This window comes from Rhinatrema bivittatum, chromosome 3, assembly GCF_901001135.1.
Source record: "Rhinatrema bivittatum chromosome 3, aRhiBiv1.1, whole genome shotgun sequence".
Classification (NCBI taxonomy): domain Eukaryota; kingdom Metazoa; phylum Chordata; class Amphibia; order Gymnophiona; family Rhinatrematidae; genus Rhinatrema; species Rhinatrema bivittatum.
This window is the reverse complement of record NC_042617.1, coordinates 566350495-566606079: the sequence shown is the minus strand read 5'-3', so window position 1 is coordinate 566606079 and position 255585 is coordinate 566350495. Positions and strand designations below refer to the sequence as shown.

Below are 255585 nucleotides of genomic sequence, written 5' to 3'. Positions count from 1 at the left end.
TTTATCTCAGTTTCATCAGGACAACCCATATAAACCCAAATCTCCCAAATCTCCAGGAAGAGGGCGTAAGAAGGGGGTTACTGTTAAGACATTACCTCTGGTTAGAGTGGGCTTTGGTGGAGTTTGGGCGGGGGGGGGTCGCCGATGGGGTTCGTCAGTTGGGGACTGCAGCGGGTGTTTCGGGGCTTGCCGCGATTTGTGCGCTCCGACGCGTCTGACGTCGGGGTGCACGCATGCGTGCGCATGTGTGGCTGGGTGCTACAAGCTGGCCTGAACGCGAGCGTGCACCCAGCTGATTGGTGCAGTCTTCACAGGGAACAGGGGACTCCAGCTGTTTAGAATCTAAAGGTATATCAGCTGTTTATAAGCACTGAAGAGAAGCATTCAGGTGGCCTTGGCAACTGATAGCCACGGTGAACGCTTCTCTTCAGCTTATCTCTGCCTTTTTTGTCTCGTATAAATACTTTTTGCTTGTTGCCATGTATTTTCTCATTTACAAAGTTTCATTTGTGATATGTTCTTGAAATCTATGTTGTTTTCTTAATAAATACTTTTAATAGTGATTCACCTACGTGTTCAGTTCAACTTCTCGTCTTGAAGGCCAGTTTCATAAAAAGACTGTTTGTTATCTTGATCCACCTTCTGACTTATTTTAATCATATAAGTCAGACTAAGAGTTCACGAATCTAACAGTTAACAACTGTTAATTTTCTGTTTTATTTTTATTGTTTTATATTGTGATGTGTTGATTTTTATTATTTTAAATTGTATTTTATTGTTGTACATAGCTTTAGAAGGTCTTATTGTAAGATCTGTAAAGCGATTTATAAATTTCTTAAATAGGTAAATAAATAGATAAATATTGGCTGGGACCTTTATTCTGACAGAAAACCCTGAATTGGATAATTCTAAAAGGATTGTAACTTCTCAGTGGAGAGTTAGGGAAAAGTTAAGTACTCTGATGAAGATCTTTGGCCTATTGGATGTTTGGAGAGACATTTTTATCTTTTCCTCTGTCCCACACTCTACACACTTTCACATGGACGTGCTTCGGAAAGATGCCTCTTTGATGGGACAAGTTAAAACAGGGAACACTGAAAGCAGAGTGTGCACAGACCATGCACACTCTTTGGGTGGAGCTGGATAGCCTTTATTCGCATGTTACACACACATTCTGGTGGCTTAATGACGCATTAAGAGACAATGATATTAGCAAAAAAAACCCAAAACTGAACAGGAGATAAAGGACTACTTTACTTAGAGTTAAATGACACAAGCAAAGTAAATGCTTCTGCTAGGCTGGACGCACCTTATTGCACTGGCCTGCCCAATCTCAGCTCTACTCTTCCTACTTCAAAAACTCCTCCAAGTGCCCTGTGGAAAGCACTTTTATTCACTTCTTCCAACCCCTCCTCCTCCCCCCATCCATCACTGACTCCTGTACACCTCCCTGGACCTCCCATTACTGGAAAGCAGTGGCATAACCAGAACTGAGTTTTTGGGTGGGCCCAAGGTTAACAAGAGTGGGCCATAGGCATACAAGTCTGAACCTACTAGTTGTACTCTTATTGATAAATAATGCCTTAGCATGAACCTTACAATGGGTTCCTAAGTAATCTACAATAGCCCTTATGCTTCAATAGTGAAACTTTTTAGAATATTTTAACTCTATTATTTCAAGCACTTACCAATACCAATAAAATTCCTTATTAATCTGTATTTATTTTTTATATTTATTGCAATATACAAATACACAAGAATATCAGGTAAGAAGCAAAGCATAAAAAACATCAGATCCAATCATGCCATAAAACAAATATCAATATATTCTTTCACGAATCCTCTTTCCAGAAAGGCAGAGATCACCATAACTACAATAAAATAGAAATAATCATAAGAACGAGTGCAGAGCAAAACTATGACAGTTCACATTACAACCCAACATGAAAAAAGGCTATATTCAAATTCTGGAGTCATCTCAGCAAAATAAAAAAAAAAGACTTGCTCAACTGCTAAACATTTTGTGAAGTAACACAAACCCCTGCAAAATTACACCCAGCAGCAATACTGCATCTCTGTCACACACAGGCAGAACACAGACCAACTCTTACCTAATACAGAAATAAGGGACTACACTTTGCAAACAAAACTGAAATAGAAAGCTTAAGAAACCAGTCTCTGGACAGTGGAAGGCTATAGAGCAAAATACAAAATTATAAGAAATACACATACCCAAAGATGGCATATTCCAATTGCTAAAAATCTCAAAAAAATTTTTTACCTTTGTTGTCTGATCTTTTATTTTTCTAATCAGTTAGTCCCACTCTTTTTCCACTTCCCCCTTATCTGTCTTTCTTTGTTCCTTCTCTCTCTCTCACACACGTACACAAAGGCTCATGCTTTCTCTCAATGACTCCCTTACACACACAAGCTCTCACTCTCACATGTTCTACTACACACGCAAGCTCTCACACACCCAGGCTCCCATTCTCACACACAAACACAAAATACCAGGCTCCCATTCTTTCTTACATACACAGGCTCCTATTCTCACACAAACACACAAAAACCCAGGTTCCCATTCTTTCACAGGCAAACACCCACACCCAGGCTCTCATTCTTTCACACACACATACTGCATACACTCTCAGGCTCCCGTTCTCACCCAAACACATATACACACCGATAGGCTCCCATTCTCATGCACAAAAACCTACACTCTTGACTCCCATTCTCACACGCATGCACTGGGCCTCGCCACCAAATCCCTTCTGCCGCTGCAGGGAATGGTTCCCATAGTGGCCTTGCTTCGCTGCGGCCTGATTTGCCGCCACAGGGATGGGTTCCCATGGTGGCCTTGCTTTTGTGGGGCCTTCGCTGGTACAGAGATGGGTTCGTATAGCAGCCTTGCTCTGGCGGGACTTCTTTGCTGCCATGGGGATGGGCTTCCTGTGGCGGCCTTGCTTCAGTGGGACTTCTTCGCCACTCCAGGGATGAGCTCCCATGGTGGCTGTTTCAGTGGTACTTCTTCGCTGCCAGGGGGATGGGCTCCCGTGGTGGTCTTGCTTCAGCGGGGCCTTCTTTGCTGCCACAGGGATGGGCTCGCATGGTGGCCTTTCGGTGGCAGGGCCTTCTTCGCCATCTCGGGCATTGTCCAAAATAAGAAACTTCTATGCAAAGTGATCTCTCCAGCAGGGAAGGCAAGCCCAGGCTCGGCATAAGTGCAGGATAAGAAAAGTTACTGAAGTCCAGCTCACACTGGCCAAATTTCTGTCCCAAAAGGCCATAGAAGGGCCTAGTTTTTTAAATAACCAAAATGATAAATAATATAAATTAAATGCAACTTAAAGCCATCCTATTTAAAATCAACTCATAAATATTAAAATATATTTTTCTTGCATTTTCAAACCTGAGATCAGGTTAGATTTGTACCATCTTCTCTCTACCTAACATGATTGCAGCTAGGTAGATAGTGCATCATTCTAGGTAGAGAGAACAGGGTACAAATCTAATCTTCTTCCACCTTTCATTACTCCAAATCAGATTAAATCTTCACTGATGCTAACTGTGCTGTTTGTACATACCACTGCATGTAAAACTGCCCTGCAAGACCCAGTGGCGCAGCCAGAATTGATTTTTTGGGTGGGCACAAGGTTAACATGGGTGGGCTGTAGGCATGCAGGTCTACTAGTTGTTTTTTTTACTGATAAATGCCAAATTATGCAGCATAGCATTCACATCTACGCCTAAGTATGAGGTTTACTTAATGATACAAACATAATTCACGGTGATTTGTGGTACTTTAGCCTTCTTATTATTACGATTTTATACACGGCTCCTACCTGTCCATAAATTTTGAGAGAGCGGTTGTGTTGCTTATATTTAAATTGCTAACATCTCAAAATATAGATATATATTTTTACCTTTGTTGTCTGATCTTTGTATTTTTCTAATCAGTTGGTCCTGGTCTCTTTTTCCCTTTAGCTCATTTCCTAATTCCTTTTCAGTGTCTTTCTTCTATTACTATCTTCTTCCCTTCCACACACACACACATAAACGCTTTCTCTCTCACACTCTCATATGCTCTCCCCCCCCCCCCCCCCCACAAGCTCACATTCTCTGCAGACACACATACAAGTTCTCACTTTCTCACCCCTCCCCAGGCTTATATTCTTATGCACACACAGACGCACATCCAGGCACCCACACACATAAACCCAGACTCCCATTCTCACCCACAAACCCATGCTCCCAGTCTCACCCACACATATTCAAGCTCCCATTCTCATCCATACATATACACATTTAAGGTCCTATTCTCACCCACACATACACACATTCAAGCACCCATTCTTATCCACATATTCAAGCTTCCATTCTCACCCATCCACACAAACCCAGGCTCTCATTCTCACCCATATATACACACATTCAAGCTCCCATTCTCACCCACCCACAAACCCAGGCTCCCATTCTCAACCACACATACACACATTCGAGCTCCCATTCACCCACATATTCAAGCTTCCATTCTCACCCACATACACACCCAGGCTCCAGTTTTCACCCACACACACTCCCATTCTCATCCACACATACACATTCAAGCACGTGCACAGCTTCCGCTTTCTCCCCCAGAGCAGGAAGATCAGCTGCCTCTCCTGCTGCCACCGGACTCCTGCTATCTTCGGGCGTCGGGCCGAACTTCCTGTCGGGGGGGGGGGGGGGGAGTGGAAGCGCACAACGTCCGCTTCCTCCCTCCCCCCCCCAAGCAGGAAGATCGGCCCGACGCCCGAAGATAGCAGGAGAACGGGTGGCAGCAGGAGAGGCAGCTGATCTTCCTGCATTGGGGGGAGGAAGCGGAAGCTGCGTGCGGCGCTTCCGCTCCCCCCCCCCCGAACAGGAAGACCGGTTGGCCATACGGCCGCAGCAGCGCTTCCCCATGTGTGCCGTGATGGCGCGCGAGGCGTGGGTTCTCTTGTTCGCTGTCGCGGGGATGGGATCCCGCGACAGCCTTGCAGTTCCGGTGCCAGTTGGGTGGGCCTGGGTCTAAGTTGGGTGGGCACCTGCCCACCCAGGCCCACCCGTGGCTACGCCACTGGCAAGACCTACCCCACCCAAGAAACTTCAGCCCAAGTTCATAATGCCCACTCTTACAGCAGTATAAAATGTTCAAATATGTGAGCCTTCACAGTCTCTCTCTCTAACAGGCCGATTCAATAAAGTCCGCGGGAGAGCGGCCGAACGCTCGCTCTCCTGGCGCGCGCACCGGCCACTCGTCAGTGCGCGCGATACAGTATGCAAAGTAGGTGGTGCGATAGAAATGGGCACAAGGAGACGCTAGGGACACTAGCGCGTCCATAGCGCCTCCTTTTAGCCCGGAGCGGCGGCTGTCAGCGGGTTTGACAGCTGATGCTCAATTTTGCCGGCGTCGGTTCTCGAGCCCGCTGACAGCCACTGGCTCGGAAACCAGACGCCGGCAAAATTGAGCGTCCGGTTTTCGGCCCGACAGCCGCCGCCCCCTTTAAAAAATTTTTTTCTATTTTTATTTACCCTTCGGGACCTCCGACTTAATATCGCCATGATATTAAGTTGGAGGATGCACAGAAAAGCAGTTTTTACTGCTTTTCTGTGCACTTTCCCAGTGCCGGCAGAAACTAGCGCCTACCTTTGGGTAGGCGCTAATTTCTTAAAGTAAAATGTGCGGCTTGGCTGCACATTTTACTTTCTGGATCGTGGGGAATACCTAATAGGGCCATCAACCTGCATTTGCATGTTGAGGGCGCTATTAGGTGCCGCGGGTTGGACGCGCGTTTTCTGCCCCTTACTGAATAAGGAGTAAGGGAAAACACGGTGTAGTGAAAGCCCATGAAAGCATGCATTACGATAAATGACCCTGTAACTTTGTACCTGAGGCAATGTAGAATAAAGTGACTTGCCCGAGGTCAGAAGGAGTGCTAGCGTGAGAAGCAGGATTTGAAGCTTGGCTTGTAGTCTGTAACTAACAGGCTACTTCTCTACTGCTCCTGGCAGGATCGAAGCTAATCACAATTTGAAACGATGTTACTTCTACATCTGTGTGCACAAAATACCTACCACATTAAAAAGGCTGGAGAAGGAGATCATGACTTCCAAAAATAGGGACTTTGTTGTTTCTATAAAATGTAGGTCTAAAGTTGTTACAATATAATATTTATCAACCGGTTCTACAAGGATAGGTTCACATTTTTACCCAGGAATAGACACGCTGAAAACGTTTTTTCTGCAAGCGTGTAACTGGGTAATGCGGCCGTTTCCCTGGGCGTCCGGCGGTGCCCACGGCTCACTGCAGTGACGCCAGGGCCCAGTAGATGGCGCCCGCCTGGGAGAAATGGTTCGGCGCGCTGGGCCGGGAGCTGCTCTTGCACCTGCTGGGGGGTGGGGTGAAGCCTGGACCGCTGGCCGCTCTGCGGCTGAGTGAACGCCGGGCACCGGCAGACGGAGAGCCATGGCCGGGGAGGCTGCGGCAGGAGCGGGCGGGGGCCGGGACGGGGAGCCCGGGCCCGGCTATGACAGCGGCTGCATCTTCTGCAGAATCGCCAACAATGAGGAGAAGAACGCGGAACTGCTGCATTGTGACGTAAGAAAGGGCGGCGCGGGAGCTCCCGCGTCGCGGCGCGAGAGAGGGAGCGGCACCGGCAGGCGATCGAGGGCTGTGTCCCGTCCCGTCCCCCCGTGGGAGGGACCAGAACCGGCGGGCGATTTGAATCCGTTCCGAGGAAGGGGCCGGGGCTGGCAGGCGATCGGGGTCTGGTTCCCGGAGAGTAGGGAGATTGGGGACTGGCGCCTGCGGTCTGTTCCCAGGGAGGAGGAGGGGGGAGCATCTGATTTATTTTAGAGACATCATCCGGCAGGTTGCTTGCCTGCTGCAGAACATAATAAAGACAATAGTAAAATATCGGGCACGGGAATCCGTACTACAGGTCTGTGGTCACCAGCGTTTCATCCCCTGAGCCCTCACACACCCCCCCCCCCCCCCCCCGCAGATGATACATTCCGGACGATTGTCCCGGATCGCTTGTGCACGCTAACAGTCACCTAGTGTCTCCCTCCCCCAGCCTCAACCTATGCACTCTGATGGACAGGGCCGTTACTAGGGGGTGGTCAAAGGAGCAGCCGCTTGGGGACGGAAAAATAACTAAAAAATGCAAGCCTGGACTGCAGTGCATGAAAAGTGTGCACCATCGTCCAACCCTCCAAGCTGGGGGTAAGACAGGAGAGGGGCAGAAGGAGGGGCTGGGATCAGGTTGTGCTCCGGACGCTGAAATTCCTAGTTATGGCTCTGCCTGTTGACATCTCTATCCAAGGCCAGTTTTCCCGATTGCTACCCTAACTGCTCTCTTCTTTTTACGTGACCCTCTAAGGAAGGTGACGAGACACTGCACCTGTAGCCAGTTTTGCAGCAATGAAAACTATTCTTTCCCCACCCTAAATATGGCAGTGGATCGTACTTCTTCACTTAGTGGGGGGTTGCAGCTCCTTAAACTGTGTGCTGGGCTGGGCACACTTTATTGCATCGGCCTGGTGAGGGTGAGGTAGTGTAGGATTCAACTGATGAAAGCACTGAGAATACATTTACTGTCCATATATTTTCTGGGGTCAGTGTCTCCAAATCTCAAGCTGGAGGAATGTTGTTTAAAGAAAAATAATTCTAAATGAACCCCCAAAAATCCCCTCCCCCACTCAATTCATTTTACAGACAAGATCAGAATGCAGAGTTTATTTATTAAAGGGGTAGGTATGATGTAAAGGATTTTTAAGTACAGTTTTACAATGAGGGATTTTGATAATTTTTTGACTGGAACTCCGCACCTGACTATTCTTCTGCAAACCAGAGTGTGCCAAAGGATTTTCCACTTGTGTCCCATGTGACAAATCTGTAAAGTCTAATGTGACTTTAGCATTTTAATGTGATGAATCATTAAGGGTTTGTTTGGGGGTTTTTTGGATATTGCAAAAATGTGAAAAGCACTGCTCATTTTGATGTGGCCATCGCGCCATCACAGGAGCTGTCCAGACCATGGTACTGAACAGCAGGCAAACATTTTTAAGGAAACCCAGGGGTTTATTGGTCATGCCTGTTAAGGAATTTGAACCTTTTTTTTTTTTTAGTGCTAAATAGTCTAAAAGCAATCGGATATAAATTACTTAATAAGAAACTTAATCTGTTACTATTATGTTATGTTTGTGATGAAGTAAGCAGTACTGAATAGCTGAGTACCTTTTCAGAAGTAACAGTAACAGCTTTGGGATTGTGCCACCAGCCGTTGAGAGCTTATGAGAATCTTCTGTGGAATCTCTCCTTACATAATTTGCACTGCCTTTTCCGAACGTTTACTAAAGGTTTCCTTAGGGTCTATACTTGGTATCTCAGCAAAAAATGTCCATTAATAAACTTAATTGAACATGAAATGCAATAAAAATGACTCTCGTGGGACACATGAAGATGGCAATTTTCTCCATGTTACACATGTAAAGCCGACCCTAGCATTGGCCGTTGGGAGAGGTACATACCCTGCCTCACAGCTTATATACATACAAACAAAGAGGACGGAGAAAGTAAGTAAAGAAATGTGGGCTTAAGTTATCAGCACCAAGCACATGAGTTCCCATGTGCTCACCTGTTTATTATTTTACTCTCACTGATATTCATAGATAAAACTAAAAATGCAAGAGTAAATTACATGAATTTCAACCATGTATGAGAAGGATAATAGACGACACTAATCAAATAGTCTTTATATTGGAATCATATGTTACCGGATATTTATTGGCACTTCTGTTAAATTTTAACGAATTATTTTTACTATATGTGCCTATTAGTAAACCGTTGCGATGGTAAATAACTTAATGACGGTATAGAAAAGATGTAAAATAAATAAATAAACATACGTCTGTCTTCTTGGACAAGTACTTTCAGCTGCAGAGAAAGGAGGCATTTCCGAGGACAGGGGAGTGAATTTATGCACATTATTGCCCTCTTTTCCCCATCACTTTTTTTGAGCCCCTATTCTAGTAATAGCTACAAAGTCTGTGTTTCTCCATTAGAATGAAGACCTGGTTTGCTTTAAGGATATCAGGCCTGGGGCACCTCACCATTACCTGGTGGTGCCCAAAAAGCACATCGGAAACTGCAAGACCCTCACCCAAGATCACCTGTCTCTAGGTAAGAGGGGAATAACCACTAGTTTAATCTGAGGTATTTCACTATGGACGTGCAGTGTACTCCACTTGTTACAGGCATGGGGCACGCTGGGCATCCGCCTGCAACTGTCCTGTACAGTCAGCTCTATTAGTAAAGGAGCAGCTGGGTTTAACATGGCACGTGCTAAGGCTGCAGCCCCATATCCAGTCTGTATCAGTCAAATGTGTGTCGTGGGCAGCTGTAAAAAGTGCAAACATTGGGCCTTTTAAGAAACGCCGTGACGTCGCATTGCAGTCATGGAATTCCTTGAGTGGGGGTTTATTTTGTTCACTGTATAATATTTGTTGAGTTTTGCTGTTGCATGTGAAGCCACATTGTAGCCTGAAAGGACAAAGGCCATGGACTCGAGGAAGGAAATGTTTCAGGATAAGAGGCGTGACCCTACCGTGGTGCGCATTTTTTTAAATTCACAGCAGTGCAAATGCATAAGGAATAAAACCAGTCGCGATAAAGAAGAACGGAGTCCTAGGAATCTGATCCACAGAGGAGGCAACAGAACCAGGAAACAGTGATGAGATGAGAAGTGCTGGAATCTGGCTGACACCATCTTGTCTAATATAGAGTTTATGAACACGAATGTTAATGTAATCTAAATTGTATTGCCTTCAAATTGGTTGCCATACTAACTTTAAGATCCTTAATTTGGTCGATGGAGCTCTACATAATTCTGTCCCTAAGCCATTTGCATCTGTGTATTCTCTAGGTGAGTTTTAAGATCTCCAGGAATAGACTGTGGAAGATTCCCCAGCTGTTAAGACCGTCCGATTAATGAAGGCTTGCTTGGAGCACGGGGGCGGTAGCCGCACCTGTTCTATGGAGCACGCGTCCTGTAGACATTTGCCTTGTTAGAATATTATCTTTATTTTTAGAGAAAAAGTAAAAGCGGTCTTTTTTTTGAACAAGCCTATGCCAGTAGAATTTCTTAAGGTTTTTGTAACTTGCTTCTAAATCCTGTTGCTATGCATGGTTTTTGTACGATTTGTGCGTTGCACCCCACCGAGAAGAGGCTTTCAGATCGGTGGGACTCTTTTTAAATAAAATAAATGTAGGGACAGCTTCCGGCAGCCCCTGGGAGCAGGAGACGTGGTCATTAGTAGACTGTCAAACAGTTCAGTATCTTGGCCCTACGCGTCACCAAACCTGACCAGCAGCTTAATATGAGGAACAACTCGGGTGTTAAAGGCCCTGAAATGCAGATTCGCTATTATTTGTTCTGAAGCTTTTATTGCTCGCTCCACTACCAAGCACCCAGAGTGAGAAACGGGAAACTTCAGGTATGGATTCCCAGATAAGTGGTGTTGGAGAATGTAATTCAAATGAAACAGAAATTAAAAAAAAAAAAAATCAAAAAACCCCGTTCTGCTCATAACGGATAGAAGCTTTGCTTAAATTGGGCCCCTGAGAGCAGGTGCTCAGACGTAGTCAGCAAGCGCAGAGCCGAAGCTGACGAGAGGGAGGGATCGGGTGCTTCCAACCAGATGGGCATGCGTCGCTCCTGTACAGAGTTGAGGGAGACCCCCCAGACACCCATTCAGTCAAGAAATGAAGTTTCCCTTTTTAAAGTAATGACGATTGCGGTATTCATTATTTGAGTTCTTATTTGGGGGATTTGGGAGGGAGGAATTTGTACAAATAGGATATCGTAGTGCCAATAGGGTAAGAGAGCATTTCAATTCCTAGGACGCTCTCTGCGATATAAATATCACCAAATCACTAGGGAAAAGGTAGAGATCATGGAAGAATAACCCAAATTTAATAATAATTGCAGAAGAAATGATGAAAAATGGCATAAATCTTGACTTCCATGCTCGGGCCACGTGGAGGGATGTTGGTGGCAGGGCCATGGAATGAGGAGAGCAGAGAGGCAGCGGGGTCTGGTTGGTGAGGGCTGTGGAGAGATCAGAGAGAAGCTGCTGTCGCTGAACTTGTGCAGGGACCAGGCTGTAGGCCTCTTACGATTTAGTGTGTGCAGTCTCTGTCCGTGTTTGGTTGCCCAGTAGCGCAGCTCCAATGACCTGGACAAGAAGGTTGCAGTGTATTGAGTTTTGGTGATGGCCGCCGTGGCACTGGGCCTGAGACTCTGCTGTCCCTCTGCGGCTGCGCCCGTCACCCAGAAATCCTGTGCCATTGGCAGCTGGAGAGCCACACTGATAGCTAAGCAAGTCTGGGAGAGCCACGTTCAGCCTTTGAAAGCTGAAAGCATAATCACGTGGTCAGAGAGTGCCACGTGCCAACGCCCCAGAGAGCCAAAGATCGCCACCAATTGCTGTTCTGTGTAGTTTGTGCTCAGAAGCATGATGTTGCGTGTGTCCCATGTGTTACATGAGAAAGGCCAGGTTGACAGCTGCTGTGACCTCTCATCTGGATTACAAAGACACTGCCTTAAAACCAACCAAAATACTGACCAGTGTTTGTTTTGTTTTTTTCTCTTCTAAACTCTCAGTGGAGGACTTGATGGCCGTGGGAAGGACAGTCCTGCAGCGCAATAATGTCAGTGACCTGAAGGACATTAGGTATGGAGCATCCCCAGAGGAGGCTCGGATTTCATACGCTGTCGACTTCTGCAGGGGCGGCTTAGGGTTCATTACCTCGGGGTTCTGGAGGGAGCTGTCCTACTCTGGGGGTCGAGAGCCCTTGGACCGCTGCTAGGTTGACCTGGCTTGGTGGGTGCAAGCATGTACCAGGCCCACCACAGGGCAAGGAGAGCGAAACTGGACAGGAGTCTGGGCTGGCAGAGCACCGAAAAATACAGAATTCTGGCAATGGTCAGGGCCGCAGAGAACTAGCAAGGTTGGAGTCCAGGCAGAGGTCAGGGCACGTGGGGAAACAGCATAGCAAGGGCAGAAGTCAGTCCGGGTCAGCAACTAAAGATCAGCGGAAGAGGGCTGGCTGGGAGGCAAGGCCAGGGGGGCAGAGCAGGAGCATGGTGAGAGACGGGTGGGCGAGGCACTCGTGACTGGTGCAGGAAGACCTGTTGCTGAGGCACTGGCAGGTTGCTCAGAGCTTCCATAAATACTGGTTAGTAGGGATGTGAATCGTTTTTTGACAATTTAAAACAATCGTCAGATATATTTTAAATCGTCAAAAATCGTTAGAGCCGCGATACAATAAAAATTCCCCCGATTTATCGTCAAAAAATCGTAAATCGGGGGAGGGCGGGAAAACCGGCACACCAAAACAACCCTAAAACCCACCCCGACCCTTTAAAACATATCCCCCACCCTCCCGAACCCCCCCAAAATGTTTTAAATTACCTGGGGTCCAGTGGGGGGGTCCCGGCGCGATCTCCCGTGATCTCCCGCTCTCGGGCCACGGCTGCGTTAATAGAAATGGCACCAGTGGCCCTTTGCCCTTACCATATGACAGGGCAAAGGTAGCGCCGGCGCCATTTTGGTTCCTGGCACCCGACGTCACGAGTGCAGGAGGTCGCTCCCGGACCCCCGCTGGACTTTTGGCAAGTCTTGTGGGGGTCAGGAGGCCCCCCCAAGCTGGCCAAAAGTCCCTGGGGGTCCAGCGGGGGTTTTAGGGTTGTTTTGGTGTGCCGGTTTTCCTGCCCTCCCCCGATTTACGATTTTTAACGATTTTTTTAAAAAAAACAAACATGACGATCAGATTTCCCTCCCCCCCCCCCCCCCCCCCCAGCCAAAATCGATCGTTAAGAAGATCGATCACACGATTCACATCCCTACTGGTTAGGATGTAATGTCATCCACCGTGACCCCAGGAAGTCCCGGCTGCAGGACCTATATAAAGGACCCAGGATGCAGGACGTATGGATGCAGCACAGTGCAGAGGTAAGGAGAAGTGCAAGAGCCCTGGTGCACGCCCCCCCCCCCTGCCAGAGGACTGTCATAAACTGGGAGAGAATGTAAAAGAGGGTGAGAAATCCCCAGGCAGGTGCCGGAGCCCAATAGAGGATGCTTCAGATTGAGCTGGAAGCCCAGAGGAGCAGGAGAAAATTGATGCTGGGTTTTAGGGTGGGAGTGGGCAAAGAAAAAAGCACTTGGACCGGAGGGACAGGAAGTTTACAGTTTCACTTTCTTCATGTTTTATCCTCTGCATCTTTTCCGTAAACCTGTGCGGTCCTCGTGCCTCAGTTTACCAGCTGAGGCTGTAAACTTGCCCCTTCCTTCTCCTGTAGCACGCAGGCCGTAAAATCGGGTCCACCCCAGAGGTGGCAGTGCGCGTGCTCCTGAGGCGCGGGATGGCTTCCACAGGGGAAGGCCTGATCAGCGCTCTTTATCACTACCTGACTATAAGGACTCCAGACTTCGGAAGGTGCTCTCTGCTGTTCTCGCCCGAGTCCTTGCTAAAGCAGTAAGATTTTCTGCTTTTAAGAGCGGAGAGCATTGCGGAGCGCCCTAATGCAGAGTTCAGGGAAGGTTACTCATCTGCCTCATTAAAATCCATCTTGTGCAATGAAGGAACTGAAATTGGCGCATACGTGAAGCACAAAGGCCTCGGGAGGCGGTGTAGGGTGGGCCTGCTCATGCTGAAATGGTGACCACCAACTGCTTTTCTTTCCTTTCTCTAGAATGGGTTTCCACTGGCCTCCCTTCTGCTCCATATCCCATTTGCACCTCCACGTGCTGGCTCCAGCCAGCCAACTGGGATTTCTGTCCAGACTGATTTATAGGATCAATTCTTACTGGTTTATCACAGTAAGTGCACCGATGTGGTTTGTTTGGGTTTCAGACTGCAGACTCAGAAATGCCATAAAAGGTTTTTCAATTTCCTGTAAAGTACAAAGCACAGCAGTGCACGTCAGCGTCTCTTCCACTTCCCCAATTAAAGCGACATATTGTCTTTGGCTCTCCTTCTAAGGATGTTCTGCCATTCCTAAGGTTATTTCTCCCCATTTATAAGTATGAAGGTGGTTCACTGTCAGGCCCGGCCATTCCACTGATTCCCTAGAACTCAGGAGTTTGGACGGCAGGGTGGAGGGGGCGTTGACCAGGCCCTTCCCTTTGTATGAGCACCCAAGGCTCTGCCCCATGACTCTGCTGACCGGTGAATCTCAGGCAGCAGAGAACAGCCTTCCATTTCCTGCCTTCTTGTGTGGGACGTCTTGGATTTTCTCTGGCAGCTTTGGGAAATGTGCCGCTCTGCTATTTTTGTAATGTGCACAGCATTGAATACAGAGTCTGGCTTCTTGGGGTTTTGCCTGCATAGTTTTATTTATGTTGTGGTCACTTATACTGTATTTAGTGAGGGATTTTCTGTGTTCTGTATGTAACAGGAGGTAATTCGCTAATGTTTGGTTTTGGTCTACTTCAGCTTGTATTGCTGCGAATGAGTTTAGATTTTTATCTGCCTTTCCAAATAATGCTCAGGGCAGCTTACAGCATTCTTAGAATTCTGGTCCAATAAGTCCCCTCCCCAAAGAGCTTACAATCACAGAGGGTGATATAATAAGGTGCACTCGGTAATGCACACATTTTATATGTACAACCTTTACTCCCTATGCAGCGAGGAGTTTTGCGCACAAGATTGTGCATACAGGGTCGCCCCCTCCTATGTAACTGTAATGGGAATGAAGGCATTAGTCATTGCCCCCACCTCTCAACCCAAATCCTCGCGTTTTCTTAGAGCTGGAAGCATAATTCCTAGTTGGAGGTGGAGTAAAGTTTCCAAGGCGGATGTTAGTCTATGGGCGGAAGCTGGACTTCCGGTGCCAGAGGCTGACGCACAGAAAACATTTTGTTGTGCACAGAAAACATGGTTTATGTGCGGTAACCGTTTTCTTTATTTTCGGATTAGCATGCTCTTTGTTTAATCTCCCGATGCACTAGCATGCCATTAGCTTAGGGGTAGGTTTTAAAAGTTGCGCGAGCGCGTCCATGTGCGCGCACACATGGTCACGCAATTTTATAACGTGCACGCGCATGTTATAAAATCCGGGGTCGACGTGCACAATTGTGCACCTTGCGTGCTCCGAGCCCACGCCGAGCTGCGCTGCTTTCTCCTGTTCCCCACCCCACCTTCCCTTCCCTTCCCCTACCTCCCCCATCCTGTCCCTCTACCTTTCTCTTCTTTACGCGCGTCGTCGGGCCTTTTGAAAATAGGCCCGACGACGCGCGTAACCTTTTGAAAATCCGGCCCTTTGTGCATTGTGAGTCCAAAAAATGTTAGTGTGTGCATGGAATAACTGTGTGCGCAATTTCACTGCACTGTTTCAATGCTCAGCTTATCACATTGGAGTTATAACTTCGTACCTGAAGCAATTGGAAATAAAGCAAGGTCACAAGGTATCTTAGTGTAGCGAAGTGGGATTTGATTGCTGGTTTCCCTGGGTTTTTAGCCCATTGCACTAACCACTAGGCCACTCCTTTTCCGTGCTGGGAAAAATAGTGATGATGTTCTGGGGCCTGGTGTGATGTTTGCATTGTTGCCTTTTCATAGGTAGGGGTGTTACTGTTTGAGTTCTGGGAGTTAGTGCTGTTTTGGCACGGCAGGTTTCCTATATAGGTGCCGAGTGATTGTTTTGCAAGATTTTAGAAACAAAAACGTGATGGCAGAAAAAGACCATATGAGCTGTGGCCCATGGATTAGGGCAGTGTTAGGCAGCTTCCCTCTGCCATCTTCTTTTCTGGGTAAATAATATCAGTGGCCTGACTGCCATGTGACACCATTCATGAGCACAAAACATGAGAAGACTGTACTGCTGTACTATAAGAAAAATTAGAAGCCTTTCTTCAGATTTGCAATATTGTAAAATGTCCTGTAATAAGATGTTATTTTGATTAAAGCATTCACACATCAAGTTTTCATTTTCTGGCAGCTTTGAAAGCTTTTTTGACACAGGCGTATAACTTTTTTTTCCCTTTTCTTCCTAGGCTGATCAGCTGATTGAGCGTCTGCAGAGGAATAATTCCACCACTTGAAAGGGAAACTCCTTGGTCCTGACTCACAAGTTAAATCGCAAATTGTGTTCCTTGATATCTGATTTAAGTTGGAAGGGGATTATTGCAACGAATGATAATAGAAATGATAATAGAGTTCAGCCCGAATCCTTTGCTTTAATTTTAGAAAGTTAACAAACAAACAAAAGTGTTCAGTTTAGCCTTTGATTGTTGCACAATGTTAAACGCTGGATGGGAGTGCCGGATGGATATAGCAAGTCGGTGTTAAACAGGAGGGCTCCTGCCAGATGTTAGAAAGATGAATTAGTTATCTGACATGCTAGATTTGGTGAACTGAAGTATCACAGGATAGGATGAGCTCCAGAACCTGTAAAAGGATACCTATGCACGTATCTCTTTGTACAAATGGTACAATGTGTTCCAAAAAAAAAAAAGAAAGTTAATGTTTGAGAGATTTTCTGTTAAGAACAGTTTCAGTCTCGCTTCACAGTATCATTTTTTGCAGACATTCGTTAACTGAGGCATAGAGAAGGGGCAGTGCGCTCACAGCTGTATATCAGACTAGCACAGTATCTGTGTGATACAAAGGGTTGTTTGCCCCTAACAGTTTTTTGTGTACAGTTTTATTTGTAGGACAGGATCGGATTTCCAGCCTGGAGCTGTTGCACCTAAAGCATCCTAGCATCTGTGAGGTCCATATTCAGCTGCTGTGCGGCTCAGCTGATCCAGCTAATTTATCCTATATACTTAGCGGCTGAATGCTGTGTTAGACAAGTTTATCCTGTTAACTTTAGCACAGGTCTAAGTTAGCCAGATAAGTTATCTCCTCCGTGCTACGTCCATTCCCCTCCCACCACTCAGTTGGATAAGTATTTATCTGGCTAAGTGGAGGCTGCTGATCGTGGCTGAATATTTAAACTTAGCCAAGTAAGTCAGAACTTATCCAGTTAAGTGCTGCTGAATATCGGCCTCGTTAGTGAATACCAGTACAGCTTCGAGCTGTAAACTAAAGTAATGTTAGTTTTCCTGCCTCACAGTGTAGATAATTGCACTTAATTTATTAACTTATTGTTATCTTCATCTCACGAAGTTCAGACCCAGTTTTGACTTTTACTTTGCATTTAATCTGTTTTTTGTTGTTTTTTTTTAAATGAGTGATTTTCAGTGTGTGTTGGGGAGGGCTGAGGGATTTCCTTTTGTCTTTATTTTAATGCAAGAATAATTGTATTTTGAGAGTATTGACACTGGAAACCTACAAAGGGAAAAGATTGGGGTGGGAGAGGAAGAAAGGGACTGCAGCACTGGCCCTGCATCTTTTCCAGTTGTCTGTTCTTTCCTGGCAGTGCGTCCCGTTTATCAAATAATAGAGTCACCTGCCAGTACAGAGCTCCCATCCCCTGCAGGGGCCACATTTCCTGCTCTTTAGTGTAATTTGCTCTTTTTTTTTTCGGGCATATTGCTTTCCAGCTGGTCCTCCAGGATAGCACTTTGGAAACTCAGGAGAAGTCTAAGGCGTGAGTGACGGAGGCCAGGCCATTGTACAAAGCAGTGCCGTGGGTGTGGGACGGATTACAGTGACTGCCAGCTTGCTGAAACTCGACAGGCCTGTTTATCAAAACCTATTTGCAGTAGGCATGGAGTGGGAGGAAATTCGCCATGTCCAGTTTATCAAAGGATCCTTCCCAGTCTCCACCCGCTAGTGCTTAAGCTTCTAAACCCAGCCAGTGCTCCAGAATTAATTTACATTAATCTACGTGAAGGTGGAAATGTATCTCTTAAGTGTTGTTCTAGCTTGGTTTGTGTAACTGCACAGCTGTAAAGCTGACAGAAAATGCCCAATGTGATGTTTTACGTTGCACGTTTAAAGAATGACCTGATGGAGAAAGTACAATAAAATGTGAAAATCAGAGCCAGGAACCCATTCTGCTCTTCCAAATGTTTTTATCTGTGACAGGTGCTGAACGACGAGCAGTTTAACAAATACGGACAATTTATGTTCAAAAATCTTTTAGTGAATTTTCAAAAACAAATCATTCAGTTGTCAACTCAAGCCAGAAACAAGATCTTGCCAATGCCGTATTCTCAGTATATCGGTAACCCCCAACCTTCCCTCCTCCCCACCGCTGTCAGCCCAGTGCAAGAAACCCCATTCTATGTCTTTCTTCATCATTGCAAGCCTGTGTAATCTCAAAGTGTTGAGCCACAGTGATAATCGTTGAGGACCAGACATCGAGCCTTATGTGGCAAATAGAGGTCCCAAATCTGCAAGAAGACCCTTTTTCTGTTTTTTTTTTGTCAGATCCATCTGTTTTATGTACTTTTCCCAAACACACATACTGGGTGATGATTCCAAAGCTGTGTCGCTGTTGGCAAGTCTTGTCCAAGCCATTACAATAGGATGGTCTTTTTTTTTTCCAGTGCGCATGAAGGAGTGAACATACTTTTGAGCAGCAGCCACTCCCATGAAATGATCAAACAATAATACACTTTCTTTTAGTGGCGACAGTACTTTTGTCACTTGGTAAATGTACTGTACTACAGATTTCCAAAATATTATCTTGACAAGTCCCAAAATTGGTGAACCAGAGTTCCTGATAATAATTTACATTTCCTGGAGAGCAGGTCAGAGCCCATCAACCTGCTGCAGCAAGAAATGATCCTGTAGCAAGGACCTGCTCTCCAGGTGGTGCATTGTCCTCTCACACCGAGGATATCTCCCCAAGGCCTACTGCCCAGGAGGGAAGGGTTAGGTCGGCCGTCATAGTTGGTGATTCGATTAATAGGAATGTAGATAGCTGGGTGGCTGGTGGGCATGAGGATCGCCTGGTAACTTGCCTAACTGGTGCGAAGGTGGCGGACCTCACGCGTCACCTAGATAGGATTTTAGACAGTGCTGGGGAGGAGCCGGCTGTCGTGGTACATGTGGGCACCAACGACACAGGAAAATGTGGGAGGGAGGTTCTGGAAGCCAAATTTAGGATTTTAGGTAGAAAGCTGAAATCCAGAACCTCCAGGGTAGCTTTCTCTGAAATGCTTCCTGTTCTACGCGCAGGTCACCAGAGGCAGGCAGAGCTCTGGAATGTCAATGCGTGGGTGAGACGATGGTGCAAGGAAGAGGGATTCAGTTTTGTAAGGAACTGGGGAATCATTTGGAGAAGGACTCTTCTGAAGGGATGGACTCTACCTTAACCAGGATGGAACCAGGCTGCTGGCACTAATCTTCAAAAAGGAGATAGAGCAGTTTTTAAACTAAATCAAAGGGGAAAGCCCACAGATGCTCAGCAGCGCATAGTTCGGCGGATACTAATGAAGCATTAGAGTTAGGGTATCCCAACAGAGAGGTTCCAATAATAAGAAAAGTAGTCCAAGTGCCTATAATTAAAAACTTACCTGAGCTAAAAGATTCCAAATTATCTCTGTCAACTGAAAAGCAGAATGTTAATACAAAGAAAAAGCACACTTTCAAATGTTTGTATGCTAATGCTAGAAGTCTAGGAAGTAAGATGGGAGAGTTAGTGTATAGCAGTGAATGATGACATAGACTTAATTAGCATCTCAGAGACCTGTTGGAAGGGGGATAACCAATGGGACAGTGCTATACCAGGGTACAGATTATATTGCAGTGATAGAGAGGAGCAACTTGGTGGCTGAGTAGCACTTTATGTCCAGGATGGCATAGAGTCCAACAGGATAAAAATCCTGCAAGGGACTATATGCACAATAGAATCTTTATGGTAGAAATCCCTTGTGTGTTGGAGAAGAGAAGAGTGGTAGAAGCATGCCCAATAGTGCACTCGCTCTATGGGGTAGATTTTCAAAGGGTTATGTGCGTAACCCCCGAAAACCTATCTTGCATAGGCTGCAGGCGCACGCAAAGCCCCAGGACGCGCGTAAGTCCCGGGGCTTTCCTGGGGGGGGGGGGGGGGGTGTTGCGGCTAGCGTGTCATCGTGGGTGTGGCCACGGCCTCCGGACCAGCGACTGGACCGGACCATGGCACGCCAACAGCCAGCCTGGCAGGCATAACTTGTGCAACAAAGGTGGGGAGGATTTAGATGGGGCCGGGGGGGGGGGGGGTGGGTGTGGAGGGAAAGGAGACAGGCTGTGTGGCTCGGCGCACACAGGCTGCCGATTTTGGGCAGCCTTGCACATGCCAACCCCGGATTTTAACATACACGCTGCTATGCGCGTATCGAAATCCGGCGTACTTTTGTTTGCGCCTGGTGCGTAAAGAAAAGTATGCGCGCGTAGTTTTATAAAATCTACCCCTATTTTACAGCCTTCTTTGCATTTTTAAGCTTAAGGGCCACAGGCAGCCACGATTCAAGAATTTTGCACATGTCTGTATAAATTACCTCACTTTGTAAAGGCGCTTCTCTGCATATATAGGACACAAGAGTATTACACAGAATTTAGTAGGAGCAAATATAAATTTATTATTGCATATCCTTGGGAGATACAGACAGCCAGACCTACAATACAGCTAGAGCTTTAACGCCTGTCTCTCTCCTAGTATATCGTGAGGGCTGCATTTTATAGGTTTAAACAATACAGAGATGCCTATGAGCCTATGATGATAATCACTTATGCAGTATGACATAGTGAAATAGGATAAACTAAAAACTACTTTAACCTGAAACCTCTCCACCCACATTAAGGCCCCCCTTAAAGAGCCACCTTGCTTTTGCCAGATGTGTGCAGCAATCTTCTGAGGTTCTTTGTCCTTCAATATGTCAATCTTTCCAATCTGTTTTCCATCTTCATGGGGCATTGGGAAACTCTGATTTCAGTTGGGCCCCTCAATTGGAGACGGTAGCCTGAGAATGTGGCCTCAGCCATTTGCCCTCTGTAACCTCATGACCTTCTAGCATAGGCTTTGAAGAGCCTAAATGTATTCCAGATGTCTTCCAAAGTCTTGAATCTAAGGTCAATTAAAGATTTTTCCTTTGGCCAGAGTTGCAGATAGGCCACAGACAATGAAGACTTCTGGGTAACCTGAGTGAACCAAAGTCTGAACAATAGTCTCCATATTATGCTGCCCATATATCATTTCCCTCTTGTGCCACCTTCAAATGGCAAGAGTGGTACACCAACAGGTCCGTGACGATGGGCCTTAGCAAAGGGGTTCTAAAAAGTGTTTCCTAGCAACTAACCTTGGTATTTATCAGGTGTAGAGAACAGGTATGTGTGTCCCTCTAAATTCCTAATTGGTGTAAGTGAAACTCATATAAGCATAGGCATTCACCAGTTAATCAAACGATAACATTAAAACTGGATTACAATAGAGATCATCCAGCCCTATAGTTGAGCTGCAAGTGTGATAATATTATCATAAATTTAGTCGTGAACTGGAGATTAAATTGCATAAGGAAAGAAATACCATATTTAAACTAATAGTCTAAAGAGAAAGAACTTGTTCTTAATAAGTATAGAGAGCATGATAGAAAACTGTATACTAAACAGAAAGAAGAGACAAAGTATAGAATAGTTTTATAAGAGAACTACTTCAAATCACATAATAATATAACTAGCATAAAGATAGGAGAGAACTAAAAATCATTAAAGAAGAAAGTATGCATATTCTTGCTACACTGTTTATAATGAGTGAGTCTCTGCAAGGAGAACTGTTTCATACTGAGAACCAGGGATAGAAGTAGATAGATGTAGCAGAGAAGAAGGAGGAGTGCAAATATATGATAGAAGAGAGAAAGAACATTGAAAACAACAACAGCCAAAAATCAGTATAAAGGAGATAGCAAATACAGAAAACAGTAACTTACGCAGCCAAGAAATTGAAGGGAACCATGAGAACAGAGAGTCAAGCCATGAATCAGCAGCAGAATTTATACCACCTTGTGCATACATAACCGGGCGGATTTTAAAAGCCCTGCTCGCGTAAATCTGCCCGGATTTACGCGAGCAGGGCCCTCACGCGCCGGCGCGCCTATTTTGCATAGGCCGCCGGCGCGCGCAGAGCCCTGGGACGCGCGTAAGTCCCAGGGTTTTGGGGGGGGGCGTGGCCGAACGACGCAGTGTTTTGGGGGCAGGACGCGGCGTTTCGGGGCGGGCCCGGGGGCGTGGTTTCGGCCCGGGGCGTTCTGGGGGTGTAGCCGCGCCCTCCGGAACCACCCCCGGGTCGGGTCTCGGCGCACCAGCAGCCCGCTGGCGCGCGTGGATTTACGTCTCCCTCCGGGAGGCATAAATCTGTGGATAAAGGTAGGGGGGGGTTTAGATAGGGCCAGGGGGGTGGGTTAGGGAGGGGAAGGTAAGGGGAGGGCGAAAGAAAGTTCCCTCCGAGGCCGCTCCGATTTCGGAGCGGCCTCGGAGGGAACGGAGACAGGCTGCGTGTGCCGGCTGCCCAAAATCGGCAGCCTTGTGCGCGCCGATCCAGGATTTTAGAAGATACGCGCAGCTACGCGCTTATCTTTTAAAATCCAGCGTAATTTTGTTTGCGTCTGGTGTGCGAACAAAAGTACGCGAACGCGCTTTTTAAAAAAATCTACCCCAACATGAGACAGATTACGAAGGTATTGGAAAGCATATGACATGTTATGTTCATAAGTCGCACGTACAACATGCTGTGCCAATGATAACACAGACTCCACCCTTAGAAGCAAGAATAGAATCTAAGGCTAAACAATTCTGCTGAGCAGTGACAGCCGTAGCCCTAAGTTCAGCATTAATAGCATTAAGTCCAGCAGTAGTTAAGTTAACAAAATTGCATAAATTGATAACAGATAGTCTGAATCCATTTGGCATTTGCAGCAGCTTGGACACCAGGTGTCAGCCAAGAAGTAAAAAATAGTTCAGTTCGGCTAAACAATTTAAATTCATCAGGTACATCAGTTGGAGTAAGATAAGCAGAACGACGCACACGATTTGAAAATACAGAAGGTGAGAACACAGAAAGGGGAGAAATAAACACAGAAGCAGCTAAAATCACCATAGCACAAGTACCACGCCATTGGAATGGAAGAAACGGATAGACAGAAATACCACATTGCCAGAAAACATCCATGAGAGGCTGTGAACCAAATTCTAGATACATAGCATGATAGACAGTATCACAAGAAGAGATACCTAAGAAAGGTCCAGTACCATTTTGTGAAAAACAAAAGGGGAAATGGGTAAGTGCAGTATGAAACAAAGGGCCTGGAAAAGGAGGTGGCCAGGTATTGACAACAGAAGCAAAATGAGAAAATGTACAGGTAGGTGAAGGGGGTATAGGAATAGGTGCTTCAGAAGTTCCACAAATAGAATAAGTAAGATAACTAAGCTGACGGAGTAAATGCTGAGGACAAGGAGGGGAAGTCTCATTAAGAAGAGATACATTCCACAAGGAAAGCATAGTAGAAGGGGAAAAACCAAATTTAGTATGTTGATTAGGGTTAGAAGACGGGGGAATAGAAAAAGGAGGTCCAAAGGTGTGATTACCATAAAAACAAGCAGCAGAAGAAGAAATAAGGGAAGAGACTTGTGCTGGAGTACCAGCAATTGGACAGGCAAGAGCATGATAATAGCAGGAAACATTCGAAGGAGGTAATGGTATAGTAAGAACAAAACCTGCCATTTGAGTGGTATGGAAATGTTGAGACAAGCGATACAAGGAGTGTTGGGGTAAGATGTAATAGAATGTTTATACATTAATTGATACCACATATTGGTAGAAAAAGATGTATGTGTGGGTAACGAGAAATTAAGCAAAAGGTCAGGAGAAAGAAGGGTAACAGAGAAAGGAGGAAAAAAGAGTAAGGAAAAGACAGATAGATACATGATTTCTAAAATCTATTACCAATAACAATGAATCTAATAGAACTATTAGGAAGAAAACACAAATATTGATTAGCAAACAATAACTTTTCTAGTTAAAATATAATAAAGAAAGAAAACATGCACCTACTGAATGATACTTCAATAGTTCAAAGATCAGTCCTTCAAAGAACAAAAAGGTCCTTAGATAATCCTAAGAATCCTACAGAATAAAATAAAGTCAGTTCAAACCAGTGAGGCTGCAGAAGTAGATATGAAAAAGTAAAGTCTCAGCAAATAGCCTCTGTGCTTGGACACGGCCTCAAGTCAGCTAAGTGTATGAAGGTAGTTGTCAGCATCTAAGCGAGCAGCTGTAGGAGTTAATGTTGTTATTCTGTATGGTCCAGTGTACATTGGATCTTTCCACGTTCGGTGGGTAAAGTTGTGTCTATAGACTGTCTCCTACTGCATACACCCTCGAAGTTTCTAGCACTTTGGATTGCTTAGCTCTGGAAGCATATATTTGTTGAGTTGCAACAGATTATTGGAGATTGATGTACATACTTACAAAAAAGGATCCATCTTAAGCATACCACCAGGGTCGGTGCAAAAACTTCCTTAAGCTTCATCTCTTCGGCTCAGTGTCCTCCGGGTATTACTACTCCAACAATGCTCCTCCAGAACACTTACGTCTGGGTACTTGCCTTCGGACTTAAAACCAAATTAGATGTCAGAGAACTTAGTGTGGAATCGGACCCTGTCCACCAGAATCCAATGCAACACTATGCAAAATGACAATAGTCTTAGCTATTGCTAAGTCCCTTTTTGGTTGCCAAAATGTATAAATTTCCTCAGTTTGTAAAGGCACTTCTCTGCATATATAGGACACACGGATATTACACAGAATTTAGTAGGAGCAAATATAAATTTATTATTGCATATCCTTGGGAGATACAGACAGCCAGACCTACAACACAGGTAGAGCATTAACGCCTGTCTCTCTCCTAGTATATCGTGAGGGCTGCATTTTATAGGTTTAAACAATACAGAGATGCCTATGAGCCTATGATGATAATCACGCAGTATGACATAGTGAAATAGGATAAACTAAAAACTACTTTAACCTGAAAACTCTCCACCCACGTTAAGGCCCCCCCTTAAAGAGCCACCTTGCTTTTGCCAGATGTGTGCAGCAATCTTCTGAGGTTCTTTGTCCTTCAATATGTCAATCTTTCCAATCTGTTTTCCATCCTCATGGGGCATTGGGAAACTCTGATTTCAGTTGGGCCCCTCAATTGGAGACGGTAGCCTGAGAATGTGGCCTCAGCCATTTGCCCTCTGTAACCTCATGACCTTCTAGCATAGGCTTTGAAGAGCCTAAATGTATTCCAGATGTCTTCCAAAGTCTTGAATCTAAGGTCAGTTAGATTTTTTTCTTTGGCCAGAGTTGCAGGTAGGCCACAGACAATGAAGGCTTCTGGGTAAGCTGAGTGAACCAAAGTCTGAACAATAGTCTCCATATTAGCCTGCCCATATATCAGGTCCTGCTCTGCAATACTCTCTGGCAAACTTATGAACCTCAAATTACTCCTCCTCGAGTGATTTTCCAGATCTTTTAGTTTCACTTTCAGGTTGCTGCTGCTTTTACTGCTGTCATTTCCTGCTCCAGGACATGCACACGTTCATCGACCCTGGTAAAATGTGTCTCTACATCTACAATGTGTTTAGTGTTGTCTGCAAGTAAATTGTGTAGGTCATCAAAGCGCATATGAATTTTGTCCAGTTTAGCAATTATCACCACTATGGTCACTGCCACAACATCTCTGGATTCTCCCCTCATGGCCTGCGAAAAAGGAAGATTGCAGACACTGTCTGCCATTTTACTTAGCACCAGCTTACTCTTATCCTTATGAACCATTAGATAGGAGAGACAGAGCAGCATGTGCAGTCTTCTCTGTCAAGGGAATCTTGCGGCACTGGGTCAGACAGTCCAGACACTTCCCACCTATGTGCTTGCTGCTGCAGTGGGAGCAGCAGTCATTTTGGCAGCATGGACTGTCTTATTTAATCTCCACTACACAGGAATCCTCTGGGGTTATTATCCCAGGGGCCAGTGGGTCGTGAAGATCTGGATCAATTTTTGTCCTATGGCTTGGTCCTTGAGAGGAAGCATTTGATGAAGAAAGGTTATTTCCAGGCTGTGATTTAAGCCCTCCTGAGTTCCAGAAAGTGATTTGCAACCTTGACTTATGTGAGAGTATGGAAAGTTTTTGAAGATTGGTGCACAGATAGGAGGCCATTTGGCTTTCAATTCTGTAAAGGTGCAAGTGGCAGTTATAGTGTCCTTTAGGGATCAGGTCCTAGGCAGACTAGCTTCTCCCATCCAGATGTTGTCCATTTTTTCAGAGGAGTGAAACACATGAGATCTCTGGTAAGGGATCCAGTTCCATCCTGTAGTTTGAATCTTGTTCTTTACCTGGTGGACTCACCCTTTGAACCTCTGTAGAAGATTTCCATTAAGCTACTTTCCTTCAAGACTGCATTCGCTGAGTTGAGTTTCAGAGTAATAAGCACTGTTGTCTAGGGAGCTATTTCTGGTGTTTTCCAGTAAAATGATTGGAATTCGGATGATACCTTCTTTTCTTCTAAAAGTGGTTTCACTATTTCATCTTAATCAGTTAGTTACCCTTCCTTCCTTTGAATGGCAGGACTGTAGATTGGAATGTTTTCAACTGCATAGTTTAGATGTTAGAAGAATGTTTTTAAAGTTTTGAAGGTCATGATCGAACTCAGTAGGTTGGATTATCTTGTTGCTCTTTATGGAAGTCCAAGGAAAAGAGAGGTGGTTTCAAATGCTAGTTTGGCACACTAGATTAAAGAAGTGATTACAGCAGCATACATTGATAGGGAGCAATCTTACCTGGGAAGTTGAAGGCACATTCCACTAGAGCTCAGGCTGCCTCTTGGGCAAAGCTCATTTGGTTTCTCCAGCAGAGTTATATAAAGTGGCGACTTGGTAATCATTGCATGCCTTGTCAAAGCATTATCGTCTGGCTGTCAGAGCTAGAGAAGAGGCTTCTTTTGGCTCAGAAGTGCTGAAAGGAGGTTTGGTAGTAGCTTGCCCTGTGTAGAGGTAGCTTGAGTACATCAACAAACTGGTTTTGCTGACTGAAGTAAAAGATTAAATTTACACTTAGCTTATTATTTCCTTTCCTTGAGTCCAGCCAGACCAGTTCAGAGCCCATCCAACGCTGCCAAATAGCTGAATTATATTGTAGTTTGTAGAAGTTTGTGTGGGAAGTTCATAAGGTAGCTGGTAAATTTTGTTTCTTAATATATTGTCTTTAAAGTGTTATGTTTATTAGAGTTATTCTCTCCTGAAGAAGGGAGAGTTTGGAGAATAATTGATTAAGCTTCTTAGAGGATACTGGCAGGCTGAGGTTAGCATAGGATCCTATAAGGCAGGGCTTCCCAAACCTGTCCTGAGGACCCCATAGCCTGTCGGGTTTTAAGGATTTCCACAATAAATATGCAAGCGATAAATTTGCAAATACTGAGTCTCCATGGTATGCAAATTTATCTCATGCATATTCATTGTAGATATCCTGAAAACCTGACTGGCTGTGGGATCCCCAGGACAGGTTTGGGAAGCCCTGCTATAAGGGATGACATCAGCAAAGCTATTAGTCTCTGTCTCCATCTGCTGGCCAGTGTGCATAACACATATCTGGAATGGTCTGGTTGAACTCAAGGAAAGGAAATTATCAGGTAAGTGTAAATTTCACCATTATTAAAATAACATAACACTAATGTGTTTAGTGAAGCAGGACGAAAGCTAAAGCTATGTTGGCAGTGGTGCAGGGCAGTGGCTATGGAGTAGTAGTAGGCAATTGTGGTCCTCAAGGACCGCAACTTGGTCTGGATTTCAGAATGTGAACTAATTCCCCTGAATGCATTGATGACCTGTGTGTGTTTGTCGTAAACATGCCTAATTCCCTCCTTTCCCTTCCCTCCCCTCCTGCCCCTACCAATTGCTTACAGTTGTCTGGATTGGCCACTGTTGGAAACAGGATACTGGGCTTGATGGACCCTTGGTCTGACCCAGTATGGCACGTTCCTATGTTCTTAGTGCTCCTGGCAGGATTTTGCACCTTTGCTCAGGAACTCATAGCTGCTGCACTCTTCAGCTTGCCTCAGTATTTCTTACATCTTGCCTTTTTTTTTTTGCTTCCCTGGAGTGTCAATGCTGTTGTGTTCTGAGTTTCAAAGCACATCCCTGCTGCTGGCCTTCCATGTATTCTACAGTCAAAATTCCTGGAGAAGCAGCCAAATTAGGCTTTGCTAAGGCTCTCTTCCTTCCTTTGAAACGTGAATCACTTGGGCAGCACTTGTATTTGAGTACACTGCTTAATAAACACACACACATCATTTCATCAATTGAACCAAATCTGAAGAGCAAAATGCACGATTTCCTATCTGTTTTCCACATTCATCTCAGAAAGCTCCCTAGACCCCTCCCACTGCAGAACTACTTGTTTTAAAATAAATCAAGGAAACTTCTGCAAGTGAAGTTAGCTTTATCCCATTACTTAGCACACCACGCCGAGATTCAGAGGCCACCAGCTCAGCATATCAGGGGAAGATCCTCGGGACGCAGCTCCTGGTGCTGGCGATCTTCAGCAGCGCTCTTAGCCCACTCATTTCTGCTTCTGCTTTGACACTTTATTTTCCACTGTAGCTTGATGATCTGAAAGCAAGAGACGTTTCCTTACCCTTACAAGAAAAAAGACTTGTTTTCCATTTTGTGTAATAGCAATACTAAATTTTGTTAGAACGATAGAAACATGACAGGAGGAAAATACCATATGCCCCCCCCCCCCTAGTCTGCCCATCCACACCATCTAATCCAGCTTTTCAATCCTTGCCACTTTCTCAGACATCCCCCTGGGTTTATCTCATGCTTTCTTGACATTCAGATACTGCTCTTGTCTCCACTATCTCTATGGGGAGACTGTTCCGTGCATCCACTACCCTCTCTGTAAAGAAATATTTCCCTAAATTACTCCAGAGGTTCCTCCCTTTCACCCCCACCCCATGACCCCCTCATTCTAGAGCCTTCTTTCCATTGAAAGAGGCCTGCTTCCTCTGCATGGAAACCTTGGAGGTATTTAATGTCTCTACAATATCTCCCCTATCTCGCCTTTTCTCTGAGATATATAGGTTCAGATCTTTAAGTCTGTCCCCATATGCTTTAGAATGAAGACCACTGATCAGTTTGGTAGCCTCCCTCTGGACTGATTCCAATTGGTTTACATCCTTTCGAAGGTGCGGTCTCCAGGATTATACACAGGATTCCAAAATGAGGTCACACCAGGGACCCTGGATGAGGCAATATCATCTTACTTTTTCTGCTGACCCTTTCTCTCCCTATGCAGCCAAGCATCTTTCTGGCTTTTGCCATCACCTTATCCACCAGTTTGGCCACCTTAAGATTCATGAGATGCAATCATCCCCAGATCCCACTCTTCTGTTGCGCTTAAAAGAATTTCTCTCCCTATTCTTACCTTTCCCTTGGGTTTTTGCTTTCTAAATGCATAGCTCTGCATTTTTATTTTTTTTTTTAGCATTAAATCTTAGATGTCGGACTGTAGACCATTCCTTGAGCTTTGCTAGATCCCTCCTCGTTACTTCCACACCTTCCTGGGTTAGTCTACCCTGTTGCAGAGTTTTGTATCATTGGCAAAAAAGGCAATTCTTTCCTGACGATCCTTCTGTGATGTTGCTCATGAAATAGTTGAAAAGAACCAGTCCAAGGACTGATTCATGAGGTACGCCACTAGTAACAGGCCCCCCCCCCCCCCCCCCCCAGAGTGAACTCCATTTACCACTACCCTATGTCAGATAAATAAGGACTTCAATTAAAACTTTCAAAACTGTGCTGGGGCTGAGAGGCTAAATTTAACTGGCCAAAAAAAAAAAACTGCCAGGCCTGGAGGCATGGATGGGAGTGGGGTGAGGACTTATCAGAGTAATAACCTGCTGACCAAAGGCACTCACATTGCCAGCCATAGCAAGAACCCCAAAGAACCTGCTTCTTGAAGCTTTGATTTCCTGCCTGGCAGCATCAAAAAGACGGACCCATTGTGAAATGGATTGCTTTGAAATGGGGTCCATCATTTCGAAATGCCCTGTAAATTACTGCCTCCCTCTCGAAACCCTGTTCTCTCTCCCTCACACCAGAGGCGGGAGGAGGCATACTTACCTCGTTCCTGCCCCAGCAGTGAGGTCCAAAAGCTGCTGGCCGGGGGGATACCAATGATGTCAGGTGAGAGGCAGGAAGGATCGGTGACTTGAAGTTAGTTGGAGGTGGTTCTTTAAGAGGAGTTAGCAGGTTATAGCTGATTCTCAGTGTTGGCTGGCTAAGTTTAGGCACCCAAATCTGAGCCGTGTAAACCTAGCCAGCAAAGTCTTAGCTGGCTAGGTTTAGGATGATTTTCAACCATAAACCTAGCTGGTGAAAATGTGTCTGGCTAAGTAAGGCACACAGCTGCGGCTAAAAATAGACACCTCTGTGGGTTTACACTTGTCCCCGTAACTCTGGGACTACATAAAAATATTAACGGCAACGTGAGTGTGTTGTCGCGCCCTCAGGTCACTAGGTGCTTTCCTTTTGCAAACTCATAACCTCCTCTTCTAGCACCTGCTTCAGCTTGTCTTCCCTCACACCTTTTATCTGTTGTTTCTACTTAAGAAGCTGTTTATATCTTCACTGCCTTTATTTATCTTATTGTACTCATTTTTATCTTGTATTTATCTTGCTTTATGCTTTAAATTTTGTACTTGTTCTTAATTATTTATAATTTTAGAACTATATGTCATTTACTAATTTGCTCTTATTGATTTGATTTATAGTATTTGCTTTCTTTTTATTGTGAACCGTTGTGTTGGAGCTTCTGATACGACGGTATGTAAAACCTAATAAAAACTGGAAACCTTGCCAGGAGCATTAGCCCTGCTGAGTTTTCCCAGCCCTGTGGGAACGAGGAGAGGAGGCAGCTGAACAGTATCTCCGCTGCTGCTTCCTTGTGCACTTCAAAGCGTGAGCTGGGCCCCTGTGGCAGCGGAGGAGGAGGAGGAAGCGGCCTGACTGGATTGGCTAGGAAGAGCCAGGGGTGGGAGGGCTCAGCCTCAGTCAGAAAAATGAGGGAGGAGAGAGAGGCGTGCCTGCCGCCACCCCTGCCTCCTGGCTCCCATGAATCTGCGGTATGGATCCGATTTTACAGCTCTTGCCGTGGTTGTGGAATTGCTAGAAGCCAGAGGGGTCCTGCCGATAGAAAAGAAAAAATAAATAAAATCTGAACTGCTAGATGTGGAACCACATGAAAAGTGTGCACTGGGGACCACTGGGAGCCTGACCTCTGGCACGGATTTTAATGAGATTGAATGAATGGTTCAAAGGTTATTAGGGACAGGGAATGCGCACAGACTTCATGATTTTTTAAGGCCAACCATAGGAAGCTTGACATAAATCTAGAGTTCGGCTATTGACCCAAAGAAGAACTGCACCTGCTCCTTTTCCACAGACAGCGCCAAGAGGTTGAGTCATGGAGAGCCAGAAAGAGAAAGTAAAGATCTTTTCCCCCTCTCCCCCCCCCCCCCCCGATACTTAAAATCATTCATTTTGAAAACAAGTTGATGAGTGCAAAGCAAAACTGGCCCTCCCTCAGAAGCAGGGGCTTGTGGATGCAGGAGTTAGGGAGAAGGGGGTAATAAAACTGCCCGTGTGCACTGAGCATTTGCCATCAGCTGGAGATGGGGGAGTGTTTCCAGCGGATTTCCATGCAGCAGGCATCACCTCTCTCAGTACCACCGCACCTTCCACCTTGCCGCACTGTAAGCCTGCAGCTGCTTTCCTGAGTTGGCGCATCTTGATCCCTTCTCTGGTTACATTCAGTTCCACCTAAAAACCCATCCGTTTGGAGACTGCTTTTAAATCCGGATCTTAGCCTTCTCACTTTAAACATGTTTATGCAATGGTTAAGTGAATATTGGTAATGCATTCATCTTCTTCATTTTTCCTGTCTAAATTGTAAGCTGCTTGGAACAGGGGCCGTGTTATTTTATGTATCTGTACAATGCTACACATGAAGTCATGCTATAGAAATGTTACGTCGGAATAGCAGCAGCAGCAGTAGGGTAGTAATGTTTGCTATTTGTTTTTTTAAATCACATTAATCTGTCTCCCAGAGACACTAAGAACTTGCCTGCAGGTCTGGAGATTGGATTCAGAACTTTGGCTCCTGCTCAAATAGCTCCAAGCTATGCCTTTTGTGGTAGAACTGGCTCTTGTGCATTATTCCTACCTTTGAGATATTTGAATGACCCTGTCATATTCTTCTCTTCCTTGTCTGCTCCAAACTCTCAGCCTATCAAGATGCAATTACTGCAGCAAAAAAAAAACAACTTACATTTACTCTAAACCTGCAGTTGTATTTAATAATCTCAAGGAATTATACTTCTCTATTAAAAAGTTAGTTACGACCAACTCAAATTCTCCTGTTTTTCCTCTGGCACTCCATGGAATGAATATCGCAGAGACATTTGCTTTACATTTTAATAATAAGACTGAATCTGTGCATAGTAGTTTTTTACCTTCCATTAATGATACCCTCAATGATTTAATTTTTGATGGCCCATTGTGGGAAAAATTTGAGTCTGTCTAGGAACTTCAGATTATACGTTCCATTAATAACATGAATTCTTCCTCCAACCTACTTAATCCTTACTCTAAAACCCTCTTGAAAATGCTTAGGTCTGATACAGTTTCTTTATTTATGATTTCACCAACTCCTCCCTAAAATATGGCTCCCTCCTTGAAACGAGCAACAAGTCCGCCCAATAATCAAAAAGGCTTCTGCCGACCCGGATCTTCTCTCGAACTACTGTCCCATTTCTTCCCTACCTTTCTTAGCAAAAATAATGGGAACAGCTGTTCTTTATCAGCTCAATAGTTTTCTCGACATGAATAACATACTTGATCAATACCAATTGGCTTCAGAAAACATCATAAATTTGATCAATAAAATTTGATCATATCGCTTCAACATTACAATTCTTTACACTGGTTGCCTATTAAATACAGAGCCCAATACAAAATCCTAACAATTATCCATAATTCATTATATAATAGCAATGTTACTTGGTTAAATGCCTCACTTCATCTTTACATCCTGAACAGAACATGGAGATCGGCAAACAAATGTCTTCTGCAAACTCCCTTAGCTCAGGGCGTGCACCTAAGTGAGGTTAGGGACCGATCAATTTCCATAGCCGGCCCCAAACTCTGGAATACTAGGCCGGTCGAGCTAAGATTAGAATTGGATATTAAGATCTTTAAAAAGGCTCTGAAAACATGGCTATTCGGCATCGCCTTTCCACTAACAGATAAAGGATAGTAGCTGAATACTATAAGAGTGAATGTAATTTTAATTTTGCATATTATTGTAATTTAGCTTAGGTATGGTGTTTTCTTTATGTTTTTCTGTGAACTGCCAAGATTGTTTTACCAGATTGACGGTATACAAATAATTAAATAATAATCAATCATAGCGCTGAACTTCTCCTACTTTCAAATTTCGACATGGTGAGATGGGGCTTTGGCCGGGGTTCAGCTTTTCTCTTCTGTCTTCTTGACATTTCCTCCACATGGGGGCTGTTCTTTCCTAGTTTACCTCTTATCTCTCTAATAGGACTCAACATGTCAACATCCAGTCTCATTCTTCATCCTGGTTTCCTTTAGGTTCTGGTTTCCCTCAAGGATCTGCACTCTGCAGCCTTGCTCAACATCTATCTAACACCTCTGTGCTGTATTCTATCTAATCTTGGCGTTTATTACGAACTTTATACCAATGACATACAGTTCTTTTTCTCTCTCAAAGAAACATGGGCACAAACAGAATCTTTCCTTCTCGCTTGTCTAACAACTTTCCAAGGATGGCTAAATCGCAACAAACTAGCACTCAATATTTCCAAAACTGAAATCATCTCATTTTTTTCAAATTCTAAATACACCGAACAGCTTTCAATTTAATAATCAGACAATTTTGTTCTCTCAAAATGTCAGTAACCTTGGAGTTATTATTGACCCTGCCCTCTCAACGCATGATCATGTCAAAACTGCTCACTCAGTCTTCTTTTTACAAATTAAGACTTCGCCGACATCTCAAACTTCTCCTTAATTCGACAGACTTTCGTCCTGAATTACAGTCTCTCTTATTTTCCAGCATTGACTATTGTAATTCTCTCCTAATAGGCCTTCCTACTTATACTACCCATCCACTACAAATCACACAGTATTAGGTGCTAGGATTCTAACAGGAGCTCCAATTCGTGACCATATCACCCCTGTACTGGAATCTCTCCACTGGTTCCTTACTATATATTTGAAGGGTTGGGGTGGGTTTATTTGTTTTTTGTTTTTTTTTATAAAACCCCCCCCCTCCCCCCGTTGTAATAATCAAATTTGAAGGGTTGGGGCGGGTTTCAGGCTTCGGTTCGTGGGCATCCGAAATAAAATCGGCCCGAACCGCGGGAAAACGAAATTTCCCACGGCGGACCGATAACAAAGGCCGAACCAAAAGGTTCGACCGAATCACATCTCTAATATATTGTATCCAATACAAACTGGCCATAATTACACATTCCTCTATATACAATATTCACTTTCCCTGGATCTCATCTGTTCTTAAAATTCACTCTCCTGCCAGATTGCTAAGATCCTCCTCTCAGACGTTTCTTGATGTTCCTTCCCTGAGAGTAGTCCGTCTGAATGAGACCAAGAGGTTGTATGTTTTCTCTGCAGACCCTCTCCTATGGAACTCCCTAACAAAAGAATTAAGAAACCTCCAAGAAAAAAACCCTTCTTTAAAAAAGCTTTGAAAACACACTTATTCGGGAAAGCATTCCTGAATCAGGTTGGCGATGTATAAATATCCTGGGTCTCCCTTAATTTCTGCTATTCCTTTGCATATACTGTAGCAGAGATTTGATATTTCCTCTTTTGCAACCTTTGTACTGTATTTTAGTGCATTTTAATTTACTGTTTGTTACTTATTCTTAACTCATTATGTGTGTTTTATTATACCCTGCCCTGAAGGTAGGAAGGGGGGGGTATTAAATGTTTTAAGATAAATAAATAATATGGGGCGGATTTTCAGAGCCCTGCTCGCGTAAATCCGCCCAAAACCGGGCGGATTTACGCGAGCAGGGCCCTGCGCGCCGGGAAGCCTATTTTACATAGGCCTCCCGGCGCGCGCAGAGCCCCGGGACTCACGTAAGTCCCGGGGTTCTCGGAGGGGGGCGTGTCGGGGGGCGGGCCCGGTCGTCGCGGCGTTCCGGGGGCGTGTCGGCAGCGTTTTGGGGGCGGGTACGGGGCGTGGCTACGGCCCGGGGGCGTGGCCGCGCCCTCCGTACCCGCCCCCAGGTCGCGGCCCGGCGCGCAGCAGGCCCGCTGGCGCGCGGGGATTTACGTCTCCCTCCGGGAGGCGTAAATCCCCCGACAAAGGTAAGGGGGGGTGTAGACAGGGCCGGGCGGGTGGGTTAGGTAGGGGAAGGGAGGGGAAGGTGAGGGGAGGGCAAAGGAAAGTTCCCTCCAAGGCCGCTCCGATTTCGGAGCGGCCTTGGAGGGAACGGGGGGAGGCAGCGCGGCTCGGCGCGCGCAGGCTATACAAAATCGATAGCCTTGTGCGCGCCGATCCAGGATTTTAGTGGATACGCGCGCCTCCGCGCGTATCTACTAAAATCCAGCGTACTTTTGCTTGAGTCTGATGCGCAAGCAAAAGTAGGCTGATCGCGCTTCTTTTAAAATCTACCCCTATGTATGCATATTTATGTCTGCAAGTATCACTTTAGAGGGCTTATTGTATGGACTGCACCATTCTGGCAATCCTCCTATGAGGTGGGTGAAATGCTGCTTGGACAATGCTGCTTTCCAATACTAAATAAAAAAAATAGATGCCTGGATCTTTTTCAATGTTTATTAAAACAGAGACGTGTTCACAAATTGCCCGACTCAGGCCGAGTTTCGCAGCTCAAAAGCCACTGCCTCAGGGGCTTGAACACTTCACAGTCGTAATTGAAACTCAGTAGTGTGATTTCATCCAATGTACAATCATTGATTGTCAGCAATGCATAAGACAACTTCCGCAACAGTGTGCAGCTTAAAGTCTCTGCTTCTCTGTTTTAATAAACATTGAAAAAGATCCAGGCATCTATTTTTTGTGGTTTTCCTGACGGTATCATAGATAGCCTACCTCTTTGTTTTCTTGGACAATACTAAATACAATACATCCTATGAGATCACATCAGTAATTTACAGAGAGGTATACCTACCTCCTTTTTTCTGCTGGCTATGCACTCTAACATTCCTTTAGCTCTGGCCACTGCCTTGTCAAACTGGCAACCTTGAGGTGCATGGATATGATCACCCTCCTCAGATCCTTCATCTCTTAATGGTCATCAGTACCTGACCCTCCCTATGGCCACCACCACTATCACACGGTTCTCTCCTATCTTTCTGCAGCCCAAAAGCATTGCTATGCTTTTTTTTTTTTTTGCATTAAATCTTGATTGCCAGGTTCTTGACTGTTCTTCAACATATATGAGATTCTTCCATTGTTTCCACTCCCTCTGGTATGCTAGTGTATTTGAAGATCTTATTGACTGAAAATATACACATTTTTCCCTCTGCTGCAATATGAATCATGAAATTCTGGTGAGGAGTCCAGGGCTGATTCTTGGGGTGTCCTATTGGTCATTCTTCATTTACCACTACTCAACCAATATTTTTTGGCTTGGCAGCTTCCTCTTGCTCATTTCAATTTCCAGCTCAGTTGGCTATTGGGCTATCAGACCCTGAGCCTTCATTCATAACTACCTGGGCTTTTCTTCACTTTTAACTCTTTCTCATGTTTCTTCTAACCCAATCGTGGCAGTGGCAGATCTTGCTCAGGAAAACACACACTGTGGCTGCCCCAGAACTTGGTTCATCTATACCCAGAGTGACTGCTAGATGGAGTGGAGGCATAGCCTAGTGGCTAGAGCAATGGGCTGCAAACCATAGGAAGCCAGGGCTCAAATCCTGCTGGTATTCCTTGTGACCTTGGGTCAGTCACTTCACCCTCTGTTGCCTGAGTTACAAATTTAGATGTGAGCCCACTGGAGACAGGGAAATTCCTACAATACCTGAATGTAATCTGCTTTGAAGTGTCACAAAGGTGAGAATATTAAAAAAATTACTATGTGGCTTGTATGCAAAGGCTGGGACTTCCCTCCATTCAGAAGCTGTAAAGGCTACCTCCACCATCTCAGCTAGCCTGGGGAGTAGAAGCTAGTCGAGAGGAAATTAAATCCAGGTCTCCCACATAGGAGGGCACAACACAGCCACTGGGCCTGCACCACTCAACCAGTTGTTTGCCATTTTAGGATGCACCCCCAGGCTGCTCAGATGGTTTACAACACCCTCTCAAAATCTATCTGCATAGACCACATCCATTGTTTTGCTTTCATCTAATTGCCCAGTCAAAGAAATGAATCACATCTGCAAGGTATGACTCTTCCTCTCCCCCGCCATGAATTCATGTAATCTCAGATCCTGTATCCTGCTGGATTTCATTTAACAATTATAATCCCAGAACAAAGATCTGCTCACAGCAAATTACATAGAAACTAAATAAAAACGCATAAAAGTTAAAACCATTTGCCTATAAAGAAAAAGTATCATATCCATAATACAAAATAAATCATAATATAAAAACATTAAAGTCACGTACGTCAGCCTTATTATGACATATAGGACAAATGTATCAGCATATGCACAGAAACTTATGTATTTACTATGTAACATCATCTGCTAATCTATAATACAAATATAAATCGTAAGTATGAAACATGCCAGATTTCAGATATTGCACCAAAATGCATGTAGCAATTGGCCTGGCTGGACTCGCAGACTGCGAGGGAGCTCTGAGGCCTCAGTAGGATGCTCTGGCACCCAAGTGAGTGGCGTGCTGGTTTCACAGTTGTTTCGCATTTCCTGCTAATTGCATGCATTTGATCACTTGATAGGGCTATGCTGGACTGCCTTACTGTCTGGCTGTTGTCTCCTTGGTGGTTACACAGAAGGTCAGTGTATTGTTTACAGACATTTTCTCCTTGTGGGTCTGCCTCAATTATCTGGGCGCCAGAAGATACTAAGTCCCAGGTCTCACGTCTCACAGAAGAGCCACAAGTATATACAGTACACCTATTCGCCTTCTGGGACATACAAACAAGATATAAAGTTCATGTCCTGATACACAGATTTATTTTCTGTTATGCAAACTATGTATTTTACAGTATTTGTTCTCAAATGCCTTTTAAATAAAACTATGTGAAAACAGATGTCTTTGGGTCAGGGTTGTCCCCTTAAGGCAGAAATGTTATTTAATTAAGATCTAGCTAATAAAATCATGTGATCTTTCAATCTTGATGGTCTTGCTACTGAAAAAAAAGTTGGCTGTTTTTATATTGGACTCCCTTCTAGCAAGCTCCTGTTGCATGCCACTGTGGTAGTTAGGAATGATTCAGATCTTGAATTTCTGCTTGTCCTACGCCATTCCAAGATGTAAGTGAAGTACATAAGAACATAAGAACATAAGAAAATGCCATACTGGGTCAGACCAAGGGTCCATCAAGCCCAGCATCCTGTTTCCAACAGTGGCCAATCCAGGCCATAAGAACCGGGCAAGTACCCAGTCTAAGGGTTCTATATTCTACTACTGCTACTATCCCAAAATGTACTGAAACGGGCAAATTTCATGGCAGAATAAAAGAAAGCTTATTATCTGAGCATGCGTAGGACAGACCCACGGGGACATTAGTGGCAGGAGGAGGGAGGGAGATCAAGGAAGACCTGCAACTGCACAGAAGACAGATACAAATGGGTAGACTGAGTGGGCAAAGAGCTGATCATCTGCTGCCACCTTCTAGGTTTTTATAACTCTAGCCAGCCCAGTGAAAGTGCCTGCCTGCTTGCACAGTTACGTTTTAGACTCAGTGGAATGTACAGCAGCAATCTGCCCTCGAACGACTCCTATTGCTGCTGGGAGCATCCATTTTACACCAGCAGCAGACCAGCGACATTACATCCCCTTTCCACTTAGTGGGAAACAGGGTTCAACCTTATATTATCGACTGTTGAGGTTGATGGTTCTTAATCTGTCAACAGCTAATGTCTCCCACCCTGCAGATAAGAAGGCCGAAGACTCATTTGTGTCAGAAGCATCTTGTGCAGCCAGGCAGTGTGTTTCAATTAGCCAGGAAATAAAAGTTTTTCTTTATTTTAGGATGAATGTTGTCCTTTAAAAGAGTATTTCAAGTTGGAGTATTTCTTTAGACAAATACAGCCGATTGAAGATGGTTTATACTTTGCAGATGGGAGCTACCCAACAATAACGCATAACATTTGCCACATGTTGATAGTGTGCAGCACCTAGAAGTCCTGTGAGGCTCGGCTGGCTATTAATTACAATCGTGACTGGCTGTCGCTGGAAGCATCCTGCGTCAAACACATGCTAGTCATGGCTCTGATTGATAGCTGGCCAAGCATAAGACACTCTTAGCTGCCATAGGCCAAACCTTTTTGAAAATGAGTTTGTAGCTGATATTGTAAATTATTACTGGGCAGCACTACTGTGCACAATAAGTTGTAGAGGGCCTTCAAACCGCTCTGTTTTAAAAGGCGCACTACAGCATGAACCATTAACTATTTCCAGCATTTCTCCTTTGTCTGTGAAAACAAAGATTGAATAAGAGGAGCTTGCAGGGTCAATGGAAGCACTAGATAGCTGCTTAGAGTGCCACAGATTTCGAGGCAGCTGTAGTGCTTCCACTGGCCTTGCTCAGATGTCTTCAGGCAGCAGAGCAAGACGCCCGCCTCTGACTCTGCCTGGTGGCACAACCATGGTGACTGGGCCTCCTCCTTCCCACCCTTGTGGGCCCACATGACACCAAATCCTCTTCCAGCCCGCGCAGGCAGAAGAAAGAGGTCCAGTCATTGCAGAAGGAAGGAGCAAGCGGCATCGTCATTAGTCCCATGAGACTGGAGGAAGAAGGATTCAAAAGGGGAAGGAGTGTCGGCAGGCCCATAGCCTGAAGGAGAGTGGCAGGAGCAGGAGTAATGTTGGCTGGGCCCCCTCAGATGAAGAGAAGAGAAAGGAGCATCTGCCCACCCCTCAAATGGGAGAGAAATGAGGTGCCCAGCTGCTAAGGAGGCCCATGAAGGAAGCCGTTCCTACTGACAGAGAATGTGTGTGGATGTGAGAGAGAGGGCATGCATGCGTGTGTGTGAGAGCATGTATGAGAAAGAGGCTTGTGTGGGCGAGAATGCGAGAAAGCAAGAACATGCATGTGTGTATGCGAGAGCATGAGTGAAAGCATGTGTGTATGTAAGAAAGAGAGAATATGTGTAAGTAAGAGCATGCATGAGAAAGCACATGTGTGTGTTGGTGAGTGTGTGTAGGTGAGAGAGCGCCATGAAAGTTTGTGCATCCCAACCCACAACACTCTCAGGATGACTGGAAATCTAACGTTCCAAGATGTGAAGAGCAGGGGATTTTCTTTTTATTCTTATTAGCTTTAATTATTGGGTATGATTTGATATGTCTGCAGTTTCGAAATATTTTATTGGTGTCTGGGAAATTTTAAAAAATTTTTATATGAGTTTTTAATTATTGGATGTTATTTGTCAGCTGTTTTCAACTATTTATTCTTTTTATTAATATGATTTTACAGTTATGATTGGTGTTTTATATTTCTTGATTTTATTATGTTTTGAAGAATGGTGGTGATTCTGTTTTATCTTTGTTGCACTGTATACAGAATCTGGTTTGTTGAAGTTCGCAGTTCAGATTTTGTCTGCATGTTTCTATTTATACTTTATGGTCTCTTTATTTTGTATTTGGTGAGGGTCTGTCTGTGTTCTGCATATGACCGAGGTGAAGATGTTGTGGAAGTTGACCCTTGGGCTGAGGGGGAATTGGTGCAACCTGCAGGCAGGATCCCAGCAGATTCCCACCATTGGCAGATGGAGCTGGCTGAAGCAGAGGTCCAACTGAAGCTTCACCAATACCAGCTCATTTTTCCCTTAAGTTGAGCCCTCAGGTGCCGTGACCAGCTGAACTTAGGTGAAAGCCTCTGTGGAGATGAAGATCCATCACATGGAAGAAGCTATGGGCCAGCACAGTAAGGGAAAGCAGAGACAGGTCAAGCAGTGGTCAGGGCAGGTGGTAGGTCATCAGAGTTAGGTTCAAGCTGAGGTGAAGGTGGGCAGAGTTCTCTCAGAGTTGAGGTTCAGACAGAGGTCAGGCCAGGCGGAGTTTGGTCAATAACTGTAACTAGGCAGTGATCAGTGGCAGGCAGAAGTCAAGCAGCATCAAAGTCCAATCCGAGGTCAAGCCAGGAGTCCTATCTAAGTCAAAGCTGAAAGTCCAATCCAAGCTCAAAGCCTGAAGTTCAATCCAAAGAGACAAGGAACAAAGAGGACTGCAGGAGCAGGAAGGGACGCTGAAGACAGTGAGGAAGACTGACCAGGAAGATAAGAAATCAAGATGAACCAGACTACCAACAAGACAAGGAAATTCAGGAACACAGGAACTCAGGAGGAATCATGAACCAGGAACCAAAGTCGAAAACCAGGAATGCTGGGCAATGCACTTCTCTATGGAGAAGACCTATTGCTGAAGCATCAGTGGAAGGTTTGAAGAGGCCTTTAATAGGCCCAAGAAAGTGACGACATCAGAAGGGACCACAGGGCTTCTCCCACCATCGTCCCTTTAAATCAAGCCCAGAGGTGCATGCATGCACCTAAGGAGGGCGCGTTAGTTCGGGGTCTGTTGTCAGTGTCTCGGCCATGAGTCTTGGTGGCCTGAAGCTGGGCCAGAAGACTGCATTCCTTCCATGGACGGTGGCATGATAAGGTGGAAGGTCCTCCTCAAGCTGGGACACAGCACTTTTGATTGGGCTGGGCTGGGGATGAGAGCGGCAGTCCATGGGAATAGCCCGCAGACCACCCAGCATAATAGTATCCTCCCTCTTAAGCCCCCCTCCAAAGGACTGGAGTTTGCAGGGGTACCAATCGCGAAGAGTCCTTTGGACCCCTATGGGTTTCTTGGTTTGGAGGGTAGGTTCAATAACCAAATGATTGGTTTTGTCCCCTAGTTCATACAGTTCTGGGGACTAAACCTGAACTGCTGGCAAAAGTGGTTACTTCTGGGTTACTTTGACAGAGAACAGGCCCTAATATTGGGGTGAAGATAACCTTTTCCTTCTCAGGGTCCAGATAGGCAGAATCAAATAAAAGTAAAGGTTTCTTTTCCCTCTTTTGTTGCCGAAGGGTATATAGGGTTCATATTTCTTCATCTTTCTCGATAACTAATGACGCAAATCTTTTCATAGCCCAGTTGTGTTCCCTTTCCAGATGTTTGTGTTCCGATCTCTCATGACCCAACTGGTCTTTCAATTGTGTGAAATCTATCTTAAGAGTATTCTCCCGGAGGCCCTGTGGGTGGTTTGAGCCTTTCTAGATTCTTTGTCAGAGGTGAGAAGGTTTGTAAAGGTGGGGACTACAATCAGTGAGCTGGAGGGTTCTTCAGAACTCAAACAGGATCCCAAGCATCCTGGTCCCTAATGGGTGAGTTCCGTCATGGATCATTCAAATTGTGGTTGGTGTCTCCACACCCATGGCAGGCCTAAGATGACTGGACTCACGGCTCTTGGAATAACGTGAAAGGTGATGAATTCCATTTGGGCGGGTCATACTCTTAACATGAGTGGTACAATGATACGAATCAGCAAACCTTGAAAGGGATCTCTGAGGATGGAGGAGAGCACCAAAAGTGATGTTAAAGGAATCACTGGGATTTGTTACTGGTCAACAAGCTCCTGTTGCACAAAATTCCCCCTGGTGCCAGAATCCACAAAGGCCTGGGGTGGTGAAACACACGGGGTTTTGTTCCAGGGAAACGGTCAAGAGGAACTGAGGAGATGGGGTAGCTAGACTGAGGGCCACTTGCTTTGGTGCCCCTGGGCATAGGACAGTTCCCCTTCTCTCCGGGCACAGAGTTAATAGATGACCAGGAGCTCCACAATAAAAGCAGAGGTCCAATTGGCGGCGGTGAGCCCTCTTTTCGGATGTGAGGTGGAACCAACCTAATTGCATGGGCTCATCATGCACAGACTCCAGTGGTGTGATGGGATCAAGTGTGGATGGAGGTGGTATTCTGGTGAGACCTTTTAGTGCTGAGCGTGCTTCGTGGGCTCACTCCTGGAGGTGCCTATCAATTTTCTCGAGAGATTGATAAGCCCTTCAAGAGAGGTAGGAAGTTCTCACACAGCGAGCTCATCTTTTACTTTGGGAACTAAATCTTCCAAAAATATAGTGTGTAAGTTATCTCCTTGCCAGTTCAGGTCTGTGGCCAGGGTTCGGAACGCGATGGCATAATCCATCAACAATCAATTTCCTTGGCGCAAATGCAGGAGGTCAGAATCCATCATGGGCAGCTGGACAGGCTCATAAAAGACTTCCTTAAAGGCTGAGATGAATTGTTGGAGATTCGCAAGAAGAGGATCGGAGCGCTCCCATAGGGGGAAGCCCAGGCCAGGGCTTAACTATTGAGAAGGGAGAGAATGAATGTTGTCTTAACAGAGTCATCCGGGAAGAGTGCAAACTGGAGGGATAAATGCATATGGCATTGATTAAGAAATCCCCAGCACCGCTTAGGATCCCCTGCATACCTAGGCAGAGCTGACAATGGAATTGTTGGCTGACAGGTTCCTGGAACCAGTGTTGAAACTGAAGTGGGTGGTGGTGGGGCAGTGGGTAGGGTCACGGAGTCCAGGCGCGCAGCAAGGTGGTTGATATCTGTGGTCAGGAGTTCTAAAAGTTTGAAGGGCCTGTAATTTCTGGGCTAAGCCAGGAATGGCCTTCAATGCAGTTAGATCTGCTGGGTCCATGGCCTTGGCAATCTGTTGTGGAAGTGGACCCTTGGGCCAAGGGGGAATTGGCATAACCTGCAGGGAAGAAGCCTTGCAGGTCCCCACAGTCGGCAGGTAGAGCTGGATTAGGCAGAGGCCTAACTGGAGCTTCACCAATACCAGCCCACGTTCCCCTTATGTTGAGCCCTCGGGTGCCAGACCAGCTGGACTTAGGCATGGGCCTCTGTGGAGATGAAGAACTGTCACATGGAAGAAGTTGTGGGCCAGCACAATAAGTGAAAGCACAGTCAGGTCAAGCAGCGGTCAAGGCAGGTGGCAGGTAATCAGAGTCAGGTTCAGGCTAAGGTCAAGACGGGCAGAGTTCTCTCAGAGTCGAGGTTCAGGCAGAGGTTGGTCAATAACAGAAAACAGGCAGTGGTCAGTGGCAGGCAGAGGTCAAGCAGCATCAAGGCCCAATCTGAGGTCAAGCCAGGAGTCCTATCCAAGTTGAAGCCGGAAGTATGATCCGAGGTCAAAGCCAGAAATCCAATCCAAAGAGACAAGAAATGAAGAGGAAGACAAAGGACCACAGGAGCAGGAAGGGACGTTGAAGACAAATGAGGAAGACTGACCAGGAAGACAAGAACTCAAAATGAACCAGACTGCCTACGGAACCGAGAACAAGACACAGGAACACAGGAATTGGGGAGCACAGGAATTCAGGAGGAGTCAGGAACCAGGAACGCTGGGGCAATGCACTTCTCTAAGGAGAAGACCTATTACCGAGGCGTTGGTGGAAGGGTTGAAGAGGCCTTTAATAGGCCCAGGATAGTGACCTCATCTGAAGGGGCTGTGGGGCTTCTCCTGCCAGGGTCCCTTTAAATCCAGCCCAGAGGCGCATGCTCATGCCTAAGGAGGGCGCGCCACCTTGGGGCCTGTTGGCGGCATCTCGGCTACAAGTCCTAGTGGCCTGAGGCTGGGCCAGAAGCCTGTATTCGTGCCAAGGACAGTGGTGTGGTAAGACAGAAGGCCCTCCTCGTGCCAGGATGCTGCGCCTTTGATCAAGCTTGGCTGGGGGATGAGAGTGGCAGTCTGAAGGAATAGCCCGTGGACCACTGAGCGTAACAAAAATGTGTTATTATAATTGCATATTTTTAAATTATGTGTGGAGAGGTCTGGTGTGTGTGGGAGGTGGGGGGGGGGGGGGGGGGGTTGCACACAAGGATGTAAGGTTCGCCCTAAGGCGCCCAAACCTTCTGCCCCAGCTCAGGGTGCATGCAGTTTTTAATTGCACATAACATTTGCTCTTTCAAGACCCAATAATGAAATGTGATTGTCATGTCCTAGATCAAAACACTCATTCTGACAGCTGTAGCCGAATGTGTACATTTGTTTGGTCACCTGCGATTACCACTGCAAACTTCCACACTTCACAGTGTAACTTGCTTTCATCGTGCTTTATTTCTGAGAGAATGAATGGTGGACAGTATAGAAATAGGTGAACTAACACAGCAGCTGCACTGTTTCATGAAAAACACCACAAGTAAAAATGATTCCGAACATCAAACCATGAGAGAGTAAAAAAAAAATCTAAAACATAATCCGAGTTGCCCTAGCCATCGTAACTATCGAGCTGCTACAACTACAGCGAGGAGCACGTCAGAAACGCTTAGTAGTATTTGTACGTACCTGGTAAGCACATGTGGTATACCAAGCTGTGGGGAAAATGGTCTTATCTTGTTACCCAGAGGGTGCACTTTATCCCTAACTGCACTGGAGAGGAAGAGTTTTTCGTCAGGCACACTGTCGGCTAAAGGTCCTTTTGATTTTACCAACTTTGGCGCAGAGAATTCAGTGCTGATGCCACTTTTAAAGAGCTGGCAAATATCTGGATAAAGGTAATGGGGTACATGTATTTACTTATCTTACCCATTCAGTGGGCTTTTCAGTACCGACCTCCAAGTGACTCTAGTGCTCCTTTGCACTTTCAACCCAATGGGACCTGGGGCTGGAATCTGGCACCATGAGCCTTCATGTGTAATTACCCAGGGATTTGTACCCCTATTTTATACCCCCTCGCAACACCCAACATACTTCATTTGGTCATTGCAGTGAATGTCCAGGGCCAGTGCCAGGGTACTAGACGCCCTAGGTGAACCCTGCCTTGGTCGCACCATCCTGACACACAAAAGCTATGTGTAGAGACCCTCACCATCTTTATTAATGCATTTATACATCACCAAATGCTAAAGCCCGAGACAGTTTACAAAAGAAAACATACACAAGCATATATGGCAAGACAAATCAAGGTCAAGCTTTGGGTAGAGAGTGAGGAGGGAGCATACCATTCTCACTCGACTGGTGAGAGTGGCATCTCCTACCTGTACATCTGAAGGAAGGTGCATAGTGTAGTGTAGGAGGCAGAGTGTCAGGGAAGATGAACCTCTGGTTCTGCATTGTATTGAATTGGGACACTGTTTTGATGATTTACATTTCTGTGCGATCGATCATGTCCTGCCACATTGGCGTGGTGGTGATCGAGAACGTTTATTGTTGCAGTCAGAACAGCGCTGGATTTATAGATTAAATACAGTTGCACCGTCGGGTCTAAATATTGAGTTGGATTTACACGCCTTTCTTGGATGATTATAATTTCTCATTATGTTTGCCAGATCAATAGAGCAAAGATACGTCATGGATGTTTTACATGTTTGGTGATGTCATATAGCAGTTGAGGATTTAAAGAGATGCGAGCCTCGGCTTCAGTTTCTCCTCTGTGTTCCTGATGAGATGGTTGAGACGCTACGTCCCATTTAAATGGGTAGCCCTATCGTTTTAAGATAAGTACATTTTCATATTTATCACAATGTTAGTATTCTAAAACAGTGATATTATTATTTTCTCCAGGTTAATGACTCTTGTTTAAATGTTTTTCGCATGCCCCTGAGGAAGCTGACAAGCGAAACACTGGCCGTGTTGGGCTATGTAAACAAATTACTTTCAAGAGTCTGGATCATCTTAATCTTTATGGATGGAGGACTATTTTAAGTAAAAAAGATAAAAAGCTATATAAAAATAATTTTTGAAGTATTAAAAAATGATGAAGGTGTTGCGATTCCGGTCGCCAGGCTGGCGACCGGCTCCCTACCTCTGTGCCGACTTCCCCATCGCTGCCGCGTTCCTCCGTCTCTGCCGCGCTCCTCCGGGGTTCAGGCCTGCCCGGCAGCATGGCAATGGCGTCTCCCTCGTGGAGACGCCGCCGAGCCTCGTTCCAGCTCCTCCCCCTGCCCAGGAACGCGCGCGCGAGGGGACGGCTTTTGTAGGTCCAGCACCAGGAGGTGCTGAACCGCCCACAATCTGACGTCAGACGCTGGTTCCCTATTTAAAGCCAGCTCAGTCTCTCCTTCCTCGCCTTGCAACGAGGTCGCTCCTGTGAGTGCTTAGTTACTTCCTGCTGGATCCTGCTTGCTCCTGTTGTGCCTTGGTTCCTGTTTGTTCCTGTGTTCCCAGTGACGTTCCGGTCCTGTCTTGTTCCAGTTTCCTTGTTCCTGCTTGTTCCCTGGGGCTTCGTTCCAGTATTGCCAGCTTTCGCTTGTCTTCTGCCTGCCTCGACCACTGGACTTCTGCTCGTCTCGCTTGTCTTCTGCCTGCCTCGACCACTGGACCGCTGCTCGTCTCATCTTGTCTCCCACCTGCCTCGACCTCCGGACTCCTGCTCGACTCTTCTGACTTCTACCTTCGGATCTCCTAAGTCCCAGCGACCCGGACCCCTACGGGCTCCTCCTGGGGGGGTCTCGGGTTTCCAGGGTGAACTCTATCTTCGCTGCACCTGCCTTGTTCCGCCTACCGGCTCCTTTCCCATCGACCGGAGTGTGTTCTCCAGTCAGCCGGCCCAAGGATCCACGAATTCCGTTCTTCCCAACAGTTTGCAAGGCCATGGATCCGGCGGACGCTTCTGGTCTGCAAGCCATTCCGGGAATGGCCCAAAGAATTCAGCAGCAACAGCAATGTCTTGAGCTGTTGGCTGCTACAGTCGACCGCCTGGCAAGTCGCCTAGATGCCCGGCCTCCTGAGGCAGCCCCGCCTCCGCCTCTGGCGCCAGCACCACAGTCTTCAGTACCAACTCAACTTCCGGCTCCCACACGTTATTCTGGAGACGCCAAGACGTGCAGGGCCTTCTTGAACCAATGTTTCATTCGCTTTTCCCTGTTGCCGGGGCAATTCCCCTCTGATGCCGTCAAGGTGGCATATATTTTGACACTACTAGATGGAAAGGCGATGCTATGGGCATCCCCCTTGTGGGAACATCAGGACTCTATGCTGCACGACCTAAATGGCTTTGTGGCCCATTTCAAACAAACCTTTGATGAGCCTGCTCGTCAGACTACCGCCACCACGGAAATTCTTCAGTTGAAACAAGGGCCTCGTTCGCTGGCAGACTACGCAATCGAATTCCGCACCCTGGCTATGGAATTAGGGTGGCAGGACGATTTCTTGCGAGGTATTTTCTTGGAAGGTCTCGCCGGTCGTATAAAGGACGAGCTGATGGCTCGAGATGTTCCTCCCACCTTGAACGAGGTGATAGACCTAGCCGGGAAGATTGACCGGCGCTTACAGCAACGCGCCAAGGAGGGTCGAGTGGTTCGTCGACCAGTTTCTCTGGCTCCCTCCTTCTCAAGACCTCTGGCCGCTTCTCACCGGACACCGTCCACTTCGGCTCATAACCCCACTGAAGAGCCCATGCAGATTGGACGGACACCTTTAACCGAGGAAGAGAGGAAGCGTCGGCATTCCCTTGGACTATGTCTGTACTGTGGTACCAAAGGTCACCTTCTGGCTCAATGTCCTGTGAGGCCGGAAAACGCTTGAGCCTAGGGCGGAGAGAGGAGATCTCCCTAGGTTGTCTTAATGCTGCTCCTCAATGTACAGTACCTGTGACCCTGGTATATCCAGGAGGTTCATTCCAAACTTTAGCCTTTATTGATTCTGGGGCTGGAGGGAACTTTATTTTGAAAGAACTAGTACATCAGCTCGGACTTCCAACAATACCCAGAGAACCTCCGTTGCGGGTCACCTCTATTCGAGGCACACCGTTGCCAGGTGACATCTCTGAAATCACTAAGACTCTCACTCTTCGGACTGGAATCCTTCATTCTGAAAGCATCTCCTTTCTGGTGCTGGAGAAATCAGTGCATCCCATAGTGTTGGGGCTTCCTTGGCTGCAACTGCACGCACCACTAATTAATTGGGATTCTCTTCAAATTGCCCAATGGAGTCCTTTCTGCTTTCAACACTGCCTGGATTTGCCTCTGAGACCCACAGTTCCGTGTTGTCAAGCAGCCTTAGAGCTCCCTTCATCTTATCAAGAATTTTCAGATGTCTTCTCTAAACAGAAAGCAGAACTTCTTCCGGCTCATCGACCTTTCGACTGCGCTATTGACCTCCTTCCAGGCACCACTCCACCACGAGGCAGAGTCTATCCTCTGTCATTACCTGAAACTCGGGCTATGTCAGACTATATTTCTGAAAACCTTGCCAAGGGCTTCATTCGCCCCTCGCACTCACCTGCTGGGGCGGGCTTCTTTTTCGTAGCAAAGAAAGACGGTACCCTCAGACCCTGCATCGATTACAGAGGGTTGAATACCATCACTAAGAAGGACCGGTATCCGCTTCCTTTGATACCAGAATTACTTGACAGACTACAGGGAGCTAAAGTTTTCACGAAACTCGATCTACGTGGGGCTTACAACCTGGTTCGTATCCGTCCAGGAGACGAATGGAAGACGGCCTTCAACACCCGGGACGGGCACTACGAATATCTGGTAATGCCCTTCGGGTTATGTAACGCCCCAGCCGTCTTCCAGAACCTCATGAACGAGGTACTTCGTGAGATGCTCCATTCCTTCGTCATCGTATACCTCGACGATGTCTTGATCTACTCTCCAGATCTGCACACACATCGTCATCACGTCAAACGTGTATTACAAGTCTTGAGAGATAACCATCTATACGCCAAACTTGAGAAGTGTCAGTTCGAATGTGACTCACTCCCCTTTTTGGGGTACATCGTGTCTTCCACTGGATTCCAGATGGACCCAGAGAAGGTTTCCGCTATTACCAACTGGCCTCGTCCTTCTGGCTTGAAAGCTCTCCAACGATTTCTCGGGTTTGCTAACTTTTACAGACACTTTATACCACACTACTCCCGAAAGGTGGCTCCCCTCACCGCACTTACCCGCAAGGGGGCCAACACCCATGACTGGCCTTCTAATGCTTGCCTAGCTTTTGAAGAATTAAAACAAGCATTTTTGCAAGCCTCTTGCTTACGCCATCCGAACCCGCAGTACCCTTTCATCGTTGAGGTAGACGCTTCCAGTCTAGCAGTTGGAGCCGTGCTTAGTCAACACGATGCCTCAGGCAAGTTAATGCCTTGCTCCTACTTCTCCAAAAAATTCTCGCCTGCTGAATGCAACTATGGCATTGGAGACAAAGAACTCCTTGCCATCAAACTTGCCTTCGAAGAATGGAGACAGTGGTTGGAGGGAGCAAACTACCCAGTGACTGTTTATACTGACCATAAAAGCTTACAGTACTTAGCTCAAGCTCAACGACTAAATCCCCGTCAGGCGAGATGGTCGCTGTTCTTCAGCCGCTTTGATTTTACGCTCAAGTACCGGCCCGCGGAAAAGAATGCCCGGGCGGACGCCCTTTCTCGCACCACTCAGTTTGAGGAAGAGGAAGCACTGCAACATATTCTGGATCCTGCATGTGTCCAATTAAGCGTTACTCCTCTTGATTCTACTACCAAGGTCACTGTACCCCAAGGACTTCGTAAAAAAGTTTTGGCGTGGGGACATGACTCCCTAACTGGGGGGCATGCGGGAGTACGAAGAACCCTAGACCTAATTAACCGCTTTTATTGGTGGCCTGGTCTTCGGCGTGACATTGATCTTTACGTTGGCTCATGTCCCACGTGCGCTCTGCAAAAGCCTCTGAATGGCCCCCCGAGGGGGATGTTACAGCCATTACCCGTTCCTACGGAACCTTGGACACATATTGCCACGGACTTTATAGTAGAACTTCCATCTTCTCGCGGCAAGACGGTAGTATGGGTCACAGTGGACCGTTTTTCTAAGATGGCTCACTTCGTGCCACTTGCTAAACTTCCTTCTGCTACTGAGTTGGCTTCTCTGTTCAGTCATCATATTTTTCGCATCCATGGTTTACCTCAAGACATCGTTTCAGACCGTGGCCCTCAGTTCACCGCCCGGTACTGGAAAGCTCTATGCAAAAAGTTCAAGATTCAGTTAAGTTTCTCTACTGCCTTTCATCCACAGAGCAACGGCCAAACTGAACGAATGAACTGGTCTTTGAAATTATTCTTGCGAGCTTTCATCAATCATAGACAAGACAATCGGGTGGATTTATTGCCCTGGGCCGAGTTCGCTTACAACAATCACGTACATACTGCAACTGGAAGGTCCCCCTTTCAGATCGTCTACGGTAAGCAGCTGAAACCACCCTTGCCAGTTCCAGTACCTGTCTCTTCCCCTGCCGCCCAGTCTAGCGCTAACCAACTGGGGAGACTCTGGGCTTCCACTCAACATCGTCTTCAAAGAGTCGCACTCTCTTCTAAACGCTATATCGATCAACATCGAAGACCTGCACCCCTGTACCTTCCAGGGGACAAGGTATGGCTCAGTACCAAGAATCTCTGTCTTCGACAACCTTCTAAAAAGCTTGCACCTAAATTTTGCGGTCCTTGTCGGATAGCGGAAAGAGTGGGCTTGGTGTCTTACCGCTTACGGCTACCCAGCACCTTGCGCATTCATGACGTCTTTCACGTCTCTCTACTAAAACCACTCATACTCTCAAGATTCCATCCTCGACCACCTCAGTCTTCTCCAGCTCCCACGGACGATGATCCCACTTTCCAGGTACGGGACGTTTTGGATGCTCGGTTTCTCAACAGACGGTGGGAGTATTTACTTGCATGGGAGGGATGCGGAGACGAGGATAATACTTGGGAACCTGCTCGCAACATCTTAGACAAATCTCTCCTGCGCCAATTTCACTTGGACCATCCCCATAAACCCGGTCCTTTGAAGAGGGGGCGTAAAGGAGGGGGTACTGTTGCGATTCCGGTCGCCAGGCTGGCGACCGGCTCCCTACCTCTGTGCCGACTTCCCCATCGCTGCCGCGTTCCTCCGTCTCTGCCGCGCTCCGCCGGGGTTCAGGCCTGCCCGGCAGCATGGCAATGGCGTCTCCCTCGTGGAGACGCCGCCGAGCCTCGTTCCAGCTCCTCCCCCTGCCCAGGAACGCGCGCGTGCGAGGGGACGGCTTTTGTAGGTCCAGCACCAGGAGGTGCTGAACCGCCCACAATCTGACGTCAGACGCTGGTTCCCTATTTAAAGCCAGCTCAGTCTCTCCTTCCTCGCCTTGCAACGAGGTCGCTCCTGTGAGTGCTTAGTTGCTTCCTGCTGGATCCTGCTTGCTCCTGTTGTGCCTTGGTTCTTGTTTGTTCCTGTGTTCCCAGCGACGTTCCGGTCCTGTCTTGTTCCAGTTTCCTTGTTCCTGCTTGTTCCCTGGGGCTTCGTTCCAGTATTGCCAGCTTTCGCTTGTCTTCTGCCTGCCTCGACCACTGGACTTCTGCTCGTCTCGCTTGTCTTCTGCCTGCCTCGACCACTGGACCGCTGCTCGTCTCATCTTGTCTCCCACCTGCCTCGACCTCCGGACTCCTGCTCGACTCTTCTGACTTCTACCTTCGGATCTCCTAAGTCCCAGCGACCCGGACCCCTACGGGCTCCTCCTGGGGGGGTCTCGGGTTTCCAGGGTGAACTCTATCTTCGCTGCACCTGCCTTGTTCCGCCTACCGGCTCCTTTCCCATCGACCGGAGTGTGTTCTCCAGTCAGCCGGCCCAAGGATCCACGAATTCCGTTCTTCCCAACAGAAGGTGAATGATTGAGAAGACAGGTTGGTGTCTTATAAGTCACACAACATCAAGCTTGCTGACACCTTCTGTTATTTACAATATTTTGGGTTCCACATTGTTTGGATTTGAGTTTGGTAATTGAAATATCCCATTATAATTGTACTGCCAAATTGGTTAGCTTCCCTGATTTCTCTTAGCATTTCATCTGTCTGACCATTTTGTCCAGGTGGATGGTAGTATATTCCTATCACTATGCTCTTACCCAGAATACATGGGATTTCTACCCATATAGATTCTATTGAACATTTAGTCTCTTGTATGATCTTTATCCTGTTGGACTCTATACCATCCCGGACATAAAGTGCCACACCCCCACCAAGTTGATCCTCCCTATCATTGCGATATAATTTGTACCCTGATATAGCACTGTCCCATTGGTTTTCCTCCTTCTACCAAGTCTCTGTGATGCCAATTATGTCAATCTCATCATTTGCTGCTATACACTCTAACTCTCCCATCTTACTTCTTAGACTTCTGGCATTGGCAAACAGACATTTCAAAGTGTGTTTTTTGTTTGTATTACGTAATAACCTGCTTTGTAGCTGTTAGGGATAATTTGAAAATCATTTGCTTCGGTGATTTTTTACATATAGGCACATGGGCTACATTTTCTTTTATTGGAACCTCTCTGTTGGGATGCCCTAACTCTCCTGTTTCATTAGTATCCTTCAAGGATACATTTCTCTGAACCATGCACTGCTGAGTGACTGTCGGCTTTCCCCCTTGTTCTAGTTTAAAAGCTGCTCTATCTCCTTTTTGAAAGTTAGTGCCAGCAGCCTGGTTCCACTCTGGTTAAGGTGGAGCCCATCCTTTCGGAAAAGTCTCCCCTTTCCCCAAAAGTTTCCCCAGTTCCTTACAAAACTGAATCCCTCTTCCCTGCACCATCGTCTCATCCACGCATTGAGACTCTGGAGCTCTGCCTGCCTCTGGGGACCTGCATGTGGAACAGGAAGCATTTCAGAGAATGCCACCCTGGAGGTTCTGGATTTCAGCTTCCTATCTAAAATCCTAAATTTGGCTTCCAGAACCTCTCTCCCACATTTTCCTGTGTCATTGATGCCCACATGTACCACGACAGCCGGCTCCTCCCCAGCACTGTCTATAATCCTATCTATTTAGTTGGATTTATAACCTGCCTTTTTGAATACGAATTTCACCCAAAGCAGTTTGCAGCAGCAGCAGATGTGTAGAAGGCCATTTGCAGCTTTGCAAAATTAGATAATGTATAACAATTTAGAGTACCAGCAGTTAAAATAGCATCTTAATGGAGAAATCATAAAATGTAAATGAACGCATTAGAAGACAGATCAAAGTGCCACAGGAAGCTCTATTCTTGTCTGCACTTCATGCTGGAGTGAGCACCTCTGCTGACATCAGGGCCGGAATTAGACTTTGGAGTCCACAGCCAGAATCTGTGTGTGTGGGCAGGGCTGGGGGGGGGGGGGGGGGGGGGGGGAGTCTCCCTGGAGATTTGGAGAGCAGTGTGGAGAGGGGGATGGTGACCAGGCAGCATCCCTTTGAAGCAATGTTAATGCATGGTCCTACAGTGAGCAGAAGCAGGCTCCTGTTTGGACTGGGTATTTGTCACCCAAGGCAGTTGGGTGTGTCTGGGCCTGGCTAAGGCTGGGGATTAACATATCCAGGAGCATATGGGCTGGCTTTGGGAGGAGTGCAGGGGTGCAGACAGGGCAAATCGCCCAGGGCTCAGCACCAAAAGGGGCCTCCCCTTGGCAAAACTGAGAGACGCCATTGAGACAGAGCTTCAGGGTACTTGGCACAGGCTGGCTTAGTATCTCCCCCTGGGCCCCAGAGTGCCTAATACTGGACCTACCAGGAGGCAGGGAGAGGGCGTGAGGAAGGAAGCAGCAGGCAAACGGAGAATCTAACTGACCAACCGGACTCTCACAGAAGTCTTGATGGGGGCAGAAGAGATACCATTCTGCCTCATGCACTCTCACAGGGGGGGGGCAATGCTTAGCAAACAGATCTTACGTATGGGGTAGAACCTTCAGGAAAATATTCCACCTTATCCACCTCTGTTCCAGAGGCAGGAAGAGGTCCCTCGCTTTTTAAACTTAGGGCACATTTTTATAAATATTTGACTCACATATTTATTGTTTATTTAAAAGTTTTGATATCCTGCTTATACGGAAAAAAAACTATGGCATAAATGAAAATAATGGTATTTTTAAATCTTTTAAAAATGTTTTCCGTAAGAATGTTAGTTACGGATCATACTAGCCACAATAATATTTCATGGAAAATATGCTGCATACATATTCCTGCTAAATAAAATGGACATTATATTCCATATGCCAGAGCCCTCTATTTGTTTAGGGTTTTTTGGGGTTTTTGTTTTTTTTTTTGGAGGACTTGAGTATTGCATTAAGTAGCCTGTGATCTAAAGAGGACAATTTTGCAGTTCCTCAGGGGGCTTCCCTTCGAAATCTCGCCCGCAGGTGGACGGCAGGTCCAGTGCACCTGAAGAAAGTCAGCCTGGGGGTCCCCCGCCCTTCCTCCGCCGCATTTCCTACCCTTTTTGCACGCGGATAAATGAGCCCGTGGCTGTGAATAGTGTGGGCAGTTTTGCCTGCAGAAGAGCGAAGGCAAATTTCAGCAGAGATCTTTAAAAGTTCCCTAAAAAAAAAAAATCCAGCCTCCCCTGCTAGAGTTCAGCAAGACACTAAGCATATCAACACCTATTCAGAACCCGTAATCAGGCGCTCTGTCATTACCGAGAACGCAATCAGCAAACTCAAAAGTGTTTAATTATCACCTCGGACCCTCCAAACAATCTGAGGTGACCCACGGCTGATGTTACGCGCGCCGGCTGCGGCAAACATGCAGCTCGGCCCCCCTCACCTCTTTCAAAATGATCCAGCATCTGGTCCCTTGTATCTCTGCGGCTGGGAGCCGCCGGCTCAGTCCTTGGGTCGCCCCTGGGGCCTCCGGCTCTGCTGCAGCTTCTGATGCTCCGCGTCGGGCCTCGCCACGTGGCCCGCGGAAAGACACCGTCATGACCAGCGCCGCGCCCCTCCCTAGGCGCGCGCGTGCCCACAGCTGGTCCTTAAGTAGGGCCCAGCGGCGGGAACCTGGCCGCAGCCCCGGATGATGACGACGGCTGAGCTCCGGTATATAAGCCCGGGCTCCGCTCTCTCAAATTGCCTTTGTAACAGGTCCCCTCGCTAGTCGAGTACTCGTTGCCTCTTCAGTTCCTGGTTCCCGATCCTGATTGCCTTCGTTCCTGTTTCCTCGTTCCTGTATTCCTGTTCTTCGTCTCTCCTTCGGATTGCTAACCTGGTTTGACCTCTGCTTTGCCTGACTACTCCGTTACCTCTCTCCAGCCCCGGACCTCTGCATCGCCTGACTACTCCGTTGCCTCTTTCCAGCCCCGGACCTCTGCATCGCCTGACTACTCCGTTGCCTCTCTCCAGCCCCGGACCTCTGCATCGCTTGACTACTCCGTTACCTCTCTCCAGCCCCGGACCTCTGCATCGCCTGACTACTCCGTTGCCTCTTTCCAGCCCCGGACCTCTGCATCGCCTGACTACTCCGTTGCCTCTCTCCAGCCCCGGACCTCTGCATCGCTTGACTACTCCGTTACCTCTCTCCAGCCCCGGACCTCTGCATCGCCTGACTACTCCGTTACCTCTCTCTAGCCCCGGACCTCTGCATCGCCTGACTACTCCGTTGCCTCTCTCCAGCCCCGGACCTCTGCATCGCCTGACTACTCCGTTGCCTCTCTCCAGCCCCGGACCTCTGCATCGCCTGACTACGCCATTGCTTCTCTCCAGCCCTGGATTTCTGCTTCGTCTGACCATCCTTTTGACTCTCTCCTTGTCTAGACCTCAGCCTTGCTTGCCACTGCTTCCAGACTGTCGCCAGCCCTGATCCTAGCTTGCTTAAAGATGTCTCTTCAGCCTTTGTCCTGGACGTGGTTCATTCAGGCTTCGGTCTGTTCTTGCTCGGGCGCCCTCTGTCAGACTGTGTTCCTATTGGCGCCTGGGTCGCGGTGACTCCGCCTCATCCAGTACAGACTGATACCTACACTAGTTGCTGCCTCTGGGCTGACCTTGATCAACCCGTCGACAACCACTGACAGAGGCCACCTAAGTCCAGCTGGCCCCGCCACCCAAAGGCTCAACCCGCAGGGAATGAGGGCTGTTATTAAGAACATAAGAACATAAGAAAATGCCAAACTGGGTCAGACCAAGGGTCCATCAAGCCCAGAATCCTGCTTCCAACAGTGGCCAATCCAGTCTACAAGAACCTGGCAAGTACCCAAAAACTAAGTCTATTCCATGTTACCATTGCTAATGGCAGTGGCTATTCTCTAGGTGAACTTAATAGCAGGTAATGGACTTCTCCTCCAAGAACGTATCCAATCCTTTTTTAAACACAGCTATACTAACTGCACTAACCATATCCTCTGGCAACAAATTCCAGAGTTTAATTGTGCATTGAGTAAAAAAGAACTTTCTCCGATTAGTTTTAAATGGGCCCCATGCTAACTTCATGGAGTGCCCCCTAGTCTTTCTACTAGGGATGTGCAGGCAAAAAGTTTTCGTTGCGTACGCGATCCGTATTCGTGGGGGGTCAATTCCATTTCATGCGGAATTATGGAGAATTCAATAAGTTGTCGATCTGTAAATACATTACTACTAAATTAACTACAACCCCCCACCCTCCTGACCCCCCCAAGACTCACCAAAACTCCCTGGTGGTCCAGCGGTGGGGTCCGGGAACTCACTCACACCCTCGGTGCTAGTTTCATCATGGCACCGATAGCCTTTGTCACAGGGGCTACCGGTGCCATTGGTCAGCTCCTGTCACATGGCCATCGGCGCCATCTTGTGCTCCTACCAAGTGACAGGGGCTGACCAATGGCACCGGTAGCCCCTGTGACATAGTATGGGCAAAGGCTATCGGCGCCATTTTGAGTCCTGGCCTGGCGTCGGACGGCAGGTCACTCCGGGACCCCCGTTGGACCCTCAGGGACTTTTGGCCAGCTTGGGGGGGCATCCTGACCCCCACAAGACTTGCCAAAAGTCCAGCGGGGGTCCGGGAGCGACCTCCTTTCACGCCGGCCGCCCGATCCCAATACTCAAAATGGCGCCGATCGCCGCCATTTTGAGACTCAAAATCGCCATCCCGCCAATACTCAAAATGGTGCCGATTGACGGCGATTGGCGCCATTTTGAGTATTGTCTCGCCTTTATGGGAAGGCGCTGGCGTGGGCTTTTCCCTTGTGGGAGCGATCGGACTCACTCCTACGGGAACTGTCTCGGTTCGTGGCTGTGTTCCAGCGAACCTTTGATGATCCTGGGCAGCATGTCATGGCAAATACTAGTCTATTACACCTTTTACAAGACCAAAGAAGCTTATTCGACTACACCATTGAATTCTGGACTTTTGTGTCTGAACTCACTTGGCAGGAGGACTGCCTGCGAGCTATTTACCTGGATGGGCTATCTCCGCAACTAAAGGATGAGTTGGCAGAATGAAAGCTCCCTTCCTCTCTCAAGGATCTTATCAATCTAACAGGCTGAATTGACCATCGTCTCCAAGAGCATCATCGGGAGAATCGGATGCCCAAGAAACCCACTCGGGTCCGTTCCCACTCGCCACCTGCTACTAACTCTACTACTGGTAGGAATTCTGCTGAGACTGACGAACCCATGCAGTTGGCATAGGCGCCTGTCCCCGGAAGAGTGCCTCCGGTGAAGACAAACAGGCCTGTGTCTGTACTGTGGAACACCCGGCCATCATCTACAAACTTGCCCAGTCTGTCCAGAAACTTCCCGACCTAAGTTCAGCTGGGGTCCTGAACTTGGGTGCAACGTCCCCGGCCCCTCAACTATCCATGCCTATTACTATAGTCTGGGACTCTCGATCATTTCCTGTCCTTGCGTCTGAATGCAATCATTCTCAAGGACATGTACCCTCTGCCCTTGATATCTGAATTGTTTGATCGGCTACACGGAGCTTCTATCTTCACCAAGTTAGACTTACGCAGAGCCTACAACTTGGTGCGTATTCGCCCTGATGACATCTGGAAGACTGCTTTCAACACCAGAGATGGACATTACGAATATTTAGTGATGCCCTTTGGCCTTTGTAACGCACCTGTAGTTTTCCAGTGAATGATTAATTAAATCTTCAGGGATCTCTTGTACATCTTGTACATTCTTATCTTCTCCAAGGACCTGGTCATGCACCATACCGATGTTCGTAGTGTACTTCAATGTCTTCAGGAGAACCATCTGTTCGCAAAATTGGACAAGTGCCTGTTTGACAAATCCAGCTTGCCCTTTCTGGGGTACATAATCTCCCAACAAGGGTTCTCGATAGATCCTGAGAAATGAAAAGGAATCCAAGACTAGCCACAACCCTTGGGCCTGAAGGCACTTCAATGTTTTCTAGGATTCACAAATTAATACCGCCACTTTATACCTCACTATTCTGTGTTGGCAGCTCCTCTTACAACTTTAACCCGTAAGGGCCAGGACACCCGAAACTGGACCCCAGAGGCTATTTCTGCCTTTCATCGCCTCAAAGAAGCTTTCCTAACTGGATCCTGTCTCCATCATCCGGACCCTAATCACCCCTTCCTGGTTGTGGTAGATGCCTCCGCGATTGGAGTGGGGGCGGTCCTGAACCAACCCTCTGCTTCCGGATCCGTAGTCCCATGTTCCTTCTACTCGCGCAAATTCTCTGCTACAGAACAAAATTACAGCATTGGAGAACGCGGGTAACTTGCCATCAAGCTGGCTTTGGAGGAATGGTGCCCATGGCTAGAGGGCGCCCAACATAAATTTACAGTGTTCACAGATCATAAAAATCTGGAACACTTGAGCCAAGCCCAACGTCTCAATGCCCGTCAAGCCCGATGGGCTCTGTTCTTTTCCAGATTTAACTTCGAGCTTCGCTATCGCCCGGCAGAGAAAAATCTCCGGGTAGATGCCCTGTCACGTTCATTTGAACCTAAAGACAAACCCGATGAACCCGGTCATATTATTGACCCAGCCTGCATTTGTCTTTCGGCTACTCATCCTGTTCCTATTGGGAAAACTGTGGTGCCCCGTCGACTCCGTGAAAGAGTCCTCCGGTGGGCACACGACTCTAAGTTTGCCGGTCATCCAGGGTGAGTGCTAACCCTAGCACTGCTTCAGCGGTTCTTCTGGTGGCCCACTATGGTCTCTGACGCTAAAGTGTACGTCGATTCCCGCAGTACCTAAGCTCAACAGAAACCCCTGTCTGGGCGACCTTGGGGTTTACTGCAGCCACTTCCAGCTCCCGAAGAACCGTGGACACATCTTTCCATGGATTTCATCGTGGATTTGCCACCATCTAAAGGCCACATGGTTATATGGGTTACAATTGACAGATTCTCCAAAATGGCCCATTTCGTTCCGCTGCCGGGCCTACCATCTACACCCGAATTGGCACACCTGTTCTTTCTACACATCTTCCGACTACATGGCTTACCCAAGGACATTGTTTCTGAAAGAGGCCCACAATTCATCGCCAGATATTGGCGCTCCCTTTGAAAATGTTTGGCATTAACATCAGTTTAACAACAGCATATCATCCTCAAGCCAATGGACAAGCCGAGCATACAAACCACTCCTTGACGTCCTTCCTCCGCGCATATATAAATGATCATCAGGACAATTGGTCGGAGCTTCTTCCTTGGGTGGAGTCCTCCCACAACGCCGCTGCCACAGGTACGTCATCCTTTTCCATCATTTACGGGAAACAACCACGACCACTGCTACCAATACTATTGTCAGCGCCTTCTCCTGCTCCACAAGCCACTGCCGATGCCCTCAAGGCACTTTGGAACCAGGCGAATCTTCGCTTACGCCAAGCCGCTTCCCGGGCCAAGAGATCTGCTGACAGTCATTGACACTCGGCTCCTGAGTTCCTTCCTGGCCAGAAAGTCTGGTTAAGCACCCATTATATTCGACTCTAGATACCTTCTCAGAGGTTTGCACCAAGGTTTACTGGACCTTTTCCTATCATTCGTCGTGTCGGACCAATAACTTACCAACTCCGGCTGCTGCCTACATTGGGAATCCACAATACGTTTCACATATCACTCCTAAAATTTGTGGTCCTATCCTGGCCTTCACGAAAGGCTCCTGCACCTCCTCCGCTGGTCGTGGAGACCGACACCACTTATAAGGTTCACGAAGTCCTTGATGTCCACTGTAGGGGCTGCTGGTGGGAATACCTTTACAGCCCTGAAGAAAATTCGTGGGAACCAGCCTGTAACATCCAGGATAAGAAATTTCTCCTCCAATTTCATCGTGTCCATCCGGGCAAACCAAGACCTCCAAGGGGGGGCGTAGAGGGGGGTACTGTTATGCGCGCTGGCTGCGGCAGACACGTGGCTCGGTCCCCTCACCTCTTTCAAAGTGATCCACAATCTGGTTCCTCATCTGTGGCGGCTATGAGCCGCCGGCTCCATCCTCGGGCCGCCCCTGGGGCCTCCAGTTCTGCTGCAGCTTCTGATGCTCTGTGTTGCATGGCCCATGGAGAGACGTCGTCCCGACCAGCACTGCGCCCCTCCCTAGGCGCGCACGCGCCCACAGCTAGTCCTTAAGTAGGATCCGCGGCGGGATCCTGGCTGCAGCCCCGAATGATGACATCTGCTGAGCTCTGGTATATAAGCCCGGGCTCCGCTCTCTCAAATTGCCTTTGCAACAGGTCCCCTCGCTAATCGAGTACTTGTTGCCTCTTCAGTTCCTGGTTCCCGATCCTGATTGCCTTCGTTCCTGTTTCCTCGTTCCTGTGTTCCTGTTCTTCGTCTCTCCTTCGGATTGCTAACCTGGTTTGACCTCTGCATCGCTTGACTACTCCGTTGCCTCTCTCTAGCCCCGGACCTCTGCATCGCCTGACTATGCCGTTGCTTCTCTCCAGCCCCGGACCTCTGCATCGCCTGACTATGCCGTTGCTTCTCTCCAGCCCTGGACTTCTGCTTCATCTGACCATCTTTTTGACTCTCTCCTCATCTAGACCTCAGCCTTGCTTGCCAATGTTTCCAGACTGCCGCTAGCCCTGATCCCAGCTTGCTTAAAGATGCCTCTTCAGCCTTTGTCCCGGATGTTTTTCATTCAGGCTTCAGCCTGCACTTGCTCGGGCACCCTCTGCAGACTGTGTTCCTATTGGTGCCCGGGTCTCCGGGAATCTGCCTCATCCAGTACAGACTGATACCCTACACTAGTTGCTGCCTCTGGGCTGACCTCGATCCACCCATCGTCGACCACTGACGGAGGCCACCTAAGTCCAGCCGGCCCTGGAACCCAACCTGCGGGGAACGAGGGCTGGTATTGGTGAAGCGCCAGCCGGCCTCCATCCATCAGCCCCCTCTGCCTGCCGACGGTGGGGACCCGTAGGATCCCTCCTACAGGTAGCGTCAACCCCACCTCGGCCCAAGGGTCCACCTCCAGCGCAGCAGCTGGCATCATTAGACTGTCTTAATTAACCTACTTGTCTCCCAAAGGTCTCACCCCCTATCAAACTCATCTTCTCCAAGGACATTCCCTTTTATTTTCCCTTTACAGGCCATGCCCTGGTCAGTACTGTCCTGAATTGTGAAAATAAAGAGGCAAAAGCAAATCAAGCCCAGCTCCTTACCTGTCTCACTTTTGCCTGAGGAAGAAAAAAACGGAAAGTCTGGTGCCAGCACTTCTTTGCTTGAAGATGTCCCTGCTCTTTCCCTTACCCTAAGGAGGTAATGTGTGTACAGGGGTCATTAGAATGTCGATTCATGCTAACTAACAGGGCTACTGTTCATCATTTCTATAGCCCTGTACAAATGCACATAAGAGGCTATCTTCTCTGTAGAGCTTACAATCTAGTTAAGACAACATATAGATTAAATACTTTATTTGTTACACCTGACTGTCCACCCTATCTCATGAACCCCAGAGTGGAAAACAAAAGAACATATATAAAACAACATTAAACATCGTACAGCTCTTCCCACACCCCTCTCCCTGTCCCCCCCCCCCCCACATATTTAAACCACAGTACTCTTAAAATACCCCATCACCATCATCTCCCTCCTCCCATATATTTAATCTACACAATACCGCTAAAAATACCACCATTTCTATCCCTCTACCCTAAGAGAATATCCTCCCCACCCCCCAGCAGTCCCCGTAACACTAAAACTAGGGATGTGCAGGGGAAACAAAATTTGTTTCATTTTCGGTTTGTTTTCAGGAGGTTTTTTCCCCATGAATTTCTGTTCATGGATTGCTTGATTTGTTTCATTCATGTGAAAAAAAGAATCAAACAGTAAAAGAAAATGGCCAAAAAACGAAAACTAGGCCTCCCTCCCGGAAATATGCCGGGGCTAGGATCTCCTTTACCCCCACTTACCTGGTCCGGTGAGGATCCATCGGCTGTGACTAGGCCGAAGCCTCAGTCTTGCATAGGTTGAGGCTACGGTAGGTCGCCATGGCCTCGGCCTACTCAAGGCTTTCAGTCCCCCTTCTTAATCATACCAGGCTTCAATTCCAAGCAAACTATTAAAAAAATCCGCTACTCTTTAGCCTGATCCAAATGCTTCCTCGAAGAGCCGGATTTTCACCAGTTTTTGGAATGTGAAACAATGAAGTTCCACTCTGGCTGATAACAGGATTGCTTTGTATAATTTCAGAGCAAAACATGCAAAAAAACTCTAGCTTGCCTAGTCATCATAAGCCTAACTGATGGAAATATTGGAACTGCTAGCAGGGCTTGTTGAAATAATCTTAGTGCCCTCTGGGGTAAATACTGCTGTAATAATATAGCGAATAGCCCAGAATCCCCCTATTGGGGCACTTAAAGATCACCAACATAATTTTAAACTGCATCTTTTGCTCTATCGGGAGCCAGTGCAATTTATAAAGAATCAGGGTAATGTTATTTGTATTTCTTTTCCCCTTAGCCAAACGATCAGCCATTATTAAAAGTAGTATTAAACATCTTAATCTAACAGCTGGAACACCCTGATATAGGATATTACAACACATGAACTATTGTAAGTCTTTTTTTTTTTTTTATCCAAAACACTGCTGCACCTTGTTAAATACACCTCAAGGACATGAAAGCTGACTTGACTACTTGTGATATCTGAACAGACAATGTAAGTCCAGAGGGCAAATATACCCCCAGACTGCAGGCTAGCTATTTTTGGCTTCAATGTATTACCAAAATAGAAAGCAAACACACAAGCTCCTTATTGTACCTACTACCCACAATACTTCTGTCTCGGCTGGGTTCAGTTTAAGCTTCCTTTGACTCACCCACATTGCAATTCCTCATTGACAAACTATTCAATGCAGAAATTGCAGATGATTGACCTTCCCCTATCTATCATCTGCAAATAAGTGTCTGTCTACCCCATGTCCCTGAATCAGCTCCACTAAAGAGCCTTACAGATATTAAACAACAGAGGGAGAAAACACAGACTCCTAGTGGACACCAAGCCTCCCAAGCAATAATGTCAACCATCGTCAAGGAGTGCCATGCACGCCTATCTCCTGGAGCCGCTGCAATATAGCATCTTAATTTATAGCATCGAGAGCAGCTGATAGATCCAATAAAATCAACAACAAATCCCTCCCTTTATCAGTTTGCATATGCATGTTGTTAACTATAGACAATAAAACTGTCTCAGTACCATGCCCAGCTCAAAAGCCAACAGGCCCAAACATGAGATAATTCCCAAGCTGTTGATATACTAGTACTCTCTCCATCAATTTCCCAAGTGAAGGCTGGTGTGAAACCGGCCAATAATTCATTAAAACTCCAGGACCAACCCTTTGAAACAGATCTAATAACTGCTTCTTTCAGTACTGTTGTAAATATACCCTGCTGAAAGGAAAGGTTAAGCATTTGTACCAATCAAGGCAATAACAGATAACAGATCCAAGAGACAGGTAGTAGCTTTGGCCTTCTGGCTTCATCTAGCTGTTACCCCCCCCCCCCCCCCCCCAAGGGCTCCTCTACTGCTATTTTTTTGAAGGGGTTAATAAACAGGTGGATAAAGGTGAACCGGTAGATGTGGTGTATTTGGATTTTCAGAAGGCATTTGACAAAGTTCCTCATGAGAGGCTTTTAGGAAAAGTAAAAAGTCATGGGAGAGGAGGCGATGTCCTTTCGTGGATTGCAAACTGGCTAAAAGACAGGAAACAGAGAGTAGGATTAAATGGACAATTTTCTCAGTGGAAGGGAGTGGGCAGTGGAGTGCCTCAGGGATCTGTATTGGGACCCTTACTTTTCAATATATTTATAAATGATCTGGAAAGGAATATGATGAATGAGGTAATCAAATTTGCAGATGATACAAAATTGTTCAGAGTAGTTAAATCACAAGCAGATTGTGATAAATTGCAGAAGGACCTTGCAAGACTTGAAGATTGGGCATCCAAATGGACGATGAAATTTAATGTGGATAAGTGCAAGGTGATGCATATAGGGAAAAATAACCCTTGCTATAGTTACACAATGTTAGGTTCCATATTAGGTGCTACAACCCAAGAAAGAGATCTAGGTGTCATAGTGGGTAACACATTGAAACCATCGGTTCAGGGTGCTGTGGCAGACAAAAAAGCAAACAGAATGTTAGGAATTTTTATAAAGGGAATGGTGAATAAAACGGAAAATGTCAAAATGCCTCTGTATTGCTCCATGGTGAGACCACACCTTGAATACTGTGTACAATTTTGGTCGCCGCATCTCAAAAAAGATATAGTTGCACTGGAGAAGGTACAGAGAAGGAGACCAAAATAATAAAGGGAATGGAATGGCTTCCCTATGAGAAAAGGCTAAAGATGTTAGGGCTGTACAGCTTGGAGAAGAGATGTTTGAGGGGGAATATGATAGAGGTCTATACAATCATGAGAGGGCTAGAATGGGTAAATGTGAATCAGTTATTTACGTTTTATGATAACAGAAGAACTAGGGGGCACTCCATGAAGTTAGCAAGTAGCACATTTAAAACAAATTGGAGAAAATTCTTTTTCACTCAATGCACAACTAAGCTGTGGAATTTGTTGCCAGAGGATGTGGTTAGTGCAATTAGTGTAGCTGGCTTTAAAAAAGGTATGGATAAGTTCTTGGAGGAGAAGTCCATTAACTGCTATTAATCAAGTTGACTTAGGGAATAGCCCCTGCTATTACTGGCATTAAGAGAATGGGATCTACTTAGTGTTTGGGTATTTGCCAGGGATTTGTATCCTGGATTGGCCACTGTTGGAAATAGGATGCTGGGCTTGATGGATCCTTGGTCTGATACAGTATGGCAACTTCTTATGTTCTTACCATGCTTGTAGCTTATGACATATCTTGTTTCAACATGCTTTTATAAATGATTCCTCAAAATGGACATTTTATTGTGCTGTGCTATTTACTGCATGCAAGCCTGAACATGCAAAAGTATCACCTTCATAAGGAACTGTGGTAATGTCATGTTAGCAGTGTGTTGTGGCAGAGATGTTGGGAACATGCCCTGGCCTGTGACACCGTTGTGCTCTTTGTGGTATAATGACTGCTTCGACAGACAAGTCCTGGCCCATCCTGATGTTTTATGTATCTTGATGAAACTATTGATTTCCACACATCATTTCTATCTGTTCCTTTCTGCAAAGTAGCTGATTTTTTCTATTGTTTATCAGATGTTTTTGTTGTGTTCTAGAACTTGAATGTGAATATTTTCCTGCCCTTCAAGAATCCAGCTTCCAACCTGGGCAGTATTTAGCTTGCATCTATGATAATTCCTGGTGGATTGGCCATATATGCAAAGTCTCATTTGAGGAATGTGATGTCTTGGTCACTTTACTGCACCCCCAAGGTCCTGCCAGGTCATTTTGCTGGCTGCCCATAGAGATACCTATTGGGTTCCAGACAGCACATTATTGCTCCCCTTGAGGCACCCATAACAACTTCATCAGGCAGGCAGTACATTTATTCACAAGCCACTTTGTCACGCATTGATGGGACATTCAAAAGCATGTGCAAGACAGGAAAAAAAAAAGACTACACGAATTTTTGTGAAATCTGCAGTGTAAACAATTCTCATATGTAGTGTCTTGTCTTTTCTTATTTTGTGCTGAAATAAAAGCCTGGAAACCTGTGGCTGGTACCTTGTCTGGCTGTCTGGAGTGGCCCCTAGGTGATGGGGTTGTCAATTTTGCTGAACTGGCAGTGGCTCAGCCACCACTGATCAATGCAAGGTAACTAATCAGCCTACAAAGTTTTGCACTGACTTTGATGACTAATTTATGAAAATATGTCTAAACAAATATGTGTCAAAAGCTAAAAGTGTGGTAAGCATAGTAAACTGAACTGTACTGTAAAGTTTCACATCTCTAGCTCATTTGCATGTTTCACAGTTGGGTGCCAAAGTGCATTCACGCCTGCAAATGATGCTTGTCTTTGGGACTGTAATTCTGAAAAAAGCAAGACTGGGTCCATGACAAAACAGGGTGACTTCTGTAGCAAAAAAGGTGCTCTTTCAAATGACATTAGAAAGAAAAAAATTAAAAACTACACAGTAGAGATATTTTAACCCAAAAAATGGAGAAAATGTGCATAAAAAGGAGACATCCTGTCCTTATGTAACTATATCTTTGCCTCCAGTTGACTGCAAAGCCTCCTAGTGCAAATCCTAGATGTACGTCATGGGCCATGACTACTGGTCCAGTTATGGCCTGAATCGAGGAGCAATGAGGAGTCAAAGTAGGCCTTAAATTTCTTTTGTAAAATTTTTCACTTTCTTTGCAGGCCCATAAAAAGGGTGGCAAGCTCATGTTAGGTTAGCATCAGGCAGAGGCAAAACTGACTTCCACAGGGGCTGATTGCAGCCTACTGATGAGATCAACCAATGAACCATCGGTATATGAGAGATCACAGAAAAGAAGGCACTTGTTGGAGAGGGGACTGAGGAACACCATTACATCGCTTGCACCCCCTAAGTCATGGTGTGTGATCTCCCGGGTTAGGGCCAAGACGTAAGCTCGTAACTCCAAATTTTAAAAACGAAACCTGCAGTGCACCTATGCTAGATATCTGTGTAACTTTACTGCGGCTCCTAAGTTTTAGGGCTTAGAGGACAGGGTGAGGGGGTCCGGGTCAACTGGGCAGAGTGCAGGATGAAGAACGGAAGGGGTCTGAGAGACCTTGCTACTAACCGGTAAACTCGTGGACTAATTGGAAAATTGTGAATGTGCTTCACCCGAGCATGTTTTAACATTCACTGACATCCGCGTATACAAGCTGACATGAGCCTCTGGAAGACACATGCAAGCTAGCTGTGCTTGAGGAACTTCCTAAAATTAGGAGCATATTTACGTGCAGTTGGTGCATTTTAAAACATACGCAGGCAAGTGCATGCACAATTAAAAATTCTAGTGTATCTTCACTCGTCTGCCGATACACGCATGTATGGGTGCACACGCGCTCGTTTTAAAATTGCAGGATCTTTATCCTACTGGACTCTATGCCATCCCGGACATAAAGCATCACCCCCACTCCAAGTTGCTCCTCCCTATCAGTGCAATATAATTTGCACCCTGGTATAGCACTGTCCCATTGGTTATCCTCCTTTCCTCTGAGATGCCAATTAGGTCTATCTCACTATTCATTGCTGTACACTCTAACTCTCCCAGCTTACTTGTTAGACTTCTGGCATTGGCATACAGACATTTCAAAGTGGGTTTTTGGTTTGTATGAATAACCTGCTTTTCGGTTGACAGGGGTAAATTGAAATCTTTTAGTTCAAATGATTCTTTACTTATAGGTTGGGATGTGAATCGTTTTTATAATGAATTAAAATATCGTACGATATTGCTTAATTCGTTATATATCGGTTAAAATGAGAAACAATCACATTTTCCCCGATTTTTCATGGAAAATCGTTTTTCGGCTTAGTGCGCGCGCTAACTCCTGTTTATTTTTGTTATTTTTTGTTACTTAGCGTGTTAGCGCGCGCACTAAGCCGAAAAACGATTTTTTACTAAAAACCCACACGAACCCGAAAGCGCAAACGATTGGGCACCCGAATCACATCCCTACTTATAGGCACATGGACTATTTTTGCTTTTACTGGAATCTCTGACTTGGAATGTCCTAACTCTCTTGTTTCATTAATTTCCTTCGAAAATACCTCTCTCTGAATCATGCACTGATCAGCAACTGTTGGCTTTCCCCCCTGTTCTAGTTTAAAAGCTGCTCTATCTCCTTTTTAAAGGTTAGCGCCAGCAGCCTGGTTCCACCCTGGTTAATGTGAAGCCCGTCCTTTCAGAAATAAGACTCTCTCTTCCCCAAAAGGTTGCCCAGTTCCTTACAAAACTGAATCTCTCTTCCTTACACCATCGTCTCATCCATACATTGATACTCCAGAGCTCTGCCTGCCTCTGGTGACCTGCGCGTGGAACAGGAAACATGTCAGAGAATGCTACCCTGGAGGTTCTGGATTTCAGCTTTCTGCCTAAAATCCTAAATTTGATACAGAACTTCCCTCCCATATTTTCCAAATACCACAACAGTTGGCTCCTCCCCAGAATGGTCTAAAATCCTATCTTGGTGACGTGTGAGGTCCGCCACCTTCACGTTAGGCAGGCAAATTACCAGCAATCCTCAAATCCACCAGTCACCCTGCTATCTACATTCCTAATAATCAAATCACCAACTATGATGGCCGAACTAACCCTTCCCTCCTGGGCAGTAACCCTTGGAGACTCTTCCTCAGTGTGAGAGGACATTGCATCACCTGAAAAGCAGGTCCTAGCTACAGGATTACTTCCTGCTACACCAGTATAAGCTCTCCACCAACAGATCTTCCTCCTCCAAGGCAGCACTAGGGCTGCCAGACTGGAGTTGGGACTGAGCTACTATGTCCTTGAAGATCTCCTCTCTGTCTCAGCTCCTCCAGATCTGCCACGCTAGGCTCCAGAGATCGAACTTGTTCTCTGAGAGCTAGGAACTCTTTGCACCAGATGCACACAGACACCCTCTCATGGGAGGGTCAAAAAAATCATCTCTCTGGATATTTCAACATCAGGATGGAAATGTATGGAAATTATTACCTGAAGTTTCTATGTAGAATGTCCATAGTGAATATTATGGCCATGTCCTTCCTAAGCTTTTGAGGTAGGCTATGAGAGAACAAGGAAGATGAGTTTTCTCTGCAATGTACCTGTATTATGGTGGTCTTGGATGGTACTCGGCTTGCAGGCTTGCGAATGGTCTGTCGAGAAGCCTTCTCCTTGCAGAAATTAATGTGCCTCGCTCCTGCAATTTCATTAAACCTTCTCATGCAGTGGGGGCACTGAACATAATCTAATCAGAACAAGAAATATTTATTTATATAATGATTCCTTCCTTCCTTCTATTTACATACCGCCAATTCAGCCAAGACTCTGGGTAGATATACAATAACATAAAACATTAAAATTACATAATAAAAACAAACACAAACTACATCAACAAAACATACAAATATTAAACATAAAGCCAAATTTCTATTTAAAAAAAATTGAATCAATAACAAGATACACTATTGTTACATATTGTAGATCCATAGCTGAAAGAAGAACAGAGTTGTACATTTAACCTTCCTCTCAGGACTTTGCTCTTATTCTTATAGGATCTAATATATACCAGATCCCACCAAGATGTGTAATTTATTCTCAAGGTACCTGAGCCAGATCTTAGTTACATGCAGACCAAGTCATACTTTGTTCCATGTGAGGCTCCCTATGTGGCTTGAGATTAGGATACAGATTGTGCCTTATATGCTAATTTCTTATATATATTACCCTACCAAATATCCCTCAATTCTGCTCTGGAGGATCAACTCTAAAAGTGAAAGGGTAACTCGGTCTTGTCTATGCGTACTCAATCTTTGGTCTCTCTGCTGAGTCTGCCAACAGGAACATGGTGAGAGCTTTCTAGGAGTGTGGGAATGTGGGGAAAGCTTTCTGAAGGTCGAGAGGAGGAAATGCGAGAAGAGCTTATGAGGGTCGGGGGAAGATAATGTGAGGATTTATTGGGGTCAGGGAGAGGGAATGTGGGGAGAGCTTTATGAGCAAGGGGGGTGGGGGAAATGTGGGGATAGCCTTTCAGGGGTGCTAGGGAGTGGGGGCAATTTTCTGGGGATGGAGAAGGAATATTTAACCTAGGATGGGGGGGCAGAGAGAGGACAGGGGATGAAGGAAAGGGAGAAAGGACCCAGGATGCGTTGGTAAGTGTGCATGGAGAAGGAGAGAGAGAGAGAGGACCAGGGCCGGGTGGCAGAGGCCAGTGAGAAGGCTAGGGATTGTCCAGGGAACGTATACCCTGGACAGGGTATGGGTGAAGGAGAAAGGAGTGAGGATGGTGGGAGAGGGAAATAAGGCTGGTTATTAGGTGGAGGGAGAAAGGACCCATGATGAGGAGAGAGGGAGGGAGAGAGAAGGTGGGATGGTGGGAGAGGGACTCTGGATATGGTGGGGTAGGAAGAAAGTAATGTAGGAGGTAGAGGGTAAGGACTGGAGGAGAAGGAAGAGGTGAGAGAGGAGGGGGAATAGGGAAAAGAATAGGAAATGAGAAAATGGAAAGAAGAAAGAGAGAGAAGGATGAGAAAGTAATATAATATCCAAAGAAGGGAGAGAGAACTGAAACAGGAAAAAATGCCAGAGAGAGAGAGAGAGAGAGAACATAAGAAAAGGAACAGAGACTAAGACCAGAGAATGAGAAACAAAAAAGACACCGAGCCAAAAAATCAAGTCAAAGGTTGGAAACTATTTTATAATCCAGTCTGATAGAGTAAAATACCCTAGGACCCAGTTCAAAGCCTCATCTGGACACATCTTCCACTTAGCAATTACATGGGATCCTTTCTGGTGCATCATTAATGCTCCTGGATGCGGGACACACCCGCCAGCCCTGAGGCCTTTTGTATTGGGTTCAAAATAGTTTGTGGCAACAACATTTAAAGAATCTGCTTTTAGGCCTATTTAGAAGGTGGATTACGAAGGTTTTCCATGGGGAGAATCCGTTGGACAAACCCACCCTTCACCACTCCCAAATCTGCTTGCCTTACTCTAAGCCCCACTGCACCAGAATCCTCTGAGCAATGTTCAAACACTCAAAGTTATTGTTGGAAGACAGAGAACCCTGTGAAGGAGGGGATGGGCAGGAAAGGGCAGCAACACAGTAATCCCTTGCACAGGGCAGCAAAGGAAGCACCTTCAGCCCTGACTGCCAACTGGGATGCCAGGTAATGTCCGACAGGGATTTTAGTGATGGAGACTACGATTCAATAGGCCACCGAGTGACTTTCGAATGGTAATGGCTGCATTGGCTTTGAATCGGTGACCTAGAAGTGCATATGATTTCAATTGAACAGGCATATTTTTCATTACTCCAATCCTGTTATTAGTTCCCCTCTTATTTAAAAGCACAATGTGCAAATACACCAGAAAAGGGGCCACAGGTAAAGCAGTGCTTTTATTTCAGTCACTGCGAAAGACCGAGTCACTGACGCCTTCCTTTGCTTCTTGTGAGTAATCCAATAAGCAGGCCTGGATTTGCCAACAGAGACACTAAGGCCTGTGCCTAGGGTGGCAAGAGTGAGTGTGTGTGGGGGGGGAGGGGTAGCTGAAGATTTGAAGACTCCCAGCTCTGCTGAATCTCACCGAGCAGAGAACAGGAGGAAAGGGGTGAGGCTGGAAGAAACTGCTCTACTCTCTATTCCAACCCCCCACCTCCCATCCCATCCAGGGAATAAAAATAAGCCACTCTGCTCCCTTATCCAGCCCCTCCCTCCCTGTCATTCAGAGTCAGTGGTTCCCAACCCTCCCCGCCAGTCGGGTTTTCAGGATATCCACAATGAATATGCATGTGCATGCAAATGTTCTCTTGTGCATATTCATTGTGGATATCCTGAAAACCTGACTGGCGGGGGGGGGGGGGGGAAGGTCCCCAGGACAGGGTTGGGAACCACTGTTCAGAGTCATGAGGGGAGGAGGGGAGCAGGGGAGAGCAGAGCAAAGAAGACTGTGCCTTAGGCCTTCTGCCCTGTTCCTTGTTTGGGGGAAGGGAAGGGGGCGATAGCAGCACAAACCTAAATCCGTCACTGCCAATAATCATGTGTAATTCATAAAATAACACCCCTATGAAGGGGCTTAGTGTCCAGTTGAAAATGATAATGCCCATAAGCCATGGACTAAGAGTATCATCAATCCCTCTCGAACCTGGCAAGATATCTTCAATTCTTTGACTGTTGTCCTAGTGGGGGTTTTTTTGTTTCGCTATTTATGTTTTGAGAGGTTTATGTTACTAAAGTTTGTTGTAACATCGTGTATGATTGCTTGTAAATTGCCTGGGTCCTTAGGGTTATGAAACGGAACAATATCAGATGAAAACGGCCTCCGTGCCCCCTTTTATGATGCTCCCGCTGCGTTTCCACTGCTCCCGCGCTGTGAGGCCGGCGTGCAGGGGACACTGGCAGGCAGGGGTGGGGGGAGGGGGACAGGGTGTATTGGCGGAGCAGGCCAAGGAATATTTTTATTACTCTGTTCTCCTCTTGAAGGGCGTGGGACAGAAGGGCGCTGGAGGGGACAGGAAAGGCCGTACACACCTGAACTAAAACGCAGATAGCAGACAAAAAAGAGGCAATTAAATGGACGGCGTCTTCACAGGGCTGAAATAAAATAGATTTTAAAAACGATACTTTCAGATGGCCAGAAGGTGAAAAGTGGGATTGGTGCTGTGCTTCACAATCCGCGCTCAACCAAACCGCTCGCTTCTAAAAGTCACCGTTTCTGATTTACACCGAACCAAGGCATCCAGGAGGCCCCGAATTACAGCAGAAAACTGCTCGTCTGAATGGCATGAGCCCGGCTCCCGGGACGCTGTGGTGAAGGTAACGCCTATAGCCCAGGCTGGGACGGGGAGAGGCGGCGACGTACCTGGATTGATACTGGGAGGGGGTGGAGGAGGGAGAGGCTGCCCCTCCTTCATGGCCTTGGTGACCTCTCTGGCCGATATAATGCAGTTGATGAAGTCCTCGTGCGCTGCCCTCCAGTTGGAGCTCCTCTTACATGGCTCCTGGAAGTCAGAAGCAAAACAGATTCACATGGGGGGGGGGGATGGGGGGGCATTGTGCATTTGCTTTCATTGCCCCTAGGAAATGAAGGTTAGGTACTGTGGCCCTGTACGCACGCCCAACATGCACGGGCGCTAAAACGCAATTCTGACTTCATCTCCTGGCGTAAGTGATAACCGGGGCAGCCGTGCCAGCGGAGTCTCATTTTACGTTTGATTGCGTGCTTTTTCTTGTTTATAAATATTCGGTGGCATTACTTACTTATAATTCAGTTATTAGTTCCTTTTTTGTTACTTTTTAATAAGTTGCTACGTGTAACAATTTCATTCGCTCAATCCCTGGACACACCGAGCTTCCAGTTTGAACAATGGACGCTTTTCACACTTATCCCCCCTCTCACTTGCCATTCCTACTAAACCCATCTGACCTGTGACGAGAATTAGATTCTAAGACACCTGTCAATGCCATTTCACCCAACAGTTTATCGTTAGGTGCTCCTTGATATCACATGGTAATGCACTGTAACATTTCTTCCATGCACATTGATAATCTGTCGGTACATTTCTATGTCGCATATTTAATCTTTGCATCCACTCTGACATCCGTTGAAACCACAAAGAAACAGCAAGCGGCTCATCTTTTACCTAATGGTTGAAATCAGAGAATCATTTAAAAGTTCTTTCCTTTGCTTGTTGCATAATATGGGGCTTTAAATTATGGCGAAAGCTTTAAGAGAAGGCATTACAGCCCTTGTTGACTTTGAGTCCTTGCATGGCCATCATTAGTTATGGGAAAACATGCTCTATAACTCAGTCACGACAGCTCCTCATGCCAGCGAATAATTTTCACTGAGATCTCCAAGAGGACCCGGGGAATAAAAAAAACCTCCCAGTTGAATCTTTTAATGTTTTGATGCTTCGCCGAGCCAAGGAACGTACAGTTGGTTGTTTGTGTTATGCACTCATCTAGACAGGAAAAGTGTGCATTCCTCCGGAGACAGTGGAACGTTTGAAACAAAAAACAATCACTTGAAATGCCAAGGATCGATTAACAATCGATTAACAGGCACTACAAAGTTAAAATAAATGACAAAGAATCCCAACCCATTCCTGCTAAACAAGGAGTACCACAGGGTTCTTCTCTATCCCCTACCCTGTTTAATATCTATCTACTCCCTTTATGCCAGCTACTCAATAGCTTCAACCTCACCCATTTTATATAAGCGGACGATGTGCAGATCCTAATCCCCATCTCGGACCACATCTCCACTACTCTAAATTTTTGGAACAGCTGCTTACACTCCATCAACCTCCTTCTCTTGAGTCTCAACCTGGTCCTTAATACATCCAAAACAGAATTCATGGTTATCTCCCCCAGCGATAACAACCCCTTCGCCAACAACGCAACTACTCCACTAGCAAGCCAGGTTAGAGACCTTGGAGCCACCCTAGACTATAGATTAAACTTCAAAAAGTTCATTAACACCACAACTAAAGAATGCTTCTTTAAGCTACAGGTCCTGAAGCAGCTAAGACCACTTCTACACTTCCAGGATTTCCGTTCAGTCCTTCAAGCCATCCTGTTTTCAAAGATCGACTATTGCAACGCACTACTACTCGGTCTCCCCTCCTCTTATACTAAACCCCTACAGATGCTGCAAAACGCAGCGGCCAGGATCCTTACAAACACACGTCGTAAGGACCATATCACACCAATCCTAAAAATCCTACACTGGCTACCCATCCAATACAGAATACTCTTCAAGGCCCTCACCATCATCCACAAATCTGTCTTCCAGCAAACCACACTCCAACTAGCCATCCCTCTTGAATTACATACTTCAGCAAGGCCGATCAGATCTGCCTACAAAGGTTCTCTCCAGGCCCCCCCCCCCCCCAACAAATCCTCGGTCCACAACTCCATCCATAAGCGAGCACTTTAGACAGCGGGCCCGCTACATTGGAATTCGCTTCCACCAGATATACGCCAGGAACAATCCCATCTCACCTTCAGAAAGAAACTGAAAACCTGGCTGTTCACACAAGCTTACCGCTGAAGGAACCTCGATCAACTAACATTGACTCTCACCTTCCTACCCTCTACCCTCCCTCCCTCCCCCCTCCCAGTCCCTACCCTCCTTTCACCCCCCCATGCTTACCTCCCCTTGATCCCTGCTTCCTCAGGAAATAATATGTTAATAATTGCCTATGATATATCTACAGCCGATCTCAGCTACCTTTATATGACTCGCTACTCTTTTGTTTTATTTAACTGTTTTTTTTAATACTCTCCAGTTGTATTCATTTATATATCTTTCCTGTCTTCCAACTCCCATGTTCTTGCTCCCTGTTTAATGTAACTTTACCTTCTGTATGGTTGTTAATTGATTTTCCCCAGTTACACTGTAAACTGGTACGATAAGACCTGGTCTTGAGTATCGGTATATTAAAAGAATTTAAATAAAATAAATAAACAATAAATGAGATCTATATCTAGGGCATGACATTCAGAGAGAAACAGATAGTGTGTTGGCTATAAAGTAGCACAGCAATACCTTGGTTGATGATGTTACCAGGCTCGCTGGCATCCCTTTTGTCCTTTGTTTGAAAGAATTGAAAGTGCAATTTTTCTTCCGGAAGACTTTTCTGCATATGTCTTCATGCTTTAACTGGAAATCAAAGGAAAAAAAATAACCTTTCTGCAAATATGTTATTACAGGTCCACTTGAGGTGACTACAGTGCTAGGGACGAGAAAACAAGTTAGCAGGGGTGTTGAACGCCTCCAACAATCACTCCCCTCTCACTGTCCACCCTCTCTGGTTGATCCTTTCTCTCATCCTCTACCTCTTACATCCAAGCTCCTCTCACGTTTCTAGCTCATCAACACTCTCACCCCAGCCAACCCTTTTCGTATCGTGCCAGATGATCCTTTTTCACTTCTCAGCCATTTTTATAATCCCCAATTGATCCTCAGTCATCCCCTCTCTCTCACCTTCCAGCCTCACCTCCTCTCCTCCAACCCTTCTCTTACAGCCTTCTCAATTGATTCTCTCCCACCCCCTGGCTCCTCTTTTACATATCCCAGTTGATCTTCTGTCATTCTCCCCTCACCTTCCACAGCCAAGCCCCTCACCAGCTGATCCAACTCTCAAACTCCTACTGCATCTGATCCCTCCCTTCAAACAGCCCCAGTTCTAAACACCACTCTGGGTCAGGGTCAGCAGCAACATTTTCCTTGTGCCTCTGGGCCAAAAGTGGATGGCAACTGGTGGGAAGAGAGGGAGGACTGCTTAACAGGGGCAACATTTTTTCTCTTGGGTAGGATCAGTGGTGCGTGAGGAGACCAGAACACAATCAGCCCACCCTTCTCCTCATGCCTGGTCCCAAACCTGATTGTGAAGTGCAAGTGGCAGCAGCCTTAGTTATGGAAGTCAGTATCACACTCATAAACCCTGCGGTGATCCTGATCTCTCCTCATGTAGGGGCTTCCTGTTACCACAGAAACCCGTGCAAGAGCAGGGCCACCACAGGGACCTGTGAGCGTGCGCTGGCTCAAAGTCCCCATGCTGACTTCCACTACCAAGGCTGCTGGTGGTGCCTGGAGAGTTCATCCCCTTGGGGTACTTGTGATCCCATTTGGGCTCCGACCCCCAGTTTGGGAAGCCCTGCTCTAGAAAATACCACCACTTCAGTAGGGTAGGAAAGAAGTGCCCAGTCTGTGACTGCAGTGAGCAAGCAATTAGAAATGGACACTTCTGAAGCACCGCACTTTGATTTGGCATTGTAAGTTATTTTGTGATGGGTTCTGGGATTTTGTTAAAGCATGAAAGCAAGCCCTGCATGGAAAATATTGGGAAACACCTTGAAAAGTGACCACTGAAGTGAACAGCATGTGTTGACAGTCACTGCGTGTTTGATTTGGAGAATTATTATGATGACCACGTGGGGCAGTAAGTATTCTTGAGGCGTGTTACTGATCTATTTTAGTACAGTGTTTGACATGAAATAATATGGTTCAAAGTGGCACACGGATAGATGACCGCATTGGTATTTTATTTATTTTTTAGATTTCTAAATCCAACCCCTTCAGTAAGATGTTCTGGATGGATAAAAAAACTCACAATAAAAATACAGTCAATAACATGTACCACAAAAATGCAACAAATAAAGCATATAGCAAAAAAAAAAAGTATCACTGAAACAACAAGCTACAATAATGAAATATACCCAAAAACCAAAGCAAATAAAAACAGAAACAAATGACTACAAAATCAGCCATATTGAATATTGTGCTCTTATTTGTTATTGTTGTTTTTGGTTTTACAAGGCATTGTGATCAATTTTTGGATGAAAGAAGCTTTATATGTAAAATTGAATTGACCTTTATCAATTATTTATTATTGTCTAATATTAAGTGTAGAAATATGTTATTACATTGTAGTAGTATCTGCCTTTCAAATTTTACGGGCTTATGCTATACATTTAATTTCAGGATTGCTTATTTTTATGTTTTATTATTATTTATTATGGCCATCCTGCATATGTTTATTCCATATTGTATGTTTTTAGTTCAGCCATATAGTTTCATATGATGTACTTATTTACGAATTTATTTGATGATGAATCTGTTGGTTTTATGGATGATGTAGTTTGCTGTTTTATTACTTTTACTTAAGAAAATAAGATATGCCATACTGGGTCAGAGCAAGGGTCTATCAAGCCCAGTATCCTGTTTCCAACAGTGGCCAATCCAAGTCACAAGTATCTAGCAAGTATCCAAACATTAAATAGATCCCATGCTACTAATGCTGGCAACAATCAGTGGCTATTTCTTATTGATTAATAGCAATTCCTTCAGGAACTTATCCAAACCTTTTTTAAACCCAGCTATACTAACTGCCTTATCCACATCATTTGACAATGAATTCCAGAGCTTAATTGTGCTTTGAGTGAAAAAGAATGTTCTCTGATTTGTTTTAAATGTGCTACTGCTAACTTCATAAAGCACCCCCTAGTCCCTGTATTATCCGAAAGAATAAATCACTGATTCACATTTACCCATACAAGTCCTTTCTTGACTTTTTTAGACCTCTATCATATCCCCCCCTTCAGCCATCTCTTCTGCAAGTTGAACAGATCTAACCTCTTTAGCCTTTCCTCATAGGGGAGCCATTCCATGCCCTTTATCATTTTGATCACCCTTCTCTGTACTTTCTACATGTGGTGACCAGAACTTCACACAGTATTCAAGATGCGGTCCCACCATTGAGCAACATAAAGGCATTACATGACATCCTCCCTTTTATTTGCCTTTCCTTCCTAATAATTCCTAACATTCTGTTTGCTTTATTGACTGCTGCAACACACTGACTCGACAATTTCAATGTAATATAAACATCCAGATCTTTTTCCTGGGTGGTAGCTCCTAATATGGAACCTAACACTGTGTAAGTACAGCATGGGTTATTTTTCCCTATATGCATCACCTTGCACTTATCCACATTAAATTTCATCTGCCATTTGGATGCCCAATCTTCCAGTCTCACAAGGTCCTCCTGCATTTTATCACAATCCGCTTGTGATCTAACTACGCTGAATAATTTTGTGTCATATGCAAATTTGATCACCTAACTCATTGTAGCCCTTTCCAGATCATTTATAAATATATTTAAAAGCACTGGTCCAAGTACAGATCCCTGAGGCACTCCACTGTTTCCCTTTTTCCACTGAGAAAATTGATTATTTAATCCTACTCTCTGTTTCCTGTCTTTTAACCAGTTTGTAATCCATCACCTCCTATCCCATGACCTTTTAGTTTTCTTAGAAGCCTCTCATGAGGGACTTTATCAAATGCCTTCTAAAAATCCAAATACGCTATAGCTGCCGGTTCACCTTTATCCACATGTTTATTAACCCCTTCAAAAAAGTGAAGCAGATTTGTGAGGCAAGATAGTTTCCATGATTTTTCCCAGCACTGAAGTCAGACTCATTGGTCTATACTCTATAGCTTCCTGGATCACGTTTGGATCCCTTTTTAAATATTAGATTACATTGGCCAACTTCCAGTCTTCAGGTGCAATGAATGATTTTAATGATAGGTTACAAAGTGACTTGCAATAAGTCTGAAATTTCATTTTTTAGTTCCTTCAGAACCCTGGGGTATATACAATCCAATCCAGGTGATGTGCTACTCTTCAGTTTGTCAATCTGGCCCACTACGTCTTCCAGGTTCACTGTGATTTGGTTCAGTTCATCTGAATTATCACCCTTAAAACTGTCTCAGGAACAGGTATTTCCCCAACATTCTCATCAGTAAACACCAAAGCAAATAATTAATTTAGTCTTTCCGTGATGGCCTTATCTTCCCTAAGTGCCCCTTCAACCCCTCGATCATGTAATGGTCCAATCAACTCCCTCGTTGGTTTCCTATTTCAGATATATTTTAAAACGTTTTTAATTATGAGTTTTGCCTCTATTGCCAACTTCTTTTCAATTTCTGTCTTAGCCTGTCTTATCAATGTTTTACATTAAACTTGCCAATGTTTCTGCTTTTACCTATTTTGTTCAGAAATCTACCGTGCATCATCTGGAATATGCAGAATATAACTATTAAATTAAATGTGTATAGGTGGATATCTTGCTTCTTTTAGGTGCTGGTATTGCAGAGTCATTCAGGTGACTAAGAATGCAAGAACAGGGTTGAATGATAGTAAGGGACCCTCCCCAACAGGGTGGGTCAGTGGTGACATCTGTGAAGGTGACGCCATAAATCACTGGGAGAAGTTTGTCAACATTAGGAGCAAGGGAGAAGCAGCCAGGGCTAGAGCTCTCCTTAGATCCAGGAAGAAAAGGGGTTTTGCCTTCCTATTCCAGTGGGAGAGGTGTTCTTGCTCGCAAGCTGCTGATTGGATTCCCTTGGGGATATCATAGTCTGAAGTGCCCTGGAAGATGTTGGTCCCTGCGTGTCAGGGGCAGCATAGCTTATGCGAAACGTTGACGACATCAACCAGGTATGTGGGAGAGGAGTATTCCCCAGTTTCTGAGAGGTGTGAAGGGAGAACGTACCCCAGTGGGAGCTAGAGGAAGACCCAGGCATGAGAACCTGTATGTTTTTTTTATTGAGCAGATAAGACTGCAGAATCTTTAAAATTGTTTTTCTACTTTTTATATTGCCGAGCTTTTACTTGGATTTTCAGTATTAGTCACGCTTATTTTGGAACCAACTGCACCCAGCTGTGGATGTTCTGTTTCTGAGAGATTGCTTGAACATTCCTCTGGGGTCTTGGTGTTTTCCTGTCCTCAGTGCAAGCGTCCCGATTTAGGTTTGCAGCCATGTTTCTCCCCAGCCTGCAGCATCTGAAGGGGACTACTGGTCTGCTCCAGGGAATGCCCTGACCAAGGGAGTTCCATAAAATCAATGCATGCGGCTGAGCTTAGAATACACCAAAGTTTGATGAGTCAGAATATTCTACAGACCCTAGCACTTAAGCTTACAGTCAGGGCTGCAGCATATCGCAGCGTTTTCCCTTTCATTAAGAGTTGTAATGTTCTTGTGTTTCGCACTGCTTGAATATTGATCCTTTTGGGGAAACTGTGGCTGTCACCTCAGCCTGTGGCTGTGTTGCATGCTGGACCCGCTTTTCACTGGATATAGCCTTATCATAAATTGCTTCCCCCGGCTATGAGTCAGAGGCTGAACCATAGAGCAGGACGAGGAGCTGGTCTATAAATGTATTGCTGTACTCTGGGTGGTGCAGGGGGAAGACAGATATCACAAAAGATATATTTTTTTTATTGACCTGACAGTTTCCTCTGCTCCTTTGAGCTTCCATCTCAGTCAGAGAATCAGAGCTGGGATCTAGTGCAAAGAGCCTTCCTTCACAGCTATCTGGGCATTTTTTCTCCTCTTTTATATCTGTGCCCAACTTACCTTGCTTTAGTCATTGCTGTGCTATAGCCCTGGACCGTGGGACAGGTTGCTGTGGAACCCTGCAGGCATGGACCCTAAATCCAGCCACCAGGTGTCACCAATGACAATGACTCCTTCCCCACTTAGGACTTTAAATGCTATTCTGCTGCATCCATACCTCCAGCCAACAAGGGAGCAGAAGACCTGACTTGGGGACCTTCCACATGGCAGTGCACAGCACTGCCACTGAATCATCAGGCTGGCCCACGATATTTTTTTACAGCATCATATAAACAGAGCTGTACAGCTAACTTGAAAGTCAAGTACAATACAATCATTCCTGAAATAAAGCCCTGGATGGTGCTGGCTCTTTTTGTGGATGGAGCATGATAAAGCCAGCCTGCGGCTAATCACCTCTCCAACAGTTCAATGCTCGTCTTATAGGGCACTGGAACACTGCACAAACACACTTTTGTCCAGGACAGACTATGGGTCAGATTCATTAAGGCTTTCCTCCCATTTTGTGTCTATGGGAAAAATCCTTAGTGAATCAGGTACTGTGTGTGTTAAAACGTTTGAAAGCAATTACAGCTAGCATCAACATGATTCAACCCAGCTCAGTCCCAGATGTCATTTTGATACCATCTCTTAGCCATGTGTAATTTTGTGTCCCTTGGTTTTCCTTGTACAATTTACACAGATGCTTTAAAAATACATTACCAGGTTCTCTGGTGCAAAAGTCCTTCCGCAGAAAGTACAGCCCACTAGAATCTCGGAGGCATCTGCCAAAAAATAAAAAATCAAAATCAAAAGACATATAATCAAACAGAGGCTGCTATAAACGAGAGCATGTACACTGTGCTTGCTGCCACTGGAGTGGCAACATACCCTAGTGGTTTGGAGTAGCAAGTTGAAAATCAGGAAAGCAAGGTTTCAGATCCTGCTTGTCCTACTGATGTTCTCTGTGACCTTGGGCAAGTCTCTTTACCCTCCATTGTCTCAGGAACAAACAGATTGCAAGCCCTCTGGAGGCACAGACATACTTATGGTACCTGAATGCAATTTATCCCGAGCTTGAGTAAATAAATTCAAATCCAATTCATTGAACTGCTTCTTCAGTGTAAAAAGACTTTTTACCAGTTCACACCTTTGCTTTTTATTACCTGGGAAAATAACAGCAATCATAGGTGCAGTTCTAGAAAGAAGGCTGATCATGAGAAAAGATAAGGACAGTATTATTATGAGCTGCTCATAACATGATGGGAGGAAGTATAGATTGAGGAAGAAGGGATCTGTAGGAAATAAAGAATTGAAGTCTTAGCTGGTTATAATGCAACCAATGAAGGATTCATTTATTTTACCTCATAATTTCCTTTTTTTGAGTCCAGCCAGACCAGTCCAGGTACATGGATTGCTCACAGAGACCAACAGGTTTGCTGATGTCACCTCTTATAGGCTCCCATGCTAACCTGAGCCTGTCAATAACCTCTGCAACAAGCTAAGAATAACTCCCCCCCCACCTACTGGAGACTTCAAGAAAGACCAGATAGGAGAGAAAAGAATCAACTTCATAAAACTACAGATTCCGAACTTACCTCTGCCCACTAGAAACGGAAATATGAGCTCTCTTTCTTCAAATAAACACAGCTGTAAGGAACGTTTGGCAGAATAGGAAGGGTCCTGGAATGGTCTGGCTGGGCTCAAGGAATGGAAATTATCAGGTAAGAATACATTTTCTCCTTCCTCTTCACCCAACCAGACCAGACCAGATGCATGGGATGAACCCAAGCTAACCCTCAAGTAGGCAGGAAACTAGCAAACCTGCCCTCAAACTTTCCAAACCACATTTCCCTGGCTTGGACATTCTCTTGATAAAGCTTTGAGAATAAATGTAAAAAAAGACCAGGTCGCTGCCTTGTATATTTTTAGTGGTGAGACTAATTTGAGTTCTTTCCAAAAAGCTGCTTGCATTCTGGTTCAGTTTTGCTCTCAAGCTCTTAGATAGTGACAGACTCTTTTTATTTATTTATTTAAAACAATTTGTTGACCACGCCCTCCAAGGTTTGCAGCAGTTTACAGCAAAATGAGAATAAAAATACATCATCTAATTATAACAAAATACAAGTAAGAACATAAGAAATTGCCATATTGGCTCAGACCAAGGGTCCATCAAGCCCAGAGCATCCTGTTTCCGACAGTGGCCAAAACCAGGCCACAAGAATCTGGCAAGTCATAAAATGAAAAGACATAAAAAGCAACAATCGAGGACGACAGACGTACATAAGCTATATCGAAGGACAACATAATCGAACAAAGATAAAATCATAAAAGATTTTTGAAAGCTCGTTTAAATAAATGGTGTTTTATCTCTTTCTTAAATTCTTGTTTGACATTTAAAATCCTGATGGAATTAGGTATGGAGATCCAGATAATGGGGCCGGCGATGGAAAAAGCCTGGTCTCTTGTCAGGTTAAGTCTCGTGGCTTTAGGGGAAGGAATTTGGAGAAGAAGTTGGTTTTGTGTTCAGAGGGTGCGTGAGGGGGAAAGTAAAGGTGAAGAATTGCAGATAGCCACGGACTGTTGTTGTTGTGGATGAGACTGTGTAGAATAGTTAAGATTTTGTATTGGATCCTCCAGAAGACTGTGACAATGCCTAAGTTGTAGAATGATCTTCCTCTGTCGATCAGGGAAGAAACTTGCTTGATGTGTTTTTACTGTCAATTGAAGACTTGGTTGATGAAGCATGAGCTTTGAATTATGGCTGGTTGATGGTGTCTTAATCCATGATTTCCTTTTTGGATCAGCAGTACCATTGTTAATATTGTTAATAATATTTGTTGTTTTAAGTTATTTTATTACATTGTGATTTTTGTAATGATTTGATGGTTTTTATTCTGTTGTACATTGCTTTGGAAGAACTTATTGTAAGTTCTGGAAGGCAATTAACAAATTTTGTAAATAAATACATTATAAATAAGTCTTCTTCAGGTCAGGGCTGAATCAGGACATCCAAACATGATGATCCCGGTTCCCACCTTAGGCTGTAAAACCTTTCCATCTTCACATTTTTTCTGGCCACCGTCAGATCCACTATAGCTTTCCCCCATTTATGCACAATCTGTGTGAATGCCTTTTGTGACAGAGACCATTCTCCTAGGATCCAGAAAGTTGCAACTGAGAAAGTCTGCTTGCATATTTTCTACTCTGGCTATGTGAGATGCTGATATTACTTTTAGGTACTTTTCCACCCAGGCCACTAAAATGTTGCTTCTTCTGCTATTTGAGAACTCTTGGCGTCTACTTGGTAATTTACATATGCTACTGCTGACACATTGTCTGACAAAATCCTTATCATCTGAGTTTGAAAGAAGGCACAAACTGAAAAAGAGCCAAATGCATTGCTCTAGTTTCCAAATGATTTATGGACTGCTTGGCCTCCTTTGACGACCAAACTCTTTGCACCACATAATCTTGACAATGAACTCCCTATCCCACCAGGTTGGCGTCTGTTGTCACTCTCACTCAAGATGGGGATTCTAAATCCACTCCCTTCTCTAAATTCTTAGTTAAGAGTCACCACTCCAAACTCAATCATGCCTGCTCTGAACAGGGAGTCTTATCAAATAATCTGGTGATTGTGGGTCCCCATCTGGACAACAAAGCCTTCTGTAAAGGCCTCATGTTTACTGTTGCCCAAAGGACCAGATCAAAAGGTGCTGCCATGGTCCCAATAAATTGAAGGTAACTTCACACAGTAGGACTCCTGATCTCCGATAAGAAATGCATCTGAGCCTACAGCTTCTGAATCTTTTGCACTGTCATCTGTATGCGGCCAGCATCATGTCACACCAAGCTCCCAGATATTCCAGAAACTGAGAGGGAAGCAGTTTGCTTTTGCCAAAATCTACTACCGAATCCAGTTCTACAACTGGACCATTCTAGCTGTAGATGTCACGCTCTACTGTGCCAATTTTGCTCAGATCAACCAATCGCCCTAATAAATCGCTTTAATTTGTTATACAGAAAGGTAATCAAGAAAATTCAATAAATGAAACTAAACCAAATATGGATAAAGCAAAATTCCTTCCCTGCGCAGAGCTGCCACTACCATAGCCATTACCTTAGAAAAGGTCTTCCAGTGCTGCAAAGCGAAGATATTTAGGATATGCTTCCCTTATGAGAATGTGCAGATATGCCTCTGTCAGATCAAAGGATGTTAAGAATTCTCCTTGTCTTATGCCACTATAATACAGTAGATTTTATGGTCTCCATCCTGAAACAAGACACCTTCAGGGTCAAGTTGGCCTTCAGAGCTAGGATCAGTCAAAAATGTTCCCTCATTTTTAGGAATCACGAATCAAATACCAACCCTGAGCACACTGTGAAACTGGAACTACCACCCCTATGTGAAGGAAGCGAGTGAGTGTTGACCGAACTACCTCTGCTTTGATTGTGGAATGACAAGGGGAAACCATAAAAACATCTGAAATAGGACAGGAAAACTTCAAAACATAATCATCCCTTACAACCTCTAGAACCCATTGGTCTGAGGTAATGTGAACCCATTTCTGGCAGAAAGCTGACAAACAATCACCAATCCTCTGATCTGGAGAGTGGGCTCCCAAACCTTCATTGAGCGCTCTAGGAGGCCAACCTGGAATCTCCATCCTTATCTCCTCTATTAGAGATTTTAAAAGACTGAAACCTACTAAAGGGTTTAGACTTCTGCCCCCCTCCCCCCTGAAGATCTCTCCTGCTTGGTCCTCTTCAAATCTCGAAAGTAATTGCAGAACTAAACTAAGCATGATGTACCTCTTGGCCTATCATCCAGGAGGCTGGGCACTTTAGATTCTCCCCGCACTTTTGCCATCTTATTAAAGGGGAACATTAGTGAATCTAGACTTAAAATTAGAATCTGCTGACTAGATTTGGAGCCAAAACAACTTTCTACCCACCATAATAGAGAATATAATCTTTGCTGCTGGGCGCACCATGTGAAAGGAAGCATCTGCCAAGAAAGTTGCCCATACCCTTCCCGACTCCATCTGAGATGCCTAGTCCAAACCCAATCCATTACCTTTTAAGGAATTCTCTTGTAGACGCTGAGACAAATGTAAACCTTACCTCATTACAATGCAGCTACGTGCTGCCATTTGAAATGCCATATTAACAGCCTCAAAGGCCTGTTCGAGAACCACTTCTGTTTTCCTGTCCTGTACATTTTTGAGGGCAGCATACCCATCTACTGGGACTGTATCTGCTTCATGACAGTACAAACCAGTGCATCCACCTTGGGAACCCTCAACTCTTCCTTAGGAACAAGTGGATACAGTTTCACCAGAGCTCACCTAGCTCTAGAGTTTATTTAGATATTTTTACATATCGTCATTCCAAATGAAGATCGCAACAGTTTACAAAAATAACATTCATACTATATAGATCAACACAACAGAGATTAATATAAACCTACTGTGATTTTCTAATACATATTAACTAAAGATCTAGGACAGCAAGTTTGTTGTACAGAAGTTCTATTTCCACAATTTTCACATAATAGTCAGTGAGTTGTCTTAAGATACTTAAAATCTCTCGTTAAGTATTACTCATTCTTCAGTTATTATCTTTGACCTTGATATTGCAGTTTTCTGCATTCTGATATTTTTAAGTTAGGTTGTAAGCATTTTTGAATAGCCAGGTTTGCAGCTCACGTTTAAATCCTTTCTTTCTGGTTTCAAACGTAACATCTCAGGTAGAGAATTCCACAGCTTTGAGCCCACTATGGAAAACATACGATCTCTTATTTGCATCATGTACTCTGTATCGTTGGCACAGTCAGTAGTCCTTTATTTTGAGATCTTAGTGTTTACTGAGGTGTGTATGGTTGTAGTATCACGCCTTTCAGACTGGGGTTACTGGAGTGGATGGTTTTAAATATTAGTGTTAATACCCGATAATAGATTCTGGATTATACTGGCAGCCAGTGCCATGATATCAGCAAGGGTGTGATGTGATCAAATTTCCTTGTTCCTAATAAATGTCTTGCTGAGGCATTTTGTAAGAATTGTAATGGTTTTAATATACCTTGTAGGAAAGCTGAGTAATAGGGAGTTACAGTAGTCTATGTTTGAAAGGTCAATTAAATCTTTGATGGACCTATGTAAAGGGGATGACTTTGAGGATTTTCAAATAATTATCATATTAGGATTTTCAGTTGAACTGGGACCCTCCTCACTTTTCTCCTCATAAGGACTGAGAAATCAAGGAAGAAAACTTCCCCCCCCCTGTGAAATAGGCTCACATAGCAGTGTCATCCTCCTTCTCAGGGGGATTAGAACATAAAAACTTGCCATACTGGGTCAGACCAAGGGTTCACTGTTCTCAATTGTGGCCAATCCAGGTCACAAATTCCTGATGAGATCCCAAACAGTAAATTAATCTCATGCTGCTATCACACAGTGATATGTAGTGGCTATTTAAGTCTATTTGGTTAATAAAGGTTAATTGTCTTCTCCTCCGGGAGTTTGTCCAAACCTTTTTAAAACACAGCTATGCTAACTGCCTTAACCACATCCTTTAGTAATAAATTCTAGTGCTTAATTGTGCATTGAGCAATAAAGAATTTCCTCTGATTTGTTTTGAATGTGCTATATACTAACTTCATGGTGTGCCCCATAGTCTTTGTATTTTTTGAAAAAGTAAACAACTGATTTACATTTAACCTTTCTATTACACTCATGATTTTATAGATCACTATCATATCCCCCCTTAGACATCTTTTCTCCAAGCTGAACAGACCCAATGTCTGCAATTGTAAAACAATTTTGTATTTGTGAGTATGAGTGGTTGTGAATGAGTGGTAGGATGTGTGGTGTTGAGGTATTAAACTTGTGATGATGTGTTGTGATTACTAAAATTTAAAGTTTTGTTATAATAAATACTCAAATGGGAAGGTGTCAGATATCTGGTTGCCCAGTTTGACTTGAAATATTCTGTTAGATAGAAATGAGGAGAACCATTTGCTTACTGTACCATCGATCCCAATGTTTCTCATCTGATAACAAATTATGATCGACAGTGTCAAAGGCTGCTGTTAAATCTATTAGTATTAGACAGTAGGATTCATCTGTGTTGAGTCCTTGTAAAATTGAGTCCGTTAATAGGAGGAGTAACGTATCCATTGTGTGATGTTTCCTGAATCAGAATTGATTTGGGTATAGGATATTATGATCTTCCAGGTGGTATTCAAGTTGGGTTAACACTGCTTTCTCAAGAACTTTTGCTAGTAATGGCAGGTTAGATATTGGACGATAATTGTCCCAGTCGTCTGTTCTATCAGACTTATTTTTTAGGATCTGTTTTATCACTGCTTGTTTTAGGCCTTGAGGTATAGTTCCTTCTGATAATGAATGGTTAATCAGGGATGTGATTTTTGGTGTGATAATTTGGTGTGCTTGTTTTAATGAACTGGCTGGTATTGGGTCACGTGAGTGAGTGGCAGGCTTAATTTTATTAATGATTCGACTAATTGTCAGCTTTGATACTCTGCCGAATGTGAACCATTTGACAGTGTTATTTGATTCTTCAGGTGCTTTTATGGGGTGACAAATTGTGAATTGTTTTTTTTTTAATTATCGATTTTGTCTAATAGTGCAGTGGCATACTCATTGCAAGAGTCTTTTGTGAAGTTGTAGTTTCTTGATATGTAAGATGTTGGATCTTGTATTAGATGTTTGACTATCTCAAAGAGAAGTTTAGAATTAAATATAGCCCCGTGAATCTGTTTAGCATAGTAGTCTTTTTTTGCTTTATTGGTTAGTGTACGGCGTTTTGTGAGGCAGGATTTGTATTTTCCTAGGGATTCAGTTGAGTGGCATTTCCAGGATTGTGTCTCTAGTTTCCTAAGGTTCTGTTTCGTGCTTTTTAGTTCTTCATTGTAACCAGGGTTTCTTATATTTGGAGTTGTTCTTTTCTTTGTTAATAATTTTCATCTGAGCAGGGCTAAGGGTTTCAGCTATGTCATCGATACCAACTGTTCTTTGAATAAATAATTTGGAAATACTCCTCACTAACTGAGTTTTGATTCGCACCACTCCTACAAGGATCCTAGAACTTTTAGCACTATACTGCTCAGATATGGCTTGTGCCAGTGTGTATACTGTTCATCATCTCCACTTCTTTATTTGCTATTGACTATGTTGTCCCAGGAGTCAAAAGCTGTTATTGTGTTGGTTAGATTTAGTTCATATACCTTAGTTTCTATTGCTTCTGCCAGTACTTCTGTCTCAATCTTTTTTCTGAAGCTGAATGTATGCTTATTATCCATCCTATTGTGGATTTGGTTGGTGTGGGATATTATGACATTTGCCGATTTATTCTCCATTCCTTTCCTTATAATGCCTAATATTCTATTTGGGTTTTTTTTGGCCACCACTGCTCACTGAACAGAAGATTTCAAAGTATTATCCACCACGATGTCCCGGTCCATTTCCTGGGCGGTAGCTCTTAATATGCACCCCAGATGTGACCCAGAGTGCAGTTTTCTTCTCACACTCTAAAGGAGTTGCAACGAGACTGCACTGCCATTTTGATCAACTCTGCAGCCTCGATTCTAAATGAGACAGAAAAACTTAAAACGCTCCCTTACTCACCCTAGGAGTTCCACAGAATGGCTGCTTCTCTTGTTTCTGCTTAGGCTTCCTCTCTTTCATTTTACAATAACTTTTATCAACAGGACAAAGAGGAAGAAGAATAAAGAAGATATTACATTTTTCTCAGGGAGGAAGCCCCACAGAACCAGAGCAAAGGAAAGGAAGGCAGGGGAAGGTTACAATAACTCTGAAGCCCATAAAACAGAATTTGGAAGCTCGCTGATCTATGGCTCTGCTCAGCCAAGGGAGAGAGTATAAGACTTTCATCTCAGGAGCTGCCCTGTCCAAATGCAATTTTTTTCTTTTCTTCTTCCCTCAGCTCACCGCACAGGAATGCTCGTCTACCATCTGCTGGAAACAGAGAACATTCGCAGGCTGAGGTAAGCACAGAAGCCTAGAAGGGGTAATGTCAGCAAATCTGTTAGTCTCTACATCCATCTGTAGGTTGGTGGACATAAGATATGTGTCTGCACTGGTCTGGCTGGATGATGAGGAAAAGATGTTTTAGTCCACAAAGACTCCATTTTTTTTTTCCAGGCTACTAGAAATGATGAAGCATTTCAGAGTGTAAAGCTCAAAAATATTTCTTGATAAGTGACAAAACTATGCTGCAAACTAGGTTGATGTTCATGCACAAAATGCAGTTTTCCAGCTGTCGGTGCTCCATATGTAGGACTGGGAGAGCAGGACAGTTGGTGAGCTTTCCGCACTGCTTTGGGGAGATGACATTTGCATCCTGCAGGTATTCAATGTCTCGAGAATGGAATCTGCTCTGAATTCTGAAATGGAGCTAGTACAGGTAATGGCACTAGAGACAAGAAATATTCATTCATTCTTATTGACTACCTAAGGTGAGGTACCACAAAATATATATAAAAAAAGATAAAACAGAGGCAGGCAATGTAAGACTGAGGAGCTAATGATTTGAGTTCTGATTTATTATACATGATGAACCAAGGCCATCAATGATGAACTCCTACTATGGTCCAGCAAAAAGGACCAATTCTTGAGCTCAGCTACAACAAGGGGACAAGTTTCCACTAGTCATTTGCATGTACAGTGAACAAAGGGAGGGGAAACTACTGAAATGAGTGCAAAGCTCAAACAGACAGCATTTCAAACTCATCTGTAGGGAAGTTAAGTGAGAACTGTGCTATGTTTCATATCTAAGCTATAGATAAGGAAAACAATTACAGGCTGCATAACATCTCATAAGTACTTTGATTCTGAGCTTCAGCCAGGGCATTTCAGCTGTCATCGATACCAACTGTTCTTTGAATAAATGATCTACTAACAAGAAACCAAGCTTGCTTACTGTAAATGGTGTTCTCAATAGACAGCAGGATGAATTAGCAATGACACGTGGGTGACATCATCTGTTGGCACTGAACGGACCTCTTTCTCTTAGTATGCTCTACTTAATATGTGAAGGAGTTCCCATGCAAGTATTATCTCAAGATCCCCTTCAGTCAATTTTAGAGCTAATTCTAGTTAGGTCGTTGATTCTCCAGGGAGGCAGGTGAGTATTTAGCATGGCTAATTCCTTCTTCTTTCTATGGAGAACATCATTTACGGTCAGCATACTTGCTTTCTCTATTTAGAAGCAGGGCTGAATTAGCTATGACATGTGAGGAGTCCCAAGCTGAGGGGCTGCAGTAGAACATTTATCAGATAAGCAATCTGGACCCCCCCTCTCCTCCACTGAAAGTAGATTACCGGGTGAGCAGGCTGCGCAGAGCTTGCTAGTCTATATTTACTGTCATTTCTTGAGAGATGGTCCAGACAGTAATGGGTCACAAAGATGTGTACTGACAAGCAAGTTGCAGCTTTGCAGATGTCTTCGAGAGGCCTGGCTCACAGAAGAGCCACTAATGCAGCCGTGACTTTCACTTGATGAGCCTTGATGGTGTCTGTAATTTGTAGGCCTGATGGCCTAGAGGAGCTTGCGATGCAGTCTGCTAGCCAATTGGGCAATGCACGATTGGCCACTGCTCTGCTCATCTGTTAGGATCATAAAAGACAATTAGTTGCAAAGCCTGTTGATGGGGCTGACTCTTTTTTTGTAGTAAGACAAAGCCCTTTTAAAGTCTAGGGTATGAAGGGCTTTCTCATCTTTCTAAGGGTATGGCCTCAGGAAGAACGTAGGTAAAACGATGGCTTGATGGTAAAACGATGGTGCCTTTCACCACCTCCAGAGCCAAGGGTCTCTCGAGCCTGTTTCTGCTGTCCTGACTGATGGTGGGAAGCCCCTCCCATAGGACCCTGCAGGACTCTCTGAGTGCCAAGCCCAAGCCCACACTTGGTGCATGTTACAACAGACCTAATGTTATATGAGCTCCAAGTGTCTTTTTACGTTTTTTGCAGGGTTTTCTCTTTGATACCACAGCAGTGCCTGTATATATAGTAAACATGCTGTAATATTTTTAGTTCAGAAGACTATTATGAATAGAATTTTTTTCATGTAAAATCTTATTACAAATGCATATTTTTAATTGGGTGTGTGGAGGGTGAGGCTGGGGCAAGGCTGAAAGGTTATCCTAGGCTGCCTGATGCCCTGGCTGCACTGCGCGGGCTCCACATGAGAAAGCAGAATTCCATCTGGAGTTGTGATGTCCTAGGCCAGGTTACATAGAAACATAATAGAAACATAGAAGTGACGGCAGAAGAAGACCAAACGGCCCATCCAGTCTGCCCAGCAAGCTTTCACACCTATTTGTTGTCATAATCTGTTACTCTGACTGCTGAGGTCAGGGCCCTTATTGCTAACTTTTTGGTTCCAATTCCCTTCCACCCCCACCATCGATGCAGACAGCAGTGCTGGAGCTGCATTTAAGTGAAGTATCTAGCTAATTGGTTTGGGGTAGTAACCGCCGTAATAAGCAAGCTACTCCCGTTTGTTTACCCTGCATGTGCAATTCAGCCATTGTTGGTTGTCTGAATAAAAATCCTCTTTACTTAATTCCCTCTGTTGCTGAAGCAGTGAGCTGCGCTGGATACTTATTCCAAGTCAAGTATCATGCTTAATTGATTCGGGGGTAGTAGTCACCGTAACAAGCAAGCTACACCCATGCTTATTTGTTTACCCAGAATATGTAATTCAGTCCTTGTTGGTTGATGCTGATATAAATCATCTTTTCTTCATTTTCCCTGCTGTTGAAGCAGAGAGCTATGCTGGATGTGCATTGAAAGTGAAGTATCAGGCTTATTTGCTTTGGGGTAGTAACCGCCGTAACAAGCCAGCTACTCCCCTGCTTTTTTGTGGATGCAAATCCTTTTTCCCACATTTCCTCTTGCCGTTGAAGCATAGAGCAATATTGGAGTCGCATTAACTGTGTGTATGTTTATTGAATAAGGATATTAATCTCCAGGTAGTAGCCGTCATTCCCGCAAGCCACCCCCGTGCCTCTTCTCTTCATTCACATCCTCAAGACTTTATGGATCCACAGTGTTTATCCCACGCCCCTTTGAAATCCTTCTTCACAGTTTTGGTCTTCACCACTTCCTCTGGAAGGGCGTTCCAGGCATCCTCCACCCTCTCCGTGAAGAAATACTTCCTGACATTGGTTCTGAGACTTCCTCCCTGGAGTTTTAAATCGTGACCCCTAGTTCTGCTGATTTTTTTGCAACAGAAAAGGTTTGTCATTGTCTTTGGATCATTAAAACCTTTCAAGTATCTGAAAGTCTGTATCATATCACCCCTGTTCCTCCTTTCCTCCAGGGTACACATATTTAGATTCTTCAATCTCTCCTCATAAGTCATTCGATGAAGACCATCCACCTTTTTGGATGCCCTTCGCTGGATCGCCTCCATCCTGTCTCTGTCCCTTTTGAGATACAGTCTCCAGAACTGAACACAGTACTCCAGGTGAGGCCTCACCAAGGACCTGTACAAGGGGATTATCACTTCCCTTTTCTTACTCGATATTCCTCTCTCTATGCAGCCCAGTATTCTTCTGGCTTTAGCTATCGCCTTTAGCTTTTGGCTTTAGCTATCGCTTCTGGCTTTAGCTATCGCCTTTAGGTTCTCGCCAGCAGTGATGCATTTAATTATGGCCAGGGCTTAATTTTTCTTACGCCCTGGAGGAAGCCAGGAGTGTATGGATCACGTCTGGTACCCCCCCCCCCCCCCCCCCAGGAGTAGGTAGGCAGAGCAGAGTCTGTGGCAGTGTTCCCCATCCAGTGGGCCTCCAGACCTGATCTGGCGTGCCATGGAAAAAAGTCATCAGTACCCGATGCTCTGATCCAGGACACCAACTGAGCTCTGCTCTCAGCAGCTTGGAGCAAGAAGAGAGACCCAGCAGCGGTTCTAAAACTGATGGGAACATGTGTAATCATGCATGCCTCCTCTAGCTACAGCGTGAGCCCTGAAGTGCGGTAACTAATGGGCAGCGTGCAGGGCAGAGATAGTTGGCAGCCACTTTGAGCAGCACAAAAAGCCCCTCTTTATCTTCCCCGTCTGAGTCCTTGAAGCCTCTGTCTTATACTCAGGCTAAGACAGCGAGAATGTGCACTGAGCACTGGATGTGATTCATATTGAGTGCTGGCAGCAGCAGCAAAGGAGCTCTGTCAGCCACATGCGACAGCCAAGGTAACTAACTGAGCCGGTTGCTCATCCCACACCCATTTCTCCCTTCTTCCTTGGGAGCTGATACACTGTGAAGGTTGTCTTTGCCCCCCTCTCTTCTGTTTTGGATGAGAGATTGGTGAGGATTTCCATGCTTCCCTAGCCCTTTTGGACATATAAGCCCTCTCCATGTTCGCACTGTCTGCTCTGTAGAGGCTGTTGCGTCACGTAACATTTTCGATAATGTAGTTTGCTTTAGGGATGAAAAAGTTGGAAGCACTGGCCTAGGGAACCATAAAAACAGCAGACTGGCGTAGGGGAGGGCCTGAGAAGTGGATGCAAGCTACTGTAATAGAAAGGGAGGAGGTGCCTGTGCAGTGCTAGGGAGGTGTCTGTCTGACACGGCTGCAGTGGAGGGTAGCTGGCTAAGGAGGGGTGAGGAGGAACCTGCTGGGGAGTGGAGGGATGGGAATTGGGAGGGGAACAGAGAAGGACAAATAAGTAGAAAATAGGGAGGCAAAGGGGATGTGGGGGAGTAATGCTGGGAGTATTAAACCCCCTCTGTAAACATAAAGTTCAAAGTATGCCCATGTAGGAGGGGGAGAATTAAGAGAGCATAGGGAGTAAGGAGGGAAGGAAGAATAGAAGAAAGATGGGGGAGAGAAGGAGAATGAGGAAAATGTATTGAGAGAGAGTGGTGGTAACAAGTGAGGGTGGGGGAAGAGACTGTGGTGTGGATGGGCTGTTGGGGGTGGAATGGAGCAGGAGGGAGGAGACTAGTGAGGATGAACGGGAGTTGGAGAGAAGATTGACTGCTAGGACTTTGAGCCTTCCCTAGTTTTTGTTTTGGCCACACGAGCCTTCTCTAGGTCCATATTTCTCGCTCTTCTTTTGACATTTAAATACAGGCTGGTGAGTCGAACTCAAAAGTTACCATGTTCTTTTTTTTGCTGACAACACTATAATTTGAGTTCATAAGCCCCAATCATTTTCAAAAGTTGGCTCCTAAATTACTTACTTTCCATGTTAGAAGCTTGAGAGAATTCGACTCCAATGGTTCAAATGGCAGCTTCACCAACTGTGGCAGGGGCAGATTTAGGTCCCATGGAACAGGTGGGTTTCACAACTGTAGGTTTTGTACGCCATAAAAACCTTTCATGATCTTGGAAACTAACGGATGATTGGAGATAGCCTTACCCTCGATCTGAGAATGGCAAGCTGCTGCAGCACTGAGATGTTCTCTTCCTGATGAGATGCTAAGAGAACGCAGAAAGAGAGAGCAAATAACTCAGTAATTCTTTGGGTTCGCAAGTGAACAGATCCAAGGTATTTGACAACACCATGTGGAGAATCTTTTCCATTAAAAAAATGTAGGCTCTTCTAGTTGATGGTTGCCTGGCAAACATTATTAAGTCTTCAGCCTCCTTGGGTAAGGATAATTTGGCAATCATTAAGTGTTCAACATCCAAGCCATCAAGCTGAGGGAGGAAAGGTTTGGATGAAATACATTTCCCTGTTCTTGAGTTAATAAGAATGGATCTGACCTGAGAGAGATTGGAGGATTGCTGGACATCTGTACTAGATACGTGAACCAAACTTGTCTGGGCAATGCTAGAGCTGTGAGGATCAGATGAGCATGGTCTTTGAGTACTTTTTGCTCTGTTCTGGCTATCAAAAGAATTGGCTGAACAGCATCATGAGATCTGCATTCCAATCGAACATAAAAGTGGGTTGAGCTGATCTTAGCTTAGTTTTTTTCAGTTTTCTGATTTGTTCTGAAGCAAATAGATCAATTTCTGCAAGAACCCACAGTCGAAATAATGTGCTGGCTGTTGACAGCTACAGAGAACATTTGTGTGGTTTAAAAACTCTGCTGAGATGATCTGCTAATGTGTTGGAGATCCCTGGAAGGTAGGGCACTTGCAGGGCAGCTTGGTGTTTGCATACCGATTCCCATAACTTTATTGCTTCTTGGCAAAGAATCCATGACCCTGTTCCCCCCTTTGCTTGTTCACACAGAACATGGCTCCAATGAATTTGATTTTCTGAGAGGAAATTAGAGTTGACTTTTTGAAATTCACTAGGAACCCTAGTAATGGTCACAGTTGTACTGATTTTTGCAGAGGTTAGTACACCTTCCTTGGAAATTACTGTCGCAAGACAGTCGTCCAGATAAAGAAAGACTTGGATGTCCTGGTGCTGCAGATACACTGCTACTACAGCCAGGCACTTGGTGAAAACACTCAGTGCTGCAGACAGGTCTAAAGGGAGCACTTTGCACTGATAATGAGAAAAGTCCAGGATAAAATGCAGATAATGCCAATGGGAGGGATGGATGGGATTATGAGCATAAGCATCCTTTAGAACAGTGATTCTCAATAGGTGTGTCGGGAAGTGCCGGGAGGTGTGTGTGTGTCGCAGAGCCAGCAGAAGAACGATCTTTCCTCATCAGTCTGGGCAGGAGTTGGCCGACTTCTCTTTTATTGGGTAGGACAGAAAGTTGCTCTTGCTTCCTTCTTCTTTTCCTGACCAGTAGGAGGTTGTTTCCTCCTCCTTCACCCAGATCAGAGCGAGATATCACCAACTCCTGTTAATATGGGCCTGGCAGGACAGCAACTTGATCTTCCTCTGCCTGGCCTGGCAGTGAGGCTGCTGATGCTCTCTTCACCCCATGGGGCCTGGATGTGAAAGCAGGAGCATGAGGGAGAAATGTGCGAGCTCTATAGATCCGCTGCTGCTGCTGCCTCCTCATCTTCCTCTCCTCACTGCTTCTTGCCCTCATCTGCTGCTGATAAAGAAGGAAGGAGTCTCTGGATTGGACCGAAGTCGTTTCTGCCAGCTGAGAGCCAGGAGGAGGGGGAATTGTCATGGGCAGGAAGGCGTGGGAAGATGGGGAGCCAGGAGTCTGCTGAATAGGAAGGGGTGAAGGAAAGAAGGCTGGGGTTGCTGGATAGGGAGAGGTGGAGGAGGGAGGGCTTGGGGCTGCTGGGCAGGGAAGAAAGATGGAAGTGGCGAGAGATGGAGGTGTGGGGCTGCTTGGTTGGGGGAGAGGGGAATGGGGGATGCTGAGCAGGAAGGGGTAGGAAAGAGGTGGTCAGAGGTATCCTGGGTAGGATAGGGGAGAGGGAAGGGCAGAAAGGGAGCACAGGGAGGAGGCTGTGGAGTAGAGGATGTCAGGAATGTTGGACAGGGATATGAGCATGTGAAGGGATGACTGAGTGGTTGGGAGAAGTGAGGGGTGATGGGGGCATGGAGGGGAGGGACGGGGTACAAGGGCCATTCTATGTCAGTTTGGAGAATATGCATTTCTTCTCTCTCTGAACTTTGCTTAGTGTAGGAGGAAATATATTTCTGTTTCTAGTCTCCAGTTTTGCACTGCATGCAGGAGTCTTGGGATTTACCATTCCAGGAAATGTCTGCACATTTGTAATTTGTGGTCTTTTATTCTATATCTGGTGAAGGCAGGTCTGTCTGTGTTCTGTGTGTGTGTGTGACTGAGATGAGGACTTTACTAGAGGTTTGTATCCGCCTTATTTGTTGTATTCTCTCAATATTATATTGCACTGGAGGTGAACCGCTGCCTTTTCATAGGTTGGGCTATTGCTGATTCATTTCTTGGAGTTAGTGCTGCTGAGGGTATGGCAGGTTTGATAGATGTGTACAGAGTGGGGCTTGTTTGCATTATTTTACAATGCAGCTGGTAATAGAAGGAGTTTGTGATGCCGATATTAAGATGACATCAGAATCAGAATATCTTATTTGTATGGTGAGTTGTACAGGGAATGTCTTATTTCTACTTTGCACCCATTGTTAGGAAGAGGGGTACTTGTAGATGCAGAGCATATGCTTATATTTAGTTTCATGATAGTCATGTGATCAGTGTGTCACGCATGTGAGCATCATCTTGCAGGTGTGTCCTGATAGAATAAAGGTTGAGAACCACTGCTTTAGATCCAGAGCGCACATCTACTCCCCCCCTTCTGGTTGAAAGAGAGGATTGTACAGAGGGAATTTATTTTGAATTTCTCCCAGAGTATATACCTGTTCAGGCTTCTTAAATCCAGGATAGGGCTCAGTCCCCCCAGATTTCTTGGGATAAGTAAATAACAGGAGTAGAAGTGTTGATGGAGGAGAACTGATCTGAATTGAAAGCTAAGTGATGAGAAAGTGCTGGAAATCAGGAGAAATGCAAGTGGTATCCAGACTCCACAATCTTGAGAACCAAATGACCTTTGGTGTTCTTGTGCCAGTACTCCAAGTAGTGATGAATTATTCCCCCTACTGGAGAGGATTCTTGCTGGGTTTGAAAGGTAGTCAAAAACTTGATCCATGCTTTGGTAGGACTTGTCTTGTTTGTGGTTGATGGTGCTCAAGCTGTTGAATGTGAGTCAGAAGTTGTTGCTGTTGTGGAGGTAGGGGTGACATCTGGTATCACTGAATTACCAGAAGGGGTGTCTCTGGAAATATGGTCTTTTAAAAGTTTAGTAAGCATGCCTTGCAGAAGATTGTTATTGCTGTCCTGTAGTGATGAACTGGCTCACCATATGCTGTGCCTTTATTTGAGCAACTGTTTCACTGAGCTTTTCTCCAAAAAGGTGATCACCCAGGCAGGGGACAACCACCAACTAGTGGATATCATCACATAGTCTACTGACTCTCAATCAAGCCATATGGCATTCTCCAATGGATGCCGTTGAGGTGCATGTCGTGTTATTGAATGCCTCATAGATGGATTGAATAAGATGGTGGATACACTCTTCCACATCTAAGAGTAGCTGAAGGTATGTATTCCACTTTCACCAGGTGGAAACAAATCATGTAATATTGAACCATGTGGAATTGATATGCAGAGATCCGCGCATTAAGTATAGAGCTTTGAAACACCTTTTTACCAAAATTGTCCAGTAATCTAGGATTTTTCCATATATGAACTTAGTAAGTAGCAAATTCAAAACAAATTGGAGAAAATTCTTTTTCACTCAATGCACAACTAAGCTCTGGAATTCATTGCCGGAGGATGTAGTTAAGGCAGTTAGCATAGCTGGGTTTAGAAAAGGTTTGGACAAGCTCTTGGAGGAGAAGTCCATAAACTGTTATTAACCAAGTAGACTTAGGGAATAATCACTATTATCAGTGCATAATAGCAGCATAGAGTCTATTTAATGTTTGGGATCTTTCCAGGTATTTGTGACCAAAATTGGTCACTGGTGGAAACAGGATAGTGGACTTGATGGACCTTTGGTCTGACTCAGTATGGCAATCCTTGTTTTCTTTGCTTTTTTAAGAGCCAGTTCTACCACAACTGATTGGTGTAGTAATTGCACCATCCCAAGCCCTGGGGAATTTTGCATTCTATATTGAAGTCTAGTTTCCTCGAAACTGGGGCACAGGAAATAGGATTTTCCCCACATTCTTGTTCGCAGTTCTTGCAGGATATCAAGGTTTGGAATAGCTGCTGGATCCACCAGTGTGTCCAGAATTTCGAGACCAAAGACCTTAGTGTGGGAATCTTTGTCCTTAAGGAAGTTAACTCTGAGCAATTTACCCAACTTGTCCAGAAATCTGGAGTAAGAAAGATCTTCTGGTAGATACGAGTGTTCTGGAGACTCTTGAATGGGGTCAGAGGGAATCCCGATCAAACCCTCATCAGAGTCTGGAGGTGAAGGAACACTAATCCAGGACACCAATGATGAAGAAGGTGACTGATGAACAGGCCCAGTGTTAGCTTTTTTGCTGCCCCGTGCAAACTATTACTGTGCTGGCTCCCCCCCACCCACCCCATTCATTCATATTCCAGACCCTTGAAATAAAGCCCAACTCCCTCTTGCAATCTATATTTTTTCAAAACCAACATGCCCGCCCCCACTCCAGAATCCATGGATAGGGAAGAGTATTAGATATTCTAGGCAAACCTTACAGCCTTGCATACATGCCACCCCCCTACACCCACACTCTTTGCAGATACATATAATTAAATTATGCAGTTTTAACATATTTTACATGAAAAGAACATTCAAAAGTATAGTCTTCTGAGGCAAAAATAACTCAACATGCATATTATATTTACATGCACTCCTGTGGTGCGAACCAGAAAACTGCAGAAAAGACACTTGGAGCTCCTATGGAGTTAGACCTTTTGTAATGTGTATTGGGTGTGATCTTGGTCCTCAGAAAGCCATGAATAAACAGAATTACCATTACAATAAACATCCCATACCAAATCAACCTTAACAGCCTTATATATGAAAAGGCAACTCTGCACATATTTCACAAGGCCCTAGAACACCAATAAAACTCTTATTTGGAATCCAGGCTGCTATAGATCCCTACACAGAAATTACATGCTAGCAAAATACTTCACCTTGGTCACATATGCAGGACACAGAGAGACCCTGACCAAATACAGAATAAAGAGATCAGAAAGTATAAACAGAATGTGCTGAGAAGAACTGAACTGGAACCCACAACAAGCCAGTCTCTATATGCAGAGCAACAATGGACAAATAAAAACTTTACCAGTCTTCATAAAATATTAAATAATAAAATCAAGAAATATAAAACAATCATAATATTACAATTATATTCATAAAAAAAATTTCAAGCCAGCTAATGAATAAAATATCAAAAATTTCCCAAACACCAATAAAATATTTCAGAACATCCGATGAATAAAACTTCCAATAATTAGAAAATGTTCTATTCCACTAAAAAAAACGAAATATTTTAAAAAAGTAGAAACATCAAACTACACCCAATAATTAAAACTAATAAGGAATAAAAAAATCTCCTGCTCTCATATCTGGGATCTTTTGATTTTCAGTCACCCTGAAATCATAGTGGATTGAGGAAGGTAGGCCGCAAAAATGTTATTGTCTCTCTCTCTCACACACACACACACACACACACACACAAACATACACAATAACATTCATTCTCTCACACACTCCCTTTCTCTCAGATATGTATGTGTTTGTGCATGCCTGTGAGAGCTTGTATGTGAGTTACAAGCTTTCACAGGCACACAAACATATACAAACACACACACAAGTACATAGACTCTCACACAGACAAACACACACAGGCTCTCACAGACACATATAGACTCACTCGCTCACACACATGGTCTCCTGTTGTAATCAGGCTGTGATGGGATGAGCTCCACCATGGCCCACCAGCCTTCTTGGGGGGGGGGGGGGGGAAGGAACAGAAGCTGTGTGCATCTACGGGTAAAGTACATGGGGCATGTGCATGTATGGGACCACCAGCCTCTCATTTTAAGCCGCTGAGCCACTGGTGGGTTAACTTCCAGGCCCTGCCGCCCCTCCAGGTGTGCTGCTCCATGCAAATGCACGGTATGCACACTCGTCACGCCTGCTGAAGAGGGATCCTTGTTCACCTTGGTGCATATCCTCTGACTGGCTGGACTCCACTGCAAGGGAATGCAGAGGGCTAGAACCACTGTGCGGCAGTTCTGATGGGAGTATTGGTATGAAATGATGATACTGGGACTCCTTTTTGAGGGAGTAAATCTGATATTCTAGAAAACAAAGATTGAAAGGTACCCCTCCTTATCTATAGCCACCAAAGAGATAAAGAAAATCCTTCACTAACTCTGCTACTTGGTCAAGGGGCTGACATGCCTCCTGTCCTAGCACAGGTTATGGAACATCCTCTTCTGATACTAGAATGGAATCCTGTACATCTTCCAGGCTCTACAAAATTTCGATTGGAGGCCTATTAGATGTGAGGGGTGCCAGACAGCAAATGGGATCTGGGGTCTCCAGATGTAGCTCTTGTTCCACTAATTTTGTTGGTATAAGTGTCCTGGTAATTGGTGGGGGTGGGTATCATGTTCCCTTCTGCCCCTGCTAATATTATCGATAGGCCAGCATACAGCTGTGTGAGAAGCTCTGCAGCATGGTGCATTGATGATAGAATTGTTATAATGGCAAAAAGTGTCAAGGATCGACGTTCTGGGGCTCGATATATCAAGAGCATTGAGGAAGTATGCACCAGTGTTGCTGGGAGCTTGGCTTCAACAGACCGGAGCTTTGTGAATCAATTGTGCTGATGCACTGTGTGCCAACAGTGCTGATGCACCCAAGATTAAGTGCTTCTTCAGTGCCAGCTGCTCCGATGGCCCCACGGAGTAGTGCCTCTTTTTCTTCCATGCATACTGCTTCTATTTATTCGGCCCTGAGGATTTGACCTGTTCCACCGAAGGGGGAAGATATTTTTGAGGAGCTCCCGCTCAACTCCAATCTCAGTGAAACAGATGAGGCTGCACTTCAGGAGGAGGACTGTTTGCAGCATCTGAGAGACTTACACAGTTCCTCCATTTTTCCAGGCCCTCAATCTTTTGGTACGCGGTATATCTGTCCACAAAGATAGCTGGCCTGGTCGTGATGGGATGCTAGTCATCAGTAGCACAAGTTATGTCCATCAGTGATAGACATTCTCCTACTGCAAATACAGTCCTTGAAACCACTCACACTGGCTCTCTTCTTACTGGACATTGTGAGGAAAAAAATGTTTTTTTTAACGTAGCACTTGTATGGCGGCTGGTGAGGCAGCAAGGCAACTTTTAAGAAAAAGGTTAGGAAGATTTTCACAGAAAAAGAGAGAGAGAGAGAAAGGTACACATCCCTGCTGGTGCTCAGATGAAAAAAGACTGAAGGGGAACTCATGAGGCAACTCCTGCACAACTCCTGCACATGCTCAGTAGAGCAAAAGCTAAGAGAGAGAGGTTCATTTGTGCCACCAGATGAGTTCACCCTCATGTCATGGCTAAATCAGCCCTGCTTGGCAACAGCCAAAAGTATAATTTCATGGGCACTTACAACTACATGATCTTTTGGACAAGAGGACTATATTTGTAGCAATATCTAAAAGGTACAAGATATCCAATATCCAAAATAAGTGCCAGTTTCATACAAGATTGAAGAGATATAAATTTAATCTCAATGGCACAGAACTTTGGAATACTGAATGGCTCTCATCTTCATGCATTTCACTTTGTTTTCACTCACCTTCCCATTCCCTACACTCTTTCCAGTACTGAACGATTAAGTCTCTGTAGCATTTTACCCACAAAAAACATTGTTTGAAATAAAAACCAAATGCAATTTGAAAAGTAATGCAAACTACAGTGATATCAAAGCAATAGTACCACGGATGTGTCTTTCAAGGCTCACGGCTGCATCAGGGCAGTGAAGAAGATACGTCAAGTTATTTTAACCAAGGACTGCTTATCGGATTGCTTCACCAGAAGGAAGACATGCTCCGAAGCCTCCCAAGTTTCCGGGGTGCACACTATTCACCTTCATCCTCCATTCCGTCCTCGGGTGTAGACTCCAGGCTGGGATCCCCAAAACTCCCCATGGTGACAGTTGTTCAGGAATCATGGGGAATGCTGAAGCCAGTGGCATCTGCTTGGCTGGTGTGCTGAAGATCAAACCCTACAGCAGCACTTGAATCCCTGACAACCAACCAAATAATGAACAATTATGACACCTCTCCTGTGATGCTCACATACACTAGTGTGGATGAAAGATACTGCATGTAAGTCTTTATTCAATTTACATTACTGGTAAATTACCATGATGGAATCATTTAGGAAATATACATCAGCCCGAGGCAGTATCAAGCCCTTACTCAGTATTGAGGTAATGCAACAACTCTAAAAATTTCAGGCATAATTTGAGCAACAGAACCTAATCCAGTAGGTATAACCTCTGAGAGACTCAAGTTGAGTGACAGCTCTGTTTTTTTACTTTATTTGATGGATATGTAAGAACACAAGAAAATGCCATACTGGGTCAGACCAAGGGTCCATCAAGCCCAGCATCCTGTTTCCAACAGTGGCCAATCCAGGCCATAAGAACCTGGCAAGTACCCAAAAACTAAGTCCATTCCATGTAACCATTGCTAATGGCAGTGGCTATTCTCTAAGTGAACTTAATAGCAGGTAATGGACTTCTGTAGTAGGTAGAGAGAGGAGCTTGGCAATTTGTCATCATTGGCTGGCATCCTCAATATGAAGCTTGGCAACAATGGAGGCACAGTTCTCCCTCTGCTCCGCTTTCCTCTCTGTGTCACCCATGTTTCCAGATCTTGAATCATTTTTAATGTCATCACAACAGACTGCTCTCTACTTTGATCTGATTGACCATTAGGAGCTGAAAATACAGAGGACAATTTTCAAAGACATTTACGTGGATAAAATGTGATTACAACTGAATACTGAGTCGGTTGGAAGTTTGTTAGGAGCATGGTATTTGTGACTCCATCTTGAGAATAACAGCATTCTTTGCAAATAAGGTATATTATATAGATCACTTTTTGGGTTCTTAGAATTTTTGGTGAATGTATTTGATTAGCAAATTGGGAAGAGCGTGGGTGAATACTCTGTGGCTTTTGCAGGTGTGGTGGAATTAATTGAAACTCTGAGAGGAGCGTTCATGGATAGAAGTTTGTGAAGACGGAAGTATGATGAGATAGAAAGGTAATATAATATTTGTGTCTCCGTGATAACATCTTGAGACTAAACCAGACAACAAAGACCATTGTGTTGATTAATATTTTGAAACTTGATTTTTTTAAATTTAAATTTGGAAATAGAATATTAAAGTAGGGATAAATCTTCTTTTTTCTGAATCACTTTATAGGTACACATTCATATTCGGGAGACTTCACATATTAAAAATTTAGGAGCAATTGAGCCGGAGTGAATTGAATGTGTTTTTCCTGAATCCACTCCACTCACAATACAGGTAGGAGTGGGTATCAGGACAAAAGTTTTTTGTAAACTCACAATTTATTTATTACTATTTGTCAATCATTAATGAATATTTCATCATAAATGTTAGGTTCTAGAAGTTTGTTGGCTGTAATACATGGATATATGTGATTAGATCAGTACATATTGATTCAGTAGATGAGGTAATCAGTTTGACATAATATGAGTTTTATGTTTTCAGATACAAGTGATGGAAGTTATTGGTTTTCATTGATGTTTGGTCGTTATAAAAGTATTCCCCTGAAGAAGCCAACATTGGCGAAACGAGGACCTTGTCGGGATAGGAGAAAGCATCAGCCAAATGAGATACACCACTGATATATGTTAACTGTTTTGATTAAGGAATGTAATTCAAGAGATATGGGATAACATTGTTAAAGTAACAAGTGGTGTATTCCTTTGTATAGACCAATTTTAACATCAATGAGGTTAGGGTTTATTTAGTTCAATCAGGGTCAGATTGAGGATAGGTATAGGAGAGGATAGAGGGTCATAACTGATAGGTCTAAAAATGGATTTTAGCACATTTGAAATATTTAATGTTTTGCAATTCAATTTTCACTTAAATTATTAGTATATTTGTTAAAGCAGTCAATAAAAGATTTATATTTCTAAGAAATATCACATATTTGAATTGATTTATTCAATATAACAAATAGTGCTTATGGTCTCCGACGGATGCACATTGGAGGTTTTTTGTATATATATATATATATATATATATATATATATATATATATATATATGATCTGGAAAGGAATATGATGAGTGAGGTTATCAAATTTGCGGATGATACAAAATTATAAAAAGAGTAGTTAAATCACAAGCGGATTGTGATACATTACAGGAGGACCTTGCAAGACTGGAAGATTGGGCATCCAAATGGCAGATGAAATTTAATGTGGACAAGTGCAAGGTGTTGCATATAGGGAAAAATAACCCTTGCTGTAGTTACATGATGTTAGGTCCCATATTAGGAGTTACCATTCAGGGAAAAGATCTAGGCATCATAGTGGATAATACTTTAAAATCGTCGGCTCAGTGTGCTGCAGCAGTCAAAAAACAAACAGAATGTTAGGAATTATTAGGAAGGGAATGGTTAATAAAACGGAAAATGTCATAATGCCTCAATATCGCTCCATGGTGAGACCGCACCTTGAGCTCTCTGTACAATTCTGGTCGCCACATCTCAAAAAAGATATAGTTGCGATGGAGAAGGTACAGAGAAGGGCAACCAAAATTATAAAGGGGATGGAAAAGCTCCCCTATGAGGAAAGGCTGAAGAGGTTAGGGCTGTTCATCTCAGAGAAGAGACGGCTGAGGGGGGATATGATAGAGGTCTTTAAGATCTTGAACGAGTAGATGTGACTCGGTTATTTACACTTTCGAATAATAGAAGGACTAGGGGGCATTCCAAGAAGTTAGCAAGTAACACATTTAAGATTAATCGGAGAAAATTCTTTTTCACTTAACGCACAATAAAGCTCTGGAATTTGTTGTCAGAGGATGTGGTTAGTGCAGTTAGTGTAGCTGGGTTCATAAAAGGTTTGGATAAGTTATTGGAGAAGTCCATTAACTGTTATTAATCAAGTTGACTTAGGGAATAGCCACTGCTATTAATTGCAACAGTAGCATGGGATCTTCTTAGTGTTTGGGTAATTGCCAGGTTCTTGTGGCCTGGTTTTGGCCTCTGTTGGAAACAGGATGCTGGGCTTGCTGGACCCTTGGTCTGACCCAGCATGGCAATTTCTTATGTTCTTATGACATGCAAAATTCCATGGATATTTTGTACCTGTGACAAGTTTCAAAGCAACGGTGTATTTTCTCTTTGAAAACTGGTGTCTAGACCACAGTTAAAAAGGATCCGCAAGCTTTATCTCAATGTAGGCAGTCTGAAATTTTCCCTTACTCCACCCACACTCTGTGTTTGATATGCTTGTCATCAGCAACACAAAGAGAGACTATGACATAACTTTAAAACAAGCGCATGGGCACCTATACATATGAATATAGGCGCATGAGTATTCTTCCTTGATCCAATTCTCTAGTCATTCAATGAAAAGATCAGATTTGTCTGACAGGTCCTTCTCCTGGTGAATCTATGCTGCTTTGGGTCCAGCAACCCACCGGATTGTAGGTAGTTCACCATCCTCTCCTTCAGCAGTCTCCATTACTTTTCCCACCATCGAGGTGAGGCTAACCGGCCTGTAGTTTCCAGCCTCCTCTCTGCTCCCACTCTTGTGAAATGGAACCACCACCGCTCTTCTCCAATCCCACAGCACTGCTCCCATTTCCAGGGATCTTTTGAAGAGGTCTTTCAGTAAACCTGCCAGCACATGTCTTAGCTCCCTTACGGCTCGATCCAGTAAGGCCGCGGTAAAAACAGTGCGGTAGTGTCAGGCGCACCCTTCCTCCCCGCACGCACAGTTCTCTTCACTAACTCCCCGATACTCTCCTCTAATCGCATGAAAATACATGCCGCGGCTTTAAAGCGGTAGGGAAGGGTTATGGCCGCCTAACCCATTTTACTGTATAGGCGCTTAATACAGCGCCTATACAGTAACCTGGGTGCGCTGGTACCTGTCATTTCAAATGACATTTGAAATGACAGGCACCAGGAAGTGTAAAAATCAAAATTTGTAAATACCTGTCGGAGGGCCGCGTGGGTCCAGGCGGCCGGCGGGATCCGGGGGGCCGGTGGTCGCGTGTTAAATCTAGGCCGCGGGCGGGTGGGCGCCTGTTCCAGGCGGCGGCGGCGGGGGGACACGCGTTAGTTCGAGACGGCCGGCGGGTGGTCGCGTGTTAAATCTAGGCCGGGTCCGCACAGGCGCACATTCATTCATTCACTGCCGGTGGGGGCTGCCGGAGAGGCAACCCCCACCGGCAGTGAATGAATTCATTCATCCAGGCGGAGGAGCCGGCTGCTTTCGCCACCGGCTCCTCCGCCTGGATGAATGAATGCGCGCCTGTGCGACCCCTGCGTTTCGGCGCTCAAGGCGTGACGTCACGGCATGTGACTGCCTTGAGCGCCGAAACGCAGGGGTCGCACAGGCGCGCATTCATTCACTGCCGGTGGGGGCTGCCGGAGAGGCAACCCCCACCGGCAGTGAATGAATTCATTCATCCAGGCGGAGGAGCCGGCTGCTTTCGCCACCGGCTCCTCCGCCTGGATGGATGAATGCGCGTCTGTGCGACCCGGCCTAGATTTAACACGCGACCACCCGCCGCCCGTCTCGAACTAACGCGTGTCCCCCCACCGCCGCTGCCGCCGCCGCCTGGAACAGGCGCCCACCCGCCCGCGGCCTAGATTTAACACGCGACCACCGGCCCCCCGGATCCCGCCGGCAGCCTGGACCGACGCGGCCCTCAGACAGGTATTTAAAATTTTTTTTTTCTTCTGACAGGTTTTATGTGTCCCACATCATTACATTTTCTCGATCATCTCTGTATCGCTTTTTTTTTAATTGTGTTTTATTGTTTTGAGTGTCTTAAGCGGTGTCGATGGATTTGTTACTAGACTCACAGTCCTAACTCCTACTAGGGGGAGGCGGTAAACTAAGACGTTACGGCCGCGGCAAAACAGTGCGTTACTAATGAGATAACTTGAGCGCGCGTTACGGTATCGGAGGGGAATAGCTAATTCCTTCATTATACAGCTAATTCGTTCATTTACATGCCGGGTGCGGGAAGGGTTACGCGTCTGTTTTAAGAAGCGCTACGGACGCGCGAAACTGGAAACTGTATCGCTGATTTGCCTTACACGTCCGAATTGTGCGCAGGGAGCTCGTTACAGACGAGAAAACTTCAACTGAATGTTACTGTATCGAGCTGTTAGTATCCTGGAATGTACCTCATCTGGCCCCATGGCCTTGTTCACTTTCAGATTTCCTACTTCTTCCCAAACATTCTGTTCTGTAAACAGAGTTGTGTCCACCCCATTCCCATCTACGGTCCTTCTCCAGGGTCTTCTTTAGTGAACACTGAACTGAAGTATTTGCTTAATATTTCTGTCATTTCTTCATCTGTCTCTATATATTGCTGTTTGTCACCTATCAATTTCACCATACCACCTCAGGCCATCCTCCTTTCTTTGATATAGCTGAAAAATGTTGTGTCACCCTGCTTTACCTCTTTGGCAATCCTTTCTTCTGATTGATCTTTTGCTTTCCTGATTTCTTTCTTCATCTCTTCCACTTTCACTATTCTTCCCTGTCTTCCTCTTTTTGGGATCTTTTGTACTTCCTGAACGCTGTTCTTTTTGCCATTACTTTTTCAGCCTCCTCCTTTGAGAACCAGATCAGTTTCTTTTTCTTCTTACGTTTGTTTATTTTTCTGACATAGAGATTTGTTGCCTTTGTAATAGCTCCTTTTAATTTAGCCCACTATTATTCCATTTCATTCATTTTCTCTGTCTTTCTAGTTTTTCCTCCAGGAAAGTCCATATTTTTTAAATTCAAAACTCGGATCTTTGTGTCACTTCTCTGTATCCTATTTGCTACATCAAACCATACCGGCGGATGATCCATGGTGAATGATTTCTGTACAATGGTGAATTTGGGTGAACTCAACTCAGATTTTGCTGACGTGCCTAATGAAGAAAAAAAATTGATTATTACACAGGTATTGGCATGTCTATAAATTTTCACATAACCGAATGAAGATATAAAATGTTTGATTCGAATCCACTTCCAGTATATCTGCATCTCCATTTACAGAGATGCTATGAAGGGTAAGTTTCCCAAATAATTCACTAGGTGTAATGAATGGAAGGGGGTTGTTTCTCTTTGTGTGACAACTCCTTTCCCATAAATCAATAGCTAGCATCACTACTTCCACCACAGTTGCTGACTAGCACCTAGTTAGTTGGACACTCTCTTCAACCTTCATGAAATGGTAAAAAGAGACCACATTAAGTAGTCTTTGCAATTTAACAATCCATACTATTTAAAAAAAAAAAAAAAAGAAAAAGCAAATTGCCATCTTACATGCTAGTATTATCAGATGGATCTTCTTTTCCATTCTGACATTTAGGCATGAGCAGAGCCAAACAAACATCGCTCAAAATCTTACATCAGCTGGATACAATAAAATTCCCTTTACCTACGGCTCCCATAGGACTTCCTCATAGTACAACAATGATGGGAGACTGCATGTACATTGTTATATCAATGTTAACCCTCCCCAAAAATCATTTCTGTTCTGATCTGTGGTTAAATCAATAGCGGCAGCTTTTAATAAGTTTGCCCTGCAAGCACATGGGTTCCTTACGAGCAGACGGAAACAGAACAACTAGGTTGCTGAACTCACCATATAAGGTGCCATGCTACCTGCAAGCGCTCTAGTATTTTTGTAACAAAGCAAGGATTCAACATAATATCCCCCAACTAACAAGGAAAAAAGATGGGCCCTGACTGATCCTTCCTCTCTCCTATCAACTGAGAAAACAATCTTGAAAAAACTTCAAATATTGTGAATTCAATATAACTTTTCCAATAAGCAGGCTGAAGACTAGACCAGGTGGGATCCTGGACTGGTCTGTTAGGACTCAAGGAAAGAAAAATTAGTACATAAGAACCAAATCTTTCCATCCTTTTTGTCTCACCAGACTGGTCCAGATGCATGGGATGAGGAAGCCTGCAATCCCTGCTCTAAAAAAAGCAGTGTCCCTCATCTGGTAATTCAAATGGTAATGACTGGAGAAAAAAATGCAAGTAAACTCACTTTGGCACCTTGCAGATCTCTGGCGGAACAAAATGATGCTTTGCCATAGGAAGCAGTTTGGTGCTCTGAGCTCCTTATTTATTTAAAAGATTTTTATATTCCACATCCTCCAAAAAAAAAAAAAAATTGTTCGGAGCAGATTCATTCAAATCACATTCATAGTGAACACAGAAAATCAGGTGCACTTCAAACTAAAACATTTAAAACAGCAAAACATCATAAAAGCATATAAAATTACAAGTTACATAAAAGCATCTGTAAAATACAAAGCCTTCATTTTTTTCTTAAAAATGTTTTAGGCCATTCTATTCCCTAAGCTCTGCTAGCTAAGAGTTCCACAGAGTGGGGCCAACGCTCGAGTTTTTTGCAGCCTGTAATCTCGGGTCACTGGGATGGATAGCAATCTCGCCCCAGAGGACCTTAATGTGCATGCAGACTCACACCATTGCAACTTATTTGCAACAGTGCAGGACTTCTCAGAAAAGAAAATTAGGTCTTACCTTTGTTAATTTTCGTTCCTGTAGTACCAAGGATCAGTCCAGACTACTGGGTTATGCCTCCGCACCAGCAGGTGGAAACAGAGCAAAACTTGACGAGCTCCACTATATATACCAGCCTGTCAGTATTACTCAATGTCAAAGCAGTGGATATTCCCCATGTAACTAAAACTATCTACACAAAACCAACCAGGGGAACCATGGGTCACTTTCCCCAAGAGAACCATAAGCGCCTATACAGAAAAATGGATTGCGCTTCATGGACGCGGCTTGAATTTGCATGCGATTTTAATACATATCGAGCGGTAGGTGAGCCGGACTGTGCGTGTGGCAAATGCGAGTGCGCCCAGCACTAACGCAGCTCTTCCTACCGCTCCTTACTGTATCGGCCTGCTAGAAAGCATACAATTGTCTTGATCTTCCGCTTGAATCCCTGAGATGATGAAGTATGCAAATCTTAGAGGAATGCAATATAAGCTCCTGCAGAGGTTGCAGAATCATCATGAGAACCCTCCCCCAGGAAGTCCTTGCCCTCACCTAACTGAATTCCCCGGGCCCCGCGGCCCTCCCCGGTGCTCAAATCATCCGGGGACAGCGACCCTTTAGCCGAAGAGCGGCAGCAGGCTCTGCAAGTTCTCCGGGAAGAGAGGGAACTGGCTCTACCAGATTTCTAACCCTGGTGGATAAAGGATGAGCAATAAAAAGGATCCTCAACCCCTTGCTCGCCCACCTCAGAACCAGGACCTGTCTCTACAAGAAACTATATAGTCCTTTATTTTTTTTTTAACCTAGTTTCCAGACTGCAGGTTTTGCAACTCTACCATCTGCTGGAGATAGAGAAATACTGAGGGACTGCAGGTGGCACACCAGGTTAGGTGGCAGGGTCAGCGAAACTTTCTCTGTCTCCATCTGCTGGAAGGGAGGCAAAACTGATCTGTGTACGTACAGGGAACTAAGCATGCATTAACCCAGAGGAAAGACAGGAAAGGGGAGACATTAAATATCTCCAACAAAATGCATGCACAGGAAGTGGGCCTCTTTCAGCAAAAGAGGTCATGCGATGAGTCTGAAAGGAGAGAGGCTCAGGCGTAATCTAAGAAAATATTTCTTTACAGAAAGGGTAGTAGATGCATGGACAGCCTCCCTGCGAGGAGGTGGAGATGAGGAGCATATCAGAATTCGAGAAAACGTGGGACAAGTATGGAGGATCTCCAAGGGAGATGAAGGGACTATAACACTAATTGGGAGACGTGGGTGGACCATGTGATATCTATCACATTCTCACACACACACACGCACACACACACACAGATGCAATGATTATTGCAAAAACAGTAAGACTGCTGAAAGTGCTCCAGTGGAATAGCCAGTGCCCCTATTGTTCTCTTAACAGTTTTACCCATCTAGCTCCCCCATGCACAGAAGGGCCACATGCTCTATGAGCTGGAAGCACAGTGCTCTACATATGCATCCAAATCAAGTCTGTTGCTTTTCATCATAGACTCCAGACCACAGCTTCCCAATCCTGTCCTGGGGACCCCACAGCCAATTGGCATTTCAGGATATCCACAATGAATATGCAGGAGATACATTTGCACATCAGAATTCAAGAAAACTTGGGACAAGTATGGATAGATTTGCATATCAAATTTATCTCCTGCATATTCATTGTGGGATATCCTGAAAACCCAATTGGCTATAGGGTCCCCAGGACAGGGTTTGGGAAGCCCCAACAGACGCCGTCCATCCAATATGCCCTACCCAGTCACTTGATACACTGAGAACATCTGAGCCTGCACCTTCCCGCAGCAGCAGCACACGACGACAGGACGCAACATTTTCAAATCTTTGGGTTGGAGTTTATTTAGCTTCCTCCAGCTCCTCTCACCAGCGTCGCCTCTGTGGTGGACAGGCAAGGTCTTGGCAGGACACTGGAAGTGGTGTGACAGTGCATTAAAAACATTCATTCAGAATCTTATTAAACAGCTCTGGTGTAAATATTCTGTGGAATGCTCCATAGTGAAAGACCATATTTATTCCTAGACCTCGTTCTTACAGAAAAGGGACTGTAGGATCTTCCCACCTGAGCAGCAAGGATCAACGGGACACCATTAGCTATCGTTACCTAACCTACATGTAATAATTCACATAGCACACGTGTGTATGTATGTGGTGGGTGCAGGACTGTACATTCTTTGGATACATACATATAAGGCTTCCATACTGAAATAAAAACACAAATCGAGTCAGTCTATAAATATAAGTCATGTTTAGGAGAAAGGAGCACAGTGCGTTCCAGTGATTTTACTGTGCCTCATGACTTTTAAACAGTTGACTCAGACCAACAGCCATTTGGGTTACACTGATGAGGCAGTGGGCTGGCAGATATCTAAAAAAAACCATTTACGGGAGGCATCAAGGCTTCTCGGAAGGTAAGTCCAGTGCTGAACGTTCATTTCTTGTGGCCAAGGATGCAACAGGCCAGAGATAAAAGGCAAGTCATGACGGGGAGGGAGGAAGAGTAGGAAAACCACTGCTAGGACAGCTTGAGACCCTGAATGTTCTGCCGGAGGTTCAGCTGCTCCTTCTCCTGTCTGGCCTTCTCCACCTTGAAGGCTAGTTTGTTGGCTTTCTTCTCTACCCTGCGTTCCTGTGTCCAAACAACAACAAAAAAATAATAATCACTTATCAGTTCCCCCTCTATTGCAACGCCTCCAAGCATCTGTGTGGGGGGTTAGCTGGGCGCTCAGCTCCCAGAGCACTGAATACGGAACGAGGAGAAAGCCGAAGCTTGCCTTCAATGCTTGCATACTCATCTTTCAACTTTTACATTTCTGCTAAATCTTTTTTTTTTTGAGGAGGGAATAATCTGCAATTATAATTAAGATAAAAAAAAAAAACACCCAACCAATAAAAGCTGGACAAACTGTGGACTTTTAGATCACACTATTTTTTGTGGCTCTCCATTTCTCTACGGTGCCGTTTCTGTCATTATGGACCTAAGTTGGTGACAACTCAGCCTGAGGCTCTGAGATCACACGAGGCTCTCGGGTGCTTCTTGTGACACTGGGCAACTCACGTGCCCTCCTCCGCTCCGGGTGCAGGCTCAGAGCCTGCACGAAGCCTCTTCTCCCCTCATGGATCTATGAGAAAAATGCTTAGTCATTCAGGCCTCAAGACTGTAAGCCCTCTGGGGCAGGGACCTACCAACTCTACCTCACCTTGGAAAGGCAAGCAAGTAAACCCAAAATCCAAAGGAGAGTTAAGCAGCCGATTCCACTTCAGTGCGTCTCTGGAAGGTGGGGTGCACCGGGCCTGCAGCTGAGGTGCCGCTCAGTGCACTGCTGTCACGTGCAGGCTAAGACCATAGCGCAGAAAGCTGAGCTCTGGGAACACTAACGTTTACTCACAAAAACCCCACAATTCGCACAGCAGGTGCTCCATTCTCTGTGTGCATGAATTCTGGGGTAAAAAAAAAATTCCTGAAGGTTTTTTAGTGTATTTCACCCTTACCCTACCGCCTGTAGCGCTGCTGGGGTACTGAGACGCACCCCATTTTACCAGTAAATGGGAGCAAGTTTGATAACCACTTGGTGGCAGGCCGCCAGGTACCTCTCATAGGACATCACCTGCTCGCAGAGCTTCAGGAGAATTATATGCAGAATCCTAGAGGTTGCCAAGTTAATTAATCTTTTAAGTTAACATGCAATATACATCTTTGGGGGGGGGGGGGGGGGGGGATTGATAGAGTTCTATAAAATCATAAGTAGAATACAACTAGTAAGTGTAAATCGGTTATTTACTCTTTCAAAAAATACAAATACTAGGGGGCACTCTGAAGTTAGTAAGTAGCACATTCAAAACAAAGTCTGAGAATATTCTCTCTCAAACGCACAATTAAACTCTGGAATTCATTAGCGGAGGATGTGGCTAAGGCAGTTAGTGTAGCTGGATTAAAAAAAAAGGTTTGGATAAATTCACAGAGGACAAGTCAAATTATTAACCAAATAGACTTAAGAAATAGCCACTACTTATCACTGCACAATAACATGGGATCAATTTACTGTTTGGGATCTTGCCAAGTATTTGTGATCTGGATTGACTACTGTTGGAAACCGGATACTGGGCTTGATGGACCCTCAGTCTAACTCAGTATGGCAACTTCTTATGTTCTTAACTTTGTCCTGGGGAAGTCTAGAATGAGAAACATCTGGGCAGAGTTATATCATGCTTTTTTGGCCAGACATTTTACGCTTGCTTTTTTGGGCTTCCAACACAATCAAACCAGCCTCCATTGGCCCACAGTGCCATGAATCCTCCTTTGCAACTTCCTGAGGCTTTCCTCCTATTTGGGTAAGCCCTGGAACCTGGGGTCAGTGTGCGTCTGGAGTCTGCGAGATGCACGGACCTCCTTCCTCACCAGCAGGGGCTGGGAGCACTGCCTCCGAAATATCCCCAGTCAGCCCAGAGAGCAGAGAACAGGAGAATATCATCACGGGTGATGTGAGATGTTATTCTGGCATTCATGCAATGCCATAAACCAAGCTGCTTTACAGCAAGCTACATACAGGTAAGAATCCCTTCCCTAAACAGCTTACAGTCTAATTAGGTATCCGAGGTTTATATAGTACTAATACAAGTTTGTGGGGTTTTTATGTATATTTACTCAGCTACCAATGCATAGCTCCTTTCTTGCTGATAATGGGAGGAGGATCTGCTCTCTTCTGGTAAACAGCCCTGATGCACACTGGCAGGTGCGTGGAGCAACTGTTTATACCCAGAAATTTCTGTGAGTCCGTAAGAGCTGCACCCTTTTAAACAAGGGAGGCGACAGGTCCCCTGCGTCCTACCTTTCTCTCCTCTCTCACGGTTTGCTTCCTGGCCCTGCGCTCCTCTATGGTCTCGCTTTTGCAGCGCGCCTGCGTGGCTGCTCTGGGAAGGTCAGCGTCATTAATCCTCTGCATGCGTTCGGCTTGCTTCGCAGTGAGCCCTCTCTGAGACAGCACACCCAGCGGGATTCCCGTCTTAGTGGACACCTTGATGGCGTTAGCCTACCGAGACAGACAGATAGCAGGTCAGCACACACACACATGACGACGTCTCTATTTCTCATGCATCCTGTTCCGTCTTTTGCTAAAAAATGAGTGCTTGCTGGAGGTCGGGATGGCTGAGCAAAGCAGTTTTTGTTAACTAGTCACAGGCTAAATGTATTTATTTACAAAATCTCAATTATAACCCCCTGCCCCTGTAATCTGGGTGTTTGCCTGTGGGTAGGGCTTACTGGAACATATACTGGAATATATATTTATTTATTTATTCCCTCCCAGTAAGCTAGAGGACTGCACATGAAGCAGCACAACAGCTACTAGTGAGAAACTGGAAGTCTAAGAATTCAAGGGGAAGTAGGCAGAGGAGTAAAAACAAGCCCTGCTTGTAGCACATTTTGAAATCCTATTTACCCCCAGATTTATTCTTACAATTTTCTATAGTGGCCCTCTTTTACAAATCTATCAGCTCCTATCCTGTTTATTATGGAGTGGGAACACTGAAGATCCGATTCCAGATACTAACAAGCTGAAAGAAAATGCTGCAAAACTGGAATATGGCTATTTGGGTGAAAAATGGAAAAGGAATGGGGATGGGCTTATGCTGAAAGGGATCTGAGCTGAAAAGGTTTAAGAAGATTCTCCCATCAACTTTTAAACAAACTGTGCTGTGAGTTGATAATTAAGATATCATCCATGACATACATTCATGTAGCTTAGTAAGACAACCGTGTAGTGTGATCTGCCACATCGCCCCTGAAATGTGAGCATTAACATGACACAGCCATGCTCGCAAAGCCGTGGGCTTCACTGCCCTAGGCAGGACTTGGGGGCTCACGGTCAATGCTGACCCTGCAAAAGAAACGGGTGCTGGGACTCTCTCTGCTGCCGTCCTACAGAGTAGACGGGGGAAGCAAGGTCTTGCCTGCCCTGTTAACATTACAAAAATCTTATGGCAGCCCCAGCAAGTCCACCTCCCACCTTTCCGTTGCAATGGCAGACGAGCACCTCTAACTCAGCTGTCCCTGATGCAACAAATAAATGCCCGACACCCCAGTCCCATTCTCGGCTCTCTCTCTCTATGTAAAGCTTATTGGCCTTTCAATACTATCGGATATCCTAATGTGCAATCAATAAGTAGCTGGAATTTTATTTTTTTTTTTTAATTCCTTAGGGCCTCATTTACTAAGCTTTTTCCCCCCCATAGACACAGAAAAGCCTTAGTAAATCAGGCCCTTAGTCAAAAATGGTTCCAAACAGCTACATAATAGAATCCACACGGCGTCACATGACACTAACTGACCAATCAGCTCACAGTAGTGTCCAAGCCCATTTTGGACTCGGAGCACAGAAGATGCAGCAGCCCTGCAACGTACCTTTGGGGGCTCCTTGATCAGCTGGGGATGGTTATACAAATTTGAATATGTGCCTGTGGCGAGAGAAAGAAAAATTAAAAACTGGCTGGTCGGTGTGAGCCACAGTTTGGTCTCTCTACTCCAGTAACCGAAACAGGGATGTCGATCCTGCAGTACTGAATTCAACAGCAGGCGGTGCACTGGAAAACGAAGGATCTCTGGGCCGGAGGCTGGAGCTGACGCAGTTACATGACCACCAGCTGCTCCCACAGCTAGAACTGAAGTTCGAAACTTGCCACACAGCAGCAACAGAAATCAAACACAGGAAAGAGAAACACAAGCAAGCCGATGGAGCACAGAGACTGAACTGCTGCACCCCAGTAGAACATCTGTGAACACAGATGCTGCTCTTCCCCTGTCCAAATCAAAGCGGTGAGATGCAAGCAAGTTAGACAGCTAAGGTAGAGGCCGTTGTGGAAAACCAAGCCGGAATGCCTGCAGACTTCTAGGTTGGCTTGGATGATGGAAGGCAAGGCAGCCATTAAGCCCCCCAAAAAAATACAGTGGCAATGCCAACCAGGTGAACCCAGTGCTCTTCTGCAGGAGACAGAACACTCAGGAAGAGGAGCCAGATGCAGCTATTTATCATGATAGGACACCACTGCCTAAGTTTTGTCCTAGCTCCACCTGCTGGACAGGAGGATAACCTTTTGTCTGGCTATTCTAGATAGAACTTTCAGGGAGGACCGATACGAGAGTCTACATCAACATTTCACTGGGTGCAAAAAAAACAACTTCCAATACTCACTCAAAATAGATTCGCAATCCCACTTCACCCTGGGCTCCTCGATAACTAGAGTTTCCATTTCTTCAGTTTCATTGTCCTCATTTGCAAGAGTTTCCAAGTCATCTCTGGGTTCAAGGTCATCGAGTTTCACACAACTTTTAAATGTGTGCGTGTAGCCGAGCAGGGGGAGAAGAAACAGGACGCATAATCAAAAGAAAAGAGCAAATAAAGAACAGTCCATTACCTAGGCTTTCTGACGTTCTGATATTTATTCATGCATGTTTCTTTATGATTCTACAACTTGCAAATCAGACAATATGGTGAAACAGGGGTCTTGCATGCTCTGGGGTTTATTGTTCTGCCCTGGCACACTTCCCCAGAGAGCTCATTTCCTCTGTGCTGGCCTGCAGGTGGAGTTTGACCTCTGCATTACAATTCAAACAGAGGATTTGGATGCTGACTTGAACAGCATATACATCCCAGCATCCCTGAGGACATGCAAGACTGAAACATCCTGCAGTGCTATTGGTTAGAATACTATTACTAATCAGAAGGCCGCGGGTCATTGTAAGTACGCCGTGTCCAGATTGGCCCTGCAGAGAAAGAACTAGCCCTGAGGGTGCTAGAACTCTCTAGCCTCAGCTGGGAGTACGGTGCAGAGGAAGTATATCTGTGTGCTACGGCCTATTCAGCCTTTTTCCTGATCTCCTCAGGCACTATTAGCTAAGTAAAGTAGTGGAAAGCGTTTAGTTAGCTTTTACTGTTTAATTCTTATTTTACCTGTTCCTATTTGCAGATTAAATCTTTTTTTTTTCACTCACTGTTCCTACTTTTTGTGAATAAACGTATTAATTTGTTAGCTCTGCCTGTCTTGGACTGCTTAACAATCCCGGTATTGTGTATATTTGGTCTGTGGGTGTATTTCTAAGACCAGGGGACAGCTTGTAGGCAGGGAATTTGCCCAGAGGCACAAGTGCAGGCAGAACTGGGCAGTGCTTGGAAGAACTGTCCGAGTGGCTACAGAGTTATCCTGCATAGGTATTAGGGGTAGCACTCGGGCGTTACACAATAAACCTCTGTTCTTTTCTGATGGGATTGTCAGGCTCAGTGCATAGGGTGAGGGAACCATCGACTGAGTGGTTCAGAGTGGGGGTTTTTTGGCTTTGCAACTTCCAGACACAGAGTACAGTGAACGAGTGTAATAGCAGCAGGGTCCCTTCCCCCTTTCTGTTGGTAGTGTTGGGGTGATTAGCTGTGTGCTGACGGCAGATTACTGCATGCTGAGGGTGGACAGCAGAGACAGACACCAGTCATACCTGTCCCCTAGTATAGGAATATCTGGATGACCACAGCGATGGGGAAATACTGGACATGCCTGCTGGAGAGATGGAGTACTGGCACATCCTGAGGAATTTTCTGGACTGCACAAGTAGCTGAAATGATGTCTTAGAAAAAGCTGTGCTCTCTACCTTCATCTGCTGGTAGGGAGGAACAACCAATTTGTCTGGACTGGTGTAGCAGGACTAAAGGAATGGAGATTTAACAGGTAATGCATCAGTAGCATGGGTTCTTCTTAGTGTTTGGGTAATTGCCAGGTTCTTATGGCCTGGATTGGCCACTGTTGGAAACAGGATACTGGGCTTGATGGACCCTTGGTCTGTCCCAGCATGGCATGTTCTTACGTTCTTAAAAAGATTTCTCCTTAACATCATCACAGCAGGAGTACCCTAGCAAGGTGTGTGCAGTGTGATCTGGTGTTCCATCCAGTTTGCAGTCCAGCCAAGCTATGCAAAACATCACAACTCCACGTGCCTGTGGTGTTGTGTGCAAATGTTCACAGACATTAAATGGGGCGATTTAGGTGCGATCTGGGGCGGGGTTCGGAAGTGCGGGCACAAGTTGCTATTTTGTAAGTGGTATAGACCCGCATACATTATCAAACTTGTCCGTATACTTTTACACCTGCTAATTAAATCACGGAAGTGAAATCACATTTGCCTTTTGTTTGCAATTTTTGGGTGGAAGGTCTGGGTTAAGTGGTAGGGTAGGAGACCAGGATGAACTGGTGATTACAAGCATGCAGACAAAGTAAGTGCATACTTACTTTATAAAATACCTGCCTCCACATATAACTCTAGAGTTAGCATGCACATAAAATAGGCATTTGTAAATTCACATGCATATGTCCTATATGTTTGCGACTTTTCCCAAACTCAGCGGAGGCATTCCCAGGGGCGCAGTTTTGGTGGGATAACTTTCAGAGCAAGCATCCGTGCACAAGTTCACGTTGGAAGCTGGCGTAACTCATGCAATTATACGGCAAAACTCTTATGCAGGCTGTTATAAAACTACCCCCCACAGTGAAGGGATGTCCATGCAGGGGCTCAACACTAAATAATTTATTCAAATATCGAAGGGCATATACGGAGAGGGCAACTTCCATACTGGCCAGGCTTGCAAGGCAATATTCGAAAGGGAAACTTCCTTTAAAAAATCCCACCATGGATTGGGGCCTCCTCTGCAGGTACAAAACACAGAGAAAGAGAGTAAAGCAGGCAGGGGGATTTCAAAATTAAATCTCCAAGTCTACATAAGGGGGGCCTGCCCTAAAATCACCCCTTGGCACCATCCCTCTTTCCTCATGTGGGGGGAGGCGAAGGCAAGGCTAATTTTTAATGTGTTAATTCCCACAGGTTACGATGAGTTTCCCGATGGAATTGCTTTTGAAAATTGCCTCTATGCTGCATCGATATACGTGTGACTGTACACACCCATAGATACACATGCGTGTATATGTGTTATTAACAAATACGCTTAGACTGCAGTAAGGAACCAAGGTGCATTGTGCTATCTAGACTTGGCACACCAACAAGATTGGTCACAGCAACAAGATTTTAAATGGAACACAACCCATACACAGTTTGCTTGCTAACCTTGCACATCCCTAAGTAACATAGCAATGACGGCTGATAAAGACCAGATGGTCCATCCAGTCTGCCCAGCATTTGCTTATGGTAGTAACTGCTGCTCTGTGCAGGATATCCCCATGCAGAAAATGTTATATCACTCCTTTCTTTAAGCCTTTAGGAATCTGTGGTGTTTGTCCCATGCCCTTCTGAATTCATTAACTGTTCTCATCTTAACCACCTCTTCTGGAAGGGCATTCCAGGCATCCAATACCCTTCTCCATGAAGAAATATTTCCTGATATTGATTCTGAGTTTTCCTCCCTGGACTTTCATATCATGACCTCTAAAATCTACTGTTTTTTTTCCCAGCGGAAAAATGTTTGATGTTTGTGCATCGTTAATACCTATCAGGTATCTGAAGGTCTGTATCCATGCAACTCTTCTCCTCCAGGGTATACATATTTAGATCCTTCAGCTTCTCCTCGTAGGTCTTCTGGAACAGGCCCTCCTATCATTTTGGTAGCCATTCCTCTGGACCGTTTCCATCCGGTCTCTATCCTTTTTGAGATACTGAACACAGTACTCCAGGCAAGGTCTCACCTAGGATCTGTACAAGGGCATTATCATCACTTCCCTTTTCCTGCAAGTTATTCCTCTCTCTATACAGCCCAGCATCTTTCTGGCTTTAGCTACCGCCTGATCACATTGCTTTGCCACCTTCAGTCCACCAGACACAACGACCCCAAATCCCTCTCTCGTACATGCACATCAGTCTTTCACCCCTTATCACATACAGCTCTTATGGATTTCCGCATCCCAGGTGGACGACTCTACACTTCTTGGCAGTGAATCACAGCTGGCAAATCTTCGACCACTCCAAGTTTTCTTAAAATCACTTTTCATTCTCTCTACTCTTTCAGGCCTGTCCACTATGTGGAAGATTTTCATACCATCCACAAAAAGGCAAATTTTTCCTTCTAACCCCTCTGTAATGTCCCTCATGAAGATATTGAACAGAATTGATCCCAAAACCAATCCTTGAGGTACTCCACTTAGCACCATCAAAGCAGGACCCATTTACTATTACACATTGCTTCCTGTCAGTCAATCAATTAGTAATTCACTCCACCACTTCGGTGCCCACTCCCAAGCTTCTTATGCGGGACTATATCAAAAGCTTTGCTGAAATCCAAGTAAATCACATCAAGCACTCTTCCTTGATCCATTTTTCTAGTCACCCAATCAACAAAGTCAGATTGGTCTGGCAGGAACTTCCCCTGGTGAATACATAACTGCCTTGGGTCCAGCAACCCATCAAATCGTAAATAGTTCACTATCCTTTCCTTCAGCTGAGTCTCCATTAGTTCTCACCACATAAGTGAGGCTAACTGGCCTTTAGTTTCCAGCCTCCTTCCTGCTACTGCTCTTGTGAAGCAGGACCAACACCACTCTCCTCCAATCTTGCGGCGCCACTCCTGTTTCCAGGGACCTACTGAACAGGTCACACAGCGGACCCGCCAGCACATCTCTGAGCTCCCTAAGTATCCTAGGATGTACCTCATCTGGCCCCATGGCCTTGCTCACATTTCCTACCTCTTCTCATACATTCTCTTCTGTAAACGGGGTTGCATCTACTCCATTCCCATCCATGGTTTTGTTAATCAACAACGGTCCTTCTCCAAAATCTTCTTTAGTGAACACTGAACTGAAGTATTTGTTTAACATTCCTGCTATTTCTTCATCTCTCTCCACACATTGCTTCCCGTCACCTTTCAATTTCACTATACCACTTTGGGCCTGCCATCTTTCTCTGATATAGCTGAAAAATGTTCTCATTTCACTTTACCTCTTTGGCAATCCTGCCTGATCTTTTGCTTTCCTGATTTCTCTCTTCGTCTCTCTAGTTCATCAGGTATTTTTCCTGTATTCCTCTTTGGAATCCTTTATACTTCCTGAATACTATTTTGTTATTTTTTTGCCTTTATTTTTTCAGCCACCTTCTTTGAGAACCAGATCGGTTTCTTTTCCCTCAGTTTTTTTTTACTTTTCTATCATATAGATTTGCTGCCTTTGTAATAGCTCCTTTTAAATTGTCCCACTGCTGTTTCCACCTCACCCATTTTCTCTGTCTTCAAGTTCTTCCTTCAGGATCATCCCCATTTTAACAAAGTCTGTATTTCTGAAATTCAAAACTTGGGTCTTTGTGCAACTTCTACGTACCTTATTTGCAATCTCAAACCATACTGTCTTGGACATTAGGGACTTTAGAGACACTATCCCCCTTTGTGTGCACCAGACTGAGTATCACATCCTTCCTCGTGGGTTCCATTACCATCTGTTTGAGCAGAGACCCTGCAAGGGCATCCACTGTCTCTCTACTTCTTGTAGATTGTACAGAAGTGATAATCCAATCTATATCTGGCAGATTAAAATCTCCAACAAGCAACACATCGCTCCTTCTTTCCCACTTTTTAGATGTCTTCGATCAGATCTGACCAGCTATTCCGACTGAATCGGAGGCCTGTAGAAGCACCATCTTTTTTTTTTTTTTTTTTTTTTTTTTTTTTAAGAACAGCCCATAATGCTTCTTCCTTACCCCATTCCCTTGCATTTCAGTTGCTTAGATATAGTTTTTGACATAAAGTGCTATTCCTCCCTTAATAACTAATAGCCCAGGATGGCCATATCCCAATCATGAGACTCTGTGAACCATGTCCAAATCCACTCTCACCGTTACAGCCTGCAGGTCTGGGATTTTATTGCCTAGACTATGGGCATTTGTGCTCATAGCTTTCTAGCTTCTCTCCTTGGACATCTTTTTTGCCCTATTCAGTTGAATTTTGTTAATTTCTTCTCCCACCTCTTAGAGATGTCGAGGGTGACATTCCAATTTCCTTCTGCCAACCCCGTCCTCTAGTTTAAATGCCCAATGGCATATGTTTTGAATTTTTCACTTAGGATCCTTTTCCCTGCCACAGACAGATGAAAGCCATTTTTGCCATGGAGCCCCAGTTCCCAATGATATCTAAAACATTCCTTCTTGAACCAGGTTTTAAACCATGCATTGAAGTTATCTATATGGCTTAGCCTTATACAGGGAACACTTCTGAAAAGGCAATAGTCTTTGCCATGTGCCTAATCTGCTTCCCCAGAGTCTGGAAATCTCTCCATCCCATTTGGATGCTTTTTTCTAGCAAGCTCGTTGGTTCCCAGATAGATGAGAATGTTTTTCAGAGTTCTTTCTTTCTTCACTGAATGCATTGACTACCCTATTTGCATCTCTACCAGCTGAGGGAAAGCATTTAACTATATAGTGCTCCCCTTGAAAAGAATTCCAAAATTAGTGCCTCTGATGACCAAGTCTCCCAATGGAATGAGCTCTCTTATGGTTTTTGGTTGTCTGTGTGCATTAGATTTCTTCTTTCCTTTCAGATACCACTTCAGTCTCTCTTGCTAGAGCTTCTTCGTTTTCCAATACAGAGAAGGCATTTTGTATTTGAATCTCTTGAGAGCGGGTGCCTCTGCATCACAGGGCTACTGGATTCTCTGTGCAAATGGGGAAGAGCATCTGGGCTGCTCTGAAATGTGCCTGGGTCACAGATCTTATCCTATCTGAGCCCACTGTAAACCACTTGTTTCTGGGTTTCTGAATCTTCTGAAGTGGTGGGGGAAAGAATCCAGAATGCTGTAAAGTGGGTGAGGTTTCCTTGGTAGTTGCCAATTCCTTTTATATTATCGCTAATTCAGGTTTAACGTGAGTCAACGCCTTTTTTCATTGACTTGAGTTGTGAACAAATTGGGCAAGCACTAAGCTTCCAGACAGTTTGCCTCAAGATAAAAGCACCACAGCTGTTACATTGAATAATAGTCATTATGTTTATTTGATTTGAAAGAAAACTCCTTGATAAAGAATTAGCAAATTATCTAGTTACCAATTCCTGCAATTATGTACACCTGCCAAGACTATATTAGAAGAGCAAGCTACGGGGTGGGTGGGTCGGACTCTAACAGTCAGAGTTATCGGTGAGCAAAATATTCCTTGACATGCACTTTTTGTGAGTTTATATAATCCACCTAAAGTTAAGGTTTTTCTCCTTACTTCTCCAAAAACTACAGGGTCCATTTAAACAGCACACTATAACAAACAAATTATAATATCCAAACTCTATACCCTTCAGTGCTTAAATCTGTGCAGTCCCCTCAAAAGCCCCCAATAATGAAAATATAGTCACAAATGGAAGCCCTGCTGAGGTGACCCGTGAGATGCTGAGATAAGAGAGAGACTCACTCCTTTGCTTTCTGCTTGAAGAAGTCCTGTATCACCTCCTGCAGCCGAACACTGTCCGGATGGATGAAGCCCTCCAGCTCTACGTTATCCAGGGCTCCGATCTCATCATCATCAAACTGCTCATAAAACTGAAAACAAAAACACCAGAAAAGGTAATAAAATAAGCAAACACCCAGGCAGCTGCAGCAGAAGGAAGGCGGGGAGTCACCTATACATCACACACTACTCCTTGTGGCACACAACAGGACAGGGGGAGGAGAGGAGTCCCATGGCTATTTCAGTTTTACTATGTCAGTCAGGAGAAGTGTGACCGCCGACAGCCAGGGCAGAACCAGGCATGATCTCAGACTGCATTTTACAGGGTTCACACAAAGGGAGCACAAAGTGAAAATAGCAGCATTTTTCCTAATTATTTTGTAGAGATACTTTTAACAAGGCATTTACCTCTCATTTCTTTGGGCTTTCAGCTCAGCTGGAAATGGCTTCTACTGGGCAATGGCACCATGAAACCTTCTCCCTGTTTTTGTAACCTTCCCATGTCCGGCCATGGCAACGGCAATCCTTGGCCATGAGCCACAGACTTCGATTCCCTTTGGAATCTGGTATGAGAGCAGGGAGTGGCAGTTACAACCCTAACCATACATTGGGCAGACTGGATGGACTGCTGTCATTCACTAGGTTAGTCACTTGGTGTCACCACCGAGCAAAGGACTGGGTCTCCCTTCCTCCTTCCTGCAGGCTGTGAACGCTACCTCTGCAGCATCCTGAGCCCTGACCAGCCTGGGGATCAAACCCGGGGCCCTCTGCATGGCCGGGCGTCGCACAGTTACTGAACAAGCAGGGCGGCCCGTGGGCATTCCAACTTAACATCTCTTTCATGCGTCAGACATGCTTAGAACATTCTACCAGATAAAGGGATATGGTCAGGGCTGATGCAACAGGAACGGCTGACGTTTTCCCCAGGACTGCCTGCAAACAGGACTCCTGTTACCAAGCATTCTCCTGCCAGAAGGAGAAACTCAACTGTAGCTCATTGTAGAAATCTGCTGCAGCAGCAGGACGGAAAGGAAACGGCAAAGTGGTCACATCTGGTCAACTGTGCCAATGTTGAAAAGGATTCTGCTTGCAGGAACCCCGATTTCTGTGCTGAAAATCACCATGTGGTTGATGCATGTAAAACTTCATGCAAAATATGATTTTGCATCCACTTTTACATGCATAGTAAATAGGCAATTCTGGGGGGGGGGGGAGGATTTTAACCCTTAACCCTTCTATAGCACTACGCAACGCACAAAGCACTGTAAAAAAAAAACCCCAAAAAAACATAAGAGATAATCCCTATTCTATAGAGCTTACAATCTAATCAGGACAAACATACAGGGCAAGAGAGACTTTGGGAATTTCATTTAAGACAAAGACAAAGGTAAAAAATTAATGAGGCTATAAGCGAGACTAAAGGAAAATTAGTTTCTTACCTGATAATTTTCGTTCCTGTAGTACCAAGGATCAGTCCAGGACACCTGGGTTGTGACTCCGCACCAGTAGATGGAGACAGACTAAAACTTGTGGGCGGAGCCATATATGCCCCTGTGCCAGTCACAGCCCCTCAGTCTTACGGAATGTCAAAGTAGAACACAACCAGAGAAGTGAACAAAACTAGATACCGCTAACTAACGGGGAAGAAACACCCCTTCTGGAACCGGGCTCTCCAACCGAGAGAGCGAACAAGCGAAACAGAGCAAATCAAAAACACAGAGCGGACTCTCCATTACTTCAGCGCAGCACTGCGGGCGGGATCCTGGACTGATCCTTGGTACTACAGGAACGAAAATTATCAGGTAAGAAACTAATTTTCCTTTCCCTGTACGTACCAGGATCAGTCCAGGACACCTGGGATGTACCAGAGCAACCTACTGAGGGTGGGAAGCAGAGAGTCCCGCTCGGAGAACCCTCTCTCCAAAACCCCCGGAGTCGGTAGCCCGGACATCCAGCCGGTAATGCCGGATAAAAGTATGCAACGACTTCCAGGTGGCCGCCCTACAAATCTCTTGAGGCGACACCTGAGAAGCTTCCGCCCAAGACGCTGCTTGAGATCGAGTCGAGTGAGCCCGCAGCCCCACAGGAAGAGGTTTTCCCCTCACCAAGTACGCCGAACCAATGGCCTCCTTGAGCCAACGAGCGATCGTTGTGCGGGACGCTGCAGCTCCTTTCTTTGGTCCAGAGAACAGGACAAACAGATGATCTGTGACCCGAAACGGATTAGTGACCTCCAGATATCGGAGAAGGGATCTCCGTACGTCAAGTTTCCGTAACTCCCTCTCTTCTGTAACAGAGGAGCCTCCGCACGCAAAAGCGGGCAACTCCACCGATTGATTCACATGAAACGACGAGACCACTTTCGGAAGAAAGGAAGGAACCGTCCGTAAGGAAACCCCCGAATCGGAGATACGCAAGAAAGGTTCCCTACAAGACAGGGCCTGTAACTCGGAAACCCGCCGTGCCGAGGCAATCGCCACCAAGAATGCCGTCTTTAAAGTGAGATCCTTAAGAGTTGCGCGTTTCAAGGGCTCAAACGGCGCCGTGCATAGAGCGGAAAGAACCCAATTGAGGTTCCAAGCCGGACAAGGAAGACGTAACGGGGGGCGAAGGTGCTTAGCACCCCGAAGGAAACGAGCAATATCCGGGTGAAGCGCCAGAGACTTACCTCGCAAACACCCAAGCGCCGCCACTTGGACCCGTAGGGAACTGCACGCCAGACCTTTGGCCAGACCCGCCTGGAGGAACGCCAGAACATCAGAGACGGAAGCCGAAGTGGGGACCACCCCGCGCTGCACACACCAGTCCTCAAAGACTACCCAGACACGGACGTAAGCCAAAGACGTCGACTGCTTCCTGGAACGCAGCAGCGTGGCCACCACCGCATCTGAATAACCTTTTCTCTTCAGTCGATTCCTCTCAAAAGCCATGCCGCGAGACAGAAGTGATCCGCATCCTCCAAACAGACGGGGCCCTGATGGAGTAGGGCCGCCATTCCCTGGAACCGAAGGGGTGCCGCTACTGCCAGTTGTACGAGGTCTGCGAACCACGGCCGGCGAGGCCACTCCGGTGCCACCAAGATCACGTTGGCCGGATGCAACTCTATGCGCCGTAGAATCTTGCCGATCATCGGCCACGGGGGAAACACGTAGAGCAGCACATCCGTAGGCCAGGGAAGCACCAACGCATCGACGCCTTCTGCCCCCCGCTCTCGACGTCGACTGTAAAATCGCGGGGCCTTCGCGTTGTGCCACGTGGCCATCAGATCCATGTGGGGCACCCCCCACGTTTCGCAAATGAGAAGAAATGCTTCGTCCCCCAGCTCCCACTCTCCGGGATCCAGACGATGCCGGCTGAGATAGTCCGCCTGCACGTTGTCGACTCCCGCTATGTGAGACGCTGCGAGGTTGCTGAGATGTAGCTCCGACCAGGCCATCAAGCGCTGAGCTTCTTCTGCCACCTGGGGGCTCCGTGTCCCCCCCTGCCGGTTGATGTATGCCACGGTGGTCGCATTGTCCGACAACACTCGGACTGCCTTTCCCCGCAGCAATGGTAGAAACGCCTGCAGAGCCAGACGGACCGCCCTGGTCTCTAGGCGATTGATAGACCACTGGGCTTGCGACACTGACCATAGGCCTTGAACTGAGCTCCCTAGGCAGACCGCTCCCCAACCGGAGAGGCTGGCATCCGTGGTCACCACTGTCCAACTGGGCACCAGGAGAGAGACTCCGGCGGAAAGATGACTGGGATCCAGCCACCACCGCAGGCTGGACCTCGCGTGTCCCACTAGAGGAAGCGGTAAATGGAAGTCCTCCGAGACCGGCTTCCAGCGGGAAAGCAAGGATGACTGTAAGGGTCGCAGATGAGCGAACGCCCAGGGAACCAGCGCCAGCGTGGAAGCCATAGACCCCAGGACCGTAAGGTAGTCGCAGACCCGCGGCTGGCGAAGAGACAACAAGCGGTGCACCTGAGCTTGCAGTTTGCCCCTCCTTTCGAGCGACAGAAACACCTTGCCCTGCTTCGTGTCGAAAAGAGCTCCTAGATATTCCAAGGACTGCGTGGGTGTCAGATGACTCTTGCTGAAGTTGACCACCCATCCCAGGGACTGCAACAGATGGAGGACCCTGGCCACCGCCATCCGACACTGATCCTCGGACTTCGCCCGAATCAACCAATCGTCCAGGTAAGGATGGACCAGGAGACCTTCTCGGCGCAGTTGCGCCGCCACCACGACCATCACCTTCGTGAATGTACGAGGGGCCGTTGCGAGCCCAAACGGGAGCGCCCGAAACTGGTAATGCCGGCCCAGAATGCAGAATCTGAGGAAGCGCTGGAACGACGGCTGAATGCCTATGTGAAGATACGCCTCCGTGAGGTCCAGGGAGGCCAGGAACTCGCCTGGCCGGACCGCGGCGATGACTGACCGGATCGTCTCCATTTTGAAGCGAGGAACGCGAAGGCATCGGTTCACCCCTTTGAGATCCAGAATTGGTCGGAACGTGCCGTCCTTTTTTGGTACGATGAAGTAAATGGAGTACCGGCCTTTGCCGTGCTGGCCGGCCGGAACGGGGGAGATGGCTCCCAAGTCCTCTAGGCGGCGGATGGTGTCTAGCACCGCCGCCTTCTTCTCGGGAGCCTTGCAGGGTGACACAAGGAACTTGTCCACTGGAGTGCGAGCAAAATCTAACGCGTAGCCGTGTCTTATCACGGTGAGGACCCACTGGTCCGACGTTATTCCGGCCCATCTCTCGTAGAACGACAGCAACCGCGCCCCGACGTTGGGAACGGCGTGCTGAGGCTGCGGCGGGAGAAGGGCCGACCCCCTTTCATTGTGAAGATTTGGGCGCCATGATGGCCAGGGCACCCCCTGGTCTACCATAGCGCCTCCCACGAAAGGACTGCTGGTGAAGAGACTGCTGCTGCTGCCGCCACTGTGGGGTACGGGAGGAGGAAGCCCTGTAGGATTGCCCCGACGACCTTTGAGGGCGCGCCTTCCTGGGCCCACGAAAACGGGACCTGGATGCAAAGGAAGACCGCGACCTAGATCTATCTTCAGGCAACCTGAAAGCCCTATTTTCCCCCAGGGAAGCCATTAAATCATCTAATTCCTTGCCAAACAGTAACTTACCCTTGAAAGGCAGCGCCCCGAGGTGAGCCTTAGAAGAGCCATCCGCCGCCCAGTTGCGGAGCCACAGGAGGCGGCGCGCCGAGACAGCCGCCACCAGGGATCTAGACGAAGTGCGCAGTAGATCGTGGAGTGCATCTGCACCATATGCTATTGCCGCTTCCAACTTATCCGCTTGTGCTGCCTCCTCCGCCGAAAGATCCGCATTGGCTTGGAGGACCTGAGCCCAGCGCAAGCTAGCTCTCAAAGCGAAATTCGTACACATGGCGGCCCGAATTCCTAGCGCTGAAACCTCAAAATCTTCTTGAGCTGTACTTCCAGCTTCCTGTCCTGAAGGTCCCGAAGGGCTGTCGCTCCCGTAACTGGAATAGTAGATCTCTTCGTTACCGCCGAAACCGCTGAATCCACCTTGGGGAACTTGAGAAGGTCCAGCGCATCCTCCGGGAGAGGGTAAAGCTTGTCCATGGCCTTGCTGACCTTCAAACCTAACTCCGGAGTGTCCCATTCCCGGAACATGATGTCCGTTGAAGAAAAATGGAACGGAAAAGCCACTGCCGGACCCGTGAGGCCCAACAGGACCGGATCCATGTTCGCTTCTTGACGAACCACCGCCGGAGGAGGGGGGTCTATTCCCAGTTCCTGGAGAATGGCTGGAATTAGAGGTGGCAATTCTTCCCTACGGAATAGCCGGACCACCTTGGGATCGTCGCCCTCCGCTGCCTGTGACGCCTTTCCTGCTGCAGCTGGAGCGGATCCGTCCCCTGCCACGTCATCGGTCCCTTGTTGTGGCTCTTCAGAGGCATCAGTGTCCGCCCCCGTGGAGGAATCCGGGTCCGCCTCCTGTGGGACGCCACGCGGAGGACGTTTCCCCCTGGAATCACTCGGGGCCCCACTGTTGGACTTCTTCAGCGGCGGAGCCCTGCGGGACTCCCTCCGGCCGCGCTTGCCCTTACTTTTCCTACATTTCAGGACTTTGCGCAACAAAAGCGCAAAGTCCTCTGAAAAAGAGCTGGAACCCGAATCAGCCTCCGCTGGGCTCCCCGGGGACCCCGGGTCCCCCGAGGGACCCCCCCCCGCCGGGTCCCGCTGAGGAGACAGCGCCGGAGGCAAGGCCGCAGGCCCTGCCGCTTCCCGCGCCATTTCGCGGCCCGTGGCTAAAATGGCCGCCACTCCCGCGCTGAGCGGGAACAAATCCTGGGGCTTCTCCAACGCTCCCCCCCCCGCTCGGCGGTGGTCGCGCGCGCCGCACACGAGCCCCCCGAGACGTCCCGGACGACCCTTCATCGCCCGGGATGCAGGAAGCGCAAAGACCGACGCGAGAGAGACGCGCGCGCGCCGAGCCACAGGCTCGGCAAGCGGAGCCACGAGGCATGCCGGTGAAACGGCGCGAAGAGGGCCGCAACAGAAATCAAAATGAAGAAAAGAAAATAAAAGTCGCGCGAACGGCCTCCCCCCTGTCAGCGGCGCCCCCCCGAGAGCGGCGACGCAAGGAGCAGCCTCCCCCCTGTCAGCGGCGCCCCCCCCGAGAGCGGCGACGCAAGGAACAGAGAGCCGGAACAAAAAACAGACAAAATTTTTTTTTTTTTTTTTTTTACAAAAAAACAAGGCCTGTCGCTGTCCGCGGTCCTGGAGCCCTAGTCCAGCAGGGGTGAGTGAACCGGGCTCCCCGGTGTCACCCCTGACACTGCTAAATAGCAAAACTGGGTCCTCGACCCTAGCAGTGGCCTCAACCGGGGGGGGGGTAGTCCCCTCAGGACCTCTCAACCCCCCTGGGAGGCAGGGCAGACGGACGTCAGTGACAATTTGGCAAAAATTCCAATTACAAAACCAAAAGCCTAACCTGGCCTAACCCAAAGGAAAGAAAAACCAACCCTGACGGAGTACCAGAATCAGGGCAGGGAGGAGCTGTGACCGGACCTGCACCATCTACTGGAGACAGAGTAAGACTGAGGGGCTGTGACTGGCACAGGGGCATATATGGCTCCGCCCACAAGTTTTAGTCTGTCTCCATCTACTGGTGCGGAGTCACAACCCAGGTGTCCTGGACTGATCCTGGTACGTACAGGGAATACGGGTTAAGATTTAAAAGCAGTCTCAAAAGCTGGGTTTTCAGATGGGATTTATATAAGGCAAGCGAGGGAAGCACGATGCACCAAGAAGTTTATGCCAAGCATATGGTGCAGCCAGGTGGGAAGCACGGAGTCAGCAGTTGGCGGTAGAGGAGAAGGGCACAGATTGGAGTGACTTGCCCGGTGAGCAGAGGGCATGAGGAAGGGTGAAGAGAGAGATAAGAGGTAGTGAGGAGCTGCAGAGTAATGGCTCCTGCAGGTGAGAGAGGAGCCTGAACTGCATGCGAGAGCAGATATGCAGCCAATACAGCAACTTGAGAAGAGGGGTTATATATATATAAGTGTAGTGGTTTTGGAGCAAGGTAAGTCACGCAGGCTGGATTTCGGTGAGACTGTGGTGGAAAGAAATGGCTCACTGAGAGACCTGCAAGGAGCAGGCTGCAATAGTGCCCAGCAGAGAGAGAGCTCTGGCAGGAATTATAAACAGACTCACAGAGGCAGAGGCAGAATACAGGCTGCTCTCAGCACTGGGGTGAGAGGGTACCTGAGAGACTACGTAAAGGCTATGGATGCGCAAGGTTTCATTGGGACTGAAAATGAAGGCAGATCCTGAAGTAAAGCAAACTTGTGGGATGACATTACTGAGTACATGACATCATCGGTATCAAACTGAAAGACACTGCCATATAAAGATAAAAAGTCACCTCCAGCGAAGGTCTCATTTAAGATAAGTTTCACAAATCGACTCACCCACACTGGCAAAAACCAAAGCTCAGGCACAGAGGTTCAATAAATTGTAATTCCCTGCTCTGTTCCCTGGGCTACAAGGCATGACAAGTACAGCAAAAAGGATACTTCTCCTCTCTCTATTATTTCCATCTGGCTTCTGATGCCAAACAGAGAGCGTCCCCGCTAAATAACCCAAGAATTTATTTTATTTTTTTTTTTAATTGCCCTCGCTTGGAATCTGCCTGCCCCCGCCCTCCCTCAGCACCCTGTGAGCCTGGTTACCCTCAGCATGCTGCTGGCATCCTTTTCTGCTTCGCTGTAAGGCAGAGAGCTCATAAAAAAAAAAAGGTGAAACGCAGCGCATAAGCAGCAGTGCTCTGAGTAAACTGATATAACCCACCATTCACACAACCCCGTATTTTCTTATCAACACTGTGCAAAGCAGATATTGGAAGGCAAAACATCGGATTATTCATCTCCCCTGAAGAAGAAACTTGGACGTTTCGAAACAAGGCCTTGTAGGGAGGACATTGAATAAGCAGGATGCAGCACTAAGTTAAGTATTTGACGGGTATTAAAAGAAAAAAAAAAAAAAAAGGAGAGTGAAGCAGTTGATGCTGGTATTAAAATAAAATTTGAATCTACGGGAGATTTTGGATTTTTTGGAATAAAGTAAACAGGATGGTAGGTGGATTGTCAATGATTACAATACATAAAGTAGACTAACATTAACTCCAATGGGTTTGGAGTTAGTGGATTAAGGTCATTAAATGAGATATTCACCTCCATCTTTAACAATTTTTTTTAATGGTAACACACGATGTGGTGAAGGAAACAGAATTAAACACAAAAAAAGAAAAAAAAAGAAAAAAAATCGGGATCTTCACTTAAAGGAATGTTGATAAGAAAATACAGGGTTGTGTGAATGGTGGGTTATATTAAGTGTTACAACCCGTTAACAGTGGAGATTTAAATAATAACGGAGTAAACTGAAGGCACGCAAGGTGGAACAGAGGGAAGGAGCCAGCAGGCAAAGGGTACAAAGAGCTGAAGTCTCTCACGGCACCCAGCTGCGAGTTCCTCACAAAGCGCTTTTGTACCCAATTTCTATTGCTGGAACCTCCCTTACCACAAAGCAGTAGAACGAGGCACCTCCATTCTACCTCACAGAAAGAGAGAGAGAGAGAGAGAGAGTGCGCAGAATCCAGAAGAGAGCGTAGCCACACAGTCCCACACACGCCCCCCCCCCCCCCCCTTTATGGCTGACAGTTTCCTGGAACCGCGCCTCACCTTCTCAAACTTTTCATCCAGCAGGTTGAGCTGCTCGTTCCTCCTGATCACCGAGGAGGTCAGGGAGTAGTCGGTGAAGCGGCTCTTGGTCTCCTCCTGCAGGAACAGGAACTCCCTCGCCGGGTCTTCTGCTCTCCTGATGCCCGACTCCCCCTCTTCATCGGACACAGGCCCTTCCGAGCCAAAGTCCTCCTCCTCTCCATCGTCCACGTCTTCCCATTCGTCGTCGTTATCTGCACACTCCCTCCTGGAGGCCAATGATTATCAAACAGTACCCTGGTCACTGTGAGGTGCATGTGCACAGCCGGCTCTTCTACGCATTTTAATACTTCGTTCACGTTCATCAGACAACAGAATTCATGGAAATAAGGGGAGAAAGGATAGTGACGGCCCCAGACAGTACAAAACAAACAGAAGCTCTTATGCCAAAGCAATTCAGTATCGAGATTTCCCTCCTCTCCCCCTTTAACACAGCACACCACACCGTTATTGGCCAAAAAAAAAAAGTGTGACAAGTGTCATATTTTAGCAGTGCAAACAAAGATCCCCTACAGAACAAGGTTAAAGCAAGCAATTTCCTACTCAAGCACGTCAGATCTCTATGCAGACCTGTGGAGAGGGACAAGGGACTCTAGTACTGCACAAACCAGCCCCCCTCTCTAATCCCTGAAGACAGGTGCGGGTATTTTGCATTGCTCTTTTCAATAAATGTTTTGGGAGTTTGGCATCATATCCGATGGACTGTATTTATGAGAAGGAAAAATTACTACTTACCTGATAATTTCCCTTCCTCTAATGAAGGCACGCCAGTCCCCACGAATGAGGTATACACCTCTACCAGCAGATGGAGATGGAGTAAAAGCTGAATGTCACGGACATATAGCCCTGTCCCTACATCAACCCACCAGGAATCTCTGGAAAAGCCAAACTATGGTCAAACCGATTATAATTGCGCATGACTATTAACAGTCAACCACTCATGCTTCCAACCAATAGGGAACACTGAGCGCAGACAAAACAATTAACATTCATAAACTGAGGGACCGGTTAAGACACTTACCAGTCCTCCAAACCAATAACAGGAACACCCGCACCTAAAGGGCGAACCATAGACAAAAATTGGCAGCCAAGGCCGGGTTGGGGATTGGCCTGCCTTCATTAGAGGAAAGGAAACTATCAGGTAAGTAGTAGTTTCTCCTTCTTCTGCACTCAGGCAGGCTAATCCCCACAAGTGACATGTACCAAAGCTGCTTCCGAACAGGGCAGGAGGCTGCCCATGGTGCAGTTAACACCACGCATGCGACAGCTGCGACCGTCGGACCCCAAAAGTCCAAGCGGTAATGCTTGGGAAGGTATGCAAGGAAGACCACATCACTGCTCGGGAAAACTTGGCCTAAAACAACCAAAGTTTCGTCCATGACACCACCTGAGCTCTAGCAGCATGCACTCTAACTTGCTTAGAGAAAGGAATCTTGGCATCCCCACAGGCGGCCATGTTGACACTGTTTTTCCAACAGGCTATAGTTGCCTGTGTTGCCGATTCGTTTTGTTTACCCCCACCATGGAGCACAGTCAATCCTACTTCCTGAAAGATGTAGAAATTGCCAAGAATTTCATCAGATACTGCTCGACATCCAAGGCCTGCAAAAGACAATACTCACGTACAGCGCTATCCCTGTCCTGGGTTGGCAAGGAAAAGGAGTTTTCCCAATTGAAACTCCCAAAATCACTATCGGCAAAAGATAAGAAGTCACACACCGAAAGGGCCCACAGCAAGAAGATCATGCAGCTCGGAAATCAAATGTGCTGAACAGATTGCCACGAGATAAAAAAAACTGCCTTCAAGGCAAATAGCCGCAAAGAAAGACCACGCAGTGGATGAAAGGTGGAAACTGTTTAAGAACCGGAACACATCTGGATGAGAAGACAAAGGCTTGCCACTGACTTGCTCCCTATAACAAGCGATAGTTGGTTCTTGAACCTTCCGGGTAGGTAAGGACCAAGCCTTTAAGCAAACCTTCAGGCAAAAATTTCAAAATTAAAAGAATTTCCCCTTGAGAGGGTTAGAACCTCGCTCCTCAGCGAATGTAACAAAGGCTAGAGATGCAGAAAATAACTTTCTGGCCCGGAGCAAAGTGACAAAACCAACCTGGATCATCGGGTGGAATGTGTCCCTGACACAACCAATCCGCCCTGAGCGACAGCAGCCTCTGCAGAATGGCCTATGACTCCAGAGGCCATAAATCCGGAGCCATCAGAAATATGGTTTCGGTCTGGCTAGCAATCCTCTGAATGATCCCACCACAGTGGGAAGGCATATACCATCCTATCCCGTGGCCACATCAGAACGAGAGCATCAATAGCCTGTGCTCTCGGACTTCTACTATGACTGAAGAACTATGGTACCTCTGCAGTTGACAAAGGACACCTGCAAAACCCGAAACGGAATACCCCAGCATGTTACCATAATCTGAAAGGTTTCTGATTCTGTCTTGATTGATGTAAGCCACTGTCGATGCATTGTCCAACAGCACCATGACAGCACAAACTTCCAGCTGCTTGGCAAACCACCATGTCAATGGAACTGTATGATCTTCCAGCTCCTGACCGTAAGCCCCCCCCCCCCCCCAACTCAGAAGGCTCGCATCTGTGAAAAGAACCAACCAGCTTGGTTCCTCAAGGGAAATCCCTTCCTAAGATAATTCGCCTATAGCCACCAGTGCAACTGAACACACCACCAGGGGCATGTGAAATCACATGCTCTCCTGTGACTGTGGATGCCATCAGGAAAGCAACGTGCACTGAAGGGGGGGGGAGGGGGGGGTGTCGCAGAGGTGCATGTCCAAAGTGGCCATCGACCCCAGGACCTGAAGATACGACCACACTGACTGACTGAACCTGAGCTACTAACTTCTGAAAGAGACTCTGCCCAGCTCTGCATCAAATTGGACGCCAAAATACTTCAGTGTCTGAGATGGCTGTAAGTCTTCCAGAAACGAATGCACCAGGCTGCCTTCTTTGCGTAGAGATGTTGCTACTACAACCATGACCTTGGAGAAGAAGGTCATGGAAGCAAGCCCAGGGAGCAGATCCTGAAGATGATGATATGACCCAGAATGGCAAGGCTCAGGAAAACGCTGATGTTCCTGGCGAAATGTGTAGATATGCCTTTGTCAGATTGAAGATGTGAAAAATTCCCTTGTTTGTACTGCCAATATTATGGAATGCAGAGTTTCCAAACTGGAAAGAATCAAAATGCCAAACATGATTAAATTCCTTAAGAGCCAAGATGGGTTGAAGGATCCCTCCTCCTTCTTGGGAATGACAGAAAAAAAAATAGCTGCCTACAACAGTGGTTCTCAACCTTTTTTCTGTCGGGACACACCTGGCAGATGGTTCTCACATGCGTGACACACTGACCCATGATCGTCACAGGGCTAGATGTAAATGTACAGTTTGCATCCACGGGAACCCCCCTGATCCACAATAATGGATGTAAAGCAGAATTATGACATTCCCCATTCAACTCACTCTACAAAAAAGATATTCTGGTTCTGGTGTCATCTCAGTAACAGGAACTCAAACTCCTTCTACTTTCAGGCTCAATAGCCCTACTTATGAAAAGACAGCAGTTTACCACAAATGCATGTCCTCTTGAGAAAACGCACAAATAAGACTGATAAAACACTTACATGCTAGTAAAATATCTCTGTAACAGACACAGAACCGACCTAACATACTCCCAGGATCTGTAGTAATGCACATAAACTAATCCACACACAGTTACACCTGTATTATGGAATACACTCAAACAGGAGCAACCCTATCTATGAAAAGGCAACACTACAAATATTAAATCAGGCCCTAAAAACCAATACACCTCTTATTAGGAAAACAGAACTAGCAAGCAGCTATAGATCCCCACACAGAAATAATTGTAAAACTATACTAATAAGCAGAATAAATGTTTCACAACAACTATGAACAGAATAACATCCAACAATTAAAAACTCATAAAAACTATTAAAAATTCTCCAAACACCAATAAAATATTTCAAAAAAAGCAGACATCACATAATATTAAATAATTAAAATAGCAGTCAATCAAGAAAAATAAACTTAAAAAGCCACCTTTACTTACCCCCTCCAGCAGCTCTCCTACTCCTCTTCCATGCAGGCTGTAGCACACACCAGAAGCAGCAGTAGTGGCTAAGCTCTATACTCATGGTCCTCTTCCTTAGGGCCCATGTCTCTCTCACACACACACACACCATACCAGTCATGCCCCCATGACCAGTTTCTGTCTCTCACACACCAATCATCTCCTAGTCTTTGACAAACACACCAGTCACCTTCCTGAACAGTTTCTCTCATGCCATACACACACACACAGGCTTCCCACTCCCGTGTTCCACTTACATATATGGGCTTCTCACTCTCATAATCACTTTCTCTTTCTCACATACACTCACCAGTCTCTCACTCCCATGCTTGTTCTCTACACATGCACAGGCTTCTCATTCCCATAATCACTTTCTTTCTCTCCCACATACACACACACCAGTCACCTGATCTCTCTCATACATACACACACACACAGGCTTCCCACTCCCATGTTCTCTTTCAGATATACAGGCTTCTCACTCCCATGCTGTATCTCACACACTCCCAGCTTTCTCACTCCCATGCTCACTCTTCATATGCACAGGCTTCTTATTCCCATAATCACTTTCTTTCTCTCTCTCACATACACACAAACACACACCAGTCACCTGATCTCTCTCATGCATATACACACACACATAGGCTTCCCACTCTCATGTTCTCTTTCAGATATACAGGCTTCTCACTCCCATGCTGTGTCTCACACACACACAGGTTTCTCACTCCCATGCCCACTCTTCACCTGCACAGGCTTCTCATTCCCATAATCACTTTCTCTTTCTCACATACACTCACCAGTCTCTCACTCCCATGCTTGTTCTCTACACATGCACAGGCTTCTCATTCCCATAATCACTTTCTTTCTCTCCCACATACACACACACCAGTCACCTGATCTCTCTCATACATACACACACACACAGGCTTCCCACTCCCATGTTCTCTTTCAGATATACAGGCTTCTCACTCCCATGCTGTATCTCACACACTCCCAGCTTTCTCACTCCCATGCTCACTCTTCATATGCACAGGCTTCTTATTCCCATAATCACTTTCTTTCTCTCTCTCACATACACACAAACACACACCAGTCACCTGATCTCTCTCATGCATATACACACACACATAGGCTTCCCACTCATGTTCTCTTTCAGATATACAGGCTTCTCACTCCCATGCTGTCTCACACACACACAGGTTTCTCACTCCCATGCCCACTCTTCACCTGCACAGGCTTCTCATTCCCATAATCACTTTCTCTCTCTCTCTCTCTCTCACACCCATCACCTGATCTCTCTCATGCATACACACACACACACACACAGGCTTCCCACTTCCATGTTCTGTCTTACATACACAGGCTTCTCCCTCCCATGCTGTGTCTCACACACACCCAGGTTCTCACTCCCATGCTCACTCTCTTCACATGCACAGGCTTCTCATTCCCATAATCACTTTCTCTGTTACACACACACACACACACACACACACACACACCCAGTCTCTCTCTCATTTCCATGCTCGCTCTCCCTGTGCACAGGCTTCTCATTCCCTGAATCACATTCTCTCTCTCACATTCACATACACACCAGTCACACCGTCACCTTACCAACCAGTCTCTCTCATATACATGCACATACACAGGCTTCCCACTCCCATGCTCTCTCTCACATAATCAGGCTTCTCACTCCCATGCTTTCTTTCACATACACCCCCACAACACCAGGCTTCTTAGTCCCATGCTTTCTCACATACCCAGATTTCTCACTTCCATGCTTTCTCTCTCTCTCTCTCACACACACACATCCCTGACTGTCTCACACTCTCACATACACATCAGTCATCTCCTTGAGCAGTCACTTTCATTGTCTCTCACATATACACATACATCAGCTCTCTGACCAGTTTCTCTCAATCACACACATACTCTCGATCAAATACATTCTCTCACTTACACACAGGCTCTCAATCACACACATTCTCTCACTTACACACAGGCTCTCAATCACACACATTCTCTCACTTACACACAGGCTGGCTGGCTGTTTCTCTCTCTTTCTATCACTCACTTCCTCTCCCCCCCCCCCCCCGAGCACAAACGGTAGCTGCTCCTCCTCCTCCAGCCCCCGCAGGCCAAGAAGGAAGAATTCCATCGATCGCGCGAGGCTCATGCTGCTCTCTCCTTTCCCTTCCGCTTCCGCCCCCCAATGCAGGAAGATCAGCTGCCTCTCCTGCTGCCACCGGCCTCCTGCTATCTTCGGGCGTCCGAACTTCCTGTCGGGGGGGGGGTAGCGGAAGCGCAGCGCACAACGTCCGCTTCCCCCCCCCCCGACAGGAAGATCGGCGGACCATACCGCCCGACGCCCGAAGATAGCAGGAGGCCGGTGGCAGCAGGAGCGGCAGCTGATCTTCCTGCATTGGGGAGGAAGCGGAAGCTGCGCGCAGCGCTTCCCCATGTGTGCCGTGATGGCGCGCGAGGCGTGGGTTCTCTTGCGGCACGGCCTTTCTTCTTCCCGCGCACCACTTCCTGTTCCGGGTCTGGGGGGGGGGGGGGGGGGGAATGCAGGCGCGGGAAGAAGAAAAGGCCAGCCGCGGAGGCCACAGCTTTTTTTTTTTTTGCACCGCTGCCGTTCCCGCTGGGCTTGAACATGCTGATAGCCCGGCGGCAACGGCAGCAGGGAAGAACGAGCAGCGGGAGGGACCGGGAGCCACGCGACACACCTGGCGGTGCTTGGCGACACACTAGTGTGTCACGACGCACCGGTTGAGAACCGCTGGCCTACAAGGTTACAACCTCCTGAGGGTAATCTCCACTGCCATTCTCTTCTGCAGAGAGTTGCAAGGAGAGACCATAAAAGGCATCCAAAAGAATCTGGAGGAATTCCAGAGCATAGCTGTCCATTATCACTTCTAGGACTCACTGGTCCATTATAATCTGGACCCACCTGCGTAGGAGAGTCCCTGCACTTTCATTGTGAAGATCGAGGAGCCCCGGTTCCGGAGTTTCTATCCCTACGAGGCTTTCTAGGCTGAAAGTACTGAGACCTTCTGAAGGGTTGAGACTTCGAGAAGAGGCTTCTCCCTAAGGGTGTGAATAAAAGAGAACCCTGAAAGAGTAACCCTGCGAGACTGAACATGCAAACCGTATCTGCTGACCAATTTCATAGCCACATCTGGCAACTAGTTACTATCACATAAGCCATTTTTCAAGTGGCCATCCACACCAAGTCACAGGCTGCATCAGCTAGAACGTGGCTTCCGGTTCTATACCGATCTGCATTGGACCCCGCTCCTTGTGACTCTTGAGAGAGAGAGAGACGCAAACCAGTCCAAGCTACCAGGAAGTAACAAGATGCAACCTGCAAATTCATTTTCATGGTCTCCAAGGCTTGTGCAAAGATAGCCTCAATCAGTCTATCCTGAGCATCATTTAGAACTGCCCCTCCTTCCCCCAGGATGGCGATTCGTTTGGTAACAGCGTCTATCAAGGTAGCCCACCTTTGGGAATTGCAAAAATTCCCTCAACTTCGATCCAAAGATTACAATCCTGCTAAAGCGCACCCTTCTTTGTTAACTTTGGGGCGCTCCATTCAAGGTCAATCACCTCCAAAAGGGGGAAAAACATGAGACCTCGCACAGGATGACCAATAAATATTGCATCATCTTTGGCACATCCAAAGAGTCACCCCAGCCATACTAAGCAGCTTCAGAGTTTGAGACAACGAACTTGGCAATAGCTTTTTGTGAAAGAATCGGAGCAGAGTCCTATGTGACTCCAAATCCAGAGGAATTTCCCCCTCTTCCAGAGTGGAGAAACCCAAATCCCTGTCGGAGTCATCCGACATATCCTATCCACATCCTCCTGACATCACCAGGGACCACCTCATCGCGGCACTTGCATGCAGAGGCTGAAAGGTGGGCGCCCTGAGGACACAAATCCAAGACAAAGGGTATCCATGGCTCTGCTGGGCAACCCTGGAGAAAGGTCTGAAGACCATGAGAAAAAAAAAAAGTTCCACCCAGGAAAAGGAAGATGGATCCGCACCAGGGCCCATAGGCCCAAACTCAACACTGTCAAGTTGACCCACATCTCTCGTAGATGTCTCTGTCACAGGAAATAAAGTAGGAGAGGATACATTCCTTGTATCGCCTTTTGCCCCATTCCTCTTAGTCTGAGCAGATGGCCCAGCCTCTGCCGCATTCAAAATAGGTAAATCACATTGTCCAAACAGTGCTGACACAGGCTTAGAGAAAGCGATGGACAGCATTGCCCTTATACGCATAGAGAGCTAGACTCTGACACCTCTATGCCCCCAGTGCCATACTGTCCAACACGGTGGGTGAGACAGGCACCTGTGCATACCAACCGTATCCGGGAGTACATACGCAATATGTGCCCAGAGGGCTGCGGTAGCACGTGCCCAGATAGCATGCGGTGATAGCATGCACTCAGACAGTGCGTGTTCCAGCAGGATGCGCTCAGACAGTATGCGTCCATAAAGATTCACACAGTATGTGCACAAGTGCCTGCGCACACTTAACTTGTGCACACAAAACCTCCTGCCCTCAAGAACACGCACAAATATAGGCTGTGGTCTTACGCAACCAAGTACATGTGAACATGTGCGCTTAATTCACTGCCCTGCTGTGCTCGCCCGCCGGCGTACAGGGAAACCCTGCCACGGCCTTTTTTTTTTTTTTTGCATACCTGAGCTTAGCTTTCCTTGGCTGAGAACATGAATGGGTCTCCAGCTATGGGGGAGAAGAGGGTGCATTCACCGCCAAGCCGATCCTCTGGCTCAAACTGTTTTTTATTTTTATAAAGTTCATGACTGAGGTAGGCTCCTGGTCTGAAAACACTCAATGGCGGGAGGGACCCACTTCACCTCAGGAGCTCAAGTGGTGTCCGAAAATCATCTATTTTCTCATTATATTATTATTTTTTCCACAAGCAATCCCCAGAAGGGAAATGCATGTCCACCATCTGCTGGAAACCCAAAATACTGGTTGGGCTGTCATCAGGGAAGGGCTATATGTCCATGAAAGGAAAATTGGTTCTTAGCTGCTAATTTTCGTTCCTGTAGTACCACAGATCAGTCCAGACAAGTGGGTTATGAATCCATACCAGCAGATGGAGGCAGAGAACTAAACACTTTTCAGGCACTGCTACTTAACAGAGAGAGTGCCGCCTGCAGTCCCTCAGTATTGACAGCTACCCAAGCCAATGTAGAGTCCAAAAAAAATCGCAACTAATAATGTCCCTCCCAGGGTGAACAAGTAAGATTGGCTGGCGCCCCCTGAACTGGAGCCCTCGAATCCAAGGCCACAGAAAACCAACTTCTTATAGGTCCTAGAACCCAACTATATACAACTGTAAATTCTTCACTGTTAAGCTGCCTTTTGGAAAACAAAAATGAGGGGATGGGTCTCTGGACTGATCTGTGGTACTACAAGAATGAAAATTAGTAGGTAAGAACCAATTTTCCTTTCCTGTGCGTACCCCAGACAAGTGGGATGTACCCAAGCTCCCCTATACTGGGCGGGAATCCGAAAGAGCCACTCTCAAAAGACTCTCTCCAAAAGTCGCCTCCTCAGGCGCTCTGACATCCACCCGATCCGAGAAGATAGGTCCATGTTTGAGCAGGCCCTGCAGGTGAGCCAACCTGAGGGGTCAGTCTCAGCGAGATGAACCAGACCTACAAACCAGGGGTGCAGAGGCTACTCCGGCACCACTAACACCACCCTGCCTGGATGCCTTCTGATGTGCCGCAAGACTCTGCCTACAAGAGGCCATGGAGGAAACACGTACAGCAGAATCTCTATTGGCCATGGAAGAACTAGAGCGTTGATGTCTTTGGCTCCCGATTCTCTTCTGCGACTGAAAAATCTGTGCGCTTTGGCATTGCTGTGCAACACCATCAAGTCCCTCTGGAGAATGCCCCATCTGGTCTTCACGAGGTCGAAAATCTCCGACGACAACTCTCATTCCCCTGGATCCAACTGTTGTCTGCTGAGAAAATCCGCTTGCACATTGTCCACTCCTGCAACATGAGATGCCACGATGTCCCGCAGGAACTGTTCCGCCCAGACAAAACTCCTGGGCCTCCAGAGCCACTCCTAGGCTCTTCATATCACCTTGTTGGTTGACATATGCCACCGTTGTTGCATTGTCCGAAAAAATTCTCACCATTCGGTCCCGCCCTTAGAGAAAGGAAAATGTTCAAACACCTTGCAAACTGCTCTCACTTCCAGGCGGTTTACAGACCAGGATCTCTCCATTGGTGACCACTGTCCCTGGGCTTGTCCATCCCTGACAAACTGCACCCCAACCCTGCGGCTGACATCCGTGGTCACCACCACCTAGTCCCGGACCTCCAGATCGGGCCGCGACAGCCACCACAAGAGACTGGATTTGAAGACTCCAGCGGCAAAGGCCGCGGAAAATCCTCCGACAATGGATCCCAACCGGATAGAAGCGCTTTCTGGAGTAGACGCATTTGAGCAAAGGCCCAAGGAACTAGATCCAGAGTCGGGATTCTTCACTAGGAAAATGGGGGAAGCAGCAAACATAATAGGAGGAAACTTCTTTATTGATACAAAGGCAGCATTATGAGAATGTTCCAGCACATACAACCCAGAGGTACGTCATCACATCTCTCTCTCTCTCGGTGCCACCAGGCCGACAATGCGAGTCACTGTGGGGCCGCATAACTTCTGGCCGATGGTAACGTGACACTGCTGCCAGCAATGCACCCGGCCTCACGGACGGCTGCGACAAAACTATGAGTGCTAATTACAACGCATTTCACTTTACTTTTAAGGCTGGAAACCTATCTTGAGCCAGACCTTCTTCTTTCAAGAAGGCTGGAAGCGAGATTGCTTGGCTAAGGAGAAAGGAAGACATCACCTTAGGTAACATGGATTGCGCACCAGTGATAAGACAGGAAAAGTGGCAAATGCCTGGATTGTACTACTCTTAATAGTGACTTTGTCACTTAAAAGAGTTGTGTCTTCAGTTTCTGTCTGCTAGCAGGGAGGTAGCAGTCTGGGGATGATGAGGAAAAAAGGGTTTTCTGGGGTGGTCACCAGGCTCAAATAAAATTCATATAATCCCATACCTAAAACATGGACTCAGAAGGAATCGGTGAAGCACTACTTACCAAGAAAGGCCTTCCTCCTGCCCCTCTCCTGCTGGGCCATTGGCCTTTACAATGAAATCATCCTCGAGCAGGTTGTCTGGGTCTTCATAGTCAAAGTCATCGTCCAATGCTGCAACAATATCTGGGTCCAAATCCAGCCGAGGGCCTGAGGGAGCAGTCAGAAAGATCAGTCACAGTGACAGCCAGCCATCCTGCGGCTCGCCACATACCCAGGCCCCCGCCCCAGAAATCTGCAAACAGGGCCATATCCACTCAAGCATTTCCCCCATTTTGCATTTGTAGGTAAAAATGTTTAACACAACTTGCTCTTAATGCTCATTTTATTTTTTAGTTTGAATTCTGCATTCCACTCACTCTCTCCAAGTAAGGTGACAGAAAGCAGCTGAAACTCTGCAGTCCTGGCCAGCTCACGCCTGCAGCTTTCCACTGTCCAAAGGGATGACCATCCTTATCTGTTGGATGAGAAATCTTCTCCTTTTGACCATCCAGTATTGCCTAGAATTACTGGAAAGCATCCCTGAACAAAGCACGATTTACTAGTGGCTCCAAATCCCTGCCATGCTTTGTGGGGCTTGGACGGGACAATGAAGCCCATCAGTGTACACAGGGTAGGGGTCAACAGAAGGATTAATAGGAAGAAATGATGGGGGAAGGGGATTTTTGACCTTTAAGGGGTCCATTTTCAGCTGCTCGGCAGCTCAGCTAGTTAGCCGGCTAACTTTACTTCAGCCCTACGGCCCGACCAGAGTTAGTCGTATAAATTAAGCAGCTAACTCTGCTCCTCCTCGGAATGCCTCTTGCCTGCTCACAGAACGCTCCCTTCTTACCCGGATAAAATTTAGCAGATAAGGGCTAAATATAGCTGGGTAAGCCATTTAGACGGATAACTATCAGATATTAGTTGCGATGGAGAAGGTACAGAGAAGGGCAACCAAAATGATAAAGGGGATGGAACAGCTCCCCTATGAGGAAAGGCTGAAGAGGTTAAGGCTGTTCAGCTTGGAGAAGAGACGGCTGAGAGGGGATATGATAGAGGTTTTTAAAATCATGAGAGGTCTAGAACCGGTAAATGTGAATCCGTTATTTACTCTTTTGGATAATAGAAGGACTAGGGGGCATTCCATGAAGTTAGCAAGTAGCACATTTAAGACTACTCGGAGAAAATTCTCTCTCACTCAATGCACAATAAAGCTCTGGAATTTGTTGCCAGAGGATGTGCTTAGTGCAGTTAGTGCAGCTGGGTTCAAAAAAGGTTTGGATAAGTTCTTGGAGGAGAAGTCCATTAACGGCTATTAATCAAGTTTAAGAACATAAGAACATAAGAACATGCCATACTGGGTCAGACCAAGGGTCCATCAAGCCCAGCATCCTGTTTCCAACAGTGGCCAATCCAGGCCATAAGAACCTGGCAAGTACCCAAAAACTAAGTCTATTCCATGTAACCATTGCTAATGGCAGTGGCTATTCTCTAAGTGAACTTAATAGCAGGTAATGGACTTCTCCTCCAAGAACTTATCCAATCCTTTTTTAAACACAGCTATACTAACTGCACGAACCACATTCTCTGGCAACAAATTCCAGAGTTTAATTGTGCGTTGAGTAAAAAAGAACTTTCTCCGATTAGTCTTAAATGTGCCCCATGCTAACTTCATGGAGTGTCCCCTACATTACTTAGGGAATAGCCACTGCTATTAATTGCATCAGTAGCATGGGATCTTCTTAGTGTTTGGGTAATTGCCAGGTTCTTGAGGCCTGGTTTGGCCTCCGCTGGAAACAGGATGCTGGGCTTGATGGACCCAACATGGCAATTTCTTATGTTCTAATGTAGATAATCCATCTAAATGGCTTTTGAATATGGACCTCTACTGACCTTTTAATTTATTCTCTAGTCCATTCAAAGTTTAATGAAATAGAATTATATTACACTTTGTCAAGTTACTGTAGAAACGGGCCTTAGGCAGGATAGTTTATTTTATTTAATTAATTTTATATTCCAACATTCGATCTGAGATATCACATCGGTTTACATTCCGGTACTGTAGGTATTTTCCCTATCCCCAGATAGCTTATAATTTAAGTTTGTACCTGGAGGGTAAAGTGACTTGCCCAAGGTCACAAGGAGCGACAGTGGGACTCAAACCCTGGTCTCCTGGTTTGTAGCCCACTGCTCTAACCACTATACCTCAAACAGCTCCAAAGGTCAGACATGCCGAACCTACTGTCGGGCCAGCCACCCTGATCCAGACAATAATGAGATGTGAATGTGTGGAGAGAACTCCACGTCACGGCCTTGCAGATCTCCTCCATGGGAACTGCTCGCATGTGAGCCACCAACACTGCCATGGCTCTGACAGAATAAGCCTCGACATGACTCCCAAGATGTAAAATGTGTATACTGCATACACACAGACGTCAGAAATCAGGCTGTGTGCGCTTACATAGAACTCAGGCCCTATTGAAACCACAGGATCAAAGTCAGTGGCTGTGGTCAAGCAGTGACAGACAAAAACCACAGAAAAGTAATAGTGGTGGCAATTTGCAAGGGCTCTACATCCAGCTGCAGTTTTCTCCTTCTTGCTTTGTCACTGTGTGAAGACTCGACTGTACCAATACTGCAAGCTCAGACCTCTGATCCTTGACTTCTCCCTCGCCCCTGTGCTTCATGGCTCTGGCAGCATGAGCAGCATTCACGGCGCCATCACCGAGCCAGCATGCACTCATAGGCCCTGTTCTCTTGCACAGAAGTCCTGATGGGGTGGGCCCTTCGATCAACTGCTGCCATCACCACTGCCACGAGAATCATGAGGTCCGCTGGGAGAAGAGACTGGGGTGTGGGGGTGGATGTGTGCGCGCCTGCGTGCAAAGGTGGGAAGGAAGGAAGGGTATTTCTCTAAACCTTTGAAACGTAAAATGTCAGTATAGGCTTAAGGTGGGATCCTCAATTTCCAAGACATTGCAATTTACATATGAACTTACAGGAGTGGCAGGCTGCGAATCAGGGAATCCAGGGTTCAAATCCTTGTTCCCCTAGGGCAAGTCACTTTAACCTCCACTGCCTCCTGCACAAAATTAGGATCGTGTGCCCTCCGAGGATAGGGAAATACTTATTGTGCCTGAATTTGATCCGCTTTGAAAAGCCAAATAAAAATCAAAATAAATGACTAAATAAAATAAACACATAGGGGCGGATTTTAAAACGAGCGCGAATAGCCTACTTTTGTTTGCGCTCCAGGCGCAAACAAAAGTACGCTGGATTTTAGTAGATACGCGCGGAGCCGCGCGTATCCGCTAAAATCCTGGATCGGCGCGCGCAAGGCTATCGATTTCGTATAGCCGGCGCGCGCCGAGCCGCGCAGCCTACCCCCGTTCCCTCCAAGGCAGCTCCGAAATCGGAGCGGCCTCGGAGGGAACTTTCCTTTGCCCTCCCCTCACCTTCCCCTACCTAACCCACCCGCCCGGCCCTGTCTAAACCCCCCCCTTACCTTTGTCGGGGGATTTACGCCTCCCAGAGGGAGGCGTAAATCCCCGCGCGTCAGCGGGCCTCCTGCGCGCCGGGACGCAACCTGGGGGCGGGTCCGGAGGGCGCGGCCACGCCCCCGGGCTGCCCCGGGCCGTAGCCACGCCCCCGGGCCCGCCCCCGGAACGCTCCCGACACGCCCCGAAAACACCGCGCGGTTCGGGCCCGCCCCCCGACACGCCCCCTCCGAAAACCCCGGGACTTACGCGAGTCCCGGGGCTCTGCGCGCGCCGGTAGGCCTATGTAAAATAGGCTTCCCGCGCGCAGGGCCCTGCTCGCGTAAATCCGCCCGGTTTTGGGCGGATTTACGCAAGCAGGGCTCTGAAAATCCGCCCCTCAGGGAGTGCCCGACAGTATGGCGTGTATTGTGCTGCACCATCACTGTCAGCAACCCCACTAAAGTCATATGCAGAGACCTAATTTTATCATGGGTAGGGGGAAGGTGGAGCATTTCATTTGCTGCTGCCCTCTTCACTTTGAGAGCAGCCTCTGTTTCCGGTCTTTTTCCCCACCCTGCTGCCTTTTAGTGATCCCTAGGCCTTCCTCCGGCTGGCAGGAGGGGAGCACCCTTACCTGTGTCCATCTCCTCCGCCAGATGACTCCAGCGTCACAGTTTGAACTGCAAGCTCAGCAGGTGCCATGCAGTTAAAGACACAAGACTGGAGCGGCTGGTATTGAAGACAGATGCACACATATGAGTGCTCACCTCCTGTCAGATGAGGAGGGAAGGAAGGACGGCCACAGGCAAACCCCGAGATAGACTTGGGGGGAGGAGTTAAGAAGTTTGGGTTCAAGTGCAGGGTGAGCAAGGTCCAGGTATTATGGGAGAAGGGATTTAGGCCTACACCAAAGCCAGTTTTGTGCTTGCCATAGTTATTGAGACTACAATAAAAATTAGGACCCTGGTCATACCATACCTCTTATAGGAGCTGCTTTATTTAATAGCCCCACATCTTCCTCAAATTCTGATGCGAACACCGAGGAAGGCAAGTTAATAGAGGGAGCCTGTGGGGGATTAAAAAAAAAAAAAAGAGGAACAACATTCAGCTACGGAATAAGTTCCTAGAAGAATCTCTGACATTATCTGAATAAATACAAGAAAGTTATTCCTTACCTGCTAATTTTCGTTCCTGTGGTATCACGGATCAGTCCAGACAGTGGGTTATGTCCCCCTTCCAGCAGATGGAGTCAGAGAAAAACTGGAAGGGCGCCCCCTTATAAGCAGGTGCACCTTCTGCCTCCCTTCAGTATTAAGAATATCAAAGCTTAAAGAAGAGCATTGGATGGATCAAGCAAACCAACAAACAGCAACTGGAAAAACATGCACATGTATGAATTTCGATGATAAATAATAATAAACTTGCAAAAAGAATCAAGAATCAGCCACGCAAGTGTCCGGAAACAGTTAAACATGACAGTGGAGAGACAATCCCAATCCCATGAATCCTTAGGGAGGGCATCTGGACTGATCCATGGTACTACAGGAACGAAAATTAGCAGGTAAGGAATACATTTTCTTTTCCCTGTATGTACCCGGATCAGTCCAGACAGTGGGATGTACAAAAGCTTCCCTAAGTAGGATGGGCCCCAGATAGCCCTGCTCGAATGACGTGAGCATCAAAGGAGCCAAAAACCGGTGATTGGAGATTTAAGCGATAGTGCCGTGAAAAGGTGTGTAGTGATTTCCAGGTAGCTGCTCGGCATATCTCCTGCAGAGAAACCACCTGGCTCTCGGCCCAGGAAGCGGCTTGAGCCAGGAGTGAATGAGCCTTGATGAACGCTGGCGGTTGTCGACCTGCTCCAATGTACGCTGAGGAGACTGATTCCTTCAACCAGTGAGCAATGGTGGTCTTAGAAGCCTTGCTGCCCTTCTTGGGGCCACTCCAGAGGACAAAGAGATGGTCCGATAAGCGGAAGTCGTTAGTCACCTCCAAATAGTGAATAAGGACACACTTAACATCAAGGTGGCAGCGTTCTCTGGAACCTTCATCAGGGAAGGATGGAGCTTCCACAGATTGATTCACATGAAAAACCGAGACCACCTTTGGCAATAAAGATGGAACTGTGGTCAAGGATACACCCGAATCCGTGAAACTGAAATAGGGCTCTCTGCAAGAGAAAGCCTGAAGTTCTGAGACCCTGCGGGCAGACGAAATAGACACCAATAAGACCGTCTTGAGCATCATATCCTTAAGGGTAGCACTCTTCAGTGGATCGGAGGTCTGCTCAGAATCCGAAGTACCAAATTTAGGCTCCAGGAGGGGCACAGGGCATGGACCGGTGGCTTCACATGCTTAATCCCCTTCAAAAATCGGACTATGTCAGGATGAGATGAAAGAGGAACCCCATCCAGATGCCAGATGAGCGAACCAAGGGTTGCCACCTGGACCCACAGGGAATTGTAGGCCAATCCTTTCTCCAGGCCTCGCTATAGGAAGGACAGAATTTGAGCTACTGAAGCGCGATGTGGAGATATACGTATGGATACACACCAGGCCTCAAAAACGTTCCAGACCTGGACATAGGAGAGGGAAGTGGAAGGCTTTCTGGCCTTGAGGAGGGTCGAGATCACATCCTCTTGGTAACCTCGTCTTCTCAACCTGCGCCTTTCAAAAGCCAGGCTGCAAGACAGAAGCGATCTGCCCTGTTGAAAAATACTGGGCCCTGACGCAGTAGGTTCGGCAGATGTCCCAGATGAAGAGGACCATCCACCTTGAGGTTGATCAAGTCCGCAAACCACAGCCTTCGTGACCATTCTGGCGCTACTAGAATGACTGGCCCTTGGTGGATTTCTATTCTCCATATTACCTTTCTCACCAGGGGCCATGGTGGGAACACGTAGAGCAGGAGGTGTCGCGACCATGGGAGGACAAAAGCATCGACGCCTTCCGCGCCATGCTCCCTTCTGCGACTGTAGAAACACAGAGCCTTCGCATTCCTTTGAGTGGCCATCAAGTCCCAGTGGGGGGTCCCCCACTGGCTGAAGAGAAGGGCCACCGCGTCCTCAGAGAGTTCCCACTCCTCGGGATCTGTGTGTTTACGGCTTAAGAAATCCACTTTAACATTGTCCACCCCTGCTATGTGGGACGCCGCCAGGTGAGAGAGGTGGAGTTCCGCCCAGGCCATTAACTTGTCCGCTTCCCGAGAGACATGACTGCTCTTTGTTCCTCCTTGACGATTGATGTACGCTACTGTCGTCGCGTTGTCGGAGAGTATCCTTACGGCTTGATGATTGACTAAGGGGTGAAATGCTTCAATGCTAGGAGAACTGCTCTGGTTTCCAGACGATTTATCGGCCATGTCACCTGCACCGACGTCCACTGCCCCTGAGCCAATCGCGATTGACATACCGTCCCCCAGCCGGAGAGGCTGGCACCCATGGTGATGATCACCCACTGTGGGATCTCCAAGTCCATTCCCCGCAACAAGTGATCCAGACTGAGCCACCAGTTCAGGCTGTCCTTGGCCACATCCGAAAGCAGCAGGAGGGCTTGAAACTCCTGAGACACTGGCTTCCAGTGGGAGATGCTCCTTGAGGATAGGGATGTGCAGATAAGCCGCCATCAAATCCAAGGAAGCTAGAAATTCCCCATGGTGTACCGCCGCAATTAGGGAGCGCAATGTTTCCATCCAGAAGTGGGGTATCTTGAGGGCCCTTGACCATCTTGAGATCCAGAATTGGCCGGAAAGAGTCTTCCTTCTTGAGAACCACGAAGTAGACGGAATAATGGCCTAACCCTTGCTCCGCCGGAGGCACCGAAAGGATGGCTTCTAAAGCTAGGAGTCGGTCAAGCGTCTGACGTACTATGAATTGCTTTTTCACTGGGCCGCATGGAGAGAAGAGAAACCTGTCGCTTAGTGGTCGAGCAAATTTTAAAGTATAGCTGTGCTTTAGAATATCTAGGACCCATTGATCTGAGATAATCTTGACCCACTCCTCGTAGAAGAGGGAGAGACGTCCCCCTATCCTGGGGGGGGGGGGGGTGGTCGAAGAGTAGGCCGGCAAACCTTCATTGGGAAGACTTGGAAAGTGCCCCCTGGAAGAGGCTATCCTGGGCTGGCCGCCGACCCCGAAAGGAACGAGACCAGGACTGGGAACGAGACGAGGGCAGCCTCTGGATTGCCTGAATCGCCGCTGACCCCTAAAGCGGCTTCTCGTGGACCTGAATGTCCTGGAACTCTGCTGACGATCCTCCGGCACCTTATGCACCTTATTCTCTCTGAGGGATTTGATGACCTGCTCCAGATCTTCTCCAAAAAGCAATTTTCCTTTGAAGGGCAGAGACCTCAACTGAGTCTTGGAAGACGAATCCGCCGACCAATTCCGAAGCAAGAGTCGTCGTCTAGCAGAGACTGCTGAAACCATCAAACTAGCCAGTACACGGAGGAGGTCGTATAGAGCATCTGCTCCATAAGCTATCACGACTTCCAGGTGCTCTGCCTGTTGCGCTTCCTCCGGAGACAGCTCTTGTATACTGAGTAGTTGTTGAACCCATCTGAGACCCTGCACGTTGCATGAGGGAGCTACATACAATAGCCCTGACCCCCAAGGCAGATACCTCGAAGACCCTCTTGAGGTATACTTTGAGCTTCTGATCCTTTAGGTCTCAGAGGGCGGCTCCACGCATGACCGGAATGGTTGTCCTTTTAGTGACCGCCGACACTGACGCGTCAACCTTGGGGACCTTGAAGAGATCCAGGTACTCTTCCGGGAGTGGGTAGAACTTGTCCATAGCCCTGCCTCCTCTGAGAGTAGCGTCCGGGATATCCCATTCCCTGGACAACAATTGGAGAAGCATATTTTGGAAAGGGAAAGTTTTAGCTGGTGGGCGTAGCCCTGCCAGGACGGGATCCCCTTTCTTAGGTCCTGCACTGGTGCCTGGGGTATCCTGGGGAGCATCAATATCAAATTCCCTTAGGACATCGGGGATTAGTGGATCCAGTTCATCCCATTGAAAAAGACGCAGGACCCTAGGGTCATCCCCTTCAACCTGCATGAGAGCTGCCAGATCATCCTGGTCAGGATCAGGCAGCGTGGGGACCAGGAGACTCTGAGGTGCAGAAGCAGGAACAACAGGGTGGGGCACCAGCCGAACCCTAGAGGACCCCTGAGGAACCCCTGAGCCTGTGTTATCCCGGGGATCTGACAATCTGCTCACTTTGGCAGGAGGAGGTCCAGAAGCTGATTCTTGTTGCTGGCCCAATCTAGCCAGTATTGTGTAAGAGGAGAACAAAGTCAGTTGAAAAAAGCCTGGGGCGGGGTTAGGGCCCGAGGGAGGAGTATCAGGAAACCCCCACCCCCATGTTGCCCCTGAAGTTGCAGACAGGTCCGGAGGGTAACACAGGGGTCAAAATCGGCAGCGACGGCAAACATTCGGGGTCTGGATCATCAAGTGGCTGCGCTGGAGCAGCTGGCTCAGAATTCAACATGGCTGCCGTTACCGCGCTAGACGGGAACGGGGCCGCCGCCCCCCCGAGGCAAACTCGCTTGAGAACGTGCTGCCAAATGACCGTTCAGCCTTAAGGGACCCTCCCCGCCGGGGAGGCACCTCGAGCATATGCCTTCTCTCTGGAGAGCCACGTCCCGGGCTCTCCACAGGCAATAACATCGCGAGAATCGCTGCATGGGGGGAGGGAGCCGAGCAGTCCAATGCAGAAATCACCCCCGGAGGTTGACAGGAGCGGGAAAGAAGAAAAACCTCCACTCAGAGACAACCCAACGACTTTATTGGGTTTTGTTTTTTTTTTGAGCTGAGGAATACCGCCTCTCTGCTAGCGCTGCCCCGAGGAACTCGGCATCTCAGGGCAGCGTGTCGTTGGTGGAGGGGGAGAGATTGGACCACCAACTTCACCCCTAAATAGTAAATAGCTAAATCTGTGAAAAAAAGAGAAGACAGAACTTACCCCCAAAACAGTACAATGGAAAAATGGTGGCAGTTCTGCCTGCAAGTTCCTCAGTGCCCAAACACTGAGAACACCGACTAACTCCCCCCCCCCCTTCTTTTTTTTTTTTTTAAACTTGATCCATCCACAGAAATGAATGAGTGCAAAAAGAGAGTAGAAAAGCTAACGTTCTATCTACAGAAAGTATAACAAGGGAACCGCAGGTTCTAACGCCCTCATCTGCTGGAGTCAGAGGAAGACTGAAGGGACGCAGAGGGTGCACCTGCTTATAAGGGGGCGCCCTTCGAGGTTTTTCTCTGACTCCACTGTCTGGACTGATCCGGGTACGTACAGGGAACAGAGGGATTTTGCCTGTAAATTGGTTAACATGACCTGCCCATGTGTCATTCATGCTCAAAACAAACAAAAAAAAATAAACATTTCAAAAAGCAGCCTCTATGAGCTCCACTTTGGAGCAGAATGTAGCACCTTAAATACAGAATTAAAAGAAAAAATCCTCACGTTGTACTTTTGGAGTTCTTTCATGTACTGTTTAGTTTGGCATGGTTCAATAAAGTTGGAAAACAAAAAAAAAAAAATGAAGTTTCTATATAGGTTAGAATTTGGTTTCAGATTCTGGGAGAACCCCCCCCCCCGACTAAATAGAGTGGAATTTAGAAAGTTTTTTGTTGTTTTTTTAAAGTAAGATGTAGGGGACAGTATCGTGTTTCTATAATCCTACCAAAGCAGTACTCCTTTAGTACCTTCCCCTGGCATGTTGAGTTACTAGAGGGGAATCCACAGGAAGGAAGGAATTTTTTCCCACTCTGCTGCAAAAGTTTTTTTCCCCCTCCTACTTCCCCAATGTAAACTCCCTGCACTGCTGCTCTCCTGTCATTATAACAAAAGAACAGTGAGGCACGTCATCTACAAGTGTCAACAACTCAGGAAATCTTACCAGAACCCGCGGAGCCTCCCCCTCCACATCATTTCCCTCCAGGACGACGCTGTGGCTCTGCGGACGGGGGGTTGAGGCAGGGATGAGCTCAGAAGGGCCAGAGGCCTCCTTGAGGTGCTGTAGATAGTCATAGTCATCGTCAAAGAACACCCCGAACTTCCTCTGCTCCTCTCTCCTCTGCTCCGTCTCTGCCTGTCATTCAGCAAAGAAAGCCAGAATTAAACAAACTCTGCACAGGAACGTGGCATGCTCTGTAATCCAGCCTGCCGCACAAGGGCCACAGACCACAGCTTCCTTCGGAAATAAACAAGCATGCCCCCTGAATCTTGCTGCGTGATGGCTGAACTTTTATTGTAATTATGTACCAATCTGTGAATTTATTTTTGGTCTACTTATAAGCCACTTTGAACAGTCCTTTTTGGATTGAAAAGGTGGGGTAGTCTAAAGATAGAAGACAGACAGACAAGACTCTCTCCCTGCTATGCCAAGCCACGTGCCTCAGCAAAAAAACCCCAAAAAACACATCCTAATTTACAGGCTATGGCTTTTGTTGTTTTAGGTTAAAGAAATATTGTGTCTAAGTTTATATTATGTTGAATTTTTATGGGCGTAATTTTTGTAACCTGCACTGGACATATATTGTGGAGTTGCGGGATGGAAAAAACTTTAAATAAAATAAATTCTCACCTCTCTAAAACCAGAGAAACAGATGTTGGGTCAGCAAATCAAACCTGGCCTCCTGCATGGCAGCGTGCAGCATTCAAAAGGACAATTTTTAAGGTTTTTGCTGTTTTATTCACAAAATTCCAAAGTAGCAAGACAGTTCCATAATGAATAAAACAGCAAAAAAAAAATAATTTTTTTTTAAACTGTCCGTTTGAAATAAGGAAAGGAAAATTGGTTCTTACCCGCTAATTTTCATTCCTGTAATACCACAGATCAGTCCAGATTCCCAGGTATTGCCTCCCGTCCAGCAGATGGAGACAGAGAAAGTTTCGCCGACACTGTCATATAACCTGGTGGGCCACCTGCAGTCCCTCAGTATTGATAAGTACCCAAGCCAAGATACTAACGAACACTACCACAAATAACATACTCGCATCCCCCTGAACGAGCAGTAGGAAACAAACTTAATGGACAAATCTTTCCAACCTTATAAACGTGAGGAACTAAACAAAACCTGTTCCATTCTTCAGACTAATTACAATAACTGATTGAGCAGACTCTCCAATTTTCCCTACATCAACTGATCGGGACTCTGGACTGATCTGTTGTACTAGAGGAACAAAAATTAGCATGTAAGAAGCAATTTTCCTTTACCTGTACGTACCCAGATCAGTCCAGACTCCTGGGATGTACCCAAGCTTCCCTAAACAGGGTGGGACTGCATTTGGATGTCCAGGCCTCCGGGACCTGGACATCCAAATGATAATGACTGGCGAAAGTGTGCAACGATTTCCAAGTAGCTGCCTGACAAATCTCTTGTGGCAATACTTGTTGACATTTGGCCCAGGATGCCGCCTGAGAACGAGCAGAGTGAGCCCTTAAACCCTCAGGGATAGGATAACACTGACACATGTACGTCGAACCTATAGCTTCCTTCAACCACCGCGCTATGGTGGATTTTGAAGCTTTATTTCCATTTTTTGCACCACTCCATAGCACAAAAAGATGGTCCAAGAGTCGGCAGCTATTAGTGACCTTAAGATACTGCAACAAAGCCCGCTTTACATCCAAGAGTGGAAACTCTCTCGCATTCAAATTTGGAAAGGCCAGAAGCTCTACAGATTGACAAATGAAACGATGACACCACCTTCGGTCAGAAGGAAAGAACTGCACACAATGAGACTCCATAATTCTCAAAAAAATAATCCCTAAATGACAAATCCCGAAGCTCCAAAATCCTTCTAGGGGAACAAATTGCCATCAGGAACACAATCTTCAAGGTAAGATTTTTCAAAGTTGCCCTTCTCAGAGACTCAAACGGAGCCACACACATCCCATTAAGGACCAAGTTAAGGCTCCAGAAGGGTCACAACTTGCTTACCAGAAGACACAACACTTTGTCCTCCCCTGGAGAAAACACATCACATCTGGATGTGCAGATTGAGGCAGAGTGGCTCTAAGACAGCCCAAAGCCACCACCTGAACTCTGAGGGAGTTAATGGCTAGTCCCTTCACCAACCCTATTTGCAAGAATGTCAGAATATGTGCTACGGATGCTCGTGTAGGTTCAACCCCCTGCTCCTTGCACCAAGTCTCAAAAACTCTCCAGACGCTCAATACGCCAAGGAGGTGGAAGTCTTTCTAGCTTGCAACAGAGTAGAAACGACATCCTTAGAATATCCTCTCTCCCTTAAGCGTTTCCTCTCAAAAGCCAAGCCACGTGACAGAAGCGAGCCGCTTGAACTGAAAATATGGGACCTTGGTGCAGCTTTGGTAGATGAGCGAGTTGCAATGGCCTGTCCACCGCTAGATTTATCAGATCTGCAAACCATGGCCGCCGAAGCCACTCCCGCACCACTAGAATCATGTCACCCGGATGAATCTCTACACACCGCAATATTTTGCCCACCAGCAGCCACTGCACAAACACGTTCAGGAGAATACCCTGCGGCCAAGGAAGAACCAAGGCATTGATCCCTTCTGCGACTGAAGAAGTGTGGTGCCATTAAGTCCATGTGGGGGTCGGCCCCATCTGCAATGGATGAGACGCATTGCTTCCTCCGATAACTCCCATTCTCCGGGATCCAGCTGTTATTGTCTTAGAAAATCCGCTTGCACATCGTCTATACCAGCTATGTGAGAAGCCGCTAGTATCATCAGATGCTGCTCTGCCCAGTGAATTAACTCCTGGGCTTCCTGAGCCACCGCTCGACTTTTGGTACCACCCTGTCGGTTTATGTAAGCCAACGTCATCGCGCTGTCCTTACTGGCCGCCTGGGCAAGAGGGGTAGAAAGGCACACAACGCGAACTGCACTATTCTCATCTCTAAGCGACTCATAGACCACAATGCTTCCTCTGCCGACCACTGGCCCTATGTCGACCGAGCTTGGCATACAGCTCCCCATCCGGAGAGACTGGCATCGGTGGTAACAACTATCTGCTCCAGATCCTCCAAGTCCATTCCATGGCACAACTGATCCCGACCAAGCCAACATGAGAGACTGGACATGGCTAGCTCCATAAGAGGTTTTGGAAGATGAAATTGCTCTAACAACGGGTTCCACTGGGAGAGTAACACCGAATGCAGAGGCCTCCAGACCCTGGGCACTGCTTTCTCTAACAAACTGTGAACTTGTGTCTGCAATTTGCAAATGCATTCCCTGGTGAGAAACACCTTCCCCACCTTGGTATTGAAACATGCCCACAAAACCTCCAACACCTGAGAAGGGGAAAGACAGCACTTTGGCAGGTTTATTACCCAACCCAAGGATCCCAACTGCTGCAGCACCAACTCTACTGCCTGCCTGCAAAGGACCTCTGACTTTGCCTGAATAAGCCAATCATCCAGATATGGGTGAACTAGGATACCTTCATTTCTGACAGCCGCTACCACCACAACCATGACTTTGGTAAAGGTCCTCGGAGTCATCGCCAATCCAAACAGAAGGGTACAAAATTGAAAATCCATTCCTAGGATCATGAATCGCAGGAATATCTGATGGTCCAGCTGGATTGCAATCTGCAAGTATGCCTCAGTTAAATCCAGGGAAGCCAAGAACTGTCCCTTGCGCACCGCTACAATGACCGCGTGCAGACTCTCCATCCGAAAATGAGGAACTGTGAGAGCCACGTTTATTTTCTTTTAAGTCCAAAATCCAGCAAAAAGTTCCCTCCTTTTCAGAACCACGAAATAAATGTAATACCTTCCTATCCCTCGCTTCTCTAGGGGGAACGGGAAAAATGACCCCCAGAATATGAGGGTGGCTGATGGTTTCCTGCATCACTCGCCTTTTGGTCACAGAAACGCAAGGGGACACCATGAACAAGTCTTCTAATGGATGAGCAAATTCTAAAGCATAACCTTGTCTTATCATGCTTAAGACCCACTGGTCCAACGTGACCTTGGCCCTCTCCATATAAAAAAAAAAAAAAAAAGACTCAATCGACCCAATAAGACCGCAACTGAGGAGTGGGCCATTGGATGGACTTGGCTCCACCACCACCTTTGGAACCCTCAACAGCTCAAGCATGTCTTCTGGCAAAGGATATCATTTATCCATTGCTCTACCAACCTTCAAGCCAGTCTCCAGAGTATCCCACTCCCTGACCACTAACTTCTTGACTGACTTATAGAAAGGAAAGGCCTTCTCTGGACCTCTTAAGTCATTCATGACTGGATCCACCTCTTCCTGATCAGACTCCTCTCACGGAACATTTATCCCTAACTCCTTAAGGACATAGGGAATCAGAGGTCCCAACTCTTCCCTGTGGAAAAACGAACCACCTTTGGATCATCCCCCTCAACAGAAGGGGCTTTTCTCTCTTCTGGATTCTGTCCCACTGAAGAAGGATCTGCCTCAAGGAGGGTCCTCTATAGGCAGATCCCCATCCTCCGAATCTTCAGATAGTTTGTCCGCAGCGTTTGACTGTGCAGGCATACCAAGGACTCGCCAAACCCTTGTAACCCTGGACCTCTTCTTGGAATCATGCCGCCCTGCAACTTTCCTGGCCAAATAAGCTTTGTGCAACAACAGGACGAAATCAGATGAGAAGGTTGCAGAATCATCAGAATCCTCCCCCAAGAGTCCTTGCCCTCACCCGACTGAATTCCTACAGCTCCCTAGCCATCCACGGGGCTCAGATCAGCCAGGGTGAGCGGCAGAGTGAGATCCCCCTCCTCCCGCAGCGTCTGAAGCAGCCGTGAGAGAAGACAAAATGGCTGCTGTTCCCACACCAATCAGGAAGGGTCCTTCTGCTTGCCCCGATATACCCGAGAGCCTCCCAGGCCCCTGCTGCCATTCTGACACAGATGTGGTCATCCCCGAGCTGCCCTCTCCCCCAGAGAGGCAGCGGGAACAAAAGCTGGCACGAGAGCGCCTCGTGGGCACATCGTTGCACATGGTGCATTTGCTGCCATGCAGCACTCTCTTAGCTTGCCTGGACCGCGAGAGCAATCAGCTGCTAGAGGATCTTGAGCTGCTGCAGCCGAGCCCCTGCTGGGCTTCAGCTTCACTCTCACTCCGAGTCGACTGGTAGAAAAAAATCATAAAGCTAATTTTTTTTTTTTTTTAAACTTTAAAGAAATAAACAAAACTACTTCAGAAGAAGATTGGCAGCAGGCTCCCCAAGTCCTCATGGGGGAGAGAGAACTGGCCCCCACCAGATGTCTACCCCCAGTGGTGAAGGACAGAGTAATATAAGGGTCACCAACCCCCTGCTCGTCCACCTCAAAACCAGGAGGGATGGCTCCACCAGGGCCTGCCAATCTCCTGGGAGGAAATCTCCAAGAAAACTATATATTCCTTTATTATTTTTTTTTTTAACCTAGTTTCCAGACTGCAGGTTTTGCACCTCTACCATCTGCTGGAGACAGAGAAATACTGAGGGACTGCAGGTGGCACACCAGGTTAGGTGGCAGGGTCAGCGAAACTTTCTGTCTCCACCTGCTGGAAGGGAGGCAAAACCCAGGAGTCTGTACTGATCTGGGTATGTACAGGGAACGGCATATATAGTTATTCCACATATCTATATTGTGCTTTTCATGTGGTTGGTTCACTCCACTTTTCTGAACTGCAGTGTGTGGAGCCAGGAATCTCAGGAAGTGGGTGCTACTTCGCATTGGCTTATACCAGGCCTCATACAGACACAGCAAAAAATAAGCATACAGCAAGAAAAGCTGGAGTGTGGATTCAAGGAATGATACAAAATGCAAACCTTATTATAAAAAAAATGGGAAAAGAAAAAATAAAATATTAGGAAAAGAAAGGGGGTAAAATGTAAGCATCAAGCCAAAACAATTAGAGAAATCAATGGCAGGTAAAGAATACCAAGCCTCGCCAGTATATTCTTCCACTATTTACTGACCCCACAGATCCTACACTATTTTATTCTCACCTCCCCCCGTGCCATGGATCCTCTGTTCTTGTCCCATACCTGCTTATATTTTGCTACAATATTTGCCCCTCCACCTCCACCGGGAGTCTGTTCCATGCATCCAACCCCCCCCCCCTCTTGTAAGAAAGCGTTGCAAGGTGCAGCCTGATGGCTCAGTGATAGGTGCCAGGCACTGCCTTGGGGCTGCCACCTTCCGGTTCAGCTGGCGATGGGAATGCTGAGGAGGGAGGCTGCACCATCGTTCCGGGAAACACCGGGTGCCCAGATTTAGAGTCTGCGATGCAGGAATCCTGGTGCATGGCTCCTCAATATCCAGACTGGGGAGGTATAAAGGGCAAAGAACAAGTACATCCCTGGGTCACTGTGGGTGAAGGCTCACAGTGCCAGATCCCAATCAAGCCTGGAGAAAGTAGGAACGTCCAGGCCCCAAAAAAAGAGAGAGTTTCAAGCTACTCCCTTTCGGTTTCCTATTATAGTCGCTTGCTCTGGAGCCTTTTATTGCACATTCCTCATCCCCACCCCTTTCCACCGCGCCTCTCGAGTGGCCGCAGTCTCGCCTCGCAGGGCTGGTGGAGCAAGACGCTATGCATTTTGCGAATCCTCCTCTGGCCTGCCTCTGTTCTAAATCCCTGCAGAGGTGCAGCCTCCGGAACGGGAAGACTGCGCCAGCTGAGGTCTCGCCAAGGGTCTACACAACAGCTTCACTAGTACTCGCGTTTCTCCTGCTGGGAAACTCGCACCCTACACACCCTGGCATCCCACTGGCTCTTCACACGACTGCCAAGCTCCTGCTCATCATGCGTGAAGCCGGTCTCTGCGGGAACTATCAGCACCCATCCTCCATCTTCTCCCTGGGTTTCACATTAAATATCAGCTGCCATGACCACGCCCCAAGGTTTACCAGAGCTCTTAATATTTTCCATTCCTCCTGGAGTGGGGACCCTATTCCAATACCGAAGGAGGGGAGACAATAGAGCCAAAGAATAATCCAGCTAGTACTGCTGCAACAGAACACCATAAAATGATATTTTATTAATCAAGCACCCTTGGGGGCAATTTTAAGACGATCAGCACTGGGGCAAGGTTCACCGGGAGTATTCACTGGCAGGCTTTTGACCAATCTTCAAAGAAAAAGCAAGTGCATACTTTCACTTTGAAATTTGCTGTTGGTAAAAAAATAAATAAAAATTGCCCAATATTTGCACTTTATTTTCTTGCAGGTACTTTCCTCGTTCAAAACAATCTGTGCAGAGTTGAAAATTCAATCTGTGTGTGGTATTTTTCTGTCCCAACCTAATCAGATCACACCCACTGTGCAACAGCATGCAAGCTTTCCAGCACCCTGGTAGGGAGGGCCGATTTAAACGCGGGCCAAACGCTTTTTACCCACACAAACGGCTTTAAAAATTGCTCCTGGGTTAGTCTCAGGGGGAGAAGCGATCAAATGCCAAAAGCATGAGCTCTGGATCAGTCGCGGCACTGGTGCCACTTCTCGCCATTCACTAGAGCAGTGCAGGGCAACGCTGCCCCATTTCCCCCCCCCCCCCCCCCCCCCGAGCTCCACCGCTCGACAGAACGGCTCCTGAACCTTTCCACTGCTCGGCGGGCGCTGTGCCCGCTTGCATGCTCACCTCCGCTGGGACAGGCAGGGCTGTGGGTGCCTACCTTTTCAGCCGGCAGCAGGACCCTCTGCGGTGCAGTTTCATCAGCCACCAAAGGGTCCCTCTGACTCCTGTGAACCAGGTGAAAGGTGACTGCTTTCTTTTTCTCGATGAACGGTTTTTTCCTCCGGTGAGGCTGTAAAAGAAAAACATTCTTCCGATTTTGTATGCCATTAACTTTACAGAAATATAGCTGCACTAGATACATTACTATAGGCACAGGCACATATAAACCTGAGAAAGAAATGTCCTCAATAAGGAGAAAAGCACATACACAGTTTATTGATTTTTCTATACCGCCACATTGGCGTTAGCCTTCACAGCTGTTTACAGTTAAAATAACAGTGAAATACAATAAATACATCCAATAAAAGATAACAGCTAAAATGTTAAAAGCATAATAATAGAGTTTTTAGCTGTTAAAAGATAGAAGCTAAGCATGAAGGAAAATGTTCAAACTGCTCACAGAAGTCCCTTGTCCGTGAAAAGAAAATTATTATTTACCTGCTAATTTTCGTTCCTGTAGTACCATGGATCAGTCCAGACAGTGGGTTATGTCCCCAATCCAGCAGATGGAGTCAGCACAAGCTTTGAGGGGGCGTATCCATATATACTACTACCCCCTCTGCAGGAGTTCAGTATCGAGTATATCAAAGCCCGAGTAGAAACCCCAGAAGGATCAAGTTTGTGGAAACAGATAATGAAAACAATTGTAACCGCAACAAGTAACTGCAAACATCCTACCAACTTGTAGGGAGCTGTGAAAAACAGCGAAAAGAAACAACTGTGAAGACACAGAACACTGCGAGCAAGAAGCAGCGCAGAGCTGAGCAGGATCAAGAACCCAAACGCGGTGGGCGTCTGGACTGATCCATGGTACTACAGGAACGAAAATTAGCAGGTAAATAATAATTTTCTTTTCCCTGTACGTACCTGGATCAGTCCAGACAGTGGGATGTACCCAAGCTTCCCTAAATCGGGTGGGGTCCTGCGAGGCCTGCTCGGAGAACCTGCTCGCCAAAGTGTCCAGAGACCGAAGAGGCGAGGTGCAGACGATAGTGCCTCAAGAACGTGTGTAACGATTTCCAGGTGGCTGCCCTACAAGTTTCCTGCGAGGATACCGAGCGAACCTCCGCCCAGGAAGCCGCCTGAGAACGTGTAGAATGCGCTACGATTCCGGGTGGGGGAGTCCGACCCGCCCCAATGTAAGAAGCAGCAATGCCGGCCTTCAGCCATCTGGCAATGGTAGTCTTCGAGGCCTGAGACCCCTTCTTAGGACCGGCCCAGAGTACAAAGAGATGGTCAGAGGTTCGGAACTCATTTGTAGCCTCCAGATAGAGGCGCAGAGTGCGCTTGACATTCAAGAGACGGAGAGACTTCGGCTCTGAAGAAGAGAAGGACGGCAACTCCACCGTCTGGTTCACATGGAATGCAGAAACCACCTTCGGAAGGAAGGAGGGAACGGTGCGAAGCGAGACTCCAGAGTCGGAGAAACGGAGATAGGGCTCTCTACACGACAGAGCCTGCAGCTCCGAGATGCGCCGAGCGGAACAGATGGTCACAAGAAATACAGTCTTGAGAGTGAGATCCTTTATCGTTGCGCTGCGCAGCGGCTCGAACGGTGGTCCCGACAGGGAGCAAAGCACAAGGTTAAGACTCCAGGAGGGACAAGGGTCCCGCAACGGAGGACGCATATGCTTGACACCCTTGAGAAAACGAGCAATGTCAGGATACTGTAGAAGAGAGCCCCCATCGCTCCACAGCGAACCAAGGGCGGCCACCTGAACCCGTAGTGAATTATAGGCGAGCCCTTTTTCCACCCCCGCCTGTAGAAACTGAAGGATCTGAGGTACAGAAGCCTTAGCGGGTCTCGTGGCCTGGCTGGTACACCACAGCTCGAACACAGGTCGCCGACGTCGATGTCTTTCGTGCCCGCAATAGCGTGGATACTACCGCCTCCAGGTAGCCCCGACGCCGGAGGCGGCGCCTCTCAAAAGCCAGGCCGCAAGACAGAAGAGTTTTGTCTGCTCGAAAAATACCGGGCCCTGATGTAGGAGCTGGGGGAGGTGTCCCAGCCTGATTGGCCTGTCGATCACCAGCTGTAGCAGGTCCGCAAACCAGGGTCGCCTGGGCCATTCTGGGGTGACGAAAACCACGGTCCCCTGATGGCTTTCTATTCTGCGGAGCATCCTGCCCACCAGGGGCCATGGTGGAAAAGAAAGATATGGCGGCCACGGGAGGACCAGGGCATCCACTCCCTCCGCGCTCTCTCCGGCGACTGAAGAAGCGTGGAGCCTTGGCGTTGAGAGCGGATGCCATCAGATCCAAGTGAACGATCCAAGTGACCGATGAACGAGAAGTTGCATTGCTTTGTCGGAGAGAGACCACTCTCCGGGTCCAGCAGTTGACGACTGAGGAAGTCCGCCTGGACGTTGTCCACACCGGCGACGTGCGAGGCCGCTAGCCGGACGAGATGACGCTCCGCCCATTGCATCAGCAGCGCCGCCTCGAGCGCGACCTGCGGGCTGCGCGTGCCTCCTTGTCGGTTGATGTAGACCACGGTGGTAGCGTTGTCCGATAGGATTCTGACTTCTCGGTTCCGAAGAAGCGGGAGGAAATGTCGCAGAGCTAGCCGGACCGCTCTGGTTTCCAGACGGTTGATTGACCACTTCGCCTCCACCGTGGACCACGTCCCCTGCGTGGCGCTTCGATCGCAGACTCCACCCCAGCCTGCTAGACTGGCATAGGTGGTCACCACCACCCAATTTGGCAGATCGAGGGACATGCCACGGGCCAGGTTCGGCGGATCCAACCACCAGCCCAGACTGTCCCTGGCATTCTGTGGGAGCGGGAGAATCATCTGATAGTCCTGCAATACTGGTTTCCAACGGGAGAAGAGCGCCCACTGTAAGGTCCTGAGGTGCGCGAAAGCCCAAGGTACAAGGTCGATGGTGGACCCCATCACTCCCAGGAGTTGCAGGTAGTCCCAGGAGGTGGGCTCTGGTAACGCAGAGAACCGTCGTGTGTGATCCCGCAAGGATTGAGCTTTGTCCTGGCGCAGAAAAACTTTGCCCAGTAGGGTGTCGAAAGTTGCCCCCAAAAAAAAACCCAAGCGTTGCGAGGGCATGAGGGAGCTCTTGGAGAAGTTCACTACCCATCCCAGGGAATGTAGAAACCGTACTACTCGAGTCACCGCTGAGCGTCCATGATCGAATGACTTCGCCCGGAGGAGCCAATCGTCCAGATAAGGATGAACCAGGATGCCCTCCTTCCGGAGAGCTGCCGCCACAACTACCATGATCTTGGTGAAGGTGTGCAGCGCCGGCGCCAATCCAAACGCGAGAGCCGTGAACTGAAAATGCTGGTCCAGAATTTTGAAACGAAGGAAACTGTGGTGGTCCGGGCGGATGGGAATGTGCAGGTAGGCCTCCGTTAAGTCCAGGGAGGCGAGGAACTCCCCCCGATGCACCGCCGCAATCACTGACCGGAGCGTTTCCATGCGGAACCGAACGACTCGAAGGGATTTGTTGACTTCCTTGAGGACTAGGATAGGCCGGAAGGAACCATCCTTCTTTGGTACGACGAAATAGATGGAATAGTGGCCCGAGCCCACCTCTCCGAAGGGCACGGGCGCAGTAGCGCCTATCTCCCGGAGTCTGTCCAGAGTCAGCTGCACCGCTCCTCTCTTGAGGTCCGAGCCACAGGGGGAAAAGATGAACCTTCCTGCGGGGGGCGGACAAATTCCAATGCGTAGCCGTGTTTTATGGTATCCAGGACCCACTGGTCCGAGGTGATCCGTGCCCACTCCGCTTAGAAATACGTTAGTCGGTCCCCAATCCTGGGGACAGGGGAGTGGGCGAGACTGGCATCATTGTGAAGACTTGGTATAGGGGTTCCCGGTTCCGGGAGTAGTGCGTGCGGGCCGATGCCCGCGGAAGGCGCGCAACCAGGGCTGAGACCTGGGGGCGGATGGCCGGGAGCCCATCTGTCTGTAGCCCCTGTAGCGCCGTTGCGCTCTGGCTCTGGTCCGAGAAGAAGAAAACGCTCTGGATGGTCGAAACCTATCCTCCGGCAGCCGATGAACAGCGTTCTCCCCCAGGGACTTGATGATCTGGTCCAAATCCTCCCCGAAGAGGAACTTGCCCCTGAAGGGAAGAGAGCCCAGACTGGACTTAGAGGACGTATCAGACGCCCAATTGCGTAGCCACAGTAGTCGTCGTGCTGCCACTACCGAAACCATGGATCTTGTGAGGACCCGAAAAAGGTCGTACGAGGCGTCCGCCCCATACGCCACTGCGGCTTCTAGCCGATCTGCCTGGGCAGCCTCATCGGACGGCAGGTTCTGAGACGTGAGGAGTTGTTGCACCCAAAGGAGACTAGCCCGCTGGGCAAGCGAACTGCACATCACCGCCCGCATACCCAGAGCGGAGACCTCGAAAACCCGCTTAAGGAAAACTTCCAACTTACGATCCTGTGTGTCCCGCAACGCCGCACCTCCCGTCACTGGGATAGTCGTCCTCTTCGTGACCGCCGACACTGCGGAGTCCACCTTTGGGACCTTGATGAGGTCCAGAAAATCTTCGGGGAGCGGGTACAGCTTTTCCATAGCCCGGCTGCTCTTCAGGGAGGCCTCCGGGGTGTCCCATTCCCTGGTGAGAAGTTGTAAAAACGAGTCATGAATGGGAAAAGCCCGAGCCCTCGGCCGGAGTGCAGCCAGGACAGGATCTCCCTTCCTTGAAGAAGTGATGACAGCGGGAGCTACTGGGGCAGGCGGGTCTGGTGGCGGATCCAAATCTAATTCCTGGATGATCTGCGGGATGAGGTCGTCCAGCTCTTCCCTCTGGAAGAGGCGTAGGGTACGCGGATCATCCCCCTCCTGTGTGCCGTCCCCTTGTCCCCCGTCCGGGAGGTCAAGTCCATGTCCCGCTGGGTCTGGCACCGCCCCCACTGCCGCGGGCGTGGATCGGACCCGGGTAGGAAGGCGGGAGGCCCCCACTCCCGGAGGGTCGGGGGGGGCCGGCGTCGAGGGCGACATCCGAGGGATCTTAGGAGGGGGGGGGGGGTCCCACAGGTGCTTCCAGCCCCTGCAGATAAGCGGTATGCATGAGCAGGATAAACTCCGGAGAGAACCCCGGCCTGCTCGGGTGCGCTTCGGGGGCGGCGTGGTTCCTGCTCCCTGGCTCTGGGTGCTTGGTTCCTGCACCAAAATCGGGGGAACACCCCCGCTGGTAGAGTCCTCCAGGGATCCGTTCTCCCTCGTGGCCTCCAGGGATCCGTTCCCCCTCGTGGCCTGCGCCTCAGGGCGCTCAGAATGTAAAATGGCCGCCGTTCCCGCCAAAAATGGCGGAGTGGCCGGCCCGCACCGCCCGGGCAAAAAAGAGAAATCAGTCAGGGACTGTGAGGTACCTTCCCCCCCGGGAAGGCATCGTGCACAGATGCCCTCCCGGGAAATCCGGGACCCCGGGTCTCCGCAGGCCGCACAGCGGGACGGCTGCGGCATCGGGATCGCTGCAGGAGAAAAGAAAAAGCCACGGGGGGGGGCCACGCGCACAAAGGCGCCGCTGCGGGGGGGGCCCGGTCGGCCCGCACTGCCCGCTGTCTGAAAATAGAGGAGGGTGCCGCGGGGGGGCCTTCCTGGCCACACGACCCGCCCCAGACATCTTTCCCTAAATGGCTCAGCAGCCCATGAGGAGCTGTAAAATGTCCGCGGGTGAGGGAGTAAAGAGCGAAGAGGCCGGCTCCACCGGCTTTTGCGGGCACCGGGGGCTGAGCTGTAAAGGAAAAAACTACAAAGGAAAAACAAACTTACCCCTGGCTGCAACGAGAAATAAACAGCAAGGCCGCAGAGAAGAGACAAGGAAGATAAGCCACTCCCCAGGAGTTGAAAGAACTCTGCCTTTTTTTTTTTTTTTTTTTTTAAACTTAATACAAACTTGATACAAACTTGATCCACAGAAAAAGACAACAACAAGCCATAATCAAGCAAGAAAGTGAAGGAAAAGGAGGGGAAGCCTGATTCCCCTACTCGCATCTGCTGGAGTCAGAAGATACTGAACTCCTGCAGAGGGGGTAGTAGTATATATGGATACGCCCCCTCAAAGCTTGTGCTGACTCCATCTGCTGGATTGGGGACATAACCCACTGTCTGGACTGATCCAGGTACGTACAGGGAATACATTTTATCAGAGGGCTCTGCAGCAGTTATGAAAGGGGAACATTTTTCCCTAAGGAAAAAGTCCCCATACAACTCTGCTCCTGCTTTTTGGCCAAATACTTTTTCTGTTTTGAAAAGTTAAAAAGTATAAATATACTTACACAGCCCTCCCCCAGGAACAATGACCTACAAAATGGCACTGTGCACATCACTTTCAAAGAACCTGCTTTCATGGATCAAACACCGTCTTGCTCTTCTGAATTTCCTTGCAACTATTTGTGGCTGTACAGATCCATACGATCCAGGAAGATGTGGACTCTTGCTGTCCTTTCAATGCCTTGGGAACATTGTTGGTCGCACATGCTACCAGGAATTATTTCCCAAGGCATCGAGGTAAGAGAGTGGGGTGTTCAGCACCTACCTGGATGTGTTCCTCATATTGTGGATTGCTGGGTCAGAACGTGAGAATATGAAGGACCTGTCTTAGCAAGTGTAACAACTTCAGTCTTCCCCTACAGAACTGTGCATAATGCATTCTGTTAATAGGGAGCATCGGCAGCTCTCCTGAATGCACCAGAAGTCCCAGTTAGGGCTTGCTACAGTCGGGTGGGAGCTCTTGGATTTGTCCGTAAGTAACAGAGATGGTCTCCTTGCTGCCGGTGCTGTCTGAGAAGTACAGTTTCAATATTATTTGGAATCATGCCTGACCAGCTCAGAGGTATTGTCTGAGTCCAGTGCGATTCCATACCTGCCACGTTATTCTGAAACAATGATGTCCAGGGGCCATCCAAGGTCTAGCGTGGGGATTGGGAATTTCCCCGAGCTGGCCTTCGGTAAAGAAGGCTCACCAGTCTCTGGAACTGAACTGGAAGTGACCTGTGAGTAATTACTGTTAGGGGCTTCATCTTGAACCAATTTCTAATTTGCTGGTGTTATTTTTTTTTAACTGAGGGATAGAGTAAAATGGAAAAGAGTGAATCCCCTCCCCCCACCACATAGACTATTAATGAAAAAAGTGGTCCTACTGAGAAATTTTGAACTAAATCTATCTGGAGGAGATTTCAATATTTAATAAGTTTTTCTGTTACGTTATTCACAATATCTGTAACACTGATAAAACCAAAATGTTAATGTTAGTAGGAAGTATAGGAGTATCTTTAAATATTAAACCTGTAAATGATTTTGAAACCGGGAATGTAATGAAATGATAAATCACCTAACAATGTCAATATAATACACACAGTGATTTAAAACAAAATGTAGAAAGCAATGATTTCCTTAAGGAACAGAGTCTATGCAACTGTACCTAAGTTACAAACTCTTTAGGATACAGGATCAAACCAATCACTTAACATGCCCTGATCTGTCAGGCACATTCCCTAAGTCTCAAATCGCCAGTATATTGTTACAGTTATCCTAGGAATCCCACATTGTGTGCTAAAGTTATTGATTTTCAGTACCTGAATATTCAGGGAATCAAAACCCCCATCTAAACTAGCAAATATCTAGCAAAACCCCTAGAAACCTTTCATAGTTCTCTGAAAGGCTGTGAGGAAAATGGTTTAATGGAACACAGCCAGCATGGATTTACCCAAGGGAAATCTTGCCTCATAAATCTACATTTTTTTTAAGGGGTTAAAAAATATGTGGATAAAGGTGAACTGGCAGATGTAGCATATTTGGATATTCAGAAGGCTTCTGACAAAGTCCCTCATGAAAGGCTTCTAAGAAAACTAAAAAGTCATGGGATAGGAGGCGATGTCCTTTTGTGGATTGCAAACTGGTTAAAAGAGGAAACAGAATAGGATTAAATGGTCAATTTTCTCAGTGGAAAAAGGTAAACAGTGGAGTGCCTCAGGGATCTGTACTTGGACCAGTATTTTTCAATATATTCATAAGTGATCCGGAAAGGGACACAAGTTGAAGTGATCATATTTGCAGATGACATAAAATTATTCAGAGTAGTTAAATCACATCCAGGTTATGATAAATTGCAGAAGGATCTTGTGAGATTGGGCAGCCAAATGGCAGATTAAATTTAATGTGGACAAGCGCAAGGAGATGCATATAGGAAAAATAACCCATGCTGTAGTTACACAATGACAGGTTCCATATTAGGAGTTACAAACCAGGAAAGAAATCTAGGCATCATAGTGGATAATACATTGAAATTGTCGCCGCAGTGTGCTACAGCAGTCAAAAAAGCAAACACAATGTTAGGAATGATTAGGAAGGGAATAGTGAACAATAGTGCCTCTGTATTGCTCCATGGTGAGCCCACACCTTGAGTACCGTGTGCAGTTCTGGTCGCCACAGCCCAAAAAAGATGTAGTTGCACTGGAGAAGGGCAACCAAAATGATAAAGGGATGGAACAGCTCCCTAGTGAAGAAAGGCTAAAGAGGTTAGGGCTTGCAGCTTGGAGAAGAGGTGGCTGAAGTGGGATAAAAGAGGTCTATAAAATCATGAGAGGTCTAGAACAGGTAAATGTGAATCTGTTATTTTCTCTTTCAGATAACAGAAGGAGTAAGGGGGCACTCCATGAAGTTAGCACATTTAAAACAAATTGGAGAAAGTTCTTTTTCACTCAACACACAATTAAGCTCTGGAATTCATTGCTGGAGGATGTGGTTAGGGCAGTTAGTGTAGCTGGGTTTAAAAAAAGTTTTGGATAAGTTCCTGGAGGAGAAGTCCATAAACTGCTATTAATCAAATTGACTAAGGGTATAGCCAATGCTATTACTGGTATTAGTAGCAATGGGATCTATTTAATGATTGGGTACTCGCCAGGTAATTGTAACCTGGATTGGCCACTGTTGGAAACAGGATGCTGGGCTTGTAGACCTCGTCTGCCCAGAATGGCAACTTCTTGTGTTCTTTGTATTCTTAATGCGGGTCTCCCTTTGTTCCTCCGAAGCAGCTCGGGTCACAGAAGCAACAAAGAGGGACTCCCAGCTAGGGCTTCTGTCACCTAAGACAGGCCGAGCCAGCTCTGGGTTTAACCCACGGGTTGAATCTTTCAAAGACGATCCGGATCTCACCTCTTACGGAGTAAAAGCCACGCATGCATAACACGGAAACAGCGGGTTTACTAGTGCCCCTCAGTCTCGAGAGGGGAGGTCTGCCTCGATAATGAAAACATCCCTCTACTCCCCCCACCCCACCCCGCAGTCTGGCGTTAGCCAAACGCCTCCAAACCCACCGGCACAAAGGTCCCACCGGCCACCCTACTGTAGCCCAGGGCTGGCCAGAAGCCTTCCGCGCGGCTTCCCGCTGCCGTGCCCCGGGGCCGCATCGCCCCGAACGCCTTACCATGGCCGCAGGACGGCGATCGAGTGGCTTCCGCCACCGCCGCCAGCTTCACAAACCGAAGCCTAACGCCAGCAAGCCGATTACCACGCCGCGGCCACCATCGCGGAGCATACCATGGGAGCGGGTGCCTGCCTCAACCTCCCGCGTTCACTCTTTTTGTAAAAACCATGGATTACTAAGAGTAATGTATCTGACACAAAAAAACCACAGTGCATCGCAGCTACTCGGACTTTATTTTTAACGCTTTTTAAAAAATAAGCCTAGATATTAAAAAAAAAAGAAAGTAAACGTGTTTCCTTTAGAGCGTTGAATGGTTTATTCCACAAGACCGAAGTAGCGGAAAGGAGAGACATCGCTGGATAGTCAACGACGAGCTAAGAGGCGGTGTTGAACGGAGGGCGTGGTCTCCGTGTTAGGGGGGTGGGGGCGTGGCAAAGCCCGGATATATCCGAGAGGCTGGTGCAGTAGATTGCAGAGCAGCACAGTAGCACGTGAGAGGGAGGTGCCACGTGCTGGAGTGGAAGTATTTGTTTTGTGGCGGACGAGAGCACAATCGCGATGGCGACATTTTTAAGGAGCACTTCTTGCAATACAGGAGACCAGTTATATTTAAAAAGAGGAAGGAAGCGGTGCTTGGCAGTAATTCCAATTCCGGTTTTCCATTTGAGGGGTTGTTCCGTAATGACAACTTTATGACTTAGTGGTTAGAGCAGCGGACTGAGAACTAGGGGAGTCAGGATTCAAATCTTACTTTATCCACTGATGCTCCTTGTGAGCCTGGGCAAGTCATTGCTTCGGGTAACTTAGATGTGATCCCTTTGGTGCAGGTATCTACCTACTGTAGCTGATATTTAAACTTACATAGAGCACGGGTTTGGAACATCAAGCAATTAAATCCAGGGTCACCAAGAGGCCTGGTTTTCATGTTAACAGATATAAGTTAATCTTGAACTAGAGCCAGTATATGCAAATGTGCTAAATATTCATTTTAGGTAACCTGAGTTTGACAACCCCTGCTTTACATTTATGTATGAAGAAGTTGTAGCCCCATTCCGTGCACTATTACAGAGATGTGGTTCAATAAGTCTCATGAATAGGAGATAATAGTCTGTTTAGAAAGGAGAGAGATCACAGAAAATGGGGAAGAATAGGTCCATATGACAAAAATAATACTAAAAGCGATACCACAAAAGGTCCAAAATAATACCCAGGTGAAAAAAACTATTCGAAAATGACCAAGGGTAACAGAACTATTAAAGAGCCCATCATAAGTGGGATACCTTTAATTGCTAAATGACAATTTTGTCCAACATGGCTGAACTATCCAGCAAAATAAGTTTTCCCTTATTTATTTCAAATCATAGGTCTCAGAAAATGTGTCCACACCCCCCCCCCCCCCCAAAATAAAAATTATATATTTTTTTTTCTTTAACATTTATAATCCCATAAACATAAAATAGGGCCATTGCTTATCCTGTTTCCACCCTGTCTCTGAGATGCTAATTAAGTCTATGTCATCATTCACTGCTATACACAATTCTTATTTCTTACACTTGTGGCATTAGCATACAAATATTTCAAAGTGTGTTTTTGTTTGTATTAACATTCTACTTTTCAATTGTCAGGGATAATTTTGAATCTTTTAGCTCAGGTGATTCCTTACTTATAGGCACATGGACTACTTTTCTTATAGGAACCTCTCTGTGATGCCCTAACTCTTAACTCTTCATTAATATCCTTCGAAGATCCCTTCCTCCAAACCATCCACTGCTGAGCGACTGTCGGCTTTCCCCTTTGTTCTAGTTTAAAATCTGCTTCATCTCCTATTATTCCCTTCCCAATGGGGCATGATACACCTCCCTAACATACTGGTACTACTCGGATATTAAGGGCTGAGTCTGTTCAGACCTCAGGTACATACTGAGGACACTTGGACCAGCTGAAGCCACAGAATGCATGTTTGTAAGGGCAGAGCTACCTTTGGGGGGCTAAAAGGTACATGACTTTACATGACTCATCAATTTTTTTGATTGGATATCTAGAAAATTAGATCAAAGGCATGTGCTGGATGTGGTTTACTTGGATTTCAGCAAAGCTTTTGATAGAGTCCCACATAGGAAGCTAATGAATACAATGAGCAGCCTAGAAGTGGGTACCAAGGTGGTGGATTTGACTAGAAATTGGTTGGCTGATAGATGATAGCAGGTAGTGGTAAATGGAAGTCACTCTGAGGAGAGAAAGGTCATTAGTGGAGCACCTCAGGGATCAGTCCTGGGGCAGGGTCTGTTCAATATCTTTGTAAGTGATATTGCAGAGGGGGTCGAAGGAAAAGATTGTCTTTTTTTGCAGATGACACTAAGATCTGCAACACAGCGGTCACCCTAAGTAGACAAGATGAGAAATGATCTAAGAAAGCGTGAGGAGTGGTCAAATCCTTGGCAGCTAAGATTCAATGCCAAGAAGAGCAGAGCCATGTAGAAATCCAAAGGAACTGTACATGATGTGGGGTGAGAGATTGATGTGCATGGACTGGGAGAGATACCTCAGGGTCATAGTGTCTGATGATCTAGACATAAGAATATAAGAAATAGAGATGTGAATCGTGTGATCGATCGTCTTAACGATCGATTTCGGCTGGGAGGGGGAGGGAATCGGATCGTCGCAGTTTGGGTTTTTTAAATATCGTGTAAATCGAAAACCGGCACACTAAGACATCCCTAAAACCCACCCCGACCCTTTAAAATAAATCCCCCACCCTCCCGAACCCCCCCAAAATGCCTTAAATTACCTGGGGTCCAGAGGAAAGGTCCCGGTGTGATCTTTCACTCTCGGACCTCCGTGCGTTGTAGAAATGGCGCCGGCGCTACCTTTGACCTGTCATATGACAGGGCAAAGGTAGCGCCGGCGCCATTTTGTTTTTTTGTCCCCTGACGGCAGGAGCGTAGGAGATCGCTCCCGGACCCCCAGGGACTTTTGGCCAGCTTGGGGGGGCCTCCTGACCCCCACAAGACTTGCCAAAAGTCCAGCGGGGGTCCGGAACGATCTCCTACTGCGAATCGTTTTTCCGTACGGAAAAACGATTCGACTGCAGGAGGTCGTTCTGGACCCCCAGGGACTTTTGGCCAGCTTGGGGGGCCTCCTGACCCCCACAAGACTTGCCAAAAGTCCAGTGGGGGTCCGGAATGACCTGCAGTCGAATGTGTGTGGGACAGAGTAAGAGTATATGTGTATGTATGTGAGTGTGTGGGAGAGTAAGATAGCATGTGTGTATGAGAGAGCAGGTATGTGGGAGAGAGTGCATGTGTATGGCAGACAACGCAAGAGTGTGGGTATGTGTGGGAGAGAGAGCATATGTGTATTTGTGTGGGAGTGAGAGAATGTGTGTGGGACAGAGTAAGAGTATATGTGTATGTATGTGAGAGTGAGAGAGCATTGTGTGAGAGCATGCATGTGTGTGTGAGAGGGAGCATGTGTGTGCATAACAACTCCACTTCCTCTCTGCCGTCTAATCCATGACAATTTCAGGGCATATAGAAATTAGAGGGTGAATAAGGTTGAGGGAAGGGAGTTTGAGTGGGGACAGAGGAGGGAAGGGAGGTGAGTGGAGGAAGGTGGGTGAGTGACCGAGGTGAAGGGGAGAGAGGAAGGGGGAATGAGGGAAAAGAAATGTAGAAGAGTGCCATTTCCTAAAACCGAACCGAAAAGAAGTTTTAATGTAGCCTGTTGTTATGGGCTTAACGGCTTGTATATTTATAAATAATCTGGAAAAGGGAGTGATGAGTGATAGCAGAACTTGAAAGGTGCAGAGAAGGATTACCAAAATGATGAAGGGGATGATGTAATGGCTTCCATATAAGGAAAGACTAAACAGATTATGGTTTTTCAGCCTGGAAAAGAGAGGGCTAGTACAGAGAAGGGCAACCAAAATGATAAAGGGGATGGAACAGCTCCCCTATGAGGAAAGGCTGAAGAGGTTAGGGCTGTTCAGCTTGGAGAAGAGACGGCTGAGGGGGGATATGATAGAGGTCTTTAAGATTATGAGAGGTCTTGAACGAGTAGATGTGACTCGGTTATTTACACTTTCGAAAAATAGAAGGACTAGGGGGCATTCCATGAAGTTAGCAAGTAGCACATTTAAGACTAATCGGAGAAAATTCTTTTTCACTCAACGCACAATAAAGCTCTGGAATTTGTTGCCAGAGGATGTGGTTAGTGCAGTTAGTGTAGCTGTGTTTAAAGAAGGTTTGGATACGTTCTTGGAGGAGAAGTCCATTAACTGCTATTAATCAAGTTTACTTAGGGGCGGATTTTAAAAGGCGCGCGAATAGCCTACTTTTGTTTGCGCTCCAGGCGCAAACAAAAGTAAGCTGGATTTTAGTAGATACGCGCGGAGCCGCGCGTATCTGCTAAAAACCTGGATCGGCGCGCGCAAGGCTATCGATTTTGTATAGCCGGCGCGCACCGAGCCGCGCAGCCTACCCCGTTCCCTCCAAGGCCGCTCCGAAATCGGAGCGGCCTCGGAGGGAACTTTCCTTTGCCCTCCCCTCAGCTTCCCCTCCCTTCCCCTACCTAACCCACCCACCCGGCCCTGTCTAAAACCCCCCCTTACCTTTGTCGGGGGATTTACGCCTCCCAGAGGGAGGCGTAAATCCCCGCGCGCGAGCGGGCCTCCTGCGAGCCGGGCCGCGACCTGGGGGCGGGTACGGAGGGCGCGGCCACGCCCCCCGGACCGCCCCGGGCCGTAGCCACGCCCCGTACCCGCCCCCAAAACGCTGCCGACACGCCCCTGAAACGCCGCGACGACCGGGCCCGCCCCCGACACGCCCCCCTCGGAGAACCCCGGGACTTGCGCGCGCCGGGAGGCCTATGTAAAATAGGCTTCCCGGCGCGCAGGGCCCTGCTCGCGTAAATCCGCCCGGTTTTGGGCGGATTTACGCGAGCAGGGCTCTGAAAATCCGCCCCTTAGGGAATAGCCACTGTTATTAATTGCATCAGTAGCATGGGATATTCTTAGTGTTTGGATAATTGCCAGGTTCTTGTGGCCTGGTTTGGCCTCTGTTGGAAACAGGATGCTGGGCTTGATGGACCCTTGGTCTGAGCCAGCATGCAATTTCTTATGTTCTTTTGAGAGGAGATATGATAGAGGTCTACAAAGTCATGAGTGGTGTGGAACTAATATATAGGGAATGATTATTTACGCCTTCCAATAGTACTAGGACTAGAGGACACTCTAGGAAGCTAATGTTATTTTTGTAAATCGCTCTGAGTGATTTTTTTAAATCTGGAAAGGGTGATTCATAAATAAATATAAATAAGTAAATAATGGATAGCACTTTAAAACAAATTGGAAAAAGTATTTTTAGACTTGGCATAGTTAAACTGTTGAATTTTTTGCCAGAGGATGTGGTGAAAGCAATTAGCATAGCTGGGTTTTAAAAAGTTTGGACAAGTTCCTGGAGCAAAAATCCATAAACCACTATTAGTCATGTATACTTTGGAAAGCTACTGCTTATCCCAGTTATGAGGAAGAAGGACTGGGTCTATTCTTTGGGATCCTACTGGGTACATTTTTTTTTTATATATTCTACTTTTTGGCACTTCAGATAGATTACATTTAGGTACTAGAGGTATTTCTCTATCCCCAGGAGGCTTACAAATTAATTTTGTACATGAGACAATAGAGAGTAAAGTGACTTCCCGAAGGTCACAAGGAGCAACAGTGGGATTTGAACACTGAGTTCCCAGGGGTGTAGCTTGCTGCTCTAACCATTTTGCGCAAAATGGATGCCGGCCGTACGGCAACACGATTCGACTGCAGGAGGTCATTCCGGACCCCCGCTGGACTTTTGGCAAATCTTGTGGGGGTCAGGAGGCCCCCCCAAGCTGGCCAAAAGTCCCTGGGGGTCCAGCGGGGGTCCGGAACGACCTCCTGCAGTCGAATCATTTTTCCGTACGGAAAAACGATTCGCGGTAGGGGTCAGGAGGCCCCCCCAAGCTGGCCAAAAGTCCCTGGGGGTCCGGGAGCGATCTCCTACGCTCCTGCCGTCGGGGGACAAAAAAAACAAAAGGGCGCCGGCGCTACCTTTGCCCTGTCATATGACAGGTCAAAGGTAGCGCCGGCGCCATTACTACAACGCACGGAGGTCCGAGAGTGAAAGATCACACCGGGACCCTTCCTCTGGACCCCAGGTAATTTTGGGGGGGGGGTTCGGGAAGGTGGGGGATTTATTTTAAAGGGTCGGGGTGGGTTTTAGGGTTGTTTTAGTGTGCCGGTTTTCCCGCCCCTCCCCCTTCCCCTCCCCCTTCCCCTCCTCCTTCCCCCGATTTACGATTTTTTGACGATAAATCGGGGGAATTGTTATTGTATTGCGGCTCTAACGATTTTTGACGATTTAAAATATATCGGACGATATTTTAAATCGTCAAAAAACGATTCACATCCCTAATAAGAAATGCTATACTGGAGCAGACCAGAAGTCCATCGGGTCCAGCATCCTGAATCTAGGTCACATGTAGAGTGGAGGAGTAGCTTAGTGGTTAGAGCAGCAAGCTACACCCCTGGGAACTCAGTGTTCAAATCCCACTGTTGCTCCTTGTGACCTTCGGGAAGTCACTTTACTCTCTATTGTCTCATGTACAAAATTAATTTGTAAGCCTCCTGGGGATAGAGAAATACCTCTAGTACCTAAATGTAATCTATCTGAAGTGCCAAAAAGTAGAATATATAAAAAAAAAATGTACCCAGTAGGATCCCAAAGAATAGACCCAGTCCTTCTTCCTCATAACTGGGATAAGCAGTAGCTTTCCAAAGTATACATGACTAATAGTGGTTTATGGATTTTTGCTCCAGGAACTTGTCCAAACTTTTTAAAACCCAGCTATGCTAATTGCTTTCACCACATCCTCTGGCAAAAAATTCAACAGTTTAACTATGCCAAGTCTAAAAATACTTTTTCCAATTTGTTTTAAAGTGCTATACATTATTTACTTTTTATATTTATTTATGAATCACCCTTTCCAGATTTAAAAAAATCACTCAGAGCGATTTACAAAAATAACATTAGCTTCCTAGAGTGTCCTCTAGTCCTAGTACTATTGGAAGGCGTAAATAATCATTCCCTATATATTCGTTCCACACCACTCATGACTTTGTAGACCTCTATCATATCTCCTCTCAAAAGAACATAAGAAATTGCATGCTGGCTCAGACCAAGGGTCCATCAAGCCCAGCATCCTGTTTCCAAAAGAGGCCAAACCAGGCCACAAGAACCTGGCAATTATCCAAACACTAAGAAGATCCCATGCTACTGATGCAATTAATAACAGTGGCTATTCCCTAAGTAAACTTGATTAATAGCAGTTAATGGACTTCTCCTCCAAGAACGTATCCAAACCTTCTTTAAACACAGCTACACTAACTGCACTAACCACATCCTCTGGCAACAAATTCCAGAGCTTTATTGTGCGTTGAGTGAAAAAGAACTTTCTCCGATTAGTCTTAAATGTGCTACTTGCTAACTTCATGGAATGCCCCCTAGTCCTTCTATTATTCGAAAGTGTAAATAACCGAGTCACATCTACTCATTCAAGACCTCTCATAATCTTAAAGACCTCTATCATATCCCCCCTCAGCCGTCTCTTCTCCAAGCTGAACAGCCCTAACCTCTTCAGCCTTTCCTCATAGGGGAGCTGTTCCATCCCCTTTATCATTTTGGTTGCCCTTCTCTGTACTAGCCCTCTCTTTTCCAGGCTGAAAAACCATAATCTGTTTAGTCTTTCCTTATATGGAAGCCATTACATCATCCCCTTCATCATTTTGGTAATCCTTCTCTGCACCTTTCAAGTTCTGCTATCACTCATCACTCCCTTTTCCAGATTATTTATAAATATACAAGCCGTTAAGCCCATAACAACAGGCTACATTAAAACTTCTTTTCGGTTCGGTTTTAGGAAATGGCACTCTTCTACATTTCTTTTCCCTCATTCCCCCTTCCTCTCTCCCCTTCACCTCGGTCACTCACCCCCCTTCCTCCACTCACCTCCCTTCCCTCCTCTGCCCCCACTCAAACTCCCTTCCCTCAACCTTATTCACCCTCTAATTTCTATATGCCCTGAAATTGTCGTGGATTAGACGGCAGAGAGGAAGTGGAGTTGTTATGCACACACATGCTCCCTCTCACACACACATGCATGCTCTCACACAATGCTCTCTCACTCTCACATACATACACATATACTCTTACTCTGTCCCACACACATTCTCTCACTCCCACACAAATACACATATGCTCTCTCTCCCACACATACCCACACTCTTGCGTTGTCTGCCATACACATGCACTCTCTCCCACATACCTGCTCTCTCATACACACATGCTATCTTACTCTCCCACACACTCACATACATGCTCACACTTCCACACACACTCTCTCTCCCACACACATACGCTCATTCTCACTCACATGCTCTCTCTCACTCTTCGCTTGAAGCAACGGGCAGTAGCAGTCCCTTTCTTCAGCCCCTGTGGCCATGGGAATGATTTCCAGCCACGGGGGCTTACCCAGCTCTGGCTTTGGACTCTTTCTGGCAGGACAGGGCAGTGCAGGGTGCACTCCTCCTCTTCCGAAGAAGCAATATGGCTCCACCGAAATTAACAGCATGGTTGGCATGGCCCTGCCAGAATCAGGAATGTGGCTGTTGTGGCTGCACTGCTTTTCAACTTACTAAAGCCCCACCGACCATGCTTTTGACTTCAGCAGGGCTGCGTTGCATTTTCTCTTACCGAGGCCCCATTGGCCACACTGCTCTCATTGGCACATGGCACCCTTTGGCTTTGGTTTGGAAAGGCGAATAATTAAAGTCCAAATCTCTTCCCCAGCATCCTACCTCTGACTCCTCCCATCTGCTCCCTTCTCCAGCATCCATCCTTTTGCCTCTCTTCCCCTTCCCCAGCATCTGCTCTCTGCCTGCCCCCTCCACCCTCCCAGGCCCACTGCCAGGATAAGTGGAGTCCTACGTAGTCGGGGAGGGAGGAGCTCCCCCCCCCTCAGAAGTTGTGGCCTGGAAGTTGTTCTGCCTTTCAAAGTAGAGGCTGATCCATGGAGAGGGCTCGACCCCTATGATGTGCAAATTCATTGCCAGTTCCTAACGATGGGGCCATGCAGGATGCAGGTACTTACTTTCAAAGCTGGCGGCCACCCATCTCATCCACCTTTCAGCATCTTCTCCCTGTTTGCCTCCCTTCCCCTAGTATCTGCCCCTTGGCGCCCCCCCCTCAGTAATCTGAATGGCAGGAGCCCATCTCGTTGCTCCCCACCACTGCGCTTCCTCTGAACTGGCACAGCAAGCGTGTTCAAAACTAACAGTACTTCTTGCTGCTGATATTGCGATGCTAGTTCTGAAAATCAGTGCTAACCCCCTAACTTCGTTTCCCCTCCCTAACTTCGCTCCTGTTGTCACCCACTTTTTAGGTCCCTAAATTTAGGCGCCTACTGAAACTTAGGCACCTAAATTTAGCAATCAGCCCTAGTAAATTTCCAAAAGGGTCAATTTAGGTGTCTAACTCCAAAAGGTTAGGAGTTTAAACTCTTTGAAAATTGCCCCCCCCCCCCTGTATTTCTTGATTGTATTATTTGATGTCAAATGAGAAATGGTGATATTTCTGCTTTTCCATTGTTGCACTGCATAGAGGCTCTGGCGTGCTGCAGTTGCCAGTTCAGTTTAGGTCTGCACATTTCTATTTATACCTTACAGTCACTTTATCCTGTATTTGGTGAGGCTCTGTCTATGTTCTGCATTTGTGACTGACATAAGGTGTTCTTCTATGTAAGTATCTTTGGCAGCCTGACTGGTTGTGTTTTCCTAATAGGAGGTGTATTGGTGTTTTAAGGTCTGGTGTAATATTTTCAGTGTTGCCTTTTCATAGGCAGGATTGTTACTGTTTGACTACTAGCAATGAGTGCTGTTTTGGTATGGGAGGTTTACTATATTGCAATTGTAAACTTGGATTACTCATTGCTTTCTGAGGGCCAGAGCCACACCCAACACACCCAACACACGTTACAACAGGCTTAACACCATATAGTTTCCAAGTGTCTTTTTACTTTTTTGCAGGGTCTTCTGGTAGGCATTTCAGCAGTGCATGTAAATAAAATATACATGTAATAAGTGATATTTGTACTTCAGATTATACTTTAAATGTCCTTTTTCATGTAAAAATCTACGATTATAAATACATAGTTTTTTTATTGTGTGTGGGCACAAGACTGTAAGGTTTGCCTAGGGTGCCCTAATACCCCTGCCTCAGCCCTGTGGGGAGGTAACAGTTGAGCCTTGCTGTTATATACTGGCAAGCTTCCTGCCTAACCCTATTCAGGTTTCTCATCTGCCTGCAAGTTCTGAGATTGTAAACAGTGAGTAATCGGACATACAAACTATGCTAACTGGAGGGAGAACAGACTAACCTTATGGTCCTGTAAAAAAAAAAAAAATAAAAGTTTAACCGAAATCACTTGATCTTTTATGCGCTGTAAGTTAATATTCTGACTATGCTTTTGGCCTCCTGTTGTGATGTCACTTTAAGCTCTGGTTTGGTTTGAGGCCCATGTTACTCTTCAGAGCAGACGGTGCAGCTCTTGCGCCTCCGTGGAATGAGCAAGTTAAAGGAGGCTTAAAGGCAGGCAATTAGATTTTCTGATTTTAGTGCTCTGGTTGTTGTAAACAAGATGAATAGGAAATTTATGTATTTATTTATTTAAATTCTTTTACTATACCGATACTCAAGACGAGGTCTTATCGTACCGGTTTACAATAGAACAGGGGGAAACCAATTAACAATTAAGTAGAAGGTAAAGTTACATTAAACAGGGAGCGAGAACATGGGAGATGGAAGACAGGAAAGATTTTTAACACAATAACTGGAGAGTGATAAAATAATCAACGAAAAACAATATAGTAGCGAGACATAAACAGAGATTTATCCTAAGGAGATTATTAACATAATAATATTTATTATGTAGAAATTTGAAAGTAGAAATTTGCCAGGACTCAACAGAGAGGATCAGACAAAAATAATGTGTCATTTGTTTTGGTTTGACTACATCTTTAAACTGGCTTCATGGAGGTTAACACTCTTCCCCCCTCCAAACCATGTGCTTACCTTCCATTTTATGGCTGAGGGGTAAAGACTCATCTGACCCCCACAGGGTAATATGGTTGGCCCCCATGGCACGTTTTTGTACACGTCAGGTGAGATTACCTACGGTGGGAAATTATTTTAAGGAATTATTTTAGATTACGTGAAAAACTTTGCACCACGATAGAAAGTAGTGGAGCACTAATATTGCTGGTGTAATTATTTGATATAAGGCCTGTGTTGAGAGTGAATGTGCCATTTTTGCTTGTAATAAGAAACAAGCAGTTACTCATGAGGCTAAATGTGCAGATATCAGGGAAAACAGGACAGTGACAACTTCGTCACACCTGTTTGCTGATATGCAGGGCCGGCGGAAGCACTAGGCCTGGGCCTAGGGTGCTGACCATTAGGGGGCGTGACCCATGTGGGCCCGTGAGCGGCGGTGCCAAAGAGGAGTGGCGATTCAGCAATCTCCACTCCTCTTTGCTGCCGCAGCGCCTCATGACTCACGCCCCCTGATGGGGGTGGTGCCATGACAGGGGGGGGGGGGGGTGGTGCCATGACATGACAGGGGCGGGGGGGGGGGGGGGGGACAGGCAGAAGGTGCCTAGGGCACCTAATCCCCTTGCACCGGTCCTGCTGATGTGATAAGGACAGACAGTTGGGGGCCTCAAGAACACATGGGAGTAGCCCAGAGAAAAACTGAAATTAGGACAAAGGTCAGCAGAATCAACATAAAAAGACCTACTTCAAGGTAACTGTTTGAACTCAGAGAAAGAACAGATCAGAGGAAAAGCTTGTTGGACATTACAGTGGTTAATGAAGTGCCTGATGAACTGTTCCTGATTTTCCAGCGCTGCGTTTCTGTCTTTTCAAAGGTAAATAAGACTCAGATTGGAAACTGTGAAGGGGGAGTATCATTGTATATATTATTTAATGCAAACTCTAATCTTGTATGCTTTTATTGCATATTCTAAGATTTATAACTAAAACGTCTATACTTATAAATTTATAAGTGTGTTGTGCATTCCAAGACAAAATAACCACCAATTTTCCTACCCACTACACCTACCCACGTCAACCGCATTCATGTCCAGAGATCAAGGCCCATCTGAGAGAATGTTCTTAACAGGACAAAGGAAACAACTTGAGGTCTTGCGTTTTTCCCACAGCTTTATTGAGGTAATTTATTTTTCATTATATAGTTGAAAGACCTAAAACAATATTCTAAGGCACTTGGAATTGTGCACAGCAAAGTATTCCCGACAAGATTGTACAGCTAGGCATAACACATTTTCGCTTGTTAAATAAGAATAACACAGTATGAACATAAGTAAAACACTGGTAACATCATATATATATATATATATACTGTATATAGAAAAAGATAATACATATTCATCTTTTCTTTCTGATTACAACAGTGGAAAATGTATACCTGTGGTACAGTACGTATCAGGGACAAGAGAAGAAACTGTCTGCTGCTAGTCAGGACACAGTTCCGGTTTTTGACACGCTTACTTTTGGAAGAGAGATACATCCGCCCCCAGCATCGGATCACTCGTTCGGACCACTCAAGTCAGTTTCCGATGCATCGCAGCTGCCTTCAGCAAAACATAAAATGCAAAGCGGTACATTACTTAGTTTAGGAGAATTACTGGTATAATATGCGGTGCAGGATGTTTGGCTTTGTCTTTTCGTCTTCAATATTGCCTCTGATGAAATTTTTATGCTTTGCAATAAGACATCAAGAGGTGTCATGACTCCCACACCCTCCAAAGACAATCAGGATGATATTCAAAAGCCAGGTAGATGGATAACCTAATAGTTATTTGTCTAAATGGCTTACCCACGCTGCTGAATATACCCGGCTAACCAGCCGAGCTGCACAGCGGCTGAAAATGGACCTCAATGAGTTTTAGTGCATGAACCCTTACTTGGGCACTTCCGTTTTATTTATTTTGATTTATAATCTGCTTTTTTGGCACTTCAAAGCAGATCGCGCTCAGGTACTGTAGCTATTTCTCTGTCCCCAGAGGGCTCACAACCTAAGGGCCTGATTTTAAGAAGCATTTGCATGCTTAACATCGGGTTTTACATGTATAAGTGCACAGTATTCAAGAACATGGCTTTTGAAAATTGCTACAATTGTAGGTTACATTTTCATGCATAACGCCTTTGAAAATTACCTCCTAACTTTACTCCTCAGGCAACGGAGAATAAAGGGACTTGCCCAAGGTCGCAAGGAGCAGCAGTGGAATTTGAACTATGGCTTCCTGGGTTTGTAAGCCTCTTCTCCAACCATTAGGCCACTCCTCCATTCCCGCTATGGGGCTCACAGGGTTAATCCCAACATATCCTAGAATGGATGTGAAATTTCCCATTGCTTTTCACACTTAGCCATTGTCACCAGGGATGCCATAGTTAGAGACCGGAACAAACGCCGGAGAATTTTCATGGACCGTTCTGCCTTCTGAGTCTCCACGGCAACACAAGAAGCTTCAGCGCCACCAGACTCAATGGCTAAAAACCCAGCAAAGGTGCAATCTGAAAAAAATAACATCCAAGAAACTGGCAAAGTGGTACCTGGACACCCAGTGCTGGAAACATTCCAAGTTTTGTAGATGCTTTCAGCTGGAAGAAAAATAAGTTCTGTTTTGCTACGACACCAAGGAAAATGGATACCGCTAACTTTGATGGCTCGGCATAGCAGAGAATATGGCCATTGGAACTTGGAATAAGCGTGCTAGACCAGACATTATCAACCCCCCCACCCACAGCTGCTTTTTATGGCTAAACTGTGGCATTCGAGCGAGGCAGTGCAAAATGGCAGCTTTGAGCATCATCCACACACACATCTTTTGGTATTTACAGCCATCTATGTCGTTTGGCGCATTCTCTCATGTATGCTGTGATTTTACCAAAATATTAAAAACAATTGTTATACCAAATTAACCAATACTCAAATCAAAAGTTCAGATGGGTTTGAAGTGTCTTTTCCTTCGGTGGGCGGAGTGAGGGGGTGCGGATGGTTGGGGGCCTCCATCGTACTGGGCTTGTGGTTCAGAAGAGTTTTTCATTTTCTCTCCAGAGAAGGGCGTTCACTGCTCGTAAATGCACTGCCCATCGAGGATTATGACATATATATATATATATATATATATATATATATATAAATATACACACAGATATCTATACATTCTATATACATAGTATACATTTGTACATTGTAGGCTGCTGAAGAAAATTGCATATTCTTTGTGAATATGGGGGATAGCTCCATGCACACCAGCGGGTTGCGCAATCTTACAGGTATTATATGTGCCTGTACCACAAATCTACATATATAGACAGATATGCACACGTATGTATGCAGATAGATGTACAGAAACAAATACATGAAAGCAGCAAAAGTGATCAGAGGCTTAGATAATATGAATTGCAAGTATAAGTTGAAGGAGCTGGATTTACTTAGCCTGGAAAAGAGAAGACAAGACCTGGCTTGATGTTATCAGACTTCAAATACATTAACGGAGATTACAGGAACAATAGTAATTGGCTGTTTTCCCTTTCCATTGAAGAAGGGACAAGGTGCAATGGATTCAAAGTAAAGCAGAGGAGATTTAGATTGGATTACAGTGAAGAACTAACTCTGAAGGGAATCAAACTCGGAGGCTAATCATGTGGGAAGGGGAGAGGAGGAGGTGGCTTTAGGGAAGGGGGGGTAGAATCTCCCTTATTAGCAGGCCGATGCAATACCATGCGCTTGGGCCAGCGCACTGATTAACAGGTAACTGGACGCGCGCTCCACATGCACTAAAATAACTCCCGAGGCAATACGGGGATTGGCGCATCCAAAATGCACGTCTAAGCCAGCTTGTAGCTAATAGTGCTCATCACATGTAAACTGCATGTAGATGAGCCTTATTAGTTATTACCCTGCGATTCAAAAAATTCCTGCGCAACCAACGCGTCCGTTGTAACCTGGCAGGTTTTACGCCAGCCCAGCCGTTAAGGCATGCTGCGCTCAAGGGCTCAACCACTAAAACAAAAGTCCTGCTTTCTGTGGTTCCTCCTAGTATCAACGTGAAACTAAGTAGGAGGTGCCACAGAAAGCATCATTATCATGCAAAAATAAAAAGTCTTGGAAAAAAAAATTGGGGGCCTGGTGCCTGGAGGAGTAGAACAGCTCGGTGCCCGCCCTACTGCCCGGAGTATCGGGCTTGGGTGGTGCTTGATGACTCACAAAGGGAAGGTGCCGACACTTATAAATTAATCTATTCACTCCGTCACAGTGCCGATTGGTCCATTCACTGTTACATGTCAGCGTAAAGGACCAATCAGGAATATCCCTGCCGGGGTTGGGGAGGGAGATCTGGCCAGGTCAACGTCTGGGCGCCCGATGCTGTTATGGGCCCACAGTCATTCATGTCTCCTGGGCGCCCGATGCTTCAGCACTAGAGATACGTGGGTTTTACCTAGCGCATCACTTTTAGCATGGCAGTACATTAACATATTGCATCGCGTCCCCAGGAGAGGTGGATGCGCTTGCATTGAAAAAACATGCACCCAGTTTGGACGCATGTGATACTGCATCGGCCTGTAGAGGTTTGTACCATCAGGACAGGCAGCATTTGTCTGACATGATATAGGTACAGTGGATCCTGCCTGGAAGCAGGGGAATAGACTAGATGACTTCCTGAGGTCCCATCTAGTCCTGTATCTAAGTATATAATCACATATGTGCAGTGCCAACCACTGCTAAACTTCTGCTATTGTACTTCAAAGGTTCTGGCAACTCACGGTCAACGTGGTGTGTGTGTGTGTCTGTTATATAAAGATTTTTCTCCCTCCTTCCACAATCCTTTGGCCATCTGAACAATCAATTGTCCCGGTCAGGCCAAGCCACTTGTGAACTAGCAGGAGGTCTTTCACACAGAATGAATAAACCATCCTCCCACCACCTAGGGAATGACAACTCTGCGGATTCCCCACACACTGCCAAATCTTGCCAGGCTGACAGAAAGGAAGCTCATGCCTACTCAAGCCCTAGCATCTCTCTTACACTGTACACTCTGCAGCAGTTACAAACAAAAGATATGTCATTTGATGACACCTGGAGAGACCAATATTGTCCCCCTCCAAATTTCTTTAGGATAAACAAATTTTGAGCGTACAATCCCATGACTAGGTAAAGGAATACACTTAGGATCCAGCTACATGAAGAATATTTTTGTGTTGTTTTTATTTTTATAAAACCTACCTGCATATTACATATGCATATAAATACACCCTGCTAATTCTTATTATCCCACTGCAGCTTGTATTTTCTGTACAATTCTTAATGGGAAAGGAATCATATGTAATAAATTATTTATCTCAGCATTAGGATAGGCTCATATTCCCTGTTCTGCTGCAGATGACAATACAGTGTTGACTTTAAGGCCGCTACCTATAGAGCTGAAGTTTTTATGTTACGCTGTGACGACAGAAAAAGCTTAGTAAACAGAATTCCCTGACCTATACAGCAAATGAAATGAAGTTTTCCCCAGTTATCTCCATGGCCTGGTAAAACCCTTGGATGTGATGTGATTCCCTGCACCTATAAAAAGGAAAGCTACAACCAGTCCCTTCCATTTTATTTTATACTGAATAAATAACAGCTTAACATCCTGTACAGCTCTCCTTCATATGTTTTTTGCCCTCTGGCTCACAACTGCCTTCATCGCCAGAGTATTGCACTGTGTCTCATCCAGCAAAGTGCTTATTTTGAAGGGGGACTCAAAGTCAAGCAGGCACGAGACTTTTACACCCCGAATATGGCACAATCCCAGCTTCTAAGGATTGCTTCAATCTAATATTAAATAGTGCACATATAGCCATCGCTTCTTTGATGTAAAACAGTTCTAAAGGGATCCAACAATGTCGCTACAGAACTTATTAACTGTGCACCTGAAGCATAACAGACTGCTTTGCAAGGCTGAACCTGCTATAGTAAAGTGCACTCTGCTTTATGTGTAGTGGTTGCAGCAAGTGAACTAGGTGGACACAAAGCATCCATCTTGTTACCTTCACAAAAAGCTGTGTATAAATCTACCATTAAGGTACTTCCAGTGCTTTCTTGCAAAACCAGTTGATCAAAGCACACACTAGTTACAAAGAAACAGAGAAATGACAGCAGAAAAAGGACCAAATGATCCACCCAGTCTGCCCACTAAGCTTTTGCCAGTATCTGCTGCACTGTGTAGGTTACCCCCATGCTTATCAGATTACCAGGGCTCTCGGATGCTGTTTGAATCCAATTTCCCTTAACCGTTGCCGTGAAAGCAGAGAGCCATGTTGCAATGTTGGTGTTTAAGAAATAAACAGCCGTGGGGCATGCCGTCTGAAAATATCAAGACATCTAATTTTGGGACGCATTTTGTAACCTCCGGCATTGGTGTCCAATCCACCCGTGAACTTTGCCTCAGTGCTCCCAGTGAAAATAGGCATTGTAGGTTCACTTTGAAGTTATCCCAGGAACCCTATCCCTCCTTTTGAAAATTCAGACGTAGGGACACAAGTGCAAGGCCCTCCCCCTGGAACGCCTCTTCTCAGGGTAGGAAAAGTCACAGGGTGGGCAATTTTCAGAAAGCTTTAAAGCCTACCCTCTTCAGCAGTTACATGTTCAGATTTTAACATAAATCTTAGCTTGCGATCATTAATAAAGAGAATTAAAACGCCACCAATTTTTCCTTGCCTATGGCAGAGATGTGTGTGTGTGTGTGTGGGGGGGGTGTCAATCCTTTTTTCATTGTGAGCTAGCCACCACTTGGATCATCAGTCATGTTCTGCTTCAGGAAAATCAAATAAAAATAAAACGAGACAGACAGAGAGAGAGAATGAGGGACAGAGAGAGGAAGACATGCATTATCAAGTCAAAACCTTTTTTTTTTTTTTTTTTGACTTGGTAGAATCCTTCTACCTTAGGCTTTCAGCTCAATTTTAATGTGCCCCTTTGAGGCTATGGGATCCCCTGTCTAGCCCAGCCATCACGGTGACAGTTTTCTTCCCAAGAGGCATGGTCCGCCATTCTCTACAGAACCTGACATTACTCAGCTGGCCAGTAGGGGGTGCCATACTGAATGACAGCTGGGACTGCCCTGGGGTCTGTCTCCACCACTTCCCTAGCAAACCTGAGGAGCAGAGGCCAGAATGAAACTCAACTTCCTGTCACATATGAGACTGCAGCACTGCCACCAGGCCAGCCTACCAAACACATGGCTAAAACAAAGCAGGAAAGGTGAGAGAGAAACTCGTATGATTAAATATCTCATCATCTTTATGTTTACCTCTAGGATTAGAAAGGAAAAAAGTGCAAATGAAATAAACTATTCAAAATAAAAACGTTGCAAACCAAGGCTAAAAAATATCATATAGTCATGCAAAAAAATCTTAATTGAGAAACCTTTAAATTTAATGAAATTGGACCATCATAACACCCCGCGGATGCTGAACATAATATTTATTCAGTATTTTCACCTTTAAGGTCATAAATAGTCATTGGTCCAAAAAAGACAAGTTCTTTAAAGCAAAAGCAATTTTTATATGTATTTTTTTTTTAAATGCTGATATAATAAATAAATATAAAAATTGCTTTTGCTTTAAAGAACTTGTCTTTTTTGGACTGATGATTATCTGTGAGCCTTAGTGGTGAAAATACTGAATAAAGGTTATGTTCAGCATCCGCGGGATGTTATGATGGTCCAATTTAATTAAATTTCAAGGTTTCTCAATTAAGATTTTTTTTTGCATGACTATATGATATTTTATAGCTTTGGTTTGCAATGTTTTTCTTTTGAATAATTTACCTCTAGGAGGACATTTTCAAACTCTCCTCACTGGGACAAAGTCCACAGGTAATTTTTGCCTGTGGATTTTGCACCAATTTTAAGACTGAAAAGTATGCGAGGACCTTCCTGTTGAAGCTTGTCGGGGGCATACATTTGCATCAGCTTTTTTTGTTGCTACTTTTGCCATGGACTGTAATGCACATACAGCTGAAAATGCAATCTGCATGCATGATTTCTCTTCCTCAGCCTAAAAGCTCCCAGGAAGGCTCCCTCTTAACGTGGCTAAAAGTACATTGTGGGAACCTGTGCAAAGTTTTAACCACATTTAGGAAGGGCTGTTTTCAGACAGGCCAAGTCACTTACATAAATGGCTTTGAAAGCCATTGCCATTGTCTTGATGGGATCCCTTCACACAGGGGTGGCCAACTCCAGTTCTCGAGAATCACAAACAGGCCAGGTTCTTAGGATATCCACAATGAATATGCATGAGAGAAATTTGCATATAGTGGGAAGGAGGGTATGGAAATCTCTCTCAGACATGTTCATTGTGGAGATCCTGAAAACCTGGTCTGTTTTGTGGCTTTCAAGGACCAGAGTTAGCCACCCTTGCCTTCAAATATCTTTCGTCAGTGCAGTCCTTGTTTCCTCTCAGATGCTCCAGCAAAGCGAGGGCAGATAATGCTGGAAGATACATTTTTTAAAAAAGAAAATAAAATCATGCTTCTCTCAGCCTAAACTGATTTTTTTTTCTCTGTGAGGAGGGCAGGTAAAAGACAAGTGTTAACATTGCGTACAATGGATAATAAGAGACAAGCCCGAAGGTGGGGTCCCTACTGTGCAAAGCTCACATTTGCAATTCTGGGGTCAAAGGTCCTTATCCATCCAACAGTTAAACAAATGACTGCACTGGGAGGAGTGCTATCCACCTGCAAGGCTTTTCTACTGCTTGCAAATGAAATTGCTTTAGCTTAACGTTTGTTGTAAGATTTATAGTACAGCAGCAATAAGGACTTCCATACTGGGCGCTAATCAATAGAATACAGTAATAAAGACCAAAAGAGTTTTAAAGCAGCATTTCAAGGGTTTCCCCCCTTTATATATACATAGTAAAGTAAAAAATGGCAACAAATATAACTTACATGGGTGTGTGCAATATATAGATTACTCTATTCAAACTAAAAATATATCTCATTATGCAATAGATAAACATTTTTTTATTATTATTTATGTCTATATGACAACACTAGAAAACCCAATACTCTCCCCAATAGCTCTGATTCCTTCACGTTGTCTCATAATGACAAACAAATTATTACAACAAATACATTCCTTCTGGCAAAAAAACGAACATTGCTAGGAGGAAATTTGCAATTCCTAGAACATCATTGCTCATTTGAATGTAACTGCGCACGTCAATACTGTTCCGGTGGTGGTGTTGTTTCTAAGACTGATGACAGCGAGAGACGCAACTGAATAGTTTTATCAGTGGACACCCAAGGTATGATGATCAAGACTGTAATGTCCCTGGTTTTGGCGTCACAATTGCCATGGCTGCTGACAGAGTGAGATATCACTGAATGGTTTTACCAGTGGGTGTTCAAATTTGAATGAGCAGGCGTTGAGCGACATTTACTTGTGAGCGACTGTAATGAGAAGGTCGGTCTGAGTAAGGGTGGGCCATCCTTCGAACAAGATTTAACTCCCCGAGGAAGCCTCTGAACAGGTGAAGCAAGGGCCTTTGTCAGACAAGTGATGATGGATGTGGATACGGATTCATGGCGGCACAGCTTGGAATAGTTATATTTGAACAAGGGATGGCGTCGCTGTGAACAGTTACGTCTGGCCTGATGTTGATGACTGTGGAAGGGGACGTATTACAGTATTTGTGTAAACAGCTACATTCAAACGAGTGATGTTCTATGGATAGCTTATACTTGTGGAAGCTGTGATGCAGGGTCTCATGTCATTAGTGAAAGTTTCCTCATAATAAGGTTTACTTGTGCAAGAAGGAATGTATGTATTGTGATAATTTGTATGTCATTATGAGACAAGATATTATAAACAGTAGCTAGAGTATTAGATTTTTTTAAAATAGTGCTGTCATGTAGAACATAGATAATAATACATTCTTTTTGGATATAATGGATAAGGGGATAGGTGTCTTTAGTTTGAATAGAGTAACCTATCTATCTGTATGTGTATAGTCATGTACATTGAGGTTCACACCTACAGGTTCTGGGCAAGCCCTGGGAGCTCTGCTACTTGTCTTTTAATAATCACAAAATGTGGGTCCCCGATAAAGCTCAGCAAAGTAAGTAATGTGGGCTACCCAAAATAACCAAAATACTGCTGTATAAAGGTATTTAATAAAATTTGGGGGATACAAGAACTACACTGCAGTGAAAAAACATTTTTGGGCAGAGAGAGAATGAAAAATTGTGAACGCGGATCACAGTCAGAAATCCCCATCCACAATTTTGGCTTTTTGCCTGTGGTCAGGGTTTTGGGATTGGGATACAAAAAGATTAACATACAACCACCATAAAATAAAAGATCATTTTAGCCAGGAGTTTCTCAGATTTACTTCTCTAACTAACTTTTGGATCAGGACTTGCGAAAACCTTATCCGCAGGCAAATACTCTGATTTTGGGCAAGGTTTGAAATTATGATCCACCACTGTCATTTTTTTGTTCTCCCTTGACTTCTGGGTTACACAGATGCTGAAATTGCAAGCAGCAGTTGTTCCCCTACTACATCAGTTCATATTAGGTGACATAACAGAGTGTGGGGATACATTTTCAAAGCTCTGGGTAAAAATCAGGTAGATCGGCTGAATCCGCCAAAGTGAATTTTCAGCCAGTTAAAAGTAAGTGCGTAGTTTCACAATGTGTATACACACAGCCACCGACAGAAAGAGGTGCCCACGCTTAGTGTAGCTTGGCTGGGGGAGAAAGCTATACACATGCATTGAAGTTTCGAAAATGTCCGCACATTGTAGGTATACTTGATGACTTAAAGTACATGCGTCCCTTTTATCTGCATACCCACGCAATCTTCCAATACAACCTATGCAGGAAGCTTGTGTTTGAGTAAGTTCGTGTGGTCAGGAAAGTACATGCGTGCTTTAGCAATTAGGTAGCTTATTGAAAATTTACCCCTATCTAGAAATACAGAGGTCAATATTCAGCAAAGTGGTGAGTGGACAATTTATTTAGTGGATATTCAGTGGAGCACTGCAGATTAGGTGCTCTGCTGAATACAGCCGGAAAAAGAGCCAGATAAACTTATCTAACTTTAAGGCTGCTCTCCGGCACATCCAGACTCAGCCAGATCAGTTACTCAGCTAAGTTAAATCTGCCCCAGAATGCCTTCAATTTATCTGGCTAAAGAGTCAGTTGGATAAGTTGGATGTTTTCAGAGCAGCGGGAAATTTAAAATACGCAGTTACTCTGGCTAAATCCGAAACTCAGCCAAATAAACTGTCTGAATAGTGACCCCACAATATCTACCTTAGAGGGTTATGTTCTAAATGTTTATCACACGCGAAAAGGGGCTTAATTAACTGGAGGGGAGGAGTCGGGGTGGGGAGGGGGAGGAATCGGCCGCAGCACTGCTGCCGGCGATAATGTGAGGGACATTATCGCCGGCAGTAGCGCAGCGAATAGCACCACCTTTTATGGTGGCGCTATTTGTGTGAAAGGGCTGCAGCTGGCCGCATTGCGGCCGGCGAAATCACACCACCAGGGTGTGAACGGCTGCGGCCTTTTGCAGGCCCACCCCCCTTCGCCCCGCCCCCTTTTTCACTGGATTCATCATTCTGCGAAGAATGATGAATCCAGCCCTTAGTCCTATAATACACTGCATATTAAAATTATCACCTATGTTATACTCCATTCTAATTAAAAGTGGGACTCTGTCAGTCTTAACTCTGATTTATTGTGGTTGTATCATCGGCGACTCCAGTCCATAAACCATGCTGGTGAACACAAACCTGTATTATAGATGGGGTTTATGACTGTGATCTTTGCCCAGCTCTAATTCTACTGATGCAACGCATTGTCATAAGGATGTGCATAATTCACTGGGAGCAGGATAGGAGTTTTCAGCTTGTCTGCACTCTCCAGACAGAGAAAGCAGACTAGAGTTATTCTGGAAACCTGCCGCCTTACAGGGCTCTTGACAAAGGTATATTGATTGGCATGTTAATTCTTTCTAAATGTAGCTCAAAAGCCCTCCTGAAGTAGGCTCTTAACCTAAAAAAAAAATATGCATGCGTAATTCACTTACCCAAGCTAGAATATAAGCTATCCTTTTTATGCTTAAAGGGAAAACTGCCTACTACACAAGCTACACGTAGAGCATCTGGTGTAAAAAAGGGTTACTACTGTTTTGTTTTAATAGAATATTACAGTAAGTGAACCCAGTAATCACCTACCCTAGTAGGCTGCAGTAATGCTGCTGCAGGAATTGCATTCACATAGAAACATGGGAAATAGAAAACCACCATTCATTTCAGATAGAACTGATTGTCCATCAAGCCTTAATTACATAGGTGTAATTAGTGTTCGCTGAAGACAGCACCCGCAATGAGCCGCAGAGAAGGGCATGAGATAGTGCCATGCGACCATGCAGTGTGGCTCACCCAATCTGCTTGTCTTCAAAGAATAATTTGAATTCCGTTGATCTGGTGACGAATTAATCAATCAATCACCACCATGCAGGTCTCGACTCAAGTGATATGCCATGTGCAACATTTTGGAGAGAATGTCTGCACTTTCCGATCAATGATTACGATAGTTTAGTGGTGCAACACGATTTATGTTAATTTAACTTTTGTTAAACAACTAAGATACATTATAGTAACACTATCATGTTTACATACCAATGTAACAGTAATATCAAAAGAAGAAGAAACATTTTGGGTAATGTTTATCATTTTCATATTACACTGATATTACACTGGTGTGTATATATATATATTTAACTTAATTTAATTTGGGATTTAAATTCCACCTTTCATGACTGGTTAGCCACTTCAAAGGGGATTAGACCAATGTAAGAGTGATATCAAAATGATAAACATAAAAAAATGTATCTTCATAGTTTTGTAACTCCTGTTGTTTTAATAGCACTCTTTCACTGCTATGCAATATACAGTTATAGAGGGCTGGGCTAATGGCTCAGTGGTACTGTTGCATGTTGCCATACAGGAGACCCGGGTTCTGTTCCTGAACCTGACCTCTACTCCCTGGGGAAGTGACAGAGGGAGCTTTCACAGCCCCTCAAGGGAAATGGCCAGGAGCCTCTGTCTAATAGCTGGGCTAGTTGTGAATGAAGGCTCTTGGCACCATATAGGACAATTTTGGTTAAGCTGGAAGCCCAAATCAGAAAAAGATGTGTGTACATAAATATATATATATATATATATACACACACACACACACACACACAGTATATATCTATATAGCAACAGGGAGAGAGTGGGAGAGAAAGGACTAATTTCTTTTTTTTGCCTGGCCATTTTTTATTACTCCTTTGAACTTCCAGTCAATTGGAACCCACCTCTATCGGGCTGTAGCACATAAGCCTTTATTTGCAACCTCATGTGGGGTTTACCCCCTTTTTTTTCATCTCCACACTCAATGAAGTCATTGCACAACAGCCCTCACCCAGGTGCCACAGATCGCAGTTCCCTCTGGAATCTGATAAGCGTTGCCCCTAAGTCTGGACACTAGGTGTCGCTGTTGAGCAACGGCTGGGACTGCCTTCCCCCCAGGGGCCGCGCATGTTTACCTCCTCAGCATCCCTAGCCCTGGCCTCGGCTGGCCCAGGGAGGAGAAGCTGGCTGGGAATCAAACCGGGAGCTTCCGCATGGCAGTGCAACGCTGCTGCCACTTAAAACCACCGTGCCCAGCCCCAGAAGGGCTGACATTTAAAGCAAAGGCTGTTCCCTAAATCACAGCCTCCTACGATATGCAATGACTGTGTTAATTTACAGTTACATTCTTCAAAACATAAAATCTGCCCTTTTGAGGCCATGGATTGTAATCAAACGATAAATACATTGCATTTTCAAAAATGTCATCACATTTTCTATCCCATCACCCTGAAATACAAAAACATTTTAATAGCGGTGATGCACTTTGGTGTGAGACAATGGAAAGAGCAGCAATTTGCAGGAAGGAGGAGGAAGGAAGGCTCAGAGGAAATGTAAAGGAAATGAATCTTTACTAGCAGAGGCAGTTGCAACCAAAGCTGTCACAGAATTTATGTATGCATAAGACAGATCCAGAAAGCAGTGGTAAGAGCAGAGGTAAACTACATAAGGGGCTTGTGTGTTGGTCTAGGTAAAGAATCATGCTCATTTAGCTGGAAGGGGAGAACGCCAATGCCAGGAGACGACAAAGCCGACTTGCCCAGAACAGTGGCATGGCTGCTTTGAGTTCCCAGGGAGAAGTGGCAGGGTCAGACCAGCACGAAGTGGTGGCAAGGCCTTGGAATACTCTCAGGTGTAATCTAGGAGGGTCACCTAGCATGGGCAGCAGGTTGATTTTGGCTACATGCCCTAGATGAGGGCAAAAAGGAGAAGGAGCAGTCTTCTGCAGGTGATCAATCTTGTACAGCTGACGGGTGGGAGATCTTTTTGCTAAAGCAGTGTGGGTAGGTGCCACCAGGGTGGGCCAAATGGTCCTCATCTGCCATGATGCACCACGCTGCTTTTTCTGTGTTGGTTATGCTCTTTTTACTGACTTGTAAACACGCATCCTGCACAAATTATCACAAACAATAAGCACAATGCTGCCGCTTTCATGGCCTGAGATTAAAGGGAAGCACTAATAAATAAAAATGCTCGCCTCGTTTCACTTGGACTGAATATTAAAGTCCAACAGCAACTCCTGAAACGCAAAGAGGAAGTTTAGTTTCTGACTGCATACGTACGCCTTCCACGAAGCGCGTGGTTACAGCCTGGGTAGGTGGCGGTGCTCCTGTAAGATGGGCCCAAGCTCAGATGGTGGACCATCTTTACCCACATGACGAAGGTGTGCCGGTGCCATCTCTGTGACTGGAACTGCCGTAAACGGGCCGGTGCCGCAGCACTATTACCAGACAACGTAAGCTGCATGATCTGAGACTTCACTTCTTATCCTTCCGGTAATTCTGATTGTCAAGGTACACTGTCCGATGGCAGAAAATCAATGCAAGGCCTGGTCAGCATCATCCAACCCTCTTACTGTTTTCTGTAGGCATGCTTGCTTGAGTCATTTTAAGCTTCTTGCTTCAGAATGAAAAAAAAATTATCTATCTATCTATCTATATATATATACAACGCAAACACTGAGAGAGGAACGTCTGGCAACTGTTTTCACTGGCACCACATAAAGTAAATTAAAATAATTCATTAAACCTCGGCTGAAATGAAAAGCTTGTAGTCCAGGCAGAGGTTTCTATAAACATAACAAAGCAAAACACGGTCTCTATATACTCCTCGACAGGAAAAGAATGTTTTTTGTGGGGTTTTTTTTTAATTTGTGTGTGTGTGTTTTTCGGTCACAGCACACGCACTCTCTCCTTTCTTCCTCGGCCCGTAGATGGAATTTTTTTTTTTCCCCTGTCCCGTGGATACACCCGGGCCAGTCCTTGCCGTGCAGGTCCTCTGAGAGTGCCTGCTCTCTGGCTGGTCAGCGTTTGTTTGCTTTCAGCTCCTTTTGTTCCCGATTAGTAGTGGGGAGGGAAGAAGTCATTTTGCTGTGTGAGCTGGCCCGCTTTGCTTGCCCATCAGAAGTTGCCTGCTGGAAGGGGAAAGCTGCCAAGTCCCTTCTTGCTTTCCAGTAACAGCGGAGGGTCCTGCGAGGCCTCTGTTAAGTGCAGATGAAGACGTGCTGGACATCCCCACCACACACACACACACACTTTTAAGTTCCAGTGCAATTTTGGGTCTTTGGGAAATCAAGCTTCCCCAAATATTAGGTATCAGCACACATGTTCCATTATGGACGGTGAAACCTGAAATAATAAACCAAACGTAAGAATTCTTGTTACACACACCCACACCATGAAAGGCTCAAAAGCAGAGTGCCAGATTGCGCAGTCAAGGAAACATACGACTAGCAGCGCACGGGTTGGCTTTCTTCTATTCCTGCTCTATGCATCTTGGCCACATGTGATGGGCAGATACAAATTTTTCCAGGAAATGCGACCCTGCCGAGGAGCCAGGCAGCAGCCAAACGGCATGAACTCCGTCCATAAAGCAGATGTAATGCTTACAGCAGGAGTTTCCAAGCCAGTCCTCGGAACACACTCAGCCAGTCTGGTTTTCAGGATATCCACAATGAATATGCATGAGATAGATTTGCATTCACTGCCTCCGCTGTATACAAATCTATTTCATAGATATTCATTGTGGATATCCTAAAACCCTGACTGGCTAGGTGTGTCCCAAGGATAGGGTTAAGAACCCCTGGCTTACACAATATGGCAAACATATTCCAAAACAGATGAGGCTAATTAACGAAGGAGATACATGGAGCTCCAATTAAACTTGATTAGTCTAAGCAAGCCTCTCTTGGAGGCACATCTACCCAGTCAGGTTTTCAGTATTGCCACAATGAATATGCATGAGATGGATATGTATACATTGAGACCCACTGTATGCAAATCTATCTCATGCACATTCATTGTGGATATCCTGAAAACCTGGCAAAACCTGACATATTCATGAAAATGCAAACTACCATAGACCTTGACAAAATCCAAAATTAAAATAAGCAAATGGTCCCACCCCCTATCCTCTGACTGTTCTCTCCTCTAGACTTTAAAAGGCAAAGATTGCTGATCCACTATGCAGCCCTTGTCCTTGATGTCTATCTGTCAAGTAGACTGTAAGCTCCAAGGAGTCGAGACTATCTCAAGGGTGGCCAACTCCAGTTCTCGAGAGCCACAAACAGGCCAGCTTTTTAGGGTAACCACAATGAATATGCATTGTTGTAAATCTCTCTCATGCATATTCATTGTGGATATCCTGAAAACCTGACCTGTTTGTGACTCTCGAGGACCGGAATTGGCCACCACTCTTCGATGTGTCTGTACAGCACTGTGTACACTATGTTAATACTTTATGAACATTTAGTAGCAATATTATACAGTAGATACATTTTTCAAGGAATGCATATATGGATATGTTTGTCTACAGCACTCTAAAATATTTTTACTCTGAATCAGTTTTCTAACATGCAGGTATAAAAGAAAGCAGAGAGTTTGACAGATTCTGTCTTGCTTAAATTGCATGTTTTCATGAGTCTTCAAATTGCAAAGAAGCCTCTTCAGTCTGTGTGTGGGAGTTAAAAAAAAAAAAAAAAGAAGAATTCAGAGCAGTCTTTCAGCATCGCTAACCACAAAGCAAGCTATGCTGAATCACACTTTCACAGGTAACCTGGCTACTGGAACTGAGTGGCACACATCCATCAAAGAAAACAGACAACTCTTCCTTCAAAGTATCTGCAGTAAGTGAACCACTCCAAAATAAGCTGGGGATGTTAATAAAAACACTCTTCTTTTTTTTTTTTTTAAATTACAGATGCTTTTTATGAGCACTCCTTAGACCCTCCTGTCTTCTTTTTTAAAACTATGGGGTATTTGGCAGGGTGGAGAAGCAGCTGGGGAGTGTGATAAAGTAGAACAGAGAAGTACAAAAAATGTCTAATTAACTTCATGTAGTACATTCAAATGTATTGCTAATAACTCAAATTGCCCTCCTAATTTGCACTGCTCGAGACATAAGAACATAAGAAATTGCCATGCTGGGTCAGACCAAGGGTCCATCAAGCCCAGCATCCTGTTTCCAACAGAGGCCAAACCAGGCTACAAGTACCTGGAAATTACCCAAACACTAAGAAGATCCCATGTACTGATGCCAATAATAACAGAGGCCATTCCCTAAGTCAACTTGATTAATAGCAGTTAATGGACTTCTCCTCCAAGAACTTATCCAAACCTTTTTTAAACCCATTTACATTAAGGGCCAGTTTTTAAGAATTGTGTGTGGGTGTAGATTTGTGCGTGCAACCTGGCTTGCACAAATCTATGCCCGATTTTATAACATGAGCGCGCAGCCACGCGCATGTTATAAAACCCAGGGTCGGCGCGCGCAAGGGGGCGCACAATTGTGCAACTTGCACATGCCGAGCTGCGCAGCCTTCCTCCGTTCCCTCCGAGGCCGCTCCGAAATTGAAGTTGCTTCGGAGGGAACTTTCCTTCCGCCCCCCCCCCCACCTTCCCCTCCCTTCCCCTACCTAACCCGCCCCCCAGCCCTACCTAACCCCCCCCCTTACCTTTGTCCTATAAGTTGCGCCTGCCTCTGTGCAGGTGTAGATTGTGCGAGCCGGCCAATGGCCGGCCCGCGATCCCGGACACAGCAGCAAATGGCCGCTGTGCCTGGAGGCTCCGGCTCCGCCCCACCCCTCCCCCTTCCCGTCCCTTTTTCAAAGCCACGGGACATACGCGCGTCCCAGGGTTTGTGCGCGTCGCCGAGCCTATGCAAAATAGGCTCGGCGCGCGCAGGAGCAGGTTTTTGGGGATACGCGAGTAACCCTTTGAAAATCCGCCCCTAAGTGCACTAACCACATCCTTTGGCAACAAATTCCAGATGTTAATTGTGCATTGAGTGAAAAAGAATTTTCTCTGATTAGTTTTAAATGAGCTACTTGCTAACTTCATGGAGTGCCCCCTAGTCTTTATATTATCCAAAAGTGTAAATAACGGATTCACAACTACCCGTTCTAGACCTCTCATGATTTTAAAGACCTCTATCATATCCCCCTTAACCTCTTTAGCCTTTCCTCAAACGGGAGCTGTTCCATCTCCTTTATCATTTTGGTGGCCCTTCTCTGTACCTTCTCCATCACAATTATATCTTTTTTGAGATGCGGCGACCAGAACTGTACACAGTATTCAAGGCACGGTCTCACCATGGAGCGATACAGAGGCATTATGACATTTTCCGTTTTATTAACCATTCCCTTTCTAATAATTCCTAACATTCTGTTTGCTTTTTTTGACTGCTGCAGCACACTGAGCTGACAATTTCAATGTATTATCCACTATGATGCCTAGATCTTTTTCCTGGGTGGTAGCTCCTAATATGGAACCTAACAACATGTAACTACTGTACAGGTTATTTTTCCTGATATGCAACACCTTGCACTTGTCCACATTAAATTTCATCTGCCATTCTGATGCCCAATTTTCCAGTCTCGCAAGGTTCTCCTGCAATTTATCACAACCTGCTTGTGATTTAACTACTCTGAATAATTTTGTATCATTTGCAAATTTGATTACCTCACTCGTCAGATTCCTTTCAAGATCATTTATAAATATATTGAAAAGCACCGGTCCAAGTACAGATCCTTGAGACACTCTACTGTTTACCCTTTTCCACTGAGAAAATTAACCATTTAATCCTACTCTCTGTTTCCTGTCTTTTAACCAGTTTGTAATCCAAAGGACATCGCCTCCTATCCCATGACTTTTTAGTTTGCTTAGAAGTCTCTCATAAGGGACTTTGTCAAACGCCTTCTGAAAATCCAAAATACACTACATCTACTGGTTCACCTTTATCTATGTTTATTAACCCCTTCAAAAAAATGAAGCAGATTTGTGAAGCAAGACTTCCCTTGGGTAAATCCATGTTGACTGTGTTCCATTAAACCATGTCTTTCTGTATGTTCTGTGATTTTGATCTTTAGAATAGTTTTCACTATTTTTCCCGGCACTAAAGTCAGGCTCACTGGTCTATAGTTTCCTGGGGTTACATTGGCCATGCTCCAGTTTTCAGGTACAATGGATGATTTTAATGATAGGTTACAAATTTTAACTAATAGATCTGAAATTTCATTTTTTTAGTTCCTTCAGAACCCTGGGATGCATACCATCCGGTCCAGGTGATTTGCTACTCTTTAGTTTGTCAATCAGGCCTACTACATCTTCCAGGTTTACGGTGATTTGGTACAATTCATCTGACTCATCACCCTTGAAAACCATCTCCGGAACCGGTATCTCCCCAACATCCTCATAAGTAAACAAGGAAGCAAAGAATTCATTTAGTCTTTCTGCAATGCCCTTATCTTCCCTAAGAGCCCCTTTAACCCCTTGGTCATCTAACGGTCCAACCGACTCCCTCACAGGTTTCTTGCTTTTGATATATTTTAAAAAGTTTTTATTATGAGTTTTTGCCTCTAGGGCCAACTTCTTTTCAAATTCTCTCTTAGCCTATCTTATCAATGTTTTACACTTAACTTGACAATGCTTATGCTTTTTCCTATTTTCTTCAGATGGATCCTTCTTCCAATCTTTGAAGGATGTTTTTTTTGGCTAAAATAGCCTATTTCACTTCACCTTTTAACCATGCTGGTAATCGTTTTGCCTTCCTTCCACATTTCTTAATGCGTGGAATACTTCTGGACTGCACGTCTAAGATTGTAACTCTCAAAATGGTAAGAGAGAATCAAATACAGGTAAGAGATAATGAAATGTGTTTTGGATATGTGCAGTTTCTGATAGGGGCACATTTTTCAGGATATCCGGCATCTGCACAGAAGACATGTCCAGGATATAAATGAACACAGGTTTATTTGGTATTTAAGATGAAATGTTCAAACAGGATAAATTGGTAGGATGGGAAAGAGCCATTTTTTAAATGATTTTGTCATACTAATGCTATTTGTATATTATTTTAGTGATGCTTGGGCCTCCCACATTTTGATATTTGTCTTTCACAGTCTGTGATCTAAATTTGAAAGTGTCATAGCACTTGTGCACCACTTGGCAATGATCCACATTTACAGTTTCACGCTAGAAGTGGAGCTGAGCAGGATGAACCAATCCTGTGATTTCAATTTGCATATCTTTGCTGCTGCCCTACAAAGAAAGAGGGACATAAATTGAAAATCCAATTGTTGTAAAAGCTTTGAATTTAAAATTTAATTTAATTGCATTTCTGTACATGTTCAAAAAATATATAGAAATAAGTTAAAAAAGGGACTTGTTATGGCTCCATTTGAATTGAATCACCGGTTTTCCCGGCCCGCTCCTCTGTGATGCAGAAGTGAAGATCTGTAAACTGAAGCAACAGAACTCTTGAACAGTGGCCGAGTCTCTGGTGCTTTAATTTGCATGTCTGTGCTGCTGCACCACAAACTGCCAGTCACATTTTGCCAGTCCCTTTGAAAATACAGCCACGGCAAGTGTGGCGGCTGAGGATAACATGAGATATCACAATACCAAGAATGTTTTCCTTTTTGTATTCCATTCTAACTTCTTACCTCGCCCAATGCATTTTTACTGTATCCTCCTCCACTAATACCCCTTAATTAATTGGTGTATGTCAGGGCTCATCCTGGGCCATCTTTTTTTCTCTCTATACTTGTTCCCTTGGTACCCTTCTGATCTCCTCCTATGGCTTGGAGTACCATCTTTATGCTGACGACTCCCAGATCTACCTCTCTGTATCAGAGCTTTCACCAAGAATCCAGTCCTAAATCTTGGCCTACCTGCCTGACATCACCACTTGGATGTCCTGCTGCCTTAAGCTTAACATGGCAAGAGGGAACTTCTTCTCTTTCCTCCCAAATCCACGGCCCCTCGTCCCACTTTTTGTATCTCTGGATAACATGGTCATCCTCCCGATCTCCTCAGCCCATAACCTTAGAATCATCTTCGAAGCCTTCTCTATGCACATCCAAAAACACTGTAAAATGTGTTTTTTTTTACCACTCAAACATGGCTGTTTTTGCTTCTCAGGTAGTTTATGCTATTTTGTGCACCTACGACTTAATACAGAAAGGGAAGACGAAGCAAAGGATCGAGATTTGTTTTACTGAACGTCTCAGCTGTATTCAGAAAGCTCAGGGAGCAGCTCTGTTAGTGGAGCATTGGTTGCAGCTATCGCATTCACTTGAAGTTCTCTGCTTTTTATTGCTGAATGTATACAGCTGAAGCTTGGGGGATAACATTTCTCAGTATATTTTATATTGGGAGCCAGAGGGTCTTAAACAGGGGCGGATTGGCCTATCGGGGCTTCGGGCATGACCCGGTGGGCCGGTCACCCCAATCATGTGACAGGTGTTGCTCGCGGCCACCAGCAACAGCCATCCGCCTAACTGCCGCTTTTGTATTTTCGCCACGGCACCAGCCCTGGTTTCATGGGAATGACAGCAGTGTAGGTGGAGGCTGGCAACTGCGGCTGGGCCTTTTCTTCTTCCCACACCTGCCCCCCTGGCCCGGAACAGGAAGTGACATGCAGTGGGGGGGGGGGCGCAGGAAGAAGAAAGCCATGCCACATGAAAAAATAGCGGCGGCCCCGAGCAAAATCAGAAGCAGCCAGAAATCGGCACAGGAGACAGCAAAATTAGCCTCCTGTGGGGGGGCTAGAGGAGGAGGCTGCTGCAGCTACCGTTTGTGCTCGGGGGGTGGGGTGGGGGCAGGAAAGAGACAGCCAGCATGTCTGTAAGTGAGAGAATGTATGTGTCATTGAGAGTGTGCATGTGTAACTGTGAGTGAGAGCATTTGATTGAGATCATCTATGTAAAGTGTGTGAGAGAGAGCATGCGTGTGATTGAGAGAAACTGGGCAGAGAGGTGATGTGTGTGTAAGAGAAAAACTGGTCAGGAGATGATTGGTGTGTGAGAGACAGAAACTGGTATGTGTGTGTGTGAGAGAAAAAGTGATCATGGGAATGAGAAGCCCGTGCATATGGCAAGAGCTAGCATACGAGTAAGTAACCTGGGTGTGTGTGAGACACAGCATGGGAGTGAGAAGCCTGCATATGTAAGATAGAACATGGAAGTGGGAAGCCTGTGTGTGTGTGAGAGAGAGAGAGACTGATCGGGAAGGTGACTGGTGTGTGTGTAAGAGAAAGACTGGTCAGGAAATGATTGGTGTGTGAGAGACAGAAACTTGTCATGGGGGTGTGACTGGTATGTGTGTGTGTGAGAGACAGAGAGACTGGTCATGGGCCCTAAGGAAGAGGACCATGAGTACAGAGCTGCATCCACTACTGCTGCTTCTGGTGTGTGCTATGGCCTGCATGGAAGAGGAGTAGGAGAGCTGCTGGAGGTGGTTAGTAAAGGTGGCTTTTTATGTTTATTTTTCTTGATTGACTGCCATTTTAATTACTGAATATTATGTGATGTGTCTGTTTTGAAATATTTTATTGGTGTTTGGAGAAATTTTAAATAATTTTTATGAGTTTTTAATTGTTGGATATTATTCTGTTCATAGTTGTGAAACATTTATTCTGCTTATTAGTACAATTATACAATTATTTCTGTGTGGGGATCTATAGCTGCTTGCTAGTTCTGTTTCCTAATGCCCGCCAGCACCATCAAACCACTTCAAATGGTCCAGAATGCGACAGCTAGAATCCTCACTAACACCAAAAAAAGAGAACACATTACCCCTATCCTCCAGAACCTTCACTGGCTGCCTATAAAATTCAGGATACTCTTTAAAGCACTCATGATGATTCACAAGGCTCTACACAACATCTCTCCCCTCAACCTATCTTTTCGACTACAGCAGCACACCTCAAAGAGACCGATCAGAAGTGCATACCAGAACATGCTTCACACCCACCCGGCTACAACTTCACTGAGGAAACGAGTTTTGTCCACTGCAGGACCCCTCCTTTGGAACCGGCTTCCGTCGGACCTCCGCCAAGAACCTTGCCTAGCAACTTTCAAAAAGAAGCTAAAGTCCTGGCTATTCACCCAAGCCTTCCCTGAGATCTAAAACTTGATGAAGAGTCAGATGGTATCCATATCACTGTACTTACTTTTCTGATTGTGTACCCTGTATCACCTGTTTATACTCTGATTTTGTACCTAGTTTGTGTACCCTGCCTCAGTTTATTTTGTTCATGAATGTTCTCCCTTAAAGTTCTATGTCAACATGTTACAATGTATTCCGCCCTGAGGCGACAGTTCAGTTCCATGTAAACCGGTGCGATATGTATTGTATACAGGAACATCGATATAGAAAAAAAATTAAAAATAAATAAATAAATAATAGGAGGTGCATTGGTCTTTAGGGCCTGATTTAATATTTATAGTGTTGCCTTTTCATAGATAGGGTTGCTCCTGTTTGAGTGCATTCCATAATACAGGTGTAACTGTGTGCAGATTAGTTTATGTGCATTACTACAGATCCTGGGAGTATGTTAGGTTGGTTCTGTGTATGTGACCAGATGAGGTATTTTACTGTATCAGTCTCAAAAGGACATGCATTAGTAATAAACTGCTGTCTTTTCATAAGTAGGGCTATTGAGCCTGGTAGTTGGAGTCTGTGTTGCTGTTACTGAAATGACACTAGAACCAGAATATCTTTTTTTAAAGGTGAGTTGTATGGGGAATGTCGTAATTCTGCTTTACATCCATAATTGTGGGTCAGGGGAGTTCCTGTGGATGCAAACTGTACTTTTACATTTAGCCCTATGATGTTCATGTGTTCAGTGTGTCACGCATGTGAGAACCATCTGTCAGGTGTGTCCCGACAGAAAAAAGGTTGAGAAGCACTGCTCTAAAGCCCACTCAGATTCTCCTCTCTTGGGCTCTGCCTGGATTTTCCCTGACCACCAATGTCTGTTTACTTATTCACCGAGGGGGAGAAAAGCAAACATAAGTGAGCATGTCTGAATATATGAGGCAGTGAGGGTGTGTACGTCAGCATGTGTGAGCGTTAGAGTACAAGTGTGTCAGTGAGCATGTGTGCAAGGGAGAGAATGACAGCATGTGTGAGTGTGCATAAGTCTGAGCATGTGTATGAGCGTGACTGGACGGATGAGTCAGAGTTTGTGTGCCACTGAACATGTGTGAGTGTGACAGGGCGAGTGTGTCAGTGAGCATGTGTGTGAGGGAGAGTGAATGAGTCAGCATGTGTGTGAAAGCATGAATAAGGCCATGAGTGAGAGCATGTGTGTCAGTAAGCAAGTACATCAGTGAGAGAGGGAGACTGTGTGTATGCATGAGTGAGCATATGATGGTGATGTGTGCTAGAGAACAACTAATTCATGACCATCTCAAGGTGACTGGAATTAAAAGTTCTCAGGTATGGAGAACCGGGGATTGTTTTCTATCCTTATTAGTTTTAATTATTGAATATTATTTGATGTCTGCTGTTTTTGAAATATTTTATTGGTGTTTGGGAAGTTTTCAAAAATTTGTAATGACTTAAATTACTGGAGGTTCTATTCATCAGCAGTTTTGAAATATATATTTTTAGTATGATTTTCCTATTGTGATTCATGTTTTATAGTTCTTGATTTTGTTTGATGTTTTATGAGGAATGTTGGTATTTTCTGGTTTTTCCAGTGCTGCATTACATACAGTCTAACTTGTTGTGATTTCCAGTTCAGTTTGTCTGTGCATTTCTGTGTATATTTTATGGTCCCTTTATTCTGTATTTGGTGACTCACCAAACTGTGTGTGTAAATTGGGTACCCATGGGCCAGTATGGAGAAAAATCCCCCGGGCCATTATTTTCCCACAATCCGCCCCTGGTCTTAAATCAGCAAACAGAGTGGGAGATGCTTTTTGTAATGGAAATATATGTCCTGATGTTTACAATCACTTTGAATACTCACTCATGGTTTTGTTCACCGCTGACTGGTATGAAATAAACACATCTTCTCATTTGTGGTTACTATCCTGTTCTGATTGGTACTGGTGTAACCATGTGATCAGTATCTTTCTAGCAATGGGACTAGCTGGGATTGGGTCACATGTTTACCTTTTAAACATCATTCTTAAAATAAATGTTGAATGGGAGTTTTTGAATTTTCTGAAAATAACAATATTTAGGAAATGTGTTTTTTGGTATGTAGTGATTATGATAAGTCTGTGATTATGATAAGTTTATTATAATTTATTATTATATTATTATTATTATTATATTATATATTATATATTATTATTATTATTATAAGTTTGTGATTATGATAAGTTTGTGTCTTTACCTGTTTGTTTGTTTTTTTAAACAAAAAAGAGTGTTTGACAAACTCGTATGAACATCTCTTTTTCACTTTTTTGGAAATTTTGGTTGTTACATGAAATTCTTCCTTTTACATTGACTGCAGCACTCTTTCTATTTTTTTTTTTACATATGTATTGTCTGCAGTCTTTTTGTAGTTTGTCTTTTTGTATTAGTTTCTTTCTCTTTAACATCGCCAAAACCCACCCTTTTCTGAGCACATTACCAGGACCCTTATCCACTCTCTCTCTCATCACTTCCCACTCAGACTGCTCCAACCTGCTCCTCCAAAATTCAGGTGCATGGACTTATTTCCTTCCAGCATCATTACATCCAGGTAGCCCTTTCTTCTCAAGTTACTGCATTGGCTTCCTATCCACTTCCGCATAAAGTTGAAGCTTTTATTACTCATCTACATGTGCATTCACTCTGCAGCTTCTCGATGCCTTGCCTCCCATAGCGACCTCTACAGTCCCCCTTTTCAGCTCCACTTCATCAGGCAAATTGCTCGGACCTGTGCCCTTCTCCATCGCCAACTCCCAACTGTGCTTTCCATACTGCTGCTCCGTGTTGTGTTTTACTGTGGTAAAAGCCTTCCTGGGCTGATGTGTCCTGCATGTTCCAGTGCTATCCAGCCCTGGATTTGTCTGTGGGCCCCCGTTATGCCCGGGCATAGGACGGCAAACATTTAGGGGCAGCAGGCTGGCTGCCTTCCAGCTCTGCTGAATCTCCTTTCAGCAGAGAACGGGGTTCTGCTGTCCTGTAACAGCCCCCTTACAGAAAGGTGTGTGTGTGTGTGTGAAAGCACGAAAAGTGCCCAGGGGCGGCAAAAAGCCTAAATCCATCCCTGGTGCTAACTAATAATCCATCTTTTTGGGCTACTTCTAAAGCTTAAATCCTGGCTCTCCCTGATCCTAGCCTTGTTGATTTTAACCACGTTTCTATATGACAAACTTCCTGAAGGTTTTTTATTAGTTTTGCCTGTGTGCCTTGACAATACTGTAAGCTCCTTAGGGCAGGGACTGTGTCTTATGTGTTTCTTTACAGTGTCTCATTTGTCTTGTAGTGATAAATAAAATGAGAATTACAAAAGTCACATTGGTCTTTGAATGGTCAAAAGATAAGTAACAACATGTACCTTGTAAACTGTCGACTTTCTTCATGTACTTCCATTTCTGTGCTTTTAAATTCATTTAGCTCTTTCCGTATTGCAGCCTAATTAAAAGAAAAAAAGCCTATATTAACTTGCATTAGGAGAGAATTTGGCTTCAGACAGTTCTTTGTGTCTCTCTCTCTTTACTTTTCACAGAAACACATCTTATATTTCTGTAACAAAGTACTAAGGCGAATACATTTAGTACAAAGGGATTTTTTTTTTTTTTTGCACAAAGAAACCGTTATGCACTCTACACCCTTTCCCATGACAGTCTGTGAAACTGCATTAAAACTTCTTGTTATTGTTATTCTTATGGTAAAGCTTGTCAGGAGGGCACATTTTACAAAATATGTAGGGCTGAAATGGAAAATTTGATTTCAGTTCTATAAGCTGCGGGTCACTTTCCAGTGCACGCACGCGCACACACACACACACACACACATCATGCATGCACTAGAAATATAAAATGCATACAGCATGACAGCAGACAAAAACTGCAAAATCCATCTAAGGTGCTCATTTCCCCCCCCGCTCACTGCAATAGTGTAAAACCCTACTCGATCTCTGGTTTCTCCCTCACTTCCCCACCACTAAGGATCCCTTGCGACTGCTTCATGCTTTCCCTCAGCTTCAGTAAGTCAGTAACAGTGCAGTCATTTGGAGGGGCTTTGTAAGGCTTGAGCATACAGGGCTCTGCCTCGTGACTACTGGCCAGCGCGAATCCCAGGCAGCAGAGAGTGGCGCTCTGCTTCCTGCTCTAGGTCCTCCCATCCCAGGGAGTGTGCAGGGAACAGGAGGAGAGGGGGTGAGGATAGACTGCAAAGAGCAGAACAAGGAAGAGCCACTCTGCTCCATATTCCTCTTCTGTTGTTTCCCCATTTTCCCTTTCTGTGTGGATGAAGCAGAACACACTCAGATCACCTAATTGACATGACAATATAAACTGTATATGTGCTGCCAAAGAAATATTAAGGTGGTTAAAATAATAGGGAAAAATGTACAAGATGGTGATAACAACAGTCAGATACATTTACAGGGTACAGAAAACAAAGCAAGGACAATTCCAAAGTTCTGGTGCAGGTCCACATTGTCCCTGGTCAAATTATGTTGCTGGCCTGGTGGCAGGATACATATTTATCTGCTCCGGTTTCTGCCAGCACTATACAGAGATCTTTCTGCCCACTTGTTTGTGGGAGCTCTTTGATTTTCTCTGACTGCTTTGAAAAATGTGCATTTCTGATATCCTTGGCAAAGTATAGGAGTTCCAGTTCAGTTTTGGTCTCCTTATTTCTATTCCTAATTTGCTGTGACTGATTCTGTATTTGGTGAAGGTCTGGGATTTGCATGTGTGACTGAAGTGAGGTATTCTGGTAGCGCAGAGTTTCTGTGTGGGGATCTGGGGCAGTTCAGCCTGTTCCGATTTCCAATCTGCACCGTCCAATAGGAGGGAGTCTGAGGCGGTTCCGGTATTTGCATTCTTCCCTTTTCATAATCCAGATTGCTGCAGAAGAGTCATTCAGCTTCCTATTCCAGCCCCTCCCCTCCTGTTGTTTTCCCCCTTTACCTCCTACTCCGCAGGGATCAGGAGGGGAAGGAGTGAGGCTGAAGTGGAGAAGTTATCAGTTTTTGACTGCATATTTCTCTTTGCAATTTGTGATCACTTATTCTATATCTGGTTAATTTATTTTCTGGGTAGGTGTAACCAACGTGAGGTAGTCTGCTAATATGTAGTTTCCGAGTAGCCCCAGTTTGTTCTGTTTTTTCTAATAAGATCTGTATTACTAATAGCGCATTTGGATTCTTAGTCTAGCTTCCCAAATAACACTCAAAGCAGTTTATAGCGTTTTTAGAATCTGGGTACAATAACTCCATGCACAAAAGCACTTACAATCTAACGGGTGACTTTTAAATCCCTGCGCGCGCCACAGCTGGGAGATAAGCGCACGGCTCGGACGCGCGCGGGCCGTGCATATTTTAAAAGGCCCGCGGCCAAGCGCATATCTCCCGCTACACGGATAAAAAAGGTCTGACAAAAAAAGTGGGGTGTGGGCGGGGTCTGGGCAGAACATGGGCGGGCCGGTTCTGCAGCATGAATCCAGCACGCGAGTATTTACTCATATAGGCACGCGCCGCTGTCCTCTGCCATGGATGGCGTGTAAGTCATGTAAAAAAAGAAAAAGCTAATTAGCGGGGTTTAAAGGGTCAGGGATAACAGGGTGAAAGGGAGACAAGTCAGGTAGGGGGTTTAGGAAGTCCTCTCGTTTACTGGAGCGAACTGGGAGTGAATTGGGAAAAAGGTCAATTGCGCCATCATGCGCACCTACTAAAATTACCACCACTTATATGCGTGAGACGGCATTCGCACGCACATGCGCCTATCAATATAAAATTGTGCATATATATATATATATATGTGTGCGGATAGCCGATCTTATAACACATGCGCATACACGGGCCTGATTTTATAACTTGGGTTTCACACATGTAAATGCACTTTACCTGTGTAAGTGGGCTTTTGAAAATCGATACAGTATATGTCATTGGACTGTCAATAGGTTTTACCCATATTGTGCACTTAACATGGGTCAATAATGGCTTTTTAAAATTTTTATTTATTTATTTATTTATTTAATATATATTTCTATTGCTATAATATAGGATACACACACACACACAAAACAAAGTTTAACATTTAAAAGTTTGGATGATTCTGCTGCACTCAGTATTACATAACGTGCTAGGCTGCAAACTGTATTTTTGCTTCAGAAGTCGGAATGAAATAAGTCATAAAAAAATGTACGGGGCAATCTTCAAAACTAGGTTGTGGTGCAAAGTCTGCAGGTGCTTTTTACCCATGGACTTTGCGCCCGTTCTGAAAGTATGAGCGGGTTTTCCTTTTTAACCTCGAGTATTTTCAGGCCCCTTTTTAGGGTGTGGAATTTATTACAGGCAGTATTTATCCCTGCAAATGGCTTTTGAAAATAGGGTGGTGGTGGTGGTATCAACATGACTGTCGAGTTTAATGATCAAAATCTGTCATCACACTTGGCTGTGCTTGCTAAGGGCAAGAGGGAGGGGGCGGTCCACCCAGCCTTGCTCTACCGGCCGCCTGCTTTCTCTCAATGGCACTGGCAGGGGGGTGGAGGTCAGGGAGGGGCTCCCCACAGACATCCTGTTTGTCGGCGGTGGCAGGGGTGTATGCCAGTTCTTAGCAGTGAAAATCACTTCACCTGAGCTTAGCGGGCAATTTTTTTCAGTCCATTTAGTGGGTGATGTAGGCTGCTCTCCCACTTCAGGCCTGAAAGCTTCACTCTCATGACTCAATATGTCTGGCCAGGAGGATGACCGTACACTTCCATGTCAGGAGGAAGAGACACAGTCATCCACGGTTGCATTCTCTTTATAGGCATTGACTTGCCATTCTCGTTTCTTAAGAAACTGAAGCAATAAGAGATAAAAAAAAAAAAAACAACCCAGCACTGGCTCAGCTTCTTCCTATAGGAAGCAGAGCTGACAAGCGACCCAGTTCCAGGAGGGAGATTACAGGCCAGTCCTGTATTGTCCGACAGCCCTCATATATCCTGATGCGTTCCGCACCTGCAGTGCTGATTTCAAGGGGCAGAATCAGGCACTGCCACCACCAGGCAGGAGGGTTGTAAGCACAAAACCAGGACTGGGCTGGAAACTCTCCCTCTGGGAACCGCCCAGCTTGGCAGCTCTGAGGGAGCCATGTGGTAACCCTACCGGTGGCACGAGCTACTGCTCAAACCCCTGAGAGTATGGCCTGGCACCCACTAAGCTCGACCTCCTGCTGTAGCTTCGAACACCACCCACAGGCACCCCAGACTGTTCTTACAGTCACACACCCATCGATAGCAACGAAAGGATGCAGCAGTAGCAATAGAAAGAGTGGTTACTATGAGTACATATAGGGTTAACGTTCTTTCAACAAGAACCGGGGGGGACAAAAAATAAAAGACATTTCGAACAGCTTGGCATCAATTATCAATGTCAGCAATGAGATGTTTCCAAAAAAACTCGGTAGAACGGTGGTGGTGGTAATTCGCACTGTTGTCGTGGCTGCTTTTCCATTCTGAGCACAGAGCATGAGTCACGCTTCAGGTGCACAATCACACAAACTGCAGGGTCTCCTTTTAGCGAGCGCCTGGAGACGGGCATTCAAGACCCTGGGATTATTCCAACCAAATGCAAAGGAGTCACTCTGCTGGACCAATCTGAGTAATTAAGCAGGGGAACAGGCATCTCAAGCTGTCTTTCAGCTACCGATCCCCATTTCTTTACAAGATAGTCTCCTGTCTCTTAGATTTTCCTTGCCTAATACAAACTCATGCTTATGAAGGACAGCCAGGACCGAAAACGCCATGAGCCCGTAACTCATGTCTGCCAGTCCTCCAGACCCCATGACTGCTGCTGTAAACGTACGCAAGGGCCCAAGCACAATCCTGAACATAAAAGTGGCATGTTCAGGCAGGTCCTCACCGGGCAAATAGTAAAAGCTTCCTGGCAGGAGGGAGAGTGCAGAGACAGGGGCCAATCAAGTGGTTTATCTTTCGTTACAGAGAAAAGAAGTTTAAGCTCTCACTGGAGAAGCGAGATTAGAGGTCTTGCTTTTTCCTTTAAACGGGGCAGATGATTTCTGCCCTAGAAGCAGTGGAGGTGAAGAGAAGAATTTAGCCCTGCATCGTCTGAGGAATTCGAACGGTGCCAAGAACGCCTCTGGACTGAACTAAATCAAGCCCGCGCTCAGTGCAGCCATCCACGGAATGGAAGAGAATAGACATGGGGGGAACCAGTGCCTCCATGGAATGGGCACCAGAGGAACTGCCAACACCCCTAGGGAATGGAATGAAATGGTCATTGGGGGAACCGCCAACGCCTTCATGGAATGGAATGGGCATAGAGGGAACCAATGCCTCCATGGAATGGCATGGGCATAGAGGGAACCGATGCCTCCATGAGATGGAAGTCCACCCGCACCCGGCATCGATTCTGCCTGCCCCGCAGCACCCAGCATTGATTCACACCAGTGCACTGGTATTTGAATGTGCACAATCATTCGATGTCCGCAGGACACAGCACCATCAATGCATCTGCTCTGCTGACTGCCCATGCTCAGGCTCTCCAGCTCCTCATGAAGACTGCCCTTTTCAGACTAAGGCAGGAGGGAAGGCCATGTCATCCAGAGCACTAGAGGAGATTGGGCCCGTGGAGACTAGTGCATTTCTCAGGAGTGTAGAGAGAATGAGCTCTCCTCCTCACTGGAATGATCCTTCATCCGGTACCTCCTCCAGGAGGTAGGAAACGGGGATAAATACCGGATCCTTCACTATCTGGGCCTTCATCGATGCCCAGTGGTTGGACTAAATCTCATGGAGCTCCTGCCTGGAATGAACTCAGGCAAGTCCCCAGGCTAGAGGCCTAGCCTGATCACACAGGGCCCTGAAAACTGCAGGCCCCATTAGGCAATACAGAAAGGCAAAAAACACATTAAGACTGAGGAAAAACACAAAGCACATAACAAGCTGGGCAGCCTACTTTATTTATTAGTGTAAAACAAAACTCTGACCAGCCTGTGCTGGGCCTGCACATCATGCAGGTGATAGAAATCAAGTATAAAAAAAAAAATAAGAAAAACTGAAATAAACAAAACCTACCTAAAGCTACATAATGGAGAAAACAAACTCCTCAGGGCCCTGTGAGAAATAAACAGCTTCTGCAGCTCCGGAAACTTTCAATGCAATAGCTGTGAGAGAGCGCAAAGAGCCGTGACTTGCAGGCTTTGCAGAAAAAACGAGCCTGTGGGCCCTGCCTGGGAGGCGGCTAGGGTTGCACACGCACAGTAGGGCATGGCTCAAAGCTTCTAACGTTCGTGGCCGGGCTCCATCTGATGATGTAACCCACATGTGAGGACTGCCATCCTGCCACCCTCGGAGAAAAAGACGCTATGCTATTTAAGAAGATAACATGCTAAGTATTTATTTATTTAAAAACTTTTCTATACCCTCGTTAAGTTATAACCATCACAACGGTTTACAGAAGGGCACGATAATGAACAATAAGGGTGGCACAGATTACAAATTAATCACGTGCCATCACAGTACGCTAACACTTTAAAATAATAAACTAAGTGTGTAAGTTAAGCCTGTTGAGAGGAACATATTAGGCGGTTTGGTTTTAACATTAATATGTTTGTGTAGGTTAAAAATTACAACTTCTAGTTTGTTGCGTCCTTATCCCTCAACTGTTTTTTACCGTCTCTTTATCTTTGTAAAAAAGCTTGTTTAAAAAGTAGTAACAACAAGTGAAAAGTTTCAACAAGGAGGAAAGACCTTTCTAGAGACCAAGATTGAACTAAAAGATTTAGGAGAGCAAAGTTGAATCTTAGGCATTAACAGAGAGAGAGAGATATGCAGACAAAAATCAATTGTCAGTCAGTCAAAAGACCTATATTGGAGAAACCCTAAAACATTTTGGCATGAGTGACTGTAAGCCAGTATCAACATCCACTGAGCTAAACCATAAAGAAAATAAAGATCCATAAGGAACAGATCATTTAAATGTTCCATACCAGAGTCTTATAGGAAATCTGATTTATCTTGTATAGGCAACAAAACCAGATTTAACATTTGGAGTTCATTATGTAAGCCATTTCAATACTTGCTCTACGACTGAACGTTGGAAGACGGCCAAAACGTATTCTTGGATACCTTCAAGGAACAAAAGATGCTATTTTGTATTGTGAAGCTTCTGGAGAAAGAACAATTAGTTTATTCAGATGTAAGCTGGAACTCTTGGACTCGGGATGGAAGGTTTACCGGAGGTCATGTATATAAATTATCACCTACAGCAATTAGTTGTAAAGCTGTTAAACCACATACCATGTGTGTGTGCTTATCTACTTGGGAACATGAAGAGATCTCTTTATGCAAAACCATCAAAGAAGGAAAGTGATTAACTGAAAGCCCAGAGCCGCGCTGGGCGTGCCCGGCGCTGGAATGGTTGCTCTGAGCTTCCCGTCATGGGAAGTGTTTGGAGGGTTGCAGTTGGGGGAAGGGGAGTTAGGGTTGGCCTGATGGGGGGAGGGTTGCTGCAGAAGGCCTTTCGTTCAAAATTCAGTTACACCAATTTGTGGGGGTGAAGGAGGCTTTTCGGGCTTATAGGCATGCAACAATTTGAACATATTGGGGGGGGGGGGGGGGTTTCTTGGCAGGACTGGCCTACTAGGTCATCGTCTGTTCCACTCAAGAAGGAAGTGGGGGATTGGGCCACCAAGCTCACTCAGCTGTTTTATATTTTTCTTGCTTGGTACATAACCCGCCATATTCTTTTGAAGATATCCATTTAAGGTTAGTTACTCGTGAAAACATTCCCGGACAACTTTAACCCTCCATTTGCCCATGACTAGAGATTGCCTCTCATCTCTTCCTCCACTGAACGACTGGGGTTCAAACAAATCCGGGCACCCCCCCAGATTTGGATAGGGTCACAGTTACCGCTGTGGGTTTTCAACCAACTGCACCATGAGCTCACTTTGGGGATCTGTTAGTGAAAACAACTGTTAACTGACCTGTTGCTCAGAAATTCTATAAACCTTTCCAATAGAAAAGGTATACAAACCAAAAACAACTGGATAGAAAAGAGATCCTCTGGCATTGCATCCTTAAAACATCTCTTAAAATCTAGATGACCATGCATACCAGCAGTTGTTTCCTTGTGAATGGAACACTACCTACAGAACTGTGTCACAGCATTAGGCTCTGTGGGAGCAATTATCGCCAGGCCGCCTGCATTCAAGGCACACGCATGCTTTGTAACATGTGTGCTTCGTAGTGGAAAGTGCACACGTACAAAGAGCAGACGTTACACACCTGCTGTTGCGCAGGTGGCTGATCGGGGGCAAAACAGTGCATGTATCAAACAAATGCATGCATGCTCTTTACCTTCTCTCACCTAAACCCTGCCGTCACCGCTCCCCCACTCCCGAACGGCTCTTTTTAACCCGTCTAAAAATCCATGCCTTGTGGAAGCCCGAGTGCGCTTTTTAGCTGGGCAGGAGGCAATTTTTCAGACAGACCAATTCACCCAGGTGAACAGCCATCAAAATTTCATTCCGTTTCAGTCTGCTTCCTTCAAGCTTAAGCTCTCCGAGGAAGGCAGGGTCACAGGATCACAGCCGTGGTGAATGTTTTATCTAGTATTTGCCATCAGCACAACAGAGAAATAGAAAAGGTGCCATGACAGGTCAGTGGATCGTGACCTAAGGCCAAGATGTACGAGACAGCCTGTGGAGAGAAATTCTCAATGGCAGGTACTGAAGTGCTAGAAGCTAATCAAGAAGAGACGAAAGACTTCTGATTGCAAATGGATGAGATTCCTCCATGAAATGACACTGCTCAGTTTCCACTGATACAACTCTGGGCTTTGGTACAGGGTGGGCTCCACTGCAGGGAAACCTGTGGTGGTGTTGCCAAACTACTGTTCCAGCCGAGCCCCAGTGGCAAGTAAACCTTGAGCAACAAAAGAGTGTAACAAACATTTTATTTCTGCAGTGCCCAGTGAGAATACCGTTCCTTCTGTCTTCCAGTCCACGTCTGCCCCCCGACTGGAAAATGTGTGGAAATAATGGTGCATCTGTGGAGGGCCTCAAGTAGAAGTAGAAAAGAGATACACTTGTTGACAAATGTACAGGTGAACCTTGCCTTATCTGCAGGAGTTAATCTTGCCCAGGGCTTGTCTGCACGGCGGTCGTAGTCCGGGGTATCTGTTACCTCAACATACTCGTTGAAGCGCAGGATCCTTCTTGCCTGCAATTCTGCCACTGAGGGCCTCAGACTGAGCTGCAAAACAGGAAGCAGGAAAGAGAAAGTTAATGAAACTAGCACTGTAAGAACGTAGGCAGAAAGTGATTTCCAGCGAACCAGGTCCCTGTCTAAAAGCGTCTTAAGAAAAGGCCCAGAGTTGGGAAGAATTTTTGGCCTGTAAAAATGTCTCGTGAGGGGCAGGGAACAAGCCTCTCGGCTCAGCTCTCCCACAGAGAAACTATGAGCAGTGCTCTTCAAAATCAAGAAACTATTTGGAAAGAAGGATGCTCTTTTAAATGAAAGAACCATTTAAAGACAAAACAATGGCTCTTATTTTAATTCTTGTTATTTGAAGTTTTTGGAGGATTGGTAGGGTAGCTGTACAGTAAATGAAAGACTGTTTTATGTAAAATCTGGTACACTTGAAAGACATGAATACAAACTATCTCCTCTATTTTTGCATAGGGATCAGTTTTTAAAGGGACTAGCTGCTTAATGCTGGGTGTTAGGGGACTGGAGTGGCCCCTTTGATAATTTCTCAGGGATGAGAGGCTAAATTTATCTTCCCAGTTTCACTAGTGGTTACATTTAGCTGCTGTAAACAGGGGGTGGCTTTTGGCCAGGGGAAGGAAACCTAAGTGTTGCAATAGTGCGGCAACTAGATTTAAACTCATTTTTCGACTGCAAACCAAGCCACCTGGGTTCTGCTGTAAATAAGCTTCATTTAAATGCTCAAAATCTGAGCGTCTAAGTCAGGCACGCAGCCACAAGTTGCAAATCCAAGAGGAGGTCATTTTACAACAGCTCTCTTAAATTAGGTGTCAAATACGCATGCAAGTTATACTAATTTTCCAAGCGGATTTATACATAAATCCATATTAAAATTAACTTTTACCCTTCAAGGGAAACCTGAAACCTATAAGAAGACCTGGAGTAAATTCTGGTCCTATTTTAATAACAGATCCATATAGACATGAAAGGAAAACTGAAATGTGTATGGATTGTAGAAATGTACTGTATTAGTCTGGGGACTGGTATAAGCTGGTTCAAGATGTTATCTCTCAGGTCTGTTTGTAAAGGACAAGCTGAATTGCTTGTCAAGTTAAACAATTGAAAAGAAAAAAGATTATCCCACCAAATTTACTGGCATACAGTTACAGCTGTTATTACTGCGTGCACAAGGGAATTTTTAGGGAAATGTGAAAATGCTGTAGTATGAGTGCCCTTCCCCATTCTGCCCCACTCAGTCCACGTAAACCTTATGTGCATATAGGCTTTATACATGGAAGTTTGCCTGCGTATTGGGCGGGTAATTTTCTTACAAGTGATTTGCACAGGAAAAACATTGTTTTACCCGCAGAAATGCCTTTAAAATTACACTCATACGATATAGGAGCACAGAGGCAGAACGATTCACAAATAGTATTAAATACATAAATACATATTCATTTCATCTTTTGGCCTTGAAAGCCAAGAAGTCCCTCTCATTCTTCAGTCAGGCTGAAAGGCATCATTTTTTTTTTCACTATTATTTCTAATCACTTGCCTACTCCAAATTGCTCTTCTTTTATGACATACGATTTCTCCTCTCCTCCTTCTTTCCCCACACCAACACAATATATAACGTGAGGTCCCTAGAAGCTTCTGCAACTGCCACCAGCTAGCACTGTCTTCACCATCACCTTCATCTATTCCACAACATCGCCCTCTCTTCCTCCTTGTTCCCCCACATTCTCCCTTCTATCTCTTCAATTCATCTGTTAGCCCGCATTCATCTTTTCTTTTTTTCCTGATACTGAAGTAGATAGATGGCTCCATGTCTGTCACTTTGGGTGAGAGAAGCTGGTACCGAAGAGCCAGTGTATTTGGAAAGCTGGAGCCCTGGAGCCAGGGATCCATACTGAAATGTATTTATTATATTTATATACCGTCATTCTGTGACCAATCGTAATGGTTTACAAGAAAAATAATATGATAAAAGTATCAAAATCAATACAATTGTTAAATTACATTAAAAATAAGATAACAGAAATAAAGCATTAGCATAATAATTACAATAAAACAATAGTACATTTCCTAAATAAGAGAGACAAAAATAGAAAAGAAAAGCAAAAAAAGAAAGAAAGAAAAATGGAGGCCTCAATCCTTCATATTTTTCCAATTTTATCTTAACTCCTTAACATTAACCAAATTTCAATAACGCGCCTTATTTAAGTTAAATCAGTGCTCTCATATGCCTCTTTAAACAGCCAGGTTTTCAAGTTTTTCTTAAAATCCAAAAAGTCTCTTTGTAACCTTAGCTCACAGGGCATAGAGTTCCACAATTTGGGTCCAGTAATCGATATAGCTCTCTCCCTCACCTCACTTAAATGCAGTGGCGTAGCGAGGAGTGGGTGGGGTGGGCGGCCGCCCTGGGCGCCGGGTCTAAGGGGGCGCCAAAAAGCTATTTAAATAAAAAAAGAAATTAGTATTTTAAGCCCAGATGTAAGTGTTGTTGAATACTGGCAGATCATCTTTTTTTTGTTTTTGTTTTGTTATGAGAGATTTATAGTAATGGTCAGGGGCGGATTGACCTATTGGGGGATCGGGCATCCTCCGGTGGGCCGGTCTACCTGGTCACGTGGTCTCGACCGCGTGGCTCTTCTTCAGCCCAGCCTCAACGCCTTCGCCAAGCCGGCAGGGGCCGAAGAAATACAAATCGAGGCCGGCGGGGGCCGAAGAAAAGAAGATCAGCCAGCGGTGCGCGGGCCGAAGAAATGAAGATGGGAACCTCCCAGCCAGCCCCCGCTGGAGAAATTAAAATCGAGGCCGGCGGAGGCCGAAGCAAAGAAGATGGGCGCCTCCCAGCCAGCCTCAAGTGGGGGCCGACTGGGCGGCGCCCATCTTCTTTTCTTCGGCCCCCGCCGGCCTCGATTTTAATGTCTTCGGCCCCCGCCGGAGACCAAGAGGGCCGAAGACATTAAAATCGAGGCCGGCAGGGGCCGATGAAGTGAACACCGGTCTGCTAACCGCCGCCGGAGACCAGCTGTTCAACCTTGGATCGGAAGGGTGCTTCTGTGTGTATGTGAGAAAGGAGCGGTGTGTGTGTATGAGAAAGGATGTTACCGTCAATTTTTACGCAAGATGCAAATCATTGATGGAGGGAGGGGGCGCCGAAGAAGTCTCTTGCCCCGGGCGCCAAATTGTCTAGCTACGCCACTGCTTAAATGTGCAGTTCTTACCGAAGGAATACTTAAAAGACCCTTATTCGCAGATCTCAAATTTTGTTGAGGGGTGTAAAGAGGTGTAGAGAGGTGTGTAAAGAGGTGTAGGGGTGTAGAGAGGTGTTCAACCATTCTCTTTTATCATTATTAATGGATTTATGTAATAGGCACAGGACTTTGAAGTAAATTCTGAATTTTATAGGTAACCAACATAGAGCCATTAGAGTTGGGGTGATGTGATCACATTTTCTGCTGCCCGTCAGGGCCCCGGCTGTAGCATTTTGTAATAACTGTAATAGTTTTATTGTGCTTGCAGGCAAGCCAAATAAGATAGCATTACAGTAATCCAGATTGGAGAATATCAATGTTTGAAGTACTGAGTGAAAGTCTTCATAATTAAAGAGAGGTTTTAGATGTTTTAAGATATGTAATTTATTGTAGCCATCTCTAATTTTGTGACTGATGTGATTATTTATATTGAGATCACCATCAATTATTATACCCAGACCATGTGCATGATTAGATAATTCTATTTGCATGGAATCTGTTTTTAGATAGATGGGCATATTTGATGATAATTTTCTGTTTTACAGTATAATCTTGGTTTTATGATGGTTTAAAACCAGTTTCATATGAATCAACAATCGCTGGACTGCTAAAATGTAGCCCTCTACCAGCTTCAAGTTATTTTCTATAGATTTTTTTCATTGGAACTAGGAATTGCACATCATCCTATATATAGTGGATAATACCTGATCTGGATAGTAATTTGCATAATGGTAGCGGATAAATGTTAAAAAGAGTCACAGATAAGGATGACCCTTGCGGTACCCCTAAGTCCATGTTGATTTTTTCTGATTAAGGAATTACCAATCTTTACCTGAAAGGAACAATCTTTTAGATATTAAATTAAATTCTCCACACTTCAACCCATCAACACATCTTTTGCTTATAACATTATACATATTTATTAATTTGGAAACAGTTGGCTGAAATGTAAATATTCTCTTTTTTAATTCCCTCCCCCTTTCTGGTCCTAGTTATTATTCCCTGTTTTTTGTAACTTTCTCACGTCCTAATTATTGTTTTAATATTTTTTAAGTTTCACACTATATTTAATGTTGAATTGGGAAATGTTTATCACTATGTTTATTTATTTATTTAAGGTTTTTTTATACCGGCATTCATGAACTCGTTCACATCATGTCGGTTTACAGAAAACAGGGGTGCGGATAATACAACCAAAAAACATAAATAACGTGATGAAGAGAGAAGCAGTTACAATTAACAAGGGCTAATGAACTGGGAATGTAAGAAATAGAAAGAGATAGAGGAGAATAATTATATACAAAAGTTCAATATAAATATGGTGTCTCATATGTACAGTCTCTGAGTAGAGAGTTTGTTTATGTTACTCCCTGCCTCCACACACATGTTAATTGTAAACCGGGTTGATGTGATTCTTATCATGAAACTCGGTATAATAAAAATAATAAATAAATAAATAAATAAATAGATATGAGGTCACCATTGAAGGGTTTAACCACAGACCTGCAGAGAGATACTTCATGTGTTCATGTTTGTGTCTTCCCTACAATCTCAGGTGCTATTTTTGTCTACATGTTGAAAACCTCGGACTAGTAAGACCAATAAAGACCAGCTTTGTACTCCTGATGAAACAAGGGAGGGCGCACACATTTGGGAGAGGAGGGGCAGTGGCAAGTGAATGCTGAGGCCCTGCTTTTACAGTATGAATTCCTTGCCCTGTGGCCCCAGTCTGCTACATATACTGAGTCTCCTGTACCTCCTTACCTTCATCCATGGGGTCAGGCAATGTTTACACCTCTAATCATCTGGCAGGCTCCTATGTGCACTGTACCCTTGGGGCACTGTGAGGTAAGTGAACTCCATTTTAAGCATCTGCTTCATATGCACATATGGAAACACGGTATGCTAACATATAAAACAAGGAGACGTGTGACCATTTCATGATGCCTAGCTTCCTTCTCGGGTAGAGACATTTGCATGCGGTTATAACTACTAACAAATGGCTGGGCAGCTTTCATAATTCTCTATGGCAAACAACTGTAGGGCAGAGTTAAAAATCCTCAGTGACATCACAATGTCCTCAGTGACATCACAATGTCCTCAGACATCACAAAAATCCTCAGTGACATCACAATCTCCCTGAGATTACGCCTGAGCTAAACTAGACTATTTCCCTTTAGGAAATAAAGGTTAAAAAACAAACAAAAAAACCCAGCAATTCTAAGTGTAGGAGGTGGTCGGGCACATGAAAAGGGTGAGATAAGGGTCACCGGGTGCTCTATCTGTGGCAGAAATTTGAAATTGGGTGACTGGTTCAAAATGTATTCGGTGGCAGGTAGCTGACAGGCAAACAGACAAGATAATGTTATAAGGCCGGTTTCCCTGTAGGAAACGTATGCTGATAAATGCAATATAAAGTGCTCGTTTTGTACATATCCTGAGCTCAATTCAAACTTCCTAGATTTTCAGGGGGTTGTTTATTTCTCACTATCCATGGTGTTCGTGTGCAAGGTGCTTTTTCAGGAGAAGAGTAGTTTCCATCTTCCCATTTCACAGCTTCAGTATTTCAGGAACCTAGAACAGGGACTGCTCAACGCCAGGGTCTTTGAGATCCCTAGTTTAAGTCAATGCCTTTCTATTTATTGTTTACTCTTTTTTACGACCTCATGGGTATCTGGAATGGATATGTCAGAAGACCAGATACAAAGGTTGGAGGTTTACTGAGTTCAGTCATGTGGGCACAGGCCAGAAGAGAATGGCAGTGGAAGGGGAGAAGGAGGCAAGAAGCAGAAAAAAAACTTTGTATAATGATGCAGAGAAATCTCAGAACTTCCTTCTTTCCTCAGTGTTCAAACTGATAAACATGCATTAATATTAGGGATGCGCATTTGTTTGCAACGAAATAGGAAATAAAGACGATATTGTCTATTTCGTTGTGTTTCGAGGGGGGGCCGACAAAACGATAGGAAAACCCACAAAATTTTGTGTGGTTTTCTTATCATTTTTTTGGGGGGGGGGGGGAGAAAGGTCACATTAAAAAAAAACAAAACAAAAAAAAAACCAAACCCACCCCACCCGCTGGACCACCAGGGACTTTCGGCAAGTCTTTGGGGGGGGGGTTTGTAATTAATTAAATTTGAAGGGCTGGGGTGGCTTTGGGTTTTTTGTTTCGGGGCAGCCGAAAAAAAAATCGGCCCGAACCGCGGGAAAATGAAATTTCCCGCGGCGGGCCGATAACGAAGGCCGAACCGAAAGTTTCGGCCGAATCACATCTCTGATTAATATGGTAAACGCATTTGCTGTGTGTTTCTGAGGTTCAAACAATGCAGAAAAGTCTTTCCTGAGCTAAATTAGGTTCCTTTTACAAGGGGAACTGCAGAGGACAAACTGTACAGCGTAATGTACTGCCGCCACCAATAACATAATTTCGGGCAGTGTTGATTACGTGGCTTAAAAGAAATGCCACGTAGCCTTCGTTAATGCTTCTTCATCTCACCTTTTTTAATGGCTAGTACTGAAAAAAAAAAGACAAAAACAAAGCTAAGAAAAATCTGTTATACCTGCTTTGGGGCATGTTTCCCAGGTGTGCACGACGGCGGGCGTGAGCGGCATACGTTTGCTAGATCTTACAAGGTAACGGGAAGGGTGTTTGTGTGAAAACCGTTGTACCGCAGGCGGGTTTGACAAGGGACTTAATATGAAAAGATCCCCTGCAAAATGAAAAAGACCGAGAATGTCTCTGGTGATCCAGGAAACTACCCGGGAAGGGAGCCTGACATCCGTGCCAGGCCAAACGATGGACTCTGTCGTGAGCAGAATGACTGGGCACATGGATAAACGTGGCTTAGCGGGGAAGAGCCGGCACAGATTTCGCAATGAAAGGGCGGGTTTCACTAATCCACTAGGATTCTTTGAAGGTGTACGTCAGCCTGTGGACAAGGATGAACTGGTCGACGCCGTGAATCTGGATTTTCAGGAGATAGCCGATGAAGTCTCACGTGAAAGACTCCTCAGGAAATTACAGGAAAGTCACGGGACAGGAGGCCGTGCTCTGGGGAAAGACAGGACACAGGGAAGCACGTCTAAACGGTCAGTTTTCCCCCCTAACAAGGAGCTGTGAATCCGTGGCGAGCCCCAGGTTCTGTTATTTAACTTCTTCATTAAGAATCTAGAAAGGAAAGGAAGGAGCGAGAGGGCGGGAAGATTTGCAGACAACACAAAATTATTCAGAGTCGTTAAAACATAAGTGAAATGTGAGAAATTGTGGGAGGATCTTGTGAGACTGTGGAGCTGGAGATGTAAATGGCAGATGAAATTTACACAAGTGCAAAGTGGAAAATAATCCTAACCATGGGAGGTAATTTTGGAACGGCCCACATACGTTACACGAAATAAATAAAAGGGCATAACAGAAAAAAAAAATTACATTTTAAGGGTAAAAAAAAGAATGTTTTTCCCTGGCTCTTAAAAATGTTGCCTGGTGCTGGAATTTTCTCCATATGTTTCCAGCCATGCTGCAAACATTTCATTACAAGATAGGCTCACAATGATCACAAATCTCGACGCCGCACTCTACAGCACTAACGATTACTGGTGGTGGGGAGTGGGGGGGGGGGGGAACATGTCTGCTTTCCCCATGAAAAATCGAGGAAATCCCGCAGCCTGGACAATAACAACCAAGGGCCAGTGGGCAGCTCCACTCCCACGCGCACACAGAATGGCAAAACAGTTCCCCGGAGCCCCAGTTCCAAGGCGGCAGGCCCGGCCCTTCACCTTTCCAAGTCCCACAAACAAACAAAAGAGTTAAGTTGCCCACACTCTCCTCCCGCCCTGAGCTCGAATGGAGAAAGGGACACAGGCGCCCTGGCCATTTCGCAGTCTGCGAGAAACTCCCCCTCGTCTTTACGGTCTCGCCCAATAGGATTGTGAAGACCTCTGCCGACGCGTGCGAGCTGAAAAGGATTCTGAGTGTCACGGGGAGCACTGCCCCATCCTGAGTGCAGTGTGCGGTCCCAGTGGAAGGAGGAATTGTGAAAGCGCTGGACTAGGGGACTCAGAAACAATAACTTCCAGGCTCCTCCTCCCTGTGCCCACTCTTTGTGGCCAAATCACTCTGGGGCTCGGCCATAAAGAAGGCATGTGGCTTAGTCTGGCTTCCCTAGGACAATATATTCGGCTATACTGGCTTACAGCAAGTCTGAAAATACGAGTTATTACCTTCCTAGAGAGCTTGCGTTTTAATTCTCTCCTTGCTTCTTGCTCCTCCTCTTCATTCTTTTCTACGGTTACAAGGAAAGAAGAACACAGGTTTTATTTTACAGGACTGAAATCTAAATTAACAGCGGTCTGCGCAGAGTACGCGATGGGGTACATTTCCAGTAATGTGCTCATTGCAAACACACACACAACAACCCGACTTTCAAGCACAAGGAACCCGCACGAATGGGGTCTGGTGACCGGGCTACACGCACGCACGCAACTTCACCCGGTGCAGAACGGGGCGTGGCGTCCTGTGCATGAACGGCACGCCGTTTAGGGGGACAGCTTCTGAAAATTCAAGCTTCACGGGCATAAATCCGTCACACTTCCCCCTCCCTCCCTCCCTGGGATGCCTCTTTTTCATGCTGCCAAATTTATGCAGGTTCTACACTTGCTCTGCAAAGTTTTCGGCAGCTGAAAATCCACTGAAGCAGATACAGCCAATGTTAAGCGTGCGGCTCCTTATTTCACACGCGCAAGTCCTGGCTCGGCCTCGGAAAACATATCCTGATGGATCAGGAGACTCTCTGGTTTCTGCTGCCTATGAATTCTTAGCACGAGAGCACTGGTGGGGGTCCATGTTTTGGTTGTTTTCAGTTTGTTCCTCCGTCCTTCACCGCTCCCTTCTCACTGTGACCAGCACGGCTGCTTCCTGATCAGAGCTGGCCCTCCTTCCCCTAGCACTTCTCAAAAATATAGTCTGGCATCGTCGCATCTCGCTCCAAGAGTGGGGGGGCTCCTGCTGTCCTCTGCACAGCTCCGGTCTGGTAACGCAGACCATACAGGCATCGCTACTGCATGTGTTTATTTTAAATTCTCCCCCATCAAAGGTCCCCTCGGTTACAGCACTCCAAATCTGTCCTGGTGACCCCGCAGCCGGTTGGGCTTTCAGAATAAACAATGCAAAGGCTGGGTTTCCAATGCCAGCAAACGTTATCTCCCGCCTATCCACCGTGGATATCCTGAAAAGCCAACCGGCTCCGGGGGTCACCAGGAAAGCCACCGGGAAGCCCTGCCCTAAGTACCCGATCTCTGCGTTTCTGAAGCACAACAGGTCTCTCTGATGGGCATCTCTGTGGTCTTGGCGGTTTGGTTCTTCGGAGGCAGGATATTCCGCTTCCAAATACAGAACAGAGCAACCATAAAGTAGAAATACAAACGTGCAGACAAAAACTGAACTGGAAACCGCAAGAAGCCAGATTGAGTGTATGCAGTACAACAATGAAAAAAACAGAACCATCACCATTCCTCAAACATCAAACAATAAAATCAAGAAATGAAGGGGCGAGGAGTAGGAGGTGGGACTGGGGTGGGGTCTCACAAGACCCCTGGGATTTGGCCATTATCGGGGGGAGGGTTATTTTGGGCCACTTGGACCCTTTAAAGCATGGCCCTAGTGGCATCAGGAGGCACATTAGCGTCCACATACTCCCAAGGAAACTTAGCTACAACTCAAGAGTTGTAGGCAGGTGAATCAAAGAACAAGGCTTGTGATTTCTGAGGCAAGCAGGGCTTTTATGATTTTCACATTTTAGTCTAGTACCTGCAATATCGGGGTGAAATACTGCGCAGGTAAGTAAAGGACTCCCACAGTTTATTTTTAGAGGGAAAAAATCCCCATTCCTAACAATTGTTCTACAATTCTTTTCCTACTTTGGGTAAATGCCATCCTCACTAAAATCCATTTGGTTCTGATATGCACCTGTGGTGGGGAAAGTGTGAAACTAACAGCTGGCTCTGTAAAAAAAAAAAAGGACCTTCTTTCCACCAAATATTGCTGGATTTACTAACTTCCAAAGAAGTTTACAGACACCTGGGGCTGGACAAATCCTTTACACTATAAACTTAAAGAACAGTGGAACAGGATGCCAGAGATTAGCAAGCTGCTGAGAGGTAACCACGGGGGGTAACCACCATCTTCAGAACTGGATGAACATTTAAGCAAGGGACAAAACATTCCCAGAAAGGGGGAATTATCAGTACCCCCACAGGAGCATCTTCAGGCAATCTCTGGAAAGAGGTATCAGGCGGGAGGCAGGTCGGCGTGTGGGCTGGTATTTGGAGAGCTTTCAGCCCGCCTTTCCAGTATCCCGGGATGATCATGGCAAATCAGCAAGGTGGATGCAGGGGGAGGGGGAGGCCGGGGTGCGACTGAAGCTCAGCCGGCGGGTTAATCCCCATTCCTTGTAGTCAGTGTGATCCTTCCCCTCCCCGCGACTTTCCCGTAGCGGCGTGCGGAAGGCAAGGCGAGATCGCCCCCCCCCCCCCCGGTGCGCCACCACTGCCCGCCGCCGGGTGCGAGTGGAAGTCGCCTCCCCCCCTGCCGTGGGCCCCGCTTGCAGGCGACACCAGGACGCTCCTGCGGGCGGCGCTGCCGGGGCTCCCGTGCAGGGCGCGCTCACTCCCGTGGGCAGCCGCTGTCATGAGAGCTGATGCTAGCGCTTTCCTCCTCCTCCTGCAGGTGAGGCTCGGGGGGGGGGGGGGGGGGGGCCCTGGTGGGTGCCGGGAGTGGCTTTCGGGGCCTCCCGGAAGTCCGATCTCTATGGCTTGCCAGGCACTGGGCTGAGTCTCCTCCTCCTCCTTCCTGCCCGCGCGGTTCTGACAAATCTTTGTCTTCCGGGGCCGCGCAGGCAGGAAAGAGGAGGGACACCTGGACACAACGTTTTCTTCTGCCGCCGGTGGACCCTATCCCACCGGCGGCACCGTGGACCCTCTAGTTCGTCACCTCTCCCTGCTCAGGACGCTGTCCCGCCAGGTGTGCCGCCCTGTGCAACTGCATGGTTTGCACGCCTGGTGGCGCTGGGCCTGTTGCCTACAGGACAAGAATATGGTGGTCACCCCAAGGGGAGATGGTGGGAGCAGTGGGAGGCTACCGATCTGTCTGTGGTTGGTTTTGACTGGTCTGTTGCTTCTCAAGTGAGTCGCTGTGGTTTGCTACATCCGCTCAAGGACCGGTTGTTAGTGATTAGTGCTGAACGCCTGGGTCACAGCAGGCTACAGGGGTTGGTGTGCTGGAATGAGACTTTTGGGTTTATCAATTACCTGGTCAAAAATGCTTTCCTGCATGCTCAGTTTGCAGAGTGATAATTGAATGCTGGGCTCAGCATGTGCTATATTATTATTATTATACTATACTAGTATTTCATCATTACACAGTAGCTTTCCCACATTCAGTTACAGCCAGAAGACCTTCTCTAACAGTGTGAGCGTACAAGGAAGCTTTTTTCTTTTTTTTTACATAGAAATATGGAACAAAACATGACAGCAGAAAAAGACCATATGGCCCATCCACCTAATTAATTCAGCTTTACAATTCCCGTCACTCCCTCAGAGATCCCCTGTATTTATCCCATGCTTTCTTGAATTCAGATACTGTCCTTGTCTCCACCACCTCCACTGGGAGGCCGCTCCATGCATCCTCCACCCTCATCACGTGACCCCCTTGCTCTAGAGCCTCCTTTCCATTGAGAGCGGCTCGCACTCCTGTGCATGGAAACCTTTGAGATATTTGAACGTCTCTATCATATCTCCCCTTTCCTCCAGGGTGTACGTGTTCGGGTCTTTAAGTCTATCCTCCTAGGCTTTAGAAAGCTGGCAGTTTCCTCCTGCTCCTTTTGGGTTTCCAGCTCAGCTGGAACCAGGGCTGGGAACTGGCACAAGAAGCCGAGGGGGTTCATTTCTCCATTTCATATCTCCCCTCCCTTATTCTGGGCTGTGGGCCATGCACCGAGACTCCTTCTGGACCCTGAATCTGATCACCCAGGTGTCACCTTTCAGCGATGACCATGACTCCCTCCCCACCCCGAATACTGCCCTCCCCGGTGCCTCCAGCCCCAGCCAACCCAGGCAGCGTAAGACCCGACTCGAGGAAAGAACCAGAGACCGCCCGCATGGCAGCATACAGCACCTAGCGCCCATGCCAATACATGGGGTTACCTGAGAACTGGAGGCCCCAAAACGTGTTGCAGGCAGGCAACTTGCAAGGCTGGTATTTTCAGGTGTTATAGGATCAAGAGGGGACGCTGATGCAGCCCACGTTTTTACGGCTGCTGTATGTTTTAATTGCACAGAAAGCAAGCCGGCGGCCAAAACTACATCCTGCAATTATCTTTCTAAGCTGGTGACATTTAAACAGAATAACAAAAGCTGCCCCACAAATGGGCAGCATCTGCGCCGCCACCACAAGCAAAGCTGTGCTTGAAGAGCCCGGCTTGAATCGTGGATCATCTGATAACAGGGAGAGCAAGTGGAGTTTCACCCAAGGACCTGCTCTGCTTCCAACTCCAAAGGAACCCCACGGTGAGGGACCTTCCACTTCGTTCCCGTGGGGACTCGCTGTTTAGCACGGTGCATATCCCCGAGAAGGAAAGGAACAAGAAACGGCAACTCCCTTAGGCTCCCTAAAGCTGCGGGCCACACGGGGGGGGGGGGGGGGGGGGGAAGCTTGCACTTCTCGGCGAGGTGTCGGGAGTGCTAAGCTACGAACCCTCCCTCCCCTGACTGCCAGGGGACAGCTGCCTCTCATCTCCCAAAAGTAAGGCCTGGCAGGCGGACAAACCTGCCGGCTTCAAATAAATAAGAGAGGAGAAGTAAAGTGGAAGCTTGATGAGAGATAAACAAGCAAGGTCAACATCCCTGCTGTAACACAATACCATAATTGATCTGGGAGTTCAGGCATAAAAAGGCCGGCAGCCAGCTTGTGTAACAAAACAGCTCGATACAACACTGAGCCTGCATCAAGAGGTGCTGCTCAGATCACTGGCATCGCAAAGGCCCAAAGTGTAATAGCACCTGGTGGAGATAATTTCACAGGACAGAAATAAAAAACCCAAGCCAGGAGCCTGCACAGACAGAGAAAAGGCTTTCCGTCCTACTCTACACCCTCTTGAAACGTTTCGTAGGACTGAATTAAGAGCAGAGGGGATTACCCGAGCTCAAACGCACGCACCAGAAATGCACCACGCGCTTCCATTCATTCTGTGGCGCAGATTCACTGAGCCGAGATGTTTTTAGCACAGGAAGGGGGTTCCCACTATCGCGGGGGGGTGTCTGACTTGAGGGAGGCATGGAAGGGTGTCAGGCCATTATTTTTCACTTGGGAGGTGGGGATGGAAGGGGGGGTGGGGGGTCAGGGCCGGACCCTCTATTTTATTTGATGGATTTGGGGGGGGAGAGGCCGTCGCTGTGCAACCGGGTTGAGACTGGGTCAGCCCTGACTCCCCCGCTCAACCTCCCTGTTTTGCCGCTAGTTTTTTCCCAGTCGCCACTTTAAAATGTGAGGTGGGAACCTTGGGACCCGCGTTAGGGTCCAGGGCCTCCTGCCAAACATTTAATGCATTTGAAATAGGTATTATTTTATTGCGGCTGACGACCACCTTCTCGGTCGGCCGCGATAAAAGATTTAAGTAGGATTGCCTGTGCACGACCTTCTTTGCATTCATTTGCATTATTCATGCATGCAAATCGCTTGCAAATAATGTCACTGTAATAAGGGAGGGAATCTGGGCCGGGATATTCCAAATATTATGTATATCGCAGGGTATAAGCTGTGCATTAGAGCACTACTGCGGCTTGGTGAATGTCCCAGTGTGTCCGTGGGAATAAAGCTTAGTGAATCAGGCCCTAAATGCGTCCCGTTGTCCATCTATAAGACACTTTTTTTTCCCCATAAATGGTCAGCAAACCTAGCCAGTCTGCAGACAAGGACCATGTAAGAGTTTTGCTTTGTGATAATTATTTTATCACTCATAAACATGACAAAAGACGTAGACATCTGCAGAAGGGACGCGTGGTCGCAGAACCTCCTGTGTATCATCATCGTCACTGGACTCCTCTTATGTTCGCCCACTAAAAGCAAAGAATCCAGCCCTTTACACAATGCACCGAAAAGCCACTCTGCAGTACTGAAGGATGCCAAGCGTGGAGAAATGTTCTAACACATAACAAACCCTGAGCCGTGAACGGGGCTTCAGCAACTTCATCCTTCCGGTGGACAGCGAAACCAACCATTACGCTCACTCTTAGGCAGATGAAATGTGTTGTAATTATTACCAACTCGTCTCGGTTACACAACAATTTCCCTTCATCGGATAGGGTCCTTTCTTTTCTGGAATTTGGCAGAGAAGGTAGGAGTACAGCTCAGCATGAATTTCAGCAGAACCAGATCTTTATATTTTGACACCGATGATGGCAACCTCTCTTTCCCCTCCATCTCTTTAGATATGGAACTTCTGCAACTTTTCCAGACATTTTTGGCCTCATCTAGTTCAAAATCCATGACACACTTTAAAGCCAACTCCCATTTAGTGGTTAGAGCCAAAGCAGGAGCCTTTGCCAGTTCTAAAATTAAAAACCGTGCTGTAGGGTTGACCCAAAGGCTCGGTGGCAGTGCTGCGAGCTGCCATGCAGGAGAAGCAAATTTAGTTCCTGGGCCCTGTTTCTGGTCCTTGAGCCAACGGGGGCCAATGAGGAGGCAGCATTTGCAGCCTCTGGCAGGGAAAGGGAGGAAATCCCAGCCCAAAATAAAGGATCATCTACTGCCTGGCAAAGAGTGCCGCAGTGGGTTGTGGAAGGGACTGTGTAGTCTGGGCCTGTCTGCTGGGGACCCATTACCACGATGGCTGTTGCGTGCGTCGGTCCTCGACGGCTTCGCCCCATTTGCCTCACCTTATTCACGGCTCCTCCCGCTTACCTGGGTAAGATGGCTACCACCGCGTCTACAAGCCGACCACTCTGGCGTCCCCGGAATGGCTATGGTGCAGCCTCCCGCCATGCTCCTCCCAGGTATCTCCTAGGGTGCGCGCACGCTCGCAACCCACGTCTTTGTACCACCCTTGGCGCGAACCTCGAGGGCGTTCCCTCATGCTGACGTCACGCCATCCGGGTATATTATCTTCACTCATTTGCTAGCTCGTTGAGTTAGCAAGGACTCAAATCCGTTCCTGTCTACGCTACTCTGCCGCTTCCGTGCTGCCGCAGGAAGCTCTCTCTCTGCCCTTCGGGGTAACAACTAACCTGGGTACCCGTTCTTCGGGGGCCATCTGCTTTATTTCAGGTGCCTTACAGGGAACAGGTACTCGCTCCTCGAGGGCCTGCTTTCACTGCCTCGGTGCCTGTACCTTCTACAACATACCTGGTAGAATCGCATATCAATAGCTAACACCTAGTGAATATTCTCTCAGTCTATCTCATCCACAGGATCTCCTCGCTGGGAGAACTGCTGCGGAACTTCCTGATGTCATCAAGGAGAAGAAGGGCTCCCTCTGCCGAGGTCTCCGAGACTGCAACTACGAGACTGCCTCACTACTGCCACCTCTGGTGGCTCTCTTCAAGCTGTACAATAAAGAACCATCTTGTGTTTTGTGTAGTACGAGTCTAGCCCAGTGCTGTGGCTTCTCACGGGGCTCCTCCCCATGGGCGTGGTCATCACCACAGCACCCAAGGATCCACCAAAACACACATAACCACAACAATGGCTGGGCTGCAGGGGAGTCACTTGGAGGCAGAGGAAGATGAAAGAAGGTCAGAGTGCAGGAGAGGGAGATGTATTGAGTGGGGAGAAGTATGAGGGGACAATGTTAAGGATAGAGATGGAAATGGGGACACAGCGCAAAAGGAGATTTCTGAAGTGTTATATTTTTAAAAGGAGATGTATTCAAGGTGTTGCAGGTTGGCGATCATGGGGCATACTCCCACCTGGCATGCCCCTTTCTCAGCAACACCGGTGCGGCAAACTTTTTCAAACTTCGTGGGAAAGCAGTGCTGGTCTCGAGATGCATGAGATCAGTTCAGCTGGGCCGCAAGTTTTGAAAAGGCTCCTGTGCTGGCACTGCTGGTGCAAGGTGCGTACTGAGAGGCCATGAGGATATAGGGGGATAGACACCCTCAGAGGGTTTTCCCCGCCGTTCTCCAAAGACGGGATTTTTTTCAAAACACATTGCCAGCCCTTGTTCTAGATTTTTCTGCTTCACATTTTTCTCATTTGTGATATCACAGTAGCACAGAAAAGGCTGCAGCTTTATGGATGGAAGGGTATACAACCAGGGTTGCTCTCGTTTAGGGTTTTTTAAAATTTTTAATGAAAAATAACACCGGCAAAAATGATACTTACGTTTTAGGATATTTCTTTGCTCCAGTTCTTCAGTTGTGGGTCTTTGACTAAGTCTCCTGTCAGAAGAAAGGAAAGCAACGTTACGGGCCAAGATCCCAGCAAAACTGCTGTTCATGGTCAACCCTCAGAAAGCCTACTGTGCTCATTGGTCGGATCAAGCACCGCAACGATAGGAATGATCCTGCCAATCATGCCAATGCCACTGTGGAACCTCTGAGCCTTGTACATTGTAAGGCGTGGAGCAATGCTTAAGAGCCTCTGTGAAGTGTAACTGTTTGGTTTGAGAAGAACTATTTGTGGTGTGAATATGTGGAAGAACCCCATAAAAAGGTGTGCGTCGGCTGGGTGTTGGTATGGCAAAGAGAAGTGTAGTCAAGTGTGTACATCCTCAAGGATCCACGGGTACAGCCGTACAGGGTCATCTCCTGTCCCTGGGCTTCATTTTTCAGGCTCACTGTGTGCAACGAGTTGAGCCCTCTCAATAGCAGGCAAGGTAACAAGTAATCACTGGGTCCCAAGCAGCTATTAAACAGTGTGCCATTAGTGAGCCTTCCGGGCAAGCATGCCCACGTCATTCATTTCCCTTGCTCGTGCTAAATCCTCATTTCCATGCGATGTTTATTTACATGCACGGCCATGAAACATCTTGCTGGACCACTTTACCATGCATGTTAAGGCCAGAATGCTCAGCAGGCTATTTTTAGCATGCACACCAGGGCATGTTAAAGTTCATGCACAGTCCCCTAGGGAATACCTGCAGAAAGCCATCTTTCCATGGATTTTCTAGTTATCATTAATCAACTGACCACCAATATTCTTTCCTCCAACTGGCAGGTGGAGCTGTGAGTTATTTGGCTTTCTGCTCAGTGGACATTTGCTTATCTGCCACTTTTGTGGCAAAAATGCAAGTATCTACCTTTAAATAATAACCAGCAAAATCTTTATTTACCTCAGGTTTGCTCCCAGCCCCCACTTACTGCATCCGTTGTGGTTCCGACGCAGCGGCCTAGCCCATTGCCTAGGCCTAGGCCCAGGACCAACACAGTGGCCTGGCCTGGAGGCCTGGTCCAGGCACGAGGGCCTCGGCCTAGCCAGGCTTGATGCTAGGACCTCAGCCTAGTCAAAGACCCAGGCCCAGGTCCAATGCTAGGGTCCAGCCTGGAGGCGCAGGGCAAATGCTAAGGACCAGGCTTGACACTGGGGTCTCGGGCTAGGCCAAGGATGATGCCAGGACCCAGCCCAGAGGCTCAGTCCCAATGCCTAGGCCTCAGCCTGGGCCCAAGCCCAATATCAGGGACTGGCCCGGAAGTCTGGTCCTTATGCTGTGGCTTTGGCCTAGGCCTTGCCCAGAGGCCTGGTTTGGATGCGTAGGCCCAGGCCCAACCCCAGGGACTAGCCAGGAGTACTGGTCCTGATGCCAGGGCCCGGCCCAGAGGCTCAGTCCTGATGCCAGAGACCAGGCTGAGGAGCTCCTCTTCTTTCTTCTGCCTTCTGAAAATAACATTGTCCACTTGAGGACGTGCCGAAGTAACTTAACTCAGCGAAGGCGCCATTTTAACGTACAGCAGTTCATTTAAATGACGTCAATGTAAGAAAACAGAAGAAAGAAGGGGAGCTCCACGGACTGGTCTTCAGCCTCCAGGCACAGACTGGGCCAAGGTCCCAGCATCTGACCTGGGCCTGAACTCCAGGCCGGGCCCTCTCATTGGGCCAGGCCTGATCTGAGGGCCGGGTGACGGGACCCGACCTCTGGCCCGGGCCTGTGCCTTGGCTGAGGTCTCGGTATCAGGATAAGACTGGTCCTGGCATTTGGCCTGGGCCTGGACCTGGGCCAAGGCTTTGGGACCAATCCTCCAGGCCTAGACCCTACATTAGGCCTGGGCCTAGGTCAAGGCTTAGGCATCGGGACTGGACCAGGTCCTGAGAGCAGGCCTGGTCTTAGGCTGAGGCAGAGGGCGAGGCCTGGCGTCCAGCCCAGGCCCTAGTGCTGGGCCCAGGCTTACAAGCCAGCCTTAGAGTGGGGTCTAGGCCATGGTCAAGTCATACTCCAAGGGGCCTAGATCTATGCAAGGCTGAGGCTTCGGCCTGGGCCTAGGACTCATCATTGGATCCCCTCTTGGAGCAGCTCCGGCATTTCTTCCGGGTGAGAGGCATGGGCTACAGGGAGGCCTTATGAGACCCCATTTTCTTTTTTAAGTTCATCTTTTTTTTGTTTATTTCATTTTTCTTATCTTAAGAAAACACAATAAACATTAAACAAAATTAAATTCTTGGGAAGTCCCCCCAATAATGAAATTAAAAAAACAAAACATTTTTTTCACAGTTCATCCTCAGACACAAGTAGCCAATGCAATGGCCTGTATTGTGTAAATTGGGAGACATTTGATAATACCGTGAGATCCCACTTAACAACCTAGCAGCAGCTTTCTGCATCAAGTGAGGAACGTGTAACAGGGTATCAGGAAGGCGTTTCAATGCTCCAAGTGAAAGAGAGCTACTGCCTGTACCATGCAGGGAAAAGGCTTTAACCTGACAAACCATTCTTTATTTAGCTACTGCTCTTATCTGGGAACTCATAGAAGGTTTGTGAATTAAGTAGTGAGTCCAAATAACATACCTAAGGATGAACAGGAATTATGACTTCACCCAATTTAAAGTTAGTCAGATTACTAACAGAGGGAGGACAACAACTGATCAATAGAGCCTCAGTTTTGTTAAGATTTAGGGCTAATGTATTCATAATCATCCACATAATCACAGCATGCAAACGCTCATAATCAAAGGACTAGCAGAGCCCGAAGAAGCAATAGAAAATAGCAGTAAAATACGGTCAGCATAAAGCAATATCGTATCCCATAAGAAACAAGAAGCGACAGACAGGGCAGAGTCTGGAGAACCCCAGAAATTAAAGGTTTCCAATTCGAATGGGATGCTCCAAAATGATCAGTTAAGTAAGACAGGATTAACTAAGATCCCAATTAAGTGGGTGAGCAAAACGTAAAATCAATGGTATCAAATGCAGTAGTGATATCTAAAAACTTCATCATATATATGATATTTGTTGAGGTTACATATATGGTGTGTGTGTATATATATATATGTATATATATATAAATATTATATTATATGTATAAATATTATATCTATATCTATATATATGGTACATACTTTAAAACAGTACATTTACTATCTCACTTTTCCTAAATTAACTTGAACACTTTCCATCTCAGTTCCAAAGTCATTTGAGAGAAATAAATGAGGACTGAACTATACTCCTTAGTTTTTCATTTTAAATTGCAAATAAAAACATTCAAAAGTAGGTCCAACTTAACTTCAAGTCGGTATGAGCCCCATATTCAAAGCGCTTTTGGTACTATTTAGCCAGATAAACAGGACTTATGTGGCTAAGTAGCAGCCGCTGAATATGCGCCTATATTCAGCAGCATTGCTGAGCCGTACAAGTCCCTTATATGGCTTAAAGTTGCATGCACAAAAAGTAGGCGTCTGCTGGGCGGATGGAGGTGGAGGGAGAGAGAGTTAGCCATATAACTTATACGACTAACTACCAGTATTCGCATAAATATACGTGTAAGTTCAGACATGCCATAGAGTAGGTCTAAACTTAACCAGGTAGACTTATCTGGCTAAGTGCATATATATATAGGCATTAATTCAGCTGCTTCGCCATGCCACTGAATACACATCGTAATTTAGCCGGATGAGTTCTAACTGGGTAAGTTACTTACACAGCCAGCTGAATATCTACCTCTATATGCCGAAAGGGGCATCTCACATCCCCAACAGCAAGTAGGTGTGTTTGCCTCTGTATGTCCTTGAGATCTTATGTATATGTAAGTCATACAAAAAGATCTGTTAAAATCCAATTAAATGAACATAGAAGTTGTCTTTCTACTCAAAAGATTAAAGGGCCCATGGTGCAACATTGCATAGAGCAGGCACATTCTCTCTCGGAATTGTGATGATTCATTTTTGCCCAGGCTGCAGAGCCTAAACAAGGTGAGAATAGAGGAGCCTTACTTACATAATCAACGTGAACAATTCTGGATATATATATATATATATTCTCAGCACTGTCCAGCCAGCAGCTCTTAATCTAGAGGTGCAGTGGTACTCTTTTAAGTTTTAGATTTTTTCATTTGAGACCGGAAGGTTGCTTGATGTTGTATTTGTAAACAACAATAGTCCTGAATAAAGTTGTAGTACTTCAATACAACACCCTGCAGCCATGTTTGCCCTTTTGATTGGCCATGGATCCTCAATAACAGAGCGGCTCTTTTTTGTTTTTAGAGTTAACAAGGAATGGAAATGCTTACCGGCCCCCTGAAGCAGGAAGAAATAAATGTGCGATACATCTTCTGGTATACAGTGACTCGACATTAAGTTGGACCAACTTTAGAATATTTTTATTTGCAATTTAAAATTAAAAAGTAGGACTATTTTTCATGGGACCTATAATTATACTTTGGGAATATATAAGAGCCATGAGTTTCATTGTGTATTTAGCAATTCCATAAGCAATACAGACACAAATTAGGAGAGAGAAAGCTTTGTTGATTTTGTGATTGTTTTGTACACCCTCTCAGTTGGACTGTATGATATAAACTGACACTTTTTCTTTGCAATGGAAACATACTGACTTCTTGGAGGAGGTCAGTGACATTGAAGAGCAGTATTGGCCTACACTCTAGGCTCTGGGCCACAGAATTGTCTAACAGTCATTATTCCCTGTCTTGGGTATATATTTTCCACTACTGATACCCTCCGGCAGGCTACATATACAATACATGTAAACAAACACATAAATAAGGGGTTGGATTAGTTGGTTCAAAACCATTTTGTTTTGCAGGAGGCACAGCATGAAATGTTCATGGTTACGACTCGAGATTTAGCCTACAATCACTACCTTACTAGCTTTGTTCCAATCTGCTGCCACATTTCATGCCTCTCCACTTCAGAAGTGCGTTGTAAGATGTTTTTGTCCTCTAGTTCTTTCTTGGATGGTCTGTTACCAAGTTTGATAGCCAGCGTATCTCTCCGACGGATTTTACTAGCCAAAGAGCCTAGAAGGAAGAAAAAGCCAGCCAGGCATTTGAGCTCAAGCTTACAACTTGCAAACTCAGTGAATTTCAAGCACATGGCAGCTCCCTGCAGATTGTCAAACCCTTTCCCCAAATGGAAACAATGATAGAAGTGTCTCGACAGTAATTTAATACGGTTAAATGAGTGAACAAAAAAACCCCCGAAAAAAACAATCCAGGGCCACAGAGGACAATTGGCCAGAAGGATGACGTTATACATCAACTATGGGAAGATATTTTAATTGAATACCTCATATAATTTACTGCAGATTGCAAGTCTGTAATGAGAATGTTTATGGCTTTTCTATATTAAATTTCTGCATCATGTAACCTTTCTTTTTGATAGAACAACTCCCATTTTTTATACCATGCTACCCAAATGGGTGACCTGGATGTCTTTAGGTTCCCGTGACAGCTGAGTGCTGAAGGGGAACTCTCCTGTGCCCTTCAGTATTGCTCTTCTATCAGCAGGGGGATTGCTCCAATAGCAGCTGACGCCTTCCTCCCCTCCCCCCCCTGGAAGCCAAACCCAGCATATCTGCGACATGCCTGGCTCCTGCCAGCCAGGATGCTTTCACCCAAGTCCCTTGAGCTGCAGCACTGCCACCAAGTCCCGTGGCCAGCCCTGCACGCCCTCATTTTACTCTTTAAATGCTCTTACTGCCTTCACTTTCATCATCCTCCTCGTCGTCATCATCTTTGTACAATATAGGCCCATCTGAGTCCGAGTCATTGGCTTGATTCTCCTTGCTTTCACTTTCGCTGTCCAAAGTGCTGGAGGCATCTGTCAGTTCCTGGTCGGTCAGGCACGGCGTCTCCGTCAACTGGTCTTCCATGGCAGCTGAACTGTTCAAATGGAAAAGCATCATCACTACAAAGACTTCTCTTCTTGGTCCTGTAGGAGGATTCCCAACCTACAATCACTACAAACACAACGGAAACCCTTGAATTTCCAGGCAGAGGAGTCTAACAATAGTTCAGCCTCTGAAGCGCTGGAGCTATGATCAATAGTCCATTAAAAAAATAAAAATAGCTTTAACCTGAGAATTCAGAAACTAAGATGCAGCTGAACTTAAATGTCTTTGCTTACCTATGGCTAGATTTACCCACAATGGGAACTTTGAAAAATTTCCAGCAAAACGTTATTCGCTGAGTCAGGCAAATAAAAATAATCATAAACTACGTTTGAAAAAGGCAGCTGAGAGGCCCAACACATCTTGAAGAAATCCAAGAAATCCTTTCGCGTGGGATTTTAACCAGCTCCCTCTCTCCAGTGCATGGTACGTTATCAGCTTCATTACAAAATGCATGAGCTGTACTTACCCTTTTTGGATAGGTAAAGTTGCTCTCTTAATGTCAACAACATCTGAAACAGGAAACAGGAGGTGCATGGAGCACGCTTTCAGCATTTGCCCAGAGTCTGACCATTAGGTGCCTCTGATGCACAACAGCAGGCACCTTCCTCCCCCTGGGGACTGTGAGTGCGGCCTCTGCAGAAGCACCAGCCCCAGTCAGACCACGGAGCAGAAACCTAGGCTAGGACTCCAACCCTGACCTCTTGCATGGCAGTGCTGGGTGCCATTCTTATTCATGTATTATTTGATTTACATTCCGCTTTTCAGGCACTTCAAAGCGGATTGCATTCCGTAGTTCTGAATTACAACTCCAGCTCCTCCTTGCTTGGTGGCTGCTTTCAGCCTCTGTCACTTCCTGTCAGCTCTGCCTGCCTATCTATGGGGCTCTACATCAGGTGAAGAGGGTTTAAGGGCGGGATTAAGTATTTGCTGGCTGATGATAGGTCTCTTTTGGTCATGTGACATGCCTCTAGTTCTGCTGGAGAAGGATCAGAGGCTGGGGGGGGGGGGGGGGGGGAGAGCCCCGCCAGCCCTCCAAGTAGCAGTCCAGCAGTAAAGCTGCAGAAAGAGACCCAGTCAAGGCCTACGCACGGCGCTACCATGGAGTCAAAAGGAAAACGTTATAAACGATTATGTGAAGCCACTGGAAAATGTAAGCTGAACTATTAATAGCTTTGATACAGGTCACCAATGTATGAATGCTCTTTAAAATATATATATTTATTTGAGGGTTCTGGTTGGGGGTTTCCTTTTTTTGGAATTTTGTAGTTTTGTTATCTTGGCTGAGGCTGAGCATATGAAGGGAACCATTGCATGCACTGCGTACGTGTAATGAGATAGTCAATAGACAAATTCAAACATCAAACAAATATTTGTCATTTGATAGTCCTAAGCTATTACTACTTATTCTATATTGTTTTCCATGGCATTTAATTGGGTCAAAGGGAAAACAGTCATGTTTAGGTAGTTAATTTTGTAATTAATTTCTTTTATTGTCATAGAAAAAAAAACTTTTTTATTTTTGTGTCTATTTCATGTAGGAATTGTATTGGCAGATGGGATTTCAGTAATGAACGCTGAAGTGAGAGAGAGAGCCAGCATCCAAGAGTAAAGGCAGTTCAGGAGTAGGAAACTCTGCTTCTGGAGTACCAGAAACAGGCCTGGTTTTCAGAAAACCCACAGTGAATATGCCTAGCATAGATTTGCATACAATGGAGGTAGCTTGTGCATATACACGAGACCTGTTTGTGGCACTGCAGGACCAGAGCTGTCCAACCCTGCTTTAGCTGAGGATAATAGAGATAGTGGTAATGTTGTGAATGGCACCGTGGGCTTTAAGATCACAACTAGCTTTCGAGGAGTGAGGGCCTCAGTTCTTTGTGGGAAAAGTGTGACCCATCCTTTTCATACAAACACAGAATATTATGTCAGATAAGGCCTGTAAGGCCTATCCAGTCTGTCCAATTTCCCTCCTGTTGCCATACTGCCTGTTTATCTTTAGCTTTAACTTCACTTCTTTGCAGCTAAGGATCTTCTGTGCTTATCCCAGGATTTCTTGAATTCTTTCACTGTTTTTGTCTCCACTGCGAGGTTGTTCCAAGCAACTACCACCCTTTCTGTGAAGAAATCTTTCCTTATATTACTCCAGATTCTACCCGCTTTGAGTCTTGCATCATGAACTCTTACTCTCTAAACCTTTCTTTCCACTGAAAAAGATTTGCTTCTTGTGCATTTATACCTTAGAAGTATTTGAATAGCATATCCTCCTGTCTCTCCACCAGGGTACGCATATTTCATAAGTCTTGACGGTGCAGATTTTGCATCGTGTTGGTAGCCCTTTTCTGGAGTGTCTCCAGAACTGGACACAATGCTCCAGATGAGGTCTCACCGATAATTTGTACAGAGGCATTATTGCCTCTTTCTACACATTGAAGAAATGTGAAACATGCTATTAAACTTTAATGAGGGCATCTTTTTCACCCGTGTGTCTGTCCGTTACAGGAGCTGTCCAGACGATGGTGCTGAACAGCAGTGAAACGTCCCTGCTAAGCAGCAGATAGACAGACACCCGCACAGTCATTCAGCATGAAGAAAACTGTCAGGAACATCGCTAGCAACTTCCACTTTCCCAGAAAATGTGCTTTAATAATCTCCTAGTTTTTGCTGCTCATTTTTGTTTTCTGCTGGTCATGCCTCACCGTGCTCCGTGACATCCATCCCTGTTTCACCACCTTGAGATCGTCGGGCACTATCACCCTGAGATCTCTCTTTTATTTGGTGCATGTCAGTATCTCATCCCTCCTCCACCCCATCAAATACTGCCCTTTTCGGATTTCGGCACTTTTTTTTTTGCACTGAATCTTAAACTTTAGCAGGGGGGAAAAGCCAGCATTGTTTTTACGTAGCAGCAGTTTTGACAGATTCCCTTCTGATGACGCATGCTGAAGTAGAAGGGCAGGGGACTCTTACAGTTAGGTTGTCCTTTTTAAGGAGTCATAAATCACTTCAACTGACTATAATGGAAGCTGCGCGGTGGCTGATGCAAGGGACCCTCTTGAGATATTCTGGCCCCAGAAAGGAGTGAACACGTTCATGTCAGAGAGCTCCTGGGTGTTAATAATAAAATGTGCATGTGTGGAGTTGAATTGCCCTTTCTGGGCAGGTCCACTGGCAGAGTGCAGGGCATTAATGGTAAGCCCCCTCATCTTGTGTGCCCTCAATCTATTTTTACTGACTGTGTCTTTCTGACCACCTGGAATATCTTCTGACTACTCTTTTTCATGATAAATGGTGTTCTGGATACCCCGCATTTCTTATGGTATTTGCCCTCCAAAGACCCACAACACTGTGAGAGAGGTGGGGCTGGGGGGAGGGAGTGCACGAGTTATGAATTGCTCCCCTCCCCCCCCCCCCCCCCCCACCAATGGAGATAAATTTGAAAAGCCAGATACTCCCTGGCATTCACTACATTTTATATCAGATAAGTCTTACCAAGCTGTCTTTTCTTCACTACCGCTCAGACTGCTATCCACGTCCGAGCTGGTTTTCTTTGCACTGTCAGTTTCCTGCTGGGTCTGGAGATGCTGGCCAGAGTCTTTGGCTGTGGTGGACACATCTGCTTCATTGCCAATCTGTTCCGTGCCGTGTGTGTCCAACGGAGGGTTCGCCTGATTGTCTGGGTGGAGGGTAGCGGCCTCAGTAAAGGGCTTGCTCTGCCCTTCCGGCGGGCCGGCGTGCTGTGGATCAGCATCTCCCGAGGAGGGAACCAGAAGCTGAACCTTCTCCGGCTTGCTGCTTTTCGTCTGCGCCTTGGACCCATCTTCCGCCGTCTTTGAGGATGGAGATGATTTCGCCCTGTCGACCTGCTGCTTCCCAGGGCTTCTCTTGGCCTTTGAGGCTCCCGCCGAGCCCGTTTTGCCGGACACTTGCTCCTTACAGGCCTTTGGACGAGATGCAGTGCTTGAAGCAGACTGTGACGAGGCTTTCTTAACATGGGATGAACCAGCTGGGGAACGGAGAGAAAAGGCAGGGAAGACAAAACAACTTCAGAACGAGACACTGCCAGTCACTGAAGTTAAAAAAAAAAAAATGTAATAAAGATCGGGAACATCGCCCATTACATATTTCTGGCTGTAGAAAGAAAATGCATTCATGGACAGAAGATAGAAAAAAGCATGCTTTTTCACTATTAGCGGCTGGCTCTCTCTCGTTATTTTACCAGTTAAATTGCTGGGTTAGGTTCCGTGCCAAAATCAGCTTTTTTTAAAAAACTTTTTCTATCGTATGTTATCACCACTAAATATACTCGACAAGGAAGCACGCCCTCTCAACTTTTGCAAATCCACTTGTCTATGGATTTCAGCACAGCTTTGCTGGAGAAAGACTCTTTACAGAGCTTCCTCTTCTTGCTCGACATAGCTCTTGCATACGACAGAGGCACCCTGACTAAATTCTTCCCCCCCCCCCCCCCACACACATTACAGTAATACTTTTTAAAATGAACCTTTACTACATTTTAACAAAGCAACATGTTTCACGTTCTAGGTGTTCTGTCCACTAGGGCACAACAAAGATTCAGCTTTTACTCCCTCCCCCAAGTATATGGATCCGCCTTCAGGATGAGAACCGTTAAAAACCATTATTTAACATCCCTTTCTATCGATCCCCCCACCTCATACGGTCATGCCAAAGTCCAAGCAGGTCCACCATGTGCTTCTCTACAGCATTTACTAGGTTTGCAGTCATGCTCTCCGGTCCCTTCACTTCCGATACCATTTCTAGCTAAGACGATGGGCAGGAGGATTTTCCAATAGTCAAGATGTTGTCATATATTTCTCAGCTCCTACAGTACACTGAGTATTTTCCAAAGATATTTGTTAATCTTTCTCTCTCATTCTGTTGGGATCAGGCCCAGAACAACTAGGTATATTTCTCTGAGTGCTCTGGCTATTAGGTACATCTTCCATTGTAACAGGTAGGGACTCTAGGCAAGATCAAAGGATGTGAGTTTGTGATCCGGCCCTACATTCCAAAGCTTCTGTCTGCAGACCAAGGATAGGAGAAAGCTCCTGCAGGAAAATGGCATTTTGTTTCTTAACATTCATTTTTATTTTGATCACATTACCCCCCCAGCCTTCAAATTTCACTCAAAGTCAGAAAAAGAAGTGCACGTCTATCCGTTCAACCTCTCCTCCTCCAGCCTGGAACTATATTCAATGTGGAGTCTTTGTTTTCAGATACCTTTCCAGCGTAGAAAACAACAACGCAGCAAGTATGGCCCACAGATTTTACAGTTGGTAGCCACACAGCATGTGTTAGACTGAGCCAACAACTCTGCAGACCCACTAGGGTTATATTGAAATTTACTTATTTTGTTAGAATAGAATTCTTTTTTTTGCTTTATTGGTGGCTTCGTTGTATTTATGTAATAGAGATTTGTAGTTAGCTAGTGTTTCGATGGAAGGAGAAGTTCTCCAATGTCTCTCACCTTTTCTCAGTGTTGTTTTAAATATCCTTAATTCATTATTGTACCATGGGGTGTGGTGTTTTATGTTAATGGAAATATCTTTTTTAATAAGTGGGCAGCAATTATCAGCTATTTGTTTTGTTAAAGAGAATCATGATTGAGTTATCACTGTTTGATGTGTCTATGTCATTCAGAGCTTTTGAGAGATGATCAGTTAGAGCAGTGATTTTCAACCAGTGTGCCGCGGTACACTAGTGTGCCGCGACACATGGTCGGGTGTGCCGCGGGGAAAGTTCCCCAAACTATAGTGCCCCCTGTGCAGGGCCGGCGGAAGCACTAGGCGAACTAGGCGGTCGCCTAGGCTAGGGCGCCAGCTTCCCGGGGGCGGCACTGCCCCGGTAAAATTAAGAGAGCCGCGCTTTCAAGCATGTGAGTCCTTTGCTGTCAGCCCGGGCGGAACGCGGCAGGACAGCTGGAGTCAGCGGCACCGGGCGTGCTCTCTTCTTCCCGCCCCCCCCCGCGGTCCGGAAGAGGAAGTGGAGAGCATCGGGTGCCTGCGCGGGAAGAAGAGACCACGCTAGTGTGGTCTCTTCTTCCGCGCAGGCACCCGATGCTCTCCACTTCCTCTTCCGGGGGGGGAGGAGAAGAGAGCACGCCGGGCACGACTGGAGTCAGCCGGGTGCCTGCGCGGGAGTCATCGGGTGCCTGCGCGGGAGTCTTCCCGCGCAGGCACCCGATGCTCTCCACTTCCTCTTCCGGGCCGCGGGAAGAAGAGAGCACGCCGGTGCCTGCGCGGGAAGAGGAGGCCACGCGAGTGTCCGACGGGAAGAAGACTGCAGCGCGGCTCGGAGGAAAATGGAGTTTCAACCGCGGCCGATGGGACTCCGCCTCCGCGAGGGCTGAAAATGAAGAGGTTAGCGTTGGGAGGAGGCTGCTGCTGCTGCTAGTTCCCGGGGTGGGGGAGAGAGATAGTGAATGAACGAGCAAGCATGTGTGTTTGAGATCCTGTGTGTGTGAGTGAGAGATTGCATGTATGTGAATGATTGAGAGCCTGTGTATGTGAAAGAGAGTATGTCTGTGATTGAGAGCCTGCCTGTGAGAGAGAGAGCATGAATGTAAGTTTACCATTGGGAACCTGTATGTGTAAGTTTGTGTGAAAGAGTATGTGTGTATGATTGAGATCCTTTGTGTGTGAGAGAAATCATGTGTATGTATGATTAAGAGCCTGTGTGTATAAGTAAGAGAGAGATCATGTGTGTCTGTGTCTGATTGACAGCTGGTTTAGGTGATGGAGCATGTGAGTATGTGATTGAGAGCCTGTGTGTAAATGAGAGAAAGAGAGGACATGTTTGTAAGCATGTGAATGAGAGTCTGTGTGTGAGAGAAAAAGACAGCATGTATTTATGTGATTGAAAGCCTGTGTGTGTGTGTGTGTAAGCGTGAAAAGATAGACAGCATGTGTGTAAATGTGTAATTAAGAGCCTATATGAGAGAGAAAAAACATGTATATATGTGAGTACTGAGAGCATGTGTGTATAGGTGTGTCATTGAGAGCCAGTGTGAGAGAGAGCGCTGGTATGTGACTGAGAGAGGAGAAAGTTCCAAGCAAACCACCCCACCTCCTGCTAATTCAGAACAATCTCAGGACACCTGGATATCAAATGTTCCCAGGTATGCAGAGCAAAAAAATTTTTGTATCCTTATTATTTTTCATTACTGGGTCTTTGTGTCTGCTATTTTTAAATATTTTGTTGGTATCTGGAAATGTTTTATATGAGTTTTTAATTATTGGATATTCCACTCATCAGCTGTTTCGAAATATGTTCTTTTTGTTAGTACAGTTTTACTGCTGATGATTTTATATTTCTTGATTTGTTTTATAAGGATGGGTGATGTTTCTTTTTTCCTTTGTTACACTGCATACAGAGACTCTGGCTTGTTGCAGTTTCCAATTCAGTTTTTTCTGCATGCTTCTTGTTATGCGTTTTGGTCTCTTTATTCTATGTTAGGTGAGGGACAGCACGTGATTCAGGTGAGGTTTTCTGCTGGCGTGTTGTTTCTGTGTAGGACTCTATAGCAGCCTGACTTGGTCCGTTTTCCTAATAGGAGATGTATTGGTGTCTTAAGGCCTGGTGTAATATTTTCAGAGATTTATTGTACTTTAAAAGTGTGATCTTACATAAAATGCACACATTTACTTGTATTTAGTTTTAAACATATTGTATGGCTCTCATGGAATTACATTTTAAAATATGTGGCGTTTATGGCTCTCTCAGCCAAAAAGGTTCCTGACCCCTGGTATAGAGCTTAGCCACTACTGCTGCTTCTGGTGTGTACTACAGCCTGCATGGAAGAAGAGTAAGAGAGCTGCTGGAGGGGGTAAGTAAAGATGGCTTTTTAAGTTCATTTTTCTTGATTGACTGCCATTTTAATTATTTAATATTATGTGATGTGTCTGCTTTTTTTGTTTGAGCAACAAGTATAGCTTTGGTTTATGTTTATTTTATATATTTTTATTTATTTATTTATAAAAGAGTTTCTATACCGTCGATAAGACAAATCATCTCAATGGTTTACGTGGCATAAAAATGTCAAATACGTGTTCTGTTATAAATACAGACTTCGTTATTTTCATTAATGCACAATGTAAGTTAATTGTGTGTGGAGGCGGGGGGGGGGGGGGGGCGGCATAGCTGACGTTTCGCCTAGGGCGCCTAATACCCTTGCACCGGCCCTGCCCCTGTGTTTGTTCCCCTACGATGCGCAGTCACGCTTCCTACAGTGTAGGAGCCATGTACAACAACACATGCGCGAGCTTTGAACGCTCGCGCAACTTAATGACATCACCGAGCTGGTACTTGTACTCTGGCCTCATGACCATAGTATTTCTCATTGTACCCCTTTATATTGCAGTATATGCTTGGCAGAGGTCCTTTAAGTGTGGCAGATAATGTAATACTCTTCTATTTTAGTGTGTGGCTGCGCACACTATCTCAGCAGTGATGGAGAAGTATTTGAGATGGAAAAGGCAAATGCCGAACAGGACCCTGGACACAATTCTGACCTAGATGAAGGCCCTAGTATGAGAGGTCGACAAAAGAAAAAAGACAAGACGGTGAGCTCAAGGCAATACAGTGAAAGCTATCTTTCATTTGGATTTACTTTCACTGGGGATGCGACAGCACCAACACCACTGTGCTTGGTGTGTGGTGAGAAGCTATCCAATAGCGCCATGGTGCCAAGCAAGCTTAAAACGCCATCTCCAAACGAAACACTCTTCCGTTCAAAACAAGCCGATGGAGTATTTTGTACGCTTACGTACAAACAATGAGAAAGAAGCAACTTTTTTGAGAAAAAGCACACAGGTAAATGAGAGAGCCCTCAAAGCTAGCTACCTTGTTGCTGAACTCATAGCTAAATCAAAAAAGTCTCACACTGTGGCAGAAACATTAATACTACCAGCTTGTAAAGCTATTGTAAATGAGATGCTTGGCCCTGACGCAGCCAAAGAGATAGCTAAAGTGCCTCTCTCTGATAACACAATTTCCAGACGGATTGATGACATGTCTGCTGACATTGAAACAGTTGTTTTGGAAAAGGTGCGCATCAGTAAGAAATTTGCCTTGCAACTTGATGAGTCGACGGATATCAGTGGACATTGTCAGCTGTTGGCCAATGTGCGTTTTGTGGATGGAGAAGCCATTAGAGAAAACTTCCTATTTTGCAAGGCACTGCCAGAAAAATCAACAGGAGAGGTAATATTCCAGGTCACATCGGAATATCTTGATAAAAGTGGGCTTACATGGGAAAACTGCACAGGTGTCTGCACTGATGGAGCCGCAGCCATGGTCGGGCGCATCAAAGGCTTTGTAAGTAGGGTTAAAGAAAGAAACCCAGATGTTCTTGTTACCCACTGTTTCTTGCACCGTGAGGCCCTCGTTGCAAAGACCTTACCAGCAGATCTAGTTCCTGTGTTGGATGATGTTGTGCGCATAGTGAACTTTGTGAAGATGCGACCTTTGCGATGTCGCTTATTTGCGTCTTTGTGTACAGAAATGGAAGCGGAACATAAAATCTTATTGCTCCACACGGAGGTCCGGTGGCTGTCACGCGGCAAAGTGCTGGCCCGTGTGTATGAGTTGCGAGAGGAACTTAAAATATTTCTGACAAACGAGAGGTCCGATTTTTCAAAGCTGCTTGCAAGTGATGAGTGGTGTACAAAGCTGGCATACCTGGCTGATATATTTCAATATCTGAATGAACTGAACACACGGATGCAAGGCCGAAATGAAAACCTGCTTACAAGCACTGATAAAATGAACGGATTCCGTTTAAAGGTGCAGCTCTGGCAACAACATGTTCAGGGTGGCAACCTTCAGATGTTCCCGCTCACCGAGAAACTGCATGATGGCAACACTGCTGCAATGTGCGAGGTGATTGGCAGACATTTGAAAACTCTTGAGGAGAAATTGTCGTTTTATTTCTCTTCAGCCTTCACAGAATGCCTTGACTGGGTTAGGGACCCATACAGTTCATTATCCGTTGCTGGAAAGGACATGACTTTAAAGGAGCAAGAGGAACTCATTGAACTGAAGCAAGATCGCGGTTTAAAGCTAAACTTTGCTGATCTTCCTTTAGACAGTTTTTGGTTATCTGTTGCCAAGGAGTTCCCCATTCTGGCCAACAAAGCTATTTTGACATTGCTCCCATTTTCAACCACATATCTATGTGAGCTGGGCTTCTCAAGCTTGACTGCCATAAAAACTAAAAACAGGGAGAGACTGAGAACTGTTGAGGAAGAGCTTCGTGTGTGTCTTTCCACCATTCCTGCCAGGATATCCCTTTTGTGTTCATCAAAACAGGCCCAGGTTTCACACTGAATGAGTATAGATACATTTAGAATCTATATTTTTAAACATATGTATAATATGTACTGTTTTAGTGTCATTTTGTGCCATTTTGGTTGGTGGTGTGCCCCGGGATTTTTTAAGTGTAAAAAGTGTGCCGCGGCTCAAAAAAGGTTGAAAATCACTGAGTTAGAGTATCTAGTTGACAAGGTTTCCGGTATTCAATTCTGGTCTTGGTTGCTGGGGGTGTTATGGTTGTGTATTGGATATTTATATCACAGGTAATGATGATTGTTGAAGAAAAATATTGGCATAATAGGGATGCAAATAATCCCTTTGATGAAGACTGACAGTGCATTCAAACTTATGGTTTGTTCAAAGTACATAAAAATGACCACCAGGAAGCACTCTGAACAAACCTATGGAAATTGCAGCTCTTACAGTGCTGTAATGCTCTGCTCTCCAGGGCATATTCCTGCTCTAGAATGGTCTGCATGTCCTTAGATTTTAGTACCACGAATTCCTAGTGCTAGAAACTGGAGAAGGGACAAAAAAAAAAAGGTGAATAGGGGCATGCAGATAAATTGGAGCCCTATCTGAACTAAGAGGGGGATGCAGCGGGGTCAGACAATGAGAATTGAGCCAGGAATGGTGAAAGATTGGATAAGAAGACCTGATTCAGAAGTGGAGACGTTAAATAATGAGAGTTAAAGGGCTGAGGGGGTTGGAGAAAGAGAATTGAAGCAAAGTGGAGGAGGTAACAATTTGGATGCATTGGTACAAGCCATCAATTGGGTCGCACTGGAGAACTCAGAGTAGTTTGCACTTCGACTCCCCATCTTCATTCACCCAGTTCAGATATGGATATTCACAGATTTGCACTTCTATTCAAAACATTCAAAACACTTGTGCTATCTTTCAATATTTTGAATAGTTCAAAAGTGCACATATTTGCATAAACACTAACCATCCTGACTTTTCAAAGAGAAATCAGAGCCAGACTGAAGGCCAGGTTGAAGAGGACTGAGTAAATCTCTATCAGATATCTTCAGATCCAAGTGAGGACCTGCATCACGTCTGAAGAAGTTTGCCCATCCCTAACGGCTGGTCCCTAGCAGCCAATCCCACCATTTGGAAGTGATAAGACTACGC

The 255585-nt window shown here is 45.9% G+C and overlaps 4 protein-coding genes across 10 annotated transcripts in view; 1 reads left to right on the top strand and 3 right to left on the bottom strand.

Moving 5' to 3' along the window:
* The first annotated feature begins 6411 nt into the window (after window positions 1–6411).
* Window positions 6412–18028, top strand: LOC115088349 (histidine triad nucleotide-binding protein 3-like). 2 transcript variants are annotated; one of them, XM_029596526.1, is made up of 5 exons: window positions 6412–6619; window positions 9088–9205; window positions 11688–11757; window positions 13779–13905; window positions 16081–18028. In XM_029596526.1, exons 1-5 carry the CDS (start codon window positions 6488–6490, stop codon window positions 16126–16128), a joined length of 495 nt encoding a protein of 164 aa, XP_029452386.1. In that variant the 5' UTR covers window positions 6412–6487; the 3' UTR covers window positions 16129–18028. The 2 variants fall into 2 exon arrangements, with proteins under 2 accessions (XP_029452386.1, XP_029452385.1); XM_029596525.1 differs by lacking the exon at window positions 6412–6619 and adding an exon at window positions 6680–8598.
* A 10396-nt stretch (window positions 18029–28424) lies between these two features.
* Window positions 28425–104510, bottom strand: ZC2HC1B (zinc finger C2HC-type containing 1B). Of its 2 annotated transcripts, XR_003855947.1 has the most exons (8): window positions 104387–104510; window positions 82575–82636; window positions 76500–76613; window positions 73809–73947; window positions 70052–70194; window positions 62500–62588; window positions 32218–32297; window positions 28425–28601 (listed from the first exon to the last, which is right to left on the bottom strand). XR_003855947.1 is itself a non-coding variant. In XM_029597042.1 (7 exons), the coding sequence occupies exons 1-6, from the start codon at window positions 104445–104447 to the stop codon at window positions 62505–62507; spliced, it is 603 nt and encodes a 200-aa protein (XP_029452902.1). In that variant the 5' UTR covers window positions 104448–104510; the 3' UTR covers window positions 28425–28601; window positions 62500–62504. The 2 variants fall into 2 exon arrangements, 1 of the variants encoding a protein (XP_029452902.1); XM_029597042.1 differs by lacking the exon at window positions 32218–32297.
* Window positions 104511–114328: 9818 nt separating this feature from the next.
* Window positions 114329–174734, bottom strand: LTV1 (LTV1 ribosome biogenesis factor). Its single transcript, XM_029596524.1, has 11 exons — window positions 174583–174734; window positions 165123–165254; window positions 157397–157588; window positions 151473–151560; window positions 147039–147183; window positions 135715–135961; window positions 126466–126593; window positions 119291–119424; window positions 118504–118556; window positions 116933–117133; window positions 114329–114732 (listed from the first exon to the last, which is right to left on the bottom strand). Exons 1-11 carry the CDS (start codon window positions 174583–174585, stop codon window positions 114619–114621), a joined length of 1437 nt encoding a protein of 478 aa, XP_029452384.1. The 5' UTR covers window positions 174586–174734; the 3' UTR covers window positions 114329–114618.
* Window positions 174735–197381: 22647 nt separating this feature from the next.
* PHACTR2 (phosphatase and actin regulator 2) overlaps window positions 197382–255585 on the bottom strand; it is a 323702-nt gene continuing 265498 nt past the window's right edge. For 4 of the 5 annotated variants that reach the window (XM_029596521.1, XM_029596519.1, XM_029596520.1 and 1 more), the window contains 8 exons: window positions 247612–248125; window positions 243927–244111; window positions 243091–243247; window positions 238167–238222; window positions 230015–230076; window positions 221445–221582; window positions 212707–212783; window positions 206158–206462 (listed from right to left, as the gene is read on the bottom strand). In XM_029596521.1, the coding sequence (XP_029452381.1) occupies window positions 206384–206462; window positions 212707–212783; window positions 221445–221582; window positions 230015–230076; window positions 238167–238222; window positions 243091–243247; window positions 243927–244111; window positions 247612–248125 (1268 nt within the window). In that variant the 3' untranslated portion in view covers window positions 206158–206383. Of the gene's footprint in view, window positions 201555–206157; window positions 206463–212706; window positions 212784–221444; window positions 221583–230014; window positions 230077–238166; window positions 238223–243090; window positions 243248–243926; window positions 244112–247611; window positions 248126–255585 lie in introns of those variants that run through there. The other variant, XM_029596522.1, reaches the window with a different exon arrangement.

What these genes read in the sequence shown, in the direction of transcription:
- LOC115088349 (XM_029596525.1), top strand. Translation starts at nt 8,446, where the DNA reads ATGAAATGCAATAAAAATGACTCTCGTGGGACACATGAAGATGGCAAT. An exon ending in CCAAGATCACCTGTCTCTAG is followed by an intron (nt 9,206 to 11,687) that starts GTAAGAGGGGAA and finishes CTAAACTCTCAG; the next exon opens with TGGAGGACTTGATGGCCGTG. An exon ending in ATTCTTACTGGTTTATCACA is followed by an intron (nt 13,906 to 16,080) that starts GTAAGTGCACCG and finishes TTTTCTTCCTAG; the next exon opens with GCTGATCAGCTGATTGAGCG.
- ZC2HC1B (XM_029597042.1), bottom strand. Translation starts at nt 104,447, where the DNA reads ATGGGGAGTTTTGGGGATCCCAGCCTGGAGTCTACACCCGAGGACGGA. An exon ending in TGGTAACATCATCAACCAAG is followed by an intron (nt 73,948 to 76,499) that starts GTATTGCTGTGC and finishes TCTGACTTCCAG; the next exon opens with GAGCCATGTAAGAGGAGCTC. An exon ending in CCCTCCCAGTATCAATCCAG is followed by an intron (nt 70,195 to 73,808) that starts GTACGTCGCCGC and finishes TGTTCTGATTAG; the next exon opens with ATTATGTTCAGTGCCCCCAC.
- LTV1 (XM_029596524.1), bottom strand. An exon ending in TGATCAAGGAGCCCCCAAAG is followed by an intron (nt 117,134 to 118,503) that starts GTACGTTGCAGG and finishes CTGTCTCGGTAG; the next exon opens with GCTAACGCCATCAAGGTGTC. An exon ending in CCGTGAGAGAGGAGAGAAAG is followed by an intron (nt 114,733 to 116,932) that starts GTAGGACGCAGG and finishes GTTTGGACACAG; the next exon opens with GAACGCAGGGTAGAGAAGAA.